Genomic DNA, 288,358 nt, shown 5'->3' on the forward strand with positions numbered 1-288,358 from the left:
TAACTCCGACACCACCCGGGCCACACAGTGGGCGGCCCTGAAGGCAGTCCTCAGGGGGGAATTTTTGGCGATCTCTGCAGCCGAAAACAAAGAACGACGGGCCAAGAGGGAAGAACTTACTGATAGGGTTCACAAGCTTGAATTGATACATCACAGGACGGGGGCACCCAGAATTTGGCGGCAGCTCAAGGAAGCGAGAAAGCTTCTGGCAGCCCTTGATTTGGATCGGGCGGAGTACGCGGCACTCCAGCTGCGCCACGCTTTTTATACAGGGGGAGACCGTTGTGGCAAATTGCTGGCCAACAGGCTCCGAGTTGCTCGCCAGAGTCAGCTAGTGTGGGAGATTTCTGACCCTGCAGGTGCAGCGGAAACGGAAGATGCTCGTATCTCGGCCGTGTTCCGCAGGTTTTACGCGGATCTCTACACTAGTGAACCACCAGACGAGGCGGCCATGGTCTCCTATCTGGATTCGGTCACCTTGCCCTCCCTGGATCCTTTGCAGGCGGAACACCTAAATCGGGATATTAGAATAGAAGAGGTAGTGTCTGCTATTGCCAGGCTTAAACATGGCAAGGCGCCGGGCCCGGATGGTTACACCGCGCTTTTTTATAAAACGTTTTGCACGTCGCTAGCCCCTATCCTTACTCGTCTTTTTAACTCGTTTGCGGAACCGGGGGCCATTCCACCTGATCTCCTACGGGCTTCCATTACAGTCATCCCTAAACCGGGGAAGGACCTGAAGCACTGTGGGTCTTACAGACCGATATCCCTTCTGAACGTAGACTTAAAACTCTACACGGGGATCTTGGCCAGTCTACTAGCCCCTCACCTACCCGGTCTTATTGATCCTGATCAAGCTGGTTTTGTCCCGGGGAGGCAAACGGTCGACAATACGAAACGGGTAGTCCACCTGCTAGAGAAAGCCTCCCGGATTCCGGGGGAAAGAATGATGCTAGCCGTGGACGCGGAGAAGGCGTTCGACCGGGGGCATTGGCCTTACCTGGAACGAGTCCTGGTGAAGGTGGGCATAGGGGAAAAGTTCCGCTCCATGATCCTCAACTGCTACAGGCAGCCGACGGCTGTGGTCCGCGTGAACGGGTACAACTCTAGGGCCTTTAACATCGAAAGGGGAACTAGGCAGGGATGCCCGCTTTCGCCCTTGCTCTTTGCTCTATACATGGAGCCGTTCGCTCAACGGGTCCGTGACAACCTGGTAGTGACGGGGATACGGATGGGATGCTTCACGCACGCTATCAGCCTCTATGCTGACGATGTCATCCTCTAGTTGGCTGAGCCCCGGACAGTCTTACCGGCCTGCATCGAGGAGCTGTCCTCCTTTGGCACGGTCGCGGGGTTTAAGATGAACATGGGGAAGTCAGTGGCTCTAGATATCTCCCTGGAGCCGGCTACTAGGACGTACCTGCAGAACAGATTCCCCATGCTCTGGTCGTCAGAGGCGGTACCCTACCTAGGGATCAAGATAGCCCCCACGTTACCGGCTATGGTTTCGGCCAACTACAAGGCCCTGGGTGCGAAGGTCAGGGAGGAATTAGGTCGATGAAACCGCGGCACCCTCTCTTGGTTGAGCAGGATCGCTGCCATTAAAATGACGGTCTTACCTCAGGTTCTTTACTTGTTCCGGGCTCTGCCGCTCCAGCCGCCGGTCGGGTGGATCCGGCAACTGCAGTCGGATGTTGCACATTTCATATGGCAAGGGAAAAAGCCCAGAACGCGCAGGGCCCTCTCACTTCTGGCCCCTGAGGCGGGAGGCTTGGGAATACCTGACTTCCGTAAGTATTTCCAGGCAGCGCAGCTGCGGTATTTCGTGGAATGGTGTAGGTGGGAGCCTGATAAGTATTGGCTCTTCCAGGATCAGGCGGTGGCGGGTAGACCCTTGCAGGAGGTCCCGTTTCTGCGCCGGTCTCACCGGCCTACGAATTTGTATGCCTCTTTTGTTACTAGGGTGCCTCTGAGGGTCTGGGATGCTACTTGCATCAAGTATGACCTCACCTCGTTCCCGTCGCCGCTCACGCCGTTAGTGGACAACCCAGACTTTACCCCGGGAATGGAAAAGGGGGCATTCACACACTGGAGGCAGGCGGGGTGTAGAGCTCTGTGTCACATGTATGGCCCAGAGGGGGTTGTCCCCTTCCCGCAGTTTCGTCAGGAGTTTTCCCTCCCCGAGACCGAGAGGCACCGTTATATGCAAGCTCGCCACTGGGCTCTTCAACCACAGGTGAAGGAGACGGCCGATAGACATTTCTCACCATACGAAAAATGGCTACTGTCGCGTACGTCAGACTCGAAATTGATCACGGATCTCTATAGGTTTTTACAACAGCCTTCAACGCACCTCTACAACCCGGGGAGAGAACGCTGGGAGCGAGAGTTGGGAAGGACGTTAAGCCCTAAGGAGTGGGAGCACATCTCCTATAGAGCGCGGCACTCGGCATATCACATGGGCCTCACTGACACATTGACTAAGGTTTCCACCTACTGGTACTACACACCTGAGCGGATTCACGAATTTGACCGTAGTAAGGAGGACACATGTTGGCGAGGGTGCGGGCACCGGGGTACACTTACACACATTCTATGGGATTGCCCTCTCTTGGACGCCTATTGGAAGGAAGTGCTGGACGAAATAGACTCTCATTCCGGTATTGAGCTCCCGCGCTTCCCTGCATACACCCTGCTAGGGCTTCCGAATGGACTGATGTACCCCCTCAGATCCCGTAGGGGTAGGCAAATAGCCATCGTCCTAGGTTCAGCAGTCCAGAACATTTTGATACACTGGCGCACCACCACGACACCCACCATCACGGGCTGGCTCCATAGACTGTGGCACGTGCTGGGTATGGAGAAATTGTCCCTCATGGTGGCTGGGGACATAGCGCAATTTAACGAACCCTGGCAACCTTTTCATTCCTTACTGCTCACAGAGCTTAGGGAGCTTACCTGTCCCAAATACCTCCGCCTCATGCGGCTCACGAGCCCAGCAGCGCCAGATCAGTGATTTGATACGAGACTCACTTTCCCCTTGAGAGGAGGCTTTGATGTACGCTTTGGATAGGGCTTGTGCACTGGACGACGGGTGGGGAGGGTGGGGGGGTTGCGTTAGGGGAGTTGGAAGTTGGGGTTTGAAGGGGTGTTTGCAATGGAAATGTCATCTCATACTATGACAATGCATTCCTTCTACTGCCGTGTTCGATTAACACATACGGACTGCGCCTGATAGCTTTTCGCCAGGGATGGGGTTCCGCCCGTCCTCACAGGTTGCTCCATGATAATGTATATTTGTCTTGGTGTGTAATGATGAATAAAATACCTTAAACATAAAATAAAAGATGTAAGAGGAGAAAATAAAACAAAAGAAACACTGCCAGTAAAGATTGTCCACAATGAGGTCCGGTTGTTGCCTCGACCCCAACCAAAACGGTGGCGAAAGTATGAGGGGAGTTCGGATTTTGGGGACGATCTCCTGCTTGGTCAAAGCAGCCCTAAGGGAAACACACCCCGAGATCAACCTAAATCAGTAGCGTTTTCTTCAAACATAATTTCTCCTGTAGATGTCCAATTCTCAGGAGTCCGTAACAGGCCCAGTAGCCGCCAACTTTCTATTACAGGATACTTTAAGCAGCAAAAATCTGGAAATAAGGCAATTGAGAATGGAGTATTGCCAGAGTCCGTTTGTGCTAATGGGGCTTGTAGGAGAGTAGGGTCTGCTATCCTATGGTCACCCCAATTTTTGCTTTTTGCTTCACTGGTTTTCGACTTAATGTGGCTGTGGACCTGCTAATCAGACCCACAGCCTGCTGTTCTCTCTCTAAATTCACAGACATGTATTATAGGTACATCACCAATTTGGTACTGGACACCTTGTCAGCCCCTATACAGTGCACCATAGGTGCCAAGGGCATAGGTGCATCCAAGGCCTACCAGGGGCTGCAGCATAGCTTTTGCCATCCCTGGCTGGTTCTTAAATTGACACAACTGGCTGATCACTCAGCTGGGGCAAGGTGGTGTAATCAACCCTTGCTTAGATATAGTATACCTATATCTAAACCTATATCTGGACACATCTAAACCTATAAGTCACTCCTATGGCAGGCCTTATCAATCCTGGAGGCAGAGTGCATGGTTTTACGTGGGATGGTGCTCGAGCATGAGCTGAGCCTGTCTGCAGCTGTCGGGAACAACTCCCTAAGCTGTTCCGGGATAATGCCATACCATATACTCTTAAGTGCATTATAATCCATCGCGGTTATGTGCTAACTTTGGTTTGGCTTTATCAAAACATGTCGTGTAAGGTGTCATACGATTTGGAATACTATCCCCTCGACAGTCCTGTCGACGGGGATAGCATCCCACCCTTCTAGAGGGAGAAGACATGTTACTTTACTAAAACGCGGTTAATCCTAACCAGAGCCTCAGCATCACAAAATGGATGCTGCTGCCACCGACACAAGTCTGACCTCCTGCTGCTGACCGAAACTTGGCAGAGGAGGCCTGGACAAAGGGTTTCCTGTCGCGGGGAGGTGCTACACCACCCCAGACAGGAGATAGTGTATTGGGGCAGGGAGGGCTGAAAGAAACTAGACAGTGCCTGGGGCGCACAAGGCTTCCCCTTACATAATCCAGTCAAACCGGTTCTGGGGCACACTAGCCCCAGTCCCAGCATGACCCTGGACAAAGGGAAAGGGGTGTAACCACCCCCTTCCTGGGTCCCACCCATAGGAGGGACCTAGCAGGTAATCCAGCCCCCTAGATTGGTATAAGAATGGGAGCAGTGCCAACGCACTCAGATTATCCTGACTGAAACTTATGAAACAAAACTCTGGACCCTTCGACATCCTACTCGACGTAGAAGACTGAAGAATCTCCCTTGTGGTCAAGGAGTGACCACCCTGTGCAAACAGGTACCATCCAGCACCTCGACATTTGCTTTGTTGCAGTTCCCGCCACGACTCGAGCAACAGAGATCAACAAGACCCAGCGTGCCTGCCTTCTAACAGCCCGATCCACAGTCCCTGCAGAGCTGAGACCCGTGGAGGCGACCTGAAGCGTGGGGCCGGCCATCTTGGAAAGACCATGAGGCGCTGACTGTGCAGCTTCCGAGGCTCCCTCGAAGATGTGCATTGGGGTTTGAGAAGCCCCAGCCCTGAGCCACTCTTGCACCGAAGCTCACCCCTCTACACCCACCGAGTGCTGCGTGAGGCTCTTCTGCATCTTTTGGCTCAACGCGTTGGTCCGGTCGCTTGCCCGTTGGCTAGCGGCCCCAGTACCGACGAACCTTTGAATCTGACTTGTGAGTCTGGTTGCTCCAGACTTGCCCTCGCTCCCCTGAAAAGGAGCACCCGCTCTGACCTTGCTGGTCCGAGTATTAAGCGATCTTCGAATCCTGCGTGGGTTGCGCTTGCCAAGGTTTGTTTGCTCCAATCTGGAAGCCGACACCGCCGACAGCGAGAGCCTTCATGGTACAGCTCGTGATCCACTCCTTGACATCCTCGGTGCCCCAGAGTCCACGTGGCAGCGGAGACAAGCTTCACGACATCGACCTGATTGCGCCCGACATTGCCTGGTTCCTTCCTGGTTCCACCCTGGTCACTGCTGAGTGACCCAGACTCTGTCCCCTCTGCTTTCAGGTCATCTACATCTTCGATCCACCCTTGGATCACACTGGACACTTCTCTTCTCGACGCCTGCAGCATCTTCATCTTCAGGCACCATCGACCTGCGTGTCGAAACCCGACACTACTTTGCACCTGTGCACCCGCTTCCTGTGGGTGAGGTAACTCAGCAACGCCGGTGCTCCTGCACTGGTACATACCTCTAGTGTATATGTCTAAAGTTTTGTCCTTCTAGGTCAGTCGGAAGGTTCCTTTAACAGTAACTTTGTAACTTTTACGCACCATTGACTTTACATTGGTGCATGTGTGTGCTTTAAGCGCTGCACCCGAATCCCGCGGGCTTTTCCCGACTTCAGCATTGCTAGTCCCGACTGCTCCCAGCGAACCACTGTTCGATTAGTGATACTTATACCACTTTTTTAATATATGGTTTGCGAGGCCCTGTGGAAAATGACTAAATTAGGTATACATAAGCGGCGTTCATTTATGTTCACCACAGCCACTGTCGAAAGTAAAGTGAAATCGTGAAACATTGGCCACGCCATCCTGCCAGCATAGGCCCTTTGCGCACACGTAAACGGCATCCATTTTGGGTGCCGTGGCCATCTCACGCTTTGCAAGCCATCTATGATTCATCCTAAACCCTGCAACCATCCCCGGTGTCCTGATTCAATATGACCAAATGCACTGAGGTCATAAAACCCTGCCCGCCCGACAAAGCCCCAGAGCCACTTCCTACCCTAAAAATGCATTTGTACTTTCCGAGCCTTCCGATAACCCCCAACTGCACCTGGCCACTTGATCCGGTCCCAGACTGTAAACCAGGCCCCGTGGACGCACCTTTTTCCTCCACACAGCAAGACTTGTTACATAAACAGAAGCATTTGATCCTATCACTCACACAACCTCTTAGATCCGACCCTTCCCACACACTTTCATGCCCCATTGGAATGTCCAGCTTCAAGATGACAACCATCTGTTATATTTGGGAGGGGGAACGACATCTGTTAGATATGTGTGGGAACAGGCTTGAAGCGGGGATTCCGAGGATGTCTTTCCGTACATCAAAGTATTAACAAGAATGTGTTTCATGCAATAAAACCATAAAACTGTGTATGAGAGGCGAGGCAGCAGAGAAATAGATAGAGCACCTCCCGAAGACATTCTGTATGTGTGTCCGAAATGACAGGCTCTCCTCATGAGTAATAAAACCTGTTCTTGCGTTCCAGCTTCCAGCGCCTGTCTCTTTATTTTGGTAACTATTTGCTATGGGAAATTAGAGGCGTCTTGCGTCGACAGCCGGGGCATACGACAGTGAATGGCTGTTTTTCCCACAATTGGCGCCCAATGTGGGGCCCATCAGCGACATGTGGGTTCAGTAAGACAGGTCCTGACGACGGGGTGAACATCTAAACGATTGGAGTATACCTGCCTTGAGAGGACCCTCGTCTGGCTGCCGATTGAATGAACTTCACCGATTCTGAACGGACCTCTCTCGAGTAACCTGCTGTCCTGACTGGGATCCCACAGGAGTGCTGCGGTAAAATTGGAGTAAGAGGACGATCGGGCGCTGGAAGGGGAAGGCGGAGAACTGTCCACGCGGTCCGGGTAAGGTCGTGTAACACGACAAATTGCGGAATGATTGTTTGATTGTTTGGAAAATACTAGTATTACTCTTCGAATTGTTGGTTCTCTTTGGAGATTCTCTGCCTGCAAACGGAGAAGAACAGAATAGGTTCTCTCTTCCTTTGCAGGTAGTGAAGGGTAGGTAACGCAGACTTTTGTCCCCTTTGTAATCCGTCGTGCCTACTTTTCTCCCCCACTGATTGATTGTTTGCCCGAACATTGTTTGTTCGAGGATTGTTCTCTTGAGATTCTCTCTGTCTACAAACGAGGAAGAATAGAAAGGTTCTCTTCCTTTGCAGATAGTGAGGGGTAGGTAGCGCAGACTTTTGTCCCCGTTGTAATCCGTCGCGCCTATTTTTATCTCCCCACTGATTGTTTGATTGACCGAACATTGACTGTTCGATATTGGTTCTTTGGAGGTATTCCCTGCTTACAAATAACGTGGAATAGAGATATTCCGTCTAGTCTTTGCAAGCAGTGAAAAGATAGGTAGTGCAGACTTTTGTCCCCGTTGTAACCCGTCATGCCTATCTTCTCCCCACTGATTGGTAATTGGTTCTCTGGTTCTACCCGGACCGTTTATTAGAGGTAGATCATCCGGCTCCACCGGAGGGCACCCCTAATAAAAAGGACATGTATAAAAAAACGGATTAGCCGCTGTATCTTTCTAGCAAACTATGGCATAAAAATCGCTAAGAAAAAACAAAAGGAATCGAGCAAAATCAGTAGGCCACTGATGGGATCCTTCTGACCCCGCTAAAATAGAAACATTAGGAACAGCCCTTCACGGGAAATATGAAACAAATGGGAGGAACCAAAGCTCGACGCCATGATGGCAGCCAGGTAGCTCGGCTCCACCGCCCACCCCGCCCAATAACGATAAACATTGGACAAATAAAAATTTGCTGATACCTACTCAGTGTTGCCAGATTGGGCTAGATCACGCACAATTGGGCTATATTGTTTCCTGGTTACGCGGTGACATCTTGGTTTGTGCTACTTGCCAGATTATAAATATATATACAACACTCCAACAAAGTAGTATGTTAAAACGCTTTATTAAACAACTATTTACATGGCAGCCTGCTGCAACATCAATCCCAATGCATTTACCGTCTGCTTGACGCTGTCCCTGTCCCTCCTTCCTTAGAGTAGCAGCATTGGGCTACTTTGGGCTGCTTTTTAGTTGGCTTTGGGCTATAGAAAGCCTACAAAATCCATCAGCCGGCAAGGTGGCATCAGTGGCGGCCTGGGATGGAGGACCGTTGTGCGAATAGGCCGGAGGCAACACAACGCGCCGAGGCCCGTCCCCGGATAAGCCCAGAGGTGGTGTCCAGCAAGGAGTGTGCGGGGGATGCCTTGATGATGGCTCCCCCCTTTGTTGCCCGGTCCGGCCATTCCGTATACCTACGCCAGGAGATGGCGTGGGGCGCCGTGGAGAGGCGGCGTGGACACCATGATTGCCATTAGCGTTTCACTCAGCGAGCCCCCACGGTTGGCTGGCCGGGGGGACCCGCTCCGGTGGCCGTGGTGAAGGATGGCTGCTGGGGGACTCTCAAGATGGCGGCCGGCCCCCCGGATTTGGGCCTGGTCCACTAGGATGGCTCTGGGCTACCATGGAACCCAAATGCTTGCCCTGCTCGGGCATGAGTCCCACTCTTGAAGACGTTCTCTCCGATTTAAAGATTCTACGAGAGTCGTTGGCCCTCGACTCCCGCGGGCTTCCGGTGGGGGCGACCGCCACTATTGCTCGATCATTCCCCATTGACTTGCCTCTGCCCCGGGTGACCGCCGCCTTATCCTCATCTGGTGCCGTGAGAGAGGCTGATTCGGTGCATCGGCGGAGGGATACGCCTGCTGTCCCGCTCTCCGGAGCGGCCGCGACGTTGCCACGAGATGGTGGTGCTCTCATGCTGATGCCAGCCTTTTGTCCGAATTACCAAGAGACACTGTAGACTGCCAACTCGATCAAGTTCCGGTGGAACCTCAGCGTGACCCGGTAGGGAAGATTTTGCTTTCCTCACCTTTGAGTCACGCTTCATGCTGCCTGTTCTTTCTGTTGGCGTTAATGACATTTTTGAACTGCCGAAAGGGATTCTGGTCCGGCTGCTAGTTATTGGAGGCACTTGGACTATTCTCTGGACCCGCCCGGCCTCGCCCCAAAATGGCGCCAATATAGGCGGGACTTGCAGCTCCTTATGGCGTTCCAGTTACTTAGCCTTGATGTTAAGGGACATGTATGCGGTCTTTGTGCACATGGCGGGCGGGGAAGGGTACCGACTGGGCCTGCGGACAATCCTATTGATGTTGGTCTTTCATTATTGATTATTGTATTATCATAGCTTCGAAGTGGTGTTACCCATGATACTCGCCAGCGGTGTGTATCTGGGCAACCCTATTGCAGCTGGTCCTGTTATACTTTCGATTGTAAGATTAACCTTCACGGATCCTACAACTGTTAGTCACATTTAGTTTCTCACAATTAAATGACTCGCCCGTTACGTATTTTTATACTACAGTGTAATCTCTCCTTACTTTATGCGCTTCCAGTCTGCACCGTGGCCGGCCTATATGGTTGTAGGCCCGTATTTGTATGCCGACATTTTTTCACAATAAAGATTTAAAAAAAAAATATGGAATCAGCATCATAACAGTCGCCTAGATTGGTAAGGTTTTGAATAAAGGCTGTTATTTTCAAAAAGTAAAGGACAGATAGTGCAGACCCCTTGTCCGAATTTAGGATTGATTGTGATTTTTATCCATCATGCCTGTCTTTTCCAAAGTTATTAGAAAATGGTTGCCTTTAACTTGACTTATTTGCCGAATATAAGGTATGGTATTTTGTCCCATAATGTACGACTAATTGAGAAACCAACACACAAAGGAGAAACTCGAATTTAGGGACAAGTAAAATGAAGCATTGTTATAAAAAATAAAGAGATATAGTACACCAAAAATAATGCGAAAAGAATATTCAAGATTTGTCGTATTCTACATTCCTGCAGCATAAGCAATCGGTAAAGATTCTGATATTTAGATATATCTATGAATAGGATAGTAGATCTAACCCTTTTTTTCACAGCTCCCTCGTGGATCAAAAGCGCGCCCTTTTCAAACCAAGAATCTCTAATTACATTACAGTTGTAAATTTCCCGAAAGTTGTAATAAACGGCCTACCATTGGTTATCTTTGCCACACTACCAGTTCCTCTGGGCTTCAATGCCGAGATACAAGGGACTGTACCCCAAAGAGATAAGTCAGGTACGTGGTAAGTAAAAACATTTTCGTGTTTATACGCGCTGGTGTGCTTTGAACGCTGCCCCTCCCCCTCTTTTCTTTCTCTTTAGGTTACATCGGAATTTCAGCTGAAGTATGGAAGAAGACCTGAAACGCACCGTGTTCCACGCGAAAATAAGCTAACCCTATGAGATGGTACATTGTATGCAGAGGCTATCTCAGGGAGCGTGAAAGATTGTATGGTATGAATGTGCGCGTGTGCCCTGATTTGTACGGTATGAATGCGTTTGTGTGGCGCACGTCTGGACCGATAAAAGAATGCTTTTGTATGACTGAAGTGTTGATCAAACGGTCAATGGGATGAGAAGAATAGACCAGAACATGGTACCGGCATGTGAAGGATGAATAAGAGTATAGCACATTCCTTACTTAGAAACGACTGTCTCTCTCTCTCTGGAGCTAGTAAATGGGAGAATGGCCTACATCAGAAACTCGAAGGGTTATTGCAGTACAACGAACCCGACTCCCACCGATATCCCAAATGTACAACCAAAATAATGCACACCAGTGAGTCAATTTATGTACTAACTAAATAAGAGAAGTTAAGAGTACCCCGGGTTGGGGTTCATCCGAAACCCCCCCCTCAGCCCAGAAGCTAGGGACATTGGCATGTTTTAGATTTACCACTCCTTCTTCCATCCTCATAGAAAATAAGAATTGCACCATTGCACGTCCGGCTGACACCCCTCCTTTACCTCAGCTTGGATCATCGCTTACCCAGAGGTTGGAAGACCCCCCCCGTGAGTATAAGCACGACTGGACTAGTGTCCGACCGATTAAAAAGGAGTAAGTATTTTTGAAACGAGGCCTCCAACAAATTGTCTACTATTAGGTAGGAAGGAGAGTTAAAAGCTCGACCCCCCCCCCCAAATGAATTAAATGGAATACTGAGAATGCGCAACACGCATGAAAAAGTCCTTTTGCCAAAAATAGCTCTGTGTTTTGTCTTAGGTTTTCGTACTTGATGTATGTACTGTCGCACCCTATCCGGTATTCGTGTGTACGTGAACGTTGAATTTATGTTTTCCCTCAGCTTGTGTTTTTTATACGTGAACCTGACTCATTCTGTTCTATGTTGTGTGTGCACTGAATAGCCTATTATTGTACACGTCTCTCTCTCTCTCTCTCTCTCTCTCTCTTTATGTTGTACGTGTACTGAGTAGCCTATTTGATGCGCACGACGCTCTCTCTCCCTCTGAGGGCTCCCTTGCTCTCCTTTGAATAGATGACGACACTGTACCTCGCCGGTACATGTATAATTGGCTTTAAACACGACAGTGTTTGAACAAATTGACAGAAACAAACGATCGTATTTTGCCATGTTACTACCTCTCCTTTCTGTAAAAAGATGGAACTTAATTGGCTGAGAAAGAAAGGGCAGGTAAGACGACTGATGCCCCCTAATCTGGCCCTTAAAAGGGAGCTATATGTCAGTGGCTTTTTGTTTTAGTACTTTAGTAACATCACCTTCATCGTTCAGATTGCCCCGCCCATTGCACAAAAGTAGAGTGTCCGAAACGTCCCCGTTTTTCCAGAATGGTCCCAGTTCTGTACCAGCCGTTCCAGAAATTTTAAGAAATATAGCTGATGACCTTGTTTTTAAAGATAAATCGTCTAAGACTGATAAAGGTTAGCCGTTGCTTCCAGAAAAGAAAAATGCTTAACGTGTGTCCTTCCCTGGAAAAAGTACCTATAAGCCCATGATAGTAGCACTTCACACTTTTCATAAATTAGCAGACCCTGAAGAAAAATATAGCTCAACAGGATTTGTTTTAGAAAGACGAGTCTCTACCGGAGGAGCCGGTTTGAATTTGATAGACCATGTAATTGATAGATATCAGACTTCTTGCCGCGTTTACGAATGTAACAGGAATCAACACCTAACAGACGTGATGATGGAAATCTGTAGAAATACTTGCAAACCTGCACCACAGCAATGATTTACGAGTTAACAGCGTACCCCGATGTAAGGATTAATAAGCCTCCACCCTATCGTGACCGATAAACGTTTCCCCAGCTACTTGGGGTTGGGAGAGAAATTGAAGTGTGTAAACGTCTTCCCCTGCCAGTTCTCTAAGACTTGTTTTTGTACTTATTTAAAGATAACATGCAGTCGTCGGAGGAGAGGGGCAGGACGTGACGCACAGCCTGGCTGCAGATCGTGGAACATCTATGACCGCGACCAAGGTGGAGCCACAGAGCAAAGAGATGCGGGACGAGGCACCATTCTCAACATGGAAATTGAAAGAAAGAAGGGCTGTCCAGAAGCCCTTGCTTGTTGATCAGCTCGTGCCGAAAGTCCCAGCCCATCGAGCCCGATTGATGGGCCCACTTGCTTGAAATTTCTGCTCTCCTTGGTCCATTGCAGATCTGATCCCACTCCACCCTCTCTTCCCTCGGCCTCCCAAAGCATGCACCCATCCCCCCTTTTCCTATGGAGTTTTTTGAACTTGACTTGAAGAAGAAACACATCACACAGATAGAATAGGGTTTGTCACGAAAGAAGACCGGAATGCGGGTACCCTGCCTGAAGTACCTATGACAGATTAGTTAGGGAACAGGACAAACAGGGCTATGGCCCGAGAGCAAAGAACGGCCACACCCTGCAACATGAAATATGGACTAGAGCTGGACGCATAGCTCCACCGCCGGTGCTCAACAGTGCCAACGAAAGAAGAAGAACAATGAGAGCCTACCAGTGATGGCTCGCTGTAAATAGACACTGGAAAGAAGAACCCCCCTTTTTGAACATTACCACCCCCTGACTGTCACTTGTATCAAGTTGAATTCCTCTCCCAACCACTTTGTATTGATTATCACCCAATTGAGCTTTCGAAACCTTACATCGGTCACATGGATAGCTAAGGAAGCGTTAACTCTGCATCATGATGATTGTAGAACACCAGTCATGCACTTGAACATGCTGTCTAGTTTTGATCCCCATGGAGTCTAGACCTCAAGTAACATTTTTGTATGACATCATGTTTGTATTCGAACGAACTTCCTCCATCATCTAAGTAAGATCCCCATCTCCGGGCCTGACGTATGACGCAGCTAATGTAATTTTGTATGCACTATCCCCTTGCTTGTCACATTGACTACCTATGGTTATGTACGATTCTGTCAGCATTAATAGCCGGATTACTTTCCTCTGCCCGTAATGCATATGGGCTACCAAAGACCTCAATGGACGGCCCAGCCACATACTTCCCCCATTAGTACAACTAATGTCAGCTTGTACATCCTCACCCCAGACATGAACAGAAATGAACTAACTTATGATAAAAACTGGGGACTGTGGAAAATGACTAAATTAGGTATACATAAGCGGCTTTCATTTATGTTCACCACAGCCACTGTCGAAAGTAAAGTGAAATCGTGAAACATTGGCCACGCCATCCTGCCAGCATAGGCCCTTTGCGCACACGTAAACGGCATCCATTTTGGGTGCCGTGGCCATCTCACGCTTTGCAAGCCACCTATGATTCATCCTAAACCCTGCAACCATCCCCGGTGTCCTGATTCAACATGACCAAATGCACTGAGGTCATAAAACCCTGCCCGCCCGACAAAGCCCCAGAGCCACTTCCTACCCTAAAAACGCATTTGTACTTTCCGAGCCTTCTGATAACTCCCAACTGCACCTGGCCACTTGATCCGGTCCCAGGCTGTAAACCAGGCCCCGTGGACGCACCTTTTTCCTCCACACAGCAAGACTTGTTACATAAACATAAGCATTTGATCCTATCACTCACACAACCTCTTAGATCCGACCCTTCCCACACACTTTCATGCCCTATTGGAATGTCCAGCTTCAAGATATATTTGATATTTGATATTTGAGGGGGTATTTCTAAAGCGCAGCGTTCGCTCCGAAGGGAGCATCAAGGCGCTGAAATTCCTGAAGGCCCGGTCGTGGTAGCGGTAGGAGGCTTAGATGGCAGCTTTAGTGAAGTCGTCGGAAAGGTTAAAGATCCAAGTCTTTAGAAGTTTTCTGAAAGGCTTCTCAAGGGCTTGTTGTCTCAAGTATTTGGGCATGCTGTTCCAGGCTTTAATGGCCAGGAAGCTTAAAGTTTTTCCACCTTTCATCTTCAAGTTGTACCTGGCGGGGGCCATGAGGTTGTCCTGGGCAGAACGGAGGGATCGACTAGGGTTGTAGTGGGGGAAGCGTCTGGTTAGATATTTTGGACCAGTTGTGCTAAATGCCCGAAAGGCGATGGTAAGTATTTTGAAAAGTATTCTTTTGTGGAGAGGGAGCCAATGCAGGGATCTTAGGGCTGCGGAAATAGATGGTTTTCGGGGCAATTTTAGGACAAGTCGGGCAGCCGTGTGAAGAACACTTTGGAGTTTGGTCAGTGTGGACTTTTTTGTCCCCGCCAAGAGGCCGTTACAGTAATCTAGGCGTGAGATTATGAGAGCTACTGTAACTGTTTTCCTGGCGTCGAGTGGAAGAAAGTCGAAAAACTTTTTTAGCGATTTTATTATTTCAAAGCATCTGCCGGCAACATTCCTGGCGTGCTGGTCGAATGATAAATCTGAATCGAATAGTACACCGAGGTTCCTAGCTGTTGTTACGGTCTGGGGAGGTGCGACAGAGTCATCCGGCCACCAGAGGGCTGGGCAGAAGGAGGTGTTCTTTCCGATGGGGAGGATCTCTGTTTTGCTAGAGTTACATCTAAGATGGTTAGTGTTCATCCAGTGGAAGACCGCTGTTAAGCAGTTTTTGAGATTGAGCTCGGCTTTGGTTGAGTTATCCTCTAGGGGTACGATCAGCTGCGTATCATCGGCATACGATGTTACCGGTATGCCGAATGATTCAATCAGTGATAGGAGAGGGATGAGGTAAATATTAAAAAGAAGGGGACTCAAGATGGACCCCTGAGGTACTCCGGAGGAGACCTTTTTCTCTTTGGAATGGAAAGGGCCAAGAGCGACAGTTTGAGACCTGTCGGTAAGGAATGATTTTACCCACGATAGGGCTGTTTCTGAAATCCCTATGTCCATCAATCTGTTGATTAGGATGGAGTGGGATATGGTGTCGAACGCTGCTGTGAGGTCGAGAAGCATGAGGATGGCTTTCTTCCTCTGGTCTTGCAGCGTTTTTATTGTATCTGACAATTCGATCAGAGCTGTTTCGGTTGAGTGTTTGGGGCGGAAGCCAGATTGTTGCGGATGGAGTATATTATGAGCTTCCAGATAAAGTTTGAGTTCTCTGTAGACCAACTGCTCAGTTATTTTTCCCAGAGCCGGGAGAAGTGTGATTGGGCGGAGATTGGTCAGGTCCGACGGGGATTTGTTAGCCTTCTTCATGAGAGGTTTGACTATACCCTTTTTCCATAGGCTAGGGACAGATCCGGTGCTAAGCGACAAGTTGACTATGTCGTTAATGATTGGATTCACCACGTCTATGAGTTGGTGGAGAATCTTGGGAGGACAGGGGTCGGAAGGGGAACCAGACTTACATGTTAGAATAACTTCTCTGGTTTGAGCCAACGTGACAGGGGTGAAATTTTTAAGGCTACCAGCTAGGGATTCTAGTTGATCAGGAATAGAAGCCCCTTGAGATGTTTGTGGAGGGGGGAAATTAATTTGGATGGAGGCAATTTTTTCATCAAAGTAGTCTGATATTTTGTCGCAAAAATCTTGGGATGGGGGGATTTCGGATTGAAGTGATTTGGGCTGGGTGAACGATTTTACTATTGAGAACAAAGTTTTTTGTTTCTGACTGGCTTCTTTAATGGCGTTGACGTAAAAGATTCTTTTAGCGGATTTAATGTTAGAAAGGTAGCTTTTCCTTAGTTGGATATAGGAGAGACGGTCGTCATTGTCGTATGTTTTGCGCCATTTTCGCTCAGCTTTCCTACACAGTAGGTGGGCGGTAGCTAAGTCAGGGGTGAACCATGGGGCGTTGGTTTTGTTTTTTTTATGAGTTCTGCAGAGACGATTGATAGGGTTCCGGTTTTTAATTTCTTGTGAAATCCAATTATGGAAAAGGTTTGCGTCAAGTTCGATGTTACCAGATAACAACCATCTGTTATATTTGGGAGGGGGAACGACATCTGTTAGATATGTGTGGGAACAGGCTTGAAGCGAGGATTCAGAGGATGTCTTTCCGTACATCAAAGTATTAACAAGAATGTGTTTCATGCAATAAAAACATAAAACTGTGTATGAGAGGCGAGGCAGCAGAGAAATAGATAGAGCACCTCCCGAAGACATTCTGTGTGTGTGTCCGAAATGACAGGCTCTCCTCATGAGTAATAAAACCTGTTCTTGCGTTCCAGCTTCCAGCGCCTGTCTCTTTATTTTGGTAACTATTTGCTATGGGAAATTAGAGGCGTCTTGCGCCGACAGCCGGGGCATACGACAGTGAATGGCTGTTTTTTCCACAGCCCCTGGGTCTCATCCATAATTGTGCAACTTTTATATGTTTAACTGTGCTTTTGTTTAAACGCTTGTGCCTCTGCACTCATAAAGAGTACAGAGGATTATTCTAGTAATAAATACATATATTTTTATAATATATAACTTGTGTGGTGTCCTTTCATTTGATATTACAGGATTGTGATTGGTAAAACAGCTTGCTTAACACGACCTCTTGAGTTAAGCCTTTAAGGCTGCTTAGTCCATGCTACCCTTAGGATAGCTTGTCTATAAGGTTGACCTACAACCAGACACCATAAGGGATTGTTTGGACTGATACAAGGTGCCCCCAGAATTGGAGACATCATATATCAGGCCAACTTCTCACAGGGCTCAAACATCTGAAATATCCAAGACTAACATAGTTGTCTCGCACGGCTTAGGCCCAGACATAGGGGATATGTTGGATGATGCCCTACTTTTCCCAGAGTCGGAATCAGAGTCAAAGAAAGTCAGTAGTGATTCCCAATTAGTAACCAACAACACCGGGAACTGTTTGTTTTCAGCTACTGCACAAACTACTCGCCTGATTCAGGTTCAAGCTCAGGTCCATGCACCCATTGTTTTTATGGCTTCTACGTCTTCTACTGCAGTACCTGATGGGCGTAAAGACTCAACAATTCCAATACCACTCTTCCATCCCTATGCTGGTGTTTTGGTACTTGTGGTATTAACAAAGCATGGATCTGGAAACTTATAGAAGCATTTGAAATGTTCTCGGTATAATCATCAAAGGAATTTGCAGTTGAGGAAGTAAAGTAGCCTGATTGTTTTAATTCATTGCACTGCCAAGATCAGAAATGTTTAACTAAAATAGTGGGCTTAAAGTGCTCTGCATGGCTTTGAAATGCTATATAATTCTACAATGTTAGCTATTCTGGTTATCCGTGTGTTCTCTACCTGGTGTGCTAAACAGTCTGTGTCCTCTGCAAGGGCTCTATATTCTTCATTTTAGTTTGGCAGGGCCCTAATGACTGAGGGACATCCAAATTGTACCCATTCTTTTTGGTTGTTTTTTTAGGCGTTTTATATAGCGCAAACTTGACCAGAAAGTATCAGGTATCAGAGCATTTTACATGAGCACCATTTGCATTGCAGATGGACACATTCATTTTGTTAGGCACAGGAAGATTTAGTGATTTGCCCAGAATCACAGGATGTTGAGCGTCGTTGACGAGACTCAAGCCCAATTCCTCAGCTTTTAGTTCGACTACTCTAGCCATTAGGCCACGTCCTCTCCCATTCAGAGTGAGACTACCTTTTGGCCAATCAGCCCAGGCTGTACAATGATAGGTCCTAGTAGCAACAGATTAATATTGCATGGGCAGAATACTTTTAAGGCAGAATACTTTTAACTTGTGACACTGAAGAGATTAGCCACTGGTTTCCCAGATCCCTAACTGGTGGTCTCTTGCCTTTGTCATGAATGGAAGCTTAGTATGTATGGTTTACTGAGGATGCTTGGATGATTGGGTACATTTGGGGCAGGGTGCATGCTTCTCAAGTTGGTGACCCTCCTGCAGTAGCCTGTCTTAATGCATGGTGAACATGCTGGTTTGTACATACTGCTTCCTGAGTCCATTCCCAGAAACCATTTTTAGTTGGTGTATGGGGTAAAGGCTGCTTTGTGGTTAAATACTTTCTGAGTTTTCCTATTGTCCTCTCATTAATAACCTGTTATACATTAGATTTTTTTATTCACATTACTGCAATTTATTCTTCATTGCATGATTAGTAATATTACACCATTGTTTCTTTTTCCAATGCTTGTGACTTAATCACTCTATTCATTATTACATTTCATTATCACAATACATTATGTACGGCGATTGAGGATTCTTAGTTCAGCCCAATGCATTTCGGGACTGGTAGTCAGGGGCAAACCTGTAAACAAATACATAAATTAATTACCGTACCTAGCTTTTCGAGGTACATATATAGAACCATCTTCATATTAAAGAACCGTAATTTTAGATTTGGCGGTTATAATCCTGATAAGCATTCGTAAAGTACATAAGTAGATCCGTCTTTCAGTGAAAATATCGGTCATTGACATATTTAGAAATTACACTGCAGTAAACTATGCATGTCAGAAGTCACAAATTGTCCTGGTGAAAAAAGTATACCACCTGCCCGTGTGTTTTAGTCTAGTTTCAGTGTGACCTTATTTATAAATTAACCGTCTCATGACTAAGAAGTGATAGTGAGCGTTACTTACAAGACTATCTCCAGCTCAGTGCCGTGTTTCTATGGATATTGCGCGATCGCAATATATACTTAGTATTTTTATAGTTTTAGAATTGAAATCTGTGCTATGGGGTCACTCTTCACCTATATCAAAAAACATTGACATAGCCAATAGGTCTCGCCTTTGGGACCTTAGAAGTATTTAGTTATGCAGCACAATATCCTTGGTGCAACAACATCAAGTGTTGCATGGCTAAACACTTATACGTCCCAAAGGCGAGACCTATTGGCTATTCCAATGCTTGTTATAAAATTGTCGACAGATTGCAACCAAACTTTAGTTCAAGTGGTTGCTCAGAGGGATTCCAACTGCTCTCTAAATTTTGTTATTTATAACTTCATTACAAATGAGTGCATATAATAAAACGATCCAATAATAATAACTGAGAACAAGGTGTTCTGTGATGCTATATCTTTAAGTTTTTGTATTACTGGATAGTTTTCTGGTTATATCAATATCACACTGACAAAATGCTCTGGATCTTAGTCAATTGTCCAGAGTTCCAAAATTAATCACAATTACGTTTTAGACAAGGGAAAAGCACGGTGGGCCAATGCTTGAACTTACATCTGGACATTGGAAAATACACGGTCGCAAAGCGGGGGGACATCCATTTAGCTTTTATAGATCTCTGTGAGAAGTTGGCCTGATATATGATGTCTCCAATTCTGGGGGCACCTTGTATCAGTCCAAACAATCCCTTATGGTGTCTGGTTGTAAGTCAACCTTATAGAAAAGCTATCCTAAGGGTAGCATGGACTAAGCAGCCTTAAAGGCTTAACTCAAGAGGTCGTGTTAAGCAAGCTGTTTTACCAATCACAATCCTGTAATATGAAATGAAAGGACACCACACAAGTTATATATTATAAAAATATATGTATTTATTACTAGAATAATCCTCTGTACCCTTTATGAGTGCAGAGGCACAAGCGTTTAAACAAAAGCACAGTTAAACATATAAAAGTTGCACAATTATGGATGAGGCCGGGGGCCACGCAAACCATATATTAAAAAAGTGGTATAAGTATCACTAATCGAACAGTGGTCAGGCCTAGGGCCTGGGGAATCGCTGGGAGCAATCGGGACTAAGAATGCTGAAGTCGGGAAAATCCCGCGGTAATCGGGTGCAGCGCTCAAAGCACACACATGCACCAATGCAAAGTCAATGGTGCGTAAAAGTTACAAAGTTACTGTTAAAGGAGTCTTCCAAGTGGACTAGCATTACTAAACTTTAGACTTAGACAATAGAGGTGTATACCAGTGCAGGAGCACCGGCGTTCACGAGTTACCTCACCCACACGAAGCGGGTGCACGGGTGCAAAGTAGTGTCGGGTTTCATCACGCAGTCTGATGGTGCCTGGAGATGAAGATGCTGCAGGCGTCCAGAAGAGAAGTGTCCGGTCTGATCCAAGGTTGGATCGAAGATGTAGATGACCTGAAAGCAGAGGGGACAGAGTCTGGGTCACTCAGCAGTGACCAGGGTGGAACTAGGAAGGAACCAGGCAATGTTGGGCGCAATCAGGTCGATGTTGTGAAGCTTGTCTCCGCTGCCATGTGGACTCTGGGGCACCGAGGATGTCCAGGAGTGGATCACAAGCTGTCCCACGAAGGCTCTCGCTGTCGGCTTCCGGATTGGAGCAAACAAACCTTGGCAAGCGCAACCCACGCAGGATTCGAAGATCGCTTCTTACTCAGACCAGGAGGGTCAGAGCGGGTGCTCCTTTTCAGGGGAGCGAGGGCAAGTCTGGAGCAACCAGACTCATAAGTTAGATTCAAAGGTTTGTCGGTACTGGGGCCACTAGCCAACGGGCAAGCGACCGGACCAACGCGTTGAGCCAAAAGATTCAGAAGGGCCCCACGCAGCCCTCTGTGAGTGTAGAGGGGTGAGCTTCGGTGCAAGAGTGGCTTCGGGGTGGGGCTTCTCAAACCCCAATGCACAGCTTCGAGGGAGCCTCGGAGGCTGCACGGTCAGCGCTTCGTGGTCTTTCCAAGATGGCCGGCCCCACGCTTCAGGTCGCCTCCACGGGTCTCAGCTCTGCAGGGACTGTGGATCGGGCTGTTAGAAGGCAGGCACGCTGGGTCTTGTCGTTCTCTGTCGCTCGAAAGCAAACGTCGAGGTGCTGGATGGTGCCTGTTTGCACAGGGTGGTCACTCCTTGACCACAAGGGAGATTCTTCAGTCTTCTACATCGAGTAGGATGTCGAAGGGTCCAGAGTTTTGTTTCATAAGTTTCAGTCAGGATAATCTGATGTGGGTTGGCACTGCTCCCACTCTTATACCAAGCTAGTGGGCTGGATTACCTGCTAGGTCCCTCCTATGGGTGGGACAGAGGAAGGGGGTGGTTACACCCCTTTCCCTTTGTCCAGGGTCGCGCTGGGACTGGGGCTGGTGTGCCTCAGAACCGGTTTGACCGGATTATGCAAGGGGAAGCCTTGTGCGCCCCAGGCAGTGTCTAGTTTCTTTCAGCCCTCCCTGCCCCAATACACTATCTCCTGTCTGGGGAGGTGTAGCACCTCCTGCGACAGGAAACCCTTTGTCCAGGCCTCCTCTGCCAAGTTTCAGTCAGCAGCAGGAGGTCAGACTTGTGTCGGTGGCAGCAGAATCCATTTTGTGATGCTGAGGCTCTGGTTAGGATTAACCGCGTTTTAGTAAAGTAACATGTCTTCTCCCTCTAGAGGGGTGGAATGCTATCCCCGTCGCCAGGACTGGCGAGGGGCTAGTATTCCAAATCGTATGACACCTTACACGACATGTTTTGATAAAGCCAAACCTAAGTTAGCACATAACCGCGATGGATTATAATGCACTTAAGAGTATATGGTATGGCATTATCCCGGAACAGCTTACGGAATTGTCCCGACAGCTGCAGACAGGCTCAGCTCATGCTAGAGCACCATCTCGCATAAAACCATGCACTCTGCCTCCAGGATTGTTAAGGCCTGCCATAGGAGTGACTTATAGGTATATATGTGTCCAGATATAGGTTTAGATATAGGTATACTATATCTAAGCAAGGGGTGATTACACCACCTTGCCCCAGCTGAGTGATCAGCCAGTTGTGTCGATTTAAGTACCAGCCAGGGGTGGCAAAAGATATGCTGCAGCCCCTGGTAGGCCTTGTTGGCACCTATGCCCTGAACACCTATAGTGCATGGTACAGGGGCTGACAAGGTGTCAAGTTCCAATTGGGTTATGTACCTATAGTACATGTATGTGAATTTAGAGAGAGAACAGCAGGCTGTGGGTCTGATTAGCAGGCCCACAGCCACATTAAGTCGAAAACCAGTGAAGCAAAAAGCAAAAATTTGGGGTGACCATAGGATAGCAGACCCTACTCTCCTACACAACCCCCCCCCCCCAAACAAAGGGACATTAAACTTAACCTTGACCAGATGAGTATTCATGTTCTAAGTGGAAATACCTGGAGAGACCATCTGCATTACCATGGTCAGTCCCTGGGCGGTGTTCCACTGTAAAGTCCATCCCCTGTAGGGAAATGGACCACCTGAGTAGTTTGGGGTTTTCACCCTTCATCTGATTTAGCCACAAGAGGGGCTTATGGTCTGTCTGAATTAGGAAGTGAGTGCCAAACAAGTATGGTCTCAACTTCTTCAGGGCCCAAACCACAGCAAAGGCCTCCCTCTCAATAGCTGACCAACTTTTCTCCCTGGGGGTCAGCCTTCAGCTAATAAAAGCAATAGGCTGGTCTTGACCATCTACATTAAGTTGTGAAAGCACAGCTCCCACCCCCAACTCAGAAGCATCTGTTTGAACAATGAGCTGTTTGGAGTAGTCAGGACTCTTCAGGATAGGTGCAGAGCACATGGCCTTCTTCAGGTCATCAAATGCCTTTTGACAGATAACTGTCCACTGAACCTTTTTTGGCATCTTCTTGGATGTCAAGTCATTTAATGGTGTCACAATGGACCCATAGTTCTTTACAAACTTCCTGTAATACCCAGTCAGGCCCAAGAAGGCGCTGACTTGTGTCTGGGTAGATGGAGGAGCCACGTCCTTGATGGTCTGGATCTTACTCTCCAGTGGTTGAATCTGACCCCCACCTACTAGGTGGCCCAGGTACACAACCTTGCTATGCCCTATCTGGCACTTGGTAGCCTTGATAATCAGGCCTGCCTCTTGCAGGGCCTCCAGAACCTTCTTCAGGTGGATCAGGTGATCCTCCCAGGTGGAGCTAAAGACAGCAATATCATCTAGATATGCTGCACAAAAGTCATCCAACCCAGCAAGGACTTGATTCACCAACCTTTGGAAGGTGGCAGGTGCATTCTTCAAACCAAAGGGCATCACCACAAACTGATAATGTCCACTAGGGGTAGAGAATGCTGTTTTGGCTTTAGACTCTTCAGCTAACCTGATTTGCCAATAGCCAGCTGTCAAATCAAATGTGCTCAGAAATTTGGCAGAAGCCAACTTATCAATGAGCTCATCTGCCATTGGAATGGGATGAGCATCTGTCCTAGTGACAGCATTGAGACCTCTGTAGTCCACACAAAACCTCATTTTTCTCTTTCCATCTTTGGTATGGGGTTTTGGCACACGGACTACTGGGCTGGCCCATGGGCTCTCTGATGGCTCAATCACTCCAAGTTCTGTAATTCTTGGCTGGCCTCCAGGTTTTTGGATGCTCTCTCCATGTACTCAGCCATCCTGGAGCAGAGACCAAGTACATAGTCCACAACATCTAGCTTAGGCTTTTTGAGAGGTAACTCCCATCCTTCCTTCACCAGACACAATGGACCCCTCACAGGGTGGCCAAACAAAAGTTCAAAAGGGCTGTAGCCAACCCCCTTCTGTGGGACCTCTCTGTAAGCAAAGAGCAAGCGGGGTAAAAGGATGTCCCATATTCGCCTAAGCTTTTCTGGTAACCCTTTTATCATTCCCTTGAGGGTCTTGTTGAACCTTTCAACAAGCCCATTGCACTGAGGATGATAGGGTGTGGTAAACTTATAGTTCACTCCACACTCTTTCCACATTGCTTTTAAGTATCCAGACATGAAGTTGGTACCTCTGTCTAAAAGAACCTCCTTTGGAAAGCCCACTCTTGAGAAAACTGCAAGAAGGGCCCTTGCCACAACAGGAGCTGTTGTGGTCCTCAGGGGAATTGCCTCAGGATACCTGGTGGCATGATCCACAACCACCAGTATAAATCTGTGCCCAGATGCTGTTTGTGGATCCATGGGACTCACAATGTCAATTCCAACTCTTTCAAAGGGTACCCCCACCACAGGTAGTGGTATCAGGGGGGGCCTTTGTTGTGCCACCTGACTTACCACTGGCTTGGCAAGTGACACAGGAGCGACAAAACTCCTTGACATTTTCTGACATATGAGGCCAGTGAAAGTGAGGGACAAGCCTGTCCCAAGTCTTGTTCTGGCCTAAGTGTCCTGCAAGGGGAATATCATGGGCCAAGGTAAGAAGGAAGCCCCTAAATTGCAGAGGTATAACCAACCTCCTGGTAGCACCAGGCTTGGGGTCTCTAGCCTCTGAATAAAGGAGCCCATCATCCCAATACACTCTATGGGTACCTTGAGCATTCCCAGCAGCCTCAGCAGCAGCTTGCTGTCTGAGGGGTTCAAGGGAAGGGCAATCTAATTGGGCCTGCCCCAGGTCTGCCCTTGAGGGTCCCTCTGTCCCCAGAAACTCAACCTGATCAGGTTCAAGTTCTTCAGAGACAGTCTCCTCTTGGACTGCAGAATCAGCCTCCTGTGAAGTCTGATCCTCATCCTGGGGCAAGTGGGAAGGCACTGCCTTAACCCTCTTGCTCTTCCTCTTGGATTGTGGTTGGTCTATTGTTTCAAGATCCACCACAGGTTCAGGTAGGCACTTCTTGGCCTGAGTCCTGGTTACAGCAAGGACATGTGCTGAAATCCCTAGCATGTCTGCATGAGTCCTGTACTCCACTTCTGACCAAACTGAGTTCTCTAGATCATTGCCCAACAGACAGTCTACTGGCAGGTCTGCACTCACAACAACTTTCTTAAGGCCATTTACCCCTCCCCAGGAGAAGTTAACAACAGCCACACTATGTGTAGTAGTGGCATTGCTTGCATTGGTCACTAGGTAATTCTCACCTAGTACAATTTGTCCAGGGTCCACAAAGTTAGGTGTCACCATAGTGACACTGGCACATGTGTCCCTGTAGGCCTGAGCCAGTTTCTCATTAATTAAAGGCGTCTGTCTATACTTGCCCAAGTTACTGGGACTCACAGAAGTGGGCATGGCTATGTCCACATCACAGAGCAGAACTGCCTGAGTAGGGATTCCGACTAGGCCAGACTCCATCTCAGTACCCAGGGTCAACCCTACCAAACCCTTGGGTTGTGTACCACCACTGCTAACTGTACTAGTGGGTGCAGGTGCCTTAGGGGCTGCAGTGGTGGGAACTGGATTTTTCTTGGTGCATTCACTCCCCCAGTGGGAAATGGACTTACAAGTATTGCACCAAGGTTTCTTTGGGCCATCATTCTTCTTTTTCTTGTTTCCATTCAGGGAACCACCCTCCTTATTAGAATTATTTTGGGGGCCTGAAGACTTCTGGTCTTTTTCTTTTTCTTTCTTATCCCCACCCTTCTGGTCTGCTTTCTTCTGGTCACCTCCATGGTTCTGGGGTTTCTGCTTAATCCTTGTTCTGACCCATTTGTCTGCCTTCTTTCCCAATTCTTGGGGAGAGGTCAGATCTGAGTCAATAAGGTATTGATGCAACAGCTGGTTCTGACAGTTATTAAGGATCTGCTCTCTCATTATAAGATTGTACAATCCTGTATAGTCTGAGACTTTACTTCCCTGCAGCCAACCCTCCAGAGCCTTAGTGGCACAAACAACAAAATCAGTCCAGTCCTGAGTCTGAGCTTTTTGGGTATCTCTGAACAACAACCTGTATTGCTCAGTGGTTAGACCAAACCCCTCAATAAAAGCACTCTTCAGGGCAGAGTAGTTTTTGGCATCCTCAGGTCTAACTGTGAGGAGCCTATCCCTCCCTTTCTCAGAAAATGAGTACCATAAAATTGCAGCCCACTGGTCTTGAGGAACCTGCTGTACCATGCAGGCTCTCTCCAGAGCAGTCATCCATTTGTGGATGTCATCCCCTTCCTTGTAGGGGGGGGCACAATTTTTGTCAGGTTTCTATTATCATAGGACCTGTCTTTCTCTCTAGGAATTATGCTGCCACCAGTGGAATCTAATCCACTCAACTTTTGTTCTCTTGCTTAAGCAAGTTTAGCTTGAGCCAGGGCTACCTCTTCCCTCTCTATCTGGAGTTGGACAGCCCTCATTCTGGCCCTATGCTCCTTCCTCTGGGGGGAAGTCATTCCCCTTTGAGATTCCCTTGAGGCACTAGAAATATGAGAATCCCTTGAGGAAGATCTCATTCTTCTATTACCTGAGGGAATTATGTGATAGGCTTTGGGGAGGTGCTCGCCCTCTCCATTCCTGTGTAGGTCCAAGTTGGTTTGGTTAAGCCTCCCAACTAGTACCTGGTTGTTCCCTTGATCCTGATCTGAATCTTCATTTGTATCTGATTCAGGTTCCTCCTCTATATCTGGGGGGCTATTCTCAGTCTCTGGGGGGTTCACTCCATCTCCTGACCCTAAGAGAGCTGTACTAGCCTTCTCAAGATCATCCTTCTCCAGGATGGCTATCAGGATGGGAATGGTAGGGTTGTGACCCTTTTTCAGCCCCCTTGAAGTGCACAAGGCACTCAAGTCTCTGTGGCTGAGGTTGTCATAGCTGGAGGTTGCCTTGGTAAGGTCAACCAACGCAGGTAGAGAGCTGGAAGCTTCACCTGTGCCAGATATGACTGCTAGTGAGGTGTAAGTGGTGCACTTACCTACACTAAGTGTTTTCCTACTGTACCTTGCTAGTGAGTTGTAGGCAGGGTGTGCTAATCCCTTTGATCTACAACTACTAAGTTCAGTAGAACTTAAATATGCTAAGCTTTGTTTATATGTACCTAAGGTACTTGATGTGATCTTTCAATTTGATAAAAAGATTGCAATGGTAAAACAACAGCAAGCTCAAATCCCACCGCTGCGCACCAATGTGAGAAGTTGGCCTGATATATGATGTCTCCAATTCTGGGGGCACCTTGTATCAGTCCAAACAATCCCTTATGGTGTCTGGTTGTAAGTCAACCTTATAGACAAGCTATCCTAAGGGTAGCATGAACTAAGCAGCCTTAAAGGCTTAACTCAAGAGGTCGTGTTAAGCAAGCTGTTTTACCAATCACAATCCTGTAATATCAAATGAAAGGACACCACACAAGTTATATATTATAAAAATATATGTATATATTACTAGAATAATCCTCTGTACTCTTTATGAGTGCAGAGGCACAAGCGTTTAAACAAAAGCACAGTTAAACATATAAAAGTTGCACAATTATGGATGAGGCCGGGGGCCACGCAAACCATATATTAAAAAAGTGGTATAAGTATCCCTAATTGAACAGTGGTCAGGCCTAGGGCCTGGGGAATCGCTGGGAGCAATCGGGACTAGCAATGCTGAAGTCGGGAAAAGCCCGCGGGAATCGGGTGCAGCGCTTAAAGCACACACATGCACAAATGCAAAGTCAATGGTGCGTAAAAGTTACAAAGTTACTGTTAAAGGAGTCTTCCGACTGGACTAGGATTACTAAACTTTAGACTTAGACACTAGAGGTGTATACCAGTGCAGGAGCACTGGCGTTCACGAGTTACCTCACCCACAGGAAGCGGGTGCACGGGTGCAAAGTAGTGTCGGGTTTCGTCACGCAGTCTGATGGTGCCTGGAGATGAAGATGCTGCAGGCGTCCAGAAGAGAAGTGTCCGGTGTGATCCAAGGTTGGATCGAAGATGTAGATGACCTGAAAGCAGAGGGGACAGAGTTTGGGTCACTCAGCAGTGACCAGGGTGGAACCAGGCAATGTCGGGCGCAATCAGGTCGATGTTGTGAAGCTTGTCTCCGCTGTCACGTGGACTCTGGGGCACCGAGGATGTCCAGGAGTGGATCACGAGCTGTCCCTCAAAGGCTCTCGCTGTCAGCGGTGTCGGCTTCCGGATTGGAGCAAACAAACCTTGGCAAGTGCAACCCACGCAGGATTCGAAGATCGCTTCTTACTCGGACCAGGAGGGTCAGAGCGGGTGCCCCTTTTCAGGGAAGCGAGGGCAAGTCTGGAGCAACCAGACTCACAAGTTAGATTCAAAGGTTCGTCGGTACTGGGGCCGCTAGCCAACGGGCAAGAGACCGGACCAACGCATTGAGCCAAAAGATGCAGAAGGGCCCCACGCAGCACTCGGTGAGTGTAGAGGGGTGAGCTTTGGTGCAAGAGTGGCTCAGGGCTGGGGCTTCTCAAACCCCAATGCACAGCTTCGAGGGAGCCTTGGAAGCTGCACGGTCAGCGCCTCATGGTCTTTCCAAGATGGCCGGCACCTTGCTTCAGGTCACCTCCACGGGTCTCAGCTCTGCAGGGACTGTGGATCGGGCTGTTAGAAGGCAGGCACACTGGGTCTTGTTGATCTCTGTTGCTCGAGTTCTGGCGGGAACTGCAACAAAGCAAACATCGAGGTGCTAGATGGTGCCTGTTTGCACAGGGTGGTCACTCCTTGACCACAAGGGAGATTCTTCAGTCTTCTACGTCGAGTAGGATGTCGAAGGGTCCAGAGTTTTGTTTCATAAGTTTCAGTCCGGATAATCTGATGTGCGTTGGCACTGCTCCCACTCTTATACCAATCTAGTGGGCTGGATTACCTGCTAGGTCCCTCCTATGGGTGGGACCCAGGAAGGGGGTGGTTACACCCCTTTCCCTTTGTCCAGGGTCGCGCTGGGACTGGGGCTGGTGTGCCTCAGAACCGGTTTGACCGGATTATGCAAGGGGAAGCCTTGTGCGCCCCAGGCAGTGTCTAGTTTCTTTTAGCCCTCCCTGCCCCAATACACTATCTCCTGTCTGGGGAGGTGTAGCACCTCCCTGCGACAAGAAACCCTTTGTCCAGGCCTCCTCTGACAAGTTTCGGTCAGCAGCAGGAGGTCAGACTTGTGTCGGTGGCAGCAGCATCCATTTTGTGATGCTGAGGCTCTGGTTAGGATTAACCGCGTTTTAGTAAAGTAACATGTCTTCTCCCTCTAGAGGGGTGGAATGCTATCCTCGTCGCCAGGACTGGCGAGGGGACAGTATTCCAAATCGTATGACACCTTACACGACATGTTTTGATAAAGCCAAACCTAAGTTAGCACATAACCGCGATGGATTATAATGCACTTAAGAGTATATGGTATGTCATTATCCCGGAACAGCTTAGGGAATTGGCCCCGACAGCTGCAGACAGGCTCAGCTCATGCTAGAGCATCTCACATAAAACCACGCACTCTGCCTCCAGGATTGTTAAGGCCTGCCATAGGAGTGACTTATAGGTATATATGTGTCCAGATATAGGTTTAGATATAGGTATACTATATCTAAGCAAGGGGTGATTACACCACCTTGCCCCAGCTGAGTGATCAGCCAGTTGTGTCGATTTAAGTACCAGCCAGGGGTGGCAAAAGATATGCTGCAGCCCCTGGTAGGCCTTGTTGGCACCTATGCCCTGAGCACCTATAGTGCATGGTACAGGGGCTGACAAGGTGTCCAGTTCCAATTGGGTTATGTACCTATAGTACATGTATGTGAATTTAGAGAGAGAACAGCAGGCTGTGGGTCTGATTAGCAGGCCCACAGCCACATTAAGTCGAAAACCAGTGAAGCAAAAAGCAAAAATTTGGGGTGACCATAGGATAGCAGACCCTACTCTCCTACAATCTCTCAACCACTTTCGACCTTGTAAATAGGCAAAAGTTATGGGCCTCTCTTTATGACATCGGGCTGGATCCCGCCTTGATATCTTTCCTTGCCGAAACACATGAGAATAACACCGCTGCGGTCCGTTTTAATGAAAATAGGAGTTTGACTAAAGTGTGGCCGGTTAAATGTGGAGTAAGGCAAGGATGTATCCTTGCCCCCTGTTATTTTCGCTCTATATAAATAACTTGGGTGATGCCCTTATAGCATCTTGTGAAGACATCCCGAGGGTTGGCACAAAAAAAATTCCAGCGCTGTTATATGCAGACGATGCAATTTTGGTGGCTAGAACAGCGAGAGGACTGCAATTGCTTTTAGATCGATTTATTAATTTTATGGACTCTCTCGATCTTGTAATTAAACTCACAAAGTCACACTCAATGACAATAGGTGGAAAGGGATCAAAAAAGGCAAGATTCTTTTGTAAAGGCCTGGAGCTGACTAAAGTACCAACGTTCCCATATCTAGGGATTGTATTCGACGATAGAAGGTTATGGGTGACACAACGTACTTTAAAAAAGAATAGCCTAGTAAGATCTACAGGGGCTGTCTTAAAGTTTGCAAAACGGTTAGGTTCAAAACCACTTCCAGCCCTCATGAAGATATATAATGCAAAGTGTGTCCCCATGGTTCTATACGGGAGTGAGGTATGGGGCTACACAGACGCTAGAGAAATCCAAGTAGCAGAAAACATCTTTTTACGGAAATTGCTTTCACTCCCAAAATCCGCTGCTGCTTTTAATGTTCATGAGGACATTGGTTATATTCAAGATCAGATTGCTGGTGCCCCACTTTTAGGTTGGTTAAGAATTTGGGCACAGCAATCACCAAACCTAAGACAAGAAATTATCCTGGATTGTATGACATTAGAGAAAGCACTTGACATCCCATGGCTTAGATACGTAAAAACCCAAATGGATATTTTGGGCAGCCCCGACCTGTTCACGAACCCAAGGATGCTGAGTAAGGTGGCATTAAAGCCATAAAAACCCAGTTCCTAAACAGATTTATGCTAATGAGGGAAGAAGGGGAGTTGTGCAAACCTTCAGTTAGGACCTTTGTAATCTTGAGTACAGGGAGAGGAATTCAGCCGTACTTAACGTATATAAACAAACCATTTCATTTGTTTGTATTGATAAGATTTAAGTACAACATGCTTCCATGGCTACTTTCTTTCCCAAAAGGTTTTTTGAAGGAGGGGGCTCGCGGTCCTTGCCCCTGTGATAACTTCTCAGAGCAGAACACCCTGCATATGATTTTCTTTTGCGATTTTTACCTCTGAAAACGCAAGAAATTCATAATGCCATTGTTGAAGGGTTGTAATTTTATACAGGTGAGGCCAGCCCTAATATATTTGCAAAGTCTGAGATCCCCGTTCATATGTTTTGGCGTGGCTAGTTATATCACGGGTGCAATTAGACGAAGGAACAAGATGCAATTATTATGATATGTATTTTCAAGTTTTGTACATGTAGTGACTTTGTGAATACGATATTGTTATCGGAGGACAATTTCTACCAATGTAACATAACATAATTAGGGTATCAAGGGATATTTGTGCAAATGTATACTAAATATTTTCTTTTAATGTTCATATATGTATAAATGTTTTAAAAAGTCTGTATAAACAAGGAAACTTTTTTTTAATGTGAATGTATTTTAAATGTATGAGTATATTCCTCGAATAAAACCTTGAAATCCAAATAGATATTGTTAATGACATGACATTTTATTATTATGGAATTTTAAAACATACTCCATGGGCGACAATCTTTTGAATCTTTTAAATTATTTATTTGAATTCCAAGCATTATCATGGTGAGGGGCAAGCTAATTTAAACAGTGTTTCTGTATAGTTTATACATTATGTGCATTTTTATATCACTAATGGAATTTATCTTGTGTATGTAATGAATTTGACCCTTGAACTTTGTATGGTACGGAGCTTTGATGGTTTTAAAATTTTTTATCCAAATAAAGCTGATTTTGACTTTGACTTTGACTTAGTATTTTTATAGTTTTAGAATTGAAATCTGTGCTGTGGGGTCACTCTTCACCTATATCAAAAAGCATTGACATAGCCAATAAGTCTCGCCTTTGGGACCTTATAAATATTTAGTTATGCAGCACAATATCCTTGGTGCAACAACATCAAGTGTTGCATGGCTAAACACTTATACGTCCCAAAGGCGAGACCTATTGGCTATGCCAATGCTTGTTATAAAGTTGTCGACAGATTGCAACCAAGCTTTAGTTCAAGTGGTTGCTCAGAGGGATTCCAACTGCTCTCTAAATGTTGTTATTTATAACTTCATTACAAATGAGTGCATATAATAAAACGATCCAACAATAACTGAGAACAAGGTGTTCTGTGATGCTCTATCTTTAAGTTTTTGTATTACTGGATAGTTTTCTGGTTATATCAATATCGCACTGACAATATGCTCTGGATCTTATTCAATTGTCCAGAGTTCCAAAATTAATCACAAGTGCTGTAATTTCAACGCAGAGTATCTGTCACATATTCCTAGGAAAAATTATAAATAACGAAGTTTCAGATAACACATTAATAGAAAGGGAAAAAAAAGAATGTGCAGTTATGACAGTAAAATATTAGCAAACGTAAACTCAATTCGTAAAACATGATATTAATAATCTTTATTGGAGATCTCGTCATACCCATCGCTTACCTGCTGTTGCTCAAAACACCACCACTTTTTTTTGCTGTGTTGTTTATATCTCATTATCTAATGCTACCCATATCTAGACCAGCACCTTTGAATTATGTTTGATCGGTCTTTGTTTATATGACGGGTTTAGACCAGTAGGATGCCCGTATTTGTTTCTTCCATTGGCTGCTATCTTTCCACGGCTGGTATGGAGATTTGTCTGCCATTAGGAACTGTCATGCCCTCCGCCTCTCTGTCGTTTCAGTCTTTCATTGCTTTTTTTTCCCACTCGTTTACCTTTGCTCACTGGACACAGCAAAGAAAAATGTGAGAGGTTTCAGATATTTCCTGGTGCACAATTCATAAAGCTGTAGGCCTCTTGTTCGCTTTAAGTGAGATGCCCGGCTTATGGAGAGATGATGGAGAGGTTTACACTAAGGTTATTCCACTGCCCACCGGTTAATGAGCCTTTCTAATTTCCCTGGACTACAGCTTGGTACCTGGGTCCTGCTTATCGCTGCAAGCTGCTGCCTGGAATCGCGCTGAGAGCGCTTGCTGACTGGGTCACTCGTCCCCCCCGCCGCCGCAGTTAGATCATAGCGCGGCCGCCGAGCGGGGGGACAAGGACTACAAACCCCAGAATCCCCGGATTGTTTACCGCCCCCTCACACAGCCACTTCCGCGCCCGGAGGCGCTAAATACAAACAGGCTTCCTCCGCATCGCGGGACGCGCGCGGGACTAGCCGGGCTAAGCCCGGGCAAAGGGCGGGCCGTCTGTGGCCGTCCGGGGCTGGTCGTGGCTGGGCTGGGCCATCCCCCTTTCAATAATTATTCGCACCAGCCTCTGTTCGTGGTTATGCCAGAAGTAACTATCTTCTACATACTTTTCCCCGTAATGTTTTATTATTGTTTTCATTTTGTAAATACTTATTCGATGCAATCATTGTAGTAATCTGTTCTTTTTCTGTACAAGGTTTTAGACATAATCTTTTTAGTGTGTTGCTTTTGTATATAAAACTATACCAACCACCCGAAAATATGGGGAAAAATACTCCTACTACTGGAAAGACTGAAGCTACTGTCAACCCCCCTTTACCGACACTTACAGCAATTGATAGAATGTCGCAGCAGGCAATTGGGGTGGTCGCTTCTGCTATTGAAAACACAGAAAGACGTTTGTCTTTGCCATCTGGCCTTCACCCCCACCCCCTTTTACCTAACCCTAATATGTCTATGTTAACTACTAATTCCCAGTAATCCCTGCTAGCTCCTTCTTTTGTTGCTTTGCCCAGGAGAAATAGCATAACACCGACGATAGACAGGCCTATTAGTGACTCTATAGATGTCAATACTCTATTGCCCTCAACTACCCGACTATCTGTAACTCCTTCTTTACATTTCAGTACCCATAACAACGATGATTCTATCCCCTTGACTGAAGAGAACTTAGAAAATGAGGGTCACGACATTATAGAGAGTCCAACCTTTACTCTAAATATTAGTGATAGTCCATGTGTAAGAACGAGAGGACAGAAGGCCAGATCGAAGCAAAAACACCTTGTTAGACCAAGGCAACAAAGTAAATCTAATAAAACCCATAAAAAGAACACCAAAGCGAAAGAGAGCCAAGTACGGGGTAATCTAGACGGGATCAGTGTAAGTGAAGATATTAGTCAGTCAGTGATTGTCCCCCACTTAGACGCTAATAGGGACCTAATTGATGAATCTTTTTGGCAAAGAATGGAAACTCTTTTAATGACTTTCCTGGAACCAATTACCTCAAATGTTACAAAAATAGAACTGAGGTTAACCAATATTGAGGGTAAGTTTGTCAAACAGTTGTCACCGAGTAAGACCAAGCCCCAATCTCACCTTAGTGCTACTTGCTCCAAAACCGGCACTCCAGCTACAGCTAAAGTGCCAGTCCCACCCAAAGTGGTTGCTCCGGTTAAAACATCAGTTCCATCTAAAGTGCTAGCCAAAACTAAAAACATTCATTAAAAATCTACTGATAGACCTGATCACAGTATTTTAAGAGGAGATAATGTTACTCACGAAAAGGGGCTTGTCGATTCACCCTCTGTAGCCCCGAATGCATCTCCGCTGATACCACCTAATAAACATAGAACATCAGAAGATCATTTTGAGGAAGGAGTAACGCCGAACCTCTTTAATTTAAATCTTCCACCAGAAACAACACCGTATACTGTGGTCTTGGCAAACGTACCCCCACTTTCACCTAATACTGACGAAAACTGGGCAACTCTGAAAAATAAATCCCTTCACTTTTTGTCATCTAGGGTAGGACTTAGAAACCATCTCTTCACAGAGTTTAAAATAGTTAGGCGAGCAAGATGGATAGGCACCTCAACTAAAACATTGAGAGGTGACTGTGTAGTCTTATCATTTCGTTCCCCTCAATTGGTTAACACTGTGATGGAGAGAGCGGCCATGTCAATTTATGACCCACATCTTGTCAATATTCTTCCCCTTGGCTACTTTTATCCTCCTCCTCGACCAAACAGACGCAATGCCCCTGTCTGCTACCCGATTAGGAACTCGGAAGAGCCATGGGCTAGAAGCTATGGGATTCCTACGTTTAATTATTTCGACACACTTAGTGGTTTGGAAAACATTGACTGACTGAGGCCAAGTACTGATAATCCCACTGCTAATCTCACTGTCAAAGGTACAGATAAAGACTCCTATTATGAATCTTATACCAATGAAAGCATAGCTATATCTGGGGAGAATACACCGCTATCAATGTCAATCACGTGTAAAGACGGGGAGCTCGGGGGGGAGGCCTGGCGACAGAGGAGCATATGGGGTGGGAGGACAATCAGTTAGCCCCCCCTCTACACGCTACCCATACGATCCTGTCCCCAACAGCTTTGTCTACTACAGTAGTCTTGTCTAACCCCTTGAAAGATCTACCGGTTCTTAACATTTCATCTTGGAACATTGCTGGCATCAGATCTAAAATTGATCACCCCATTTTGAGGGACTTTATTGAATTACAAGATTTGTTATGCTTTCAAGAAACATGGACCTTGGACCCAATCCACTTGAACGGCTATAGAACATTTTGTGCCCCAGCTGTAGCCGTTCCCCATGGGAGACCTAAAGGCGGTCTGAGTATCTATTTATCCAACAAACTTAACTGTGGGAAAATTATTGAACCTGTTAGAGATATATATTTTCAAATGCTGGTTCTTGACATGGGTTGTGACTCTCCGATTGCTGTGGTTAATATATATAACAACATTCCTGTTGACGATGTTACGAGTATTTTGAGGAAACTGACCAAGGTTTTACTTAAGCAAGAAAAAATCTTTAAACAGAAATTGATGGTAATCATGTTAGGAGATTTTAACTGCAACTTGTGTGAATTAACTATGGATAACAGGTGTGGCCTAGTTCAGGATGAAGGTGAGGGACATCTTCATTTTAAGCACTTTTCTAGGGGATCAATTGAACAACCTGTTAGCCACTTTTGATTTAGGCTTTGTTAATGAAATGTGCACTTTTTCTCCAATAGTAGTTCCAACATTTTATGGTAGAGGTTGCTCCACAACTATAGATTTTATTCCTATTTCCAATAACAGCAGGAACAGAATTAACACCTTTAACGTTCTTGATATAACGTTGAGTGACCACTTTCCGTTATGTCTGTCTATCTTGCTACCCAGTGCCCCAACACTAACTAACAATAGAGAATGTAATAGCTTAGATGCTGATCTGACAATTGGTAAAACCAACGGTTATTCTCTAAAATGGGCTATGCTAAACGAGGCTGAGATAATCAAAACAGTGGTTGAAAAATGCTCCCGGGAAATTAAAAAGTGTCTAGAGATAGATTTATCACCTGATACTTGGCTCGCATCCTTCCTAGTAATATCGAATGAAATTAAAAACTCCCTAACTAGACAATTTAAGAACAGGAAGAAGGAGGGAGGATGGTTTGATTCTAGATGCACTAAGGCCTTTGCAACGTTAAAAAAGGCTTCAGCATAATAGCCCTAGATCAGCCGAGGAAATCCGCAGACTTAGGAAAGAGTATAAAGAGGCAATTAAAGCTAGGAAAAACACTCTGAAAGCCGAAGCTTGGGAAGCTCTCCATACAGCCTCAATAACTAACGACAGTGTGAATTTCTGGAAAATCGTGAGAACTCCTTTCCTCACCGAAGAGACTGGCCCGAAAATAGACATTGCTATTTGTAGCTCAGACTGGGTCAGACACTTCGAAAGAGTTTACGAAGGAGAAGAACATAAAGAAGGTCAAGTGGAGTCATTGATCTCCCTAGACAACTATCCTTCTAACAGTAACTTGTTTTTTACATTGGAGGAGGTGGAAAAGGCGCTGAGCAAAAGCAAGGGCGCAAAGGCGCCTGGGCCAGATGGGGTACCCATAGATCTTTTTAAGAGTATCCCAGCCCTGTGGGCGCCCCTTCTGGTTCAAGTGCTCAATGCTAGCTGTGTTGTTGAATTCTTGCCCACATGGGTGGAATCCGTAATTGTCCCGATTTTTAAAAAGGGAAATAGACACGATCCTGCCTGCTACAGGCCTATTTCCCTACTGGATTCCTTTACTAAAATAGCGGGCAGAATTATTCTAGATCGACTTCTAGAATGGGCTGAGGAAAACTCTGTCCTGTCCGATCTCCAGTATGGCTTTCGCTCAGGCCTGGGGACAGTAGAGCAAGGTTTGAATTTGCTCTTGTTGATCGGGAAATACACGAGGGCAAAACAGGGTAACTTGTTTTTGACCTTTGTGGATCTCTCGTCCGCTTTTGATTGTGTGGTACATTCCAAACTGTGGTCTATACTGGAACATCTTGGGGTTGAATCCAATATTATTTATTATCTTAAACGTTTTTATAGTAATGCGACGGCCCGCGTACGCTTTGGTCTAAACGGAGAACGCACTGACACAATACCCATCAGGAGCGGGGTCAGGCAGGGTTGTGTCCTGGCCCCCTTCCTTTTCAATCTATACATTAACGGGTTGGAAGGTGTCCTGTGCAAAGATAGCTAGGATCCTCCCTTCGTAAACGGCCGCCCAATACCAGCACTTTTGTACGCTGACGACGCTGTACTTATGTCACGTACTCAGGTGGGCCTACAGCGTGTTGTCGACAGTTTCTGACGCTTTATAAAAGAGTTGGGCCTGAAAGTCAATACATCAAAAACCTTTACTATGTATTGTGGTAAGCAAAACAAATCCAAGAGACCAATTTTTATAGCAGGGCAAAAATTGGAATTAGCTAAACATTTCTCCTATTTGGGGATACATTTTGCTCAAAATGAGACGTGGTCTCAAGCTATTTCTGTTAAAAAGCTTGAGCATTCAAGATCTACTGCCGCTCTCAAAATCTTTTCTAGTAAGTTAGGAACAAGACCCCCTGTGGAATTGATCAAAATCTACAAAGCTAAGTGTGTAACCGGCACCATCTATGGCAGTGGGGTCTGGGGTCTTGCTAACCCCGCACCCATCCAGGTGCCTGAAAATTCTTTTTTGAAATACATACTGGCACTTCCTAAAAGCTCTTACAATTTCAAATGCCATTCAGAACATGCCCTATCTTATATTATTGACCTTATCAAAATAGAGCCAGTTCTATTATGGCATCGAGTCTGGACCCAAGAAGCGACACACTTAAACAGAGATGTCCTGACAGATATTTTGAAATTGGACAATGCTACAAAAATCCCATGGGTGAAGTATGTTTTTAACTTTCTTAAAGATATCGGGAGAGAAGAATACTTACTGAATCCCTCTGATATCTCAGCAATTTCTCGAAAAGATTTGAAGAAAGAGTGTTTAGCCCTTCTGGATTCCAATAGGACTGCTGCGGAGGTCCTAAAATCCTCTATTCAGCAGCACCAACTGGTTTTAGTAACTTTTAAGATTCAGCCCTATTTAATTTATGTAACAAGCACTTATGAGCGATTTCTGCTCACACGTTTCAGATTCAACATCTTCCACAGATTGGTTAGCTTTCCCACGATCAACAACTGGACACACGAGCTACCTCTCTGTCCCTGTGATAACACCTCCCCCCAGAGTACGATTCATGTATTTCTTTTGTGTAAATTTTATGATGAAGTGAGGAAAATTGTTTTATTACCTTTATTAAGAGAGCTAGGATTTCGTCATTGCCGTGCGGCGATGATTAGCATTCAAGCCCTAGATAATCATGTATCTGTATCAAGAACAACTTTGTTCCTAAAAAATGTCATAACTATCAGGAAACGTAGGGACACTTAATCTGCACTTTATAAATGAAACTGTTTTTATCTTTTTTATTAATTGGTTTTTAAATGAATATAATGAAATTCTGTATTTTATGTAACTATGTATTTTTGATATTTTATCTGTACTTTTATGATTGCACCAAACAATCGAATAAAGATATTTTGAATTGAATGTGCATATAATTACTTTACTTTGTGTAAAATATTAAATACAAGAACGTTGTCATAATGTTAATATCCTTAGTTGTTATTAAACACCTAGCTGTGCCCAACCAATCTGCAGGTGTTCTTTTCAATTATAGAACACACTTATTATATTTGATCTAAATTATTTTTATGACACCCGACATTGCGGCTGCTTCACTGCACCATTGTTTTATGAGATGATAGCAATCATGCCGGAAAGCGTGGCTTGAAATAGTAGTCAAAGCTATAACCAAGAGAGCACAGTAAGTTCCCCACCTAGAAAGTCTGAAAGATAGTTACATGGTTTTTTTTTAATGTTATTTCTCTAAAGCAAAGACGACATGAAGTATTCTCTCGGGTTAGCTTGGCCTCTCTCCGCGAGAAGTAATCGCAGCTCACCCATCATTTGACACTCCCTAGTATTACCGAGTAAACAGCTCAAAGAAAATGCGGCCCATCAAATGAAATAAACCCATTGAATTTGGGAAGAAACTGAAACACGTTTAGTGATACCCGCGCCACCCCTCTCTACCTCGAAAGAAGCAAATTTAATTTAACCTTGTGTAGCGAGAAACATCATCAGATAAGCTAACTTGAATGCATCTGTACCTCTCAGGATAATATTTCGCAGGAGCTCGTGCGGTCACGCTCCCGAGGGGATGCGCATTCATGTGTGTGATTGGATCAGAACAGAGGACAAGGTATGAACAGACTTTTTGTTAACATGATTATGTTATGCCACATATGCATGTTATGCTATGCCATGTTATAACGCCGCTGTGCACTCTGCAGTGACAGGTTGTTCTCTAATGCAAGGCCGGGGGTTCAACAGAAACAGGTAAGGGCAAGGGGAGGCACGCGCAGCAGATCCGTTGGTAGATGTTGGGGGTTGGAGAGATCAAGAGAAAGTAGAAGTTATTTAAAGCTTGAAAATGGCCTGAGCAATGCTAGAAGGAGGAGCAGGAAGACAAGGACAGGGGTCGAGGGTGAGATTGCTGGGGCATACAGAGGCACTGCTTGGCACAACTTTCCATTGTGAGAAGCGCCCTCATGGCCCCTGGGTGAGGAAGGGAGGTGATGGCTGAAGGAAAAAGTAATCATATGAGGCAAAGATGGAGGAGAGGGTAAAATGTACGAGTAAAGAGGATGCATGTGTATTTACAATGAGGATGAGGAGAGAAGACGAAGGATGAGGAGAAATGAGGTAGAAGAGTTATGGGTATCCAAAAATAGATGCTGGGGGGCGTGGCCGGGCAAGATGGCTGAACAGACGTAGCCTGTTTAGGCTCCCGGTCCGCGTGATCTCCGGCGGGCGCTACTGGCGATTATGGTAGTGGAATCTGCCCGAAATTTCACTCCGATGAGCAGAGGGATGTGAGGCGTTAGCAGATGCTGCCCGGGCAACTTTCCACGAGTTCTTGAGGCCACAATGAGCTTGGTTAGATCCCGTGGAAGAGCGACGGACAAAATGGCGGCTCCTGAGGAACGGCGACCTGATGCGAACGGAGCCCAGCCCTTTGCATAGACGGCGCGGTGAAGGGCAGCGGGAGGTGCCGGCTCACTGGAGGCACTGGCGGTGAGCTCCTAGGTGCGGGCGGCCGCTGCAAAATCTATGCGGGCACTTTGAGCTCTCGTGCCTGACCCTAAAATGGCGGCCGCCGGAACGCCGCAAGACCCAGTGAAGCCTTAAAACCCACGGGCCCCCAACCATGCAACGGGTTCTGATCCTCCCTTGCGGCGACACCGAGCTACTCGTCGACCCTCTGCCCTCCATATATATCAGGGCCCTCTTCACGTCTGGCACTGCTCTCATGGTCTAGCGGCGCTGGAGTAAGTGACTAATGAGCTTATTGGCCCCTCACACTGCCACCAGGGCCTGCGGGGACGAGAGACGTGACGGTGAGTCTGGGGGTGCATCTCCTGCTACGAGAACGCTACCTCTCACGATTGCTGCTTGTGCTCCAGGCCGCTTCAAACGCGTGGCCCCTCCTGACGGGTTCTACTGGATGAGGAGGTGTTCCAGGCTACTAGTCAGGTCCTACATAAGGCTCCAGAGTGAGTCTTGGTTCTCCTGCCGCCAGTGTTGCCGACGAGCCCTGGAGTAGCGACACTGCAAGCATTGGGGGCCTCTCCATATGCCGCCGAAGAAGGGCACGAATAAAGGGACCAGCAAGGTGTCGGACTTCTTAAATTCTGCTAACACACGTCCGGCCCTCCGAGGAAGCATGGATGGGGCGACCATGGCCCTCTCGAAAGCAGACCTGATGTCCATACTCAAAGACTTCAAAACCGTACTGCATACTGAATTGGGCCAAGATGTCAAGTCCTCCATCGACCAACTCCGTGCGGACCTGTCTGAGTGGTTGACCTCTATCCAACAGGATGTTGATTCGGTGGGCACTAGGGTACTGGACTTAGAGGCGCAGCACCAGGAGCAGAAGCAAACAATTGGTGAATGTTGGGAAGATATCCAAGCGCTTAAGGAGCAACTGCAGCAGACACAGCTCAAGGCCGAAGATTTAGAGAATCGTACACGGAGGGAGAACATACGGATTAGGGACCTGGAAGAAGGTGCAGAAGGTCCCGACATAGTGGCCTTTGTGGAAGGACTGTGTGCGGAAATCCTGAGCCCTCAGACCCTTAAGATAAAACTTGACAGTGTGCATAGAGTGGGTCCCCCTCCGAATGGTGATAGATGATGACCCCGTGATGTTCTCGCAAAGTTCCACTCCTTTAAAGTCAAGGAGGTGGTGCTGCAGGCGGCCAGGGCGAAAGATTCAGTTTCCTTTCAGAACTTTTCGTGCGCTATCTACCAAGATGTCGCCCCTTCCACGTTGGCGCGCAGGCAGACGCTGCGGCCTATCACCTCCAAGCTGCAGACGGAGGGCATCAGATATCGCTGGACATATCCCTTTGGCCTAAACTTCGAGTATCGCAACAGGCGGAGACACATCACCGACCTGAAAGAGGGCCTGCATCTTTTGGGCCTACCATCGGAAGGAGCAGACCCCTCTCCAGAGACGGCTGGTGCCTCCTCGCAGGGAACGCCGGCTACTTCGCCCTGGAAGCCGACCTCAAGGAGAGGAAGACGCTGAGGGAGACTGCTTGTACGTTCTGTAGATGAGAGTATCCTCGGGTCTACGGAGTGGCCGTGCTCCATCTTGAGCCCTCGCACCCAGGGTATGACTGTTCTAGAGGGCTAGAGCGTCGACGGGGGTGAGACCGTGTAGGCCCCTGGCTCTGACTCTGGCTGACTCTATTGCTTAGAAACTGTGTCTGGCCATTCATGTTCCTCTCTCCGGGCCCGGCTGGGGTCTCTTGCTCCCGCTGGGTTGAACGGGAGTCCCTAAGTTATGAGGGGGTCCAAGCGCTTCAGAGTAGGGTATAAATGTGTGCTTTCCTGCACTTTGGCTGAACCTACCGGTTTTATGGGGGTCCCATTTCCAACCAGGGTGATTCCTACTTGAGAACCCGCTGCGGGGGGGCGCGGGCTGGGTCCCAGGGTCCTTTGTCCCCCCTGGTCCATGTGGGGGCGCCTTCGCCCAGACATGCGACCGCATTGTGCTGTTTGGTTTTTGGATTGGCTTGTTCTTGTTTGGGGTTGTGGGGGGGTTGGGGGTGGGTCTGGGCGGGTAGTGGTGGCGGCACTTTTCTGTTTTGTTTTGGTGGACTTTTATTTTGGTGGTTGAGGCTTTGGGTGAGAGGCCAGGCAGAGGTTGAGGGGAGTAGGATGGGCAGGTTTTCCAGGTGGAGGAAAGATACGACTTATGGGTGTGCTCAGGAGCACCTAGAAGGTTTCAGGAGGAATGGTGCCATTGTAGGTTACATTGCACGAATCGTACGTGAGGTGAGCGAGATTGGGCATCTCAGGGCGCGAAGTATTGACCTAACATTTTGATGTCGATTACAATTGGAACGTGGAACATTAAGGGGCTTAATTTCCCTCAGAAGCGTCAAAAGCTTTGGAAATATGTTATTGACCGCCAGCTGGACATTGCGGCTCTCCAAGAGACCCACTTAGTTAAAACTGAAGATACCCGCCTTAAACACAAACAGTTCCCACTTATATATCGTTCCTCTGCCTCTACAAAGCAGAAGGGGGTGGCCCTCATGTTTCGCTCCTCCTTACAATTTCAACCTTTAGGGGTTCAGAACGACAAAGATGGGCGGTGGGTCATGGTTAAGGGGCATCTGAGGGGGAAACTCTGTACCTTTGCAGTGGTATATGCTCCTAACACGGGTCAAACCGGGTTCCTTCACACGCTCCTGGGGAAGGTTACTGATTTTGCAGAGGGGCCCTTGTTCCTCATGGGTGACTTTAACCTGGTGTGGCAGAAAGACCTAGACAGTACACACCCACAGAGGTCAGACACCGGCACATTTTCACCAGACACACAACAAGGGATACGGGATCTGGGGCTTTTAGATACTTGGCGAACTCTCTACCCCCACAATCGGGACTACACCTTCTTCTCCCATGTTCACCGATCCTATTCCCGCTTGGATTATATTTTTCTTAGTCAGACACTCCAGGGTGACTTGCAAGAAGCCAAGATCTTTCCACTGTCAGTTTCGGATCATAGTCTATATGCGGTTTGCCTCCATTGGGGCTGAACAAACGGTCCTTCCCCAGGTGGTATTTTCCGGCCTCACTGGTTCGTGATAAAACTTCATGCAACAAAGTGAGAGGGACCATCGCTGATTTTTTCTCTCATAACGACCCAGAGGAAACATCGGTTTATAACACATGGGACGCCTTCAAGGCGTTCTTTAGGGGGCAATGTTTGTCTCTCAACGCCGCTCTCAACAAACAACGGAGCAAGGAGCGGGAGGACCTAGAGGACGAGTTAGCTGTCCTGGAGAAGGCTCATAAAGCAAACCCCACTAGACAGACGCAACGGCACCTGACGGCTGTTAGGGGTAAGCTCCGGGCACTCTACAATAATAGGGCGGAATTTACCTTGCTGAAACTGAGGCGCTTATCCTACTCACAGGGTAATAAAGTGGGCAAGCACCTAGCCAGACAGCTGAGGGACAAAAGAGAAAGGGAGTATATTGGTGGGATTCGGGCTTCTTCAGGTGAGATCACACACAAGGATGAAGAGAAGGCTGAGCTCTTCGTGGCGTTTTATAGAGCTCTGTACTCAGGGGAGTCTTTAGATCCGACTCAGCAAGGGGATTTTTTGAAATCCCTGCCCCTGCCCCGAGTCTCTGCAGAATGGAACGAGGCTCTCTCAGCCCCTATAACTAGGGAAGAAGTAGTCGCGGATATTAAGGCGCTAAAGCCCCACAAGGCGCCGGGGACAGACGGATATACGGCGATATTTTTTAAGACGTTCTCCTCGGAACTTAGTCCACTCCTAGTACGCCTATTTAATCGAATGGCCGAGGATGGGGAGACCTCTGGTTCTATGGCGGAGGCCTTGATCTCCGTTATACCCAAGCCGGGGAAGGACCCTAATAGATGTGCCTCCTACAGGCCTATCGCACTCCTCAATCTGGATGCGAAACTGTACTCCTCCATACTTGCGAATCTGGATTTATCAAGGGGCGCCAGACCCACGACAACACCCGCCGTATAGTTCATCTGATCGAGAAGGCTAATAAATTCAAAATTCCGGCGGTGTTGGTGGGGCTCGATGCCGAAAAGGCATTTGATATGGTGGAGTGGGCCTTTTTATTCCAGACGCTTACAGCATTCGGCTTCTCCCCCAAATTTTTAACCATGATTCGAGCTAACTATATGTCCCCCCGGTCCAGGGTTGCTGTGAATGGGTGTCATTCCTCTTCTTTTACTCATTCAAGGGGTATTAGGCAGGGTTGCCCCCTTTCTCCCCTGCTTTTTGCCTTAAGCATCGAGCCCCTGGCAGTAGCAATCAGGACTAATTCGGATATTCGGGGTCTCCCGTTTACGGGCGAATCACACAAAATCACCCTTTTCACAGACGACGTTCTCTTGTCCCTCTCCGAACCGACCCACTCACTCCCGGCGGTGCAATTGGAACTGGAGCATTTCGAATCGGTGGCGGGCTTTAAGGTTAACTTAGACAAGTCCTATATCCTCAACCTCACTCTTCCCCACTCTGAAGTTCTTCGGCTGCGCGCACTTACGCCTCTTCCATGGGCAGCTGCCTCTATTCAATATTTGGGGATCCAGCTGACGCCCACGCTGGAGAAACTGTATTCAGCTAACTTCCCTCCACTACTGGCGCAGATCCAGACAGATATGGCGAGATGGAAGCCTCTGTTCATATCTTGGTTGGGTCGGATTCATGCAATTAAGATGTCCCTTCTCCCTAAACTGCTATACATGTTCCAGGCTCTCCCAATTGAACTGGATGGGGACTTTCTTAGGAAAGTGAAGTCCATGATTCTTCGCTTTATTTGGCAGGGGGGTCGAGCGCGTTTCTCCTTCTCTATTCTACGCTGTCCGAGGAAGGAGGGAGGGGTGGGCCTTCCGGATATCCAGCTCTACTATAAGGCTGCACAGCTTCGTGCATTGGTGGAGTGGACGCAGCTTGAATCGGAAAAGCACTGGTTGCACATGGACCGTAGTGTTACAGGGAGGACCATCTGGGATTTAATTTGGAGGCCCAAAGGGGACAGACCTAAGAACGTATATATCAGCACACCTACCGGGACGACTTTGAGAGTGTGGGACTCGGTAGCCGGAGACGACAGATGGACAACTTTCCCCTCACCATTTACGCCTATTCACTTTAACCCGGCCTTTCCCCCAGCGCTGCATGAGGGCCCCTTTGCGGCTTGGAGGGAGGGAGGCTGTCTCGGACTAACACATCTTTTCCATAATTTTGATCCCCTTTCTTTTGACAACTGCAAGCGGGACTATGGGGTGGGGGACGCAGAGAGATACCACCTTGCACAAATGCTACACTGGGCACTCACTCCTCAGGTACGGGATGCAGCCACACGCCCCCTAACGAGATTCGAGGCTTACCTTACCAAAACCTCCTCGATGAAGGGGGTTATCTACTTTCTGTACGGGTTCCTGCTCTCCACAGCACTTTCACCCCGGCCACGTTACAAGTCTATGTGGGAGGGGCTCCTACAGCAGGACATTACCGATGAGGCCTGGTCGCACTTATGGGCAGACAATGCGAAATTCAACCATTCCTTAGATCTCAGGGAGGCACATATGAAGACCATGATGGACTGGTACCTGCACCCATCTAAGCTCCAACAGATTTTCCCGGGGGCTTCTGATAGATGCTGGCGGGGTTGTGGGTTCCTAGGGAACCTCCGGCATATTTGGTGGGATTGCCCCAATATTCGGCCCTTTTGGGAAGAGATCTTAGCCCATATCAAAGAAATGCTAGGCTACCCTATTCCCACCTCCATGGCGGCTGTACTATTGGGCCTCCGTGACCCGGCCTTGGAACACCAGACTAAAGCAGACAAAAACATTATGTGGCTGTGTATTGGGGCGGCTAAAATCACATTGGCAGCAGCATGGAAGAAGAAAGAAGCCCCGGCCATCTCTATCTGGCACTCCCGCCTATGGAAACTGCTAAGTCTAGAACGTATGAGAACGTATGGCCGACATTTTTAGGGACAACTTTAAGAATTTTGAATTTTGTTGGGGGCCCCTGGTATCATTTCTTTCAAAAGGCTTACCATCCGCTGTCTGCCCGGCGAGTGTTAGAGCTCTTCACCTTTTCCAGCTTTGAGATCGTGAGGTAGTAAGGTCTGTTAGTCAGACCTAGCCATTGCCGTCACCACGGGGGAGGGGAGGGGGGGTTTGTTTTTGTGTTCTTTCTTTTCCTTGTTCTTCTCTTTAACGACAATGTCTATAGGTAGGAATGTATAGGGAGCCGCGCGGCCCTGCATTTTAGGCCGTGTCAAATACTACTCCCTATAGGAGGGATGCAGGTCCTTAAACGTGACAATCAGAGACTGGACGCCATGATGTACTTCCGCTCGCTCCTACCAGCGGATGACTTCAATGCAGACCCCGCTTTATTAGAAAATGGATCCCTTAGAGTGCTGCTCGCTTAGTTAGGGGCCTTTTTTCTTATGACTATATGGGCTGTCCTTCTCTGTTAGGCGAAGATTGCTATGACTGCTCCCCCTGCGTGGGCTGATGTGCGGGATTGTCGCCTGTTTTCTTGTTAAACCAATAAACATATCTTTGACAAAAAAAAATAGATGCTATTTTTGTGATTCTTCCAAACCTTAACGTTGACCTTTAAAAATGGAAAGATAAAACTGGGGCAGTAGTTTCAAGACTTAGGGTCCTGTCACAACCACAGCATTCATTGTGTATCGTTTTTTTTTTAGATAATATTGAGGCTATAGGCACAAAGTAAAATGAAACAGTAGGCTACGAAATTCAGCGTTTAGTCCATTTTTTTTTACAACCGATGTGCGTTTTCTGGATTAGTATGACATAATGTGCCGGAGGAGTTTTGTTTTCCTGTTCAGCTCTGAGTGCAAGGATCTGGGGACATTGGAAGGCTACGATCTGCAGCAGCTGTGCTTCAGTGAAAGAATATACGGCCCATATCGTGGAAGGCATCAGAACGCAAATGACCCTGGCAAAGATTCGCTCTCCTTTATCATATGCCAGCCGATAGAAAAAAGATAAGAAATAAGGTGCCAGAAAAGCAGCTGCCAAGTTGGGCACAATTTAACGAGAATCTGACGGCCCAAAACATAAGCCTGCTTAAACCTCGAACTTGAAGGAAGAACAAGGGGTGCAGATGGAGATGCTAGGAGGGAGCACAAGAGAATACACGTGGGAATATAGGATGATATCAGCGAAGCAGTCGTGTGCCGCGAAATTAAATAAAAAAAACTCGAGTGTGACGCATGTGGTGCGCACGCGCGTCACCGCAAGTGCTACTTCGCCGGCGATCAGCTTGCTATAACGTGCATGCCTGCGCGAGCTCTTGTGCGTTTTCAAGCAAGCTGGTCGCCGGTAAAGTAGCATTTCTCAGAGCCCCACTAAATGTCTCCGCTGAGCCCAACGCACCGGAGGACTACGAAACAACTATGCCGTGACCTGCGCGTTTTTCACAGAATGGTGGCAAAATTAATCAATCCCTAAAATATAACCACACACGTTTGGATGCACCCTAGTGGTACCGTGCAATTTATTATCACAACTGTATACAAGATTGCAGAGCAGCACATACGATCTCAGACTCGCATGTCCCGGTGCAGAATAACTCTTTTGGAAAAAACGGCTCCAACAACCCTAATCTTTCTTTTGAGATACCAAATAATTTCTGGACCCCCGGACCCACTGGTAGTCCAGGATAAGATTTAACCCTTCAGTGATTTTGCACTGTTTAGAATCAGATGTTTTTAGAGACCCCCATCTCGTATGTTTTGGAACCCACACATTTCCGGCCCTGATGAAGGTGACAACATCCAGCTTTCACCGAAACGCGCGTAGGCCTCCTACACATGTCTGAGAATTCCTTAAAAATGATCTCCCATGTATAAAAAATACAAAGTAGAATGTTTTGTTGTTTTTCTCAGATGTGGATCTGCGTTTACATTTTTCACCTAGTATGAGTCCTAGAATGTATGAATAGAATGAATGAGAGAGAGACTGCAGGAATGTTTGGTTTTTGATTTTCACACAGCTCTTTAGTGGGGGTCGATTTAGTTCATGTTGTAAAAATCTTGAATTTAATTGTTTGTTCATAAAAAAAGTCATAATTGTTCTAATGGATATATTTTTTTTTAAGTGTTTTTATGTATTTAGACAAAAGTAAAAATTTAATCATGTCTTTTGTATAAATAAAGATAGCTAAAAAAAAAGCTAGATCTGAGTCTCTCTTCATGTTTCTGTGCTGTATATGCCTAAACACATAGAGCCATGACCGAAGCTTAAATCATATAGGTCCGTCAAGAGGCTGCCATTTCTGGTTCTCTTTCTTCCCCCTCCTCTTGGGCCTTAAAGTAAATAGGGGGCACCTTAGCTATACATCAGACCAAGACCTAATAAAGGATTTGATGTGTCTAAATAAATATTTAGTGTACATTAAAACTTTGTATGGGTGTGTTTTTTAGCTGTTGCAGTGTCTTCTGGATTTCCTATTTGTGGAGTGTACTCCATCATAAAAAGCATGACATGCCCAGCTTGTCATTAAGGCCTAGTGGCATCATTGTATTAAGTTTCCTGATCCAGTAGATTTCTCTCTGTAAAAGTAATTTTGAATTGTCTGTTCCGTCCCTTGAGGGGATGTGCTCAATAATTAGAAATTTTACTTGTGCAATGTTATGATGGACTTCTTCCCAATGTGATGCTAGGCTGGAGGTTGTATTTTTATTTCTTATGCGGCTTTTGTGTTCAGACAATCTGGTCTTCATTTTCCTGTCAGTTTTCCCGATATATAGTAACCCGCATGGACATTTGATTGAATATACCATGCTTGTAGAAATGCAGTCAAATGCTTCTTGCAATTTGATTTTTTCACCAGTTCTAGTATGCAACAGTACGTCTTCACATATTACATTGTTGCAGTGAATGCAATTTCCGCATTGAAAGGTTCCTCGTTTCGAAATAGTCTTTGTGAGTGTTTTTTTCGAAAGTATCTCCTTGAGGTTGCGTCCTCTTTTAAATGCAAATAACTGAGTCTCTTTGTACAGATTGCTAAAATCTGATTCTTCTTTCAGCAGTTCCCACCGTTTTAAAATTATTTGTTTGATCTGGGGTGAGACAGTGGAATACTTGGACACAAATACACTCCTGGATGTAGTTTTCTTGGATCGTTTTTGGAGTAATTCTCCTCTGTTGCGCGATCTTGCTCGATTTTTATGTTCTTCCAGTAACGCTTCTGGGTATCCGCGAACAATGAAATTTTGTTTCTGAATTTCCCTCGTTTGCAAGCTAACGTCTTCCTCAGATGTAATGCGTCTAATTTTCAGGAATTGTGAATACGGAAGATTCTTAATTAATGCTGGAGGGTGAAAGCTGGTGAAGTGAAGGGCATTGCTACGATTTGTTCCTTTTTTGTATAATCTTGTAGTGATAGTCTTGTTATGAATTTCAATCCAGGTATCTAAGAAAGCTATTCCGCTTTTTTTGATTGCACTGGTAAATTGAATCCTGGGGTCTATCCGCCATATTCATGAAAATCGGCATTTGCGATTCTGAAATAGCGAAAAATAGCGAATCGCTATTCAGAAATCGCAAATCCGAATTCATGAATAATTGCGATAAAAAAAAGCGATTCGCACGCGATCGCAAAATCCGATAGCGATCCGATTGAAATTGCGATTAATCGCAGATTAATCGCAATTTCGGCCTACCCGCGGCTGGACTGCGATCTCGCAAATAGCGATATCGCTATTAGCAATATCGCTATTTGCGAGATCGCAAACTCGCGAGATCGGGAAAACGGGAAGTCGCATTTCGAGCCCAGTGATGACATCACAACCAGGAAGCTGCCGGTTCCCAGCACCATTTTGCACATTGAGGCACAGAGACAGGGAGCACATAGGAGAGCTGCAGCACATCTTGGCAAGAACAGTGATCCACAGATCCACAACCCATACCATGGCTGAGGAAGCTGCACCTGGGACCAGCAGCTCGTCTGGGAGGAAGAGAAAGCTCAAATTCTCCGAGCAGGAGCTGGAGCACCTAATCGAGGGTGTTGTGGCCAACCACGACCAACTGTTCGGCGCCAATTCGCGGAGGGTCCCAGAAATGGAGAAGCGGCGCATATGGCAGGGGATAGCCTCAGCAGTGAACTCGGTGGGAGTGGCGGCCAGGTCCCTGGAAGAACTTAAAAAGCGGTGGTACGACCTCCGAGGCCGTGCCAAGGAGAAGGTGGCGGCGCGCCTTGGGGAGTCCTCGGGCACAGGAGGAGGAGGACCAACGGTACCACCAAACACCGCCCTGGAGGACCAGGTTGAAAACACCCTGGAGAGGGAGGCCTGTGTGGGTTTCACTACACTGGACTCATCCCGCCCCACACAAGACACCCAAGGTAAGTGGCATGCGACTGCGACCCTGCCCCCTATGGATGTCCATGACCAAATAGGCTCCCCCAATGTCCCATAGGCATGTCATAGTTGCACATCAAGGAATGTCCTGAAGCATTGTGGGAGATGTAGTCTGGCCACAATGTTGTAGTACCACAATGCAGCCAGTCAGGTCCCAATGCACACAAAGCCACTGCCATTCAGGGAATGTCACCCAGCATGCATGTAGCAACTGCACGTCTGCCAGATGCATACAACTAATGGTCCACCACTTACCCCCACAGGTGGCGATACCAGTGACAGTGACAGGCTGGAGATCGACGAGGGCGTCCCGGAGGTGGAGGTGCAAACACCTACCCAGGCACCAGCCCCTGCCGCTGCATCTGCACCACCAGCAACTACCACCAGCAACGTCCCACCTGCAACTGCTGCAGCGCCCACATCCGCTGCCATGGCAGCCCCCATTGTGCCTCCTGCCACCGCTGCTCCTCCCAGAGCCGCAGCCAGGTCAGTCACTCCTGTGGCCCCTGCAGCAACTGCTACTGCCACACCAACAGGCACACCCCCTGCGACTAGCTCACCTGCAACACCGGCGGCCTTACCCCCAGCAGCTGGCGCCTCAACATCCGGGGCTGCGCCACTGTCCACTCAGCCGCCAGCCTCACAATCAGGCCAGCAGGGCAGGCGTGGCAGGTCACGCCAGCGCTCCACAGCTGCTACCAGGCGGGCCAATGCTGATGGACTGGCGCGGCTCAGCATCGAGAGACGGATGCTGCGCATACACCAGCGCCAGGCTCAGCAGCAGGGAGCAATTCAGCTCCAACTACACAACATTGGCCGCAACGTGGCATCTGTTGCTACCCACATTGAAGGCATGAGGGCCGACCTGGCCGGTGTGGGAGATGGAATGGCCCGCATTGCTGCAGCCGTGGAGGCCAACACCCGTGCCATGTATAGAATGCGCGGTGGGCAACGCCGGCACCACCGCCAACTATTGACCCAGCTTGGCACTTACAGCAGGGCAAGCTATGTGTCGGCAAATGCGACATCTCTTTTGGCGCGGCGCTGTCTGACACAGCAGCACACTATCATCCAGTGCAGTGTGGACATGACGAGGGTGCTGGAGACCCTCACCACGGCCGTCGTGGCTCTTCACCCTCCACCTATTCCATCTGTTGTGGGGGGTGATGATGCGAGTGAGGGGGCGTCCAGCCTGAGCTCACAATCAGCCTCACAGGCCCCACTACCCACCCGCAGCACCAGGACCCCCCCATTGCCTGAAGCCCCGGAGGAGGAAGCCCCTCAGAGGCGTTATGGAGGAACACGCTCTAGGCACACCTAGAGAACTGTACCTCACCACTGGCACAGGCTGAGGTCAAGCCTGCCATGCACAGCAGTATGGCGTAATACTGTTTGTTGGACTAATTTGGCACAGACCCTTATATTTCATTTTGTGAATTTAACACGTACTTTTATTTTGCAATTTGGCACAGACCCTTATATTTCATTTTGTGAATTTAACAAATACATTTATTTTCCTACACACATTAGCGTTGTGTCATCATTACATTTTGCATGCATTGTTGATTTGTGGGGTGATGGCAGTGGTTGTACTAGAAACTGTTCACTGTGATGTGGTTGCGACGTCTGTGCCCTTCTGCTGGGTTCTCCCCTTGTGCATGGCGCGCATGTGCAGGTGGCCGGTTGTCCCCCTCAGATTCACTGCCAGAGATGTCAACAGGTATCCGGCGCTTGGTTGCAATGTTATGTAGTATTGCGCAGACAGCCACTATGCGGCAGCACTTTTCAGGACTGTAATACATGGCCCCACCTGTCTTGTGCAGTATGCGGAACCTGCTCTTGAGCAGGCCAAATGTCCTTTCTATGCAATTCCTTGTCCGTATGTGTGCAATATTGTAGCGTCGTTGCTGGGGTGTTGCAGGGTTGAGGTATGGGGTCAGGAGGTATTCACGGAGGGCGTAGCCACTGTCACCTGAATGAGAGGAGCAGATGGTGATTGCCTGTGCTGCGCTGTTACATCTTTGCAATGTGACTTTTCAATCAAAGTGTACTTACCAAGTAGGTGTCCTTCCCCAAACTCTCCCCTGACCAGTCGTGTGTGGAGTCCGCTGTGCCGGAAAATGAAGGAGTCATGGGTACTCCCTGGGTACCGTGCGACGATGTCAGTGATGTATGTCTTGGCATTGCAGACCATCTGGATGTTGAGGGAGTGGTAGCACTTTCTATTGCGGAACATATACTCCATGCCAGCTGGTGGGCAGATGGCGACGTGGGTACAGTCTATACATCCGAGCACATGTGGAAAATGTGCTACATTGTAGAATTGTAGCTTTGTCATGTCCAATTCCTGTTGGCTGGCGGGGAATTTGATGTGACGGTGTAGCTGGGTGAGCATGGCGTCAACAAAAGTGTGGAGGCAGCGTGACATGGTGGGCTGGGATATTCCCCCAGCAGCTGCTACTACCCCCTGGAAACTTCCGGAGGCCAGGAGGTGCAGGCTACACAATACCTGCACATGTGTAGGCACAGCATTGGTACGGCTTGTTGGGTGCTGCATCAGGGGGTCAAGGTCCTGTATTAGCTGCATTATCATTTCCCCATTCAGCCTGTATTTCGCATATATCTGCTCCCTGGTTTGGCCCAGCAAGGTGACCCGCTGGCGGAATATCCTGTCCTGGATCCTGCGTCTCCTCCGTGCTAATCGCTGTAGCCTGCGACGCCTCACCACCATGTACATTCCTGGCATTGTGGGACTCCTAATGCTGCTGCTGCTGCTGATGGTCCTTATGTGTGATTGGTCAGGCCAGTACCTGTTGGTGATAGGACAACGGTTTTTTTAAAGTTTTTTTTCAATGGCTTTCATGGTTACCACCTGCTTTGAGTTGTCCTTATTTTGCGCCGTGCAAATAGCGATTTTTGGGTTTTTCGCTAATTGCGAATTTTCTTGAATGCCGATAGCGATTTTTTTTTGCGAATTCGCTATTATTTTCGCAGATTCCGTGGTGTGTCGCTATTTCCGATTCGCTAATGCTCAGCGGCAGGGATTCTGCGAATATATTAGCGAATTCGCAAATATGTGTTTGCGAATTCGCTATTTTGTTGTTGAATGCCGATTACGGAAATTGCGCCCGCATTTGCGTTTTCGCAGCGATTGCGGGCGCAATTTCACTTCATGAATCAGGCTGTATATTATTTAGCCTCCTAATGTTATTCGGCAGTGTTTCCTCTGTGTCCTTCCATATTAAGAAGATGTCATCAATATATCTTCTAAAGCTAAATAGACCTTGTTTTTGTGTGTTATCATTCAACATGTGATCTTAATAAAATTTTGCCATAAAGATGTGGGCGTACGATGGCGCTCCTGGAAAGCCCATTGATATACCATTGAGCTGTAAAAAGAATTCCGAATCCCATTCAAAATAACTGTTGTGTAAGCAGAATTGAAGTAGTTCTATTACCATATAGCTGAGATCGTCTTTATTAGTTTGTTGGAGCAAGGCCCATTCGACTGCTTCAATTCCGAAAGCATGAGGTATTGAAGTATATAATGATACCACGTCGATGGTGCATAACCCGAGAAGGGCTACTTTTAATCGGTCACTTTGTTTACAATATCGGTAATACTGAAAATTTAAAGATTCACGAAGACTACACATCTCGCGACCTAGTCCATACGCAGCTTAACGAAAATCGAAGTGATAAAAGTTCACTGTTAGGTAAGGTCTGATAATATTCACAGTAATAATTTGAATATGATCTTAGAGGAAGACTGCTTTTAACTAGTTACTATGTCTGCGATATAGGTGACATTGAAATATCAAGAAACCACGAGAAATATATCCTCGTGAGAACTAATTTACAAGCAGCACTATGATAGTCGGAGAGGTAGAAGATCATCGTTCGGTAAGGCTTGATATCGTATATAGAAATGATTAGCACGTGCCATAAAAATTATGATGAGACTGGCACTTTGTATTTCACACAGGGATCTAGGATACAAACAAACTTGAAAGCACAGGAACGAGGTTGAAATATAGCAGTAAGATTTCTTCTATATTGGTGGAGTAAGATTTAGTTCTACATAGATTACTCCAGAATATACTGAATAAAAAATTTCTGCTTTCAGCTTTTTTTAGCTTTCTACCCGCAATATTGCCATCGCACAATATCCACAGAAACATGGCACTGAGCTGGATATAGTCTTGTAAGTAACGCTCACTATCACTTCTTAGTCATGAGATGGTTAAATATAAATAATTATAGACTAACAAAAGGGAGAGCAAGGGATGGTGTTAACTTAGAGTGAACGGAGAGTACTCCTGTTCCCCTGTGGAAGGACTAAATAAACAAAGAGAGGAGTACCACCGTTAAAGGATCAAATGAGTTCCTAATGGGGTGGTTGACTGACAAAAGGAAATAATGTATCCTTTTGTTAAAAACCCCTCACTCACCAGCCTAGTGGTGACATGCTTCATCATTGGGGTCCACCCTGGCGGCCTAGCATCACCAGGGTGTGCTACAACACCTGAAATACAGTGGAGCAGGTTGTGAGTGTAGGTGCAGAAAAAAAGGTGTGTTAAAAATTGTCCTGGTTTAACTTAGTGGGAAGATAAATTTTATTTACAAGCAACTGGACAATATTAAAAAGGTGAGGCGAGATACTGTGAGGGTAATTAAGGCCAAACGTATCTCTAATGTGTGCTGGTCTACATGTTTCAACCAAGGATGGAATGTACCAGGTTTTCATCAGGACCGTAAAAACAGGGAACTGGACGGTGTGTGCCCCCTAAAAGGCACACCCAATCCTAATTCCTTGTGACCCAGTTAGCAAAATTCGCTAATGGTGAAAAAAACTCTAACCACGGTGGGTGAGTATAAAAGTAAAAGGCAAAAAGACCTGTGGGAAGAAAGAAAGAGAAACAGACATCAATCAGACGTGAACAATGTTACATGCCTGTTACGTTGTGCAGTGCCGTGCCTCTATGTCTTCATGCTTCATGCCACTCTCATTAGGAACATAGTGTTGGTATCATGGTGATATATTAATGTTCGTATAAGGCCCCCTAGGGGCATGCTATTTAGCCAAATATTGCATACTTATCAAAAGGTGTGTGCTCAGTGGCAGCGTACTCAGTTGCATTCGCTACATTTATTCAATCTCACGCGCTCATAGTAACTTTATCGTGGCGTGATATCACACTATCGCATATCTGCTATTGTGGAAGCGAGGGTTTTTTAGATGTGCATAGATTTACCCTTAAAGATCACTGGACATACAAGGACTTACTAACACATAACGTAGAAAACACACAAACAAAAAGTGGTTGGAAGTAGACGGCTTACTCCTATTCTAGTGTCTTTTGCATCGGAGGGCAGGGAGTGGTATCACCACTTCTGAAACGTATTAGTTGTCTCGTGGTGGAAAAGGCCGATTACCTGCATAGCTCCTCCGCTGCCCTGCTATAATGCTGGGGTTTCTCATGTGAGTAAATGTAGGAATCCGGCTTCCGGGGAGGGCGGGGTTGCGTGCCTGTCACGTGGGTGTTACCGGGGCAACTTGTGTCTGTAGTCGACTACGGGTGCCGCGCTCAGCCCAGAATGATGCCTGTCACGTGGCTGTTGCCGGGGCAACTCGTGTCAACAGTGTTCTATGGGTGCCGCGCTGGAGATAGATAGCCCGGGACCTAAGTAATGACCATGAAAAGCCGCTCAAGATGTAGAAGCGTAGGCAAAAGTGGTCGTCTGGACGTACGTAGTAACGTGCCAGATTAACAGTGCATATTTGTATCAAGCTAAGACAACACAGTGGGTGTTGTAGTCTATCAGCAGTGTGTAGTGGTAAATTGCGATCGTGTGGTAAAACGATCTGCGCGCAGCTGTCAGCACGTATACGATGTGCACATAGTTTGTCATGGGTGACTCGATTGAAAGCCGGGTCTGCCCTAGTGGGAAGTGGTGGGGGATAGAACACCCGGCGCGGTTTGTAATGGTCAGAGAGTGGGGATGGTCATTTTTAGACAGTGACCCAAGGGATATCCCTAGTGGGAAGTGGTGCGGTTGTAATGACCAGAGAGTGGGGACGATCATTTTAAGACAGTGGCCCAAGGGATATTGTCATTCAGGCCTATCTTATGTGTCAAAAGCCTGTAGATCCAGCGTTGTTCTTTCTCAAACAAGCGGTTCTGTGAGTTAGGACCTGGTTGTACCTGTTCTATTTGTGCCGCCAAGAAGTGATCTGTGAGTCTTGTGATGTTTTTCTTGCAGCGTATCGTGCTCTTATGTTCGCTGATGCGTTGCTTTACTTTGCGCGTTGTCATACCTATATAAGGTTTGCCACAGATGCACTTGATCATGTACACCACATTAGTACTGTTGCAGTTAGTGTGTGACCGCTGTTCCCAGGTTTTGCCTTCCTCTAGGTTGAGGGTTTTGGTATTTTCAGTGAGGTGGCATACGCTGCAGTCACCACACTTGGAGTGTCCTGTCACGGGAGGGAGCCCCCAAATTTGTGTTATGCTGGGGTTTGGATTAGTAGTTGTTATCTTGGGCCTGGTGTTGACCAGACTATCTTTGAGGCTCTGCCCTTTTCTATATGAAAAAAGGGGTTTGTCCCATTTGAGGTTTCCAGAGTTGAGTATAGACCAGTGTCTGTTGATGCTTCTGCTCACTTGGTTGGATATTGTGTTATAGGTGGTAACGCATGTGAGTGGTGTTGCCACAGTTTTGTTTGTCTTTTCTTCAAGTAGGGCATCCCTGGGCTGATTTCTTGCTCTTTTCTGACATTTATACACAATTTTGGAGGGGTATCCCCGTTGTTTCAATTTTTTGGTGAGATCCTCCGCTTGGTTTTTGTAGTCTGCTAGTTCGCTACAATTCCTGCGGAGTCAGAGGTATTGTCCATAGGGGAGGTTTTCCCTAAGTGGACGAGGATGGAAACTCTCATATCTCAAAAGGTTGGTTTTGGCTGTAGGTTTGAAGTGGTTTTTTGTTATCAAGTGTTCTTCTTCCCTGTTGATCTCAATGTCCAGAAAAATAATTTTATCCCTATCATAACAGTGTGTGTTCCGCAGGTGTGGGTCACGGGTATTGATCCATGTTATGAATTCCATGAGTGCTTCTTGTGGGCCTTGCCAGATTGCCAAGATATCATCTATATACCTACGCCAGAATTTGATGAGGGTAGCATAGGGATTGTCCCCTGATAGGATGTGTTTCTGCTCAAAATCATACACGTATAGCCCTGCCACACTGGGGGCAAAAACACTGCCCATGGAAGTGCCCCCTGTTTGAAGGTATAGTGATCCCTCATATTCAAAGTAATTTCTTTAAGGGCAAGAGTGACACATTCCAGTATGAATGACTTTGGTGTTTGGTGTTCCCAGGTGGCTTCCTCCAAAGTTTGTTTGAGTACAGTTAAGGTGGCATCCTGTGGTATGCTTGTATAGAGACTCTCTATATCAAAACTCACAAGGATGGTATCTGTCTCCATTTTGATGTCCTTTAGGAGTACAAGTAGGCTTTTTTTGTCTTTGAGGTATGTTGAAGTACCTTGCACTATGGTTTTAAGGAAGGAGTCACAGAACCTAGATAATGGTTCTAGCAGTGAGCCTATCCCCAAAACGATAGGTCTACCTGGTGGGGGAATTTTACCTTTGTGCATTTTGGGGACTACGTAGAAATATGGGATTTTGCCTTCAGTTTTGCACAGGTAATCTGCCTCCTGTTTTGAAATCTTGCCAGCGGCTTCTGCTGTCTCCACAAGTTGTGTGATTTCAATCTTCAGGTCTTCTGAGGGATCCGATTGGAGAGGTTGGTAGTCCCTGGTATCTCCTAGTAGTCTCCTGCACTCGGTGTTGTAATCCGATTTGTCCATTAGTACTAGGCCTCCGCCTTTGTCTGCAGGCTTGATTATGATGGTGTCGTCTGATTTGAGGTTTGATACGGCCTTATTTTTAGCTCTACTGTTATTCTGGAATTGCTTGGTAACTGTCATTGATTCAATGTCATTAAACACTGCTTGCTCAAAGGTGTTAATTTCTACTGGAGTTGTATGAGGTGGTGGTACAAATGTGGACTTGATTCTTGGTCCTGTCTCGTTGGGTACTTCATCACTGGCGTTAGTTTCTTGTTTCTCAAAGAAAGCCTTTAGTTTGAGTTTCCTGAAAAATGTTGCCAATTCACAATGCAGTTTGAATTTGTCCAAAGTCGCTGTTGGTATAAAGCCGAGTCCTTTGTTAAGGACCCTTGTTTCTGTCTCCGTGAGTGCCCTTGATGACAAATTGGTTACTAGTTCTTCGCATTGCTTGGTCCCGCTTTGTTCATTCCCGCTTTGCTCCTGGTGTAGCTGCCCACAGGGTCTTCCTCCTCCCATTGGACATTGTTCCCTTGTTTTTTGCGTCCTCTTCCGCGCCTGCCTCTGTTGGGAAAAGGAGGATGGAATTGGTTTTGCTGGAAGGGGTATTGTTGGAATGGTGGTTGCCAAGACCAAGACACGGCACTGCACAACGTAACAGGCATGTAACATTGTTCACGTCTGATTGATGTTTGTTTCTCTTTCTTTCTTCCCACAGGTCTTTTTGCCTTTTACTTTATACTCACCCACCGTGGTTAGAGTTTTTTTCACCATTAGCGAATTTTGCTAACTGGGTCACAAGGAATTAGGATTGGGTGTGCCTTTTAGGGGGCACACACCGTCCAGTTCCCTGTTTTTACGCTCCTGATGAAAACCTGGTACATTCCATCCTTGGTTGAAACATGTAGACCAGCACACATATAGAGATACTTTTGGCCTTAATTACCCTCACAGTGTGGCAGGGCTATACGTGTATGATTTTGAGCAGTAACACATCCTATCAGAAGACCTGAAGATTGAAATCACACAACTTGTGGAGACAGCAGAAGCCGCTGGCAAGATTTCAAAACAGGAGGCAGATTACCTGTGCAAAACTGAAGGCAAAATCCCATATTTCTACGTAGTCCCCAAAATGCACAAAGGTAAAATTCCCCCACCAGGTAGACCTATCGTTTTGGGGATAGGCTCACTGCTAGAACCATTATCTAGGTTCTGTGACTCCTTCCTTAAAACCATATTGCAAGGTACTTCAACATACCTCAAAGACACAAAAAGCCTACTTGTACTCCTAAAGGACATCGAAATGGAGACAGATACCACCCTTGTGAGTTTTGATATAGAGAGTGTCTATACAAGCATACCACAGGATGCCACCTTAACTGTACTCAAACAAACTTTGGAGGAAGCCACCTGGGAACACCAAACACCAAAGTCATTCATACTGGAATGTGTCACTCTTGCCCTTAAGAGAAATTACTTTGAATATGAGGGATCACTATACCTTCAAACAGGGGGCACTTCCATGGGCAGTGTTTTTGCCCCCAGTGTGGCAGGGCTATATGTGTATGATTTTGAGCAGAAACACATCCTATCAGGTGACAATCCCTATGCTACCCACATCAAATTCTGGCATAGGTATATAGATGATATCTTGGCAATCTGGCAAGGCCCACAAGAAGCACTCATGGAATTCATAACATGGATGAATACCCGTGACCCACACCTGCGGTTCACACACTGTTATGATAGGGATAAAATGATTTTTCTGGACATTGAGATCAACAGGGAAGAAGAATACTTAATAACAAAAACCCACTTCAAACCTACAGCCAAAAACAACCTTTTGAGATATGAGAGTTTCCATCCTCGTCCACTTAGGGAAAACCTCCCCTATGGACAATACCTCTGACTCCGCAGGAATTGTAGCGAACTAGCAGACTACAAAAACCAAGCGGAGGATCTCACCAAAAAATTGAAAGAACGGGGATACCCCTCCAAAATTGTGAATAAATGTCAGAAAAGAGCAAGAAATCAGACCAGGGATGCCCTACTTGAAGAAAAGACAAACAAAACTGTGGCAACACCACTCACATGCGTTACCAACCTATAACACAATATCCAACCAAGTGAGCAGAAGCATCAACAGACACTTGTCTATACTCAACTCTGGAAACCTCAAATGGGACTAACCCCTTTTTTCATATAGAAAAGGGTAGAGCCTCAAAGATAGTCTGGTCATCACCAGGCCCAAGATAACAACTACTAATCCAAACCCCAGCAGCACACAAATTTGGGGGCTCCCTCCCGTGACAGAACACTCCAAGTGTGGTGACTGCAGTGTATGCCACCTCACTGAAAATACCAAAACCCTCAACCTAGAGGAAGGCAAAACCTGGGAACAGCGGTCACACACTAACTGCAACAGTACTAATGTGGTGTACATGATCAAGTGCATCTGTGGCAAACCTTATATAGGTATGACAACGCGCAAAGTAAAGCAACGCATCAGCGAACATAGGAGCACGATACGCTGCAAGAAAAACATCACAAGACTCACAGATCACTTCTTGGCGGCACATCACACACCAAATGACATGCAATGGACGGTCATAGAACAGGTACAACCAGGTCCTAACTCACAGAACCGCTTGTTTGAGAAAGAACAACGCTGGATCTACAGGCTTTCGACACATAAGATAGGCCTGAATGACAATATCCCTTGGGCCACTGTCTTAAAATGATCGTCCCCACTCTCTGGTCATTACAACCGCACCACTTCCCACTAGGGATATCTCTTGGGCCACTGTCTAAAAATGACCATCCCCACTCTCTGACCATTACAAACCGCGCCGGGTGTTCTATCCCCCACCACTTCCCACTAGGGCAGACCCGGCTATCTATCGAGTCACCCATGACAAACTATGTGCACACCGTATACGCGCTGACAGCTGCGCGCAGATCGTTTTACCACACGATCGCAATTTACCGCTACACACTGCTGATAGACTACAACACCCACTGTGTTGTCTTAGCTTGATACAAATATGCACTGTTAATCTGGCACGTTACTACGTACGACCAGACGACCACTTTTGCCTACGCTTCTACATCTTGAGCGGCTTTTCATGGTCATTACTTAGGTCCCGGGCTATCTATCTCCAGCGCGGCACCCGTAGAACACTGTTGACACAAGTTGCCCCGGCAACAGCCATGTGACAGGCATCATTCTGGGCTGAGCGCGGCACCCGTAGTCGACTACAGACACCAGTTGCCCCGGTAACACCCACGTGACAGGCACGCAACCCCGCCCTCCCCGGAAGCCGGATTCCTACATTTACTCACATGAGAAACCCCAGCATTATTACAGGGCAGCGGAGGAGCTATGTAGGTAATCGGCCTTTTCCACCACGAGACAACTAATGCGTTTCAGAAGTGGTGATACCACTCCCTACCCTCCGATGCAAAAGACACTAGAATAGGAGTAAGCAGTCTACTTCCAACCACTTTTTGTTTGTGTGTTTTCTACGTTATGTGTTAGTAAGTCCTTGTATGTCCAGTGATCTTTACGGGTAAATCTATGCACATCTAAAAAACCCTCGCTTCCACAATAGCAGATATGCGAGAGTGTGATATCACGCCACGATAAAGTTACTATGAGCGCGTGTGATTGAATAAATGTAGCGAATGCCACTGAGCACGCTGCCACTGAGCACGCTGCCACTGAGCACGCACCTTTTGATAAGTATGCGTTATTTGGCTAAATAGCATGCCCCTAAGGGGCCTTATAACAACATTAATATATCACCATGATACCAACACTATGTTCCTAATGAGAGTGGCATGAAGCATGAAGACATAGAGACACGGCACTGCACAACGTAACAGGCATGTAACATTGTTCACATCTGATTGATGTCTGTTTCTCTTTCTTCCTTCCCACAGGTCTTTTTGCCTTTTACTTTTATACTCAGCCACCGCGGTTAGAGTTTTTTTCACCATTAGCGAATTTTGCTAACTGGGTCACAAGGAATTAGGATTGGGTGTGCCTTTTAGGGGGCCCACACCGTCCAGTTCCCTGTTTTTACGGTCCTGATGAAAACCTGGTACATTCCATCCTTGGTTGAAACATGTAGACCAGCACACATATAGAGATACTTTTGGCCTTGATTACCCTCACAGTAGCTCGCCTCACCTTTTTAATATTGTCCAGTTGCTTGTAAATAAAATTTATCTTCCCACTAAGTTAAACCAGGACAATTTTTAACACACCTTTTTTCTGCACCTACACTCACAACCTGCTCCACTGTATTTCAGGTGTTGTAGCACACCCTGGTGACGCTAGGCCCCCAGGGTGGACCCCAATGATGAAGCATGTCACCACTAGGCTGGTGAGTGAGGGGTTTTTAACAAAAGGATAAATTCTTTCCTTTTTCAGTCAACCACCCCATTAGGAACTCATTTGATCCTTTAACGGTGGTGCTCCTCTCTTTGTTTATTTATGAAATATAAATAAGGTCACGCTGAAACGAGACTAAAACACACGGGCAGGTGGTATACTTTTTTCACCAGTACAATTTGTGACTTCTGACATGTATAGTTTACTGCAGTGTAATTTCTGAATATGTCAATGAACGATATTTTCACTGAAAGACGGATGTACTTATGTACTTTACGAATGCTAATTAGGATTATAACAGCCAAATCTAAAATTTCGGTTCTTTAATATGAAGATTGTTCTGTATATGTACCTCGAAAAACTAGGTATAGTAATTAATTTATGTATTTGTTTACAGGTATTCCCCTGACAAAGGGACTACCAGTCCCGAAATGCATTGGGATGAACTAAGAATCCTCAATCACCGTACATAATGTATTGTGATAATGAAATGTAATAATGAATAGAGTGATTAAGTCACAAGCATTGGAAAAAGAAACAATGTGGTAATATTACTAATCATGCAATGAAGAATAAATTGCAGTAATGTGAATGAAAAAAATCTAATGTATAACAGGTTATTAATGAGAGAACAATAGGAAAAGTCAGACAGTATTTCATCACAAAGCAGTGCACATTTGAGTTCAGGCCGCCTGAGTGGGACCTGACCACTTTTAAGTTATAGTATGTGCCAGGCAGGCACAGGCAAATGCAGCACGCCATATAGTTCAAAGCGGAAAAGTTAGGATTCGAATTATAAAGGAGGGGTGCACATATCCACTTTTTCATCGTTTATACTAACGTAGTCCCTTTGTCATATTTGGTTTCCTCCTGCTGTATTGAAACCAACCTAGGCCTGCTTCCTTTATTGCTTTTGGTGTCCGAGGTAACAAGCATAGATGGAGAGGGCTGTCAGTCCTTGAATGAACAAAAACCTTTTGACCAGTCCAAACTGATCTAACCTGTGATTCTTGCCTTGAGAATCTGGCATAATATAGACACCAAAAGAAAAAAGCAGTTCTCCAGGGCTGTAGAACTTTGTGTTGCAAGATTTGTATAGTGCTTCTCTCTCATCAGGCAAAAACAGCAATTGATAGACGGAATGTTGCACAATGGCAAAACATTCACCCCGAGTCACAGATCTGGGTTTAATCTATCTTTAGGGAAGACATAGGTTGGCAGTTCGGGCTGGACTGTTCCCATGAGGCACAGGGTCAATACTGATTTGCATATGGCCATGTCTGAACTGGGGTGGCTTGGTGAGCAAAATAACAATGGATTAAACCCAGATCTCTGACTGTGGGTGAATGTTTTGACATTGTGCAACATTCCGTCCATCATTTTGTGTGTTTTGCTGTCTCTCTCATAAGGCAGCAAAGCACTTCTGGGTTGTCAGCTAGAAGGCCACCCTGTTTGATGTGCAGGGTTGATGTTCTGTGGCCTATGTGGAAAACATTGGGTATGATGTGTAATGGTCAGAATTATGCTCCTAGTAGTGGTCTGCAGTCATCCGTCTGATGATGATCTTTGGTGTTCCTCTGCCCCTTGTGACCTCCAGTGGGCTCCAGCAGCTGTGGATTGGTGCAGGTGATGAGCAGATGCTAAAAGGTCCCTGCTGGTGCTTAGAAGGTAGCTCCTGTGAGAAGTTGGCCTGGTATATGATGTTCACTATTCTAGTGAGCACCTTGCACCAGTCCAAACAACCCTAATGGTGATGGTTCTAAAGTCAACCTTATAGACCAGCTATCCTAGTGGTAGCATGGACAAAGCAGTCTTAGGCTAAAACTTCAGAGAGCATGTGAAGCAAGCTGTTTTACCATATGTAACCCCTTAAATACCAAATGAAAGGACACCACACAGGTTATATATAAAATATATATGTATTTATTACTAACACAACCCCTCTGAACTCTTTATGAGGTCAGAGGACAAAGCGCATAACAAGATACTTAATTATCATACAATAAGTTGCACAATATACAGTAGAACCCTAGGGGCACGAAAAACCATATACTAAAATAGTGGTATAAGAACCACCTCACGAACAAAGGATAGGCCTAGGGCCTAGGTAATCGCTGGGGCTACGCTGTACTACCAAAGGATAGGAAGCAGGAGGCCCACTGGAGGCGTGTGTAGTGTCTTAATACACACGCGAGTTACCATAGAGTTATAATGGGAACGAAAGAAATGGAAACTAGTTCTTTTAGGACACTTCCGGATGGACTAGGAGAAAGCTACTGAAAACTAGGACACTAGGATAGTCAATACCCACAGGAGCACCGGAGTACTCGCGTTACCTCACCCACAGGAGCCGGGTGCATAGGTGTCAAAGTGTGTCGGGTTTCGTCGCTGAATCCTATGGAGCCTTGGAGAAAGATGCTGCAGGCGACCAGGAGAGAAGTGTCCGGTTGGATCCAAGGCCGGATCGAGGATGAAGAGTACCTGAAAGCAGAGGGGACAGAGTCTGGGTCACTAGCCAGTGACCAGGAAGGAACCAAGAAGGAACCAGGCGATGTCAGGAAGCAATCAGGTGATGTCGTGAAGCTTGACTCTGCAGCCACGTGGACCAGGACGCTTCTACGACAACCAGAAGCTGGATACGGACTGTCCCACAAAGGATCTCGCTGTTGGCGGCGTCGGCTTCCGGATTGGAGTCAACAGGCCTTGGCAAATGCAACCCACACAGGAATCGAATGTTCGCTTTGGGTTAGACCAGCAAGGTCTATGGGGCTTCTCCTTTGCAGGCAAGCAGGGGCCTACCTGGAGCAATCAGGCAGGTGGTTCAGATTCCAAAGTTCGTCATCACAGAGGCCACTAGCCAACGGGCAAGTAACCGGACAGACGCGTCTAGCACAAAAACACCAGCAGGCCCCACGCGGCACTCGTGGAGTGTGGAGGGCTATGCTTTGGTGCAGAAGGTGCTCGGGGCTGGGGCTTCTCAATCCCCAATGCACAGCTTCGAGGGTGCCTCGGGAGCTGCACAGGTAGCAAAGTGCAGGTTTTCCAAGATGGCCGGTCCCACGTCTTGCCTTGCCTCCACGGGTCTCAGCTTTGCTGTGGCTGTGGATCGGGCTCAGAGAAGTCTGGAATTCTGGTTCTTGTCAGGCTCTGTGGTCGGGCTCTAGCGGGAGCGTCGACAAAGCAAACCGCAGATCGTTGGATGGTGCCAGTTTGCACCGGGTGTTCACTCCTTGACCACAAGGGAGATTCTTCAGTCTTCTACATTCAGTAGAATGTCGTAGGTCCAGAGTTTTGTTTCAAGTTTCAGTTCAGGATAAATCTAAAGTCTCTTGACTCAGCTCCTACCTATATACCAATCTGAGGGGCTGGATTACCTGCTAGGTCCCTCCTATGGGTGGGACCAGGGAAGGGGGTGGTTACACCCCTTTCCCTTTGTCCAGTTTCACACCAGAGCTGGCGCTGGAGTGCCCCAGCAACTGGTTTGAAATGGGCTATGCATGGGACACCTTGTGTGCCCCAGGCAGTGTCTCATTTCATTCCGCCCTCCCTGCCCCAATACACTATGGCCTGTCTGGGGTGGTGCCAGCACCTCCCAAGACAGGAAACCTATTGTCCAAGCCTCCCTCGCTGGAAGGACTCCCAGCAGCAGGAGGTCAGACTTGTGTCTGTGGCGGCAGCATCCATTTTGTGATGCTGAGGCTCTGGTTAACTTTAACCGGGATTAACAGGAACAACATGTCTTCTCCCTCTAGAAGGTGGAATGCTACCCCCTTCGCCAGAACTGGCGAGGGGGTAGTATTCCAAAGCGTATGACACCTTACACGACATGTTTTGATAAAGGCAAACCAGAGTTAGCATTTAACCGCAGGGATTATAATGCACTTAAGAGTATATGGTATGGCTATATCATAGAACAGCTATAAGGACATGGTTCCGAAAGCTGCAGACAGGCTCAGCTCATGCTAGAGCCTCATCTCACATAAAACCAAGCACTCTGCCTCCAGGATTGTTAAGGCCTGCCATAGGAGTGACATATAGGTGTATATGTGTCTATATATAATGGTAGATATAGGAATACTATATCTAAGCAAGGGGTGATTACACGACCTTGCCCCAGCTGAGTGATCAGCCAGTTGTGTCAGTTTGGATGGCCAGCCAGGGGTGGCATACTATATGCTGCAGCCTGTGGTAGGCCTTGGATGCACCTATGCCCTGGGTACCTATGGTACACTATACAAGGGCTCACAATGGTGACCCAATTCCCAATTGGTAATGTACCTAAAGTCCATGGTATGAATTTAGAGAGAGAACAGCTGGGCTGTGGGTCTGATTAGCCAGCCCACAGCCACATTAAGTCAAAAACCAGTAAAGCAAAAAAGCAAAAAGTAGGGTGACCATAGGAAAGCAGACCCTACTCTCCTACAGCTCCTAAGATTCCAAGGAGTATTCTGGGCCTGGAGATGGCTTGCAGAATGCAGAGCAGCTGATGCAGTCATCATGGGACTATAGAGGATCTCTGCCCCTGAAAATGAGGCCAACTTTGATTTGCTTGCGGGATTGAGGGAGGAGTGGAAAATCTCATGCACCTTACCAGCAGCAGGCCCTTGTGTGGAGATCTTCAACCCCTTTGGACATTGATCCTAGCAGATTTTGTCAGGGGGGTTCTGTAGGTTATTGCCCCCCACCATACCTATATTTTGTCTCCAATCAGACTACGTCAATTTCTTGCCAATAGACCTGAACAAAAATTTAAATAAGTACCCTTTTCATCTGCCTTCTAAATTTCATCCTCCCTCTTTGAGCATGCCACCTGAGATTCTACCTTTTAGGAAATTGCTACTACAAGAAGTTTACAAATGGACAGGAATTTGAATTTGTCTCATAGAACTTATCCTTCTCAGAGAAGCAAGCCCTTGAATTCCTTCAGTCCAAAAAAGATGTGGTTATTAAATTAGCGGACAAAGGGGGTAGCATAGTAATCATGGAATCGATTAAATACTATTCAAAAATCAACACTGATCCTTATTGCCGATTATCAACTGATCCCCATCAAGACATACAAAATCTGATCTCTGAACTAACGAACCGAGACTTAGAACAGGATATCATCTAAAAAAAGGAATACCTGTTTGAAATGAACCCAAATCCCCATGCCCCGGTTATTTACATCCTTACAAAGATTATTAAGAATTCAAATAACGCCTCTGGCAGACTGGTTGTTTCTGGCTGTGGCTCGGTACTAGAGCCACTAGACAAGCACATTGACTCCATAATCAAGGAGTTTGCACCACTTGTGAGTACTTTTATATGTGACAGTATGGATTTAATCTGACAAATCGAGAACCAACATTGTGACTTTACCACAGATCTTCTAGTTGGTTTAGATAATGAATCACTATACAATAACATCCCCCAGTTGGAGGGCATGCAGATCATAAAGGACCTCCTTAATAATAGACCTCTACCCACATGCATTTCCATGGACTTACTACAAATTGCCTTGCAACACAACTATTTCTTATACTAAGAAACCTTCTACCTCCAGACGTAAGGGGTATCCATGGGGTCCTGCTTTTCCCCAAATTTTGGCATCTTGAATGTGGACCATTTGGAGAAGATCATTATTCTCTGTCCACATAACCCATTCCGTGATCAGGTTGCACTTTGGCGCTGCTATTTTGATGAGATCCTACTCATTTGGAAGGGAGATGAAACTTCTTTGAAAATATTTGTCAATTGGTTTAACACCAAGCAATCCCACCTTAGATTTACTTGCAAAGCTTATAAGAAAAATAATCTCCCTTTCTTGGATTTATCCTTAAAAACTGAAGATGATAAAATAACGTCCTTCCTCTACAGGAAACCTACGGAACAAAACACATTGTTATACACCAGCAATCACCACAGGGGACTGAAAGGCAGACTACCTATGGACAATTTTTATGCATTTGTAAAAATTGTATGCTGAAAGAAGACTACTTTCAGGATGCAACAATATCGAAAGAAAAGCTAATTACCCGGGGCTACCCAAGACGCTTAGTATCACGTTCCCTGAAACGGGCATGGTACTGCCCAAGGGAAACAATCCTCACTCCTAAGACAAAAACAGGAATACACAGATCTCCTTTGTATCTACAGTCTGCCCAGCAGCAATAAAATCAGCAAAATTATCAAAATGTTTTGCAAACAGAAACCAATTTTGCTAAACTACCGCTATTATCTTACAAGCGGTACAACAATTTGGGGTACCATCTAACTCACACCATTATCTGGACACCAAAAAATAACATCAACACACCCATCAGGGCTACTTGGGGCCTTCCACCAGTGATCAGTCACTACAAATGTCATAACTGCAGAGCATGTAGCCAAACCATTAACACCAGACATTTAACACCGGTACTCGAATATACAATCGTATACAACTGAGCAACTGTAGATGTTCAAAAGTAATCTACGCTATCTGCTGTCCGTGTGACCTTATTTATATAGGGCAAACAACCCAGCGAGTCAAAGATCACATCCTATAGCACAAAAGTAGGACCAGATGTCAGGTGGAAACTGCCCCCTTAGTAACAAACTCCAAACACACAGAAAATGATTTTATCTGGCAAGTACTAGATCAACCCACCTTGCCAATGCGCGGAGGCGATTTGTCTCAATTTCTCTTACACTGCAAATGCCACTGGATAACTCGCTGCATCTCTGTTTAAAATCATTTAAATACCATTGATGAATGGAATACTATGGTGTCTACTTTGCACGTCTATTATAATATCCATAGTGCAATCTTATTGGACTGTTGGTCCAATATCTTAAAACTGCCTTGACCAACTTTTTAGTTAATACATACCATTGTATACATTTGTAAATATAAATGTTTAATATTTGTATTTTGACATCTTTAGACCAGTAGTCCCCTTTAAAATCCAGTCGATCGTACGCCATTATCGAGGCAGGCTATTGACTCTTAGGGCCCCATTAGGATGGCGGGCGGATTGCCCACGCCAGCCTGGCGGGGGAAATCCGCCCGCCATCCTTCCCTGTATTCCCCCCCGCCATATTAGAATGGCGCGGGGGACCACGGCGGAGCAAAACACCGCCCGCCACTTTTCCGCCCCGGTCGCCTTGCGGCCGGGGCGGCAAACGAGTTACATGCAGGCGGTGTCTGTCAGACACCGCCCGCAACATTACAATGGGCATTTTTCAATGCCTTTCCGTGGCGGCAATGCCGCCACGGAAAGGCATGCGGTGTTCACTCTGGGGGCCCCCTGTGGGCCCCCAGAGTGAAGGCCAAAGGGGGGTGGCACACGGGGGGGTACCTGTGGTAGCCCCCTGCATTTACATAATCAAAGCGGTAGGCACCGCGCGGTGCCTGCCGCTTTGATATTGTAAATGCTGCAAAGCATTTTTAGTATTGTGGCGGGCGGAGCACAGAGCTCCGCCCGCCACAATACTTAAAACACAGGATGTGCCCGCCACAGTGGCGGGCACATCCTAATGGTGCGTGCGGGACCCCCGCCCTTAGGGCGGGCGGTCCCGATTTCCGATAGGATGGCGGGCGGGCAAAGCCCGCCCGCCATCCTAATGGGGCCCTTTGTCTCCTTTTCAGTCATCAGTCGTGCTGATTTTGTGATTTCTATCTCCTAATAAAGCGAAGCGCGCGGCCAGCTTGCAGCATGTGTCTGCTGTAAGGAGTGCAGTGCCAGACGGTGCACAGAGGCAACCTGTGCTATGCTCCGTGCACAGCCGGCTACTTCAATGAGGGCAGGCTGGAGGAGAGTGGCCGCAGACAAAGCCATCTGTCTGGCCAGCAGACCGGGACAACGCACTGATGGGCATGCCAAAAAAAAACAGTACAACCACCCTGTCATTTTGGGTAAGTCTTTTAATCTCCCAGTGCCTAAATGTAAATGAACGAGCGCCTGTACACTGTAAGTGTTGTTTTTTTAAAGCGCTTAGCGCTCCAATACATTTAGTTTGAGTCAAGGCTATATAGAAAACTTAGGGGCATATTCACAAGGAGCTATCGCCGAACTAACGGCACTTCATTGCAGCCAAAGTCGTGATAAATTTACCTTCCCATTCACAAGCTGGTGCCAACAGCCCACAGCACCAGTTTACCCGCAACAGCAACCGCAAAAAACATCGCCACAGAGGCCCCCCGCAACTATCGCTAATGAGATGCAGAGTGGGCGTTCCCATTTCAAAAAGCTGCAACAACATCACACCTCAACATTCTCAATGACCAGCCAGATCTGCTATAAAAACACAAAACAGGCGATAAGGCGCGTTCACCAGGAAATCCACACCTGCTATGACCTGGTGTAAAGCCGGACGGCAGCCTGCACCACAAAAGGGAGCACAGCCCAGGGTCACATCGGAAGGGCAACAGATGCCATGGAGCCACCCATCATGCGGCCCGGACACCCAAGAGGGCCACGACACCCACCGCCAACACCCCCAGGACCACCACTCCCTGGCACCCCCGACCAAAAACATGTACAAAATAATCTGCCTGACGTCGCACAATCACAACTGGTGAGATGCATGTGTCAGAGATAGAAGAAAACAAAGGTAGGAGTGGGGAGGTGCTGTCCTACACGAACACCTGGGGTGGATTTATCCTCCCCTTACAATTACTAGTAAACAAAAAGATCCACCCAAGGGAGATTACAATTAAATGAAGTCTGATCATGAATCAGGTGTGTTTCCTACATTGGTGGGAAGCACATTGTGTTTCTTAAATACCCCTCACACACCAAAAGGGCTCTTGGTGTCATGCTTCATCATAGGGGTCTTCACATTCCTCTATGGAACGCGGTGTGCTACTACCAACGAATACGTGGGAGCACTGATGTAATCTCTATGTGTGGTGTGAGAGAGGTGGTGAGAGGTAGGGTCAGGAGTGATTGATAAGTGAATGTTAAAAAATACCTAGCATCATAGGAGTAAAAAAAATGTAATAAGCCTTGGTGCAGGTATTATTAAAAAGGTGTGAGGTGTTGCGGCGTATCAAGGTGTGCGCCGGAGAACACTGTCGAGAACAACCAGCCGAGCATCGGTGACGGCCTCAGGAAAAACTACACTTCCCATGAGGCACTGAGCAGTTGACACGCATGACGTTACCACGCTTCTGGAAGCAAGCTTATGAGGGTTTCCAAGGCACCGGTCGGGTGCCGTTGATTCTCGTATCATCGCCAGAACTTTGTGAAGAGGCCAGGAGGGTTGGTAGGGGTGCTTTGGGCACCAAGCACATTTAATGCTTTAACATTTCTTGTTGGGAGTTCCGCCTCCCCCTCTGAGCTGTGGGGACCGGACTCAGTTCTTGTGTAGCCCCGTTGGTTGAGCTACCTCCGGCTCTTGCGGGGCTCACAGAGGGACTCCTAAGTCCTGTTTCTTCCGGACAGTTGTGATTGTTGCAGTGCAGTATTAGGTTTTGCACTGCACACTCTGGTCTCCACGGAACCGGTTGTCAGCATGGAAATCGGCGGCCGGCAAAGCTCTGCCCGTTTTTTCTTGAGGAGAAATTACTGCTTCCCGAGTTTGCAGAGATTGTGCATTGGCAAGTAACCAGGTTGGGAACATTAACCCGGCACTTCCAGTTGAAATTATTCTTTTGCCCCATATAGGGCTATTAGAGATCCTATTCGTTTCACACAACAAAACTTTGTTTTATAAGGAATTACTTGCTATAACAATGGGTTCAAGTATTATTGGAGCCTTTATGTTTCATGAAATGCGAGTTAACCCATCGATGTCATAAGTAACTGTGCCATAGCCTTGGCTTGTTTGCTTTTGTTTTCACAACAGGGGATTGTTGAGCATTGCAGGTGGCAGCTCTTCACCTACCCATTGTTTAAGCCACTAATGAGTTCTATTGGTATGTTGTGCTTGTTACATGAATCACAGTGCTTGAGTGAGCATTATTGAGCATTGTTATCTGACGCATGTGTTCCACCCATAGGTTTCTAGTGGCTTCACTTCACGCTGAACACCTGTTCATGAATCTATGAATCATTATTATCCTTTACAGGTAATGGCGCCAGGCGTAGCACTATATATGTAACATTCCAGTACAATCTTGGTATTAGTAGTTTGTGTACTAATAGAGTGTTACTCTTGTTACAGGTCTCACTCCCTGCTGTCCCCATTCTTTCCTTCCCTCACTTGATCTCCCCAACGAGTCTGCTGTTTCACTGAGACCTTGGGGCTATCTGGAGGGGGAACCCATTGAGCATCGTACGACTCCGAGGATTCAAGGCCCTGACAGAATCAACAGCCTACGAATTGCTATCCTCCTGGTCGTACGGTGATATGGCGGCTTTAGTTCTGGTACATTACAAATTAGGGTTGACCCAATAGTACTGGGACCTGGGTATTCAAAGTTGCAAAGGGGGGTGGGGGGGGGGGGGGGGGTCGGGGGATCCCAGTCAACGTGTTTCACAAAAACAAGAAATATTCTACAGTCATATACAAATGACTCAAAACATAACTGAAATGAGTGATGTTATTTATTCACATCCTCATTGCGTTTACATTTCATGTATATATGCTTTTAAACAGATCAAAGTAGTACCCAGAGTGAGGCGAAAACCGGGAGGGGGATGGTGAGAGGTACGTGTTCGTGAGCAATAGGGGTTGTGTAGAATAGTTTCAAAAAGAGGCAGATGTGGTCACATTAGACATTCATTGTTGACATCACATGGGCGTATAGATTTAGCCCCACACATTTCTAACAATAGTAAAAACCTATCCTAGTTGAAACACAGTAAATATAGTATGTTGATCGTGGGTAGGAATCGTTAAGAAAGTCAACGCTTCGACCCCTAGGTGATGTAGGCTGAATGACGCCTTACTGTGGGGTCTTAATCAGGACTAAGGAAGTAGTGTGGGGAGTCGGGCACCTAAAGTTAAAGATAATTAAAATGAACGAGTGAAGAAATAACTCGAGTAAAAGAAAATATTATTCATATATTTACCCAAGAGCCATCATGCATGAATGGCAGCCTTAACAGCTAGTAGTGGGCCAGCAGGCTCCAGATATCTCAGGGTGTCAGTAACCTAAAAAAATAGGTCAAGGTATAAGTGGGTGGATACAATAAATGCCTACCCAGGGCAAAGCGCAATTATTTATTGGCTACTGCGATTATTTGATTATCAAAACCCAGCCGGGTTAAAAACAAAGTGGATTCGGGAGGATTAAAAAGAGGATCGAGAATGAAGTGCCTCTTGCTGCAAAATTTAACCAAAACGGGGCTGTCTCATGTAATTGACAGAGTTGCCAATTTTGTGGATTCGTTACTAATGGAGAGTATGAAAGGACCCGTCTGGGTTCCCCGATAAAGCATAGGTGTATAATAATTAACTTTGAGCACGGGATGGACAAGGAGAAAAACTACGATCACGGGCTCGTGACTACAGAAAATCACCTCACCACTAGTAGAACAAAATTAACTGACGTCTAAGTTATATTACGTAAGCATACGCTCAGCCTGAATACCTGAAATGGACGTAAAATTCTGATCTTCGAATAAATGTGACGCTTCAAAACGGGCATTAAACGGGCTTGATTCTATTAAAAAGGTTGAGAGAAATATGTTTAAATCTTACACCCTAAAGTGGCAAAAGGTAAATCAAGAGCTCGTGACTACTAATGTGGTTAAAAAATCCTTACCCTCTCTTGAAATTTGTCTCGATTCCAATTCTACATCGGAACAAATATTAGCCAGTTATGGTATAATCACAAACAATATCGCGGAGGAATTTTGCCACAAAAATACTGGAAAAGTCACCGGAAAGAAGGGATGGTTTAGTACTGAATGTACAAAGGCGTACTCAAAGTTAAAAATTTCATTGAGTAAAAGTCCCCGGGATAGAGTGGAAATAACGAAACTACGGAAAGCCTATAACCTAGCTGTAAAGAAACGTAAGATGGAGATTAAAACCCAGCTATGGAAACAACTACAAGAAAGTTGCTCAATGAAAGATAGTATGGTATTCTGGAGTACAGTTAGATCTCCTTTCCTTTCCGAAACGAGTAATTCCCCAAGTTTGGAGGTAGCTGTTGATGCAACTACCTGGGTGGAACACTTTTCAAAATGTTTTAGTTTAGTCGAGGAAGAGTCCCCAGAGCAAATAGAGGGCGCATCAACCATATCCCATTTGACTGGTACATGTTTATTTATTTATTTATTTATTTTATTTTATAGCATTTATAAGGCGCGCAGCTACCCACCAAGGGTTTCCCGGCGCCAGAAACGCAAAACACTCAGAAATCACTGGGGAGAGAACAGACCAAGCAATTATTTATTAAAAAGCCACGTTTTTATGTTCTTTCTAAAGTTCCCATAACTTTCCTCCTTGCGAATGTACGAGGGCAGTGTGTTCCACAGCGTTGGCCCCAGGTAGGAGAAAGATCTCCCGCCTATTCTGGCTCTTTTAAACCTAGGTACTGCAAAGTTTGCCGCTGTACCTGAACGCAGGTTACGGTTTGGAAGGTAGGGCTTAGCAAGGGCCTGAAGATATTTGGGGGCAGTGCCAGCTTTGATTTTAAATAAGTAGCTCAAGGCTTTGAAACGAATACGGTTCTCGACCTTAAGCCAATGCAGATCCCTGAGATGTTGGGTGATCCTAGCAGATCTGGGGATTTTACAAAGTAATCTAGCCGCGGCGTTCTGCACTAGTTGCAGACGCTTTATCACTGCCTTATTAGAGCCCAGGTATAAGATGTTACCGTAATCAAGCCGAGATGTCACTAAGGCATTGACCACGGTCTTCTGGGTAGTAGGCGGCAGCATCCAGATGATTTTTCTTAACCATTTGATAATGGTGAAGCATATACCTGCCACTTTGTTTGCTTGCTGGGACATGGATAAACAGTCATCAATGGTGACCCCAAGGTTTCTAACCTGCGAGGCTGGAGATGGAAGTTTACCCAATGATGGTGGTCAATGAGAATCATTCCAGAGATCTTTGTTATTTCCTAACAGGAGTACCTCCGTTTTATCTCCATTAAGTTTAAGTTGGTTGTCTGACATCCAGCAAAAAATTTCTTGGAGGCCTACTTTTAATGCAGATGGAGAGGACATGTCAGATTTGGAGAGTGAGAATAGGACTTGTGAATCATCTGCATAGGTCATTAAACTTAAGCCGACATTTTCTACAAGATTGGCCAGTGGACGTAGGTATAAATTAAAAAGCAAAGGGCTCAAAATAGATCCCTGTGGTACTCCGTGAGGAGAATGGAATACCTCAGAGCAGGCTTCCGAAGAGGAGATCTGGAAAGTACGGAGGGAGAGGTATGATCTAATCCATTCCAGAGCTTTGCCTTCGACACCATACTCCCCCAGCCTGTCCAGCAGTATAGAGTGAGAGATGGTGTCGAAAGCCGCACTGAGATCTAACAAGACCAGTGCTACTGTTTGGCCGTCGTCCATAAGCTCCCTGATCCTTTCTGTGACCCCGAGCAGGGCCGTCTCAGTAGAAAAACCACTCCTAAACCCCGATTGAGACGAGTGTAGGAGATTATTGTTTTCTACATAAGTTGAGAGTGCTTTATGGATATGCCTCTCTAGGATCTTGGAAAAGGCGGGTAGCAATGAAATTGGGCGATAATTGGCCAATATCATATGTTTCCCCTTAGATCTAAATTTAACCCATGCAGAGATAATAGAAGCTTTAAAAAATTCAAAACCCGGCAAAGCACCGGGACCCGACGGGGTCCCTGTGGATTTTTTTAAATACAACCTAGACTTATGGTCCCCAGTTCTTATGAGGGTAGTAACTGCAGCATGCGAGGTCGGCCTTGTGGACTCCTGGTCTACCTCAATCTTGGTCCCAATATTCAAGAAGGGCGACCGTAGCAGTCCAACTTGCTATCGGCCTATATCTCTCCTGGATTCCTTAGGGAAGGTCGTCGGCCGCATACTACTAGAACGACTCCAGGACTGGGCAACAGATCACAATTTAATCTCTGATATACAATATGGGTTTCGTGAGGGACTGGGCACCGTGGACCAGGCCCTAAACCTCTCACTGATAATAGGGAAATATGTCCAAGCAAAGGGAAGCCACTTGCACATGGTTTACGTTGACCTGACTGCGGCGTTTGACTGCGTCAGCCATACTAAGTTATGGGCAACCATTTTAGCCATGGGGGTAGACCCGGTATTGGTCAACTTCCTTAGAGAACTCTACTCCGGGGCATCGGCAAGGGTGAGATATGGAACAGGGGGGGAACTTACTGAGACCTTCAAAATAGAGAGGGGGGTCAGACAAGGTTGTGTTCTGGCCCCCTTCCTATTTACACTATATACTAATGGATTGGAGGTAGCAATGTTGGGGGGGTGTCAGGATCTCCCTACAATTTGTCATCGGCCTATTCCAGCCCTTCTATATGCTGACGACGCGGTAATTTTAGCAAGGACTCCCCTTCAACTCCAGAGATCACTGAATAATTACTGTGCTTTTATGAACTCTCTAAATCTTAAAGTAAACATAAAAAAACGTATGCAATGCACATGGGCCCTAGACCAAAGAAAATCAAATCCATGTATGTCAATGATACAGTATTGGAATGTACAACTTCCTATCCCTACTTAGGCATCTTGATAGACAACAAATTGAAATGGACACCAGCCATTAATGCAAGGAAGCTCATGTTCCTGAGAGCTACTGCTGCACTAGTAAGGTTTGCCCAGAAACTAGGGAAGAGACCACATCAAGAGATGCTTATGATTTTTGAGGCCAAGTGCATCAGTACCGCTAGTTACGGTTCCGGGTTATGGGGCTTTGCGGATACTGATGCACTGCAGAGGGTTGAGAACTCTTTCCTACGATATCTCCTAGCACTCCCGCAGAGCTCCTCAACCTATGCTTGCTCTCTCTCTCTCTCTCTGCTTTCTTTGTGCACAGTTTGGGGCTGAAATTGAAAAGGACTCACCAGGATCCTCCCTACACCTCGTCCAGATCCCTTGGTGTGCTGTTTGGTTTCCCCCCGCTGCCGCCGCTGTTGTACATCTCGAGCGGCCGCCGAGCGAGGGAAGCTACATTACCCACAAGCCCTGATGACCACGCCCACTCCATCATGCGCCCAGTGGTGCTCAAAAGACTGCGAGCACTCCCGCGTCGCGGGACGCCCGCGGGCGTCCCCGGGAGAAGCCCGGGACAAGGGCGGGACGGTCTGTGGCCGTCCGGGGCCAGAGGAGGCCGGGCTGGGCCACCCCCTAAGGTCTTGAAGGTCTTGAACATCTGTGTGACTGTAAATACAGGTGATCAAGACATTTGCGAATACTAAAGGACTGAGCTGATATATGTTTAGAATACTCGCTATTTGCTTTTATTATAAACACGTGCTGCTTTACTAAACATGTCTACACGATCAGATAAAGGGGGAAAGCTAACATCTAAATTCACTGGTGGAAGCCTTATCGGAACTCTAGATAATTATATCACCCTGGCAGCAGCCGCCCTTGACAGGGAGATAGTAGATGCCGAAAAACGTCTCTCACTAGAAATATTTTCCAAACGATCCTCTTTGGGATCTATCAAGAGCTGCACAACACCTGAGAATCGATTAAGACAACGCCTTGTTGATCTAGGATTGCCAGAGATTAGCATAGGGTCGGATACACAAAGTGACATTACCCCGGGGAACAGTACACAGAACACACAGAACGGTAACACTACTCACGAGGAAAATGGGCCTTGTAAGACACCCCCACGAAGATACATGTATGCCCCTCTGTTGAAATGATATCCACAAGCACTACACTAATAGGGAAAAGAAAGCGGGGTGGGGGCGGGCAGAAAGGCAAACGGGCAAAGATCCCCAAACTAGCAAACAAAATGGCTAACCCAATGGGTACACAAAATCACAAACAGGCCGCCGCTTCCGCCCAGAATAAGAACGTACCCTTTCTGCCGAAAAATGGCCAACACCAGCCGACGTAAAGATTACCAATGACTGTACAGGGAGATGGAGGGCTGATTGGGCAGGTAGACAGATTGTAAAGTCCCTAATGCTCCCTCTCATTGAGAGACTGAAAATAATTCATGAAAATTTAGGTAAGCTACAACAGGCCACATCTGATAATACCCAACTGCTATACTCTCTAATAGACTACAAGAAGTCGGGGGGACAAACTATATACCCAAGCAAACGGCTTGATATTAACCAACCCCCCGCATCTATTCCCAGTCAACCTGTAATGTCAACAGAAAAAGGGACTTTGACTAACAGGGATAATAGATCAGTGGATATAAAGGATAGACCTCAGGGCACGGAGGGAAGTCGCAGTCTTGTGGGGGTCCCCCAGACACAGCAGGATGAGGATACACAATCAGCCTTACTGACTAATGGACCCACACAGACCAACAAGTCGGCCCAGGGTGTGGGTAATCGGACTATCCTAGACCTAGCCCCACAAAGTACCCCCTTAGTGATAGTCTTGGGAAATGTTCCCCCTCTCCGTCTAGGAGAAAGAGAGGACTTTTCCCAGATTAAAAACAAGGTCACACACTGGCTCTCCCGAAACACTGCAGGAGGCCGTATGGTAGCGCATAACATAATTATGGGCCGACGAGTAGCCTGGCTGGGATACTCTAGGAAAACCAGAGAAGGAAACTGTATAGTAATACATTTTAACAGTCCGGTATCAGTGGAAAGGATACTTAGGGATGCAGAGGGAGGTACTTCGTTGGGGGACAGGGTATAGAAATATTGCCCCTTGGGTTTTTCTATAGATCAGGGCAGCAGGGCGCTTTCAGCAACTTCAACATTAGGAACAGGATGTTTGCTAACAAACCAACTTACCCCAGAGGACCAGAAGGGTGGGACACAATACCCCTGAGGTCCAATGGAGTCCAGAGGAGGGGTGGACCTGGATATTTTCCGGATATAGAGGTCACAAACAGATTCAATGCCCTCTCGGGCCTCAATGATTGTGATTGACTGGGTGGTAACCCATCTAGCTACCCCTCTCATGACGGTTCTAGCACCTTGCCCATACACCCCTTACCCCTGGCTAGTTTGGTGAGTGGTTTTAATAACCTTGTAGTTGATATCCCTAATAACACTGCACCATCAGTAGATGAAGGTTCCTGTGAGGTTAACCACTCTGGAACAACTCAATTTGATTCACCTAGAAAGCCTGTTCGGGTGACCATAGAGGCTAACTCAGACTTTAATGTTCTCTCATGGAATGTTGCGGGGCTGTCGGGAAAGGTTTTAGACCCCTTATGGGTGCAGTTTGTAAGCAAACACTCTATCATGTGTCTCCAAGAGACATGGGCCACCAACTGTAATACTTCATTGGAGGGTTATAAATCATTTTATGTTCCAGCAACAGGCTCAAACAGTGGCCGTGCATCGGGAGGATTAGCTATCTTTACCTCCCTGGCATTAAGATGCAGCATAAGGGTCTTTTCCTCAGGTAACAGAAACATCCAGGCCATTATCTTGGGGAAAAAAGACAGCAGCCTGTGCGTGATAAACTTCTATAACGCAAGTAACCAGGGCGAGGGATGTAGGATTACAGAACTGCACAATTTTATCACCCAGTGCCGCGGACAAACAAGAAGGAACCTGCTACTTACAGGCAACTTCAATGTACACCCTTGCGGCGACCCTATGTTAAACACTCTAGCGACTATGGGTTGCCACACGACAACGGGGTTACACTTTGAACACACAAAACAGGGAAATGCGCTGAACCTTATGCTAGATGAGCAAGACCTTTTGTTTACCATGAGTATTGCACCACCATTATCCATACAAAAGGAACCTACTTTTAAGGGTAGAAGTTCTGGGACTTTTATAGATTTTATTCTAGTTTCTAGAACTATTATGAGCCTCCTTTTGGCCTTCTGTATAACACCGAGCGCATACAGCGATCACAACCCAGTCCGTGTGCTGTTAGGAGGGAACCTTATAAAGAAAAGGGATAAAGTTGTAGGAGGAAATATGCTGCAACCTATAAATGGAGGGTGACGCATTAAATGGAATCAGGTCACACCGCCCAACTTCCTGGATAGACTTAAAAAAGATTGCGCTACTGAACTTTCAACCTGCATTAGCACAGAACCCTAAGGTGAAGGAGTCCTTAAAGCCTTCGAAAGCATAGCCCTTCATGTAGGAAAGATGTTACAGGCCCCGGGTGGAAAAACTCCATCTGGAGACCCTAAATGGTTCTGTCACAATTGCTCTAAAGCAGCCAGAGACTTAAAGAAGGCCCTTAAAATAATTCCCCGGGATAGATCCATGATCCGCACACTCCGATCTATTTATAAAAGTGTGCTGGCTAATAGAAAAAAGGAATTGAAAAATGAGCTCTGGAAGGAGCTCTTAGATCAAGAGACCCTGGGAAGCTGCTCTAGATTTTGGTCCACAATTAATCGTTCATCCTTTTTAACGTCAGGGGCTAAAGAAGTGGGGTCAAATATCACGGAAGATGAATGGGTGTCCCATTTTCCCACAATTTTTAAGGATACCGTCATATGTCCAGCCCAACCAAAAGAGGAGCTGGGGTTGGCCTCTATGGTGTTTTCAGTTGTGGAATTGACGGAGGGAATTAACAACCTCTCAAACAAGAAGGCCCCTGGTCCAGATGGCATCCCCCCTGACCTATTTAAATTTAGCCCCCTATTCTGGGCCCCAATTTTGACAGCAGTGGGAAACGCTGCAGCGGAAAAGGGATGTCCACCCTCCTGGGGATTATCAACAATTGTACCCGTATTCAAGAAGGGAGACCGAAACAGTACTTTAAACTACAGGCCTATCTCCTTAATTGATTCTATTGTAAAAGTCCTAGGGGGCGTTATATTAAAGAGGTTGACTACCTGGGCGGAGGATAAAGAGATCATTTCTGACACCCAGTATGGGTTCCGCACAGGGCACTCAACCTTGGCGCAATGCCTAAATCTCTACTTGATTTTGGGCAAGTACACCCTTTCACGCCCTGGGACTATCTACATGGCCTTCATGGACCTTTCCTCTGCTTTTGACTGTGTCAACCGGGAAAAGCTGTGGCAGTCCATGGAGGCCATGGGGGTAGAGCAACAGCTGGTGAACTTCATAAAAGATCTACACAGAGACACAAAGGCAAACATAAGATATACCATGGATCTTAAGGTAACAAGAGATTTTAGAACTAGTCGGGGGGTCAGGCAGGGGTGCATCCTGGCCCCCTTTTTTTTAACCTTTATATAAATGACCTTGAAGAAACATTGGTTGATACAGGGGCGGACTACCCATATGTGGGTCGTCGGGGACTGCCCGTCCTGCTGTACGCGGACGATGCTGTCCTTTTAGCCCGCACCCCGAAAGGGCTACAAACATTACTTGACGCCTTTCATGGGTTTATGGCTAGTCGCGACCTATCCATAAATAACACAAAATCCTACGTGATGCAGGTGGGGAAAGCAGAAAAAAAACAGTACCCATTTAGACTAAATGGCACTAGGGTGCCTTTGTGTCATTCTTTTTCTTACCTGGGTGTCTACTTGGATCATCAGCTGAACTGGGCCTCACTCTTGAATAAAAAAAGGGGAGAAGTTACAAGGGCTAACGCAGCGCTCTTTGATTTTGCTGCGAGAATGGGCAATAGACCAGTGAGGGCCATGCTGAAGGTTTATCGTGCAAAGAGCATCTCGATAGCTAGCTATGGAAGCGAACTATGGGGATACTGTAACCTAGAGGGTCTCCAGGTGGTCGAAAATAAATTCCTAAAACAGCTCCTGTGTGTCCCACAGGGGACATCGAATATGTCTGTGCATGAAGAGACTGGTATGCCTTTTATTAGTGACACCCTGTCTTTGCGTCCCCTTATTTTTTGGCTACAATGCTGGCTCAATAAACAGCTTGGCTTAACTCATAGTCTCTTAAAAGAGACATTGAGCCTAGATTGTATGACCAAGATTCCCTGGATGAAATACCTTAAATCTAGTCTCGGGAAGGAAGGACGCTTGGATTTGTTTTTAAACCCGGAAGGTATCAATAGAAATGACGTAGCATATATCAAACAGTCCTTCACTACCCAAAAAATAATGGAAAGGCAGGAAAAGGACCTGTTGAAGCCCAACGTGCGTCTCCATATGATGCTCAAAACCTCGCCCGGCGAGGAACCATACCTACTTTGGCCACTAACAGTTTATGAGCGTTTTTTATTAATTAGGTTTAGGTTTAATTTGTTTCACTTTTTAATAGCAGTCCCAAGGGGGAGTCATAGAGGGACAGTGCTAGCACCCTGTGGCTGCGACAATTTGTCTCCACAGGATTTGCTGCACTTTATGTTTTTTTGTAAATATTATGAATTCCCCAGGGCTTTTTAATTTAAACCTATTTTAAAAAGATTGCATTTTGTACAAGCTCGCCCTGCCCTACTGTATTTACAATTGTTAAAATCCGAATGTATACCTCACGTGACTGGCTTTTTAAAAAGCTCAATGAAGTATAGAAAATGCCTGGATACATAGAATTGTATAAGCAAATCCCCCGAATGATGCTCTTTCCAACGTGCAAAAGATGGATTTTAACGCTATGAAAAATGTGTTTTAACCATTGTATATTTTAACATGTTTTTTAACTGAAAGCTTGAAATATATCTTGTCTTATGAACTTTTATGGTTTTGTACAAAAAAACGAATAAAGTACTTTTGAACTTTGAACTATGCTTGTCACCTGGAACTGGGCATGGATTATCTTTCGGATTTACTAAAAACCCAACCGATTATGCTATGGCGTAGGATTTGGACTACGGCCCAGTGCGAGCTAACACAATGTTTACTGAAAGATTTATGCAGCTTGATAATATGTATAAGATCAAATGGCTAACTTACGTTAAATCCTTCCTGTTTGACTTAGGTCTTCACAAATATTTTCATGATCCACCGACCATTTGTGAGATCTCTAAAAAAGAGCTAAAGAAAATATGTCTTTTCCACCTAGGACAACTGAGATTAGCTAGTGAATCAGGGAAAAGCGCAGTACAGAATTCAGTAGCCATTCAAACCGCTTTTTCCATTCAACCATACTTGATGTATAATTTAAACCAATATGAAAATTTTTTATTAACTAGGTTCAGATTTAACATGTTCTTCCGGTTAATTACCTTTCCATGCAAGAATGATTGGTCAAGGGAACTTTCACTATGCCCCTGTGATAATAACTCGCCACAATCCTCAATTCACACCATTCTGTTTTGCAAATTTTATGAAATTCCACGCAGACGATGGATTATTCCTTTATTAAAATCCATGGGCCTGCGTACCTGCCGCCCTGCGTTCTTAGCACTGCAATATTTGGATAACGAGGTACAAGCCAAATCTGTAGCATGTTATCTGAAATATTGTTTAAACCACCGACCGAATCTTTAAAACCTAGCGGGATGTATTTGTAAATAATTTTCCTGTAAAAAATTGTATTCGCTATTTAAACGATGAATTAATTTGTAAATTTGGAAATGAAATGTTGGAAAATATTTGTCATAATTCGGATTGTACTAATATTAACTCTTTGCTAAATATTTTTGTTATGAACTTTTATGGTGTTTCGAAAAAGTATGGAAACCGAATAAAGATACCTTTGACATATATTTACCCAAGAGCCATCATATGCATGAATGGCAGCCTCAACGGCTAGTAGTGGGCCACCAGGCTCCAGATATCTGAGGGTGTCAGTAACCTAAACAAATAGGTCAAGGTATAAGTGGGTGGATACAATAAATGCCTACCCAGGGCAAAGCGCAAATATTTATTGGCTACTGTGATTATTTGATTATCAAAACCCAGCCGGGTAAAAACAAAGTGGATTCGGGAGGATTAAAAAGAGGATCGAGAATGAAGTGCCTCTTGCTGCAAAATTTAACCAAAACGGGGCTGTCTCATGTAATTGACAGAGTTTCCAATTTTGTTGATTCGTTACTAATGGAGAGTATGAAAGGACCTGTCTGGGTTCCCCGATAAAGCATAGGTGTATAATAATTAACTTCGAGCACGGGATGGACAAGGAGAAAAACTACGATCACGGGCTCGTGACTACAGAAAATCACCTCACCACTAGTAGAACAAAATTAACTGATGTCTAAGTTATATTACGTAAGCATACGCTCAGCTTGAATACCTGAAATGGACGTAAAATTCTGATCTTTGTATAAAGGTGAAGCTTCAAAACGGGCCTTAAACGGGCTTGATTCTATTATAAAGGTTGAGAGAAATATGCTTAAATCTTACAGCCACCGCGAGGTGGCAACATCTCACAGAAATTAAAGGAGAGGGGAGAAAGGGGAGAGTGATTCTTACCACCGAGCGCTCAAACCTGTTCTCACGCGTTAGTCGTGAAGAGTGCGGGCAGGGCCTTGTCCTCTCCTTAATCTATGCTTCGAGCGCGTGCACGCGCAGCCGCTGGATGCTAGCGGTGCATCGCGTCGAAAAAAGACTGTGTTGCCGGTTTTAACTAATTGAGTACAAAGGACTCGGGCTCAAATAGATGAATGAAACGGGACCATAGAAAAAGACTGTGTTGCCAGTTTTGACTAATCGAGTATAAAGGACTCGGGCTCAAATAATTGACGATGCAGGGGAGATTGTGTAGCTTACATAAGGCAGTATTATTATTCATTTAGATAAACATATTTCAAGGCTGTAAGTACACATTAGATAACCACGAATCACTGTCAAATTATCGATTTCACTAAATTCGACCTACACAAATATCGTGTCTCAAATATCGAATACAAATAAATGGACACCCTATATTTATTTTAAAAAACGACTAAAACATCGATCAAACAATATCGTTATACAAAAATATCGACCACAAAAAAATCGAACACACTCATATCGGAATTAAAAATATCGACACTTATAAATATACCACATTACAAATTTATCGATAACAAAAATATAGACATCAATATTATCGACGTTACCTAAATATCGACATTCCTAAACTATACTAACACATACCAAACAGAATTAAAAAAAGATATCTCCCTAAAATAATGCTTAAAAAATACTACATAAATTATAACGATTTAAACAAACACATTTAAAATATACACATTTTTAAATGAACATAATACTTTTTTAAAAGCTATACAAAATCTATAAACTCTACATAAAATACATAAAAACACACAAAATATCTAAATAACAATTTCACATACAACTAACTTAATTAATTTACTTAAAAAAGTTCAAACGAACCAATAGAAACACATTTCAAAGTACCTAACCAATCACATACAAACACTAATTAAAAACACACTATATAAAGAACTAAATTCAATACTCTAAAACCAGCAGAAAATATTCAGCTTGAAGAAACACTGCAAAATTCTGACAACCTTAAAGAATCATCTGATAACCAACAAAGTACAAACAACAAAAAGTAAGTAATCATAGTTTTCTGAATAAAATGTTAAATTAAATGTAACCTACTATTTATACTCAGAACTTAAAAAATTAATTATCTTTCTAGCTCAACATATTTCCACTACAGATTCAACTTTAAGAAAAATAAGAACATTTTCTACAAACTAAAACAACCAACTGAAAAAGTAAGTATGCTAAATGTTTTTTTTAAACACTAAGGAAAAGCTAAATAAAATGCTCAAATTCTATGAGCATCTAAAAAACTCCTACTTAACTTTCAAATGTATTTAAAATTGTAAACACATGTTTAAAAGAAATAAAATGTAAAATGCTTGTTTAAAGTAAACCAACTTCACATTTAAATAAAAAACAAAATATTAAACATACATTTATTTATTTCCACAGACAACTTAACCAGGAAAAGCAGCAAAATATCAAGAACATATCTACATTAAACAACAAATAAATAACACTTGGTAAGTATAGAAGACATGCACATGTACTATTTTTTATGGTAAAAAACCCACAATGTTAATACTTCACTAACTAAAAATATATATAAATTTTTTTAAACAAGTATTTACTTTATATAAAATAAACTGAACTTTTTTATAATAAAATATAGCACACTACAAAATGTTTAACCAAAATACACATGTAAGCATTCACTAAAAAATACTTAACTTTCTTTCCACAGACTACTAAAATTCAGAAGAGCATCAAGGAAAAAAGACAACATCTACATTCAAACTCAACTACATTACAATTGGTAAGTACCGAACAATAGTACATATACAATTCTTTATTTTTATATTAAAAATACATTTTCTAATATTATTTAATACATCCTTTCTAGATTTAAGAAAAGAACATTGACTGAAGAAGCAAAATTTGTTACATCTCAGAAAGGAACATTTTTGTTATGCTATATGGGGTATTCTTATACTGAGGAAAAACAAAAAGACCTTAAAGTAAACTGGAAATGTACTAAGTATTACTCTAACAAATGCTATGGGTGTGCAACAACTAGAGAAACAAGTGTAATTAATACAACTGAACACAACCATCCACCTAATATCTCAGAAATAGAGGTTAGATCTACTCTAGAAAATATTAAAGAATTAAGCAGCACCTCAGACCTACCAACAAGCGTAATACTTAAAGAATTACTACCTAAAGTACCTAGAGAAGCAAGAGGTCAATTACCAACAATAGCTGCTATAAAAAGAACAATAGCTAAGACAAAAAAATAAACAAGACCAACAATACCAACACCTAAAACTTTTGAAGAGGTCATAATTCCACCTGACCTTACCATAACTCATAACGATGAACCTTTTATCTTCTACGATAACAACAATAAAGATAAAAGGATAATAATGTTTGCTACAAACAACAACATTAAAAAAGTAAAAGAAAGCCAAACATGGATGATGGATGGCACATTTACCATATGCCCTAAACCATTCTATCAATTATATACGATACATGGGCAATACCATAATACATGCATACCATTTATCTATTGTTTGTTACCAAACAAACAAACCTCATCCTACACAGAAATATTAAACAAAATAAAAGAAGAAACAACAGACTTCTTTCCCCTAAAAATTATAATAGACTTTGAACAAGCCATGATAAATTCCATCCTTAAAATATATCCTCACACATCCATACAAGGATGTTACTTCCACTTTAACCAATGTCTATGGAGACATTTGCAAAAATCAACACTTAGGGGCCCATTATGATCGCGGACGGACTTGAGTCCGTCCGCGATCACTGAGGAGGAGGGAACCTCTGCATGGGCATGCGGAGTTCCCTCCTGTCCAATTAGGATGTGACCGCCGCCCTGGCGGTCACATCCTCTATTTGTAACATTGCGGCGGGTGCGGCTTCAAGCTGCACCCGCCGCAATGCTACAAACGCATACATTGCATTTGTATGCAGAAAGCGGCAGGCACCGCGCGGTGTCTGCCAAATTCTGCATACAAATGCAGGGGGGTAGTGCACCCCCCACCCCCCCTTCACCCAGGGGGCCCGCTACGGGCCCCTGAGGTGAAGATCCGCATGCTTTTCCTCGGCAGAGAAGCCGCCGCGGAAAAGCATGTTTTCTCAGACATCCTAATATGTCTGGCGGTGTCTGAGAGACACCGCCACCATATTAGGCTTTTTCCGCCGCGGTTGTAAGCCAACCGCGGCGGAAAAGCGGTGGACTGAAACCAGGACCCACCAGCCATCCTAATGTGGCGGTGGGTCTTTGGTGGGTCCGCAGAGGATTTTCCGCATCCTCCGGGCCGGCGGTGGCTTCCGCCGGCCCGGAGGGTGCGGAAAATCCTCCATCGTAATCAGCCCCTTAGTGTTGAATATGCAACCAATATTACATTTGCATACCAAATAAAACACCTGATAGCCCTAGCATACGTGCCAATAACTGATGTGGCCGAGCACTATAACCTTTTAATAGAAAGTCCTTTCTATATAAAAAATGAACAAAAACTAGCTCCACTTCTCGATTATTTCGAGGACACCTGGGTGGGGAGACTACACAGGTCAGGCCACAGACGCCAACCCAAATTCCTAATACCTTGGTGGAATGTATATCTACCAACCCTAAACCAAGAAGCCAAAACAAACAACGCAGTGGAGGGTTGGCATAATGTCTTCCTATCTTTAACTGGCCGAACAACTCCTACACTACAAAAACTCCTAATAGCAATACAAAAAGAACAAAGTTTTCAGGAATTAAGAATGGACCAATCTGTCTTACAATTAAAACCTAAACTATCGGGGGAGGAGCTTCGCGGACAACCAAGATGGCCGCGTAAGCTCGGAGCTCCGCAGACCTTCCGATCCTCCGCATATATCCTGTGTGAAATCCTTATCCACGTGGGTGGATTCTTATTGCTGATGGTCTGCTGAGACGGGAGCTGCCTTCCGCCTTCAAATCGGTGGTTCCTACGCGGAGCTACGTCGACTGGAACTCCGTGCCAGGGCTGTGCCATTGTCTCTCCGGTCTCCGCCACTCCGCACGACTTTAAGGCGTAGTGGAGGTCTGCTGTCCCTACTGGCGAAGTGCTGATGCCCATGGGGGGCTCTACCATCGGACGGATCTAACCACCTAGCTCGGATTCTCTACTTGGCTCGCTGGGTTCGGACTTGGCTGGTGTAACCTTTGTTCTCATCGGAACCAACATGGCGGGCAGAGGGGACCCCGACAAGACGTCGAACAAAGGCGTCCGTGGAAGGAACCAGCCGCAACAGAGTAAAATCGAGCGGTATGTCCAGCCGAGGACGCCGCCTGCCACGGGGTCTTCTGCCAAGAATCATCCAGCTGCAGGCTCGCCTGGTGACTCCGAGCCTACCCTGAGCGACATCATGGGGGCCATTACTAGTTTCAGAGCTGACATGCAGCAGCAACATGAGACCTTAAATCACAAAGTGGACACTATGGCTGTTGATCTCACTCTCATTAGGGCCGACTTGGGCAAGACTAATGATCGAGTGAAGTCGTTGGACATTAAGACCTCCAGCCTAACGGCCGACGTCTCGCAACTCCAAACCGAGGTCTGGAACCTGCGGATGACTGCAGACCAATTCTCGAAGAGACTGGAGGACTTTGAGGGACGTGCCAGGCGACAAAACGTCCGCATAGTCGGTGTTCCGGAGGGATCGGAGGAAGCGACTACGGACCTCTTCGTGGAGGACTTGATCAAGAACCATCTGAGTCCGTCTGGTCTCGGCGACTTTTTCTCAGTGGAACGTGCCCATCGGGTGCCGGGCGGCCCGCCGAAAACGGGCATGGCGCCTAGACCCATCGTAGCACGGCTCCTCAACTTTCGGGACCGTGACGCGATCCTGCAGGCATCCAGACGGCATGGGCCGCTTAAATACCAGAATGCTGAACTGCACTTTTACCCGGACTTCACCAGGACTGTTCAAAGACAACGCCAGAGCTACGCGGGCGTGAAGCGGCGCCTGCGAGACATGGGATACAAATACTCTATGATGTTCCCTGCCAGACTCCGTGTCGAACATGAGGGCCGTGCCCTGTTCTTTGATTTCGCTGAGAATGTGAGCGAATGGCTGGACACTCTGTCACCGCATCGGGATGCTCGAGATGAACACGAAGAATGTGCAGCTGGTGGCGCGGATCTATGAGACTTGGCTATAATATGTTATACAGGCGGTTGGTGACCCCGCTTCATGAGACTGTCGGTACTGTTAATCAGAGAACCTGTTGACTTTCCTGTTATTTCACGGAGGGTGGCGGGAGGTGTTCGCGGAGATTCCTTTCTCCTCTGGGTCTTCTTGTAGAGTAGTTTATGGGGCGACAGGCACACTGCTGGTTGGGGGGGCTTTTTAGTCTGATGCAGGGGTGCAGGGTGGGGGGTTCGTTTGTACAGGTTCATTTGTTTGTTTGTTCTTTCTCTCTTCTTTCCTCTAGGCAATGGGTAGTGATTACAGTTGTTCTTCATTTGCTGGCTGGGTTGGCGGGAGTTGGGCGGATCGGAATGTGGGACAATGGGGGGTAGGAAACTAAAAGTGATCAGTTGGAATGTTAACGGGTTGGGTGATCGTGTAAAGAGAGGGGTGGTGATACAACTGCTTAAAAGACATATGCCCGATATTGTACTTCTGCAAGAGACGCATCTGATTGGAAACTCTTGCAAGGCTCTTAACCGCAAGGGCTACAAGATGGTGGCCCACTCTGGGTTCTCCTCGGGTTCCCGGGGGGCGGGAGTCCTGGTGCGTGCGTCTCTTCCCCTTGAGATAGACGTCACTGTGATTGATGATAGAGGGCGCTACGCCGCAGCTACTTTCGGTTTATGTTCCTCCCGGCCTACAATCCAGTACTTTTCAGGACCTTGGTGGCGCCATTTTGTCCTTGCCTGATGGTCTTTTGATAGTGGGGGGTGACTTCAACTCGGTCTGCTCTGGCTCCCTGGACCGCCAACCGCCGAGAGATCTCCGCAGTTCCCAACTGTGGTTGCCTTCCTTTATTGACTCCATGGGTTTGGTGGACAGTTGGCGGCTATTACACCCTACGCTCCGCCATTTCTCCTTTCTTTCGGGTGCCCATGGTAGTCTCTCCCGCATAGACTATGTCTTTACCTTAGCGGCGCATGCATCTGCTGTTTCCGAGGCCCGTTTTTTGGCGCGGGGTATTTCCGACCACTCCCCGTTGTGGGTCTCGTTTGATTTCAATATCGTCCTGTCTGACCGACCGGTGGCGGTCAACCCGTGGTACTTCCGCAGTTTCAAGACGCGTACACTCCTTGCTAAAGCTATCAAACTCTACTTCTCGGAGAATGTGGGTTCGGTTGACTCGTCTATTACACTGTGGGAGGCATTCAAGACTGTGCTACGGGGGGAGGCTCTTGCTCTCATTGCTGAGGCCAGGCGAGTCAGGGATGCCGACCTTGCCTGCATTGAAGATGAGATTTTGAGTCTCGAGTCCCGACTGGGACCTGAGCCCGACCCTTCTCTTTTGCATGCCCTCTCCCTTAAACAGACGGAATACCATGATCTCGCCACGAATGCAGCCCTTGCCCTGGCTAAGGAACAACAAGGTCGTATTTACGACGTTGGGGACAAGGCTGGGAAGCTGCTGGCTTGGCTGGACAGGCGCGAGATGGCTAGCCGCGTGGTGCCTGAACTTTTGGGCGACGATGGGGTTACCGTCACGGACCCAAGTGCTATTGCCGAGTCGTTTGCCGATTACTTCCAGGGGGTCTACACTTCCACCTCAGATCGCTCCGAGGCTGACTCGGCTGCGTTCCTCTCAACGATTGACCTTCCCTGTCTTTCTGAAGAGGACCGTGCTGACCTTGATCGAGACATATCCGCCGATGAGATCGCCTTGGCGATCCGTGCATTGAACTCGGGTAAAGCGACTGGCCCCAATGGTATTCCGGTCGAGTTATACAAGATTCGACCGGACGTGGTCTCCACGCACCTGCGGACTATGTTTCTGAAGGCGCTTGCGGAGGGCCTCCTCCCCTTGGATCAGAGACTGGCCACCATCGTGGTTATTCATAAAGAAGGGAAACCGAGAGATGTGTGGCGCTCATATCGCCCTATCTCTCTCCTGAATGTGGAACCTAAGGTCCTAGCCAAACTGCTGGCTAACCGTTTGGTGGGAATCATCGGTGACTTGGTGCACCCGGATCAATCGGGTTTTATTCCCCACCGTAATACTGCTCTTAATCTACGCCGACTTCATGGCGTTATGGCCAGGGCTCATACCCTTGAAGAACCGGCGGTGCTCGCCTCCCTTGATGCCACGATGGCTTTTGACTCTCTTGAGTGGAGTTACCTCTGGGCGGTACTGGCAAAGGTTGGGTTTGGACCAGTCTTCGTGAGCTGGGTGAAACTTCTTTACGCCTCTCCGCTGGCTAACGTCACGGTCAATGGCCGTGTTTCGGCGTCCTTTGCCCTACACCGGGGTACTAGACAGGGCTGCCCCCTGTCGCCTCTTCTGTTTGCCCTGGCTCTTGAACCGCTCGCGGCCATGCTACGTACGCACCCAGACCTGCATGGCATAACTTGGGCCCCAGGGTTTGAAGATAGGATTTCATTGTACGCGGATGACATTCTGCTGTACCTTACTTCTCCCTGTAAGTCGCTTATTGTGGCATGCGACGTGCTCAGGCTCTTTGGACGTCATTCTGGCCTCGTCATCAATTGGGCCAAGTCCTCTCTCTACATTCTCAAGGGGGACACACCGCGCCTCCCCAGAGGCTGCAATATCCAGATGGCCGGGCAGGGCTTCAAGTACCTGGGGATATACATTTCCGGTAGCCCCAAGGCGAGGTATGACCATAACCTGCTCCCCCCTCTCCAGCGGCTGCGGCGAGACGTAGACAGCTGGCGCAAGCTCCCGCTCTCTCTTCTGGGCCGGGCAGCATTGTTCAAAATGATGTCCTTGCCCAGATTCCTGTATGCATTGCAAAACACTCAGGACCCGGTACCGGCTCGCTATTTCCGTGAGATCGAGGGGTTACAACGGGCCTTGCTCTGGGATGGTCGGCCCCGTGTCGCCATCCAAAAGCTCACATTGCCATGGTATGACGGTGGCATTGCCCTACCGGATGTGCGCCGGTACTATTGGTCCTCTCAACTCACTGCTATTAACCACGGCTTATATGGCCCTATTGATCACCCAGGTTATGCAATGGACAGGTGGCTCTTACGCGGTGGCAACTACTACCGCGCTCTGTACTCCAGGTCCTTTGATCGGCGCCTATCCGGCCCGACCAAGACGGCGGTCCATACCTGGCGATTGATCACCAAAGCGCAGGGTTGGCAGGGCAGACTGACCAGATTCACCCCGCTGTACGATTCGGATATCCTGGGCAAACTGTGGCACACCAAGGGCTTCGACAAGTGGGATCTTATAGGCATCTCCAGAGTGAACGACATGGTTATTAGGGGCGAGGTCAAAACTTTTCCTCAACTGCAGGCTGAATACCGTTTGGGCGCTGCGGAGTTTTTCCGCTACGCCCAATTGAAACACGCGTTGCTCTCTGCCAAGCTGGTGGAGGGAGAGATCCCCGAAAGCTCCCCCTTGGAGGACAGGATACTTGATGGCCATATGCCTGATAGCGCTATTTCTCTGTCATATAAGAAACTGATTAATGTCCGTACTGATTTCCTCCTTCGCCTGCGAGACCAATGGACGGCGGATGGCCTGGAGCTTGACGATGAGGACTGGCAGAGTGCAGTGTCCTCCCCTAAGGAGGTCGCTATTTCCTCGCGTCTCCGCCTGGTGCAATTTAAAATCCTTCACCGGGTGTATGTTACCGGCCCGTGGCTACTGCATATGGGCTTCTCGCCAGATGGCCTTTGTCGTAGGGGTTGTGGAGCTCTTGCTACCTTCTTACATATTCTTTGGGAGTGCCCCGTTATTGCCCCCTACTGGGCGAGAGTGCATCGTATTATGGGTGAAGTGACTGGTGTAGTGTTGGCTGCGGAGGCACGGAGGTGTCTCCTCAACGTTTGGGAACCGACTGATCACAACACTGCACAGACTTGATGGGTGACATTGGGCAATATGGTAGCCAAGCGTGATATTGCTCAAAAATGGGGTTCTGCTACAGCCCCCCTGGTGGTCCAATGGAAGGCCAACATGGACTGGTGCATGTTCCGAGAGAAGACGGTCTATGTAGCCAGGGGAAGGCCCCGGACATGGACTAAAGTGTGGGGGGCATGGAACGAATACAGGGGGGATGTTTGCCTGCCACCGGAACCTGTTACCCTTGACGAGCACTTATCACCGTAGCCTGTGACACCAACTGCTTCCTACTGTTTGCAACTCTCCTGTTTTTCTTCCCCCCCCTCCCCATCCTTCCATTTATTCCTCTATTGACTCTTCGCCGGACCTTCTCCGCCCTTTGCCGACTCCTTGATGACTCTATTGCTCCATTGCCTCTTTCTCGCGCCTTTTAGGCGTTTTTCTTTCTTGGTTTGGTTCCCTTACTTATAAAATAAAAAACAACCTTCAAAGTACTGTTCAGTAATTTTGCACTTTTCTCTCCTGATACCATGCTGCCTTGCCTCCGGGATGTTAGGCTGAATAGCTGTGTGCTCTTTTATAATAAAGGTTTTAAAAATTTAAAAAAAAAAAAAAAACCTAAACTATCAAGACAAACGGCCCAAATGTACCAATATTTACAACAACAAGTACAACTTTATTCTACAACAAGAGGACTAGAATACTTAAAAATGATTGCCAAAACATTGAACTAAAAACACTAACCATCTAAAAGTAAATTAATCCTAAAAATGCCTCTATATAAACAAACACATTTCCTTCAGCAATATTACATATTTATTTTGTCGACAATATTTAAATATTCAAAAATATGACAAAACAAATATCTTAATAAACAAAAACAGTATAAAAAATGTACATTTCCCAACCCACAAAAATATTAATATAAAACCACTTACCTTTCACAGCAACGTAAATAGCAAATCCAAATGTCCATAATAATCCAGGTAGTAATAAATTCCAAGTTTAAAAATAAAATACCCCAATAAAATGAAAAAATACAACTGTACAAAATTCATCGAACATCCAAATAAACCGATAATCCAGAATTCATCAAAAACCCGAAAAAGGTTAAAAATATTACGAAACGCTCCTGGAAATCCGAAAAAATAAAGGAAGTGTAAAATACATATTAGTTGAAACAACTAAAACACACCTCCTTTGAAAAAAAACCCGGAAAAGTTCCGAAAATGTAAACGCTGTATCCAAAAACCTAGAACAGAAAAATGAACATTCCCACCCACAAAAAACGTAAAACCATACATTAATAATCACCAATACATACATATTTAAAACGAAAAGTAAATAAATACCCACAAACACAATAACTCCAACAAGGCCGTAAATCGAGAAAACGCAGAGAAAACATAAAAACGTAAATAACGAACTACATACAATCTAAAGTCTAATACAGAAGTCTACAAACTCTAAATAACAAACTACTACCTTCAAAACTTACTTAAAATAATTAAAATATAAAGAATAGAACTCTTACCTTCTCAGACGTGAAGTAGCTTCCAACCGCGAGCTTGAATCTTCCCAAATGACACAAAAAGACTAAGAGCGGTTACAAAATAAAAGACCCAAATAATAATATAACCACAAAAATAGTTAAATAAATGACAAAAAAATGTATTTAACATTTAAAAATTTCGTAAAACGTTATTACATTATTTTTCCAAATGTATGCAATTTATGTATGTTTATTAAAAATATATATTATTATATTCATATATTTAAAAATATAAAATTAAATATTATTACAGTTTAATACTTTTTTTTATATTTATTAAATATTTTTCTGTTACAATTTCTCAAGCAAAATTTATAATTTTTATGTATTTAGTTGAAAATAAGTCTAACATTTAAAAGTTATTAATAATAAAAAAAATATTAATAAAATTTAAAATTATAACACATTATATTTCTAAAATGTTATGAAAAAAACGTATATTGTTTAATATAAACAATATATAATATCAGTGTTGTTTTTGATAAATATATCAACATGTATAACATAATTTCAACAGTAAATTTATACGTTAAAAATGTTATGAAATGAACATTAATAAAATTTTTGAAATGTTAAATGTTTTTTTCCAACTGTATGTACCATATATATTCTAATATTCACTATATTTTCATTTACTATATTGTTTATATATACCTAAAATGTTCTTTACTCAACAACTATACAACAAATAAATACTTTATTTAAATTGTACTTATAGTTATTTGTTAAAATTGTATACATTCATTTATAAAAAAGTTATTCTTTGATTTATGTACTATATAAACAAATAAAGAAAATTATTTTTCAAAAACTGTGTCATTCTTGTCTACTACATATTATAAAATATTACTATCAATCTATAAAAAAAATGTTTTGTAAAAACTTTATATATAAAGATATTTAAAAATGTAAATAACTATACAAAATATTTTTTTATAATTTACTATTCACACTAGAATCTACATTTAATTGAGGTAGGTGCTGCACACTGAACAGAATTAATTTACTAATCCAACTCCAATATACATTTAATTGAAATAGTTGCTGGACACTGGACCTATTTAATTTACTATTCAAACGCCAATCTACATTTAATTGGGGTAGATGCTGGACACTGAACTTATTTAATTTACTATTCCAACTCCAATATACATTTAATTGAGGTAGATGCTGGACACTGAACCTATTTAATTTACTATTCCAACTCCAATTTAGATTTATTTAGGGTAGGTGCTGGACACTGAACCTATTCAATTTACTATTCCAACTCCAATTTACATTTAATTGGGGTAGGTGCTGGACACTAGACCTATTTAATTTACTATTCCAACTCCAATTTACATTTAATTGAGGTAGGTGCTGGACACTGAACCTATTTAATTTACTATTCCAACTCCAATGTACATTTAATTGGGGTGGGTGATGGACACTGAACCTATTTAATTTACTATTCGAACTCCAATCTACATTTAATTGGGGTAGGTGCTGGACACTGAACCTATTTAATTTACTATTCCAACTCTAATTTACATTTAATTGGGGTAGGTGCTAGACACTAGACCTATTTAATTTACTATTCCAACTCCAACATACATTTAATGGAGGTAGGTGCTGGACACTGAACTTATTTAATTTACTATTCCAACTCCAATCTACATTTAATTGAGGTAGGTGCTGGACACTGAACCTATTTAATTTACTATTCCAACTCCAATGTATATTTGATTGGGGTAGGTGATGGACACTGAACCTATTTAATTTACTATTCCAACTCCAATCTACATTTAATTGGGGTAGGTGCTGGACATTGAACCTATTTAATTTACTATTCCAACTCCAATTTACATTTAATTGGCGTAGGTGCTGGACACTAGACCTATTTAATTTACTATTCCAACTCCAACCTACATTTAATGGAGGTAGGTGCTGGACACTGAACCTATTTAATTTACTATTCCAACTACAATCTACATTTAATTGGGGTAGGTGCTGGACACTGAACCTATTTATTTAATATTCCAACTCCAATATACATTTAATTGGGGTAGGTGCTGAACACTGAACCTATTTAATTTACTATTCCAACTTCAATTTACATTTAATTGGGGTAGGTGCTAGACACTAGACCTATTTAATTTACTATTCCAACTCCAATCTACATTTAATTGAGGTAGGTGCTAGACACTAGACCTATTTAATTTACTATTCCAACTCCAATATACATTTAATTGAGGTAGGTGCTGAACACAACCTATTTAATTTACTATTCCAACTCCAATTTACATTTAATTTGGGTAGGTGCTGGACAGTAGACCTATTTAATTTACTATTTCAACTCCAATCTACATTTAATTGAGGTAGGTGCTAGACACTAGACCTATATAATTTATTATTCCAACTCCAATATACATTTAATTGAGGTAGGTGCTGTACAACTGAACCTATTTAATTTACTATACCAACTCCAATTTATATTTAATTGGGGTAGGTGCTGTACACTGAATCTATTTAATTTACTATTCCAACTCCAATTTACATTTAATTGGGGTAGATGCTGGACGGGGGGAGGAGTCAAGATGGCGGGCTGAGCACCGCCGAGTGAAGACGCTGCTTGGGTGGTCCGCTCCGACTGAAGAACCGAAGAACGAAGGAATGCGTTCTATTTAATAAAGTTTCAACGGAGGACGGAGAGCGGAGCAAGGGAGGAAGGAAAAGGAAGCTTTTTGTTCTTTGGCGATTTTTAACTCAACAAGCAGTATTACGTGTGTGTGGAGAGATACAAGATACAAGAAATCGGCTGGAGACTGGCGTTGGCGCTTGCCGGTTGGCGGACCCGATGTTGTGGAAATTGCTGCAATACGGCAGGAGCTTGCTTCGCTCCCGGAGCCGTTCAGCGGGCTTTTTTCGTACTACACCGCCTTCCTCTGTTTGGATCAGCTGGGCGTTTCAGAGTACACACCTGAGTGCTCTTACAGGAACACGGCTGCAGGGACGCGCTGGGGAAAGAGAATCAGCGGGACCGGCGGAACGGATAGCAGCAGCAGTGGGGCACGAGTCGATGTCCTCACGTCGGACAAGATCTAGGAAGACCGCTTTGGTGCCTAAGAAACTACTTACAGGTACTGCGGTGGCTGTAGGGGTAACGGAGGCAAGCACCATGGGGGATAAGAAGGAGACTAACCAAATGGCTGTGAATGGAACTGCTAATCCAGGTATGAACACCCTTGGAGCTAGTGATGTTGATAAGGGTCTGTGCCCAGGAGAGATGAATGATTCCACCATGGTTACTAAGGGGGGCACCAAGGGTGTGCTAAACTCCAACATGGTTGCTAAGGGGGGCGCCAAGGGTATGCTAAGTATGGACGTCAGTGTATCAGAGGAGCAGTCTCTCGGAAAGGACAAGAGCAATGAAAGTATTAAAGGAGATAAAAATAAAAATAAAAACAAAAATAAAAATGATGAAACACATGCCAATAACAAGGAACAAGGTAAAATATTTGGAGTGGAACAGGCAAAGGTGATCACGCAGGGAATCACCCAGGATATTGGGCTTACCACCGAGAGGCGCCATGGTAAGATAGGATCTGATAAAGTACCTGATAAAGTACCTTTAGATAAGGGGACTATAAACTCTGCAACCAAAGAAGCTAAGGGTGCTACTGAAACAAAGCTGGTCCAGATTAATATAGAGACTGACTTAACCCATAAACCACCGCAGAAGTTACAAGATCTACTGGGAGGCACTGAGCTTTCTAATATTAGCAGTACCTTATGTGCGAAGGTTGATAAAAATAAGTCAAAAGAAAAGGAGCAGGAGGGGGAGATTGATTTGAGTCATGAATCTGGAACTAAGACAGACGAAGATTCAAATGTTGAATATGAGGAACTAACAGAAGAAGAGGAAGGGCTCAATGAGATTTCTAAGGCGACAATTAATAAAACGAATAAAAAATTGGTACTGAAGAAAGCTAAAAGAAAGGTCAAGACGAAGCAAAAACTTCTCCTATTTAAGGCAACAGGTAAAGATATGGTGGAAAATAAAAAAAGCCGTTTAATTGATGACAGTCCATTGAGAAGGTGGATAGAAGCTAAAGGCGGAGTAAAGAATATGGCTTTAAGACTTTCGGGGGCCAGTCCGGAAGAGCTCAATGAGCAGCTGAGCAAAAATCTAGAGGATAAGTTAAACACCAATACACGCCTAAATGTGGTCAGGCCTACTGATCCTCTAACCAATGCTAATGGAAGTGCACTCCCTCTGAACCAAGAGGTCTCAAATATTACGATGTTAGGTTCTGAAGAGGAGAATAATGATTTAAATGTCGGAACGCACCTAGAGTCACAATTAGAATCACATACAGAGACCCCTGGAGTTTCTTTTATTTACAATGGTGCTTCAGATATCTCTACACTGCAAACTATATCAAATGAACTCAAGAAATCAAGTATGGAATCTAATCTTGAGCTGGTGGACCCAAATAGTGGGGCGACAAACGTACCCGAGGAAACTATTGTTTCTAGTTTGAGAAATACACAGATACAACTAGATCAAACTGTTAAGAATTCTGAAAATAATCCAAGAGAAGTAGTGGAATTGGACCCTTCGGTTGCAGGGTCTTTAGACACACAATTAAATCTACACGAATCAGTACCTGGAGGATCTATACTGCAAGCCGGGAACTCCTCTCAGCCAAGTTCCTTCCATACTCTTAATCCTACACCACCACAGGGCATATCAATGGGGGCAATTATGCAGACTTTGCTTGAGCAGAGGGCTGAGAGCCAACAACAATACCTCCAGTTGAGGGAGGATAACACTAAAATACAAGGAACTATGAGAGACATTTGTCAAAATCTAGGAGGAATAAGCAAAGAAATAGAAGTCATTAAAACACGAATAGTGGAGGTGGAAGAAGATGTTAATCATGCCTCCTCAACTATTAAACAAAATACTTCTAGATTGACTCTATTGGAAACCAAAGTGGAAGATTTGGAAAATAGGGCCCGAAGACAAAACCTTAGATTATTTGGAATACCGGAAGGCATTGAGGGATCAGACCCGAGAGCTTTTGTGGTTAAACTCTTTCAAAGGGCCTTTGTGGATCTTGCAGACTGGGATTGGGACTCCCAGCTCCAAAGGGTACACAGACTACCGTTAGTTCAAAGGAACACAAATAGCAAGTTTCCAAGACCTTTTTTGATTTACTTTGGTAACTTTCTTTTGCGACAAGCAGTTGCACTAAAAGCTAAACCAAATAACCCAGTAACCGTTGATAACTTCACATTTTTTGGGAAGTCTGATTTAACTAAGGTAACTATGGACAAACGGTGGGAACTTCGGAAATTAATAGATGCCTTTAAAAATATAGGATGCCTGGCCTATTTGCAAGAACCTGCCCGCCTTAAAGTTATACGGGATGGACAAGTGGTTTTTTTTACTGATCCTTTAACTGCGGAACAATGTTTGGAAAAATTCTCATGTGATAATGAAAGAAGAAAACAAGAAGAAAAAGAGAATTAGTGCTACACCTTTTTTGCTCATTTCTTTCTGTGTCCTTATCTTAGTTCTCTAATTTCTAATATAAAAGAAGGCAGGATAGATACAGGCATTTGTATACACTTTCTTTTCTCTTTTTTCACTTCTTTTTTTTTCCTTCCTCTAATACAGGCTGATATTTTTCAATACCCTGAAATATGAGTTGAATATAGTTACTAAAGGTGATAAAGGTGCTATAGGTATGATTCAATTTAGGTTTGAGCGACCACTCACGCATGCTTCTTCACAGAGCTGCCACTCCAGCGGCAGCAATGCTAGAGGGGAGCTCCCCCCCTAGAAACAGGGTGCTGAAAGGGAGGGGGTGGGGTTGCCACAAGGGCAAGGGTGGCAACGGGAGTCAGGGGTGGGGGGTGGTGAATAAAAGGAAAAATGTGTTTGCAAGTATTGACGTTTTATTTTGGTTTAAAGAAGGTGACAATATAATGCTAATGAAGATTAAAACAAAGAGGAAAAGGAATAGGAATATACTATATATGAATTCAATAATTAATAAATGATTAAGTTAAGAATTTTATGTTGGAATGTAGATGGCCTAAATAATAAAAGTAAAAGGAATCTAGTAAAAGAAGAAATAAAAATGTACAATCCGAACATAGTGCTGTTGTCAGAAACGCATATAAAGTATCAGGATAAAAAATTGCTTACACAATTAGGCTATGAATTGGTTATCTGTACCTCATTGAATGAGACTATAAGGGGGGTCGCTATTCTGAAACAAAGAACACTCCGATTAGATATAATAAAGACTGCGACTGATAATAGCGGCAGATGGGCAATAGCACAGTTTCAAGGTGCTAAAGCTAAATTAGTACTCTGTGTGGTTTATGGTCCAAATATTGATAGACCTAAAATCTATGAAGATCTAAGTATAGAATTACTAGAATGGGAAGGGGAAATTATAATTGCTGGAGATTTTAACTGTGTGATGAATTATAAAATGGATTCTACGGGGCCAAGAAATTTTAAAAGAATGCACAAAGTTAGAATGGCGATTCTAGAATTGGCAAGACTAAACAATATTAGGGACATATGGCGGTCTAAATACCCAAAGACGCCAGGCCATACCTATTACTCCGCCCCACACAGATCTTGCTCTAGGATCGATATGATATGGGCCTCAGAAAACATTTTAGGAAAATGCACGATTGAAATCTGTCCCAAAGTAACATCGGATCATAATCCTCTTCTTATGGAAATTAATTTTGACAATCAGAATGCAAAATCAAGAAAATTTACCTTTCCTAGACACTTATTGAGTGACTCAACATTCATCACAACAATTAAAAATCATATACAAGAGTTTATTACGCTAAATATCAATACAGCGAGTATTAATACTGTATGGGACACCTGTAAGTGTAGTATCAGAGGTTGTGTACAACAGTATGTATATAGGCTCAATACAGAGAATCGTAAGCAGAATAAGGACATGACTTCTAAATTATTAGATTTGGAATTACTACTGGCAGAAGCAACACTCCAATCAAAAAATAATATTGATCAGATTAGAACACAACTAGCAGGGACACAAGCTGGACTAAGGAAAACGCTAAGGGAAAGATATGCGGTTAGACTACATAAATACAAACTAGATCAATATGAAGGGGGCGACCGTATCGGAAAAATACTAGCCTATAAAACTGCGGACAAGAAAGCGAAAACTAGAATAAAGGAAATAATGGGGTCAGACCTTGTGCTATACGGGCAGGAGGATCAAATTTTAACTCAATTTGTTAAATTCTACCAGCACCTATATACCCCTGAGGAGCTACCGAGTCAAGTAAATATTGAAAAATATCTTGATCAACATTTGAACTCAACGCAAGAACTTAAACAAGAAACAATCCAACATTTAAACTCAAATATCTCTATGGAGGAGATTAAAATAGCTATTGATCATTTACCTGCAGGTAAGGCAGTTGGGGAAGATTGCATACCAGGGGAAATGTATAAACTCTGCTATCAAGAGCTGGCTCCTTTATTACAAACAGTTATTAACTCTATTATTGTTTCTAAACAAGCTCCTTCTTCTTGGAAACTTGCTAAAATCATATTTTTTTTGAAAAAGGGGAAGCCAGAAAAAGAGTGTGGATCGTATCGGCCCATATCTTTATTAAATTCGGATGTGAAAATTTTTGCCAAAATCTTAGCTAATAGATTAGCGCCCCATATGTCAGATATTGTAAATCCCCAACAGCATGGCTTTGTGATAGGTAGAGATACCACTATGCATGTTAATACTTCTATAACAGTCTTGGATGTAGCTGAAACTACTAACACCCCACTCGGTATGATAATGTTAGATGCGGAAAAGGCATTCGACCGAGTGGGGTGGGACTATTTATGGACAGTATTAGGAAAAATGGGTATAAAAGGTCCTTACTTAGACTGGGTTATGTCAATCTATGATGAACCACGGGCGGTGATTAGTTATGGAGGCATAGATTCCAATAATTTTAAGATTTCTAGAGGTACGAGGCAGGGATGCCCCCTTTCACCACTATTATTTGCTTTATCTTTAGAACCCTTTTTAAATGCTCTAAATACCCAAACAAATATAATACCTGCACAACATGGGGACATAACCCTTAAATTAACAGCTTTTGCGGATGACATCGCAATATATACATCGGATGTCTGTAAAGCTATGCCTGCAATTATAGAGGAAGCACACAAGTTCGGGGAAATCTCAGGATATAAACTAAATGTCAACAAAACCCAAATCATACTTAATTACACCCCGGCTGCAGGTATTTATAAGACCAGTAAAGAAGCGGTTTATCTAGGTATTAAGCTTATGGCTAAAGTGGAGAAAATAGTTGAAATAAATTATGGGGCATTTCTCAAAGAGACAACTGCAAGTCTTAAAAAATGGCATAAGATACCTCTGAGCCTATTAGGGAGAGTAAACCTGATTAAAATGAAAATTTTACCTAAGTTACTTTACCTGTGTAGAGCTATACCGCTACTGCCAAATAAACTGTTTTTTAAGAAATTAGATGGGATTTGTAGCGCTTTCATTTGGGGGTATAAAAAGGCACGGAGGGCAATTAAATTTCTGACATTACCTATCTCTAAAGGGGGACTTAATTTTCCGGATTTTAATTTTTATTTTTTGGCTTCTTTCTTTTCGCGCATTAGGAGTCTATTAAAGAGCACCCCTCCATTATTTTTTCATCATTATATGCTGGGAACTGATGCCAATCAATTTTTACTACGGGTTCATGACCCTAATTACTTTAAAAGAGTAAAGTTTAAGACGGCTAAGCATGCTATCAGAATTTGGGATAAAATCCTGCACATTAGCAACTCCACATTTTATAATGCTGAGCTTAGACTATGGAACAATCCGGGCCTGCCTGGTATCTTCTCGGATGGTGTGGGAAATCGGTGGATTAGTTTAGGTATAAGCACGCTAGGAGACTTGTATGATATTAATGGCTTGATGGATTTCTATAATTTAAAAATTACATATGGGCTCACTGACGATATGTTTTTTAAGTATAGACAGATTAGAGATTTTTTTTGGAATAAATTGAAGATAATGGAAGTTGGTCAGTCTGAGATTCTTGAGGGTATTTATTCAGGAAAAACTAAATCATTGATTAAATGGGGATATCAATGGCTCATTAAGGTGAAGGATGAAAACACAACCCTAATTGCAGCTAAATGGTCTCGTAGACTAAATCAAAACATTAATTCAGCTCACATTGGGAATGCCTTATCTCATTTAAATGATATAGTTCATTCTTCCAATTTGAAAATGCAACTTTATAGGACTGTTACGGAGCTATATTATACGCCACAAAGGATATCTAGTTGGTCACAAGGTAACTCCTGGACAGATAAATCCAAGTGTGCCAAATGTGATACTGCCGCGGCTGGGATCGAACATATGTTATTTTATTGCCCGGCACTCTCAAATTTTTGGGATCGTATATCATATTATCTGCAAGTTTACCAAATATGCTCAATGGATTTCACGGCACAATGGGTTCTGTTGGATATCCAAGATTTGAACTGCCCCAACAAAGATCTGTTAACGATTCTGTTAGCATGTGCTAGACTAATAATAGCCAGGGTTTGGATCTCTAAAGAACCCCCCATGGTTGCTGATTGGTTAGCATTGGTATATGAAATTAGAACAATGGAGCTCTCCCTAGCTAAACTTAGAGGCCCTAAAGCTCTTTTGAAAAAAGAAAAGATATGGAAGGGATTTTTCGAGGGTTAAGAGCCATGATTAGGCCTATACAGATTTCTTTTTACTTTCCTCTTCTTCTCTTTCTTTCTTTAGAAGTAATGTGTAGTTTTTTGATTTAAGAAATATTGTTCTATGTCTGTATTCCTTTTTGTTGTGAATTTATGTATTTATAATTGTATGTTTATTAAGGAACTGATCTAGTAAGAACTTTGTCACTTCTTGCAAACAATAAATACGTTTAAAAAAAAAAAAAAAAAAAGGGGTAGATGCTGGACACTGAACCTATTTAATTTACTATTCCAACTCCAATCTACATTTAATTGAAGTAGGTGCAGGTGCTGGACACTAGACCTATTTAATTTACTATTCCAACTCAAATCTGCATTTAAATGAGGTAGGTGCTGGACAATGAACCTATTTAATGTACTATTCCAACTCCAATGTACATTTAATTGAGGTAGATGCTGGACACTGAACCTATTTAATTTACTATTCCAACTCCAATATACATTTAATTGAGGTAGGTGCTGGACACTGAACCTATTTAATTTACTATTCCAACTCTAATGTATATTTAATTGGGGTAGGTGCTGGACACTGAACCTATTTAATTTAATATTCCAACTCCAATTTACATTTAATTGAGGTAGGTGCTGGACACTGAACCTATTTAATTTACTATTCCAACTCCAATTTACATTTAATTGGGGTAGGTGCTGGACACTGGACCTATTTAATTTACTAATGAAACTCCTATATCCATTTAATTTGAGGAGATGCTGGACACTGAACCTATTTAATTTTTAAATACAAATAATAAATCTATAAAATAATTATTTTGAACATATATTATAAACTTTTTATAATTTAACAATGTATTTATTGAAATGTGTTATATTGTAATAAATATTTACAAATAATCATTCCATTGAACTAATAAAAATCTATTAAAAATTATAAAATATATTTATACAGTTAATAATTAATATATTGCTTAAATTTTAAACATTTAATATTTATCTATACACTCACCACCCTTATACCCTATGACACTAACATTCCACTCATAAAATTTTAAATCAAATTTAACATATTAAAATTAAAAATATTTATGTTTCAATATTTTTTAAATGATTTCAATTTGAAATTTTTTAAAAGCATCCCCCCATTATCCCCTATAAGCATAACATCTCACTCCTAAAATATAAAATTTAAGTTTAAATTTGCAATTTCACAATCATATTTAAATTTTATTTATTTTCAAAAAATATATATTCAAAATATATATTTTTAAAACACTCCCCACACTTATCCCCTATAAACCCAACACCCCGCTCCTAAAATTGATAATTTAATTTGAAATTTTAATTTTCAAATTCCTAAATAAATGTAATAATTTTTTACAAATGTTCAATATTATTTAAATATTTTTAAAACAATCCCCACCCTTATCCCCTAAAAACCCAACATTCCACTCCTAAAATTGAAAATTGAATTAGAAATTTGAAATTTCAAATTCCTAATTCTATTTAATAATTTTTTACAAATTTTCAATTTAATTTAAATATTTTTAAAACAATCCCCACCCTTATCCCCTAAAAACCCAACATTCCGCTCCTAAAATTGAACATTTAATTTGAAATTTGAAATTTCTAATTCAATTTAACAATTTTTTACAAATTTTCAATTTAATGTAAATATTTTTAAAACACTCCCCACCCTTATCCCCTATTAACCAAACATCCCGCTCTTAAAATGTTATATTTATTTTGAAATTTGAAATTTGAAATTCCTAATTCTATTTAATAATTTTTTACAAATTTTCAAATTAATGTAAATATTTTTAAAACACTCCCCACCCTTATCCCCTATAAACCCAACATCCCGCTCCTAAAATTGAATATTTATTTTGAAATTTGAAATTTGAAATTTCTAATTCTATTAAATATTTTTTTACAAATTTTCAATTTAATATAAAATATTTTTAAAACACTCCCCACCCTTATCCCCTATAAACCCAACATCCTGCTACTAAAATGTTATATTTATTTTAAAATTTGAAATTTCAATTTCCTAATTCTATTTAATAAAATATTCATAATACATTACAAAACTTTTTCAATTCACTATAAAAAATTATTTCTAAACTATTAAAAATTTCTACTTTATAAAACATAAAACAACGATATTTTGACTTTTCGATATTTTATATGTCGATATTTCTTATCTCGACATTACTTGACTCGATATTAAAAACAATAGATCAAAACAATATTTTTTACTACGATATTTACAACATCGACATTTCTTACCTTCGATATTTGGAACTCGATATTACTGCAAGTCGACATAAAACACTCGATATTTTGACTGTGTACCGATAACCACAGAGTTTTGCATAAACACAAAATATGCTAACGCAGTGTTGGATTAACATAGGCATATGGACCTCAGGATCAAGGCTGTCGGTACAGCCTGAGTGTTGCACCATATAAGCTGTCATAGAAATATAGAAAACGTATGTTTGAATACATAATCATATGGACATAACAATCTATGTTGTTGGAACACACTACCTATATACAAACGTGCTCGAAGGTGTTCCGTGATACATGTAACATTATCAAGCAAACATTAGTAACACAGTAACTGGTGGTATTCTTCTGTGTGAGATCCATAGGGGAATGTAACAGAGCACGTAGGCAAACTAGTCACAAATTTGTTATTGTAAACATGCTAACTGCGCAAAACTGGTATCTTGTTCATTCAAACCGTTTTGTACAGTGTCAAAGCGAGTCATCCATTTACTCTCTCTGAGTGTGAGGATTGCACCAATATTGCCTCCCCTGAGGCCTAATGATACCTTCTCAAGTACCACCCATTTCAAGGACTCAGGTGTGTGATCCGCTGTTTAACAATGTTCAACCAGAGGTGCACCTTGGATGTCACACCTTATTCTGCTGTGGTGTTGGAGTATACATGTTTTTATCTTTTGTTGGGTTTGGCCTATGTAGGCAAGACCGCATGGGCATATGATGCAGTATATCACGCAGCTGGTATTGCAATTCGTAAATTACACCAGATCAATAGTTTGTTGTCTGTATGAAAATTGTTTTGTCTGCATAGAGGTTTCACAGGCCTTACACAGGCTGCATTTGAAATGGCCCACCGTCGCCGGTAAATTCCACATTGATTGTAGTGTTGGTCATTTTGGGGGATCCAAGAAAGAACAGACCACGTGGTCTCTTATGCTTTTTGCCTTTTTAAAGGAATGCATTGGGGGATCATGTTGGCCGATGTCATCTGCAATCAAGGCCCAATGTTTGTTGATAGTTTTCCGAATCGCATTGCTCTGTGTGCAATAGGTGGTGACTCATAATCTATCGTTTACATCATTGGATATTATCGCGTATATTCCTTTCACTTATTTCACGATCGCTGTAATCCTCTCCAGTACTATAAAAGTGCATACCCCAATATTGATAACGCAGCACTTTTTATGCGCATGATGGTTTCTTTATTGAATCCGGCTTTGAATCCAAATAAGCTTTATTGACCAAACACACTAAGCGGTAGCCAATGGCACGCTGTTATTCATATCCTTCAGTTTTAGAGCCTATAAACATGCCCGTTATTTACATTCGCGCGTGTTAACGTGATATTTAAACCACGCGAAACCTTTAGATCGGCTTAGATTGTTTGGAGTCGCACACAGCTTCTCGCTTGTGGCGTGGCAGAATGAGGGATGTTTAATCAGAGCCCCTTTTAAAAGGACCAATCGTGTTCGCCGTATGCGAACAGATTTTTCAGCAAGTCTCTATAGTGACCATACTTGCTCGTATACGTATATTGCATAGTTTGTCAGATTCACCCAAGACCTAAATGTGACCAAAGACTTTGGGGTGCATCGTGGTGTCCGACAAGGCTGCATCCTGGCCCCATTCCTTTTTAATTTATATATAAATGATCTGGAAGAGCATCTTTTAAGCACCAATACGGATTATCCGTATATTGGCCGTAGGGGGCTGCCAGTCCTCCTATATGCGGACGACGCAGTTCTCCTATCAAGAACAGCAAATGGACTTCAAATCTTACTAGATTCCTTCCATTCTTTTATGACCTCAAGAGAGTTAAGTATTAATAACTCCAAGTCTTACATAATGAAGGTCGGACAGGGAAATAAAAAAGTAAACTGCCTAAATGTAAATGGAGTACGTATTCCTACTACACATACATTTTCCTATCTCGGGGTCCTCTTTGACAGTCAATTAAATTGGGGACCCGTGATTGAAAAAAAGAAGGGAGAGGTCACTAGGGTAAACGCGGCAATAATGGACTTTTCTAGGAAAGTGGGTAATAGTCCAGTTGCCGCCTTACTCCAACTTTACCAAGCAAAAAGTGTTTCCACAGCGTGCTACGGCAGTGAAATTTGGGGTTATGTTCCTCCGGATCCCCTACAGACTGTTGAAAATAATTTTTTGAAACAATTATTAAGGGTTCCCAGGGGTACGGCCAACTTCTCTGTGCATGAGGAACTGGGGGTTTCCTTCGTAAGTGACAAGATTGCTGTCAATCCCATGTTATGCTGGATGAATTGTTGGTTAAATGATAACATTCCACTCACCCAGCTTATTTTAAGAGAATCACTCACATGGGACAACAGGATGAAGGTTCCCTGGTTAAAGTATCTTTATAAGTGCTTTGCTGATTTAGGTCGCCCTGAACTCTTTTTATCCCCTGAATCGATCACTAAACAGGATGTTATAACGGTCAAGAAAGTTTTTATTGATTTTAGAATCCAAGATAGGGAATCACGTGAGCTAAAAAAAGAAAGTGTTCGTAATCATGTACTAGTAAAAAGCACCTTGCTCATGGAACCCTATTTATCCTGGCAATTGTCCAGTTACGACCGTTTTCTACTGATCAGGTTCAGGTTTAACATGTTTCATTTTTTGCTGGCTGTACCAAGGGGATCTCATCGTGGACAAGTGTTGCCGGCTTGCGGCTGCGACGATAAGTCTCCGCAAGACCTGGCACACTTTCTTTTTTTTTGTCCCTTTTATGCTGTACCGAGGAATTTATATTTAAAACCCTGTCTGAAAAAACTAAATTTTATACAATTTCGCCCTGCACTGCACTTTCTCCAGCTACTAAGTTGTGAATACACCTTGTATATATGTAGTTTTTTAAAATTGGCAGTAAAATTTAGAAATAGTATGGAAGGATAAAAATAATATATGAATTGCTATTACCTCTTTTTTATAATGGACTTCGTAAAATATTTTGAATGCTTGTTGTATATTTGTCTTCTCTTTGCTTATATCACAACTGTATTTTATTCTCAATGTATAAATGTGTTCTTTTTGATTGTAGTGTAAATGCTTTTATGGTTGTCAATTCGCACAACCGAATAAAGTTTATTGACTTGACTTGACTTGGCATAGTTTGACCCGATTATATGAGAGCCTCATAAGTTGCTGATCTTATGTTTCCCGTTTTTTTCTAAACAGGGGAATGCACCCGTTCGTGTTATAGCCTAGCCGAACATTTACCCTATTTCGATAATATTATCCTGTTATAATCACAATTATACCAGTAAGTAGCCTTATGTAGCTCCTGTTCCTCCTTTGCCACTAATGATAGGAACCATATCGCACAGGAGATTTAATTAGCCTCTATTCTAATTTTTAATTGCATTAGGATTTCTAAACGGGGTCATCAGCAAAATCCATAGCTGTACTTTCAGCTGTCGCACTATTTGAATGTACCACGTTCGCAAGAATAACTATACGTAAGTCGCACTTACAATATATCCAGACTGCAATAGTGAAAGTGTATATTCTATAACGTGACAGTTTGTCAATAATATGTTTCAGCCTGTTCTATCACATTTGATGCGGTCACCTTTGGAGCCTTATACTGACAATATGATATCTTCGACCTCGCAGATCAGTTAACTTGCTATAGTGTGTATTTTAGGCTCTGCGCATTTTGTACGTATCTAGGGGACCTTTCTAATGTGTTGTTTAGCTCCTATGTAATTATATAGGTGATCATTTAGATATACCATAATGCATGCTGGGGCTATCTGCCCCCATATCTTGACAGAATGCAATTATGGCCACATTAAATTGGATAGGCAGAACTTTGACATGTTCTATTTCTCTGCCCTGGTCCATGATCGTTCTAAGAATTGTCTAACATCATTCTATTTCCCTGCAGCAAGGGTAAGAGTAACTGTGCGACATATACACTATTTCATCATCCAGCCACCTTATATATGAAGTACTAGATCTTCAGTACATTATCGAGTATCGAGCTTCAGATTTTCTTTGGTAAGATCATAACTATCTATTGATATTATAAGGACGCTGGTTAGATCAGTCGCTCTACCTTATTAAGTCTGCCATTTGTGTGGAGCAGGTAGTAACCACCTTTACCAAGTAGGTTAAAGACTTTGTGAATGGCAATATAAAATGTAGTGGATTGCCTCTCTCTTTTTTGTGATACTTATGTATCAAAGCTGTGTATATATTTATATATATCAATTTTTTTCGTAAAACTATTATATGTATGTTTAGTTTAATGGGGGCCTTTTTCCACCTATGCAACCATCCAATAGCATAAAGTTGCACAGGATATTAAATGTGTAAATATATAGGATTTGGTCTGGCGACTGTTCAATTGTAAATGTAATTCTAAATGTGGTAGTTCATTCATATATTTAAATGTTCTTATTTGTAAAATCTCTCTAGCACAAATCGTGTGAAATGTAACCACCTCATAATTATTTGATTGTCTGTTATGTTTTAGTGCAATAGACGGCTACCTGATGAAGGCACGTATGCCGAAACGCGCGTAATTGACACCTGCCGCACTGCCTCCATCATCTTTACGTCTATTGTATATGGATTTTGTATAATCATGTTGGTTCTGATGAAATGAATGAAATCAATTAGATACATATAAATGGATTTATATAAAAAAACAAAGCTGATTAAGAGCTATAAAAAAATGAAATAAATACGTTTTGATATACATTGGTGTGTATATATTTGCTAAAACAGGGTGGTTTTGTTTGCTCTAGAGAGATATAGAAGTGGTTTGTATTTATTACCTATTACTCCTTTCCTTATTGCAATAGGTGGTGACAAATATCATCCTTGTGAGGCTTTCATTATTCTTCTCTTTGGTAGTGAGGAGTACATCCCGGGGGCTATACCAGGCCCGCTTCTGTGCTTGTTTAACCAGTTGCTTTGGGTAGCCTCTATCTAGCAGTCTAGATGTCAGATCTTCTGATTCTTTGAAGTAATCATCTCTCCTTGTGCAATTTTGATGTATTCGCAAGAATTGGCCTACAGGTAGGTTATCCCTCAGGCCTCGCGGATGGTGACTATTGTATTGTAGTAACGAATTACGTTCTGCTGGTTTCCGGTAGAGAGTAGTGCTCAATTGATTCTCCTCGTGGAAGATGGTGATGTCCAGGAAATCGACCTTATTATTGACTGACTGTAAAGTGAATTGTATGTCCTCACTCTGTTGATTCAACCAAAGATGAAATGAATCCAAAGAAACCTTAGTGTCTGTCCACAACATGTGCACATCGTCGATGTAGCGTTTCCACCATATGATGTGATCTTGGTGGGGGTTGTTGCAATTGAGGGCATATTTCTGTTCAAAGTCGTCCATGTAGATTATCGCCAAATCTGGTGCAAATGCCGCCCCCATGGCGACGCCCTTCGCCTGGAGGTAAAAGCAGTTTTGAAAGATGAAAAAATCATTTTTCATGGCAACGGTCAAGAGTTCGATGATAAATTCTGTAGGTACATTCATAGGCGCAGGTCGATTGTCTAGTACCTTACGTATAACGCTAAGGGCTTCAGCTTGAGGGATGCTGGTGTACAAAGAGACTATATCGCATGTGACTAGTAGCTGTTCATTCAGATCAAATTCTAAACCATCAACCAATGTAATTGTCTGTGTAGTATCTCGTAAGTAAGTCTCTGTACCTTCAGCGATGGGCTTCAAGAATACGTCAATGTACTTGAAGAGCGGTTCCGAAATCGACCCGCAACCCGATACGATTGGTCGTCCTGGAGGTTCCTGCATGCTCTTATGGATCTTGGGTAACGTATATATTGTTGGCAAACGTGGATTCTTCTGGTTGAGGTATTTGAATTCATGTTCGCTGACAAAGCCCAGGTCGTATCCTCTCTTGGTTAGGTTGCAGATCTCGGTTGTCAGTTCCTTTGTGGGGTCACAGCGTAGTTTCTGATAGCTGACGCCATCATTCAGTTGCTTTGAGATCTCTAGTTTGTACTGGCCAATAACTTGTATCACGATGGCACCAACCTTGTCCGCCGGTTTTATAACAATGTCCTTGTTGTTTTTCAGGGTGACGAGTGCCTTCCTCTCTTCACTGGTTATGTTGGTCCTTGTGTGTTTGTGTACTCCTAGAGTCTTAACTATATCCTTGAGTACTATCTGGTCATAGGCCAGAATTTGATGGCTCATTGTACTGGCCGGTGAGACAAATGTAGAGGGTATACGAAGCCCAGTGTTGGATGTATTAGTGCTGGGGGGATGGTTCCTGAAAAAATAGCACAGTCGAATCTTTCAGAAGAACTTCATTAGTTCTGTTCTAATTGTAAATTGATTGGGATACGCTGTGGGGACAAAGGATAACCCTTTGCTTAGAATCTTTGTCTCATCGTCAGTTAGTGTATGCGATGATATATTGAAAAGTGGGTTGCAAGGTTTGGTCACCATCTGTAGACTTTCCGACGTGTCGCTATCTCTCTGTGGCTCTCCTGTGGGAAATGCACTTGCTTCTGTGTTTTCCCTCGTCCTCTCTCCCAACTGGGGTTGGGGGTATGTTGTCCACGTGACGTTCCTCTCTGCCAGTTGCCCCTTCCTCTCGGTGGGCTCCATTGGCCTGCTCCTAAAAAAGGCGGGAATGGTCCTTCTGGTTGATGCCAGTCACCTTGATAATTATAGCTTGTATTGTAACCTTGTTCAGTATCGCTATCTGTACTGATTGATGAGTCTGAGAAGGTCGTGTAGTTCCTGCGACCACGGTATCCACCCCTTCCTCTTCCTGTGAATCTCTCTTGATTATCTAGCTTATAATAATCTTCGCTGAGGTAAGGATAGGTATTTTTCTTCTCATAGTACCTTACATCTTTCGAAAGTTTCTCAAGTTTCTTCTGGTGTGTGTTTGTTTCGAAATCCTTCAACGTTTTTGCAAGATGGTCTAAGACTTCCTTGGCATTGGTTAAAGCGGTGTCTCCTGCAACCTCAGATTTTAAGGCTGAAATCTCTCGTTGGAGTGTTTGAACTTGTTCAGCCGCTGTTTCTGCTCCCAGCACCATCCAGTCCCGGGAGCAGTTATTGGCTACAAAGCTGAAGACTTCTATAAACTTGGGTACATCTATAAAGATGGCGGGTTCATTCTTTACTTGGAGGCCCACTGGAATAATATTAGACTGTAAGTACTTTGTCAGCAGGTGACCGTGTAGGTGAATCCTGATCAGTTTTTTCTCTAGTCTCTCCAGACGAGCTATTTTATCATTGAGTGTATAGTCAATATTGGGTGTATCTGAAGACGAAAATTGGTTTGATCTCTCCTGAATTAACTGATTAATATAATCCTCCGGGTATGACAATGTCTCACCCTCTAGCATGGTTAAGAAATAAATAAACGTATTCACATAGAAACAAAAACAACCTCGCCGATGTGCATCTGCTCAGGTAACATTACAAATTAGGGTTGACCCAATAGTACTGGGACCTGGGTATTCAAAGTTGCAAAAGGGGTGGGTCCCAGTCTACGTGTTTCACATAAACAAGAAATATTCTACAGTCATATACATACGACTCAAAACACAACTGAAATGAGTGATATTATTTATTCACATCCTCATTGTGTATACATTTCATGTATATATGCTTTTAAACAGATCAAAGTAGTGCCCAGAGTGAGGCGAAAACCGGGAGGGGGATTGTGAGAGGTACGTGTTCGTGAGGAATAGGGGTTGTGTAGAATAGTTTCAAAAAGAGGCAGATGTGGTCACATAAGACATTCATTGTTGACATCACATGGGGGTATAGATTTAGCCCCATACATTTCTAACAATAGTAAAATCCTATCCCAGTTGAAACACAGTAAATAAAGTCTGTTGATCGTGGGTAGGTATCGTTAAGAAAGTCAACGTTTCGACCCCTAGGTGATGTAGGCTGAATGACGCCTTACTGTGGGGTCTTCATCAGGACTAAGGAAGTGGTGTGGGGAGTCGGGCACCTAAAGTTAAAGATAATTAAAATGAACGAGTGAAGAAATAACTTGAGTAAAAGAAAAGATTATTCAAATATTTACCCAAGAGCCATCATGCATGAATGGCAGCCTCAACTGCTAGTAGTGGGCCAGCAGGCTCCAGATATCGGAGGGTGTCAGTAACCTAAAAAAATAGGTCAAAGTATAAGTGGGTGGATACAATAAATGCCTACCCAGGGAAAAGCGCAATTATTTATTGGCTACTTCGATTATTTGATTATCAAAACCCAGCCAGGTTAAAAACAAAGTGGATTCGGGAGGATTAAAAGAGGATCAAGAATGAAGTGCCTCTTGGTGCAAAATGTAACCAAAACGGGGCTGTCTCATGTAATTGACAGAGTTGCCAATATTGTTGTTTCGTTACTAATGGAGAGTATGAAAGGACCCGTCTGGGTTCCCCGATAAAGCATAGGTGTATAATAATTAACTTCGAGCACGTGATGGACAAGGAGAAAAACTACGATCACGGGCTCTTGACTACAGAAAATCACCTAACCACTTGTAGAACAAAATTAACTGACGTCTAAGTTATATTGCGTAAGCATACGCTCAGCCTGAATACCTGAAATGGACGTAAAATTCTGATCTTCGTATAAAGGTGAAGCTTCAAAACAAGCATTAAACGGGCTTGATTCTATTAAAAAGGTTGAGAGAAATATACTTAAATCTTACAGCCACCGCGAGGTGGCAACTTCTCACTGCAATTAAAGGAGAGGGGAGAAAGGGGAGAGTGATTCTTACCACCGAGTGCTCCCTCCTGTTCTCACGCGATTGTCGTGAAGAGTGCGGGCGGGGCCTTGTCCTCCCCTTAATCTATTCTTCGAGCGCGTGCATGCGCAGCCGCTGGATGCTAGCGGTGCATCGCGTCGGAAAAATAGAAAAAAGACTGTGTTGCCGGTTTTAACTAATCGAGTACGAAGGACTCGGGCTCAAATAAATGAATGAAGCGGGACCATAGAAAAAGACTGTGTTGCCAGTTTTGACTAATCGAGTATAAAGGACTCTGGCTCAAATAATTGACGATGCAGGGGAGATTGTGTAGCTTGTAGTGCCCTAGAATCAGTTAGCATTCTAGTGCTAACTCTGTATCTACGCTTAACACCCACCCACCACTTATGTCACTGGTCAGGTGACACAGCATGAATAAAAGAGGCCGAGCCCACGTGCTCTGGGCCAGTTGCACCATACCTCCAGTGTGTCCGGTGTCCAGTCATTTACAGCATGAGGGCCTGAGGCCCCAACCCTACAATGGCGACGAGGGCGGACGCTAGTCACGCGTGCCGCAGCAAAATGAAAGAAAACTTGATGGGAAAGGGGATTGAGAGCTGCCTGCATCAAAGGCGCACCCCAGCGACATGAGCCGACCGCCGAGAGGCCCACAAGGCATGAGCTGAGCCCCGAGCCTGGACGTGAAGGAGAAGGTGACCGGGAGCCCACCCTGCACCTCTCTGACCTGCTATCAACCGCCCTGCCGTGGCGGTGCCCTGAGAAGACAAGGAGACCAACGCGGAGCCCACCCGCGTGGTCGAACGGGCCAGTCGGCCGAAGGTGAGCCCACAAGTAGGCGGACGTTAAATGCGGAGCCCACCCGCGGCCTGCATGCAGCCACCCCTGCCCCGCCGCGCAGCGTCTGATTAAAGCTGTTGCGGCGGTGGGGAAAAGAGCCCGCAGCGTGAGGAGAGCTGCCGGGCTCTTAATTGAAATAAGCTGAGCCCACCCGCGATTGCCCCGCAGCGAAGCGCCATATGCCCCAACAGCGAAGGGACAATGATCGACTGCGGAGCGCCCGCAGTGTATGGGGATCTGCAGGGCACTCAGAAATCAAAGCGGAGCCCACCCGCATCAAGGAACGGCACCAGCCCCCCCCTGCGAGGCCGTGAAGAGTGAAGGCCAGCTGCGAGGGGAGAATCGCAAACTGCTCTCCCGCCTCACCGGAGTGGAGAAGATTACAAAAGGTGACCCATCCCCGCCGCGCAGCGTGCGATCCTCAGGCGAGCTGCAGCGGCAGGGTGAAAGACTGATAAAGCCGCACCCGGCCAGGGCCACTAAAATTAAAAGGACAGGCAGGAAACACAACTGCCAATAACACGCAGCCCCAGCACGGAAAGAAGAATCCACCCGCATTCGCCACAAGGCCCCTCACCCCACAAACCACATTCGGTGCCAGCACGTAAGCCCAGTGTAACCACTGCAATAAATGAGGAACCAAAGCGGAGCCCACCCGCTGAAATAGGAGCCCTGGCTCCGCTGCACAGAACAGTGCACCACTGAAATAAAAGAGACTTACCAGAGGAGACATGGCAAGAATCCCACCGATCTGACAAGAAGGACCGGGAGCTAAGCAGTGAGGTCCTTGCAACGGAACACGAAGCCTGCAGCAGATGAAACAAACTTCCGAGGCTGGAAGGAGTGAGAGCTCCCCTGCCATCTAGTGGCCACAATACACTAGTGCAGCCCATGCTTGAAAAACAACAAGCACTGGCAGAGGAGAGGAACAAGACAATAGAGCACAGAGGAGACTGCCAAACACACAGCCCAGCCAAGAGTGCACAGCCCCCCACAAGCAATGCCGCCACCCAGTGGCCAGCGAGCAACACTGCATCCAGCAGCACGAAGAAGCTACCCTATGGCAGCAACTTACATGCCATAGAGTGACACGAGCTAGCAGGCAACCGTGTGCCAGGAGGAAAATAAGGCAGCACAGAGCAAGCTGCTGCAGCCCAGACCTGCTGAGAAGGTAAACTGACCACTGCAGCCCTGCAGTATAGCCCCAAGCGCGCCAAACGAAAGCAGACGCCCAACAGAGGAGAACAAGCTGGAGAGCGCTCAAAGGACAAAGCAAAGTGCAAGCCAGTGCTACCAGACACGCCAGTGGCACCGCGCCACCACAGGACTTCAGAACACAGAGAGTGGCACTGCGCCGCGCCACGCCAGCACCGCAGGATACACACAGTAACGCCAGACTGGAACAGGAACGCCACACAGCGACAAGGAAGCCCGACCAAAGACGCTGCACAGCGAAACGCCAGCGCCACCAGGACAGCATAGCACTGCGCAAGACGGCGCAAGGAGTGAAGGAACTCCGCACCAGGTGACTGCGAAACAACACCAGGAGAAACTGACCAAGCGCAAGAACACTGTTACACCAGAACGCCACCAAATCATCACACAGCCCGAGAAGATAAAAGGGTGACGACTCCGAGAACGCGCCAGAGACCCCAGAAGCGCGTCAGGAGTGCAGCAACTCCACGCAGGACATTCTAGAGGAAAAGTAACCAACTCCCTCCAGGCAAGGAAAGGAGAAAGCGACCAAGCTCACCGTACTAACAGAATAAGACCACAGCAACACTGACTACAGTAGTACCGAGACAATACCCAGATGCAAAAGGCGACGGCGCAGGAGCGCGCCAGAAACGCAAAGAGCACCTCCGCCAACAGGAGTGCAAGAACTCCTCAGAATACACTCGAAAAGCACGCCGCAAGTGCGCCCAGAGAAAATCCAAAGAATCGCAACCGACAACGCTAAGAAGAAGCAAGACCAGAAGAAGGTCAATGGAGAGGTGACGCAACCCTCCAAAAAGAAACACCCAAGAAGCACCTACGCCACGCCGGAAGAGAGCACAGCGATGCCTGGTGGCCACAGGTCATCGCTGCAGTAGTACGGCGAAGACAGGCGTACCCCCACACGAACCAACGGTAGTTCTGAAATCCAGCACTAGGAAGTGCGAAGACGCATGACACCAATGCACAGCAGTGCAGACCGCGTCAACCCAAAGCAGCAAGCTACAAGGAACACCCGAAGAGCGCACCCAGATGCGCGCCAATGCAAATCAAACTGCGAAGAAAGAAAATGGTTGCGCACACAACCCGCAGCATGCAAGACTCAACACAAGAGCAACCTGACCACTCAGCCTGGTCACAAACCACAAATCCTACCTGCCGTACATTGGCAGAAGGGACCAGCACAAGGTCCAAGAAGCTCAGCACCACGAATCCTACCTGCCGGACATCAGCAGAAGGGACCAGCACAAGGTCCAAGAAGCTCAGCACCACGAAGCCTACCTGCCAGACCTCGGCAGAAGGGACCAGCACGAGGTCCAAGAAGTTCAGACAAGGCGCGGTCCGAGGACATGGACCCACGAACTTCAACCACACAAATTAACGAAAGCGACGGGAAGAAGATGTGAAGGACGCAACACTAACCCTGGGAGTTGAGCGACAAGAAGATAGTGTCCTAGGACTAGGACAGGACCAGGAAGACCTGTGTGGAGTGTGCGCGCTGCATGGGGAAGCCTGGCCAGAGAAGATGAAGAAAAGGGGACCAGGGTACGTCGCGAGAAGAGGAGAAGAGAAGAAGAAAGATCGGAGTGGCACGCCGCCACTGAGGAAAGGAAGAAAGGAGAAGTCAGAGTGGCACGCAGCCACCGAGGAAAGGAAGAAGGGAGAAGTCGGAATGGCAAGCTGCCACTGCAAGAAGAAGCCGCCCCTGCGGAAAGAAGGAAGGTGAAGTGCAATGGAAGACAAGCCTGGCAAGAGCACCGGCAGCGCAGACCGAAGACAACCACCTACGAGCCATAGATAGACTGTTGGCGACATCTACCTCTGAGGTTGAGCGGAAGATTGGATGGAGAGAGTGCTCACACATCCAGTTGATGAACTGACCACTCCACACCGACCCGTGGCAACCAAAGAAGCAGAGGCCTCAAGGGACTCTGGTGGCAGCAAGTCCCACACGGGAGACATATCTACAGATGAACGTCTGCAGGACCTAAGTGGATGAAAGCCCCGCAAGCAATGAAGAGAGTCGACAACTCAACCTTCAGGTGGAACTAGGACACGACGGTGAGGCTCGTGGAGCGCCCTGCTCACGGCCCGAAGGCTATGGTAGAGCAACGCGATCAAAAACACCAGTCCAGTGGAAACCTGGCAAAGAAGTCCTCCCGGACATCTTGTGGCAGAAGAAAACCGGTGAGAGGGGCATCCTAGTGAGAGGGATGTTCGCACCTACTCTCTTCACCTGCCAAGAAACACACTGAAGCCTGCCCGAAAACATCACGCAACCAGCATGGAGAAAAGAAGCCGGAAGACAGACAACAACCATGTAAATGTAAATGTATTTGAGCTTATATAGCGCACAGCTACCCACAAAGGGTTTCCCGGCGCTTGCTTAGGGAACCCGTCCTGGTATTCCCCTGTGAGATAACCCCGGCAGGGTATCCACAAGGTGAAAGCCAGGCATCCCGCCGCGAGGGGCCGTTGTGGAGATTAAGCAAGCTATTGCCCAGAGTCGCAGAGTGTGAACCCGTGAGTTGAGAAGGCACCGGAGCGAGAATTATCGAGTGCGTGGAATTTTTGAGCCCAAGACCCGCCGAGGCGGGGAATTGAACCCTGGTCCAGGGCCGATCTCAGCTTCCGGGTCTGCCGCCTCTAACCCCTGAGCCAACCATGTCATCCATCTTTCTTTAACTATTCGTCACCAAGAGAGCAAAGCAAAAGGCAGGGCTGAGAACAGTGGACAGACATCCAAGACAGAGAATTAACCCGCCGAACAACTGCGAACCGTGCCACTGAGAACTGTTAGTCCGAAAACGCAAGAACTATACTGCCTGCGGCTTGCAAGCAGCCAAAGAGACTCATTTTGAAAACGCAAGTCCAATGTTATTTTCTGTGTTTTCTTTCCCCCACAGGTTTTTGGACTTTTTCCGTTTGGTTTACTTTTTAACCAATTTGGGGAGGGATGTAGTGCCCTAGAATCAGTTAGCATTCTAGTGCTAACTCTGTACCTACGCTTAACACCCACCCACCACTGATGTCACTGGTCAGGTGACACAGCATGAATAAAAGAGGCCAAGCCCACGTGCTCTGGGCCAGTTGCACCATACCTCCAGTGTGTCCGGTGTCCAGTCATTTCCAGCATGAGGGCCTGAGGCCCCAACCCTACATAGCTTACATAAGGCAGTATTATTCATTTAGATAAACATATTTCAAGGCTGTAAGTACACATTAGATAACCACAGAGTGTTGCATAAACACAAAATATGCTAACGCAGTGTTGGATTCACATAGGCATATGGACCTCAGAATCAAGGCTGTCGGTACAGCCTGAGTGTTGCATCATATAAGCTGTGATAGAAATATAGAAAACGTATGTTTGAATACATAATCATATGGACATAACAATCTATGTTGTTGGAACACACTAGCTATATACAAACATGCTCGAAGGTGTGCCGTGATACATGTAACATTATCAAGCAAACATTAGTAACACAGTAACTGGTGGTAATCTTCTGTGTGAGATCTGTAGAGGGATATAACAGAGTACGTAGGCAAACTAGTCACAAATTCGTTATTGTAAACATGCTAACTGCGCAAAACTGGCATCTTGTTCATGCAAACCGTTTTGTACAGTGTTAAAGCGAGTCATCCATTTACTCTATCTGAGTGTGAGGATTGCACCAATATTGCCTCCCCTGGGGCCTAATGATACCTTCTCAAGTACCACCCATTTCAAGGACTCAGTTAGTTCTGGTACAGGCAGAACTAGCTGCCTCCAGGCAGTGGCGTCACTAGGGTTGGTGTCACCCAGTGCGGGTAACTCATGGTGTCACCCCCTCACGACTTACCCCATGAATCCATGATGGACCTCCTCGAGGAGATGTATTCATCTGTGCAGCACCCACGGAGGAGGTCCTTCTTCTTCTGGGGCCTTTCCAAGCCCAATCCTCTACACCGGAGTCTAAAGTACTGCAGAGGTGTTACCCTTACGCCTGCCCCATTCCAATGTGTGGCGCTTCGAATCATGCTCACCAGACCTGACTGGAGTTTACTTAAAAACAGTAGCTCTGCACCTGTCAACGGTTACAACGCCAATTGTCTTACCAGGCACTGTGTAATTGCTATTCATTCTGCTCAAGACATCACTCAACCACTTTCTTTAACAAGGAAGACGAGAGGGCAAAAATATTGCCAAATAAATAATACAGGGCACAAGTAAATTGTTCGAGAGCCTGTAAATCTATTAACTAATTGGTTTCCATCACCAAAGAAAGTTACACGATAAAAATGTATGCTACTTTTTTATTTATATTCAGAAGTGCAGAGCCAGTGTTCACCTTTCCACTCTTCCTTTTCAGTGCATTATTTCTCACGCACTGAGCAGCAGTGCCACTCGTCTTGACACAGGGGTGCAGGTGTATGTGGTTTGCGTGAGTGAAAGTTCATTGCACTCTGTCACGATATGGTAAACTAGTGTAAGAAAGGGGACGCATTTGAGGAAAGGTCGGTAACTCTAGCGCCTTACACCCGGACTGTCCTGGCGCTTGTCATTTAGAAGACAACTCTGTGCAGTTCTCATACATCAACGCGTCTGGCGGGTTTTCAGTTGAGTCTCTCCTAAATGTAGCAGCGCCTTCAAGCAACACTCTGAGCGCTATCCAAACCCCAGCAATACACATGCTACATTTGCACAAACCATCAAAGTGCAATAGAGCTCGAGCACCGAAGCGCTTTAATTAAGGTAGATTGCTGAAAGTTGCAGCAGTTTAATTGAGCCACACAGACCGCAGTGGCAGACAGGATACCGCTTTGAATCACAGTCACAGCGCTCAGCCCAGTCAGAGATACAATATAGAGAAGTAACTCATGCAATAATATATAGGATTGCCAATCAACAGGTCTGAGCGTGAACTGTTTTTAAACTTAAAGCGCGCTCACTACAGTGCACAGGTTATCCTAGGACTGTGTTCCTACATCTCACACCGAAGGAGCAGGACACACATAATATACTTTTTCAGAATGGGCAGCGCCCAGCCCCGGTACGTATGCATCACTTTGTGCTGTAGTGCAAATAAAATAATGTATTCGAATTCCACAATTACCCAGAAACAAATCTTCAATACCACTTTATTCCCACATGTACCTACCTCTAAACTCATTTGCAATATCAAAGTATCTGTGCGGCGTTGCATTTGCTGCAGTGACCTCAATTTAAACTCAGGTTTTTCTTTCTACAGTGAAATGCGAGATACTCTATAGCCCTCTATTACATATGGTGCTTAAACACAAGCTGGACGCCACATGCATGCCAGGCGGACATGCATTCAGCACTTGGGGGCAGCAGTATCGAACTGGCAGCCACGGTTGGTGGATCTAAAGAACTTAAAAGTACAACCAAAAACAAAGAGAGAACGTAAACAAAAACAGAGCCAGAATTCCCAGTGGGAAAATGGGGAACATATTTAACATACAGCTGCCCCTGACAGGGCAGAGTGGTTAGGACGGAGTCACTCTAAAAACAGGGTGAAATGAGTTGCATGAGGAGGGAAGGCTGGGGCAGAGTCAGTTAATCCCTTCCCCTTTACCATTAAGAAGCATATAAAGCGCAGCGACTGTGCTCTAGGCGCTTTCTGGCGCTAATGGCATCAGCAGCCACATGCGAGACCACTGTCTCTGCCCCAGCTGGACAGGCCTTTCCAATGCATGGCCTTAGCAAAAGTGCCCTCCCCCTCCCATGAACCAATCTGCATCTTTCGGGCAGCACAAAGAGTAGCGAGGCCTGCTAACCTGCCAGGCTGTTTTAATAGTCCACCTCGATGCACTCCACAATCTGCCTCTGCTCGGCGGTCAGGGCCCCAGAGGGGGCCCCTCCGGGCTGGGGCAGCAGCAGCCTGTGAAATTTGCTCTGTGAAATTTGGGGAAGGCAGAGGCACATGCTGTAACTTTAGGAAAGCTGTGTGTTAAAAGATGCTGTTTGCGACACGTTGTACCCGTTTTTCCGGCTCCCAGTTCAAAGGGCATACTTCTAACACGCACAGCGAAGGGAAGAATGGGGGTGCCACTTACCAGCTGAAGACAAGCGTGCACCTGGCGCTGCAATTGCAAAACCCCACGGGCATTGATGAACACGGCGGGTCGGGAGCTACATCACACGAGAGTGACGTTTACGAACGTCGTTGACGTCCTTACGTCTACGCCTTAGCCTAATTGGACAATAATCTTGGCCGGCGGCCGGGTAACGTTCGGCAGACAGTAATATTATTTTTCATTTTGATGTGCAAAATAATATTACTGTCTGTCGAACCTTACCTGACCGCCGGCCAAGATTATTGTCGACACGGACCACGGTGTCACCCCAGGGGAAGGTGTCACCCGGTGCGGTCCGCACCCCCGCACCCTCCTAGTGACGCCACTGCCTCCAGGGCTGAAGCTGCTACCTTGCAGGCTCTGGTAGATAGGATGGCTAGAAACCCGTTTGATGTGGGGCCATCTCACGCTTCCCATGTTGCTCCAGTGGTAGTAGAGGTCTCAACACCCATACCTTTAGCTACACCAGAAAGATTTTATGGGGACAGTAGTGAGGTGCAGGTTTTTCTCACACAGGTATTACTATATTTTACATGCAAGCTTAAGGCATTCAACACCAATCATGCCAGAGTAGCATTTCTGATATTGTATCTGGCAGGGGATGCAGCCCAATGGGCGGTGCCACTAATGAAAAGGGACGATCCCTTATTGTATGATTGGGATTCTTTTCTTAAAGAATTCAAAAGGACATTCAATCGCAGAGCCGCCACCCTCTCAGCCAATCGAGACTTAGTAGAGTTGAAGCAAGGGAATCGGTACCTAATTCCTGATCTCAACAACTTTTGGAGGCTGGTGACGGAAACAGAATGGCCAGAGGCTAAACAAGCGGCAATATTCCACCAGGGATTACGTGAGGAGATGAAGGATGTCTTGGCCCAGATTGATCCCCAACCTGCTTCATCTGAAGACCTCATAAGCCTAGTACTACTGTTGGATCATCGGATTAGTGAACAAAAGGGAGAACATAAGAAGAAGGACAGATATACCCCTTGCTTTGAACAAACTTGTCCATCCGATAACAGTCAGGCCCAGAATCATGAACCTATGGAGATTGGGACAGTGCGCTCGCCTCTCACTATGGAAGAAATAGATTATCGGAGAAAGAAAGGATTGTGCATTTACTGCGGGGAAAAAAGGTAATTTCATGAAAGAATGCTCTCTAAGACCAAAGTATCCAAGGGGGACTTCAAAAAGGTGTCTACGGTTACATCTGAACCCCAGACAGGAAACGAACGAGCTTGAAAACACAGGAGGGGGCCACTTCAATCCAAGTCTACATCCTTTCACTGGAAGGCAAAGCCAAGAAGGAAAAACATAATTTTTACGTGGATCTACATCTACTGATCCAAGATGAGTGGCACCTTGTCCGAGACATGCTGGATTCCTGAGCCACTGGTTGCTTTATGTTGATGCTAAAAGAACACGATTTTAGTATGTAGGAAGAATGGCGCTCAGCTTGTTAACGTTAGTGTCTCTAATTGCAAACGTAAGCTATGGTGCTAACCTGGAAGAGGAAACCTTTTAACCCCTTAATCTGTGTAGAAAGAAACTACCACATATACATTTGCCTGTCTCCCTTGCACACATATAGTATCATATAGTATTGTGACAAAGAGTGTTGGTTAAAGCAAAACAGCACAGGATTCTTGGATGATGTCTTTTGTTCTTCAATACAGTTTGAACAGCGCAGCCAGCCGACACATGTTTCATCAGGGAAACCAGTAGTTTCCTGACTCTTCAGGGCTGGGAATGATACAAAGGTTATCTTTAGAGTTCGATACAGAGTGACATGAGGTTGGAGAACAGGTCCTCCTTCATCTTATGTAGTTACACATCACCCTAACGCGTGTGGAAACCCAATTAAAAAAGAAACCCATCATATTGTGAATGGGGATGGTCCCCATGTGTTGTATAATTCAAAAACAATGAAGTACTATTACGTAACATTCAGAAAAGTGATGGAACGCCTACACTAGGTAAAACTCACTATGGCTAAAAAAAAGGGGATTGCGAGATTAGTGAGACCAGACGGAATCTGGTGTCATCCCTGATTGGCACACACTTTGGTTGTGTTATCAGAAAAACACTTTCATTCAATGTTCGCTTTGATCATCATTTATTCAAGATTATTCATGATTTGCGTTGCATTTTGTATTATTTTGTTTCAAAGTTCATCAAATTGTTTTAAATTTCAAACATCAGGCAAATATCAAGGCGTGTCCAATGCATTTCGGGCACTAACATAATGTGCCCTTCATCAGGGAAATGACACTAAAAATAAAAGTAAAACAAAATATCAATGTTTCTGGTCCTATGTCATTATCATTGCATTACATTACAGTTCACAAAGTAAAACATGCAAAATAAGAAACATGTATTTCCTTAACGTGTACATCATGCACTTTACAAACAACTAATAGTGCTGTGGAGAAAAGGTTGGGGTTTGTGATGGGGTGTGTGGAAAAAATGATTCGACTCTTACTCACATGCCTGTTGTGATGGTCTGGCAGTTAATCTGTGGAGATACAGGGTTTGTTTTAGACATTTGTCGAGTTTACGGGGGTACAAGTACGTGCGTATTGTGTAGTGACGCTACGGGTTTGTGGACTAACCTGCAAGATGTTAAAGCGTGGCTTTACTCCCAGTCTGTCTCAGACTGGGAGTAAAGCCACGCTTTAACATCTTGCAGGTTAGTCCACAAGCCCGTAGCGTCACTACACAATACGCACGTACTTGTACCCCCGTAAACTCGACAAATGTCTAAAACAAACCCTGTATCTCCACAGATTAACTGCCAGACCGTCACAACAGGCATGTGAGTAAGAGTCGAATCGTTTTTTCCACACACCCCATCACAAACCCCAACCTTTTCTCCACAGCACTATTAGTTGTTTGTAAAGTGCATGATGTACACGTTAAGGAAATACATGTTTCTTATTTTGCATGTTTTACTTTGTGAACTGTAATGTAATGCAATGATAATGACATAGGACCAGAAACATTGATATTTTGTTTTACTTTTATTTTTAGTGTCATTTCCCTGATGAAGGGCACATTATGTTAGTGCCCGAAATGCATTGGACACGCCTTGATATTTGCCTGATGTTTGAAATTTAAAACAATTTGATGAACTTTGAAACAAAATAATACAAAATGCAACGCAAATCATGAATAATCTTGAATAAATGATGATCAAAGCGAACATTGAATGAAAGTGTTTTTCTGATAACACAACCAAAGTGTGTGCCAATCAGGGATGACACCAGATTCCGTCTGGTCTCACTAATCTCGCAATTTTCCTGACGTCGTGGGGCACTCGACGCCTCCTAATTGAGCACCACCAAAACTTGACCAAATAACATTTAACTTGAACAACTTCATTATAACCAGCAGTGCATCTACCCAACTTCACTAAAAAAAAGGGGATATCACGCTGTTTTTAAAGGGAAAAAGAAATGTGTCTGAGGGGCGCCAATGGTGAAATGCTGAACATCAAAAGAAACTAAAGGCCAGAGAATGAAGTAGTACCCTATTGACTTGTGAATTCCTTTTGTTCAAAGCCAGTCCAAGTTTTGAACCCTTTTTAAATGTGGTAAATCCCCCACTGGCAAAACACTTTATTTGAAATATAGATACGGTGTATTAATGCTAAAATCTAGCATGGCAGGATGGTCAAAGGATAGAAATGAACTATGTACCTTGTGTTTAGGGGGAGCAAGGGAAGATATTGCACATATTCTATTTTTTTGCCCGGCCTATGTGAATGCAAGAAAAAAAATGGATTAGACCCTTGTTTGGAAATATAGGCGTAAGATCATATATAGAGGCAGAAAGGATGTTAAAAACTGATACTAGACCAGTTTATGTTTTTGCTATAACTAGATTCTTGTTAGCAGTGCACTTTATTAGGACAAAGGCAGGAGAGAAGTTACAGAGCACATTTCTGTTCCCTCATTTTTATGTATGGAATGAACTGGAAGATAATCCTGCCCAGGTTCATTGGATGGTATGGGGCAGTTGATTGTATAAACATGAACTGATAAACTGCTTGGAAAATGATACATTTTAGTTTTTTTTTTTCTTTTTTCTTCCTTTTTTACGTGCCTTTTTAAATATTTATTGTATTTTAATTTTCCGATAGCATCGCCCCCCGCACTTATATTGTAAAATCACACCTAATCAAGAGTTTCATCATGGAAGGAGTCCTTTTTTAAAGGAATGTATTATATTTGTGTACTTTTTATGATGCAATTGAATCGAAATAAAGATGAAATTGAAATTGAATGGTTCTACCAACGTTAATGCTGGTCTGAATGGTGACAGAGGGAAAGGGGAATAGGCAATGATATTAGTAGAGGCCACATGGAGGAAAGAAATGACAAAAAACAAGGGGGTGAGGGAAGGATGGAGTACTACTGCTGTAAGCTCTTACCACTCAAACAGTGAAAATTCCAAACCTGTAGGGTGCGCGCGATGCTGTAGATCAATGATGGTGGTACAGAATGGGAAACATACTACGGACTGACAGGCTATTAAGCGACAGATATTAAGCGAAAAGATATGAGTGAAGAACTACCTGTCCGGAGAAAAATCGGATGAGGTAATCTGTGGACAAAGGAAGCAGATGTAAGAACGGAGCCGACAAAGGGAAGGGGTAAAAAGAGAATATCTCTCAAGAATGCTGCCTGAGCAAAGTAAAATGAACTCTCACCGTAATGCTGGTGATAATTCCAAACCGGCACCACTGTGCTTGGTCCCACTGTGTACGTAGAGGTTAAGAACCTCTTGTGTGAAGAGGTCCCTCAGCATTCACGCCAGTAAAGTACTACAATCAGGAGTGTGGATCCAATCTAAGGAAATATTAAGTATAGAAGGAAACCGTAATCAGCACCCTACTATTGCCATGTTGTGATAACCATCCCGTATCTAAAAGTGAAACAGTCAAATACCATTACTCACAAGTATAGAGCGGCTGTAGATATCAAGGTCAGAAAGACACGAGTGTGTGTCTGGTAAGTATATCTGCAAGAGGGATGACAAAAATAACGGCAAATCCCTCTGTCAGTCGGTGCGGCATGTAACATAATTACAGACATCCCAGAACTATCGTTAAAAACAGGTTATAGGGGACGGGATCCGTTACGTCAGTAGAGCAAAAATGCCAGATGTACCGGATTGCTTTAGGGCGGTGTTGATCAGGCCCGGACTGGCCGTTGAGTGCACCGGGCAATTCCCCGGTGGGCCGCATGGTTGGGGGCCGGTTTTGGGCCCCTGGGGCCGTTTTTGTTACAGGGCCGTTATGCTGCAAAAACGGCCCTGTAACAAAAACGGCCGAAAACCGGCCCTGTCACAGAGCGCGGTCGCACCTCTCCCCCCTCCCCTCTCCTCCCGGAGGGGTGCAGGGGGGCCGGCCGAGCACTTTGCCAGGGCCGGTTCTGGTTCCCAGTCCGGCCCTGGTGTTGATGTCCATTGTTGGGGTCAGACTAGTCCACATTCAACGAAGGGGGGACTAGTGAGGGCTAAACCTGTCTAACTGCGGAAGGCTGACTAAATAGCTGCGGCCAGAGGAAAATGGTTCTGTCGTGACCGCGCTGCGTCGTGAATGTCAATGGTTCGCTCCAGAAAGGCGGTTTCGCTGCCTTTGCTGTGCAGTGTGTGTGGGATTTCACACCCGCGGCTGCTCCTGGGAGCGCGAGGGCTTTCTTTACGTCGTTTCATCCACCTACCGTGCCTGTGGGGCAAGACTGCTGCACTGTCCAGGAGGGAAAGGAGGCGGCTTTTAGAGACACCGGCGAGAGACCGAGAGACATCTGTGCCGCACGCTCTCCTGCATTTTCGGTGACACTGGCGGGTGCCCCTCCGGCCACCAAACCCGCTGCAGAGTTAACCTCCCAAGGGAACCTGAGAAGGCACATTTTCCTGCGTTGTTGGAGGCCCTACGTCAACCTTTCTACAGGAGACATTTGTAATACCTGTCTATCCACTCCCCACCCACTTTCCAAGCCAAGCGCTTGCAGTATCTCGGCGAAGGTTCGAATTAGGGTGACCAACCACCCGTAAATTTCACGGACAGTCCGTAATTTCGGCCATGAAGGATTCTTTAACGGACGCGGCGCAATTTTGCAATTTAAGTCGCGCCCGGTCGACCGGCTGGGTGAGCAGGTCACAATCGACACTAAGATGGCCGCCAGCGAGTGACTGCAGCCTTCCTCCCATTGCCTGCAGCCCCCGATGATCTCCAAATCACTCATTTGCGAGAGTGAATTGCTCCGCTTGTTAATTTGAGCAGAAGAGGCTCAATTCTGGAAAAAAGGGCACGACCTTCGAATTGGGTGGAAGAGCAGCTCACAATCGATACTGCCTGACCCAAAGATGGCCGCCCTCGAGGGACTTCAACCTCTCCTCGCATTGCCTGCAGCCCCCGATGCTCACTGGCTCACCTCCTCTTCCTCAGGGCTAATGAGCTAAGGAGGCGCTTTTCTACAAAAAAGTCACTGAATCCTGAAAAAAAGGCATGACATCTGAAACAAATGGCAGTGCCAAGGCCAGCTGGGACCTCGGAGGACTGACACGTGACTGGCGCAGACCGCACCGCCTCTCAGCGACATCACCCCTGTCCAGCTGGGAGCGAAAGGCGACCAGCGGCTGACCTGACTGCGCTCGCCCTATGCCACACAAAAAGCTTTTGTATCAGCCCCTGTGCTAGTACATGCCGATTCTGAACGACCTTACATCATTGAAGCAGGTGCTTCTGACTCCGCGGTGGGAGCGGTTCTCTCTAAACGTCATGTGACAACTGGCCAGTTGTACCCCGTGGCATATATCTCGAAGGAGCTCAATCCTGAGGAAAGGAATTATACGATAGCTGAAAAGGAGCTGCTCGCTATAAAAGAGGCATTTCAGGATTGGAGACACTTTCTTATGGAGGCCAAGCATGTAGTAACTGTGTTTGCCGACCATCGCAACCTCCAGTTCATGACCGCTGCAAGGCATCTAACTCCACGTCAATTGTGATGGATGCTGTTTTTCTTGGAATTCCACTTTGTGATAACTTATCGACCAGGAAGCGAGAACAAGAAGGCAGACACTCTAACTCGCCAATCCACTCCTGTGTGTCCTGAAGAAGGCCCAAAAAATGCCATTATTAACCCACAAAATCTGATTGCCGCCACATACCTTCCTACGGAGTGTCGCACATAACATCCCCATTGAAAGGTGGAAGGAATAGTTGTGAAAGAACACGAATTGGAAGGTGATCAAGGGGCTACCGGTACGGGGAAATCAGCTTTTGCTACCTATTTGTTCCCTGCGTAAACAAGCCTTTCTGTGGTGCCACGTCTTACCCTGTGCAGGGCACAACGGCAAGGAAAACAAGCATTTACAATGCAATGGTCTCGGCATTATTAAAGGTAGAGCTATTGGCATTGCTCCTAACATTTTTTTTGGGGTGTTTTTTTTTTAAATCATAAATAAATGGCATTGTCATTTACATTGCCAATAGCGTAATCGTTAAATAAATGGCATTGTCATTTACAATGCCAATAGCTTAATCGCTCGCAAATGCATGACCTATTGCATTTACACCCACACAGAGCCACACACACAAAGCCACCCACACACACATACAGAGCCACCCACACAGAGTCATTCACATAGAGCCACCCACACACACACCAGGGCTCTAAGTGCAAGCGTTTTCAATAATATACAAGCCACAGTTGCTGCTTATTTATCTTATGCAACTAACAACCTTTGACAAAGCCAATAGTCCTGATTTGGTGTAGGTATTAAGTTACTTGGTGTATCATATATATGGATGCAATGGCAGAAACAGCAAAATACAAGTTGGGTGGCACACTATGCTAAGCACAGATTTTTAGCTTTCGTGTTTTTAAGCCAGACCCTTAATTACATTGGCCACGCCCCTTTGAGAGCCCCTCCAGTTTCTTCATCCCACATAAAGCCCTGCTCAAGGGACATAAGTCACAGAGACACTGCCACGTTTAAGTTCAATTTATGTGCCGAAATGGCTCTGTATGAGAAGGACGTTCACTTTCCGTGCACGTGGACCCGTCTGTAACATTATTCTACTTGGGAGTGATGCTTGGGTAAAATCTCTGTTATTTCTCCCATTTACTGGGCACAAGGGATTTTGCGGTGGAGCCAACAGTTACAACCGCAACTGGTTACAGGACAAGCTAACCGTTTTACAGAATATTTTACTCTTGAACTGACCACCAATAAAGAAAATATACACATTATGCATAGTATTCAGACAGTGTTACAAAAGAGTACAGCTGCAATTAACATCCAAGTTTAGGTGACAGAGGATTGAACCTAGCTCCCAAAAATAAGTAATAATATTTGCAAACTGCACTGCCCAAAAAAAAAATAAAGACTCGGGCTCCAATGTTCCTACAGCACTCCTCCCAAGGTCTTAAAAAGATTTTGCACCCTGTGTTGGCAAATTCACATCCACGTGCAAAAGTAGTGGAAAGTACCTACCAAAGCAACGTGGACAGTGAACTCCACTCCAATACCGATGGATGCAATAAGGATAACGACAGGCACAGCACTCAGCTTTATCCCGATCAGCCCCATCATTTCAAAGAGCTCCACTGTCATCAGAGCACGCACCATCACCTGAAAGGATGCAAAAAAAACACTGTAAACTCTTTGGTCAGACCACCAAGAACCAAAGAATGGTCCAACAAGTTAAATAACGAAATAAGTAATCTCAGACGAGCGCACAACAGTTTGCTTGTGGCAGACATTGATAGGTCATGCTTACTGTGCCAGCTCCGTCTAGGAATTACTTCAGGATTTGCCATCAGTACTTTAAGTACAATATAATGAGGAGCAAGAGAGCACCAATGTTTTATTTTAAGTAGATAACAGTGATCCAATGTTCTGCTCAAGTTAGCCTGTGCATGCTACCAGAATAGCCAGCTAACAAGTGCAAGCATGAATTTAAACACTTTCTAATGTGACCAGTGCTTTGAATAAAAACGCTAAGTTCGCACACATGGAATGGGGACCGCACCCTTTATTGCGTGGAACAGATTATACAGCGGTGCTTTTCATTGCCTCCCCAAACAATGAAGTACATTTTAACATGGACTTGGTATATCACAGTTAAAAAGAACAAAGTTACTCTGAAAAAGCGACATCCTAACACAAGTTACTATCAGGAACAGGTGAGAGCGTGACAGAATGCAGGGCAGGCAGATTCTGCTCATTTAAACACTCTGCATGCCGAACAAACATTTTATGCTCAATTTATGCCTACTGCAAAAGACGTAAAATCCACAACACACACTGGTCACCCCTTGACCAAACCAGTCCAAAAAGGGTGCTGTGGTTTCTGGTAATCTGACTGCTCAATCTCACAAGCTGATTTCCCCTGGAGCAGCTTAGCTATCCAGTCAAGGCCCAAAGTGAACATTAACGCTAGACTTATGGTGAATGAGTTGGTATGAAAACACATCTGTAATGCAATGAAAAAAAATCTTATTGCTAGAGAGATGCTGAGAAATAAGCAGCTGGACAACCCTGGCACCAAGCACAGATCCATTCATTTGATAGTTTGACATTTACCATTCTCTTTTATAAGCATATAGAACTATTAGTGTAGAAGACAATGTGAAAAGTCAATTTCCTTCCGCCATTCTGACATTTTATGACTACACATATATGAAGTACATGTGGGATATAAGTCCAATTTCTATTGGCACTGGTGATCAATCTCCACATCAGGATAGGCATTTAATGATTGACAGGGTACAACTAACCAACAAATAAGCTTTTGTTCTTTCACTATCCTACGTGCATTACCCAGAACACAACAGTTAAACTCCTCCCCATTTAGACAAGTACACCTAGTGTTAAAAAAACTGAGCTTCAAATCAATGTGGAGTTAACTATGCAAGGCAACTTAAAATAAAGTTGCTAAAAGGCTCCTTTTATAAAAGTGCTGCTTATATGGCGCCCACGGGGACAACATTTCTTGGCAGGAGTACCCCGCTCAGGGCCCAGTTACTTCAGCGCTGAAGTTCACCCCATCTCTTATCCTGGCCCCTTCCTGCCTCATCCAAGGTCGAATAAACATTTCATTAATGATGTAAGAGCCACACTGCAGCAGAGGCCTAGACATAAACAAACTCTCGCCGACTATAGAAAGAGCTATGCTGAAAGGAATTAGACAGCCACAGAGGCCCTTATAAACTTACAATGATTCCAGCTGTCCAGGGGTTCAGCAGGAACGTGCAGGCCAACACCACGCTGACGGACAGCAGGAGCCAGTGCCGGAGGCCGATGTACTGCTCCCAGAAGAGGAAGGGGTAGCCGTTGGGGGTAACTGGCCACCCCCAGGCTGGAGAAGTTGTTGCAGATTACCCGCACTTTCTCAGTCGCTTCCACGAAGTCTGACGTTTCACACAGTCCGTTGAGGTAGAAGGGAAACTGGGCGTATTCAATGGGGGGGGGGGGGGGGCCGATGCTGGAACTGAAGGAGAAAAAAAAAAGAAAAAACGTTTTGAAGACTGTCTTTTTCAGCTAATGTACAACATATTTAAGATACAAATCCACCAAACAGACGAGAGGGAGGGCAGACTGGAATGGATTATGGTGTGAGAAAAAAGAATAATTGCTCGGATGGTACGTTCCGCTAGCGAACTACCGTACTTTTTATTTTCCTATTTTAACAACCTGGCTAAGTAAGCCCCTAAAATAATTGCGCCAAATGCCCCTTAAGAACGTGGCTCCGCGTTCTGCGCGCCAAGAATAGTTCATAATTACGTTGCTGCATCTGCTGGAGGGGGCCTTGGTAAATCGTCCGGTAATGTTTGGACAAAGAATGCAGGTGCAAGGCAATTAAGGTGAGCACCTTAATTGCTGATAAATGCCATCACCAGCGAACACGCTCATAAATAATGCAGGCAGGATGTTGGGCTTTGAGATACCGATGTCAAAGACACAAAGGCATTGAATGAGAGAATGCGTGTTAAAATTAAGCATTGTATGCAGGCTGCCTGCGAGCTATGGGGGATTTTTTAAACAAACAAGAACGAACCTCGATCTGCTCTGATTTGCACCTAACAATTAACACGTGAGCTTGAGCAGATGTCTGAAAAGCAGCCTCTGGTGTGTCAAAGGCTGTCATCGAAGCATGCCCTTCCTGCAGGCTGGCGTTGTATACAATTACAACCATTGTGAATGCTGGGGTCGCGTGTGGACAGATAGTACACCGGTATGATTGCTGATGAAACACGAGACAGGCACTTTGCAAGTATGCGTTCTTAGAGAGCTACCTTTTGTGCTCACATACAACTACACTGAATATTGGCTTGGGACCTTCGCCGGGACTGTCCTGGGTGCAGGACTCACAGAACCCTCCTGCCTGCGCTCTCCCCTCCCGGCTTGGGGCGTGTTTGGCTTCCCTGCATCTGGGGCAGGGAAGGAGACCCCCGGAAGGGAATGGGGGAAGTGTGTCCCGCGGTCGGCCCACGAGCACGCCTGGCCTAGCCCCAGCCGTCCACCCGGCGAGCGGGGGGGCGGGGTGGCAAGCGGAATAAAGGGGACATCCGCGGGCCCTGCCGCAACCATCAGCAGGAGACCAGACCCCGATCTCGACACCCTCACGCCACAAGGCAACCCGGCCTGCTCCTCCCGGCGAGCCACGCCAGGCACGGCTATGGCACGAGGGGGACAGGCTCCCGATCGTAACTCGCGACCGGACCGCAATCAGCCCACTCGCCCGCCCCAGCTCCAACGGCCCACACCCAATCGGGCCGAGGTTATCTCTTTTTTTCGGGCTTCAAAGGAAACGGGACAGACTGGGCTGCCATCCAGTATCGGGTTAAGGGCCATTCGGGCTCCGGTGTTATCTCTTCCAGTTGTCTGAGAGGCTGTCTTGTAGCGCGCCAAGTGAGGTGCCATCCAACTGAGCTGTGAATGGAGGCAGCCGGCGGTCTCTGCGGGGTGTTGTTTTTTGCGGAATTGAAGTTCGCAGTTCAGCCGAAGGGTTTACAACACAGGGGCTTCTTTGTCGATGTCTATCTTGGCCTGGTTTAAGCTCCAAACTAAATAAGAGGGCCTTGCATTACTGATAGCATCTTTACACCCTGCTACGAGAGCGAAAAAAATGGCGGCCACAAACATCTGAAAATTTCGGATTCGGGGGCGTGTTTTTGGCGTTCTGAGTGACGGATGACGTTGCAGGTGCAAAGAACGCCAAAAACACGCCCCAGAATCCGAAAGAGACGGGGCTTTATTGGAATGACTCCTGTCTCCTCCAATGGCTGGCCTCCGTTTAGGAAGCCAGCCAATGGAGGAGAGAGGAGGAGAGAGGCGGGTTCAAGCCCCCATACTCCAAATCATTAAATCTCCGACCGGAGACTGCGCAAGCGCAGCCTTTAGGTCCTCAACCTAAAACTCTGGACAGAGTGCTGCTTCAGTTCTGGTGCCTACCTTAAAGAAAGATATAGCCAACTGGGTTACCGAATGTACAATTTGTAACCAAATGAAACCATTGCATGGTCGACCGGCAGGTCTTCTACAACCGCTTCCCACTCCGGAACAACTCTTGGAAAGCATCTCTATCAACTTTGTGGTGGGAATGCACGCTGACAAAGGGCATACAATTATCTTAGTTGTTGTGGACTACTAAACTAAGATGGCCCAATTAATTGCATGTAAACAAATGCCCTCCGCAAGTATGTTAGCCCAGCTACTATTGACCCACATAGTCAGTGTAGGAGAGTAGGGTCTGTTTTCCTATGGTCACCCCACTTTTTGCTTTTTGCTTTATTGGTTTTCGACTTTAATGTGGCTGTAGGCCTGCTAATCAGACCCACAGCCCAGCTGTTCTCTCTCTAAATTCATACCATGTACTTTAGGTACATAACCAATTGGGAATTGGGTCACCTTTGTGAGCCCCTGTATAGTGTACCATAGGTACCCAGGGCATAGGTGCACCCAGGGCCTACCAGGAGCTGCAGCATGCATTATGCCACCCCTGGATGGCCATCCAAATTGACACAACTGGCTGATCACTCAGCTGGGGCAAGGTCGTGTAATCACCCCTTGCTTAGATATAGTATTCCTATATCTAACCTTATATATAGACACATATGCACCTATAAGTCACTCCTATGGCAGGCTTTAACAATCCTGAAGGCAGAGTGCTTGGTTTTATGTGAGATGGTGCTCTAGCATGAGCTGAGCCTGTCTGCAGCTTTCAGAACCATGTCCTTATAGCTGTTCTATGATATAGCCATACTATATACTCTTACATGCATTATAAACCTCGCGGTTAATGCTAACTTTGGTTTGGCTTTATCAAAACATGTTGTGTAAGGTGTCATACGCTTTGTAATACTACCCCCTCGCCAGTTCTGGCAACGGGGGTAGCAGTCCACAATTCTAGAGGGAGAAGACATGTTGTTCCTGTTAATCCCTGTTAAAGTTAACCAGAGCCTCAGCATCACAAAATGGATGCTGCTGCCACAGACACAAGTCTGACCTCCTGCTGCTGGGAGTCCTTCCAGCGATGGAGGCTTGGTCAATAGATTTCCTGCCTTGGGAGGTGCTAGCACTACACCAGACAGGCCTTAGTGTATTGGGGCAGGGAGGGCTGAATGAAAGGAGACACTGCCTGGGGCACACAAGGTGCTCCATGCATAGCCCAGTTCAAATCGGTTGCTGGGGCACTCCAGCCCCAGCTCTGGCACGAAACTGGACAAAGGGAAAGGGGTGTAACCACCCCCTTCCCTGGTCCCACCCATAGGAGGGACCTAGCAGGTAATCCAGCCCCTTTGATTAGTATAAAGGAGGGAGCTGAGTCTAGAGACTTTAGATTTATCCTGAACTGAAACTTGAAACGAAACTCTGGACCTTCGACATTCTACTGCAACTAGAAGACTGAGAATCTCCCTTGTGGTCAAGGAGTGACCAACCTGTGCAAACAGGCACCAACAGCGACTTGCCATTTTGCTTTGTCGATGCTCCTGCCGGAGCCCGAGCACAAAGCCAGACAGGAACTGGACTTCCAGACTTCTCTGACCCCGATCCACAGCCACAGCAAAGCTGAGACCCGTGGAGGCGACGAGAGACGTGGGACCGGACATCTTGGAAAACCTGCTTATTCTAATTGTGCAGCTTTTGAGGCACCCTCGAAGGGGATTGAGAAGCCCCAGCCCCGAGCACCTTTTGCACCGACACACAGCCCTCCACACTCACCGAGTGCCGCGTGGGTCCTGCTTGTGTTTTTGTGCTCAACTCGCCTTGCCAGTCACTTGCCCGTTGGCTAGTGGCCTCTGTGAAGGCGAACCTTTGAACTTGCACCACTTGCCTGGTTGCTCCAGCCTTGCTCCTGCTTCCCTGAAAAGAAGAAGCTCCCCAGACCTTGCTGGTCTGACTCGAAGTGAATATTCGATTCCTGTGTGGGTTGCATTTGCCAAGGCCTGTTGACTCCAATCTGGAAGCCGACACCGCCGACAGCGAGATCCTTCGTGGGATAGTCCATATCCAGCTCCTGGTTGTTGTCGACACCTCCTGGTTCATGTGGCTGCAGAGACAAGCTTCACGACATCACCTGATTGTTTCGCGACATAGCCTGGTTCCTTCCTGGTTCCTTCCTGGTCACTGGCTAGTGACCCAGACTCTGTCCCCTCTGCTTTCAGGTACTCTTCATCCTCGATCCACCCTTCGACCCAACTGGACACTTCTCTCCTGGTCGCTTGCAGCATCTTTTTACAGGTCTCCATAGAATTCAGCAACGAAACCCGACACAACTTGACACCTATGCACCCGGCTCATGTGGGTGAGGTAACGCGAGTACTCCGGTGCTCTTGTGGGTAGTGACTATCCTAGTGTCCTAGTTTTCAGTAGCTTTCTCCTGGTTCATCCGGAAGTGTCCTAAATAAACTAGTTTCTAACTCTTACGTTCCCATTGTATCCATATGGTAACTCAGGTGTGTGTTTAGACACTGCACACGCATCCCGTGGGCCTCCTGCTCCCTAACCTTTGGTAGTACAGCGTAGCCCCAGTGATTCCCTAGGCCTTAGGCCTACTCCCTGTTCGTGACGTGGTTCTTATACCACTATTTTAGTATATGGTTTGCAACACCCCAAGTGCTCAACCGTATTTTGTGCAACTTATTGTATGATAATTAAGTAACTTGTTATGTGCTTTGTCCTCTGACCTCATAAAGAGTTCAGAGGGGTTGTGTTAGTAATAAATACATATATATTTTATATATAACCTGTGTGGTGTCCTTTCATTTATTATTCAAGGGGTTACATATTGTATTGTATGGTAAAACAGCTGGCTTCACATGCTCTCTGAAGTTTTAGTCTAAGACTGCGTTGTCCATGCTACCTCTAGGATAGCTGGTCTATAAGGTTGACTTTACAACCATCACCATAAGGGTTGTTTGGACTGGTGCAAGGTGCTTACTAGAATAGTGAACATCATATACCAGGCCAACTTCTCACATTTGTGTGCAGCGGTTGGGATAAGAGCTTGCTGCTGTTTTACCAATTGTAATCTTAAGATATCATTTGAAAGATCACATTAGGTACCTATAGGTACATATAACAAGTCTTATAATACTTAAGTTCTACTGAACTTAGTTGTTGTAGAGCAAAGGGCTTAGCACACCCTCACTACAACTCCTAGAGAGGTTTAGAAGGAAACACTTAGTGTAGGTAGGTGCACACACCACACCACACTAGATCATGTCTACCACAGGAGAGCCTAGTGTGACTCTCCCTGTGGGAAGTGACCCTGCCAGTGCACCCTCAAGATATGATATCCTAACCTTCCATGAGTTGAGGCACTTGTGCACATCTAGGAGGTTAAAACAGGGTTCCAACCCTACCCTCAAGCACCTTATAGAGCTCATGGAAGGATATGATGCTCATAAAGCCTCTAACCCAGGCCCCTCAGGTAATGCAGGGACTACCCTCAGCAGAAGATGCCACTGACCCTACTGTCATAGATGATGAGGAAGAGGTGGAGGCAGAAGATTCTGGGGAGGAAGTAGACAGCCAGGTCCAGTTAGAAGACTTAGCCAAGCTAACCTAAGCCTACATGGGGCTGAAGAAGGGCTAGCCCCATACAGGCCTTTAAGTAGACTTAACCAGAGGCATAGGAGGGAAAGATCCCACTCCAAGGGAATCTCTCCACTCTAATGCTTCAAGGGGCTCTAATACCTCTGCTCAGAGGGGAATGAATTTTCATTAGAGGAGAGAGCATTTGGCAAGGATGAAGGTAGTCAATCTGAGGATCCAGAGGGAAGAGACTGCCTTCGCCAAGGAGAAACGTGCCCTTGCCAGAGAGCAAAAGTTAAGTGGATAAGATTCCACTGGTGGCAGCAATATCCCTAAGGATAAAAATAGGTCCTATGATGCTAGAAACTTAAGCAAGATTGTCCCACCCTACAAAGTTGGGGATGACATCCACAAGTGGATAACTGCTTTGGAGAGGGCCTTCAAAGTACAGCAGGTCCCCCAAAGTCAGTGGGCAGCAATCTTATGGCTCTCCTTTTCAGAAAAAGGAAGAGACAAGCTCCTCACAGTTAGTGATGATGATGCTAACAATTACACTGTCCTGAAGAGTGCTCTGATTGATGGGTTTGGCTTAACCACTGAGCAATATAGGTTGTTGTTCAGAGATACCCAGAAGACACAGACCCAGTACTGGACTGATTTTGTTGATTGTGCCACTAAGGCTCTGGAAGGCTGGTTGCTGGGAAGTAAAGTTAAGGACTATACAGGATTGTATAATTTGATCATGAGAGAACAAATACTTAACAATTGTCAGAACCAGTTATTGCACCAACACCTGATTGACTCAGATCTGACCTCTCCACAAGAATTGGGAAAGAAGGCAGACAAATGGGCCAGAACCAGGGTTAAGCAGAAAAACCAGAACCAAGGTGGTGATCAGAAAAAGGCAGACCAAAAAGGTGGGGATCAGAAACCAAAAGACCAGAAGTCTTCTTCAGGCCCCCAAAAAGCTTCTAATGAGGGAGGGTTCCAAACTTCTAAGAAGAAGAAGAAAGATGGCCAAAAGAAACCTTGGTGTAACTTTTGTAAATCTGCCTCTCACTGGTTCAGTGAGTGCACCAAGAAGGACACAGCTCCTACCACTGTTGCCCCTAAGGCATCTGCACCCCCTAGTTCAGTTAACAGTGGTAGCTCTCAACCCAAGGCTATAGTGGGGTTAACCATGGGTACTGAGATGGATTCTGGCCTAGTCAGGATTCCAACTCAGGCTGTTCTTGACTGTGATGTGGGCATGGCAATGTCCTCTACTGTGAGTCCCAGTACTCTGAGCAAGTACAGGCAAACACCTTTGATCAATGATAAAGTGTCTCAGGCCTACAGGGACACATGTGCCAGTGTCACCATGGTGGCGCCTAGCTTTGTGGACCCTGGACAGATTATACTGGGTGATAATTACCTGGTGACCAATGCAAGCAATGTCACTACTACACATAGTGTGGCAGTTGTTAACTTCTCCTGGGGAGGGGTAACTGGCCTCAAAAGAGTTGTGGTAAGTGCAGATCTCCCTGTGGAGTGTTTGTTGGGCAATGATCTTGAATACTCAGTCTGGTCTGAAGTGGAATATAGGACTCATGCAGAGATGTTAGGCATATCAGCTCATGTCCTTGCTGTGACCAGGTCACAGGCCAAAAAGTGCCAAACTGAACAGGCCTTGGATCGTGAAACTATGGACCAAGTGCTACCCAAGAGAAAGAGAAGTAGGGTTGAGGCAGTGCCTTCTCCCTTGCCTCAAAGTGAAAATCAGCCTTCTCAGGAATCTGATAGTGAGACCCCTGAAGGAACTGTCCTAGAAGAACTTGAGCCTGAACAGGTTGAGTTTCTTGGGACAAGGGGACCTTCAAGGGAAGACTTGAGGCAGGCGCAGTTAGACTGCCCCTCTCTTGAACCCCTCAGACAGCAAGCTGCTGCTGAGGCTGCTGGGAATGCTACAGGTACCCATAAAGTATACTGGGATGAAGGACTCCTTTATTCAGAGGCTAGAGACCCCAAGCCTGGTGCTTCCAGAAGGTTGGTCATACCTCTGGCATTTAGGGGTTTTTCTTCTTACCGTAGCCCATGATATTCCCTTAGCAGGACATCTAGGCCAGAACAAGACTTGGGACAGGCTTGTCCCTCACTTTCACTGGCCCCATATGTCAGAAGATACCAAGGAGTTTTGTCGCTCCTGTGTGACCTGCCAAGCCAGTGGCAAATCAGGTGGCACAACAAAGGCCCCCCTTATACCACTACCTGTGGCGGGGGTTCCCTTTGAAAGAGTAGGGATTGACATTGTTGGACCAATGGATCCCCAAACAGCCTCTGGGTACAGATTTATTCTGGTGGTAGTGGATCATGCCACCAGATACCCAGAAGCTATTCCCCTGAGGACCACAACAGCACCTGTTGTGGCAAGAGCCCTCCTGGGAGTTTTCTCAAGAGTGGGCTTTCCGAAGGAGGTTGTCTCAGATAGAGGTGCAAACTTTATGTCTGGGTACCTAACTGCAATGTGGAAAGAGTGTGGTGTAAATTACAAATTCACTACACCCTATCAACCACAGTGCAATGGCCTTGTTGAAAGATTTAACAAGACCTTGAAGGGCATGATTAAGGGTTTACCTGAAAAGCTTAGGCGAAGATGGGACATCCAACTGCCCTGCCTTCCGTTTGCTTACAGAGAGGTCCCACAAAAGGGGGTTGGCTACAGCCCTTTTGAACTTTTGTTTGGGCATCCTGTAAGGGGAACCCTATGTCTGGTGAAGGAAGGATGGGAGTTACCTCTCACAAAGCCTAAACAAGACATAGTGGACTATGTACTTGGTCTCTGCTCCAGGATGGCCGAATACATGAAGAAGGCTTCTGAAAACCTTGAGGCGAGCCAAGAACTTCAAAAAGCTTGGCATGACCAAAAGGCTGTGCTGACTGTGTACCAGCCAGGACAGAAGGTGTGGGTGCTGGAGCCAGTGGCCCCAGCAGCACTCCAAGACAAATGGTCTGGACCCCACACAATTGTTGAGCAAAAGGGAGAGGTCACCTACCTGGTGGACCTTGGAACTCCCAGGAGCTCCCACAGGGTGCTCCATGTCAACAGACTCAAAGCATATGTTGACAGGTCAGACATGGGCTTGCTCATGGCTACAGATGAGGGGCAGGAGGAAGAGAGTGACCTTCTCCCAGACCTGCTGACTCAGAACCCTGATGATGGTTCCGTTGATGGTGTGGCCTTAGCTGGCAGCCTCACTGGCCAGCAGCAACAGGACTGTAGACAAGTTCTCCAGTCCTTCAGACATATGTTTTCCTTGACACCTAGTCAGACAGACTGGTGCACCCATGCGATAGACACTGGTGACAGTCTGCCTGTGAAGAGTAAAATCTACAGGCAACCTGACCACGTCAGGGACTACATTAAGACAGAGGTACAGAAGATGTTGGAGCTGGGAGTTATTGAGGGCCAGTCCAGTAGTCCTTGTGCCAAAGCCTCACACCCAAGATGGTAAGAGAGAGATACGGTTTTGTGTGGACTACAGAGGTCTCAATGCTGTCACTAGGACAGATGCCCACCCAATTCCCAGGGCAGATGAGCTCATAGACAGATTGGCTTCTGCCAAGTTTTTGAGCACATTTGACCTGACAGCAGGCTACTGGCAGATCAGACTAGCTGAGGATACAAAAGCCAAAACTGTTTTCTCAACCCCAGGAGGTCATTACCAATTTGTGGTGATGCCCTTTGGCTTGAAGAATGCACCTGACACTTTCCAAAGGTTGGTGAACCAAGTTCTCACTGGGTTAGATGACTTTTGTGCAGCTTATCTAGATGATATTGCTGTCTTCAGCTCCACCTGGGAGGATCACCTAATCCACCTGAAGAAGGTTTTGGAGACCCTGCAGAAGGCACTCCTAACTATCAAGGCCACTAAGTGCCAGATAGGCCAGAGTAAGGTTGTGTACCTGGGCCACCTTGTAGGTGGGGTCAGGTTTAACCACTGGAGAGCAAGATCCAGACCATAAAGGACTGGGCTCCTCCAACCACCCAGACACAGGTCAGAGCTTTCTTGGGCCTGTCTGGTTATTACAGAAAGTTTGTTAAGAATTATGGGTACATTGTGACACTAATTAATGACTTGACCTCAAAGAAGATGCCAAAGAAAGTTCAGTGGACCGTAAGCTGTCAGAAGGCATTTGATGACCTGAAGCAGGCCATGTGGTCTGCACCTATTCTGAAAAGTCCAGATTGCTCCAAAGACTTCATTGTCCAAACAGATGCTTCTGAGTTGGGTGTGTGAGCTGTACTTTCACAACTGAATATAGATGGTCAAGATCAGCCCGTTGCTTTTATTAGCAGAAGGCTGACCCCTAGAGATAAACATTGGTCAGCTATTGAGAGGGAGGCCTTTGCTGTGGGTTGGGCCCTGAAGAAGCTGAAGCCATACTTGTTTGGCCCTCACTTCAAGATTCAGACAGACCATAAGCCCCTCTTGTGGCTAAATCAGATGAAGGGTGAAAATCCCAAACTACTCAGGTGGTCCATTTCCCTACAGCAGATGGACTTTACAGTGGAACAGAGACCTGGGACTGACCATGGCAATGCAGATGGCCTCTCCAGATATTTCCACTTAGAACATGAAGACTCAAGTGGTGAAGGTTAGTTTAATGTCCCTGCGTTTAGGGGGAAGGGGGGGTTGTGTAGGAGAGTAGGGTCTGCTTTCCTATGGTCACCCCACTTTTTGCTTTTTGCTTTACTGATTTTCGACTTTAATGTGGCTGTGTGCCTGCTAATCATACCCACAGTCCAGCTGTTCTCTCTCTAAATTCATACCATGTACTTTAGGTACATAACCAATTGGGAATTGGGTCACCTTTGTGAGCCCCTGCATACTGTAATATACACAAAAAGAGGGGTGGAGAGGAAGGAAAAGCACATACGAGAGTGTATAAGCAGTGACACATTTGTGTATAGTGAAAAACTGCCCTCACTCACACACAATGTGTGTGACATGCTTCATCATCGGGTCTGCTGCGACGCCCAGGCGTAGCCACGCACGGGCGGAGCATAGGGAGGGGGAACAAATAATACAAAAACAATGTGCAACACAAGACTGAGAGTGACAACGATGTTCACGAACAAACATAAACAATCCAAGACTGGGTACAGTGATAGAACAAAAAATTGCAGTAGGGAATAATGAGGTTAAAACTGGCTCCTGGATGCCAAATATAACTTTATTAGTAGGTTCCAAAGTCAGGATTAAAACGAAATAACGGATGGTAGTGCTAAGGTAGGATATTAGGACCCCCTAGCACCCCTCCTACAGTCAACATGTTTGGACCTATGCGTGCCCTCAAATGATTGGTCACCTCGGTCTTCTTCAGGACATCTGACTGTCCCAGTCTCATATAATACCCCCCTTACCTTAGTTCGGTGCTATAAGGGTATTAGTCACTTATCAATATGGGGCAATGTGGAGGGAGTTCCGCCAACATGGGTGACATAAACTGCAAAAAATAATAATAACAAATGGCGTTTACAATTGAGGAGAACCCCCAATGTTACCTTTTATTCTAGTGTTGCAAGATGGCTAAATCCCTTGTTTTTCATCATGCCCCTCTATCTCATGTGTAATTGCTGGCCACTGCTGGACAGTCAGTTAACCATGTCTAGAACCAATCGTTCCAATGCTTTAAAAAAATTAGATGTAGAGACGTCCGTCCCATCATTCACTTGTCTACTGAATACGTTTGTAAGAAAATTATTATCCATGGAACCCTCATTATCACAAAAATGGAATTATGATCTTTTCATCATCCCAAGAATATAACCCTTTGTAGGTCAACTCCCCATCCATTAGAACACAGTCACCACTCACCGAGTTTATTGAAACATACCACTCGACCTGGCCTCTGGAGGGTGGGGGTTCCAGGGAACACAACCTATATTTAAAACAGACGTGCGTCACACACGGAAGAAGCCAGAACCATGGAAAGTATCCATTACAATTTTCATACGTGTCACATGAAAGACCCCAAGAGGTGATATGAATCCACCCTGAATATAAAACTCAAGGGGAGCAGAGAAATGGCCAATATTCAAAAATGGACGTACTGCCTCTCGAGTAATTATAAGGAGGTTGTACTCCATAGTTGCTCGTTTTTCTAATTTCCATATTATTGCAACACAACATCATCCAAAATAAAGGAAAAGAAACCCCCCTCAAGCACTTCATGCAGTTTACTCAAGTACGATACAAAACCCCTCGTTTCAGGTCTTTAGCATGTATGCCCCTTTGGTATAAGCGAACCGGAGAGAAATCATAGCCCACGCACTCTTCCCACAGCTGTCCGCTCTAAATGAGCCCCAAGCATGCCTCTTACTGTTCCGGTGGATGACTCCAGCACTACTTGTGCCCCTCTCAGTAACGCTGCGGCGATACCGGCGAGATGTTTGGAACACGCCTATATTGTTGATCGGGCGTGTTCAGGGCATCGCAAGCGCGATGACACAGTTGCGCGCATGCGTGATGTCATTAGATCTAGTCTGCAACCTGGGAGTTGTAGTTTTCCACCCGCCTTTGCTTGATGTAGACAAGTATAGTGTACTATAGGTACCCAGAGCATAGGTGCATCCAGTGCCTACCAGGAGCTGCAGCATGCATTATGCCACCCCTGGCTGGCCATCCAAATTGACACAACTGGCTGATCACTCAGCTGGGGCAAAGTCGTGTATTCACCCCTTGCTTAGATATAGTATTCCTATATTTAACCTTATATATTGACACATATGCACCTATAAGTCACTCCTATGGCAGACCTTAACAATCCTGAAGGCAGAGTGCTTGGTTTTATGTGAGATGGTGCTCTAGCATGAACTGAGCCTGTCTGCAGCTTTCGGAACCATGTCCTTATAGCTGTTCTATGATATAGCCATACCATATACTCTTAAGTGCATTATAATCCTTGCGGTTAATGCTAACTTTGGTTTGGCGTTATCAAAACATGTCATGTAAGGTGTCATACGCTTTGGAATACTATCCTGTGAGAAGTTGGCCTGGTATATGATGCTCACTAGTTCTAGTGATCACCTTGCACCATGCCAAGCAACCCTTATGATGATTGGTTGTAAGTCAAACTTATAGACCAGCTATCCTAGTAGCGTGGACAAAGCAGTCATAGGCTAAACTCTGTAAAGGCATGTGAAGCAAGCTGTTTTACCATACACAATCCCCTTGAATACCAAATGAAAGGACACCACACAGATATATATTGAAAATATATATCTATTTATTTACTACAAATCCCCTATACTCTTTATGAGCACAGAAGCAAATGCGTTAAAACAAAACACAGTTTAAATATACAAAAGCTGCACAATATGGATGAGCCCTAGGGGCCACCTAAACCATATACTAAAATAGTGGTATAAGTACCACGAATCGAAAAGGAAGTATGCCTAGGGCCTGGGGAATCGCTGGAGCTGTTCGGGACTAACAGTGAAGAAGTCGGGAAAGGCCAGCGGGACTCGGGTGCAGCGCTTAAAGCACACGCATACACCAATGCAATGTCAATGGTGCGTAAAAGTTACAAAGTTAGTGAAAAGGGAACCTTCCGGATGACCTAGAACCTAGCAACTTGGAACATAGACACTAGAGGTGTATTGCTACACAGGGGCACCGGAGTGCCAGGTTTACCTCACCCACAGGAAGCGGGTGCATATGTCTCAAAGTGTGTCGGGTTTCGTTGCGCTGGTCTATGGAGCCTGTAGATGAAGATGCTGCAGGCGGGTCGTCGAGGAGAGTTCCGGTGGATCCAAGGGTGGATCTGAAGAGGTGAAGACCTGAAAGCAGAGGGGACAATGTTCAAAGTCACTAGCCAGTGACTACCGTGGAACCAGGAGGGAACCAGGCAATGTCGGGCGCAAACAGGTGAAAAGGTGAAGATTGTCTCTGCAGCCACGTGGACACGAAGAGGTCGAGGACGTCCAGGCGTTGGTCACGAGCTGTCCCACAAAGGCTCTAGCTGATGACGGTGTTGGCTTCTTGATCGGAGCAAACAGGCCTTGGCTAATGCAAGCCACGCAGGAATCAATGCAAGCTTCTCACTCGGACCAGCAAGGTCAGAGCGGGTGCTCCTTTTCAGGGGAGCGAGGGCCAGTCTCGAACAACCAGACCAGCGGTGTTGTTTGTAGGTTTCGTCGCCAAGATGGCCGCTAGCCACGTGGCAAGTGGCCGGGATGGCGCGTCGAGTGGCAAAGTGCAAAAGGGCCCGCGCAGATCGTGGAGATGCTGGGGGGCTGATCTTCGGTGCAAATGCTGCTCGGTGGTGGGGCTTCTCAAACCCCAAAGCACAGCGTTGAGGGTGCCTCGGGTGCTGCGCAGTCAGCTTCTCGGGGTCTTTCAAGAGGTCCGGTCCCACGTCTCTCGGTGCCTCCACGGATCTCTTCTTTTCAGGGGCTGTGGATCGGGCTCTGAGATGTCTGGGAATCAGGGTCTTGTCGGGCTCTGGGCTCGAGCTCCGGCGGGAGGCGGCGGCAAAGCAGATGTCGAGTTGCTGGATGGTGCCTGTATTCACAGGGTGGTCACTCCTTGGCCACAAGGGAGATGCTCTTCAGTCTTCTGTGCAGCAGAATGTCGAAGTCCAGTTTTCTTCTTAGTTTCAAGTCGAGTTCAGGATGTCTTGAAGTCTTGGGACACAGCTCCTACTCTTATTCTCAATCTGGGGGCCAGATCACCTGCTAGGTCCCTCCTCTGGGTGGGACCAGGAAGGAGGGCGGTTATACCCCCTTTCCTTTGTCCAGCTCAGCACCAGGACTGGGGCTGGAAAGCCCCAGCACCGGTTTGGACTGGCTTATGCACAGGGACACCTTGTGTGCCCCAGGCATGTCTCATTCTATTCAGCCCTGTCCTACCCACTACACAAAATCCTGTCTGGGGTGGTGCTCGCACCTCCCAAGGCAGGAAACCCTTTGTCCAAGCCTCCCTCGCTGGAAGGACTCCACTAAGGCTCTGGAGGGCTGGTTGCTGGGAAGTAAGTTTACAGACTATACAGGATTGTATAATTTAATTATGAGAGAGCAAATATTAGGTAATTGTCAAAATCAGCTTCTACATCAGCACCTGGTGGACTCTGATCTGACCTCTCCACAAGAATTGGGTAAGAGGGCAGACACATGGGTCAGAACCAGGATCAGGCCTAAGAACCAGGGTGGTGACCAAAAGAAAGAGACTACCAAGCCTCAAGAGAAAGGTGGGGATAAATCCAAAGAGAAGACTTCCCCAGGGCCCCAAAACTCCAATGAGGGGGGTGGGTCCCAGAACACTTCCTCTAACCAGAAGAAACCTCATTGCCATACCTGCAAACAGGTAGGCCATTGGAAAACTGACAGCAGTTGCCCAAAGGCCAACAATAAGGAGAATATACCTCCAAGTAAAGCTCCAACACCTCCTGTCACTGTTAGCAGTGGTCCCCCCAGGTGGTGGGAGCACCCCCAAGAATTTGGGTGGGTTTACTTTTGGAACACAGGTGGACTCTGGCCTAACCAGGTCCCCAACTGATCTTGTCTATGAAACTGGCATGGGGTTTGCCAATTTCACTGATTGCCCAAACACTTTGAGCAAGTATAGACAGGAACCCCTCATCAATGGTTTGAAAGTTGAGGCCTACAGAGACACAGGGGCTAGTATCACCATGGTGACTGAGAATCTAGTCCCCTCTAGGCAACTTTTACCTGGTGCCACATACCAGGTGACAAACATTGATGGAGTTCAGAAAAATCATCCCATAGCAGTGGTAAATCTCAGCTGGGGAGGAGTCACTGGCCCAAAGAGAGTGGCAGTGTCCCCAAACTTGCCTGTAGATTGTCTACTGGGGAATGATTTGGAAATCTCAGCCCGGGCTGAGGTTGAACAGAAAACCCATTCTAGAATGGTAAATGCCCATGGAAAGGTTAATGGGGCTGTGATGGCCACAGCCCCAATCCAAGATGTCCTTCCTGAAAAGGTTGGTAGGGCTGCGCAAGTCTCAGCCCCATCTTCAACAGATTCTTTTCCTGAACAAGTTAGCAGAACTGTTATGATAACAGCCCATACCCAAACTGAGTCTCCTCCTGAAAAGGTTGGTGGGGCTGTGATGGCCACAGCCCAAACTCAAACTGATTCATGTGTTGTGAAGCCTGAAATGATGGATCACTCCACACAAACAGAGAGCACTGAGGAGGAAGAGAAATCTCCCTCCCACCAGACTTTAGGAAAGGATCAGCCTCCTCAGGGAACTGATCTTACCCCTGATGAACGAACTGTCCCAGAGGTTGTTAGGCCTAGCCTGACAGAGCCCCTGATGGCAGTGGACCCTTCTCAGGTGGGACCCAGTCGGGAGCAGGTAACCTGCCCCTCTCTACCTTGCCTTCTCAGCCCAGGGCTGTAGAGGACAAGAAGGACAGTGAGCCCCAAAGGGCCCCCTGTCAAATAAAGCACCCCCATCAGCAGATTAGGGGCACCGAAGCTAGCAGCCCTAGCCAGGTGAAAACTTTAAAAACTCCTGAGGGATCCCCCTTAAAATTAGTTAGGGACCTCCCACAGATAGATACTGTTGGGCACAGCCAAACCTGGGACCCAAAGGGCCCAAACCTGACCTGTCCCTCCAGTGAGCCAAACAAAGGGACCCAGCCTCCGGCTTTAGGTAGCCAGAGGTTGACCCTGAGAGCACAGTGCAACTCAGTCAAAGAAAGAAAGGCACACATGGTGGAGAGTGATTGGAGGAAGCTGAGTCCTACAGAGGAATCTCACTTCAGTACTCCATCTCAACATCAGCCTTTAACTTTGCCAAGACACACCACAGGTAGAGATTCCCTATGGTGGAGACCCTCAGATACCCTTAGGGTGAGGGATTGCTTAGTGGACCATGAGACAGGGGGTAACCAAGCCAGTGCTGGTACTTCCTTATATGGCCACTTAGGCAATATAGGCTTACCTGGCCAAGGATAGCCTTATCTCCTTTCGTTGGGGGGGGGGGGGGGGGGGTTGTGTAGGAAGGTGGATATCTGACTATGGTTACCCCCAAACTTTTTGCCTGGTGTTTAGCTGGTTTTTGACTTAGTTGGCCTGGGATCCTGCTATTCAGGGCCCCAGGCTAATTGCTCTCTCCTTAAAATGGACTCCAGGTACCTTAGGTACATACACAATTGGAACTGGTTCACCTTATAGGCCCCTGTAACAGTGTACCCCAGGTACCGAGGGCATAGGTGCATCCAAGGCCTACCAGGGGCTGCAGCATGTATTGTGCCACCCCTGGCCTGGCCTCCATATTTGACACAACTGGCTGATCAATCAGCTGGGGTAAGTTGGTGTAATCACCACTTACTTGGATATAGTATACCTATATCTAAACCTATCTGGACACATGTTAACCTATAAGCCACTCCTATGGAAGGCCTCGACAATCCTGGAGGCACCGCACCGCCAACCAGATAGGAGGAGGCATCGCCATCATCCACAGGGACACCATCCGCATCACGACCTACACCGACGACATCCTGACTACCGCCGAACACCTACACTTCCAGATCCACACCGACCCGAAGACCACCCTCAGAGGCACCCTGATCTACCGACCCCCGGGACCATGCACCCAATTCAGCGAGGACATAGCCGACTTCGTCAGCCCGCATGCCCTCCCATCCGCCGACTACATCCTCCTGGGGGACCTCAACTTCCACCTGGAGAACAACAACAACAGCAATACCACCACCCTGCTCGACAACCTCGCCAACCTCGGACTCAAGCAACTGGTGACCACCCCCACCCACCTCGCCGGACACACACTCGACGCCGTCTTCTCATCCAGCAAAGACATCGCCTTCAGCCACGCCACAGGACTCCACTGGACGGACCACAGCTGCGTCCACTTCACCTTCAGAAGAACAACGACCCACCACCACCAGCAACAGGTCGCCCGCAGAAGCTGGAGCAAGATCACAGCCGACCAGCTCGCCGCTTCCCTGAGCCAGCACCCTCCCGCCAGCTCAGCGAACCCCAGCCAGGCCGCCGACAACCTCACGAAGTGGATCAGCAACTGCGCAGACGAACTCGCCCCACTGAGGACCCCGCCCAGCAGACCCGGCAGCAAGAAGGCCCCGTGGTTCACCGACGAAGTCAAGAGCTCCAAGAAGAACTGCCGAGCCCTCGAGAAAGCCTGGAGAAGGGAGCCAACACCGGACAACATGACCACCCTCAAGCTTGCCACCCGGAAGCATCACCAACTGATCCGCGACACCAAGAAAACTGCATTCAAGGACCGGTTGGATAACAACGCACACAACAGCAAGGAACTCTTCAACATCGTGAAAGAGCTCTCCAACCCCAACGCCGGAAACAACGACATCACCCCATCGCAAGAACTCTGCAACTCCCTCGCCTCCTACTTCCACAACAAGATCGCGGACATACACAACAGCTTCAACACCCAACCGACGAACGCCACGTCCAACTCGACCGAACCACCGCCCCCCACCACCACCCTCCGCGCCTGGACTCCGATCTGCACCAAAGAAACCGTCCGCATGATGAACTCCATCCACTCCGGATCTCCGACCGACCCCTGCCCTCACCACGTCTTCAACAAGGCCGACGCCGTCATCGCACCCCACCTGCGGGACATCATCAACACCTCCTTCACCACCGCCACCTTCCCTGAGAGCTGGAAGCATGCCGAACTCAGCGCTCTACTCACGAAACCAACAGCGGACCCCACCGAACTCAAGAATTACCGCCCCATCTCGCTGCTCCCGTTCCCAGCCAAAGTCATTGAGAAGACGGTCAACAAGCAGCTGGCCGCCTTCCTCGAGACGAACGGATCCCTCGACCCCTCACAGTCTGGCTTCCGAGCCAACCACAGCACCGAGACCGCCCTCATCGCTGCCACCGATGACATCCGAACCCTGATGGACAACGGAGAAACAGCGGCCCTCATCCTACTAGACCTCTCCGCGGCCTTCGACACCGTCTGCCACCGCACCCTAGTGCAGCGCCTCAGCAACGTTGGAATCCAGGAGAAGGCGCTGGAATGGATCATCTCCTTCCTCGACGGAAGAACACAGAGAGTCCGTCTACCACCGTACAAGTCAGAGGCCACCAAAGTCATCTGCGGCGTCCCTCAAGGATCCTCGCTGAGCCCAACCCTCTTCAACGTCTACATGAGCCCCCTCGCGGCCATCGCACACCAACACAACCTCAACATAATCTCCTACGCCGACGACACCCAGCTGATCCTCTCCCTGACCAACGACCCCGCCGCCGCCAGAGCCAACCTGCACGAAGGGATGAAAGAGGTTGCCGAGTGGATGTCGACCAGCCGCCTGAAGCTGAACTCGGACAAGACGGAAATCCTCATCCTGGGATCCTCGCCCTCCGCCTGGGACGACTCCTGGTGGCCCCCCGCCCTGGGCACCGCACCCAAACCGACAGACCACGCACGCAACCTAGGCTTCATCCTGGACTCCTCCCTCTCCATGACCAAGCAAGTCAACGCCGTCTCCTCGTCATGCTTCAACATCCTGCGCATGCTACGGAAGATCTTCCGGTGGATCCCCACCGAGACCAGGAAGACTGTCACCCAGGCACTCGTCACCAGCCGTCTGGACTACGGCAACGCCCTCTACGCCGGAACCACCGCCAAGCTCCAGAAGAGACTCCAACGGATCCAGAACGCCTCAGCCAGACTCATCCTCGACATCCCACGACACAGCCACATCTCCGGACACCTAAAAGACCTGCACTGGCTCCCGGTCAACAAGAGAATCACCTTCCGTCTCCTTACCCACGCACACAAAGCTCTTCACGACCAAGGCCCGAGCTACCTCAACAACCGCATCAACTTCTACGCTCCCAAACGACACCTCCGATCAGCCAGTCACGCCCTCGCCGCCGTCCCCCGCATCCGAAGAACGACAACAGGAGGAAGGTCCTTCTCCTACCTGGCCGCCAAGACCTGGAACTCCCTCCCAACCGACCTGCGCCTGACCCAAGACCACCTCGCCTTCAGGAAGAAGCTCAAGACCTGGCTGTTCGGGTAGCAGCAGCACCCCCCCCCCCTAGCGCCTTGAGACCCTCCGGGTAAGTAGAGCGCTCTATAAATGCCTATGATTGATTGATTGATTGGAGGCAGAGTGCTTGGTTTCATGTGAGATGATGCTCTGGCACGAGCTGAGCCCGTCTGCAGCTGTCAGGAACAACTCCCTTAGCTGTTCCCGGATATTGCCATACCATATACTCTTAAGTGCATTATAATCCTCGTGGTTACCTGCTAACTTTGGTTTGGCTTAATCAAAACATGTCGAGTAAGGTGTCACTGCCTGGGGCACGCAAGGTGCTCCATGCATAGCCCAGTTCAAACCAGTTGCTGGGGCACTCCATCCCCAACTCTGGCGCAAAACTGGACAAAGGGAAAGGGGTGTAACCACCCCCTTCCCTGGTCCCACCCATAGGAGGGACCTAGCAGGTAATCCAGCCCCTTTGATTAGTATAAAGGTAGAAGCTGAGTCTAGAGACTTTAGATTTATACTGAACTGAAACTTGAATTGAAACTCTGGACCTTCGACATTCTAATGCAACTAGAAGACTGAAGAATCTCCCTTGTTGTCAAGGAGTGACCACCCTATGCAAACAGGCACCAACAGCGACTTGCTAGTTTGCTTTGTCGACACTCCTGCCGGAGCCCGAGCACAGAGCCAGACAGGAACTGGACTTCCAAACTTCTCTGACCTCAATCCACAGCCACAGCAAAGCTGAGACCCGTGGAGGCGACGAGAGACGTGGGACTGGACATCTTGGAGAACCTGATTATTGCTAATTGCGCAGCTTTTGAGGCACCCTCGAAGTTGTGCATTGGCGATCAAGAAGCTCCAGCCCGAGCACCTTTTGCACTGATGCACAGCCCTCCACACTCACCGAGTGCCGCGTGGGGCCTGCTTGTGTTTTTGTGCTTGACACGCCTTGCCAGTCACTTGCCCATTGGCTAGTGGCCTCTGTGAAGGCGAACCTTTGAACTTGCACCACTTGCCTGTTTGTTTCAGGCTTGCTCCTGCTTCCCTGAAAAGAAGAAGCTCCCCAGACTTTGCTGGTCTGACTTGAAGCGAATATTCGATTCCTGTGTGGGTTTCATTTGCCAAGGCCTGTTGACTCCAATCCTGAAGCCGACACCGCCGACAGCGAGATCCTTCATGGGACAGTCCGTATCCAGCTCCTGGTCATCGACGACACCTCCTGGTCCATGTGGCTGCAGAGACAAGCTTCACAACATCACCTGATTGCTTCGCGACATCGCCTGGTTCCTTCCTGGTTCCTTCCTTGTCACTGGTTAGTAACTCAGACTCTGTCCCCTCTGCTTTCAGGTACTCTTCATCCTCGATCCGCCCTTGGATCCAACCGGACACTTCTCTCCTGGTCGCCTGCAGCATCTTTTTACAGGTCTCCATAGGATTCAGCGACGAAACCGACACAACTTGACACCTATGCACCCGGCTCCTGTGGGTGAGGTAACGCGAGTACTCCGGTGCTACTGTGGGTATTGATTATCCTAGTGTCCTAGTTTTCAGTAGCTTTCTCCTAGTCCATCCGGAAGTGTCCTAAATCAACTAGTTTCTAACTCTTACGTTCCCATTGTATCCCCATGGTAACTAGCGTGTGTGTTTAGGCATTGCACACGGATCCCGTTGGCCTCCTGCTTCCTAACCTTTGGTAGTCCAGTGTAGCCCCAGCAATTCCCTAGACCCTAGGCCTACTCCCTGTTTGTGACGTGGTTCTTATACCACTATTTTAGTATATGGTTTGCAACGCCCCTAGGGCTTGACTGTATTTTGTGCAACTTATTGTATGATAATTAAGTATCTTGTTATGTGCTTTGGCCTCTGACCTCATAAAGAGTTCAGAGGGGTTGTGTTAGGAAAAAATACATATATATTTTATATATAACCTGTGTGGTGTCCTTTCATTTGGTATTCAGGGGGTTACATATGGTAAAACAGCTGTCTTCACATATTCTCTGAAGTTTTAGCCTAAGACTGCTTTGTTCATGCTACCACTAGGATAGCTGGTCTATAAGGTTGACTTTACAACCATCACCATAAGGGTTGTTTGGACTGATACAGGGTGCCCACTAGAATAGTGGACATCACATATCAGGCCAACTTCTCACAGTCATGTTACATGGGTTATTCAGAGTCATAGTCTCCGACAAGTGGGGACAGGCTACAGCCAATTTCTGGAGGGTGTGGTGTTTGGCATTGGGCAAAGCGTCACATACGTCTACCAGTTTTCACCCACAGACAAACGGCCAGACAGAAAGGGTGAACCAAACTCTACAGCAGTATCTGAGATGTTACGTGGATATTTCTAGTGAAGCCTGGGTGGACAGACTATGGCTAGCTGAGATAGCATATAACAGCGCTTCCCACAATACATACAGGTACATGATAGAATAACTCATATTCAGAAAACCACGAGGGAGGCGCAGAAAAGCTTGAGAGCCGCTAAGACGCAGTATAAGGCATATGCTGACGAAAACAGGCGCCCAGGGCCGGTGTACAGGGATGGAGATTACGTATGGTTATCAACCTGAAACATCAGGTTTAAGAAATATAGCATCTTTAATCCCATTTACACTGGACCCTACAGAGTTGTCAAGCTGATCAACCCCGTAGTGGGTAAACTAGCCTTGCCCTCCACCTTGAGGATACACCCTGACTTCCATGTGTCCCTAGTTAAACCTGCTTGTACGCGGAAAAGAAGGGGCCCTCTGCCGGTCTTGGTAAACAATGAGGTGGAGCATGAGATGAGGGGTTTTATAGACTCCAAGATATACCGAACTAGACTTTGGTATTTGGTGGCCCGGACGGGGTACGGATACGAGGAAAACCCTTGGGAACCGGCCACAGGGGTTCATGCCCCTCGATACACGAAACTCTTCCATAAACGTTTCCCTCTAAACCATGCCTCTGCCAGTGTTCTTCGGGAGAGGGATGTATTGTTGCGGCGCATCACGGTGGCTACCGGAGAACACTGTCGAGAACAACCAGCCCAGCATCGGTGAAGGCCTACGCTTCTCATGAGGCACTGAGCAGGTGATGCTCGTGACCTCACCATGCTTTCGGAAGCAAGCTTATGAGGGCTTCCAGGGCTCCGGTCGGGTGCCGTTGATTCTCGTATCATCGCCAGATCTTTGTGAAGATGCCAGGAGGGCTGGTAGGAGTGCCTTGGGCACCAAGCATGTTTTATTGCTTTAGCATTTCTTCTTGGGAGTTCCTCCTCCCCCTCTGAGTTGTGAGGACCGTCTCCGTTCTTGTGTAGCCCCGTTGGTTGAGCTACCTCCGGCTCTTGCGGGGCTCATAGAGGGACTCCTACGTCCTGTTTGTTCCGGACAGTTGTGATTGTTGCAGCGCAGTATTAGGTTTTGCACTACACACTGGTCTCCACGGAACCGGTTGTCCGCATGGAAAGCGGCAGCCGGCAAAGCTCTGCCCATTTTTTCTTGAGGAGAAATCCCTGCTTCCCGAGTTTGCCGAGATTGTGCATCGGCAAGTAACCAGGTTGGGAACATTAACCCTGCACTTTCAGTTGAAACTATTCTTTTGAACCATATAGGGCTATTAGAGATCCTATTCGTTTCACACAACAAAACTTTGTTTTATAAGGAATTACTTGCTATAACAATGGGTCCAAGAAGTATTGGAGCCTTTATGTTTCATGAAATGCGAGTTAACCAATCGATGTCATAAGTAACTGTGCCATTGCCTTGGCTTGTGCCCTTTTGTTTTCACAACAGGGGATTTTTGAGCATTCCAGGTGGCAGCTCTTCACCTACCCCCCTGTTTAAGGCCATTAATGAGTTCTATTGGTATGTTGTGCTTGTTACATGAATCACAGTGCTTGAGTGAACATTATTGAGCATTGTTATCTGATGTATGTGTTCCACCCATAGGTTACTAGTGGCCGCAGTTCACGCTGAACACCTGTTCATGAATCTATCATTCAGAAACCAAAAGTGAAATTAACCAATAAAAAGTGTTATTTTCAAGTCACATGACCTGTTACGCCCCGGATCGCTTCCAGGGAGCTGCGCTTCGCGCCTTAGTTCGCGCTCCGGAGCTCTTCCGGGTGCGCTAACGCGGCGCGTCATATGACGCATTACACGGCAACGCGATACGTCGCGCTTAAGCGACGCGTCACGATGTTGCTTTCGAACGCGGTAGTTGCGCTAACGGAACGTTTACCGGTGCGCGGACCGGTAGCGAAACAAAAAAAAAAATAATAAAAAAAAAATATATACATAAAAAAATTATATTAAAAACATATAAAATATATTTTTCCATTAAAATAAGAATACATTTTACAGCTTTTGATATTTGCTATTAAATAACCATTGAAATTCACTGAAAAAAACATAGGTTATAGACAATATATAGTTAGGAATTAGCATTTACAAAACCTTGAAAATTCACTGAAAAAACCATAGGTTATAGACCATATATAGTTAGGTATTAGCATTTACAAAACCTTATTTTACTCACACAAAACCATTGAAATTCGCATATATAGTTAGTTGCACTAACTATATATCGCGCACCCGCAATCCACTGCTGATGATGTCACATATTACATCATTCATGACATGGTCAGTGACATCACTGATGACATCATCCAGTGACTGAATGTTTCTGTAAAGTTAAAATATGTCTTACATATTGAAGAATGAGTGGATGTATAAGTGTCTGGATGAAGGATTTAGTAGGTGCATGACTGACTGTATGAGAGAGTGATTAAATGTGTCTCACTGAGAGCATGGGTTAGTGACTAAACTGTCTTAATTTGTGCATCATTATATATGTTGTTCTGTAAACGGCTGCATGTGTTGATCAGTAGCTATATGATTAACTTTATGGGTTATTGATTGGTTGCCCAAGTATTTGTATGGGAGCGTGAGTGTGTGTGTGGGTGGCTGGGAGGTGTGTGACTCTGTGCATACATGTGTGAACAGTTGATTCACTAGATGTATGGGTTCAAAACTGCATGTGGAAACAGCTGTATGGGTTGTTGACTGTGTGCATGAGTGTATTGGTGAGTGAATGGATATCTCAGTGCTACATGTCAAAGTAAGTACATATGTAAAACACAGTACATGTGAGAGTTGACATATATAAATTACTGTGTATAAGAGCTAGTGAATGTGTGAGTGGCTGCATGGATCATTGAAAACTTGTATCAGTGATTGTATAAGAGAGTAAATATATGTTAGAATATGTTTGAATTAGTAAGGTGTGTATAACTGTATAGTTGAGGAAATGGAGGTGTGATTGATTCTTTGCATGACTGACTAAGTGTATGAGTAACTTCATGGATGAGTGACAATCTGTGAGTGTCTGTTTACACTGAGTGTATCTAAGGTTATATTAGAGTCTGAAGAGGTTCATCGTATTATCACATGAATGATGTCATCAGTGATGTTGTCAGTGATGTCATTTGAGTTGTCATCAGTGATGTCATCAGTGATGTCACTGACCATGTCATGAATGATGTAATATGTGACATCATCAGCAGTGGATTGCGGGTGCACGATATATAGTTAGTGCAACTAACTATATATGCGAATTTCAATGGTTTTGTGTGAGTAAAATAAGGTTTTGTAAATGCTAATACCTAACTATATATGGTCTATAACCTATGTTTTTTTCAGTGAATATATATATATATATAAACACTTAGGGGTCGATTCCGATCTTGGTCGGAAAGCACTCCGACCTATCCGGATCCGGGGTGATATCCAACCGATCCGGACTCCTGCAGTCCGACCGTGCGAGTATGATGAGGCCGTATGCAGTCGGACTCGGTTCGATTGGACTCCCATTGAAATCAATGGGAGCCGGTCGTACGACACTTACATGGGCTCCCATTGACTGAACGGGTACATCGTGGACAAGTGCGTCCCCTACAGTGGGGACGTGTTGGAGCCATCACAGTACATGCCTATGTTGGGGAGACCCAAGGGTCTCCCCCTGTGTCCGAGTTGTAAGGCTAAGGGTAACAGGGGGTCCGACGCGGGCCCCCAAAGCCCAACTCTGGGAGCTATTGCGAGCCGGACGCTCCGACTCGATCCGCCTGTCCAAATCGAGCATCGTACTAGCTCGGTCGTGAATTGTCTCCATTGCATGCCACGGTTTGCTTATGAGTGAGTCCTACGGAGCGGTTCGGACCCGGAAACGATTTGGACGGAGATTTCGCGCTTGTTCGCATCGTACTTCGTCGTCCAGACCCATGTACCGCTCGGGCGGAAATTCAGCCTCCGAATCGGATCCGCTAATGCCGAACCGGATTTGGTGCCCTTCCGACCAAGATCGCAAATGGCCCCTCAACATCGTGAGAAAGCATATTGCAAGGTAATTTCCTTAAATATAAACAACCAAAAACAAGTAAATAAATGATAAAGCATACAAATACAAAAGAAACAAATTAAAAAGAATCATCATAACAAATTATAAACAATGTTCACATTTGTTTTCTTTCAGCTTTCAAACCTTTCAACGATCAGACAAAAGAAAAACATAACATGGTAATTTTCACATTAATGACTTATTAAATTTAAAATGTTACTTCAATTATTATTAAAAAATGGGACTTTTTTTCTCACACAGAAAAAGACACATAACAGGTAAATAAATTTTTTAAATTTGACTAAAAAATTCAGGCAAATAAACACAAATGTATCTCTTCAAATTAAAATGAAAAAGCTTTGTACAATTATAAAACATTCATGTGTTGTTCCTTAACCAAAAAATTACCATTACATTTCAGAGAAATAATGTAAAATATTTCCTATATACTAACAATAATTTTCTTTCAACTTTTTCAGACCACAATACAACTGAAACTCATAAAGCAAAGCAAGAAACAACCTAAACAATATTATAAAGGTACATTTCTGAAAGAAAAGCCAATCCAAAAAAGTAACTATGTTTCTCTCCCTAGGAAACTTCATCATAAACTATATATATATACCGGACCGTCACTACAAATCACAGGGTGTAATTTGACCATGTCATGTGATCAAGGGCTCCAGGGCCCGAAACGCGTAATGGCGATCGTGTGGGTGCACAGTGTGAAATAAAGACGCTTGAAATAACCTCATTGGGTCCGTCTTCGTTATTTGGCCTCTACTGAATACCGAAGTTCCAGTCATATATATATATATATATATATATATATATATATGTATATACATATATATATATATATATATATATATATATATATATTCACTGAAAAAACCATAGGTTATAGACCATATATAGTTAGGTATTCGAATTTACAAAACCTTATTTTACTCACACAAAACCATTGAAATTCCATATATAGTTAGTTGCACTAACTATATATCGCGCACCCGCAATCCACTGCTGATGATGTCACATATTACATCATTCATGACATGGTCAGTGACATCACTGATGACATCACTGATGGTCTATAACCTATGGTTTTTTCAGTGAATTTTCAAGGTTTTGTAAATGCTAATTCCTAACTATATATGGTCTATAACCTATGGTTTTTTCAGTGAATTTTCAAGGTTTTGTAAATGCTAATTCCTAACTATATATGGTCTATAGCCTATGGTTTTTTCAGTGAATATATATATATATATACATACATATATAAACATATATCATCATACGACACCCAGCTGATCCTCTCCCTGACCAACGACCCCGCCGCCGCCAGAGCCAACCTGCACGAAGGGATGAAAGAGGTAGCCGAGTGGATGACGACCAGCCGCCTGAAACTGAACTCGGACAAGACGGAGGTCCTCATCCTGGGCTCTTCACCCTCCGCCTGGGACGACTCCTGGTGGCCTCCCGCCCTGGGCACCGCACCCAAACCGACAGACCATGCACGAAACCTGGGCTTCATCCTGGACTCCTCCCTCTCCATGACCAGGCAAGTCAACAGCGTCTCCTCGGCGTGCTTCAACATCCTACGCATGCTACGGAAGATCTTCTGGTGGATCCCCACAGAGACCAGGAAGACCGTCACCCAGGCCCTCGTCACCAGCCGACTGGACTACGGCAACGCCCTCTACGCCGGGACCACCGCCAAGCTCCAGAAGAGACTCCAGCGGATCCAAAACGCCTCAGCCAGACTCGTCCTCGACATCCCACGATCCAGCCACATCTCCGGACATCTGAGAGACCTTCACTGGCTCCCCGTCAACAAGAGAATCACCTTCCGCCTCCTCACCCACGCACACAAAGCCCTACACGACCAAGGCCCGAGCTACCTCAACAGCCGAGTCAACTTCTACGCCCCCAAACGCCACCTCCGATCAGCCAACCACGCCCTCGCCGCCGTCCCCCGCATCCGAAGAGCGACTACAGGAGGAAGGTCCTTCTCCTACCTGGCCGCCAAGACCTGGAACTCCCTCCCGTCCGACCTGCGCCTGACCCAAGACCACCTCTCCTTCAGGAAGAAGCTGAAGACCTGGCTGTTCGAGCAGTAGCGGCACCCCCCCTCCCCAGCGCCTTGAGACCCTACGGGTATGTAGCGCGCTTTATAAATGTCACTGATTGATTGATTGATTGATCTGTATATCTATATAAATACAAACATAAATGCATGCATACATATACTTATATGCATACAGATGCATGTTATTTACATGAAAGTTGATAAAACACTAATAAAAGCAAAGCTAAAAAGCCACCTCATTACAAACAGAATGGCTTTAACTTAAACGAGGGCGAGATCTATTGCATTTTCAATGCTTGTTTACTTTGGTTCCATCAAGAAGGCATTCAAATGTGTCACACATTTGCCATAAATTCTGAATGTTAGCACTCTAGTTGCACATTAGATCACTGTAGTAAAGCTACTGCTCACCAGGGACGTCTGCTGCTGGTATTCAAAGTGCATGTTTCAGTCTGCATGTCACAATTTCTTTAATGAAATAGAAGTGGATTTGAGAAGTCACTCAAAATGATCCCTAATTTTTCTTTCTGAAGCACTAATCATACTTTCTATGGCAAAATTAACCCCCTCATGTTGTTCCTTTTTAAATTGAGTGTTTTCAGACTTACCACTTCATTCCAATCAAGATGGCTTCTGGTGTGCCATACTTTTGTCATAAGTAAGACTGTTAGCGCTCTAGTTGTTCTTTAGAACACTCTGGGACATTCTGTCATTGGGCTATACTTGGGGTACATCTGGGTGATATTTGGGCTACATTTAGGCTCTTTTGTCTCTGGTGGCCATCTTGGGAGACTGTATGTCAGAATTTTTTAATGAAATTGAAGAGGGTTTGAGAAGTCACTCAAAATGTGCCCTAATTTTTCTTTCTGCAGCACTAATCATAATTCATATGGCAAAATATACCCCCTCATTTTGTTCCTTTTTAAATTAAATGTTTTAAGAGTTACCACTTTATTCCAATCAAGATGGCTTCAGGTGTGCCATACCTTTGTAATAAGTAGGACTGTTAGCGCTCTAGTTGTTCTTTAGAACACTCTGGGACATTCTGTCATTGGGCTATACTTGGGCTACATCTGGGTGATATTTGGGCTACATTTGGGCTCTTTTGTCTCTGGTGGCCATTTTGGGAGACTGCATGTCAGAATTTTTTAATGAAATAGAAGAGGATTTGAAAAGTCACTCAAAATGTGCCCTAATTTTTCTTTCTGCAGCACTAATAATACCTTCTATTGCATAATATACCCCCTCATTTTGTTCCTTTTTAAATTAAATGTTTTAAGAGTTACCACTTTATTCCCATCACGATGGCTCCAGGTGTGCTATACCTTTGTAATAAGTAGGACTGTTAGCGCTCTAGTTGTTCTTTAGAACACTCTGGGACATTCTGTCATTGGGCTATACTTGAGCTACATCTGGGTGATATTTGGGCTACATTTGGGCTCTTTTGTCTCTGGTGGCCATTTTGGGAGACTGCATGTCAGAATGTTTTAATGAAATAGAAAAGGATTTGAGAAGTCACTCAAAATGTGCCCTAATTTTTCATTCTGCAGCACTAATCATACTTTCTATGGCAAAATATACCCCCTCATGTTGTTTCTTTTTAAATTAAATGTTTTAAGAGTTACCACTTTATTCCAATCAAGATGGCTTCAGGTGTGCCATACCTTTGTAATAAGTAGGACTGTTAGCGCTCTAGTTGTTCTTTAGAACACTCTGGGACATTCTGTCATTGGGCTATACTTGGGCTACATCTGGGTGATATTTGGGCTACATTTGGGCTCTTTTGTCTCTGGTGGCCATTTTGGGAGACTGCATGTCAGAATGTTTTAATGAAATAGAAAAGGATTTGAGAAGTCACTCAAAATGTGCCCTAATTTTTCATTCTGCAGCACTAATCATACTTTCTATGGCAAAATATACCCCCTCATGTTGTTTCTTTTTAAATTAAATGTTTTAAGAGTTACCACTTTATTCCAATCAAGATGGCTTCAGGTGTGCCATACCTTTGTAATAAGTAGGACTGTTAGCGCTCTAGTTGTTCTTTAGAACACTCTAGAGGCTGCAGTAGAACACAAAGGAATCAACTGACAGTCTCTGTCCTTGTTGGATGTACATGTTTTACTGAGAATGTCAGACTTCATTTTCACATGACTGAGAAAGATAATGTGAATTTACAGAAAATATGCTTTCAGTTTAGCTTATAGATCCCCTTCCAAACCACTGTGGGAAAATCATGAGATATTAGTTTTCTTTCAAACAATATTCATGATATCACAGCAGAAGGTTTTTTCACATGGTAAAATCACCTTAGAACCCACCACAATTCCTAAAACGAGTATGGTACCATCAACAAATGATTTATAATGTAACTAAAGTCCTAAAACCCTCTATTAACTACAATGCTTTTTAATGAGGTGCTATCATGTATTTTGGTCCCAAGATGGCTGCCAACACTTCTTGGATGAAGTGCTGACAGCCAATCAGATCAGATGTGTGGTTAGGCTCCGCCCAGATATATATCTTTTTTTGAACCTAAATTACTCAAAATCCACTGGAGCACATATATTGAGACCTAGCAAAGGCACATCGGGCTAACAGTCCCTACAATTTTGCCAAGTTTCGTGCAAATCCATTCAGCCGTTCGAGCTAAAAGTGAGGCCAGGATTTTTTCTCTATGGGACTTTTGAAAATTCTATGTCTAATAACTTTGGCGTTTGTGGACGGAATCGGCTGAAATTTTCAGGAAAATGGCACATTTTGTTTCTGAGCAGCCCCTGAAAATTTTGGGGGGGGTTCGTCAAGGGGGGGCGAGAAAAAAGGGGGGTCCCAAAACGCGTTTTTCCCATGTTAATTTCCATAGGGCGTTTGGCCTCACTTTTAGCTCGAACGGCTGAATGGATTTGCACGAAACTTGGCAAAATTGTAGGGACTGTTAGCCCGATGTGCCTTTACTGGGTCTCAATATATGTGCTCCAGTGGATTTTGAGAAATTAACGTTTTAAAAAATTTATATATCTGTGACAGCGTCCCAGATAGCGCTCCAGATCGCGTACTTTTCGCGTCACGGAGCTTTGCGAAGCGATGCTGATTGGCTCTCCGGTGTCTGTCAACATTCTAAACAGTCCGGAGCGGCCGCCATCTTGTCACTCGGTAGGATCGAGAGACAAGAAGAGGTGAAAAACGAAGGGGGAATTTAATGAAAGGGGGCAAGGTAGACCCCTCTTGACCCCCTAGGAATGATGTTGGGGTTATTAAAGGGTCCCGTGGGGAAAATTAAAAAAATTTGATTTTTCACGGTAGAAGCGCTTCTCGGTTCCCAAACTAACGGCTGAATGGATTTGCACGAAACTTGGCAAAATTATAGGGACTGTTAGTCCGATGTGCCTTTGCTGGGTCTCAATATATGTGCTCCAGTGGATTTTGAGAAATTAACGTTTTAAAAAACAGATATATCTGTGACAGCGTCCCAGATAGCGCTCCAGATCGCGTACTTTTCGCGTAACGGAGCTTTGCGTAGCGAAGCTGATTGGCTGTCCGGTGTCTGTCAACATTCTAAACAGTCCGGTGCGGCCGCCATCTTGTCTGTCGGTAGGATCGAGAGACAAGAGGATGAGAAAAACGAAGGGGGAATTTAATGAAAGGGGGCTAGGTAGACCCCTCTTGACCCCCTAGGAATGATGTTGGGGTTATTAAAGGGTCCCGTGGGGCAAATAAAAAAAAATTGATTTTTCGCGGTAGAAGCGCTTCTCGGTTCGCAAACTGGTAGCAAAACGTGAATTCGCCATTTTGTGTTTCGATTTCATTAAATTACTAGGTATAAGGGGGTACGGGAGACGTATCCTGACCCCTTTTGTTTTATGAGGGTGGCTGAGGAGGCTCATATATGTTGATACATGTCTTCCAGCGGCTGTGCGTGAGCGGTTTTTTTTTTTGCTGCGTGACGTCTGTTAACGTTCGATTCGATGGAAATCAGGAAGTGTTGACCGCCATTTTGTCACTGCGAGTAAATATTTTATTTGATATAAATAAATCATTATTGATAAACATTGTCTGCGCCATCTTGCCTTTTTTGCAATGCCACACTTTTGTCGAGCACAGCAGCCATTTTAGATGCCTTGACCAGACCCACTGTCTGCACCCTCGCAAGCATCTCCCCCACGCACTGGTCACTCCCGCTCTCTTTCTCATGTATGGGCTAGAAACCTCCTCCCATCTGCGCTGTTCTTCTCTGAGAATCACAGTCTGTGCCCGCCCGACACCTGCCTTTCACCCTATTCACTACCGCACCCTCTGACACTCCTCTTCCTCTGTGTCCGATTGTCCAGGCCGGTCCCAGGCTATCACCTAGCCCTGCAGATGTAGTTTATGGCCCCAGCTGTAGAGAATCACCCCTCTTCAAAGAAGTTACAGTAGATCAAGGCCCCCACCCGATGAGATCCGTCACACCACACGCGTTCCTACTATCTGATAACCATCCTGTATTGTGATTGGGGAGGGGATTCTCACTGTGAGGGTGTGTGGGTCCGAGCCTGAAGCCGAAGATTCCAGGGATGCCTTTTTGTACATCAAAGTCTTCACAATTATGTGTCACATTAAAAATATATAGCACTCCAACAAAGTAGTAGGTTTATAACACTTTAATAACTTATAAATATATACATCGCAACAAAAACAGTAAACACCTTAACTTTTTTTATTAAAACAGAAGCAACAATGGTCAGTAGCGGTCTGTTGTGCGAATAGTTCCAAGGCAGCACAACGTGCTGAGTTGTGGACGGCACCCAGGTGAAGAACCATCCCTTCTTTAAACGCCATGAAAAAACTAAAGTGACAACTTCCTCATTCTTAAATTTGTCTTTCTTTGTTCCTTAAGATGTCATCTGTGTCAACCTCTTCCGAGAATGCTGATGCGTTAGGGATTTCCTTGTGTTTCTTAATAGCATTGGTGTCTGCACACTTCTTTGTCAATTCTGTGAACATGACAGCTGCTTCATAGACAGACGATATCTTTGTTAAGTCATTAGTGTTAAGTGTGTCTGAAACTACAGTGCCCTTCTGTTTTACTTTCCTCAGACACTACAGAGTTTTGTGTGTTGTTCTTCTGAGCGACAATTATTCCAGAGGTTTCAGGTTCACTTGTTTTGTCCTGCAGTGAGTTAACAGCTTCAGAGACTTCATGTTTATTTGCTATGTCCTGCTGTGCGTCAACTGCTTCAGAGACGTCAGCCTCATTTGTTATGTTTGACTATAGCCTGGACCTGCCCGGCCGCGCCCAAAATGGAGCCGGTATAAATGGGACTCGTAACTCCTTGTTGTGTACTGGTTGCCCAACCTTGATATCACGAGATACGTATGCAGTTTTGAAGCACATGGCGAGCAGGGACGAGAATTGATTGAACATTTTGACATCCCTATTGATATTAAGTTCTGATGTGTTATTGATTACTGTACTATTGAAAGATCGAATTAACGTCACTCATGGTACTTGCCCGCTTTAGCTGCACTGTGCCTCGTCAGTAGCGGTCTGTTGTGCGAATAGTCCCAAGGCAGCAGAACGCGCTGTGATCTGGACGGCACCCAGGTGATGTCCAGTAAGTTGCCGCACTGGTTTTGGTATCCTACAATGCTGCTCCGAAAAACGGTGTGGGGCGCCCCGGGGGGGGGGGGGGAGGCGGCGTGAACGGGCCTCCCCAGGTGGAGGCTCGTCTGCTGTAGTGGGGCGCCCCTTTACCGTTTCAGTTGCCATTCCGTCCGCTTTTGCTACACTGTGCCTCATCCGCCATTCAGCTGTTTACCGCCCGCTCTTGCGGCTACAGCGTCTCGCTCACCATGTAGTTGAGTTGCTCCCACTCTTGCGGGGCAGCGATAGGCGGCTGCCACAGGAGTCTTAAAATGGCGGACGGCTCTTCGGATTTGGGCCTGGTCCACTAACATGGCCCTGGGACACCTTGGAACTCGGACGTCCCCTGAGCCTTGAAGATTTTACAAAAGTCTTGGGGGCTCCCGACTCCTGCAGGCTTCCGGTGGGGAGCGGCTGCCATGATTGCTCGCGGAATGACCACGACGGAGCCACGAGATGGTGGTGCTCTCAGGCTGACGCCAGCTTTAGTCTGAAACATCTAGAAACAAGGTGGGGCTTTCATCGTTTGGGAAAAAAAAATGTTTTAATCCAATGAAAAGTGATATTTTTAGGTCATATGATCAAGCCTTCCATCATTAGGAAACCAAAAGTAAAATGAACCAATGAAAAGTTTTATTAACAAGTCACATGACCTTTTATGCTTACGTTACGCGCTGCGCGCCGCGCTCTGGATCGTTTCCAGGAAGCTGCGCCTTGCGCACCGGAGCACTTCCGGGTGCGCTAACGCGGCGCGTCATATGACGCATTACGCGACAACGCAGGTCCAGAATATAGTCAAAATGTCTCCACCAACCAGCGGTCGGAATACAACCCCTTTCAGCAGTCCAAAAAGTTCTGTTAAATGACAACAGAAGGGACAGGCAACAAGAACAATCAGTCAAAGAGGGGAGGGCAAGTTCTTCTCTACCGGGTCACGTTGGGGCTCCACTGGAACTGATTGAATTGGTAGTCTACAGTGTTTCTGGATGTTTCAGATTGAAGCTGGCGTCAGCATGAGAGCACCCAATTCTAAAACAGTAAATGCTTCGATAACAATCAATCAAATGTAGAGGGAAGCAGGCACGACGGGTTACAATGGGGGCAAAGGCTTACGTTCCCTACCCTTCACTATCTGCAAAGAGAGAATACTCCTAAAAGAAAAGAGAAGGGGGGGGGCAGCGTTCAAAGCACATCAGCGTGCATAAATACGAAAATGTTTTTACCTACCACGTACTTGACATTTTACAGCTTTTGATATTTGCTATTAAAAAAACATTGAAATTCACTGAAAAAACCATAGGTTATAGACCATATACAGTTAGGAATTAGCATTTACAAAACCTTAATTTACTCGCACAAAACCATTGAAATTCGCATATATAGTTAGTTGCACTAACTATATATCGCGCACCCGCAATCCACTGCTGATGATGTCGCATATTACATCATTCATGACATGGTCAGTGACATCACTGATGACATCACTGATGACATCTCAAATGACATCACTGATGACATCACTGATGACATCTCAAATGATATCACTGATCACATCACTGATGATATCATTTATGTGATAATACAATGAACATCTTCAGACTCTAATATAACCTTAGATACAATCAGTATAAACAGACACTCACAGACTGTCACTTATCCATTGAGTTACTCACACACCTAGTCAGTCATGCAAAGAATCAATCACACCTCCATTTTCTCAACTATACAGTTATACACACCTTACTTATTCAAACATATACTAACACATATTTACTCTCTTATACAATCCCTGATACATGTTCACAATGATCCATACAGCCACTCACACATTCACTGGCTCTTATGCACAGTTATTTATATATGTCAACTCTCACATGTACTGTGTTTTACATATGTACTTACTTTGACATGTAGCACTGAGAAATCCATTTACTCACCAATACACTCATGCAGACAGTCAACCGCCCATACAGCTGTTTCCACATGCCCTTTTGAACCCAAACATATAGTGAATCAACTACTCACACATCTATGCACAGAGTCACACACCTCCCAGCCACCCACACACACACTCAGTCTCCCATACAAATGCGTGGGCAATTAATCAATAACCCATATAGTTACTCATATAGCTACTGATCAACACATGCAGCAGTTTACAGAACAACAGACATAATGATGCACAAATTAAGACAGTTTAGTCACTAACCCATGCACTCAGTGAGACACATTAAATCACTCACTCATACAGTCAGTCATGCACCTACTAAATCCTTCATCCAGACACTTATACATCCACTCATTCTTCAATATGTAAGACATATTTTAACTTTACAGAAACATACAGTCACTGGGTGTTGTCATCAGTGATGTCATCAGTGATGTCATTTGAGATGTCATCAGTGATGTCATCAGTGATGTCACTGACCATGTCATGAATGATGTAATATGTGACATCATCAGCAGTGGATTGCGGGTGCGCGATATATAGTTAGTGCAACTAACTATATATGCGAATTTCAATGGTTTTGTGCGAGTAAATTAAGGTTTTGTAAATGCTAATTCCTAACTATATATGGTCTATAACCTATGGTTTTTTCAGTGAATATATATATATATATATATGTAATAAAACTCAAAAAATATATATTTTTTCAGAAACAAAGAACAAATCAGCCAATTTTCCAAAGCAAAAGAATCTAGCAACATCTAATTCAAATGTAAGAAAAACTGTAATATTTTTCAATACAACAAATTAACTTTTTTTCTCCCAATAAAGCATCATTGTTTAAGTAAATAACCAACAAAGATAGAAATACGCAAAACATATTTTCATTTCAAATAACGTTCAACACAACAAAACGTATAAAATGAGCCGTCCACCATTTTAAAAACTGTAGTTACCTGATTACCAGAGACTGCACGCGCGTTTACATCCTCCAAACTATAATCCTCGGAGAGAGTCATCGAAAACACGAATTAAGTACAATCTATAGAAATGTATAACTACTTAGAAATGTATTGATATGCAAATATACTAAAATAAAACAACTTTTTTTTCAGTTTGTTAGAAAACTTTACAAACTCCTACAAAACTTTGCAAAATACTCTGTTTTGGACAATATATATAAAGTAAGTGACTAAAACTATATACATTTTTTCATCATTTCTAAATAAATGTATAATGGTGGGTTTATAAAAAATATTCAAAAATTAAAGGATACTTCATCAAGGAAAATAATAAATATTATTAAGTTTACTAATTATAATTCAAATAGAAATAGTGCTACCTTACAACAAATGTTAAAAAGAACGACTTTAAATTACTATTTAAACTCAAAAACATGCTAGCCACAAGTAAGAAAAAGGATAGTGGAATATTAAAATTACTATTCGTACACCTAAGAGTGTTTTCCTCCTATAAAATACTGAATAGTGGTGGTTTTTAACTCCCTGATAAACAATCCTCACATACACTGAATTTTTATCAGTGATAAAATCTAAAGCATCCAACAAAAGTCTGAGAAAAGTAATAATTGACTTTGAATTAACAACTTACACTTTTCTCAGGCATATTGGCGAAAACTACAAAAAACATCCTTAATTGAGGATTATATATCAGATTGCAAAGTACAGTTTGAACTAAAAAAACTAATTGCCCTTTGCTTTGTTCCTCCTGACAGTGTAGACAAGTACTACACTTCAATTACTGAATCTGAATATTTTACAACAAATGAATAAATATTGGCACCTACACTAAATAATTTTGAAGACACATGGATTGGCCATCTAAGCAGGTCGGGTCACAGGAGCAGACCACGTTTCTATGTGGAGTGGTGGAACTGTTACTCAACCTGCTTAGAGAGAGGAGCAAAAACAAACAATGCCATTGAGGGATGGCACATATCCTTCAACAAATCAATTGGCAAACCTCATCCTAATTTCTATCATTTTTTGGAAATTTTGAAAAAGGAGCAAAGTTTCCAAGAAACGAGAATGTCGCAATCATTAACTGCTAGTCTGAACCCACATATTTCTAGCAGATCTAAGGAAATGTCTGAAAGACCATTGGGTGTAATTCGACAGTGTACTTTGACAGTGGCTTCAGACTACCTTGATAATCGTGCACACATCCTGCATTTCTAACACACACAATCTTTTTACTTGTCTGTTTTGCCCTAAAACAACTCCTACTAATTAAACTGATTTTTTTTAAATGTTTTAAAATTAATATTAAAAGTCGGGACTCATTTCTTTCTTCAACTCTTGGAACTACATTCCATTGATTACTTCACCAAGGGTCCTTTCCTTTTTGCAAAATCCATAGTAAATAACAGAGAATCCATTTAAAAAATCCATTAACCAATGAAAAATATATTAATATGCACACTAAAAACATATATCAAAAAACTTACCCAATAAAAAAATCCCGAAAAATAAAGTTATTTATCAAAAAACGTAACAAATTCCAATGTTACAATCCAATTCTGATTGAAAGACAATGCCTTGTCGACAGCTGTAGAGATCCAAAATGAAGAGACACAATAAAAAATCCCGAAAATAATATTTTTTTTATCTCGACAAAACACAACAAATTCCAATGATTCAATCCATCTGGCCCAAAAATACTGTTGAAAAATAATGAGGAGCACATCCAAAATCTATAACTTGAAATCACATTGTAAATACATCTAACAGCGAAGATGATAAACATATCTATTTTTTTTAAAGCTTATTGCTAAACTAAAAAATCACACCTTTCAAAACACTTTTGTTTCATGAAGTGTTTAATATATATATGATCAACCACTTTATGAAACAAAAATAGTTTGTTAAAAAAAAGAGACCTGATGGGGGCCTACTACAGCAACATGTAATGGCAGAAATTAGTTGGTAAACACACATCAAAATACTTAAAACACATTTACTACATCTATCTATCTACCTCCCTCGTCTCTCCTTACAATAAACATTACCACTACACTATGGGGTCTATTACGATGCCCGCCACCGTAACTGTACACTGGACCGACCACCAGATTTTACATTGCGGCGGGCAGTGCTGTAAGCAGCACCCGCCGCAATGCAAAATATGCATGTTGTGCATTGGCATGCACAACGTGACAGGCACCGCACAGTGCCTGCCGCCTTGTGTATGCCAATAAAGGGGGGTACCATTTGTACCCTCCAAGTGCAGCACCCCACCTCCCCACTTCCCCGGGGGTCCGTAACTGGCCCCCAAAGCAATTTCCGCCGGCCTATCCATGGCGGCATTGCCGCCATGGAAAGTCCTTTAAAATTGCACATCCTAATATGAATGGTAGTGCCTGCAAGGCACCGCAGCGATATTGAGGGCCTTTTTCACCCAGACGGGAATCCGACCTGCGGAAAAGCGGCAGACGGTCTTTCCGTCCGCCGCGGTGCCCCTCGCCATACTAATATGGCGAGGGGTGAAACAGGAGCATCTGGTCGGCGTATCGCCACCGCTGGACCGGGGGTGGTCACCGCAGCCCCGGCAGTGGCGATCCGCCCAATATGCTAATAGGCCCCTAAGTTTTTATATAATGTAAATTTGTCTTACCTTAACGCAGTTCTCCCTTGCTTCTGTTCTCTCCAGCGATGATCTCGTAATAATGAAAGTTACGTTGACGCGTCAATGTCATTTCTTTTGGTAAAGATAAAAAAATACATTTTCTCTCATTAAAACCAATGGGAAAGCGTGAGAAATGTTTTCAAAAATGTATTATAAAATGCTACTGTACATAATAAAATACAAAACTATATTTATAAAATATATATCTGTCTACTCTTAATTTATTTCAATAATTATAAATATGTAAATTGATTAATAATTTTTTTTTATAAATACATACCATGTCTTGTATTTGTTTATACATGTTTACTTATGTCCCAATTTTTTTAAATGCTAATACATTTTTTTGTAATTTACACATTTAAATATATATATTTTATATCTTTTAAACACTAATACATATTAATTTACATCTACTTTACATTAGATTATATTTATAATTTTCCCCATTAAAATTTTAACAATCAAAATATTTAAACATCACAATACTTATTTTTTCATTACTAATTATTTATATTTAAACAAATTTTAATATATGAACATTATTACCTGATTTGAAAATAACCTAATGACCTCATACATTATGAAAAAATAAATAATTACTTATAAATAATTTACACAACAAACAATTGCCATTACATATTAAATATAAAATAATAAGATTAGTTCTCAAATATTAAATATAAACTTTTCAGTTAATAATGTAACATTAAAATACAAATATGAATACCTGAGTATAGTTTTTTTTAATGAAAATAATCGTTTTTATTAATGTTTAACTAATAAATAACAGCTTACAATTAATATTATTACATGTCTATTAATTAACGAAAAAATATACCTATTCCATTTAATAATTTATATCAGCACTATCTTAAATATGAACTAATTAATAACAAAATATATACCTGAGTATTAAATTTTTTTAAAAAAATTCTAAATAATATTTTCTATTAATTTTTGCCTATTTAATAACAAGTTTGTATTCATATTCATACTTGGGTATTCATTTTCCCAAAACTATATATATTCCATAAAATAATTAATAGGATTATTATTATAAATATTAGCTATTTAATAACAATATTGAGACCTAAAAATTAATAACTTTAATAAAAATATGTATTAATTAATATTTGTTATATGATTAAACATTAATTATCAAAAAATAAAACAAACACTTACCATACAATACTTACAAATGCGTGGTAAAAGCATGCGGTGTACTTGTATATGCGTTGTAATTGTATGCGTTGCATCATGCGATGTAAGTGTACCTGAGTTGTAATGGTTGGGTTGTAAAGGCATTGCGTTGTAATGCCTGCGTTGTAGATTATGTCTACCAGCCCAGAAGATATTACGACACTACCGACATCCTGTTCTGAAGGCAAAAGTGCTAGAAGTCCTTAGCAATCTCAGCCAACATGGGTGACTTCGTGCCTCTTAAATTGTTCACATACCGCACCGCCGATATGTTGTCCATCCGAAGGAGGATACAACAATCTGTTTTCTGTGGCAACAAGCAATGGATCGCAAAAGAACCAGCTAAGAGTTCCAGGCAATTGATATGTAAGGTAAGTTCTTCCGGCGACCAACGACCACCTGTGGACAATTGGCCGCAACGGGCTCCCCAGTCCCCAACCCCACCGGCTGGCGTCAGAGTCAATCACTACATCCGGAGTCAATCCTTTGAGAACTCGGCCATTCCAAGCCTCCACGTGTTTCAACCACCATAACATCTCGAGCCTCGCCTCCTCTGAGAGGGGAATTATTTCTGAGTATCCGAGGCCTTTTTGGATATGCCTGATCTTAAGTCGTTGAAGAGCCCAGTAATGGCGGGGACCCGGGAAGATCGCCTGAATTGAAGAAGCTAGCAAGCCCACGATCCGAGCCACGGATCTCAAGGACACCGTCTGCTTGTGCAGTGTCGACCTCAACTCCCTTTTGATAGACCTGATCTTTTGCATTGGTAAAATGAGCTGACAAGTCAGGGAGTTGACTAAGAATCCCAGAAACTCGATCGATTGAGTCGGGATCAACATTGACTTCTGCTGGTTCACAATGAACCCCAGACTCTGTCCATTTGAGGTGCGAGATTACTAGCCGGGGACAGTTCGCCATGATAATGATGTCACCCAGGTAGATGATCAGTCGAACTCCCCGGGCTCTCAGAGATTCTACTACAGGGCGAAGAAGCTTTGTGAGGCACCACGGTGCTGATGAAAGATCGAATGGGAGAACCCTGTACTCATAACAGGTCCCCTGCCAGAGAAATTGCAGGAACCGGCGATGAGGGGCGAAAATGGGAATGGACAAATATGCATACTTCAGGTTCAGACAGACCATCCAGTCCCCTTCTCTGTGGAGATCACAAAGAAGATGGATGCCCTTCATCTTGAAATGTTGGTAGATTATCCAGACATTGAAATCTTTTCACTAGGAAGATTTTGCTGAGAAAACCTCGAGGGTGGAGATTCGAAACCACTATGGCACCTTTCTGAAGTAGAGAATCTATTCCTGCGGAGATAAAGGTCTGATCATTTTGTGAAAAAGGCATCTGTAGAGGGGGTCTATCTTGGAAAGAGGGGGTTGTACAGTTCCAACTTGTACCCTTGCACGGTTTCTAAGACCCAAGCATCATGAGAGATCGTGCGCCGGCTGTCTAGAAAAAACATTACTCTGCCCCCCAAGATCCCCTCTGAACAGGGAATCAGTCTCACCTGTAGTTCCGGAATCTTATTGTCCCGCTGAATTGCCTCCAAATCTGCCTTTGCGGAATCTATTTCTGTAGTGCCGGGTTGGGTAGAAGGAGTAGTTGCTATTTGAGTTGGAGTATTGATAACCTCCTCTCTGCTGGCCACGCGGGGCGTCTTGATTATATCCCCGGCTGAACGAGCGCCCCCAAAATCGTCCGGCCCTGCCGAAAACCGGGCAGAAAGCCCGCCTGAGAGGCCCGTGGGCCTTGTCTAGACCACTGAATGTGGCAACGAATTTTGTTAACTCTTTAAGGAACGGTAGTCCGAAAAGCAGACCTTGGGCCAGAGGACCCGATTCAGACGTGGATAGTTATGCTAGTTTGAGATCCAACTTCAACAAAATAGAGCAACAGCGCTCCGAAGATATCGCATAATTGGGATTGCCAAGCTGGCATGCTGCTCTCTGGGCCCAACCGATGAGCTCTTCAATGTCAATCACTAACACTGACTCTTTGGCTCTAAAGCCCAATTCAAGGATTTTTGTCAGGGGGCCGGTAATGTCCAGCAATTTATCCTGACATGACCGCCAAGATCTATCGAGACCCTTCTTGGGATCCTTTGAGCGCTTCTTGAGGTAGGTAAGCATGGCGGGATCTACATCGGGGTTTCAGCCACCTTACCTGCTAAGTTAGGTCTAGGGCATTCCGACCTAAGTCACGCCTGCACGTCTTTGTCGAAGGTCTGGCAAAGATGAGACTGGACATACTCAGACACATCCTGGGGTGGAAGCCAGGTGGAAGAATTGGGGTGCACAATTTCGGTGGAGTCAAAACTGAGGACCTTGGGAGCTGAAGGCTCGTTCGCGTGTCTTTCTTTCTTCGCTTTCTTGGCGGGTCTAAGAGCTTCCTCCTGGTCGGTGGAAGGATCCGGGGAGGTATCCTGGTCATCATCTTGGGTGATTTCCGTAATAGTCGCTTTACCGGTGAAAGTGGAGTACTCCTGATCATCCATGGACTTTGCAAGTTTGGTGAAATCCACAGTGTGTGGGCTCTTAACCCCCATTTCCCCGGTTCTAGGGCGATTGCCTGTGGTGGGGATGATACGAACAAAGTGGTCCCAGAACAAGGAAGGACAATGTAGAGCAATAGCAGTCGATTATAAATTGAATTCAATGGAAATTAGCAGCATTGTTTTTAATCACAACAAGCAGATGCAGTCAATTGCAAGTAATTCATAAAATACATAAATATATAAACACAATTAGTGCCCCTAGAGGAAGGGAAGGGTCAGGGTGGTGATGGAAAAGTGTGGGAGAACTGGACAAGTGACAAATTAATAGTCAGTTTTAGCCTCAATACATAAAAATGGCATATGACCAACGGTTCACAAATAAATCAAGACAATCTCATGCTTCAATAGAAAAAGCAAAAATGACAAATAATGGCAGAAGCTGAGGAAAGGGAAGGTATGTCGACGTTTCAACCCAAAATCGTTGCAGGTACTGGCTACGACCTTGCTAGGAGGTCTTCATCAGGACGGTGGAGAACCAGGTGGGGCAAACAATCTGGACGGAAAATAATAATAAATTAATCAGTTATGGTCATAACGATCCATATGTGTCTTATAAATAATTGTAATAGGTCGAAAGGGTGGTTACCAATAGGTCGTGTGAAGTCCGACTATGGTAAAGACAGAGGGGCTCAAAAGGCGTGGAACATCAAAGGAAGGGGAAACTGCAGTAAAATAAAATAAAATCGGGAAAGCCAAATCTGGCGGTTATCCAGAAAAGCCTGAGTATCAATTAATTGTGTGTATTCAGTAACGGAAAATGACTCACATTTATAAAACCAATAGATGACTGGGGCGTCTGAGTGACTGAGGCCGATCAGTCCTGTGTAGGAGAGATATAACAAACGCAACCCCGTCAAGTTTGGTGAGAAAAAAATTAAGATGTAAGGGAAAAGCCACGTACAAAAGGGAAACTCACAGATGTAACGCATGGTTTCCAAAGTCAAACGACAACGCCAGCCAATTGTAGATCTGGGGAGTCAAAAAACAACAATCAATTATCCAGGGTGTTAGCGAGGTAATGATAAAGCATGCAGAGTGGGTACATATCGTCATAAAAAGTACCTGTTAAGGACAGTATTACTGCTGAATGTTTAAGGAGTCCGCCGCGTAGGTACTGATCCTGAAAGACAGCAAGGGGGAGAGCCGTTATGGGCCAAGCTGTTCCTCAGATGTAGACAGAGAAGCCGAATGGTAATTTAGTCCTATCTAGATCGAGGCTTAGCATACCTGAATTAAAAGCCTCGGAAGATCTTGAAGGGGTTCAGGAGAATGGCGCCGTGGAAGCCTCAGAGGATCTCAATGGGGTTCAGGAGAATGGCGCCATGAAAGTGATCCGCCGAATTAGTCCGGATCCTACAAGACAGGGATAGCCAATATTAGCTGATGTGTGTCTCAAAAGTGGTCGATATAAATGAACGGTGATGTTCAATTTTCGGTGACTGGGCTGTACATTCCTCAATTTGTAGCCTTGTGGAGTCTCAAAAAAGGGGTTCAGAACGGGTCGCCCACGCGGTCCAAAAGGGTAACCAGCCGGGGAGGTTCAGTTCCGCTGTTATGGCTCGGTAGGTCACATGACCGCCAGATTACAGACAAAGAAAAAAGACTAATTATTCGTAGTGTTGGAGTTCATTTTGGAGAAAAGATTTCTATGTGCCGTGTCCTTAAAGATTTATAAGGGCACCAAAAATTAATAAATTAACTAACGTGGCATACCTAGAGACCGTGGTTATAAAAATTCATATTACAACGCGGTAAAATGGAAATTATATAAATATGCCGGCGTGTCAGTGGTACACTCGAGCATATTACATAACCCTAAATTCTAAAGTCATGGCGCAATAACTGCGATAAATTGTCAAAAGCAGACCCCGTCTGCCGCATAACGGGTTGGTCATAAATGTCCATATGGTTACTAGAAGAAACCCCAAATCAAATATGTACTTAGCCTCAAAAGGTAATGGGGCCTGGACATGACTCAAGAGGTGTAGGTAATGCTTCAGCACAAAGAAGGATACAGGGCAACAGTTGGTGATGGGGAGAATCGATATACATACACCAGCAGTCCTGTAGTATATATCGGCGTACCAATCACACAGGATGGTAAAGGCCGAATGACGAGGATGGTTGATTTCGATATCCATGCATAACGAGCACTCATGATTGTTAACACATAGCAACAATGTTCATTAAAGTATGGAATGTATTAAAGGTCCATTCGTGATAGAGTGTACAAACCAAAGCAATTAGTTCAGATTAGCAATTTGTACAAATGTACTGTCATTTTCATTGAGCCCAAATCTCACGGAGTCAAAAAAGAACATCCATTTTGATTCTCGGATATTCAAAATGTTTGCAATACTACCACCTCTGGGGCCCAATGTGATTTTTTCCAGAATTACCCACTTAAACCCGTCTGGTGGATGTTGTGCAGTTTTGAAATGGTCGACCAATGGGGCTCCAGCTACTTCTCACCTGATCCTACTAGAATGTTGCAAGATTCTCATTTTTGCTTTTTGTTGTGTTTGCCCTATATAGATTAAGTCACAGTCACAGATGATAGCATAAATTACATTAGAGGAATTACAGTTGGTGTGTGACTTCAAGGGTATCCTGTGTTGTTTATATTCAAAAACCTTGGTCTGGATGGAGTTACAGCATGCTTTACACTGCGTACATCTATGATGGCCAGTCACAGGTGGGAGATTCCAAAGAGAAAGGACAGTGTTGGGTTCTACAGGTGGTAGAAAAGATCGAACAACATGGTCCCTAATACTTTTGGCCTTTTTGAAGGCATGCAGAGGTGGTGTAACCTGTCCAATGTCATCTGAGACAATGGTCCAATGTTTGTTAATGATCTTCTTAACTCTATTACTCTCAGTTGAAAATGTGGTAACACAAACCATTCTGTCCTCCTGCTGTGTTGCTTTAGGTTTAGGTTGTAAGAGGCACTCTCTAGGGTTATACCAGGCTCGTTTTTTAGCTCTTTTGACGAGTCGCCTTGGGTAGCCCCTTTGTATCACCCTGTTCATGAGATCCTCCGATTGTTCCATGTAGTGATGTTTTTCAGTACAATTCCTGCGAAGACGCAGGAATTGGCCAAAGGGCAGATTGTCTCTTAAAGCTTTAGGATGGTGGCTGCTGTATTGCAGGAGAGAGTTACGTTCAGTTGGCTTCCGAAATAATGTTGTTTGCAAAAGGCCGTTATTATCGTAGATGGTAAGATCCAGAAAGTCAACCTGTTTAACATCAGACTTGAAAGTGAATTTGATATCTGCAGACTGCATGTTTAGCCATGTATGGAAGGCCGATAGTTGGGTTTGGTCACCATTCCAAATTAACAGGATATCATCTATGTACCGGACCCATAGGCCCAGATGGTTGTGGAAAGGGTTCAGATTATTCAAGATGATATCTTCTTCGAATGCTGCCATAAAGAGTATCGCCAAGTCCGGGGCAAATGTAGCCCCCATCGCCACACCTTTGGTCTGCAGGTAAAACTGATTCTGGAACATAAAAAAATTATGCATCATTGCCAACCTCAGTAATGATAAAATAAAATTTGTCGGTACCGCCACAGGGGCAATTCTCTGATCCAGAAAGCGAGCCATTGTAGTCAAGGCTTCCTCTTGTGGGATGCTTCTGTAAAGTGAAATAATGTCACAGGTGACCAGAATCTGTTTATTAGCATCGAAGGGGAGGCCATCCACGATGGTGGGGAGCCAGCCTTGTTGCTTGGCTTAGGTACACAGGTGACGTTTGAGACGGTTATATGGCCTTTACTAAAGCCTTAAACAGAATGCTGGACTCCTGCGTCCAGAGCCTCCACGAGGTCCTGTTTCATGGACCCAGAGGGTTCCTCTTCATAGTAGTAGTCCTCCCCATAATTATACTCAGCCATAAGGACACTCTGTGAGTGGAATTTAGGACCCCTGGAGGATTGCCTATAAAAACATGAGGGTAAATCTCCACAGAGAAGGCAAATATATATTGTGAATCAGGGGGAGTGGAGAAACCCCAGGCAAGCCAAGTACGATCCCAGAAGGGAAGCAAGCAAAGAATTAGGATGTGGAGGGAGGAAGGCTTGCCAAATAACCCACTCCAGGCAAGGCCTATGCTCAATTGTACAGCCCCACATAATGTAAATGTGAAAGACATCAGGGGGAACACAACGAGCTGTTGACAATCAAATCGCTGTGAAAAATGAGGTCAGGAGCACCACAAACCCTGCTCCGACATTTACTCAAGCCCCTAATACAATATTATGGGCAAATAAGGCCGACGCGCATGCGCGGTAGTGGCCGCTGGTTGTAAGTAAAAGAGGACTGCTCATTACGGAAGAAGCGTGTCTCTGCTCCCCAGCACCTCCCGCTCAACTTACTGTTTTGGCGCCATAGTATACTTGTGGAGAGGACCTGGTAACTCAGAATTTGTCCATTAGATTCAACTGTAATATTGACGGCCATGGGCGATGAGGATCAAATTACTTAGTTGAAAGACCGCATAGAGATATAAAGAACGAGGAGTTCGGCTATCCGATAGCATATCGTTGGTCTACACACAGTTGATGTGCAGTCCAGAGTTATCTGTGCCCGTATTGAAATAGTGGTACCTGCGAGGTTTCCTTAAGTCCCTAGTCCTGATGAGACCCAGATTAAATGGGCTGACACGCGTCGACTACACATTGAAAAGAAGCCCATATCATTGTGATTTGGATTTATAAAGAAAATGTATTACACTAGTCTCTAATAGAAATAGGGTTGAGCTATATGTGTCCCCTAGTGAGTGTATTTGAGGGGGCTATCTTTCTAGATAGGCTGCGATTCATAGTTGTTTGTGAAATAATCGGTCACCCGCAGCCACACAAATATTAGAGCAGTAAGGATTTAATTTTATGAGTCAGAAATGTATCTATTTGGTTTGTTCTATTATTTATGTTTGTATTTATGCATTTGATGTAAATGTTTGCAATTGATATGTTTCTAAAGACATATATTTGTGTATGTATAAAACGGATGTGGAGCGATATGCATCTGATCTAAAAAAACAATATGAGCGCCATTACAAATAAAATAATTGGTTTCTCTAAAAAGTTATTGTTTCCAATGGAATAATTTAGGTTTCCGTCTGGTTGAGAATTTAGTTTGTTGGATCTATTCCGCCGCATCATACTTTTGTGCCTTTGCAACTCTGAGTAACCGGCGCGCACGGCGAGCCCCAGTGACACTGGAAATACGGGCAACTAGGAGCGCTATGCACAACAAGAAAACGAAGGATCTGAATGCCAAATCGTGCACCGCAGATAACGGACCCCAGCCTTGTGTACCAATCGCAATCAAACAACAAAGCAAGCAGTTGGTAAGACAAAAGCAGAGCCTATCAATATATTGAAATGAGTATAAACGAAACGCTAGCATAAAGCGCAATACTAGGCACAATTAGAATAGCAAGCACAAGATACAAGGAGCACTTAACTGGCTGCGGGAGCAGCAATGATAGAGGACACTGTGTATATGGCTGGACCTTTTATATGGTGCTACTCTGTGGTTTATCATGTGACCCATACACCATTCATGAGTATTGTAGTGTTTTTTCTTACAGGTTTTCTATTGGATGCTGTGTATTTCAATAAAGAAATGAGAAGCATAATCGGAGCCTCCGGTCCTGACATAGAATTACACTTGCGTCGTCGAATTTCTTCGATGTACACATCTTTGCAAACTTATAGAATAAGTGCAACAAAAAAAATAGACAATAACAAGTGAAACTCTGTATTTAATCCCGCTTTAGTTGAACATTTCTAGATCAGCTACTTGGGTTTTCAAAAACTTTGTGCTATATAAAATTGTCCAAATAACTTTTACTTACAAAGAAGTTCTGCCTCGATTCCTCTGCACTTGAGTGCTGATTAGTGAAGGCAGGCCTGTGCCTGTAAAATCACAGTTACAAACAACAGGGTTGTACCCATACAGTCAAAGGGACCTGGGTGAATAGACGTTGTGGACAGAGGGGTCCCAGACTAGAAAAAGCAGTCAATATGAAGTATAACAAATCAATTTGTAGTTAAATAAAGAGGAAGAACGAATCACAAATGCAATGTTATTTATTCACACTGCACTTATATCAACCTTTTCATGGTTAAACATATTAAAAGACATTATTTTAGTTTTTCAATGATTTTTTGTGCCCAAATAGGAAAGAGGGAGGGAGGGGAGTGCTGGGTGGGGATTAGGAGAAAAATTGTGACTTAGTATTCACTAATATGTAAAATAGACATCATACATAATCGTTCATGTATATATTCTTCAGAGCGGTCCCCAAGATTCAGGGCCACATCACATATGAAAAAATCAATCAATTTTTTACATGATCAAACACCTAAAGGGCTGTATATATCCCGCTGGTAATAGGAGTTGATAATAGTAGGCAGCAGTCTACGTTTCGACCCTAAAAGTATGTAGGGTAGGTCGCCCTTACAACGCGGGTCTTCATCAGGACAAATAAGTGAAGGGAGGTGGTGGGATTGGGCAAACCTCCTGCCATATTAGAACATCCGAGCGCGTCAAATGTGACCAGTGGCTCCGTATAATATCTTATTAACAGGAGGGAAAGGTAGGGCTGAGAATTACCGTTCAGCTAACCGTGTCTATTAGGCGATCAGGACAAATAAGTGAAGGGAGGTGGTGGGATTGGGCAAACCTCCTAGGGTAAGAAAGAGAATGGGAAACTCATTAGTTACAAGGGTCTGTTGGGAAGTCCCTATGCTAGCCGTAGCGGATAAACCACTCGGCATATATGTTAAAAACACTCATACACTGAGGGCTGACCAGCTAATTATGAGTCAAGTGTGATTACCTGCCATATTAGAACATCAGAGCGCGTCAAATGTGGCCAGTGGCTCCGTATAATATCTATGTGGGAGCAAGGACTGAATAAGGATCAGTTTGTAAATATTAAGGTAGACTAGAGCATGCAAAATAGCAGTGATTTACCTTATTAACAGGAGGGAAAGGTAGGGCTGAGAATTTCCGTTCAGCTAACCGTGTCTGAAAAAATAAGGTAAAAACGAGGGCTGTTGAATATTCCAAAGCCTTTAAAAACCATAGTGATTTGGACGTGACATAAGATTCCCGTGTCATACGCTTACCTATTAGGCGTGAGTTTGTGGTTTATATGAAGCCGCCGAATGTATCAATCATCGCGTTTATCGTAAACAGGGAGATGCCTTTATGGAATGGGGTTGTCTGTAGTGTTTTCAAATCAAATACCATCGAGAAAGGACAAACTTGTCCCGTGGTTATTCTGTGAAAACGAGGTGACTCATTAGGAACGGAGTTCTATTGTATTGTGGAAAAGTCTATATCATTCGGCAGGGCAGTATATTACCTTAAGTCCCCGAGGAGAGAAAAGGCGGGCCGGATCGTTCGACTGCCCGTATCTGCAAAGAAATAGGAGGACTAGTGATTATTAATTTAGGGGCCTTAGTGATCAGAAGGATAATTAAAAGACACGGCGGTCTTCCCTAGTGCGCTTACCTTATCAATCAATTGCCACAGCTTTGTACGAGGTCTCGAGGTGATGGAATAGTGCGTCTCCCGTAACCAGGAAGTCAGAGACGGGGGGCGTGGTCTCGCTCTTATTAGGTTGTTTGGAAATTAAAAAAGGACTCCCTAAAGGCATTGCCAGGTAACCAAAAGCTTCCCATATTGTTGAAGCATTTGATTATTAACACACACTGAAAACCCAGGTGTGTGTTAATAATGGAGCTGATCGGGTTACTAAATGACACGACGTTCTTCCTAATCGACCATTTTCACGGCTTGTATAAGGTTTCGAGGTAGTGGATCTCTCGTGACCGGGGGGCCTGGGTGGGGGGCGTGGTCTCGCTCTTATTAGGTTATTGGAGTTTGAAAAAAATGGGCGATTGCCAGGTAATCAGAAGCGTTCCATTATCCGATTTTCACACACACTGGACACACAGGCGTGGAAAGGATGTGGGGTGGTCAATCCACGTACAGAGCAACAACTGGATTTATATATTCATCTATAAGCGGACTCCCAACCAAGAAGGTTGATCATACGCTCCTTTAGGGAGTCCTTTTTCAATTTCCAAACAACCTAATAAGAGCGAGACCACGCCCCCCCGTCTCTGACTTCCTGGTTACGGGAGACGCACTCGCATCATCCCGGAGCCCTGCTCGTTGTTGGGGGAATTTGGATTTTGGACCTTGTGAACTACTGCCTGGTTGTCACTGTTGGCTGGGGTCTCCCGCTGCCGCCGAAGCCCTAGAACACCTGAGCTCGGCCGCAGTGTCAGGGGAGATCGGCCTGAGGGAACCACAATCCCCAGCGTCCTTTGCGGCAGGAAGCCGCTCTGACCCGCGCCAGGAGGCACATTAATTCAAGGCTACCCCCGGTGGAGCGGGGGACACACTCGCATCATGCTGGAGCCCTGCTCGTTGTTGGGGGAATTTGGGGTTTGGACTTTGTGAACTACTGCCTGGTTGTCACTGTTGGCTGGGGTCTCCCGCTGCCGCCGAAGCCCTAGAACACCTGAGCTCGGCCGCAGTGTCAGGGGAGATCGGCCCGAGGGAACCACAATCCCCAGCGTCCTTTGCGTCAGGAAGCCGCTCTGACCCGCGCCAGGAGGCGCATTAATTCAAGGCTACCCCCGGTGGAGCGGGGGACACACTCGCATCATCCCGGAGCCCTGCTCGTTGTTGGGGGAATTTGGGGTTTGGACCTTGTGAACTACTGCCTGGTTGTCACTGTTGGCTGGGGTCTCCCGCTGCCGCCGAAGCCCTAGAACACCTGAGCTCGGCCGCAGTGTCAGGGGAGATCGGCCCGAGGGAACCACAATCCCCAGCGTCCTTTGCGGCAGGAAGCCACTCTGACCCGCGCCAGGAGGCGCATTAATTCAAGGCTACCCCCGGTGGAGCGGGGGACACACTCGCATCATCCCGGAGCCGCATTAATTCAAGGCTACCCCCCGCGTCGCGGGATCGCGCGCGGGTCGGCGCCGGGAGAAGCCCGGGACCATCTAAGGCCATCATAGGCCAGAGGAGGCCGGGCCGGGGCACCCCCCTTGGAACTGAACTAAGAAAAGAAGGGAAAGGATCTATGGTATAGATACCCTTTGACTATCTCAATTTCCATATTGGTCTCTCCCAAGTGTGATCATAGCGGAACCGGTGAACTATTTATCGGGGAGGTGATATTGTTTCAGTGTCTACTACCAAAAGCTAGTTTGCTATGAATTGTAAGGGGGGTATCAGAAAATCTTTCAACCAGAGTAATTCGCTTAGGGGAATGGTGGATTATTACATTAAGAGTTCTGTTCTCCCTATTGCCAGCGAATTAGAGAGAATAGAGCGTTCGCCAGCTTTGGATTGTTCCCCCACTATGTGTTTCTCTCCACAGACTGCCGATGCAACCCAAGCAATGTCATTACTGGAAGAACTAAATAATATGTGTAGAGCCAGGTATGCTCCTGTGGAATCAGGAGATTTTCCATCTAGTGCTCCTATTTCACCTATAGCAACGACTAGCCCTAGGTCTAGTTGCTTACCTCAACTTACCCAAATTCCACAGGGTACTCCCCTTGTAACACGCCCAATAGTAAACTCACAATCCGCTGTTGTTACCCAGGTCTCCTCTACTAAAAGGAAGAGAGATGGGGTCAAACAAACGGGGAGGCAGGCCAAGCAACAAACACTAACTACAAATTCCCCACTCCCTAACACTCCCAGCACTGTAACATCAAAAGTACCTACCAATGCCTTTTTACTGGCCTCGCTTGAAAATATGATAAAGTCAATAATTTCTCCGCTAATTGATAAAATGACTAGCTTAGGGGATAGGCTCTCGGGGGTCGAGGAAGCAATTAAGGCAAATTCTCTACTTTTAAGAACCAAGGCAGGACCCTCTCAACCACTGTGTCCAGCCCCCACAGAAATGCTCATTACCACCATACAAAGTAAGACCACCCATAATCAATCAGTATCCCTGCATAGTAAAAACATAAACCCCTCGAAGGCAGTCACAACCCTACGGAGTTCCCACCCTAGAGATGGGCCGAATAAAGAAAAGGGAATAGCGTCCAATTGTGACAATATGTCACAAAAAAACAATCATCTACATTTGCCACCAGAGGCCGCTCCCATCGTGTGCGTCCTCTCAGGTGTACCAGAACTCCCAAAGGGGAAACACGAAACCCAACAGGATCTAAGAAATAAGGTAGTGTTCTGGCTATCTAAAAATAGACCTCTCCCACCCAACATTGATGGTACTATACTAAGCGTCAGAAGGGTGGGCTGGTTAGGACCTCTCCCAAAATATATTGCGGGCGATTTGGTACTTGTTAAATTTAGGAATAAACATGTCGTCCCACACCTTCAATCTCAACAGCCACAATTAGGAGATGGGCCTATATCCATCTGGAGTCTAACTGATTTTTACCCCAGAAAATTTTACACTTTGTCGCATTGCCAAAAAGGACATAACAATCACTGGTTGGGGAGAGCTGGTCGTTTATCGAGTGGTCGTTTTATCTCCACGCTTAATTAAGTTATCTTACTCCCTCGCTTTTAATGATCAGTTGATTTATCCTATTGATTTAATCCTATTTTAACACATGTTACTACTTACAAAATGAAACGTATTGAAGTATTTGTTTTTATTTATGTACTGTTGTTGCCTTTATGATTTCTCATAATTTTTAAACAGAAATTTACCTCTCATGTTTTTTGTGATTGTATTGTACATGCTTTTATGAATTGTTTTTACATTTCGAATAAAGCTATTGACTGACTACAACCCTTACCCGTAATCAGTGAACCCTTCTCTCGGGTTGGTATGGATATTATAGGGCCCCTCCTTCCCTCCAAAAGTGGTTGTAAATATGTGTTAGTATTGGTAGATTATGCCACATGTTTTCCTGAGGCTGTCGCTCTACGCCATCCCAATACCATACACATCTCCAAGGCTATGGTTAACATCTTCTCCAGAGTGGGATTTCCAAAAGAAATTATAACAGACCAGGGAACCCCCTTTACCTCCAACTTAATGAAACAGGTCTGTAAGCATCTAAACATCAAACAAATACGTACAGCAGCCTACCACCCCCAAACAGATGGGTTGGTAGAAAGGTATAATGCCACCCTAAAAACAACATTAAAGAACCTATTGGATTTCGAGACCCGAGAATGGGAAGAGATGTTACCCCTGGCCCTCTTTGCAATCAGGTGCAAGCCACAGAGAAGCACAGGGTACTCCCCGTTTGAATTGCTGTATGGGTGCCCCCCCTCGAACCTTACTAGATATGGCCCGAGAAGAATGGGAAGAGATCCCAGAGGGGACTAAACCCCTTCATGAATATGTACTCAACCTAAAATCCCACTTACAGGAAATCCGTTCCATATGTAAAACCCATATGGAACAGGCCCAAGAAACCCAGAAACATCACTATGATAAGGGTACCAGAGAAAGATCCCTAAAGGTCGGTGAATATGCCTTAGTGATGATGCCATCATCAGATCACAAACTCCTAGGGCAGTGGCAGGATCCTTATCGAGTAATAGAGGTAGTCACTCCTGTGACCTATCGTCTGGAAATGGACACCAATCAACATGCCAATACCCAGGTTTTCCACATAAACTTATTAAAGAAATGGGAGGGAGACGTACCCCACACAGTGAGCTTAGCTAAGAACACTCCACCTTCCTATTCTGAAAGCCTGGATCCACACCTCACTGAATGCCAAACAAATGATCTCCATGCAAAATTAGAGGCATTACAGGATGTGTTCACTACAAAACCAGGACACACCACCTTAATCGAACACTCCATTAACACCCTACCCGGAAAAAAGGTAAAGCTATGCCCCTATCGATTACCCGAATCCCGTAGACAGGCAGTCGAAAAAGAAATACAACAGATGCTCCAAATTGGAGTAATAGAAATGTCAAACAGGGAGTGGAACTCTTCCATCGTATTAGTGCCAAAGCCTGATGGCTCCATCCGCTTTTGCATTGATTTCAGGGAAGTTAATAAAATATCGCAGTTTGACTCCTACCCGTTACCACGGTTATCCCCGATTTCTCCAAAAAAGCAGCTCCCCTGACAGACCTCTTACAAAAGAATATAAACACCGAGAAGGTGTTACGCCAACCCCTGAACCATAATTTATCCGCTTTTCACTCATTAAAAACTGATATCACTTCCAAACCAGTTCTGCTAAGTCCAGACTATAATAAACCTTTTATTCTGCAGACCGACGCCTCGGACTATGGCTTAGGTGCGGTGCTATCCCAGACTGACCAACAGGGTCAAGAAACGCCCATACTCTATATTAGTAGAAAAATGTTGCCCAGGGAAATGAGATATGCAGTAATAGAGAAAGAAGCCTTGGCCATAAAGTGGGCCATGGACACCCTTCGTTACTATCTAGAGGGGAGGGAATTCACGCTCTATACAGATCACGCTTTCCCTAGAGTGGCTATCCCGTTACAAAGGCCAGAATGACCGGATCATGAGATGGTTCTTAGCCTTACAACCTTTCAGATTTACTACTCTTCACCGGAAAGGGAAGGAGCAATCCAATGCTGACTTTTTATCTCGTTACGCTCTTGAACCATTTCTTGCTAGCAAGAAAGTTAGGGAAGGGGAATGTGAGGAGGCAGGTTGCGTGGATACTTTCCCCCTCCTCCTGTCATGCCCATTGTGTCCAAAACTGGACTGTAGCGACTGTCAAAGGCAGGGAGAGCAGGGGTTAATCTTTGCCATTGCCTCGTCCTCACAGGAAGACGTCACGTCCGGCCGGAGCGGGAGCCAATGGGGAAACAGCAAGGCGGAAGGCGGGGACCAATGGGAGAGCAGGAAGGCGGGACCCGGGGATTATGAAGGGATCACTGAAGACCGGTCGGGCGTTCTCAAGTCGGAAAGAAGGTTACGGAGCAGCCTTGAGGACTAGGCGGAGGACAAGAGCAGCAAGGAGAGCAGAGGAAAGGAGAACCCAGAGACCAGCCCCGACGACGTCTTCGAGTCGGCGGAGGAAGCAGAGCTCTGGACCGAAGAGTGGTGGACGCCCCGGTGGATGCTGATGAGCCGCCGCAATCCAGGAGGATTGCGGCTGACGCGGTACGTGACCCGGGTGGAAGGGACGAGTGAGGGAGGAGGGGGGGGATTGAGGGTAGTTACATAAAATGGGGCACTGTATATAATTGCCTGCACTTGCACTGTATATATTGCCAGCACAACAGTTTTCTTTTCACAGGCACCTTTTTGACTGACAGTATAACTGGTCTTTCTGTCACGTGTCACCTTATGAGCCTTCCCTACACCCGTGAGCAACAATCCCTCATCATAGATTGAGTATTTCTCCCTTGTCTAGCGTCTCCTCCTTTTTGATTCCCTGTTACCATTACCTTTCCCCTTTTTACCACCCCTCAGAGCCAGACTCAGCTAACTCACCAACCAACCCCTGAAATTCCACAAAGGGTGCATTCAGACTTGGTGAAGGGTTCTCTTAAAACTGAGACCAGTTGACTTACCGCCACTTCTCCTTGTATTCTTCTTCCCTGAGGCCGCTGTGGTGCGTGATCGCATCGAAGCCACCGGTTAAGAAGGAACCATCTGGGAGAACACTTCAAGGACCCTCCCAAGAAGATTCTAGGAGTTTCCATTGCACCAATCAGGACATTCAGAAGCAATCAAGAGACCATAATTGTTCTTTATAAATAAAAGCCTGACACCATGATCCACGAATTCGGCCTCCTCGCTTCTTCTTTCGCCCTTCCCTCTCACAGCATGCTATGGACAAATTGACTTTAAGAATTGATGCGTGATGATGGTGACAGCCAATGGGAAGCCTATCGGCAGGCTGAAGCCCATGTAGTACATACAGCAGGTCTTGTTTCTAGACAGCACAAGCGCGCCGTCTAGGACCGAGACTTCATGCGTGCCATCTAGAGTCCAGACCTAAACAAACATTTGCAATGCAATAGATCTCGCATTTATGAGAGTTTCGTAAATGCAACACCTATTCCATTACAAATGCTAGTTTGTGAAAGCACCCATGCAGCACTTTAACTTTAATGTCAGCCACGCCCCTTTCTTTAAACCAGCTGTATCTAAAGGAAGCGGCGTGGCAGCCATTAAAGTGAAAGCGCGGTGTGGGTGATTTTACAAAAAAAGCATTTGTTGCCAAGTTAACAAACAAATGCTTTTTTTTGTAAAAGAGCCCATATACTGCGCTTTCTCTTTAAAGGCGCCCATGCCCCTTTCTTTAGACATGGCTCATCAAAGGAAAGGGGCGCAGTCGACATTAAAGTGTAAGTGCGGCATGGGTCAATTAAAAACAATTAAATAGTAACAAACAAAAAACATAAGGCCGCGTTTGGCACAGCAAGTAAAGCAAAGGCACGGCTGCCACTATTAGCATGGCCTGTCGTGCTATGAAAAATAATAATAAAGCGTTGCGGGAGACCTTCATGTCTGCTGCAGGCAGGAGAAAACCATTAAAACGAAATAGTGCTTGGAGGCTGTAATTTACACCTTGACAGAGGCGCAAATTCTGCCGCGGTGCTGAAATTCTAATCAGTGGGCGGGGTTCGAACGACCCCCGGCTGTCCTCCGCACACGTCCACCATCACGTGGGACGGCCGGGTGCCATCCGCAGCATCGATGGGGTTAAAGCCTACCAAGCTACAACACAAGTAAAAGGGGGTGTCCTCATGGGAGGTTACACATGAAAACAAGGCGGGACTAACATGCCTATTAACGAATGAGAAGCCAGCTTTTTATGGCTGAAGGCTAGACTGCTCAACTTGGAGTTGGGAAACCAAGGTTCGAGCCTCGGGTCCACTCCTTTTCTTGTGATTCAGGGCAAATCACTTAGGGCTAGATGTAGGTAATCTCAATTTACTGATTCTTAAATACCGAATTTTACTGATTCGGTATTTAGGAATCGGTAAATAAGATGTAGGTAATAAATCGGTAAAATTTACCGATTCGGTAATATTACTTATTACCAACACGGTAATACAGATTCGGTAATAAGGAATACCTTCCCATTCATTCCTATGGGGCTGGAGGCCCATAGGAATGAATGGGAAGCCATTCACTATTACCAATTCGGTAAATACCGAATCGGTAATAGCGGGAGCATATTCAAGGGTGGCAGGGTGTCACATTGACACCCTGTTGCACCCCTGAATCGTGCATGTGTGCATATGTGGCGCACATACAAGCCCTAAGGGCATGTATGTCTGCCACATGGCACTTTGAAAAAAGCAAATAATTGCTTTTTTAAAGGTATTCAGTATTTACCACCAACTTGTAGTTGGTGGTAAAAAACAAATCTACATAGATATGGGACCCCTTCTTAGAATACTTTTTAGGCCAGGGAAAAGAGAGGAACACAATTACAACACAGAAAATGATTCCCTCATGACCTGAATTACTTTACAATTGGCAACATTTATACTTTCAAAAAGAAGCCTTCAACACAAGGTGACTACATATATTTTTTTCTTCACATTTATAGCTTTTATTTCTTTTTATATTCTTTTTTACAAAATTATACTTTTTTTGCAATATTACTTTAAGTTCATCAGAATCATTTTACAAAAAGGACAAAGAATTCATCAGTGAACAATAAAAATACAAATACCATACAGAGAACCAGATCTAATACACTCTCACAACTACCTCATACATACAATCTCATACATTCTACATTCATTCTTTATTCTGTGTCTGAGGGGTCACAAGTTGTTATGTGATCTATCACGCAAGGTCGACGCGTTTCGGTGGAATGGGACCACCTTCCTCAGGACCTTTAGCAGAACAGATGCTCTTTCCAATAATTTATAGGCTCTGTATGGATATCCTGACAAAGGAGGTGAGAAGGATCGTAATTTCAATTGTCAACATGTAAACGGTTGAATGATCCTAATAAAAATTATCCGTATTCAGTCTCTTCGCTTCATTACAAAATACAGAAGGTTGCATTCCTTAATTTCTCTACCTCATGTAGTACGTGTAAATTTCTTTGTTGTAAGGGTAGCAGCTCACAAGTGGTCTATTAGTCAGCTTCGGGTAACATCAGTTTATTCTCAGTATTCGTAAGATATCTTCAGCCTTGTGTATATTATTTTATGGCATGGCTGTCGAAATTCGTGGACGCCAACAAATCCTCAGCCCGCAGTCCCGTGGGCTTAGGGCAAAAAATGCACTCACTTCAGTGCCACCTACATAGGTTTTAAGGATTCGGTAATTTACTGATTCCTTAAAATAAGGAATCAGTATTTTACTGATGCCTTAAAATAAGGAATCAGTAAATTACTGAATCCTTATTTACAGCCTCCTACATTGGAAAGGGCTAAATACCGGTCGGTAACAGGAAATTCACCAATTTTCGTCCGTTACCGACCGTTTTTTGGCTACCTACATGTGGCCCTTAATCTCACTGTACCTACAAAAAAATAAAATAAAAAAATAAGATGAATGTGTCCTTGTGCAACGGAACTGGTGCGCATGTAAAGCGCTCCAATACCTTCGAGTCGAGTTCCGCTACATAAATCTGCAACAAAAAAAACAAGCATTAAAAATGCAATAGTTCTCGCCTTTTATTAAGTTAAAGCCATTTGCGTTGCTATACATTACCATTAGTAAAGCAAATGGCTTTAACGTAATCAAAGGTGAGTCCTATTGCATTTTCAGTGCTTGTTTTATTTTGAAGACAGTAAAAAATAAAAAAATGTACTTACAGTAGTTCCCCAAAAATAAAAGTAAAACAAAAACCAAGAAAAAACAAGCACAAACAAAGGCAAAAGGCTAATAGCCTAGGCCGGACCTCCTAATTTTCCCAATGCCTGCTGTATAGTGATACAGGTCTAAGAGTATTTTTATCCTGCCTTGTACAACTGCCTTGGTCTCCGCACACCAATCAGCCTCCACAATGAAGCCGATCTGTAACAGGCCAAATTGTGAAAAATAAACTTACCAATCCAGATATGACAGTTTCCACAACACTTCAAAGGATAAGAGATTCCAATAAATAATGGAAGAGTTGGAATCAGCCAAAGAGAGACCTCACTTCTTGGCCTGTATGATGCGCAACATGGGATTGATCGCTGTGCGGGTCTCCATCACTGGGGACTTCCATTATGGGGGATGTGTGAGTCAGGGTTCACCAGAGGAGCAATCAATGAGGTTGATTGAATACTGCCGAACAATAGGAGGAAAAGGAAACAGGGAATAACAAAGCATCAATCAAACACAGTAACGTTACAAAAGAACTACGTGCAGATATTCAGTGATAGGCATTTGTTATTGGCAAACATTTTGGTAGCACTTGAGGCTGCAGGAATTTTTAGGTTTAAAGCATTTTTTATTAAGGCAAAAAAAACATGGGGGAGGGGAATAGGAGGTTAAGGTTACATACAGCACAATAAAGGAAGAAGTGCATCTCAGAAGCGTTGGCAAGAAGAAGTCCGGTGGTCCAGAAGAAAAATACAGCAAATGTAAGGCAAATAGGCAATCCGTGTGACCCCCGCATGCACCTCAACACCCCATCTAAAGCCGAACGCAGATAGCCATCAGTGACTCATCAAAGCACAACCCAGTCCCTCCGATCCCCCCACCCCCAATGAAAAAAAAGGGAAAAAGAAAAAATACCCCAACTCCCCCGTCCAATGACCCTGTACTAGGATAACCCGCCCCAATCAGCCCACACCCCATCCCCTAAGATCCCGTCCCCCGTTCAGTCTAATCTACCGGGGTCGTCGGTGGCGTCAGCCTAAGAAGTCGCAGGTACCTCGGGCAGGTGAGCTCCCGGAATTCCGTGGACAGTAGTGCTAGGAAGGGTTGCCATAGCTCCTCAAATTGATCTACATCCCCAGCCACCGTGAGCGACATCTTCTCCATTCCCAACACCTGCCAAAGCCTATGCAACCAACCCGTTATGGAGGGGACAGTGACGGTGCGCCAGTGGACAAGAATGTTCTGGACCGCTGAGCCCAGCGCAATTGCAATCTGTCTACCCCTGCGGGACTTCAACGGATACATTAGGTCATTGGGAAGGCCTAGTAAAACATACGCTGGGAAGCGCGGCAGCTCAATCTCAAAGTGCTTATCCACCTCATCTAAAACCTCCTTCCAATAAGCGGTCAGCACCGGGCAAGCCCAAAGAATGTGTGAGAGGGTACCCTCCTGTCCGCAACCCCGCCAGCACCCCTTGTCAGTGTGTCTACGCATTTCATACAGCCTCTCCGGGGTGTAGTACCAATAAGTAGACACCTTAGTAAAGGTCTCCGTGAGTCCCGTGTGATACGCAGAGTGCCGTGCCCGGTATGCAATTTTGTCCCACTCCTTATGGCTGAGTGTCCTACCCAATTCTCTGTGCCAGCGCTCCCTCCCCGGGTTATAATAGTGGAACGTCGGGGGCTGAAGGAATTTATACAAATCGGTAATCAGCTTGGCATCCGAGGTCCGAGTCACCAACCACCGCTCATACGGTGTGATTTGGCGAGCCGCGGTGTCGCGCACCTGGGGCTGGAGAGCCCAGTGTCGGACCTGCATATAGCGCAGTCTGTCCATCTCCGTCAGGCCGAAGTCCTGCCGAATTTGCTGAAAAGGAATCACACCTTCCGGCCTGTAGATCTGGAAAAGCGCCCTACAGCCCGCGCTCACCCAATGGGAGAAGGCCCCCGGCTCCATCCCTGGGGAGAAGTCCGGGTTACCCGCTATGGGTGTGAACGGTGAGGGGAAAGTGGTCAGGTCATGAGCCTCTCAAACTGCATCCCACACCCTCAGGGGGACACACGTAACAAAAGAGGCGTAGAGATTAGCAGGGCGATGTGCGCGGCGTAAGAACGGAACCTCCTGGAGGGTGCGGCCCGCCACCGCCTGGTCTTGAAAAAGCCAGTGTTTGTCGGACTCCCACCTGCTCCACTCCACCAAGTATCGCAGCTGCGCCGCCTGGAAATATTTACGGAGGTCCGGGATGCCAAGACCCCCCGCCTCCGGAGCAAGCGTGGAGAGGACCCTCTTCATCCGCGGCTTGCGGCCTTGCCAAACGAAGCGGGAGATGTCAGCCTGCGTTTGTCTTATCCAACCCACAGGGGGTTGGAGAGGCAGAGCGCGAAAGAGGTACAGAATCTGGGGCAGCACCGTCATCTTAACCGCCGCAATGCGACCCAGCCAAGACAGAAGGCCCTTGCTCCAGCGGCCAAGTTCCTCCTTGATCTTCCTGCCGAGGGAAGTGTAATTGGCCGTCACCATCTCAGGCAGTGTGGGCGCCAGCAGGATCCCCAGGTATGGCACCGTAGACGAGGACCACTGCATGGGGAAAAGGCGCTGAAGGTCCCTCCTGGTATCCGCCGTCAGGGACACATCCAACGCCACCGACTTGCTCATATTCATTTTGAAGCCGGCCACACGCGCGAAGGCGTCCAGTTCCTGGACGCAAGCAGGGAGCGACCTCCTGGGGTCGTCTAGGGTCAGCAGGACATCGTCCGCGTAGAGGCTGACCGTGTGGACATATTGGCCCATCCTGACCCCAATAGCGTCCGGGTTGTTGGGAATTCTCTGAGCAAACGGCTCCATGTAGAGGGCAAACAGAAGCGGCGAGAGGGGGCAACCCTGCCTCGTACCGCGTTCGATGGCAAAACTACCGGAGCTACACCCATTGACCCGCACCGATGCCGAAGGACGTTTGTAACAGTTGAAGACCATGGTGCGGAACTTCTCACCGATACCCAGTTTCCTGAGAACCAGCTCGAGGTACGGCCAGTGAACCCTGTCGAAGGCCTTCTCCGCATCAACTGATAGCAGCATCTGCTCCCCCGGGATCCGTGAGGCCTTCTCTAGTACATGCGTCACCCTCTTGGTGTTGTCAACCGTCTGTCTACCGGGTACGAAGCCAGCCTGGTCCGGCTCCACCAGTCCTGGTAGGTGTAGACCAAGCCTGGACGCTAGAATCCCCGTATATAACTTGAGGTCGACATTTAAGAGCGAGATGGGCCTGTACGAACCACACAAGGCCCGGTCTTTCCCGGGTTTCGGGATGACCGATACCGTTGCGTTCAGGAGGTCCGGTGGGATGGCGCCAGGCTCGGAGAATGAGTTAAACAGTCGAGCCAGGATAGGGGCCACAGCGGTGCAAAAGGTCTTATAAAACAAGGCGGTGTAGCCATCCGGGCCCGGGGCCTTACCATGCTTCAGTCGCGCTATAGCGGAGATTACTTCCTCAACATGGATGTCCCTCTCCAGATGGTCCGCCTGGGCGGGATCCAGCACCGGGAGGGCCACTGACTCCAAATAGTCCTCAACGTCTCGCGGCGAGGAGGGCTCCCCAGCATACAGCGCTTCGTAGAAGCTGCGAAAAGATTCCGCCACCTCTGCGTCACCAGAAACAACAACCCCGTCCGTGCCCACCAGTTCCTTCACGACGCTACGCTGCTGTGCGACCCGGAGCCGGTGGGCTAGGAGCTTACCACACCTGTCCCCCCCCGAGTAGAAGGCATGCTTCAGGCGTAAAGCGGCATACTCCGCCCTATCAAGATCCAGTGCCGACAGGAGCTTCCTCGCCGCTTTCAACTGCCCCCAAACTCTCGGAGCCCCTGTGCGGCGATGGGCCTGCTCAAGCTCCCGGACCTGCGCGGTCAGTTCGTCCCTCTTACGTTGCCGTTCCCTATTTTCGGCTGAGGAGATGGAAATAAATTCCCCCCGGAGGACCGCCTTCAAAGCCGCCCACTGCGTTGCTTGGGACGTGTCGGAGTTGCCATTATAAATCAGATAATCCTGTATGACCTCCCCTATGCGCTTCACCACAGACTTTTTATGTAAAAGGGTGTCGCGAAGACGCCATGTCCCCCGAGAGGGAGAGGCCACCGGCCACTTGAAAACACCGGAAACTGGCGCATGGTCGGACAGAGACAGGACCCCAATGTCCGCCGCTGTGGCGGCAGTGCGCATTGGCCCACTCACCAGGAGGTAATCCAGCCGCGAGTAGGTGCGGTGCGCATGGGAAAAGTAGGAGTAGTCCCTATCAGTGGGGTGCATAGAGCGCCAGAGGTCGTGCAAATCCATCTCCACAATCCGATCCTTCACCGCGCGGGAAAGTTCCCCCGTCTGCGGGGAGCGTTGCGCCGACCTGTCCATAGCAGAGTCGAAAACAATGTTAAGGTCTCCCCCCAGGATAACATGGCGGTCGGGAGAGGCAGTGACGTCCACCAACACTGAGTCCAAGAAACGATCCTGGTGATCATTCGGGCTATAAACTGAGCCAACCGTAAAAGCAATCCCCCCTAGGCGCATGCGATATGCAAGGAGCCTCCCCTTCTGTTTAGCATACTTGTACAGAACCTCACCTCTAAAGGAGCTCGCTAAAAGAATGGCTACTCCCGCGGTCTTGGTCGCCGCCGAGGAGAAGAACTGAGTGGGGAACTTGGCAGAGCGCAACCTGTGGCAATCCCGGGACAGAAAATGAGTCTCCTGCAGGAGGCATATATCCGCCTGTGTCCCCTCCAGTAGTGATAGGATCGCCCTTCGCTTCACGGGGTTATTTAGACCCTTAACATTAAGGGTCACTACCTTTAAGGACGGCATTCCACCCGGGGATCAGAAACGCTATGTAGCAAGCAAGGGATCAGCAGGCGGGGCACATGGGGCAGGCGCGCGGGAAAGGCCAGGACAGGCCAAGCGTGGGCATGGACAGCATCGGACGGGACCTCCCCAACAACAAAACAACCCCCACACTCTCTCCAAACACACCCATGGCAACTAGCCAAATACAAACTTGAACACCCCATTGTCCCAGTCAAGCCCCAAAACGGGCAAGTCCGTAGAAAACAGCAAAGTGGACGTTCAGCCACTCACCTCCATCCGCTCCCCCCGACCCCCGGCCCCAACCCAGCATCGTGAAGGCTAAGAACATCTCCCCCCGGAGTGAAATTAGGCCGTCAGGGCCACGCCATTGGAGTCGGCCAAGTCCCTGGCTGCCGCCCTCAAAGCATCAGCCATGTCCGCCCTGAAAGTAGGGGAATCCGGACGCCCTGCACTCGCTGGCGACTGTCTCCTCGTTGACCTCCGTCGGCTCCGTCTCTCTGGGCGCCTCCACGACCGTGTAGCTCCGTCCTCCTCTGTAGCCGTGAGCCCCAGGACCCCGCAGATGTCTTGCAGGGAGCGTAACTGGTGCAGCGCCCCGTTCCACCTAAAGATCAGACGGAAAGGGTGTCCCCAGGAGTAAGGCGTCTCGTGTTCGCGCAGAAAGTCAGTGGCAATCCTGAAGGACCTGCGCTTCTGCAGCGTGATGGCGGACAGGTCTTGGTAGAGCGCTACAGGCCGCTCCCTGAAAGTTAGAGGCTGCTTCTTTCGGGCCTCCGCCATGATGCGTTCTTTCAGCGGGAAGTCGGACAAGAATGCCAAAATGTCTGGTGGGGGTGCCGATGACTGGCGCTGCCGACCAACCCTATGCGCTCTGTCAATGCGGACAGGGAAGTTTGCATCTTCCCCCAGGATCTCACGGAACAGGTCCTGCAGATAGGCCACCAAATCGGCCCCCTCGTCCGCGGATGGGACACCACGCACCCGGATGTTGTTCCGCCGGGACCTGTTCTCAACGTCTTCAGAGTGGGCCTGGAGCTCAACACATTGCTCCCGGAGGTGGAGAACGTCCTGTTGAAGATGGACTATCTCTTCATCCCGGCGCTGGGCCGCCGTCTCTACTGTTTCAACTCGCTCGCCGAGGCCCTTTACCTCCCTGCGTACTTCACGGACCTCACTGGCCACTTCCTTCTTCAGCGTTTGAAAGTCTTCCTTGAGGGAGCTAAACAGTTCCTCCTTAAAGGACCTCGTGACCGGCGGCTTGCCCCCAGGCGCATCCGCCGAGGCTCGGGAGGACCCCGGCGACGGCTGTGTTCTGTCCCGCAGCTGCTGGGCCCTGCCAAGCATATCCGGCAGGGTACGGTGCCCCTTCCGCGAGCCGCCCCTCCCAGTCATCGTAGTCGCTGCAGTGGACGAGCGGGCTCAGGTCCGGCCGCCCCAGGGTCCCCCAGTCGCCGGCGAGCGCCAGATGTGGGGACCGCTCTGCAAGCAGGGGTGCTGCGTCACAAGCGACAAAATGGCGGACCAGTCCGGGCACTGCCAGTCGCGGCGCCCAGCCAGGGCGGTGATCGAGAGCCAAAGCAGGGGTCCCCCTTCAGCACGTCCCACAGGAAGTTAGTATAGTAGCGGAGGCGACTGCAAGCACCTGCCAGCCAAGGGCACCGATGGAGGCTATCAACACCCGTCCTTCGGGGACAAGATGGCGGCAGGGCGGGGCCGGGAAGAGCGGCCCAGGCTGGCGACACCGCCGGTGCCCCCCGGAGCACAGCAAGCAGAGAAGTTCCACAGCCAATGTCACACAGTTTCACAGAAGGGCCCGAGTGGGCCGATCCCGGCGTTGAGGCCCCCAGTTGTCGTTCACGGGGCCGGGGCCTGCACAGCGCAGTGTGTCGCCGTTGCTAGTCGGGGGGCCAAAGCGCAGATCTCAAATCTAAAGTCTTCCGCGCCGCCAAGACCCCGCCCGTCGGGCTCCGTTATCCTCCGGCACGCGGCGGGTCCGATCCCCTCCGGATCGTCAGCTTTCAGCACCAGGCCCAGCCGAGGCGTCTGGACAGCACTGCAGTTCGCTCTGCCTCCCAGGCTCTCCTCCGTACCTCGATCTTCGACCAAACTTTTGAAGTGCTTCCTCCGAGGCGATTAGGGCCAAAGTAACATCAATGTGCGCGCCAAGTACTCCGCCACACTCCTCTCACTCGCTGAGCATCAGCGGGGGGAGAAAAGCGCAAGAAAGGGGCTCGAGCTGAGCCGGGCCGGAGGAGCTACGGGAGGAAGCGTCCGCTCACCCCGCCATCTTGGCCACGCCCCTTGCAGGAATTTTTATAGCAATTAATATTACAAAGTATCTCAAAAACAAGAGCCCCTCCCATACACTACATGTGCAGCTGTGTGATATCGTTCGATGAGGCTTATCTGCAATGTTACAGCTTTCCCAATGTGATGGGAAACTGGACACAGGTATTTTTACTAAAATAAAAAAATTTTGGCTTGTGTTCGAGGTCAGATGTTAATGAACCTCTGTATAAAGGGTCAGAAACTCCTGGAGACAGTTAAGCAGATGCTAACTTGTGCGCCTGTGCCAGATGGAATTAATTCCAGATATAGTTCACGTGACATCACACCGGCCCCCCAGCTGCCCACATTTAAAGAAAGTGCGGACGCACTCCTCAACATTTGGCGTTTGTGTAAATAAGGCTGGGCGCTCTTATTTTTAACTTTACAAATTCATCTCACTTGTGCCAGCCTTACTGTTGCAGGACAGCCATGCTTGCGCTTCATATTACACTGAAAACATATTGTGTAACAAGGGAATATGTGCTGGTATATTTTCATAGTGATAAACCCCAAGCCCACAGAGCCAACAGGTGGCACGGGGACCCGCGCTCCTATCAATTATTTCTGTCACTTCTGACACTCTAGCTTGAGGACTGTATTATGAAGACATACACAATGTGTCCCACCGGTGTCCAGTGAGCGTCCAAACTGACATGTTGACAGCAGTGAAGCAAACTGGGGGCTGGTTTCCTCCATAGATGGGGGAGGGGACTGTGTCTACATGGGGAACCCCTGGGCCTGGCGGATGTGAGGCAGGCACACACACACAGGTGGCTGCCTGGCATCCGAGGGGCGGGCATGTTGTACATTAAGCATGACCGCCAGCATGTTTTGGCCGGCTCGTGTACATTATGCAGCGAAAACCCACGCGCATCTCGTCTCGCCCTGGATGTAAAGACAGAGATGAGCCTTCGTCACAAGAAGTACGACGTGTGCAGGCAGCTGGGGATTAGTCACAGATAAGGAGCTCTGTCATCCGTGATGTCAAATACTGTGCAGTGGAGAAGGGTCTGTGTGTGGTTCGCATGCGGTAGCTAAGGTACTGGTCTGGAATATCTTTCAATGGCATGTGATGTGCACGTCTGACAAAACCCCTTGCTGAATATGGTGGTGACCAGGGCACAAGTTCTAAAAAAAGAAGTGGGGGGACGCTGAAGTCACGACAGGAAGGGACGTCACGAAAGGTGGCTTGCACCATCAGACTCATTACCTCCCCTCGCTCACCCCTTAGATGCGATTGCATCAGAGAAGCCAGCGCGTGAACAGTGTTCTGAATGAGCTCCGATCTCGCCCCAGAGAGGCCAAAGAGTGAATGTGTGGCTCCATTTGCCCCAGTTATCAAGCTCCCGGTAAAATAAGTGGGGGCACACCGTCCACAAGCGTGGTACCCTGACTCGGGCCCTGGTGGTGACACATGATGGAGCAAGGTGAAGAACAAAATTTTGTTCAAACTTGCAAAGTTAATCTCCCATAATATTAATAGAATTAATAAGCATGTGGTGAAATTACTAATCAACTTAGTTTAAGAATATTTGCATCATTACACACGGGATTAACAAATGTGCTTTTTGTTGCAAACGCAAAGAGAAAATAATAAACTAACCTTGTCTATTGTCTTTGTCAGTATTAAATGCGGCTGTTTAACCAATGGCATGTGCTTATTTTGTGGGCTTATGTTATGTCCTTTTCATGACAAAAGCTTATGGAGATTGTACAGTTCGAAGAAGACAAGTAAATATAATGCTGCATAATTGTGCTTTGCTAGGTAGCATAGTTAACGGGTTTTATTTTAGCAAAGAGGGTGGGTAACAGAATGGGTCTCAATTCTGTAATTAATTGATGTCTTGTGTTTGTTTAATAATAGTTTCCAAGTGAGGCCTAAAGATGGCAAAGAAAAATGGCTCTCAGAAAGCTGCAGATACGAAGACTTGTCCAGAGTGGGTCCTTGCACATGCGCAGCTGTGAGGATTTCTACTGTGAAGTCATCACTTTTGAAAAACAATTCTATTAGATAAACTGAATGTGCTCGTGGACAAAAAGCCCAAGGACAGAAATTCAGAGTGTCTGCCAAGGCAAGGAAGTGAAAAGTTTGAAACGCAAGGAAAGTATCTTTTTTGAGGAGGCCGAATGCTGAGGAAGTGAAAGACAATAGGGCTTATGTAAAGCCTGAACTTGGTCTAGAAACGGAGATGGGCTTACGTTTTTTATCATGGACTGACACAGGACAGCCAATGAAAAGCCTGGATTTACTAGAAAGAATGTAAAATGTAGAAAGTTTAGCTAGAGAAAAAGGTATAAAACCTGACGTTATGAGCAGGAGGGCGCTTCCCTTCTACCGATTCCTGAAAGGCGTGACATGCTGTCGGACTTTTGGCGCACGTAAGGACAGCAGACTTTAAATGATTTTTTCCTTTCTAGGTGATGCAAGAAATTGTCAGGGAAATAGATTTAGGGAATGGAAACCGTTATTTTGCTAATACTTCATGTTCTGAGCTTGCTTTGAAAATGTCAGTTTATTAATACATTTCCTCATAAAAATGCTGCTTTCTCGATTGCTTAAAAAATAAAGATTCTAAAACGTAAATGCTTTTTCCTTATGATTAATAAAGTTAAATAAAAATTAGATTTGAAATGACAAGCTGGTCTTGTTTATTCATGGTCTAGTTTCCATCAGTTGACCCATTCGCCTAAGTGACTTGATTAATGTTTGTTTAATGATTATAAACCATGGTAAAGATAGAAAAACTGCAGTTGTATATAAATATGTAAATAGGGTTTAAGTAGTTTCTATTAATCAAGTCACCTGATTCAGTTGCTCAAAAATTGTCTCATTGGTGTTATGGGCCTTTGTATGTGTTTCATGGTTAATGGTGAGTATTGAGGTGATAGGTAGCGTTTGTGAGACAGTTTTTCATTCGGAGCACTGGATCAATTACTTGGTAGCAGAGTTCGGTTACTATGGTAACTAGCATGTTACATGGTAATACATAGGATATATGTCTAAAACATGGTAAGATTGTTCAGTTGCTATATGTAGTCGAAAGGTTTTTTCCAGCAGTGTGAAAATTCCTGGTTTGCGCCGAGGTACATGAGAAGTGTGACAGGTGAAGTTACTCAGTGCATTTGTTCTGTTTCAAATAGTGGTATCGCCGTATATCACTAGTGTTGTGGACGTACAGCACAAGTTTAGGGATTTTAGGTGTGTAAGGTAGAATGTATAGTGAGGATTGTCTATGAAATTGTAGCTTTCGAGTATAGGGACTGGTGTCCTGTTTTCAAAACTTACTGTGAAAAGAGTAATAGAATGTATCCAAGCTTGAGTGAAGGGTAAGGAAGCGTCGTCTATCTTACTGACAAGTGTAGATCTCTATTGGTGGGTTAAAGTCCTACTAAAGATTTACGTATGCATGGTTAGGGTTTTTCTGTATGTAAGTGCGTAAATGAGTTAGTAATATGAGTTCATTATTACTTGCTAGAAGGGTAAAGTAGCCTTATTTTATCGACGAATTTAAATATTCTGTGAAAATAGCGTCGTCTATTTCACGCGAAAAGAATACTTGAATGTTTGAAAAAGCTGTCACTTTATTTTAGCGAAACAGACAAATGGTTTGTTTTTTGTGGAGTTACTAATTGAATTCTATTGAAAGATTTGTAAATATGGCGTTGTGAAAAATATTTTGTAAAGGAGGTGTCAGTTAAGGAGCGGAGTGAGAGACAGAGAAGCTGCAGCGGCAGCATACATCACAAGAGTCGCGCTGTGATTGGCTAACATACGTCACAGTATTTGCGCACCGATTGGTTCACGTGACAAGGCAAGCTTACAGCTGATTGGCTCATCCTGAAATACAGTAATTCTATTGGCTGAGCAAAATAATGACGAGGCTTAACCTGATTGGCTTGTTGTTGAGTTTCGCGCTCGGTGGTTAGAATCGCGGAATAACAAGGAAGTTGTTACGATCTTTTTCGAAGTAAGGGAAATTATTTTAAAACATGGATTATTATTACAAAAAGGAGAAAAAGAAGCTTTCATGGTTTCAGAAATTGAAAAATAAAATTAAACCTGACAAGAAAATCGCAACGCGAGGTGGAAGATTAATTCAGAAGTACAAAACACCTGCAGCTTATATGTTGGGTGAATATGGTTACCATACTTGTCTTTGGATTGAGAATTGGATGGAATATACTAAAAATGATGGTGTACTAGCATGGCCGGAAGATGGTTCATTTAACATAGCGGTTTTGAAAAATTTGAGAGAAAAAATGATGAAACTTGTACCAAGGCCTAGACCTACCCAATTTGAGGCTTTAGTTGAATGGGAGGATGAAATGTTTGAATTAGAACAAGAGAATAGAGGAGTTTCAAGGGGAACTGGATTAAATCTTAATAGAGAAACACATCAGAATAGAATGCGTCGATGGAGAAATGGAGACATGTGTGATGGTTTGTACCCAGTGAGACTAATTGATGAGGTAACTGGACAAAAGAGTACCCAAAAGAGAAATAGAAATAATGAAGAAAGTGATTCAGAGGATGCGATATTAGAAGAGATTTATACTAGAAAACCGCCTCCCTATCAACCAGTTTGTTCATGGACTTCCCCAAGTGCCCCTCCAACTACTCCAACTGCCCCTCCAAGAGAAATTGTTAATGAGACATCTCCTAGAACAAATTCGAATTTTAGAAATTCACCTGAAAGAGTAGAAACAAGACATAGTTCAAATATATCTGGAGAAAATAGAAATTATATTGAAACCCCAGTTCAGAGAAATGAAACCCTGAGAAATGGTCAAAGAACAGAAAGGTGTGAGGAATTACCAAATACCTCAGAATATTTTTGTTCTAAAGATGAATTAATTCAGAAGTTAACTAAAAGTATGGAAGCAGTAACAGTACCTGTAACGATTGGATCTGTTCTTCCAGTATTTGATCAAAGGGAAGTTAGACATTCAGCTTTAACTGTTCCATTAAATTCAGAAATACAGGAAGTGACTGAGAAATTTTATTCAGATTTGTCTGAAATACATCGAGAGAAAATGATGATGCCTGACTTAACTTTTAACCAAGATTCGTTATGTAAAACTCTATCTGGTGCAGAATCTGATTCTGGAACTCCTGAAAAGAGTCCGAGTAAAATAGATTTAACGCAAACCCCAGAATGTAAATTACTTGATGTTGCAAAATTGAAAGCAGATATTGAGGAATTAATAATTGGGACAATTGGAACTGACAGTTTGAAGGCATATCAGGATGATGAATTATTATTTATTTGTAAAAGCATAACCTGGAAAACGAAAAACAAATATGATCAATTAGAGGAAATTGCTGTTGAATTAGAAGTAGATTTGAGTAAACAGAAGAATTTGCAGAAAACGTACAGGGTGGATTTCTCTGAAAAAGACATTGAAAACATGAATACCTCAGGAAGAATAATTCATATAAAAGAATTAATTGTTATTTTGAGAAAATGGGGTGAATTAAGCAAATGGAGAATAAAATGGGCAAAGAAAAGAGAGGAAGACAGAAAAAGCTTAGCTTTTCCTGCCAGAGAAAAAGAAGTAGTAGCAAATGAGTTTCCAATTAGAGAAATACCGGAAGGAGGCTATGTGCATGTCCCATGGACGAGACAGGACATTTTAATGTTCACAAATGATTTTCCTCGATTAAGAGAAAAACCTGTAGAATGGTATCGACAGGTAGATAGATTTGTGAAGGTTTCAAAAGTTTTGTGGGTTGATCTTGATGGATTCTTTGACATAGTTGTCCCATCAGATCTGTGGACAGAATGTAAAATTTCTATAAATTGGCCTAGAGAAGAATTTCCTCGAGATAAAGTGACAGGTGCTCCTTCACCAGACGTGATGAGAAAGTACGAACAGGTAATTGTGTTTTTAAAAAACAAGATTCCCCCAAAAGATATAGATTGGGTTAAAATAAACAGAACAACCCAAGAGCCAAAAGAATCAGTGCATTCATTCTATGAAAGATTACTGCTGGTATTTAAACAGTACAGTGGTTATGAACATTTGAGTGAAAAGGATATGAGCCATTTCATATACAGATTTGTATATGGCTTGAGACCCGAAATTAGTAAAATGGTATGAACTGGAATAGTTGGTTGGCAATCACACACAGTAGATGATATTTTGAGAAAAGCAAAATACTGTAGTGATGAAATTGATGCTAAACAAAAGAAGCTGAAATAAAAGGCTATGTGGGCAAAGGTAAAGGTGGCTGAACAACAAATAGCAACCTTAGTGAATAAAAATGTTGATCAGAATCAAGGGAAATTTAAAGGTAATTATAATAAACCGAAATTGATGGGAAATATAGAAGAGCTAAAACAGAAACTCCCATGTTTTAATTGTGGCGAAATTGGACACTGGAAGCGCGAATGCAAGAATCCGCCCAGAAATTTGTTAAAAAATGCATCATTAAATCCACAGATGCAGAATTAGATAAATCAGCAGCAACAGCTACAGCGACAGGTAGTGTTTCAGCAAAGTCAGATACCACAACCGCCACTTCCAAACTGTGTAAATGCGCAGAGATACAGTGCAGAAACAGGATTCAGCGGAGGTGAACAGGTAAACAGATCGCCAAGAGTGAACGTGTCGAATGTGTCTCAACAATATTGGGTGAAAGAAGATGGTGGGAGTGAATTTGAGGATTACTTCTGACGGTGCCTGAGAGAGGAGGAAGAGTGTGTGCTTGGAGCCACTCTTGAGGTAGATCAATCTGGTCCATTTGTAAATGGTAAAGTGAATGATGTAGAAATTACTTTCCTAGTGGATACAGGTGCTACCCGTTCTACTGTTAGATCAGTGGAAATAGAAAACCTTCCTCTCTCTGGTGACAAAATCCAAGTAGTAGATGTAGCTAATCAACAAATAAAAACAGATCTAACTGAACCAGTTGAAGTTGAAATTGGTAAATTTAAGGATATTGTGAGAAGTTGGCCTGATGTATGATGTCCACAATTCTGTGGGCACCTTGTATCAGTCCAAACAATCCCTTATAGTGGTGGTTGTAAGTCAACCTTATAGACAAGCTATCCTAGGGGTAGCATGGACTAAGCAGCCTTCAGGCTAAACTCAAGAGGGCATGTGAAGCCAGCTGTTTTACCATATGCAATCCTGTAATATCAAATGAAAGGACACCACACAAATTATATATTATAAAAATATATGTATTTATTACTAGAATAATCCTCTATACTCTTTATGAGTATAGAAGCACAAGCGTTTAAACAAAAGCACAGTTTTACATATGAAAGTTGCACGTTTATGGATGAGGACGGTGGCGGTGGCCACTCAAACCATATATTAAACAAGCATTGGAAATGCAATAGGTCTCGCATTAGGAAAGTTTGAGCTATTGGTATTGTAAATGACACTATTTTTATTTATGTGTTGGTTTTGAAAGTAGCAAAATTAATAGCTTTGTCAGTTACAATGTCAATAGTTTTAACTTTTGCAAATGTGACACCTATAGCATTTGTAATGCAATGTGTGTTGTATTTACGTGACTTAGATGTATTGATATTACAAATAACAATGGCTTTTAATTTTGTAAATAATTAATACTTAAATAAAAGTTATTGTAATTTATAATGGCAATAGCTTAAACGTTTGTAAATAACTTTGTGAAGCTTATGTTCAGTGTATTTTATTGTTACGAAAATCCAAGAACATTGTATTTGCACCTAAACACACACAGAGCCACACACATATAGATGTGGTGGTGGTGGATCTGGGGGATATGGTGGTGGGGGATATGGTGGTGGTGGATGTGGTGGTGGATGTGGTGGTGATGGTGGTGGTGGATGTGGGGGTGGATGTGGTGGTGGATGTGGTGGTGGTGGAGGTGGTGGATGTGGTGGTGATGTGGTGGATGTGGTGGTGGTGGATGTGGATGTGGTGAAAGTGGTGGTGGATGTGGTGGTGGTGGTTGTGGATGTGGTGGTGGTGGATGCAGTGGAAGTGGTGGATGTGGTGGTGGTGGTATTGATATTACAAATAACAATGGCTTTTAATTTTGTAAAAAATTAATACTTAAATAAAAGTTATTGTAATTTATAATGGCAATAGCTTAAACGTTTGTAAATAACTTTGTGAAGATTATGTTCAGTGTATTTTATTGTGATGAAAATCCAAGAACATTGTATTTGCACCTAAACACACACAGAGCCACACACATATAGATGTGGTGGTGGTGGATCTGGGGGATATGGTGGTGGGGGATATGGTGGTGGTGGATGTGGTGGTGGATGTGGTGGTGATGGTGATGGTGGATGTGGGGGTGGATGTGGTGGTGGATGTGGTGGTGGTGGAGGTGGTGGGTGTGGTGGTGATGTGGTGGATGTGGTGGTGGTGGATGTGGTGATGTGGATGTGGTGAAAGTGGTTGTGGATGTGGTGGTGGTGGTGGTTGTGGATGTGGTGGTGGTGGATGCGGTGTAAGTGGTGGATGTGGTGGTGGTGGATGCGGTGGAAGTGGTGGATGCGGTGGAAGTGGTGGATGTGGATGCGGTGGTGGATGTGGTGGTGGATGCGGTGGATGTGTTGGATGTGGTGGTGGTGCCCCCTAGTCTTTGACTGACTTTACTGATGGACTGTTGTCTAAATACCTTCCTTGCTGCTAAAAACACAGAAAACTGGCTTCCAGTTTTCAGGCAGAGGAGCTATAACCTAAGAAAAGTGGTTAAATGGATGGTTATGCACCAATGGATATAATACGGGCAGGGAGGTAAGCTGGGAAAATGCCAACGTTATTGTTTTGTAGGCAAAGAATGAAAAATGTCTTACTGTTCAGAAACAAGCAAAATGTCATACATTTTAATACATTACAAAAATCTATATTTGTTAGGGCTTGGATGGAAGATTTGCTCCAGTCATGTTGAAGACTAAAGAAAATACTAAGCAAATGCCCAATTCAATTGATTAATATGCGCGCAAGAACCCATGGGTTTCTTGTGGGAGCAATGCTGTGTGTTCACCTTGGACTGGGAATATTCGACTAAGTCTAAAGTTAAATTACTATGAAATCTGCACACTAGCATCATACCACTGGGCTACGTTTCACATGTAGTCCATCAGTCTTCCACCCTTAGTGCAACCGTGGTTTTACTGTAAACGTCAGTAAAATATTATTTGCAATCTGAGGGCCCATATGTCTGCAACACTGTGGCTGTACGATTACAGGCAAACCAAAGTTATTTGACTAGTATTCGTACTAATTGTATAAAACACTACATGAAAAGGGTTGTCCCCTGTAGTGGTGTTAATACGTGGACTATCATGTGATCCGACTGTACTTCGGCAGTGTATAAAGTTCAAAGTAAACCAACCAATCAGAGAGAACAGGTAAAAATCTTGTTCGCGCTATATAAAACTTTATAAATAAATAAGGATGGCATGGCCGACACACAATTGCTCTCTTTTAACGGATATGCTAAATTGGTAAGTAAAAACTACACCCAAATACCCCGCTGGAAACCAATCAACTTTCTTTGTATCAGCAGCATGTCAATGCGCTGAGCACTGACGTCGAACAAACTAGTCTTCACGTCATTCTTACTACAGCAGAAATCATAACATGTTCGGGAATCAATTTCAGCGTCTGATGCAAGCCCGTCTGAATGATATCCATGAGCAGCGCCATTTATCCAACAAAAAACCTTGCTTTGGGAGCTGCTACACGCCAAAGTAATAGAATAAAGTACTATTGTCGCGCATACGTAAAGTAGCATTAACAGCCAATGATTTGGGACAAAAATGCAAACAGTTTACTGCAATACATCGAGAACTCTGTTGAACTTGGATGTATGACGCTGCCGCTATTCACAGAACACGCGTCGCTTTCCGAAAGTTAACACCAAAGAGAGGGGGCTTACCAGAAACGAATGCAGCGGGAGACATCTGACAGGAGGAAAAAAACGCATAGATATCGGTACCACGACTACAAGTTCCCGAAGAAGGTTCGACACACGGGTAGAAGAGAATGTGTGTGCTCCGTGTGTACTGCCGATCTCGGTTGCCACTCCATTCAAGGAGCCAGAGTGACGTAAGCGCTAGGGGAGGTCCTCATAGGCAATTTAAATGTTACGCCACACAAAGATCTCAGACATTTTACCCGAGTGTAATCCATGCCCTGTGGGTTAAATATGACTTGCTGCACCAAAAGCATTAACTCACTGAGCAATCCAACATAACAAATGTGTGTTTTACACATTTTGTGCAATTCTTTGCCACAGTCACTTACCCCAATTTAATCATTTAACCCAATGATCGGTTATTACACACAGTGGCAGTGCTCTCTAGCAAGTGAAACACTCACCAGAATGATCGCAGTGAAAGAAGTCCCCAGTGGAAACAAGCTTCTGTGTTCTGCGACACGGCGGGCAGGGGAGGGGGCGGAGCGGGGAGAGGTGCGACACGGCAGGCAGGGGAGGAGAGTAGGAGGAGGAGAGGGGAGGAGAGTAGGAGGAGGAGGGGGGAGGAGAGTAGGGGAGGCACGGCCTAGCGGCCGTGCAATCAAGAAGTGAGGGGGCGGAGCTGAACACGCGTCGCTTTCCGAAAGGTAACACCAAAGAGAGGGGGCTTACCAGAAACGAATGCAGCGGGAGACATCTGACAGGAGGAAAAAAACGCATAGATATCGGTACCACGACTACAAGTTCCCGAAGAAGGTTCGACACACGGGTAGAAGAGAATGTGTGTGCTCCGTGTGTACTGCCGATCTCGGTTGCCACTCCATCCAAGGAGCCAGAGTGACGTAAGCGCTAGGGGAGGTCCTCATAGGCAATTTAAATGTTACGCCACACAAAGATCTCAGACATTTTACCCGAGTGTAGGAGTAGGAGGAGGAGGAGGAGGGGGGAGGAGAGTAGGAGGAGGAGGGGGGAGGAGAGTAGGGGAGGCACGGCCTAGCGGCCGTGCAATCAAGAAGTGAGGGGGCGGAGCTGGGGGAGGCTGTGAGATGTGCACGCGCTTTTAAGCTCAATGCGCATGCGCATTGAGCTTGAATCTCACGGGCACTGCAAGGAATCGCCACGATTCCTTGCAAGTTAGTTAAAGACTGGTTAAGCCCCCATAGTCTCGCAAGCTCGATGCGCATGCGCATCGACAGGCGAGACCTAAAAAGTGGTATAAGTATCACTTTACGAACAGTGGTAAGGCCTAGGGCCTTGGGAATCGCTGGGACTACTCGGGACTAGAAGTGATGAAGTCGGGAGAGGCCCGCGGGGCTCGGGTGCAGCGCTAAAAGCACACGCATGCACCAATGCAAAGTCAATGGTGCGTAAAAGTTATCGAGTTACAGTTTTAGGAGTCTTCCGACTGGACTTGAATTACCAAACTTTAGACTTAGACACTAGAGGTGTAAATCACTACAGGAGCACCGGCGTTCATGAGTTACCTCACCCACAGGAAGCGGGTGCATAGGTGCCAAAGTGTGTCGGGTTTCGTCGTGCAGTTCGATGGTGCCTGGAGATGAAGATGCTGCAGGCGGCCAGGAGAGAAGAGTCCGGTTGGATCCAAGGGTGGATCGAAGATGTAGAGTACCTGAAAGCAGAGGGGACAGAGCCTGGGTCACTCAGCAGTGACCAGGGTGGAACCAGGAAGGAACCAGGCACTGTCGGGCGCAATCAGGTGGTTGTTGAGAAGCTTGTCTCTGCTGCCACGTGGACTCTGGGGCACCGATGATGTCCTGGAGTAGATCAGGAGCTGTCCCACAAAGGTTCTCGCTATCGGCGGTATCGGCTTCCGGATTGGAGTTAACAAGCCTTGGCAAGTGCAACCCATGTAGGATTCGAAGATTGCTTCTTACTCAGACCAGCAAGGTCAGAGAGGTTGCTCCTTTTCAGGGAAGCGAGGGCCAGTTGTAGGCAACCAGACTACCAGTGTAAATTCAAAGGTTCATCGGTACTGGGGCCGCTAGCCAATGGGAAAGCAACCGGACCAACGAGTTGAGCAGGAAAATGCAAAAGGGCCCCACGCAGCACTCCGTGAGTGTGGAGGAGATAACTTTGGTGCAAAAGCTGCTCAGGGCTGGGGCTTCTCAAACCCCAATGCACAGCTTTGAGGGGGCCTCGGGAGCTGCACGGTGAGCACTTTGTAGTTTTTCCAAGTTAGCCGGCCCCATGCTTCAGATCGCCTCCACGGGTCTCAGATTCACTGGGACTGTGGATCGGGCTGTTGGAAGGCAGGAAAAGTGGGTGGTCACTCCTTGACCACAAGGGAGATTCTTCAGTCTTCTACGTCGAGTAGGATGTTGAAGGGTCCAGAGTTTTGTTTCACAAGTTTCAGTCAGGATAATCTGATGTGCATTGGCACAGCTCCTACCTTTATTCCAAATCAAGGGGCTGGATTACCTGCTAGGTCCCTCCTATGGGTGGGACCCAGGAAGGGAGTGGTTACACCCCTTTCCCTTTGTCCAGTTTCGTGCCAGGACTGGGGCTGGAGTGTCGCAGAACCGGTTTGACTGGATTTTGCATGGGACACCGTGTGGGCCCCAGGCAGTGTCTAGTTTCTTTCAACCCTCCCTGCTCCAATCCACTATCTCCTGTCTGGGGTGGTGTAGGACCTCCCTGCGACAGGAAACCTTTTGTCCAGGCCTCCCCTGCCAAGTTTCGGTCAGCAGCAGGAGGTCAGACTTGTGTCGGGGCAGCAGCATCCATTTTGTGATGCTGAGGCTCTGGTTAGGATTAACCGCGTTTTAAGTAAAGTAACATGTCTTCTCCCTCTAGAAGGGTGGAATGCTACCCCCGTCGCAAGAACTGGCGAGGGGGTAGTATTCCAAAGTGTATGACACCTTACACGACATGTTTTGATAAAGCCAAACCAAAGTTAGCAATAACCGTGAGGATTATAATGTACTTAAGAGTATATGGTATGGCAATACCCTGGAACAGCAGTAAGGAAACGGTTCCGACCTCTGCAGACAGGCTCAGCTCATGCTAGAGCACCATCTCACATAAAACCAAGCACTCTGCCTCCAGGATTGTTAAGGTCTGCCATAGGAGTGACTGATAGGTATATATGTGTCCAGATATAGGTTTAGATACAGGTATACTATATCTAAGCAAGGGGTGAGTACACCACCTTGCCCCAGCTGAGTGATCAGCCAGTTGTGTCAATTTAATGGCCAGCCAGGGGTGGCAAAAGATGTGCTGCAGTCCCTGGTAGGCCTTGGGTGCATCTATGCCCTGGGCACCTATAGTGCACTGTACAGGGGCTGATAAGGTGTCCAGTACCAAATTGGTGATGTACCTATAGTACATGGTTAGTAATTTAGAGAGAGAACAGCAGGCTGTGGGTCTGATTAGCAGGCCCACAGCCACATTAAGTCGAAAACCAGTGAAGCAAAAAGCAAACATTGGGGTGACCATAGGATAGCAGACCCTACTCTCCTACATAACCCCCCCCCCCCAAACGCAGGGACATTAAACTTAACCTTAACCAGATAAGTCTTCATGTTCTAAGTGGAAATACCTGGAGAGACCATCTGCATTGCCATGGTCAGTCCCTGGTCTGTGCTCCACTGTAAAGTCCATCCCCTGAAGGGAAATGGACCACCTGAGCAGTTTGGGATTTTCACCCTTCATCTGATTAAGCCACAAGAGGGGCTTATGGTTTGTCTGAATTAGGAAGTGAGTGCCAAACAAGTATGGTCTCAACTTCTTCAGGGCCCAAACCACAGCAAAGGCCTCCCTCTCAATGGCTGACCAACGTTTCTCTCTAGGGGTCAGCCTTCTGCTAATAAAAGCAATGGGCTGGTCTTGACCATCTACATTAAGTTGTGAAAGCACAGCTCCCACCCCCAACTCAGAAGCATCTGTTTGGACAATGAACTCTTTGGAGTAGTCAGGACTCTTCAGGATAGGTGCAGAGCACATGGCCTTCTTCAGGTCATCAAATGCCTTTTGACAGCTAACTGTCCACTGAACCTTTTTTGGCATCTTCTTTGATGTCAAGTCATTTAATGGTGTCACAATGGACCCATAGTTCTTCACAAATTTCCTGTAATACCCAGTCAGGCCCAAGAAGGCTCTGACTTGTGTCTGGGTAGTTGGAGGAGCCCAGTGCTGCATGGCCTGTATCTTGCTCTCCACTTGTTGAACCTGACCCCCACCTACTAGGTGGTCCAGGTACACAACCTTGCTCTGCCCTATCTGGCACTTAGTAGCCTTGATAGTCAGGCCTGCCTTTTGCAGGGCCTCCAGAACTTTCTTCAGGTGGATCAGATGATCCTCCCAGGTGGAGCTGAAGACAGCAATATCATCTAGATATGCTGCACAAAAGTCATCCAACCCAGCAAGGACTTGATTCACCAACCTTTGGAAAGTGGCAGGTGCATTCTTCAAACCAAAGGGCATTACCACAAATTGATAATGTCCAATGGGGGTTGAGAATGCTGTTTTGGCCTTGGACTCCTCAGCTAACCTGATTTGCCAATAGCCAGCTGTAAGATCAAATGTGCTCAGAAATTTGTCAGAAGCCAATTTATCTATGAGCTCATCTGCCCTTGGAATAGGATGAGCATCTGTCCTAGTGACAGCATTGAGACCTCTATAGTCCACACAAAACCTAATTTCTCTCTTTCCATCTTGGGTATGGGGTTTTGGCACAAGGACTACTGGGCTGGCCCATGGGCTCTCTGATGGCTCAATAACTCCAGGTTCAAGCATTTTCTGCACCTCAGCCTTTATACAATCCTTGACATGGTCAGGTTGCCTGTAGATTTTATTCTTCACAGGCAGACTGTCACCAGTGTCCACCTCATTTGGGGGAAGATATTATGCAAAAAGGACGGAGTTCTATATATCAACCATTTGTTAAAGAATTGCATACGTTTAAAATTTGCTCCTCGAAAAATGGTTTTATTAAACTTATTTATTTTGTCCCATACCTGTTGATTAATTGTAATATCTTCCTTCTTTTTCCATCTTTCAGTAATCTTGTTGTAGAGGTCCTGATCTTTACCTTCTCTTAGTGTTTTAATCCAAATACTCATTTTCTTTTGTGTTTTGTTGTTAAGGATAGTGGAAATATTTTCTTTCACAAATAGATTTCCTATAGTGAGTTCTCTAAATTTTGGATTTATCCTGAAGAAGGACCAGTTCAGCATGCAGTGCGAATGGATTAACTGACTATTGATTTCATCCCAGGATTTCCATCTGTTACCCAAGAGGAAGTCTTCAATTTTCTCGAAGCCATTCTCCTTCCAAATAGTTAATATATATTTGTCCATACATCCAGCGTCTCCTAAGCTAAAATTCATTAAATTTGTCTTGCTGCTAAAATTAGGTAATCCATAGAACTTAAAAAACTGAGTTTTCACCTTAAAGATCCACTGCAGGGATTTATAGCGTACTTTTTTGGGATCTTTAGTGATTCTTACTGGGTCATAAATTTTCAATTCCAGCAGCATCCTTTTGATAAAAAAATCATCCGTCTCGTGAAAATCTAAAACAGAAAACCTGTGACTATAATGTGCAAAAGACGCAAAATAATATTCTCTAATATTTGGGAGGGACAACCCTCCTTGTGTAGATGATAAATACAAAGTGCTCAGTGCAAGCCTGGGAGATTTTTTTGCCCATAGGAAAGAGGAAATCAGCGCTTCTACTTTTTTAAAATAAGAGGCCTGGATTGCGCAGGGAATTGCACAAAAAAGGAAATTAAAGAGGGGTAATACCGACATACGAATTAGCGATGCCCGTCCTATAATAGACAGGGGTAACAAATTCCACCGGTCTAAAAGTGAGCCCACCTTTTTTAATAAAAGTAAAACATTTAGTGCAAAAAGGTCGTCTAGGCTATCTGATACAAATATTCCAAGATATCTTTTGGGATTTGTGTTATATCCGGAGCTAAAGTGTCTATAGTGCAGTTCACCAGAATAATTTCCGTTTTGTTTACATTAATTTTATAACCCCCCAGCTTTTGAAAATCAGAGAAGATTTTTTAAATCCTCCGTTGACTAGAGGGTTTAGAATCTATAAAAAGGGCAATATCATCTGCATACAGTTTTATATTTGTCATTCCTAATATTGGGGCTGTGTCAGCTTTAATATTCCTGATGGCGATTGCAAGAGGTTCGATAAATAATGCAAATAAAATTGGCGACAGGGGACATCCCTGTCGCGTACCTCTAGTGACGTTACAGGACCCAATATTTGTATTATTAATGATAATGTGTGCCCTAGAATTCACATACATTGTCGTAAGAGAAAAATAAAAACATTCGGGAAATTAAAACTACGTAAAATTGCAAACAGGCAATCCCAAGAGACTAGATCGAAGGCTTTCTCCGCATCTAAAAACCAAATTTGAGCCTTCACCTTATTAGTTTTAAAATAATCTAGTGCCTCCAATAAAAATGTAGTGTTGGAATGAAGATGTCTGCCTGCGATGAAACCGCACTGGTCATGAGCTACCAGGGATCCTATTATTTTGTTTAATCGGTTTGCTAAAAGTTTTGTAAAAATTTTATAATCTGTATTCAGAAGGCTAATCGGGCGGTATGAATTTATATTTTCCTTGTTCTTGCCCTTTTTTAAAATACTGACCACCACCGCTATATGGAAGGAATCCGGTGGGGGACCACCTTGGAGTAAGTTATTAACTAATTTCAGAAGTTCTTTGCGTAGTGTTCCCTCAAATCTTTTAAAAAATTCGATGGGAAGGCCATCCTCACCGTTGGCCTTGCCGTTGGGGAAAGACTCTATCACTTCCTCTAATTCCAATAATGTGAAGTCTTGAGTAAGATAATTAATGCCCTCAGGATCTAATTTAGGTATTTCAAGTTGTTCTAAAAAAAATTCCAAGGTAGAGTCAGATGTAGCCCCTTCAGATACTTGATAAATTCCTTCATAGTGTTTTAAAAACAGATCGCCAATAGAGGTGGTGGTCTTAACTTGTATTTTAGTAATAGGATCTAATAGCTGATCTATTCTATTGTGAACCTGCTTTTCTTTAGATTGCCAGGCCAGAAGCTTTCCTGTATATTCACTCTCTTCATATATTTTTTGTGCATATAGGTTGCTATTTGTCTCGCCTAATTCATAATAAAAGTTCTTCATTTTGCATTTTGCCATATTAAGTTTGTGACCAGAGATCTTAGATCTGACCCTAAAATGCTCTTGGGCTGCCTGTGAGAGTTCAGTTTGGAGTTTGATTTTCTCCTCCCTTTTTGCCCTCAACTTAGGGATTTCTTTAGATGTAATTATTCCACGAAGAGTTGCTTTAAAAGCATCCCAGATTATATTTAATGGGGCTGAACCTCTATTCTGTATAAAAAATTGCTCAATCCTTTCATCAATATCTGTGCACCATTGTTGATCAAGAAGATTGAGTTTATTAAAAAACCATCTACTTTTAGATCTAGTTGCATAATATCTTCCCCCAAATAGCTGACAAATGTTTCCGATGTGAAGGAAAAGGCACGTGGAAACACATTATTTGGGAATGCCCCAAAATCCAGGTATTATGGAAGGAAATAGAAAAATATCTCTCAATTGTCCTTAAAACTAATATTGTCCTGGACGAATTGACTTCCGTCCTAGGTTGCTCTTCTATTCACACCCAACACGATGAGTCCCTTTTTATAGCTTCTTTAATAGCAAAATCCCTTATATTACAGTCCTGGAAAACAGACCTTGTCCCATCTTTTCAAGCATGGAAGATAAAATTACTCCGAATCCAGGATAGGGAAAGAAAATATGCTTTAAGATCAGGGGCTCTGAAAAATTATGATAAAGTTTGGAGTGGGTTTGATCCTTAAATTTGCCTTGCTCCTATTCAATCGGATTTAAAATTGGTTTATTGAGTTCGTTATGCATATGCACGATGCACTTTACAAATCTAGCTATGAAAAATTAATGGAGAAATCCCACAGGGAGTTTAAAGTTCCTATATTATCTTAATTCTAACAAAATCGTCTAATTATTAGTGAAAGTCTGTTGCCTGTTTGCTTTTACACAATTTTGCACTCTATAATTTAAATGTTATAACTAAAAACTGTATGGTTGCTTTCAAGATTTATTTTTTTTTTTCTTCTAGACTGTATTAATTGGATTTCAAATATGTTATGTCTCCTGTACTGTACTGTATTGTTATATATGAACTCTCAATAAAAAAATAATAATAATAACCAGTGTCCACCTCATGGGTGCACCAGTTAATTTGACTGGGTGTGAGAGAAAACATATGTCTATGAGCCTGCAACACTTGTCTGCAGTCCCATTGCTGCTGGTCAGAGAGGCTGCCTGCCAAGGCTACTCCATCCACTGAACCATCATCAGGGTTTTGGGATAACAGGTCTGGGAGAGGGTCGCTCTCTTCCTCCTGGTCCCCATCTGTAGCCATGAGTAAACCCATGTCTTCCCTGTCCACAAATGCTTTCAATCTGTTTACATGGAGCACCCTGTGGGGGCTCCTAGGGCTGCCAAGGTCCACCAAGTAGGTGACCTCTCCCTTATTCTCAAGTATGGCGTAGGGTCCAGACCATTTGTCTTGGAGAGCTGCTGGGGCCACTGGCTCCAACACTAACACCTTCTGCCCTGGCTGGTACTCAGTCAGAACAGCCTTTTGGTCATGCCAAGCTTTCTGTAATTCTTGGCTGGCCTCCAGGTTTTTGGATGCTCTCTCCATGTACTCAGCCATCCTGGAGCAGAGACCAAGTACATAGTCCACAATATCAAGCTTAGGCTTTTTGAGAGGTAACTCCCATCCTTCCTTCACAAGACACAATGGACCCCTCACAGGGTGGCCAAACAAAAGTTCAAAAGGGCTGTAGCCAACCCCCTTCTGTGGGACCTCTCTGTAAGCAAAGAGCAAGCAGGGTAAAAGGATGTCCCATCTTTGCCTAAGCTTTTCAGGTAACACTTTTATCATTCCCTTTAGGGTCTTGTTGAACCTTTCAACAAGCCCATTGCACTGTGGATGGTAGGGTGTGGTAAACTTATAGTTTACTCCACACTCTTTCCACATTGCTTTTAAATATCCAGACATGAAGTTGGTACCTCTGTCTGAAAGCACCTCCTTTGGAAAGCCCACTCTGGAGAATACTCCAAGTAGGGCCCTTGCCACAACAGGAGCTGTTGTGGTCCTCAGGGGAATTGCCTCTGGGTACCTGGTGGCATGATCCACTATCACCAGGATAAATCTGTGCCCAGATGCTGTTTGGGGATCCATTGGTCCAACAATGTCAATCCCAACTCTCTCAAAGGGCACCCCCACCACAGGTAGTGGTATCAGGTGGGCCTTTGTGGTGCCACCTGATTTGCCACTGGCTTGGCAGGTGACACAGGAGCGACAAAACTCCTTGGTATCGTCTGACATGTGAGGCCAGTGAAAGTGAGGGACAAGCCTGTCCCAAGTCTTGTTCTGGCCTAAGTGTCCTGCAAGGGGAATATCATGGGCCAAGGTGAGAAGGAAGCCCCTGAATTGCAGAGGTATAACCAACCTCCTGGTAGCACCAGGCTTGGGGTCTCTAGCCTCTGAATAAAGCCCATCATCCCAATACACTCTATGGGTACCTTGAGCATTCCCAGCAGACTCAGCAGCAGCTTGCTGTCTGAGGGGTTCAATAGAAGGGCAAGTTAACTGAGCCCGCCCCAGATCCGCCCTTGAGGGTCCCCCTGTCCCCAGAAACTCAACCTGATCAGGTTCAAGTTCTTCCAGGACAGTCTCCTCTTGGATCACAGAACCAGCCTCCTGAGAGGGCTGATCCTCAACCTGGGGCAAGTGGGAAGACACTGCCTTAACCCTCTTGCTCTTTCTCTTGGATTGTGGTTGGTCTATTGTTTCAAGATCCACCACAGGTTCAGGTAGGCACTTCTTGGCCTGGGACCTGGTTACAGCAAGGACATGTGCTGAAATCCCTAGCATTTCTGCATGAGTCCTGTACTCCACTTCTGACCATAAGGATTCCTCTAGACCATTGACCAAAAGACAGTCAACTGGGAGGTCTGCACTCACAACAACTTTCTTGAGGCCAGTTACCCCTCCCCTGGAGAATTTAACAACAGCCACACTATGTGTAGTAGTGGCATTGCTAGCATTGGTCACTAGGCAGTTCTCACCTAGTATGATTTGTCCAGGGTCCACAACGTTTGGTGTCACCATAGTGACACTGGCACATGTGTCCCTGTAGGACTGAGCCAGTTTCTCATTGATTAAAGGCGTCTGTCTATATTTGCCCAAAGTATTGGGACTCATAGGAGTGGACACAGATATGTCCACATCATATAGCAGAACTGCCTGAGTAGGGATTCTGACTAGGCCAGACTCCATCTCAGTACCCAGGGTTAACCCCACTATAGCCTTGGGTTGTGTACTACCACTGCTGACTGTACTAGGGGGTGCATGTGCCTTAGGGGCTGCAGTGGTAGGGACTGGATTTTTCTCGGTGCATTCACTCCCCCAGTGGGAAGTGGACTTACAGAAATTGCACCAAGGTTTCTTTGGGCCATCATTCTTCTTCTTCTTGTTTCCATTCTGGGAACCACCCTCCTTATTAGAATTATTTTGGGGGCCTGAAGAAGACTTCTGGTCTTTTTCTTTTTCTTTCTTATCCCCACCCTTCTGGTCTACCTTCTTTTGATCACCTCCTTGGTTCTGGGGTTTCTGCTTAACCCTTGTTCTGACCCACTTGTCTGCCTTCTTTCCCAATTCTTGGGGAGAGGTCAGATCTGAGTCAATAAGGTGTTGGTGCAATAGCTGGTTTTGACAGTTATTAAGGATCTGTTCTCTCATTATTAGATTGTACAATCCTGTATAGTCTTAGACTTTACTTCCCTGCAACCTACCCTCCAGAGCCTTAGTGGCACAATCAACAAAATCAGTCCAGTCCTGAGTCTGAGCTTTTTGGGTATCTCTGAACAACAACCTGTATTGCTCAGTGGTTAAGCCAAACCCATCAATAAGAGCACTCTTCAGGACAGAGTAGTTTTTAGCATCCTCGGGTCTAACAGTGAGGAGCTTGTCTCTCCCTTTCTCAGAAAAGGAGTACCATAAGATTGCTGCCCACTGTTCTTGAGGAACCTGCTGTACCATGCAGGCTCTCTCTAGAGCAGTCATCCATTTGTGGAAGTCATCCCCTTCCTTGTAGGGGGGCACAATCTTTGTCAGGTTTCTATTATCATTGGACCTGTCTTTCTCTCTAGGAATAATGCTGCCACCAGTGGGTATCTCCCCACACAGTTTTTGTTCACTTGCTATAGCAAGTTTAGCTTGGGCCAGAGCTACCTCCTCCCTCTCTATTTGGAGTTTGACAGTCCTCGTTCTGGCCCTATGCTCTTTTCTCTGGGGGGAAGTCATTCCCCTTTGAGATTCCCTTGAGGCACTAGAAAGGTGAGAATCCATGGAAGGAGATCTCACTCTTCTATTGCCTGGGAGAATTATGTTATGGGACCTGGGGAGGTGCTGACCCTCTCCATTCCCATGTAGGTCCAAGTTGGCTTGGTTAAGCATTCCAACTGATACCTGGTTAACCCCTTGGTCCTGATCTGAATCATTACCTTCTGATTCTGGGTCTACCTCCTCATCTTCTACTTCTGGGGGGTTCTCAGTATCTGGGGGGTTCACTCCTTCTCCTGAACTACCTGAGGGAACTGCATTAGCTTTCTCAAGATAATCCTTTTCTAGGATGGCTATCAGGACAGAAATGGTGGGGTTGTGACCCATTTTCAGCTTCCTTGCAATGCACAAGGCATTCAAGTCCTTGAAGCTGAGTTTGTCATAGCTGGAAGGTGCCTTGGCCAGGTCACCTACCACAGGTAGAGCAATGGGTTGCCCTTCTGCGCCAAACATGACTCTAGTGAGGTGTAAGTGATGCACTTACCTACACTAAGTGTTTTCCTACTGTACCTTGCTAGTGAGTTGTAGGCAGGGTGTGCTAGGCCCTTTGATCTACAACTACTAGGTTCAGTAGAACTTAAATATGTAAGCTTTGTTTATATGTACCTATGGTACTTAATGTGATCTTTCAATTTGATAAAAAGATTGCAATGGTAAAACAACAGCAAGCTCAAATCCCAACCGCTGCACACCAATGTGAGAAGTTGGCCTGATGTATGATGTCCACAATTCTGTGGGCACCTTTCATCAGTCCAAACAATCCCTTATGGTGGTGGTTGTAAGTCAACCTTATAGACAAGCTATCATAGGGGTAGCATGGACTAAGCAGCCTTCAGGCTAAACTCAAGAGGGCATGTGAAGCCAGCTGTTTTACCATATGCAATCCTGTAATATCAAATGAAAGGACACCACACAAGTTATATATTATAAAAATATATGTATTTATTACTAGAATAATCCTCTATACTCTTTATGAGTATAGAAGCACAAGCGTTTAAACAAAAGCACAGTTTTACGTATGAAAGTTGCACGTTTATGTATGAGGCCGGTGGCCACTCAAACCATATATTAAAAAAATGGTATAAGTATCACTTTACGAACAGTGGTAAGGTCGAGTGCCTTGGGAATCGCTGGGACTACTCAGGACTAGAAGTGATGAAGTCGGGAGAGTTACAGTTTTAGGAGTCTTCCGACTGGACTAGAAATACCAAACTTTAGACTTAGACACTAGAGGTGTAAAACACTACAGGAGCACTGGCGTTCATGAGTTAGCTCACCCACAGGAAGCGGGTGCATAAGTGCCAAAGTGTGTCGGGTTTCGTCGTGCAGTTCGATGGTGCCTGGAGATGAAGATACTGTAGGCGGCCAGGAGAGAAGAGTCCGGTTGGATCCAAGGGTGGATCGAAGGTGTTGAGTACCTGAAAGCAGAGGGGACAGAGTCTGGGTCACTCAGCAGTGACCAGGGTGGAACCAGGAAGGAACCAGGCACTGTCGGGCGCAATCAGGTGGTTGTCAAGAAGCTTGTCTCCACTGCCACGTGGACTCTGGGGCACCGAGGATGTTCTGGAGTGGATCACGAGCTGTCCCACAAAGGTTCTCGCTATCGGCGGTGTCGGCGTCCAGATCAGAGTTAACAAGCCTTGGCAAGTGCAACCCACGCAGGATTCAAAGATCGCTTCTTACTCGGACCAGCAAAGTCAGAGAGGTTGCTCCTTTTCAGGGGAGTGAGGGCCAGTCTGGAGCAACCAGACTAGCAGTGTAAATTCAAAGGTTCATTGGTACTGGGTCCGCTAGCCAACGGGCAAGTGACCGGACCAACGCGTTGAGCAGGAAAATGCAAAAGGGCCCCACGCAGAACTCGGTGAGTGTGGAGGAAAGAACTTCGGTGCAAAAGCTGATCAGGGTTAGGGCTTCTCAAACCCCAATGCACAGCTTCGTGGGGGCCTCGGGAGCTGCACGGTCAGCACTTCATAGTTTTTCCAAGATGGCCGGCCCCACGCTTCAGGTCGCCTCCACGGGTCTCAGATTCGCTGGGACTGTGGATCGGGCTGTTGGAAAGCAGGAAAGCTGGGTCTTGTTGATCTCTGTTGCTCGAGTTCCGGCAGGAACTGCAACAAAACAAACAGTGATGGGCTGGATGGTGCCTGTATGCACAGGGTGGTCAATCCTTGACCACAAGGGAGATTATTCAGTCTTCTATGTCGAGTAGGATGTTGAAGGGTCCAGAGTTTTGTTTCATAAGTTTCAGTCAGGATAATCTGATGTGCATTGGCACAGCTCCTACCTTTATTCCAAATCAAGGGGCTGGATTACCTGCTAGGTCCCTCCTATGGGTGGGACCCAGGAAGGGGGTGGTTACACCCCTTTCCCTTTGTCCAGTTTCGCGCCAGGACTGGGGCTGGAGTGCCCCAGAACCGGTTTGACTGGATTTTGCATTGGACACCTTGTGTGCCCCAGGCAGTGTCTAGTTTCTTTCAACCCTCCCTGCTCCAAACCACTATCTCTGGTCTGGGGTGGTGTAGGACCTCCCTGTAACAGGAAACCTTTTGTCCAGGCCTCCCCTGCCAAGTTTCGGTCAGCAGCAGGAGGTCAGACTTGTATCGGGGCAGCAGAATCCATTTTGTGATGCTGAGGCTCTGGTTTGGACTAACCGCGTTTTAAGTAAAGTAACATGTCTTCTCCCTCTAGAAGGGTGGAATGCTACCCCTGTCGCAAGAACTGGCGAGGGGGTAGTATTCCAAAGTGTATGACACCTTACACGACATGTTTTGATAAAGCCAAACCAAAGTTAGCAATAACCGCGAGGATTATAATGTACTTAAGAGTATATGGTATGGCAATACCCTGGAACAGCAGTAAGGAAATGGTTCCGACCTCTGCAGACAGGCTCAGCTCATGCTAAAGCACCATCTCACATAAAACCAAGCACTCTGCCTCCAGGATTGTTAAGGCCTGCCATAGGAGTGACTGATAGGTATATATGTGTCCAGATATAGGTTTAGATACATCCCTGTCGCGTACCTCTAGTGACGTTACAGGACCCAATATTTGTATTATTAATGATAATGTGTGCCCTAGAATTCACATACATTGTCGTAAGAGAAAAATAAAAACATTCGGGAAATTAAAACTACGTAAAATTGCAAACAGGCAATCCCAAGAGACTAGATCGAAGGCTTTCTCCGCATCTAAAAACCAAATTTGAGCCTTCACCTTATTAGTTTTAAAATAATCTAGTGCCTCCAATAAAAATGTAGTGTTGGAATGAAGATGTCTGCCTGCGATGAAACCGCACTGGTCATGAGCTACCAGGGATCCTATTATTTTGTTTAATCGGTTTGCTAAAAGTTTTGTAAAAATTTTATAATCTGTATTCAGAAGGCTAATCGGGCGGTATGAATTTATATTTTCCTTGTTCTTGCCCTTTTTTAAAATACTGACCACCACCGCTATATGGAAGGAATCCGGTGGGGGACCACCTTGGAGTAAGTTATTAACTAATTTCAGAAGTTCTTTGCGTAGTGTTCCCTCAAATCTTTTAAAAAATTCGATGGGAAGGCCATCCTCACCGTTGGCCTTGCCGTTGGGGAAAGACTCTATCACTTCCTCTAATTCCAATAATGTGAAGTCTTGAGTAAGATAATTAATGCCCTCAGGATCTAATTTAGGTATTTCAAGTTGTTCTAAAAAAAATTCCAAGGTAGAGTCAGATGTAGCCCCTTCAGATACTTGATAAATTCCTTCATAGTGTTTTAAAAACAGATCGCCAATAGAGGTGGTGGTCTTAACTTGTATTTTAGTAATAGGATCTAATAGCTGATCTATTCTATTGTGAACCTGCTTTTCTTTAGATTGCCAGGCCAGAAGCTTTCCTGTATATTCACTCTCTTCATATATTTTTTGTGCATATAGGTTGCTATTTGTCTCGCCTAATTCATAATAAAAGTTCTTCATTTTGCATTTTGCCATATTAAGTTTGTGACCAGAGATCTTAGATCTGACCCTAAAATGCTCTTGGGCTGCCTGTGAGAGTTCAGTTTGGAGTTTGATTTTCTCCTCCCTTTTTGCCCTCAACTTAGGGATTTCTTTAGATGTAATTATTCCACGAAGAGTTGCTTTAAAAGCATCCCAGATTATATTTAATGGGGCTGAACCTCTATTCTGTATAAAAAATTGCTCAATCCTTTCATCAATATCTGTGCACCATTGTTGATCAAGAAGATTGAGTTTATTAAAAAACCATCTACTTTTAGATCTAGTTGCATAATATCTTCCCCCAAATAGCTGACAAATGTTTCCGATGTGAAGGAAAAGGCACGTGGAAACACATTATTTGGGAATGCCCCAAAATCCAGGTATTATGGAAGGAAATAGAAAAATATCTCTCAATTGTCCTTAAAACTAATATTGTCCTGGACGAATTGACTTCCGTCCTAGGTTGCTCTTCTATTCACACCCAACACGATGAGTCCCTTTTTATAGCTTCTTTAATAGCAAAATCCCTTATATTACAGTCCTGGAAAACAGACCTTGTCCCATCTTTTCAAGCATGGAAGATAAAATTACTCCGAATCCAGGATAGGGAAAGAAAATATGCTTTAAGATCAGGGGCTCTGAAAAATTATGATAAAGTTTGGAGTGGGTTTGATCCTAAATTTGCCTTGCTCCTATTCAATCGGATTTAAAATTGGTTTATTGAGTTCGTTATGCATATGCACGATGCACTTTACAAATCTAGCTATGAAAAATTAATGGAGAAATCCCACAGGGAGTTTAAAGTTCCTATATTATCTTAATTCTAACAAAATCGTCTAATTATTAGTGAAAGTCTGTTGCCTGTTTGCTTTTACACAATTTTGCACTCTATAATTTAAATGTTATAACTAAAAACTGTATGGTTGCTTTCAAGATTTTTTTTTTTTTTTCTTCTAGACTGTATTAATTGGATTTCAAATATGTTATGTCTCCTGTACTGTACTGTATTGTTATATATGAACTCTCAATAAAAAAATAATAATAATAACCAGTGTCCACCTCATGGGTGCACCAGTTAATTTGACTGGGTGTGAGAGAAAACATATGTCTATGAGCCTGCAACACTTGTCTGCAGTCCCATTGCTGCTGGTCAGAGAGGCTGCCTGCCAAGGCTACTCCATCCACTGAACCATCATCAGGGTTTTGGGATAACAGGTCTGGGAGAGGGTCGCTCTCTTCCTCCTGGTCCCCATCTGTAGCCATGAGTAAACCCATGTCTTCCCTGTCCACAAATGCTTTCAATCTGTTTACATGGAGCACCCTGTGGGGGCTCCTAGGGCTGCCAAGGTCCACCAAGTAGGTGACCTCTCCCTTATTCTCAAGTATGGCGTAGGGTCCAGACCATTTGTCTTGGAGAGCTGCTGGGGCCACTGGCTCCAACACTAACACCTTCTGCCCTGGCTGGTACTCAGTCAGAACAGCCTTTTGGTCATGCCAAGCTTTCTGTAATTCTTGGCTGGCCTCCAGGTTTTTGGATGCTCTCTCCATGTACTCAGCCATCCTGGAGCAGAGACCAAGTACATAGTCCACAATATCAAGCTTAGGCTTTTTGAGAGGTAACTCCCATCCTTCCTTCACAAGACACAATGGACCCCTCACAGGGTGGCCAAACAAAAGTTCAAAAGGGCTGTAGCCAACCCCCTTCTGTGGGACCTCTCTGTAAGCAAAGAGCAAGCAGGGTAAAAGGATGTCCCATCTTTGCCTAAGCTTTTCAGGTAACACTTTTATCATTCCCTTTAGGGTCTTGTTGAACCTTTCAACAAGCCCATTGCACTGTGGATGGTAGGGTGTGGTAAACTTATAGTTTACTCCACACTCTTTCCACATTGCTTTTAAATATCCAGACATGAAGTTGGTACCTCTGTCTGAAAGCACCTCCTTTGGAAAGCCCACTCTGGAGAATACTCCAAGTAGGGCCCTTGCCACAACAGGAGCTGTTGTGGTCCTCAGGGGAATTGCCTCTGGGTACCTGGTGGCATGATCCACTATCACCAGGATAAATCTGTGCCCAGATGCTGTTTGGGGATCCATTGGTCCAACAATGTCAATCCCAACTCTCTCAAAGGGCACCCCCACCACAGGTAGTGGTATCAGGTGGGCCTTTGTGGTGCCACCTGATTTGCCACTGGCTTGGCAGGTGACACAGGAGCGACAAAACTCCTTGGTATCGTCTGACATGTGAGGCCAGTGAAAGTGAGGGACAAGCCTGTCCCAAGTCTTGTTCTGGCCTAAGTGTCCTGCAAGGGGAATATCATGGGCCAAGGTGAGAAGGAAGCCCCTGAATTGCAGAGGTATAACCAACCTCCTGGTAGCACCAGGCTTGGGGTCTCTAGCCTCTGAATAAAGCCCATCATCCCAATACACTCTATGGGTACCTTGAGCATTCCCAGCAGACTCAGCAGCAGCTTGCTGTCTGAGGGGTTCAATAGAAGGGCAAGTTAACTGAGCCCGCCCCAGATCCGCCCTTGAGGGTCCCCCTGTCCCCAGAAACTCAACCTGATCAGGTTCAAGTTCTTCCAGGACAGTCTCCTCTTGGATCACAGAACCAGCCTCCTGAGAGGGCTGATCCTCAACCTGGGGCAAGTGGGAAGACACTGCCTTAACCCTCTTGCTCTTTCTCTTGGATTGTGGTTGGTCTATTGTTTCAAGATCCACCACAGGTTCAGGTAGGCACTTCTTGGCCTGGGACCTGGTTACAGCAAGGACATGTGCTGAAATCCCTAGCATTTCTGCATGAGTCCTGTACTCCACTTCTGACCATAAGGATTCCTCTAGACCATTGACCAAAAGACAGTCAACTGGGAGGTCTGCACTCACAACAACTTTCTTGAGGCCAGTTACCCCTCCCCTGGAGAATTTAACAACAGCCACACTATGTGTAGTAGTGGCATTGCTAGCATTGGTCACTAGGCAGTTCTCACCTAGTATGATTTGTCCAGGGTCCACAACGTTTGGTGTCACCATAGTGACACTGGCACATGTGTCCCTGTAGGACTGAGCCAGTTTCTCATTGATTAAAGGCGTCTGTCTATATTTGCCCAAAGTATTGGGACTCATAGGAGTGGACACAGATATGTCCACATCATATAGCAGAACTGCCTGAGTAGGGATTCTGACTAGGCCAGACTCCATCTCAGTACCCAGGGTTAACCCCACTATAGCCTTGGGTTGTGTACTACCACTGCTGACTGTACTAGGGGGTGCATGTGCCTTAGGGGCTGCAGTGGTAGGGACTGGATTTTTCTCGGTGCATTCACTCCCCCAGTGGGAAGTGGACTTACAGAAATTGCACCAAGGTTTCTTTGGGCCATCATTCTTCTTCTTCTTGTTTCCATTCTGGGAACCACCCTCCTTATTAGAATTATTTTGGGGGCCTGAAGAAGACTTCTGGTCTTTTTCTTTTTCTTTCTTATCCCCACCCTTCTGGTCTACCTTCTTTTGATCACCTCCTTGGTTCTGGGGTTTCTGCTTAACCCTTGTTCTGACCCACTTGTCTGCCTTCTTTCCCAATTCTTGGGGAGAGGTCAGATCTGAGTCAATAAGGTGTTGGTGCAATAGCTGGTTTTGACAGTTATTAAGGATCTGTTCTCTCATTATTAGATTGTACAATCCTGTATAGTCTTAGACTTTACTTCCCTGCAACCTACCCTCCAGAGCCTTAGTGGCACAATCAACAAAATCAGTCCAGTCCTGAGTCTGAGCTTTTTGGGTATCTCTGAACAACAACCTGTATTGCTCAGTGGTTAAGCCAAACCCATCAATAAGAGCACTCTTCAGGACAGAGTAGTTTTTAGCATCCTCGGGTCTAACAGTGAGGAGCTTGTCTCTCCCTTTCTCAGAAAAGGAGTACCATAAGATTGCTGCCCACTGTTCTTGAGGAACCTGCTGTACCATGCAGGCTCTCTCTAGAGCAGTCATCCATTTGTGGAAGTCATCCCCTTCCTTGTAGGGGGGCACAATCTTTGTCAGGTTTCTATTATCATTGGACCTGTCTTTCTCTCTAGGAATAATGCTGCCACCAGTGGGTATCTCCCCACACAGTTTTTGTTCACTTGCTATAGCAAGTTTAGCTTGGGCCAGAGCTACCTCCTCCCTCTCTATTTGGAGTTTGACAGTCCTCGTTCTGGCCCTATGCTCTTTTCTCTGGGGGGAAGTCATTCCCCTTTGAGATTCCCTTGAGGCACTAGAAAGGTGAGAATCCATGGAAGGAGATCTCACTCTTCTATTGCCTGGGAGAATTATGTTATGGGACCTGGGGAGGTGCTGACCCTCTCCATTCCCATGTAGGTCCAAGTTGGCTTGGTTAAGCATTCCAACTGATACCTGGTTAACCCCTTGGTCCTGATCTGAATCATTACCTTCTGATTCTGGGTCTACCTCCTCATCTTCTACTTCTGGGGGGTTCTCAGTATCTGGGGGGTTCACTCCTTCTCCTGAACTACCTGAGGGAACTGCATTAGCTTTCTCAAGATAATCCTTTTCTAGGATGGCTATCAGGACAGAAATGGTGGGGTTGTGACCCATTTTCAGCTTCCTTGCAATGCACAAGGCATTCAAGTCCTTGAAGCTGAGTTTGTCATAGCTGGAAGGTGCCTTGGCCAGGTCACCTACCACAGGTAGAGCAATGGGTTGCCCTTCTGCGCCAAACATGACTCTAGTGAGGTGTAAGTGATGCACTTACCTACACTAAGTGTTTTCCTACTGTACCTTGCTAGTGAGTTGTAGGCAGGGTGTGCTAGGCCCTTTGATCTACAACTACTAGGTTCAGTAGAACTTAAATATGTAAGCTTTGTTTATATGTACCTATGGTACTTAATGTGATCTTTCAATTTGATAAAAAGATTGCAATGGTAAAACAACAGCAAGCTCAAATCCCAACCGCTGCACACCAATGTGAGAAGTTGGCCTGATGTATGATGTCCACAATTCTGTGGGCACCTTTCATCAGTCCAAACAATCCCTTATGGTGGTGGTTGTAAGTCAACCTTATAGACAAGCTATCATAGGGGTAGCATGGACTAAGCAGCCTTCAGGCTAAACTCAAGAGGGCATGTGAAGCCAGCTGTTTTACCATATGCAATCCTGTAATATCAAATGAAAGGACACCACACAAGTTATATATTATAAAAATATATGTATTTATTACTAGAATAATCCTCTATACTCTTTATGAGTATAGAAGCACAAGCGTTTAAACAAAAGCACAGTTTTACGTATGAAAGTTGCACGTTTATGTATGAGGCCGGTGGCCACTCAAACCATATATTAAAAAAATGGTATAAGTATCACTTTACGAACAGTGGTAAGGTCGAGTGCCTTGGGAATCGCTGGGACTACTCAGGACTAGAAGTGATGAAGTCGGGAGAGTTACAGTTTTAGGAGTCTTCCGACTGGACTAGAAATACCAAACTTTAGACTTAGACACTAGAGGTGTAAAACACTACAGGAGCACTGGCGTTCATGAGTTAGCTCACCCACAGGAAGCGGGTGCATAAGTGCCAAAGTGTGTCGGGTTTCGTCGTGCAGTTCGATGGTGCCTGGAGATGAAGATACTGTAGGCGGCCAGGAGAGAAGAGTCCGGTTGGATCCAAGGGTGGATCGAAGGTGTTGAGTACCTGAAAGCAGAGGGGACAGAGTCTGGGTCACTCAGCAGTGACCAGGGTGGAACCAGGAAGGAACCAGGCACTGTCGGGCGCAATCAGGTGGTTGTCAAGAAGCTTGTCTCCACTGCCACGTGGACTCTGGGGCACCGAGGATGTTCTGGAGTGGATCACGAGCTGTCCCACAAAGGTTCTCGCTATCGGCGGTGTCGGCGTCCAGATCAGAGTTAACAAGCCTTGGCAAGTGCAACCCACGCAGGATTCAAAGATCGCTTCTTACTCGGACCAGCAAAGTCAGAGAGGTTGCTCCTTTTCAGGGGAGTGAGGGCCAGTCTGGAGCAACCAGACTAGCAGTGTAAATTCAAAGGTTCATTGGTACTGGGTCCGCTAGCCAACGGGCAAGTGACCGGACCAACGCGTTGAGCAGGAAAATGCAAAAGGGCCCCACGCAGAACTCGGTGAGTGTGGAGGGAAGAACTTCGGTGCAAAAGCTGATCAGGGTTAGGGCTTCTCAAACCCCAATGCACAGCTTCGTGGGGGCCTCGGGAGCTGCACGGTCAGCACTTCATAGTTTTTCCAAGATGGCCGGCCCCACGCTTCAGGTCGCCTCCACGGGTCTCAGATTCGCTGGGACTGTGGATCGGGCTGTTGGAAAGCAGGAAAGCTGGGTCTTGTTGATCTCTGTTGCTCGAGTTCCGGCAGGAACTGCAACAAAACAAACAGTGATGGGCTGGATGGTGCCTGTATGCACAGGGTGGTCAATCCTTGACCACAAGGGAGATTATTCAGTCTTCTATGTCGAGTAGGATGTTGAAGGGTCCAGAGTTTTGTTTCATAAGTTTCAGTCAGGATAATCTGATGTGCATTGGCACAGCTCCTACCTTTATTCCAAATCAAGGGGCTGGATTACCTGCTAGGTCCCTCCTATGGGTGGGACCCAGGAAGGGGGTGGTTACACCCCTTTCCCTTTGTCCAGTTTCGCGCCAGGACTGGGGCTGGAGTGCCCCAGAACCGGTTTGACTGGATTTTGCATTGGACACCTTGTGTGCCCCAGGCAGTGTCTAGTTTCTTTCAACCCTCCCTGCTCCAAACCACTATCTCTGGTCTGGGGTGGTGTAGGACCTCCCTGTAACAGGAAACCTTTTGTCCAGGCCTCCCCTGCCAAGTTTCGGTCAGCAGCAGGAGGTCAGACTTGTATCGGGGCAGCAGAATCCATTTTGTGATGCTGAGGCTCTGGTTTGGACTAACCGCGTTTTAAGTAAAGTAACATGTCTTCTCCCTCTAGAAGGGTGGAATGCTACCCCTGTCGCAAGAACTGGCGAGGGGGTAGTATTCCAAAGTGTATGACACCTTACACGACATGTTTTGATAAAGCCAAACCAAAGTTAGCAATAACCGCGAGGATTATAATGTACTTAAGAGTATATGGTATGGCAATACCCTGGAACAGCAGTAAGGAAATGGTTCCGACCTCTGCAGACAGGCTCAGCTCATGCTAAAGCACCATCTCACATAAAACCAAGCACTCTGCCTCCAGGATTGTTAAGGCCTGCCATAGGAGTGACTGATAGGTATATATGTGTCCAGATATAGGTTTAGATACAAGTATACTATATCTAAGCAAGGGGTGAGTACACCACCTTGCCCCAGCTGAGTGATCAGCCAGTTGTGTCGATTTAATGACCAGCCAGGGGTGGCAAAAGATATGCTGCAGCCCCTGGTAGGCCTTGGATGCATCTATGCCCTGGGCACCTATAGTGCACTGTACAGGGGCTGATAAGGTGTCCAGTACCAAATTGGTGATGTACCTATACTACATGGTTAGTAATTTAGAGAGAGAACAGCAGGCTGTGGGTCTGATTAGCAGGCCCACAGCCACATTAAGTCGAAAACCAGTGAAGCAAAAAGCAAAAATTGGGGTGACCATAGGATAGTAGACCCTACTCTCCTACAGATATGCACAGATTCATAGTTTGTGACAGCAGTCCTGTAAATCTATTAGGAAGAGATATCCTTTGTAAAATGACCTGTAAAATATATTGCTCACCGGATGGTATAGAGCTTCAAACTCCAGAAGAAGATGGCCTTTACAAATTAACAATGTCAATGGTTGAAGCAGAGGAAAGTAAACTATTTCCTGTGTTTGATAAGAATAATCTACCTGAAGAATTAAAAGACACAGTGAATGTTAAAATTTGGGATTTCACTGGTGATGAAATGGGTTTGATGAAACATGTAGACCCAGTAAAAATAACAGTAAAACAGGGAGCAGACTATCCAAACATTCCTCAGTATAAAATGAAAGCAGAAGTGATTGAAGGAGTAATTCCTGTAATTGACAAATTCATAAAACAAGGTGCGCTGAAAGAAATTGAGAGTAGCCCATGTAATTCACTGATTATGGGAATTAAAAAGCCAAATGGAACTTTCAGAATTGTTCAAGACCTGAGAAAAATTAATAAAATTGTTGTTCCATGTTGCCCGGTTTTACCAAACCCAGCGGTAATTTTATATCAGATTCCGAATGATGCAGAATGGTATACGGTTATTGATTTGTGTAATGCATTCTTTACTGTTCCATTGCATCCAGAGAGCCAACAAATTTTTGCATTTCGGTTCCAAGAGCATATTCTAGCATGGTGTCGAATCCCTCAAGGGTACACTGAAAGTCCATCCATTTTTAATCAGTTGCTAAAGAAATCATTGAAAGATCTAGATTTACCTGGAAAATCTATGTTAGTGCAGTATATTGATGATCTCCTTGTGGCTGCAAAAACAAGAGATAATTGTGTAACAGATACCATTACTCTTTTAAATCATCTGGCAGATGAGGGACATAAAGTATCTCCAGCAAAATTACAGTTTTGCAAACAAGAAGTAAAATATCTTGGTCACAGAATTGCAAAGGGAGTCAGACAAGTGACTTCAGAGAGAATAAAAATGATTCAAGCAATGGAACCTCCAAAAACACAGAGACAGGTTAGAATGTTTCTAGGAATGGTAGGTTATTGTCGCCAATGGATTAGTGGATTTTCAGTAATTGCAAAGCCACTGCAGAGACTGACAAAAGCAGACATAAAAGACCCGATTAGCCTAACAGACACTGAATTAGAAGCTTTTGAACAGTTAAAGAAAAGTTTGTGTGAAGCTCCAGCATTAGGAATGCCTGATTATGAAAAAGAATTTGAGCTGTATTGCAGTGAAAGAGAAGGATGTGCATTATCGGTTCTGATTCAGAGACATGGAAAACTGAGAAAGCCAATAGCATATTTCTCAGCTGTTCTTGACCCTGTTGCAAAAGCATTACCAGGTTGCTTAAAAGCAGCTGCAACAAGTGTAAGTCTGGAATCAAGTGAAGGAATAATAATGGGATTTCCAGTAAAAGTATATGTACCCCATTCAGTTGATATTCTCCTTACAAGAAGCAAAACACAGCATTTGACAAATAATAGGCTGACAAAATTTGAAAAGGTTATTCTTGGCTCAGATAATGTTTCAATTGCGAGATGTGTGAATTTAAATCCTTCCACATTATTGCCTGATGGTATAGAAACAGAAATCAAAGATGAGGTTGATCATGAATGCCTGGATGTATTAGAATATTGCACAAAACCAAGGCAGGACATAAAAGATGTCCCTTTGGCTGAATCAGATTATGTTTTATTTGTTGATGGTTCATGCTTAAGAACAGATGAAGGTGTTCTAAGTGCAGCATATTCAGTCTGCACAGTTGCAGATGTAATTGAAGCTTCTTGTCTCAAAGGAATTCGTTCAGCTCAAGTAGCAGAATTGATTGCTTTGATTCGTGCATGCGAATTGGGAAAAGAGTTAAAAATTACCATAGTGACTGATAGTCAATATGATTATGGTGTAGTCCATGACTATGGCCAGCTCTGGTCACAAAGAGGTTATTTAACTTCTGCGAGATCACCAATAAGAAATGCACAGTTGATCAAAAGACTAATTGATGGAATTCAGTTACCAGAAAAAAATGCAGTTGTAAAGTGCACAGCACATAAAAAAGCGAAGATTACATAACAAAAGGAAATTCATATGCTGATACAATAGCAAAATTTTGTGTTAAAGAAAATTTGGCCGTAAATCGGGAAAAAGAAAATGAACATGTTTTGAATTCACTTATGCTAACATCTGTAGTTGAGACATGGCAAGGAGTAAAACAGTTGCAGGATGAGGCAAATGATGAAGAGAAAAACACATGGTTAAAAGCAGGTTGCAGACAAAGAGAAGAAGATGAGATTTGGGTGTACATAGATGAAAGACCAGTAATGCCAGATAGCATGATTTCTGACATGGCACGCATGTATCATGGTCCAGGACATATTGGCAGAGATTCAATGATTAGATCATTTAGACAAACATGGTATAATCCAAAATTCAGAATAATTGCAGAATCCCTTTGTCAGCGGTGTCTTATCTGCCAACAGATCAACCCAAGCAGAAAAACTGTTGTGAGTCTGGGAACCATAGGACGGGAGGGTGGTCCTTTTACCAGAATACAGCTTGATTTCATTGACATGCCACCTCATAACAAACTCAGATATGTCTTGGTGATAATCTGTTTCTTTTCAAGATGGGTAGAAGCATTTCCAACGCGCCGCAATGATTCAATTACTGTGGCAAAATTGCTTTTGAGAGAAATCATACCGAGGTATGGATTTCCAGTCACGGTCGAGACAGATCGTGGTACACATTTTGAAAACAGATTGCTAAAAATGATTTGTGAAGCATTGGATATAAAGCAAAAATTACATTGTGCCTACAGACCAGAAGCATCAGGTGTTGTTGAGCAAGTAAATGGTACTATAAAGAACAGAATAGCTAAAATGTGCCTAGCAACAGGAATGAAGTGGACAGACGCACTTCCACTTGTTTTGATGTCTTTGAGAAGCATTCCAGATAGAAAAACAGGTTTGAGCCCTCATGAGATTTTAATGGGCAGGGTCATGAGGCAAGCATTTGTTCCAGTTGATAAACTGTTGAGCATTAATGATAGCATCATTATGGATTACTGCAAAAATCTATCTGATGTGGTGACTTCTGTGTTCCATCAGGTGGGAACTGAAGTGATTACAAAAGAGAAAGAACAAGCTCATGATCTGTTACCAGGAGACTGGGTAAGGACAAAAGTACACTGAAGAAGAAATTGCTTGGTACCAAGGTGGCAAAAGGCAAGACAGGTGATACTAGTCACAACAAATGCAGTAAAGTGTAGAGGTCTGAAGAGATGGATTCATGCTAGCCATGCCATACGAGTGCCAGCACCTGAGAATCCCGACGAAGGTGAAACAACAGCTGATTCAGACTCTGAAGAAGAACCTGAAAGAAATCCAGATCCCGAAGATCGACAAGAAAGTCGACATCTGGAAAATTCAAATGCGAATGAAGCATTGAATGAAGAAATTGAAGAATTTATAATACAAGGTTCTGATGAAAATGAAACTGATGAAGATCTGCTAGATCAAGAAGCAGAAAAGGAGTCTGAACAAGAAGTGGTTCAAAATCAAGATCAGGAGAGTATTGAAAAGCAGATTGGAAGCTCTGGAAGAAGGAACGAAAATTCTGAAACTGGAAAATTGGAAGTAATCGAAGAAGAAGAAGAAATTTCAAGTACCAGCTATAAGGATGCTGTTCCTAACAGAGTGAAACTGCCGAGTAAAGAAGTACCTGAATCTAAAGAAGAATCTGATATATCAGATGACAACACAGAAGATGAAACAGATGATAGTGGAGATGAATTAAAAGTGAAAAATTCAAGGAAAAGAGCTTGGAGAGTGAAGTATAATTTGGCGGAACCAAAGAAGAAATTATCAAGAAAAGGAGATAATTGGCCAACAGAAAATGAAGGCCTAAAATTTAAATTAATGAATAAAGCAAAAGAGCAGGTTAATGAGATTACAAGTCAAAAGGGAGAAGACTCAAATAAGAAAAAAAAAAGCTGAAAAGAAAATTGAAGTGATCAACAGCAGAACAAAAAGAGTAATAAAGCCAAATCAGAAGTACAAGTCACCTGAGTGGACCTAAATAATTATTCCACCAGTAGTAGAAGTGAATAGTAGTCAAATAAATTCAGATGATGCCAGTGATAATGATTGATTTTATTCATTAGGTGACACAAGGTTGAAAAAATTGTGTTAGGTGACACAAGGTCGAAGAAATTGTGTTAGCTGGAAAACACATTGATGTATGACATAAGGTCGAAGAAAACCTGTTAGAAGATAGAGTTATCTGTTTCTAAAAATAAATTTAAAAAAATTAAAAAGAGGGGTGTATATTTAGTAATTTTTAATTTTAAAATTTTTGTTTTTATTTTGAAGGTAAAAAGATGCATTCTACTAATGATAATTCGAGATGCTCCATTCTCAGAAGATGTTGCAAATTGTCTTCAATATGTGTAATCCTGATTATTTTAGTTTGGTTAATTTTAGCTGTCATTTTTCCTTTTGGAATAGACAAAGAGATGTATAAAACTAACATGACAAGTAAAGTTGTGGTTAATCATGATATAAATGATAAGACTGATAAAATTATTGTACATAAACCAGAGATTCATCAGGATAGATCTGTAGGAGATTTTTCTAGTAATACCTTTTCAAGACTTTTTATCTGAATATGTTAAGGTAATGGATGTAAAAGACTGCTACATTTGTGTGATATTACCTACTTCTGTGTCTGAAGGTGTAACGTATACTATGCTTCCACTTACTTATGGCATAACATGCAGTGTAATAGCTAGTTTGTTTTATCAAACAGGACGTCTGGAATACTATTATTCAGACTTTGATGAGATTTTTGCAAATTTAAAGGTTGAAGATAGCTTGAATAAAGTGAAACATGCTAAACAGATGAGGGGATTTTTCCTAGTGACTAGTGAACTAACTTATGAGTATGCTTTTAGAAATAATTGAACATGCAAATTGAGGACAGAAGAGAAGTCGTTCGTGAATATGGTGGAAGAGAGAAGGGCAATTTACAAGCGAAATGAGATGCAGAAACATACTAAGTCTAAATTTTGGCAAATGGAAGATGAAATGCTTAATGGCAGAAATGAAAATGTTGCAATTCACATAGATAAACCTGTTAGTGGAAAATGTTGTATAAGGAGAGATAATACTTTGTTTGATAACTATTTTGTTGGTGCACGTCAATGTGAAGACACTTATCGTATCATAGGGGGATGGGGATTTAAAGGAGGCAAAGATCCAATTTTTCCTGGAATTTATTTTGTTTGTGCGAATAAAGCTTATTACAATCTCCCGGACCACTGGTATGGGACTTGTTACGTAGGTTTAGTATTTCCCAAAATTTTCATGTAGAAAGAAATGCAAAGGGTTCATTTGAAATTGGCAAACATCTGAATAGATTCAGAAGAGAAAGCTTTTCAGAAATTTTGGGAGATATATTTGGTGCATTAATACCTTTGGTAGGAATAACCCTGAATGCAAATAAAATCAGAAAAATGTCTACAATTGTTGATAGATTGTCAACAGACACTGCAAGTGGATTTCAATTAGTGAACACAGAGCTTATTGCTATGAGAAATATGGTGATGCAGAATCGCCTTGCTCTAGATATTTTACTGGCAAAAGAGGGTGGAGTCTGTGGAATTTTGCATGTCCAACATTGCTGTACTTACATACCTGACAAGAGTCAGAATATAGAAATGTATATTAAAAATATAACTGAATTACATGATGAGGTAGAACCTTTAGAAGAAGAGAGTTTCTCAGAACGTTTTGGTAAAAGATTTTTAGCAATTAAACACTGGTTTCAAGAGATTGGTAGCTCAATCATAGGCAAAATAGTTTTTCCCTTAATAGTCATAGCCATAGTGATACTCTTGCTAAAAATTAGTTGCATGATACACAACAGAAGAAAACATGTAATGGAAAAGAAAAGAATTTACAAATTGAGAAAAGAAAAAGAAAAATAAATAGAATTAGAAGAGTTTCGGAGAGTTCAATATGAGAGTTGCAGAAAAACAGATGAATCTAAAGTTTAGAAATACTAATATCAAGAAAGTCCAAAACATGTTCAAGGGTTGAAAATTTATAAAATTTTGGGGTATTAGTTTGGTGATTTAGAAATCACCAGATGAGGGAGTTGATGGAGCAAGGTGAAGAACACAATTTTGTTCAAACTTGCAAAGTTAATCTCCCATAATATTAACAGAATTAATAAGCATGTGGTGAAATTACTAATCAACTTAGTTTAAGAATATTTGCATCATTACACGCAGGATTAACAAATGTGCTTTTTGTTGCAAACGCAAAGAGAAAATAATAAACTAACCTTGTCTATTGTCTTTGTCAGTATTAAATGCGGCTGTTTAACCAATGGCATGTGCTTATTTTGTGTGCTTATGTTATGTCCTTTTCGTGACAAAAGCTTATGGAGATCGTACCGTTCGAAGAAGACAAGTAAATATAATGCTGCATAATTGTGCTTTGCTAGGTAACATAGTTAACAGGTTTTATTTTAGCAAAGGGGGTGGGTAACAGAATGGGTCTCAATTCTGTAATTAATTGATGTCTTGTGTTTGTTTAATAATAGTTTCCAAGTGAGGCCTAAAGATGTCAAAGAAAAATGGCTGTCAGAAAGCTGCAGATACGAAGACTTGTCCAGAGTGGGTCCTTGCACATGCGCAGCTGTGAGGATTTCTACTGTGAAGTCATCACTTTCGAAAAACAGTTCTATTAGATAAACTGAATGTGCTCGTGGACAAAAGGCCCAAGGACAGAAATTCAGAGTGTCTGCCAAGGCAAGGAAGTGAAAAGTTTGAAACGCAAGGAAAGTATCTTTTTTGAGGAGGCCGAATGCTGAGGAAGTGAAAGACAATAGGGATTATGTAAAGCCTGAACTTGGTCTAGAAACAGAGAGGGGCTTACGTTTTTTATCATGGACTGACACAGAACAGCTAATGAAAAGCCTGGATTTACTAGAAAGAATGTAAAATGTAGAAAGTTTAGCTAGAGAAAAAGGTATAAAACCTGACGTTATGAGCAGGAGGGCGCTTCCCTTCTACCGATTCCTGAAAGGCGTGAAATGCTATCGGACTTTTGGCGCACGTAAGGACAGCAGACTTTAAATGATTTTTTCCTTTCTAGGTGATGCAAGAAATAGTCAGGGAAATAGATTTAGGGAATTGAAACCGGTATTTTGCTAATACTTCATGTTCTGAGCGTGCTTTGAAAATGTCAGTTTATTAATACATTTCCTCATAAAAATGCTGCTTTCTCGATTGCTTAAAAAATAAAGATTCTAAAACGTAAATGCTATTTCCTTATGATTAATAAAGTTAAATAAAAATTAGATTTGAAATGACAAGCTGGTCTTGTTTATTCATGGTCTAGTTTCCATCAGTTGACCCATTCGCCTAAGTGACTTGATTAATGTTTGTTTAATGATTATAAACCATGGTAAAGATAGAAAAACTGCAGTTGTATATAAATATGTAAATAGGGTTTAAGTAATTTCTATTAATCAAGTCACCTGATTCAGTTACTCAAAAATTGTCTCATTGGTGTTATGGGCCTTTGTATGTGTTTCATGGTTAATGGTGAGTATTGAGGTGATAGGTAGCGTTTGTGAGACAGTTTTTCATTCGGAGCGCTGGATCACACACATCCAGTGCAAGTGGAAAGCTGAACGCTGAACCACTGAACCACGGCTCTCCCCAAACCGAACTGCGGCTCCGCTGCTGAGCCCATCAATACCGCTGCTTTTTCTTCTGCAGTGGTGGGCAGATAAGCTGTGTGGCGGAGAAGAGTAAGCGGGAACCTACCGAACCGTGGCTCCGCTGCTCTGCTGAACTGCAGATACAGCCTCCCTTCTTTCTACCTTCTTTCTGCGGTGGCGGCCAGACAGTGGTGCCGAGTAAGAGGAGCAAGTGGCTCGGTTCACTGCCGGTTCACGGCGGCTGCGGTTGACTGCGGTGCTGCAAGAGTGCAGCTAGAGTGCTTTCTGTGGGGGGGCTGCAGGTGTCGTAGTGGCACCCAAGAGCCTTCCAACACGGTAGCAGCATCGTTGAATGCTGCGAGGTCCCAAAACGCGTCAGGAGCAAAAGGAACCAGCCGCAACCACCATTGTTGAGCGCGGTGTAGTTCCTCAACACAGCAGGAGCGGCAAAAGACACATACAGCAGCAGCGGTGACTCGGCAGGCACGACCTTTGAACCTTTGAACGGCCTCTGAACGGTTCTTGCACTGCTGCTAGTGCTTTGCTGTACCTACTCTCCTTGGTGCAAACGGCTGCAGGCATTTTCGGCATTTCCCGCGCAGAGTGGCTAGCGTCTCTGTCTCTGGCGGCTGGCCCCTGCGACTCGATTGACCCCCAGCCAGCGCCCCTCCCCCCGTGGAAGCAGGACTGGGAGCAGCTTGCGGTGTGCGGAGCGGTGAGAGTATCAGGCATTAGCCGTGTTGGGGCTCAGGGCTCAGAGAGTGGAGAGTGGAGTGGAGCAATTGCAGTGGTTGGGGCCGAGTTCTTGGTTGAGCCATCCCACAGGACACTGTTCATACCCCCCGGGGCAAGGTGCGGCTCGCAGTAGAGCTGTGCAGTGGCTGAATTGAACGTGATTCCGCCCCCCCCCCCCCACACACACACAGACAGCCACTGAGCCAGGCAGGCACGGGCTCTGACAGTGAGTGTGGTGGCCATCAAATCATTGGTCCAGGCGCCGGACGGGGTAAAACAAGAACACAGCCTCCTGCCCCTGGGCAACTTGGTTGGAGGCTGTGATGACTCCATCATTTGGTGCAATGGTGTGATAGAGTCATGGAGTAATGGAATACTAGTTGCACCACCAATCCAACCCAACCCTGCAAACGAAGCAAGGAGTAAAAGAACAGTGAATCCGGCTTAAACTCCGGGCTAAGTCTTTGTAGTGCCACGGTACAGTAGCAGCAGAGAAACAGGAGTGTGTAGCCATTTGGTGGGGTCCTTCGAGCTATTACCCCACCAGCCTTGCTGGCTATAACTAACCCAAAATTCAAATGTAACATTTTCTCTATAATCTGAAACTAACCCAAGTGATTAAGGCCGCGGAAACTGACTGTTGACGGAGTGCTCCCGGAGAGAGTGTGAGCGCAAGACACAGGTGGGCGAGGTAACGGCTGAGGGGAGGAGTTGAGACGTACAGAGTGCCGAGCGAGGTGCGGGCGGTGAGCAGCACGGAGGCACTGGTTGTGTCTATGTCTGTGTAACGGGCCAAAGGTGCCGAGCTCCGGCTGCGCGAATCCCGCGAGTTCCGTGGGGGGTCGAGCCCGAGGTGCAGGGGCGCTGAGAGCCGCTGCACTACTCGTTGTGGGCGCTGTGACCTGCAACCTGATGAGGAAGCTGGACGGAGTGGTGGCAGTGATAACTCCTTCGCAGCCGTGGTTCTCGGAAGCACTTAAGGCTCAAAAACAGACCGGTAGAAGAGCCGAGAAAAAGTGGAGAACAAACTATGACGCTAGGCTTAAAGAAGAGTATAAAGTAACCTTAGCTAGCTATAAAAAATTGATTATAACGGAGAAAAGTAACTATTTTGTGCATAAAATTAATGAGTCAAAAAAATCTAGTAAAGCTCTTTTTACCATAGTAAAAAAGCTATCAAAAATTGATAATAATAGCACTGAAGCAATGACGTCAGGTTTCTGCAACTTACTGGGCAAATTCTTTGTTAAAAAGGTATCTACAGTATTTGACTCCTTTAAGAGCCACCACTCAGCTATTTCTGCTCAGGCTCCCTCATACCCAATAAAAGAAGCTAAGCAGTCAACACAGATCCCATTGTTTCAATTTACTCCACCTACTCTAGAGCAGATTCTGCAAGAGGTGAACACCACCAGTTCAGGTAGTCCAATGGACCCCTAAGGTCATGCAGTTATTCCCAGATTTGTTAAGCTCACTTTTGGAAAAATTATTTACACAAATCTTGAAATCTGAGATCTTTCCAGATGCCTGGAAAACTATATCGGTGATGCCATTTCTGAAAAAATCTAATTTAGACTGTGAGGAGCCGGGCAACTACCGACCCAAGCCAGGATTCCATTCGTAGCAAAAATCCTAGAGAAACTTTTAAATAAACAGCTGTCGCGGTTCCTGGCCGAGGGTAACTAAAATGTAAATTGATACTTGTATAGCGCACTACTCACCCGCAAGGGTCTCAAGGCGCTTGTACGAATACCGCTGTGGAACCCATCCTGGCTTTCCCTATGAGGCGTCCACTCCTGGGCACCCCCAAGGTGGAGGCCAGGCATCCTTAGCGTTGTGGGGGCCGTTGTGGAGATTAAGCAAGCTATTGCCCAGAGTTGCAGAGTGGGACTCCATGATTGGAATAGGCACCGAGGCGAGAATTGTCAGGTCCGTGGAATTTTTGAGCCCATGACCCGCCGAGGCGGGGAATTGAACCCTGGTCCCGGGCTAGACTTCTGCATCAGGGTCTGCCGCTCTAACCATTGAGCCACACTTCTCACTTCTCTAAATGCTCTGATTGATTGATTCTCCACTGGCTTGATAACTCTCAATTTGGTTTCCGTGAGGGACACGGGACAGAAACGGCACTGCTAACAGCTGTGGAGGAACTCAGGAGTGTTCTGGATGACGGAGGGAAGGCCGCCTTGGTATTATTAGACCTTTCGGCGGCCTTCGACACGGTCTGCCATGAGGCACTCCTGACTCGTCTCACAGAAGCCAGAGTCCACGGCTCGGCATGTGCCCTCCTTGCATCCTACCTAGGTAAAAGAACATTCTCAGTAGAGCTGGGAGAGGCAAGTTCCAAATCATTCAACTCACCATGTGGGGTACCTCAGGGGTCTTCCTTAAGCCCGACCCTTTTTAATCTGTATGTGGCACCATTGGCAGAAATTATAAGGAAAAGTGGTTTCACCCCAGTCTCCTATGCAGATGACACCCAGATAGTGGTGTCTTTTGGCAAGGATGTGAACGAGACGGCGGAAAAGTTCAGATTCTGCATGTCACAGGTCAGCGAATGGATGCTGAATAATTGCCTGAAGCTGAATGGGGACAAGAGTGAGGTTCTGATGTTGGGGGGTGAATCAAACATCTGGTCCCCGGCATGGTGGCCCGAGAGCTTGGGCAACTGTCCAGATCCCTCAGAAAAAGTTAAAAACCTGGGCATGACCCTTGATACTAAACTTTCTTTTGACTCCCAAGCCAGTAAACTGGCCTCTTCAGTTTGGTACATCCAGAAGATGATTAAAAAATTACTGCCGTATTTACCAGATGACACACGAAAGACAGTGGTGACGGCCTTGCCTTGTCGAGGTTGGATTACGGGAATGCCCTGAACGCCGGAGCCAAGGTACAGATTCTTTCCAAATTACAACGTTTGCAGAATGCAGCTGCAAGGCTGGTACTCGACATTCCTAAATATGAGCCAATTTCCCACAAATTAGAAACCCTCCACTGGCTCCCAATTGCAAAAAGAGTGCAGTTTAAATCTTTATTTATTTATTTTATTTCTTTATTTCGGCCAGTATGGCCATAAAAGACACAGACAGTTATAATAGCATACATACAACAACACTTTAAAACAGTAAGTTTAAAAATGTAGTACAAGAGTTACTTTTCACCTCCTCAATTTAAAACACATTTCATTTTGGCAACAGATTTTTATCGGCATATACAGAAGTTCTACTCAGAGTATCTGACCAAGTTTCCTGCGAATAATATACACAGAGTAAAGGAACCTGCTTATGCTAAATACAATAAACTGAGTTGTATTGCTTTTTATAATCCTATATGCTGTAGAGCAGGATCTGGTTCCTAGGAGGGTGCACATGGGTTTTAGCCATTTCTTTCGAGCCTTCAAGTAGGCACTACATATAAACAACATGTGGACCTCATTCTCCTTACAGGGCTTTAAACACATAGAACAACACCCGCTTTTGTCATTCGAGCCTCCCAGTCTTTTCTGTAACCAACGTTCTGTATTATAGCTCAACATAAGGATCCCATATCTAAACTTCAGAAAAAGGGACTTTGCAATAGGTGGCTCTATTTCATCCAAAAAGGATTCAAAGCGGGGTTCGTCTTAAAAGGATAAAAAATCTTGGATTAGTGATCCAACTCTGCTTTCATGTACGAGCCTGTCACTCATGTAAGACCAAAAGGCTCGTTTTGCTATAGATTTAGAAAAAGCCGGTAAATTGTCAGGATTCTCCCACATTGAGTACAGGCCCAGGAGCGTGAACCATTTTTTAATATGCACAAGCCACTGAATAGAGTTAAAAGAATCAAGGATCAGCAATTCTTGAAGGCCATTTCTGTATTCGAGCAGTTCTGGGGTAGACCACAACCTAACCCAAAACATTAATGGTCTTATAATGGCAAAGTAATCTGTTCTTTTAAAATTCAAGTCAAGCTGGAGGGGTATTAAAGGTGTACTATTCGGGACCCTTACAATAGCTCTCATGAATTTATTGTCCAAACCCTGAAAGCTATCTCTGGCCCAAGGTCCCCATATCTCTGCTCCGTACAACACAGCAGATTGAATTTTAAATTTAAAAAGCTCTAAAACTGGGGTTACACTCTTGCTTGTGCTAGCGTTTAGTCTACATATAATTGGTTTGACGTTGTGGGCATATGATACCTTACTTTTCTCAATTTGGGCCTTCCAACTTAGTTTGGAATCAAGTGTAACGCCCAGATAGGAAAAGTTTTCCACTGTTCCTAATTTCTGGCCATTCAAAGTCAAAAACCCTCTGTCCGGTTTGCTGGGGTTTAGTGCCATACATTTCGTTTTATCAGCATTTATTTCCAGGCCCTTGGTCATGCAATAACAGCTAAAGGAGTTTAAGAGTGCCTGGAGTCCTTTCTTGGTCTGGGATATGAGAATGGTATCATCCGCAAAGAGCAACGCAGGCACCCTCTCTCCGTTAAGCTGCGGGGAGTCATTAGTACAACCATTCAAATGATTGGGAGCATCATTAACAAACAAGGAAAACAAGGTAGGGGCCAAGACACACCCTTGGCGAACCCCACGTTCAATGGGGATGTTACGCGTCAGTTCGCCATTTGGACCCCACCTGATGTTTGCATAATTTCCAGCATGTAACTCAACTATTTGGGCCAAAAGACACCCTGGCAAGCCTACCTCACTTAAGGTCCTCCAGAGCAAGTTGCGAGGGACAAGGTCAAATGCGGCTCTCAGATCTACGAAAGCTACATACAAATGACCTTTCCTGATATGCACGTACTTCCAGATCAAACAACAGAATCTGAATATTTGATCTATGGTACTAGTCTTGCTCCTAAAGCCAGCTTGAAATTTGGAGATTATTTTTGAGTCCTCCAGCCAATCATTAATCCGAAATAGTAAGTGTTTGGAATAGAGTTTTTGCAGGATATCCATTAGACTAATTGGTCTATAGTTTGAAGGTACCAGTCTGTTCCCCTTTTTAAAAATTAACACAACTTCCGCTGCACGCCAACTATCTGGAAAGCGACAACTTGTAGACAGAACATTAAACAAACGATTTACATAAGGAGCCCATACTTCAATGTCATGTTTATATAGATCCCCCGGTATTTTATCAGGGCCTGGTGCTTTACAGTTTTTTAGTTCATTAATCGCCCTTATTGTTTCCTCCAGTGTGAAGTCAAGGGGTTCGATAGGAGGAGGGGACCATGGTATCTTGTTGTCATCACCATCATATTGTTTATAAAGGGATGTGAAGTGGGTCACCCATGTCATTTCATCCAAAAACGTGTCTTTTACAGCTCTGCCTGCATGCCCCTCGTTAGCCACCAGCCTCCAAAAGCCAACATTATCATTAGTTTTTGCAGCAACTAGCATTTCTGACCAGATCGACTCTTCCCATAGTTTTTTTGATGTTTTTTGGGCACACTTATATACCTCCCTTGCAAGTTTGACTCCTTCCTTTGATTTGCTTTTGATAGCAAGCAGGAGATTTCTCTTGGCCAGCCTGCATGAATGGTCATACCATAGTTTTCCGTGACTTCCCACTCTTATATTTTGTTGCTTTTTCCTTGGCATTTTTGACAAGCAAGTTTTTAGTTCACTGAAGAAAACATTGTGCAGTTCAATAAAGTGATCAAAGTGGACAGGTAGAAAAGATTGGCCAGCTATAGGTCCGAACATTTCCCCAAAGAGAGAGTACACCGATGCTAGGGCCTTGCCATCAGACAAAATATAGGGCCATTTAACTGCACGCCTATTATTATTTATGTGTACATCCTCACATATTTTGCCATTGGTGGTCTCAGATGATGGAGTAGCTAGGTTGGTAGTAATATCACTAAACATTTGCACATCAATGTAAAGTTCTAAAGGGTAGTGGTCACTTTCCTCCCTACTTGTCACTTTTAAACCAATCAAATAATGCCAAAGGCTAAGGGAAACAAGTATGAAATCTAGATTACTATTGGATTTCGCAAAAGTAGGATGTTTTGACAAATCCGAAGGGAGGCGGCCGTTACATGCTCTAAGACCATGATCTGCAGTTAGCCTTAGCAATTGAACGGCCAAAGTTGAGCACTTAACAGAGTTTGAGGTTTCAAGCTGGGGAATTTTGTACACCTGGTCCTCGTCCTCAAAAACGTCATTAATACCAGAAACCGGTTCAAAATTACAGTTTAGGTCGCCTCCCAGAATTACCGGAGTATCTCCAACCACCTTATTCAAAAAGAGATCCAGTGTTTCCAGAGTAGGTGAGACCTTGGAATGGGCAAGTGGTCTATTATAGACGTTGACAATGTAACATTCATTTCCATTTGAGGGTACAATTTTTAGGGCCAGAATATCGGGTGTTCCTGTATCTATAATTTCAACCCTCATAACCAAGGTGATTTTAAGCCATATAATCAACCCCCCTGACGGTCTCCCCCTATCAGACTGAACTGCCTCAGTGCCATAGGTTTTGTATCCGACTCTATGCGGAACATCTATAGCCCATGTTTCTTGTAATAAACAAAGGTCACTAGTATCAATATAATCAGCCCATTCAGGATCCTTGAGATTTTTACCAACACCAGCAATGTTCCAGGACAAAATGAGCAAACGTGGGGTTGATCTATTACTGAGACAGGTTTGGTCATCAAATGCCGGCATAAATACCGGCTGGTGAAGTACACTACCTAACTGTATATCGGCAGTTTGATTCTCTGTCTCAATGACCACATCTCTTACTATAGTATTGGTTCCCCCATCTAAACAACCCATATCCAGATCGTGACATACTTTATCAGCTGCTAGAGACCTTTCCTTGTTCTGGTGGTAATAAGACTTATTACACAGTGTACAGTAAGTGTCATATAACTTGGGAATACAATCTGGCATAGTCCCAAGTCAATCGACGGCATCTAGACAACTGTACCTGTTGAAGGTGGGGATACCAGACCACATGTTTCGATCTGCCTGTCTAGCCAAGTTGGGTACATAACAGTGATACTGTTTGACAGTGTTCCAATTAGACCCATATTGTATAGGCCTAGGTGGGGGGTAAAAAAACGATAAAGGCCTAGCTTCAATGGGTGGTGTATCACCATATGATTTCCATTTACAAATCTGTTCAGCACTATGGGGTTCCTCAAAAGAAATGACTATACAGTCACCCATAATTGATTTGGCCATGGGTCCTACCCACGGTACCCTACGAACCATAAGGATTTTACTTTTCATGTGGTTCGGAATGGGTTTGTTCGAATTTAACCAATAGATCACTTTATTTTTTAAGGATTGAAAGTTATCCTCATATTGGTTTTCTAATTCAGGTACCCCTGTGAGAACAATTACAAATGGGCTTGCGTCAGGTGGCAAATCTATATACCCTCCTTTAAAGTTGTTAAAAGAATGGCCAGATTGGTGGTTTGGCTTGTTAGAAACATTGACAAAAGATCTATCAGTCAAGGATTTATTACTGGCAAGGCTAGTATGAGGATTGGAAGGTGGATTAGATGTGGATTTCTGTGGAACTGGGGTGTTGGGGGTAGGAGAATGGGTAGTAGCAACATTTGGCAGTTGAGGCATTTTGCTTTGGACATGACCCTTCAGCAAAGGTTTATTAGAGGTATTTGCAGATGACGAGGTCGAGGGTATTGGATTTGATATGGCTGGTGTTTTTGTTATCAATTTTATATTTGTGCTTTTTACTATTCCCTCTTTTTGCTGCTGTATGCTAGTTGGATTTTTATTCAGAGGTATCACAGGAGCAGTAGCTGGTACTTGCATAGACACTATAGGTACATCAGTGCAGTTAAGACTTAAGCTAGATAGTGTAATAACACTTTTTTCTACCTCAAGCAACTGATTCTCAATGCCAGTTAACCTGACTTCTAATGGCCTGAGTAGTTTCTTAAGCGTCTCCCATACCAGTTTTAAAAACTCTTCCCTTCCCCCTTCCTGTTCTACCATATTCAAAGAATTTCTCTGGCCCTCATTGTCAGAGTGGTCAGCCATCATGACCGAGTTTTGCTCATCTGTGCTATCATTGACACTTTGGACATTTGGAGGCGCTTGGCCAGACATATTATTGGCAATCGTTACATTGGGTGTTTGCGGGGCCCCCAATATGATATTTTGACTAAAAGCTACCTTCGCCTTTTTCCTAGCATACGCAGATATATGTTTCCTTTTTCTCTTATGTTTTGGTGATGTCTTAACAGGCACCTGACTTTTGTTCGGATCTGTTTCCACCAATACCTTTGGCTTCTCACCATTTTTAATACCCTCGATATTCCCTATCAGTGGATCCGAAGATGGAAGACTTTCAGATACAACAGTGACAGAGGGGCCCGGGGGAACAAAGTCTTGATTAATAGAGGGAGTTGTTTCCTCAGCAGTAGAGTGAACCTCGACCAAGGTGATAATTGGTGTGGGGCCAGTAGTGCGCTCAGGAGTTTTTGAGGAGGCAATACTACCTAGGGAGGATTTTTTCCTTAGTGCTAATTCGGTAGAGAGCCTCCTTGCAGACTCCAGCTCCAAGGATACTCTGTGCTGGAGTTTAGTAATCTCGTTATCAATTGAAAGGCTAGTCCTTGTGATAAAATCGTCCAGGGTACCTGTAGCCTTTTTCGCAGATTTGGTAGACTTGCTCCTAGTTTCACGGACAGACATTATTTAAACTATAGGTTGTTTAGAATTAAAACACAAGCGCAACTAGACAACTCACATAAAAAAACCAAGAGGGATGGCCCGGTCCGGTCTTAATCGGTCTATAACGGCCTAAAACGGCCCTGTCTTTGCCCAGTCTTAGCCCCGGCCTTTGCCCCACGCGCGTCCCGCGTGCGCGTTACTGTCACTGATTATCAGGGAGAAGAACAGGTGGAGGGGGCGGGAAGAGGACCAGCTGCGGCCGATCAGCGCCGCTGAGCACGCTGGTCCTCGCAGTCCCGCCTCTGGCCTTGGTGTCAGCTGTGATGTCCCAGAAGGCGCGTTGGTGCTCCAATGCACGAGTGGAAACCCGAGGGCTGAATCCCCAACAAGGTCTCTAGCCTGCGAGCGGCACCCGCGAAGCGGGGGTCGCGAGGCGTGGCGAAGTGCCAAGAAAACAGACAGGCAAACAGGAGCAGCACTCCCAGCAAGGTCAGTGGAGTAACACAAAGCAGCTCTCACTCCGCTGTGATTTTAACGGGTGGAGGGGGCGGGAAGAGGACCAGCTGCGGCCGATCAGCGCCGCTGAGCACGCTGGTCCTCGCAGTCCCGCCTCTGGCCTTGGTGTCAGCTGTGATGTCCCAGAAGGCGCGTTGGTGCTCCAATGCACGAGTGGAAACCCGAGGGCTGAATCCCCAACAAGGTCTCTAGCCTGCGAGCGGCCCCCGCGAAGCGGGGGCGCGAGGCGTGGCGAAGTGGCCAGAAAACAGACAGGCAAACAGGAGCAGCACTCCCAGCAAGGTCAGTGGAGTAACACAAAGCAGCTCTCACTCCGCGGTGATTTTAACGGGTGGAGGGGGCGGGAAGAGGACCAGCTGCGGCCGATCAGCGCCGCTGAGCACGCTGGTCCTCGCAGTCCCGCCTCTGGCCTTGGTGTCGGCTGTGATGTCCCAGAAGGCGCGTTGGTGCTCCAATGCACGAGTGGAAACCCGAGGGCTGAATCCCCAACAAGGTCTCTAGCCTGCGAGCGGCTCCCGCGAAGCGGGGGCCGCGAGGCGTGGCGAAGTGGCCAGAAAACAGACAGGCAAACAGGAGCAGCACTCCCAGCAAGGTCAGTGGAGTAACACATAGCAGCTCTCACTCAGCGGTGATTTTAACGGGTGGAGGGGGCGGGAAGAGGACCAGCTGCGGCCGATCAGCGCCGCTGAGCACGCTGGTCCTTGCAGTCCCGCCTCTGGCCTTGGTGTCAGCTGTGATGTCCCAGAAGGCGTGTTGGTGCTCCAATGCACGAGTGGAAACCCGAGGGCTGAATCCCCAACAAGGTCTCTAGCCTGCGAGCGGCCCCCGCGAAGCGGGGGCCACGAGGCGTGGCGAAGTGGCCAGAAAACAGACAGGCAAACAGGAGCAGCACTCCCAGCAAGGTCAGTGGAGTAACACAAAGCAGCTCTCACTCCGCGGTGATTTTAACGGGTGGTGGGGGCGGGAAGAGGACCAGCTGCGGCCGATCAGCGCCGCTGAGCACGCTGGTCCTCGCAGTCCCGCCTCTGGCCTTGGTGTCAGCTGTGATGTCCCAGAAGGCGCGTAGGTGCTCCAATGCACGAGTGGAAACCCGAGGGCTGAATCCCCAACAAGGTCTCTAGCCTGCGAGCAGCTCCCGCGAAGCGGGGGCCGCGAGGCGTGGCGAAGTGGCCAGAAAACAGACAGGCAAACAGGAGCAGCACTCCCAGCAAGGTCAGTGGAGTAACACAAAGCAGCTCTCACTCCGCGGTGATTTTAACGGGTGGAGGGGGCGGGAAGAGGACCAGCTGCGGCCGATCAGCGCCGCTGAGCACGCTGGTCCTCGCAGTCCCGCCTCTGGCCTTGGTGTCAGCTGTGATGTCCCAGAAGGCGCGTTGGTGCTCCAATGCACGAGTGGAAACCCGAGGGCTGAATCCCCAACAAGGTCTCTAGCCCGCGAGCGGCTCCCGCGAAGCGGGGGCCGCGAGGCGTGGCGAAGTGGTCAGAAAACAGACAGGAAAACAGGAGCAGCACTCCCAGCAAGGTCAGTGGAGTAAATCTTTATGTCTGGCCTATAAGGCGTTACATGGATCTGGTTCACCTTTCCCGAAAACCCACTTGAAACTGTATGAACCCTCTAGAGTCCTTAGAGCGAGTCAATCAAAATTAATCAGGGTTCCGAAATTTAGACGGGCCAGATGGAGTGGAAGAAGTTTTCTTTTGTACACAGCTAGGGCTTGGAACTTGTTGTCACTCACCATAAAAAATAGTCCGTTTTTTGGCTCCTTTAGAAAAGCAGTGAAAACATGGCTCTTTACCGCGATACGCTAGGCTGCCCGTCCCAGATTCTTGCTGTGTGTCACAGCGCCAAGACGCCCTCAGGCATTCTATAAATGGATAAATCAAATCAAATCAAATCACATTATGGCGTGGAAGGTAAGGTTGGGGCCAGCAAGTCCTTTAAGTGAGGGGAGAGTGGAGGTGGCTGCTTGTCTGTACGCATTTCAAAGTGTGCGCCCTGATTAAAGCGAGCCCCGGTGTACGCTCTTGTGCTCCGCCTGTAAAACCGCCCTAGCCGGTTCCGAACCACCTTGAGTCTTTTTTACCTCAACTGGTGCTGGTGTAGGTGCAGGCACCCTGCTTGGTTGCCCGCAACGCACCATTCAGCGATCACGCCTCGGTGTCTGACTCAAGCCTGGCTGTCCTGCGCCCCCATTCCTTGTTTCTGCTCTGTTTTGCCCTCGCCCCCCCCCTGCCGACCTCCCTCCCCTTGTTGTCTAGTCGCTTAGGGCCTCCGCTGGCAAAATACCTCTTCAGTTTCGGTCCTGCTCCCCCCGCCCCTCCCAACACCCTTAGCCTGCTTCCATCACTGTTGGCACCACAGCTCCGGTCGCAACTGGGCTACGACGGCTCTTCTCCCCCATCGTGTGACCCCTCTGGCAGTGGGGCTGCATCAGGGGGGGGAGCGCTTATCGCGGGCCAGAGGCGAGGGAGTAACAAGGACCAACGGATAGGTGCCCGCAGGCGGGGGGACTGGGTAGGGACTAAGTCTGCGGGGGGTGCCCTTGCTTAAACTTGCTTAAACTCTGGCCACGCAACCTGGTTGGTTATGTTCTTGTTTATGAAAACATACCTCCAAGACAAGTCAAGACCAGTAGCCCTTCTTGGAGTTACCCTGTCCTTTTACGATCATCAGGTCCTTCGACTAAGCATACACTAAGCAATTACATCTAAACGCTGCCTGTAGCACAGAGAGTGCCCTGAAGAAGCCTCCTCCCGTTCAAGTCTATATTCTTACTGGCTTTGAACAGCCCCTTGAACTGCCCGTCCAACAACAAGAAGATGAGATCAGGGAAAACAAGAAAACCCCCGTCCATAACAAAACGGAAGAAACTCAAACATTCCGAAACTGCTGCGGACCACCCCCCTGCTGACCTTATGAGTCCATCGATCGCCAAAGCTGCACTGAAGGCCTCCAAATCTCCACAAAATGGATGGCAATATTCTAATAACACGAGTACAGTCTCCTTATGTGGTCCATTCTCGAATGGCTTAAAATCCTCCACCCTCCTGGATTATTTAAAAAAAGCTCCGGGTGGGGCCAAGTCGACTTCTCCCCTTCAACCCTTAGAGGTAAACAAGCCTTGCGATATTGAGCGATTTACAGATCCAAACACGCACCAGTTTCAACTACAGTCAACATCAACCAATAAGCCTGCTCCTGTTATGGATGTGTATATTTTTGGCTCTCCACTCGTCGACCAGCACATCGTCTCGGAGGACTTGGGGAAAGCCTTTCAAAATTCATCACCAAGTTATCAACCTGTTCCAAGTCAGCTTCCTCCCCAACATGACACCCATAAGCAAGAGGTTTGCCTTAGTCAATTACCCCCTCTGACTCTAACCCTCAACCAAAGTCCCCAAGCACGGCAACCTCCGCAATCAGAGATGTCTTCAACTTCTTCACCCCAAATCCACAGCGTGCTTAGGGAGGTCCCCCCAGCGCCACATTCTCACTTAATCTTTCCACAAATACACGCACAAAAGGTTCCTGTATCCAATTTCGATACATTCAGTTCTCCCGCTTTTCATGCCCCAAGCCCCCTAGACTTGACAAATCTTCAACAACATTCTTGCGCACCATCAGCGGCAATAATAACCTCCCCAAAACTGTCTCAAAAAACGGATTCTAATGACCAACTGTTAGCGGACCTGTCTTTCTTTTTTAAAAATCCTCAGAACTCGCCTAATTTAACACCAAAAATAGAGCCACAGCCAGATGTCTCCACAAAATCGAGTATTTGGCCCATATTACTACATACATTTCAATCGACTAAATTACCACTCGGACAAATTGGACATGCAGGTTGACCTGCTGAACACTCTAGCAGTGTTCACAGCAGGGATTGACAATAAATTGGACAAATTAAATAATCTAATTATAGGAGCACAATCATCCTCCAAATTAGTTCAATCGGTTTGCTGCTGCTCGCCCATTATCGACTCGCTGTCCTCGCTTCCAGCTTTTTTATCCACTGTCATAAGCGAGGTTAAGCAACTGAAGGGAGGCAATCAATCTGAATGTTTATACCAGTTACCCCAAAAGTCCTCAACTGTGAATTCTGAACCATTCAACCCCCTGCATGGCTCAGTGGCCGCGCCACAGCCGAGCGGGGTGTTGGAATCTTTGGCAACTGAGACTGACCACCAAGAAGTCCCCCACTGTTCCAAGGGCTCCTCCCCCCCAACAGGGCTGACCGCGCCACCGGTCATAAATATTGAGTCAGCAAACGGACATTCGCACTCTACCAGCGCCAATGTGGCAACGGTGCCTGCGTACCAAGCCACTGCGGCCACTCCTACTCTAGAAACACTTCCAGTTCCCCACCCCCTCATTAGTAAGAGAGAGCGCAAACGCCAGCGCAAACAGAGAAATAAATTAAGATTATACCCAACAATTGACCCCCTTAAATTATTCCCGTTATTTGTAAATGCCATCAATAAAAAATCCTAAGTGCCCCCCAATCAACACCTAGGGCAGCAACTCCTAGTAAAAACTCACTCAAGGAAGATTCAACCCCGAGTGTCTGTCAACAGACTTCCGGCAGCAGACATGACTGTATTATCACATCTGCAGAAGCAGCGGTATCCGAGCCTCAATCGCTCACTGATCCATTAAGGGTCAAATCTAGTGATCTAATTCAATCAATGACTACAGTCATGATAACATAACCCCAACCTGCCCCTACCTCAAGCTCATCTTGGCAGGGTAAACCAAACATTGGACCCAGCTTTTCAAAAGTAATCCATAATAACAAATCAATCCCACTTCCAAACACCCAGACATCGAGCAGAGGCCCACTAAATCCTTTTCAGCCTCGACTGGGCCCAGATGTAGGGTCTTTAACCGATACAACTCCCCACCTCAATACAAGTCCTAGCAGTAAGGGAGTTAAATCCGACACACGGGGTGCTAAAATACTCTCTGCCCCCAAATACACCTCAAAGGGTCGGCACAACACCCTTAATAGGTCAAATATAATAAAACTAGCGAATGGAGTACCGGGTTTTGAGGCCCTCACATCGGATGACATCGAGTCTATTGAATTCCTCCCATCAAGAGGCACACAACCCTCTGAGGTAACTCTGGTGTCACTTAAATCAGTAACCTGGGCACGAGCATTCCTTGAACACAGGGCAATCTTTCGGGAATGGGGCATTAAAATGTATTCCCATAACCCCCCAGGCTATCCTACATTGCTATTAAACCACCTGGATACTTTGCAAAAAGGCGAATCTACTGAATCAGGAGCCAAAATTAGGCCTTATTCAATTTTAAAAAACGCCCTAGGTATAACAGAAGCAAACTCAATTCCCTTGATTATAAACCCTAATCCGGATAAAACTCAAGATTGGGGGTGGCTTCCGGCAGTCTTGTCCCGCAAAAAAACGGCCTGACCACCTGAAGTTCCTCCTCTAAACTCAAACTGTAAGGCCTTGGTCCAATTAACACCTCAAGCATTTTCATCTGTAAAGTCCTCAATCCCTGAGCGAGATTCTTCATTTACTCTGTGCTCATGGAACATTAGTGGTCTCCAAAACAAAAGCACTAACTTGGAGACACACTCCTTTATATTTGGGCACACTGTAATAGCACTCCAAGAGACATGGGCTATTCAAAACAGCCCTGTGACCAGCTTCATTGAATTTTGGAAACCAGCAATTAGAGACTGTCACTACGGCCACCCTAAAGGGGGCCTGTCGATTTATGTTTCCAACAATTTAAAAGGTCCGATTGTGCCTCTAAACTTCGATGAAGACTGGTTACTGGGTGTCAAAATCAACTCTTGGAGCAAACAATGCCCACTTCTACTGCTCAACATCTACATCAACCCCAGCACCTGCACAAAAAAGATCCATCTAACCCGCCTAATGAAAATTGTGCGTGGCCTGGCTGTTGAGCAATCTCACGCCGACTGCATAGTCACAGAGGACTTTAACACCAACCTCTTTCAGGGCAACACTGAAGATTATGAAGGGCTAATCCCATTTGCACTCGCAGATGTAGAGGCGCAGTCCAAACCACCAAACCAAGCCTACTGTGGTCTGGGAGAACTTTGTGTGTTGCAACTTCACAGTGCAGGATTTCTGGTAATGAACGGAAGATCGACAAATGACACTCCACCAAATTGGTCCTGGACGAATGGCTGCAAGCAATCCTATTTAGACTATACCATCTGCAACTCGGCCCTGCTGAAACACCTGGGAAATTTTAGTATTCACCCGCGAACCGAAAGTGACCATCGTCCTCAGTCCGTAATTCTCAAAGTAAAGCCAGAGTTCCATAAATCTGCCCCAATTACAGGCATAGGAACGCACTGTGACAACTTGAAACGCCTAAGATGGAGTGAAGACATAAGACCCTCTGTTACAGAGGCAAGCCTGGCTCTCATTTCAGATTGCTCCGACTCGGGGTTCTCTCCAGTTGCTGCATGGTCGACGCTCTGCGTTCAACTGATAACTCTTTTCCCAACTAAACAGTATTCACAGATGGACTTTGCCAGTCGCCAGTGCACAATCTCAAGAGAGACGAGGGCACTGAAGAAATCCAGAAACAGCGCCTTGCGGTCTCTAATGAAATTTCCAGGAAAAAACAAGCTCTTTAAGGCGTACAAATCCGCTCAAAAATCGTTTAGGCAGGCAATAGGAGAAGAAAAGCAACTCCAACAAAACAAATTCTGGTGCAAATTAATATGGGAGAGTAAAAATCGCAATGCAAGAAAATTCTGGGCCTTAATTAACCGGCAAAATTCCAGCCAGTCCAGCTCTGGGTCAGCCAACATTCAAGAAGCCAGTTGGTTCGCTTTTCTGTCAGATCATTTTAGGTCCCCAGAAGGAACACTGCCTACAGACGCATGTGCCTCCAGGCTGACGCAAACAAGCCCGAGCGAGAGCCGGAGTAGGTCCACTGGTTGCTTGGACCCCTGTACTGACGATCTGTAGACCACTCAAGAAATGGTTACTAAAGTATTGTTAAAAGCAAGATCGAATGGAGCCCCTGGTCCAAATGGCCTACTACAGAATTTATTTAAATCAAATATAGCACTTTGGTCGGGTCATCTAACCAACATTTTTAACTACTCCTTCAGAACCTGGATCATACCGGACTCTTGGCGTGGAGCAATACTCCATCCAATTTACAAATCAGGTCCCCACTCATCACCAAACAACTACAGACTAATTGCTCTCTTGGATATTGAGGCTAAACATTATGCAGGCATCCTCCTGAGGGAGCTGAGAGCATGGGCGGACGAGAACAACTTGATTCCAATGAACCAAACAGGCTTCACCGCCAAATCCGGGACCATTACCAATTTATTGACACTGTCCATAATTGTCGACAAAGTCTGTCTTACATCTAGGGCTGTTTTTTGTTTCCTTGTTGACTTTAAAGCCGCCTTCGACCGGGTCCCCAGGGCTGCCTTATGGGAAAAGTTAAAGAAATGGGAGATCCCACGAAAACTTCTGGAGGCAATTATTGAGTTACACTCAGGCACATGGGTCCAGGTGAAGTTGGGGTCCGGCACACATCTCTCTCGGAAAATCATGACAACCAGGGGTGTCAAACAGGCATGTGTGCTGGCCCCACTTCTCTTTAATCGGTTTATAGCACACTTGCCAACAGTCCTAGAAGAAATTAATAGCCACCCACCCAAGATGGGAGGTGTTCCTATAAGCAACCTGCTCTACGCTGACGATTTAGTGCTTTTTAGTCTTACACAAGTAGGTCTGCAAAGGCTTCTGGCTAAACTATACAATTAGACCACTGTGAATCAATTAGAGGTTAACCTAAAGAAAACCCAAGTGGTTACCTTTGGAAGAAAAAGTAAAGTCGGGGGAGGATGGTCGTACAACAACATGAGTATTGCAGTAGGAAGTACATATAAATACTTAGGGGTCAACTTTGACTCAAGGGGTCATTTCGTTAAACAGCGCAAGGAGATATCAGCTAAAGCTGTGACCTTACAGGTGACCCTTTCCAAGCTCTCAAAAAAACTGTCTGGCCCAAGCTTATCACCTTTATTAGAGGTCATGAGAGCAAAAATTGCTCCGACACTGTCATACGGTATAGAGATTTTTAGGGGTAAATTAAACATGAATCTAAATCAACATGTGATTAACATCTATAAAAAAGTTCTCCACTTGCCCAAAAAGGCCTCTGCTGCCCAGATCAGGCTAGAACTGGGCCTACTAAACCATGAAGTCTCAAGCATCGGCACGTATTTAAATCTCTGCCACAAGCTTAGACAAGCAGACACAGGCTCATTAGAGTCGCTAGTTTGGTTAGATATCACCGAGAAAAATCTAGGGGGCTCGTATGGTCGCCTTTTTAAGGATTCTATTCAAGAATTGTCCGCGGGTGATCTATGGGCCCTCAACCCCAGTACGACAGCATTTAAAACTACCATTAAGAAATGCGTTAGAATGAGTTCCCTCATCATTGATAAAAACCATTTTGACAAACGCAGACACGCATGGGCAATCATGAATTCGTACGGGCGGTTAGCTCCCGCAACCTATCTGTCCTGCACCAACTCCCTGCATCTAAAACTTAGCTTTATGGCCATTAGACTTGGTGACTGGCAATTTTTAAAAGATCTGCCAGGCTGGCGTCGCACGTCAGATGTTCTATGGTGCAGGACGTTTGAAACTATGGAGCACGTGGTCTGTATTTGCCCAGCACTCATGTCACAGCGTAGACACAAATTGAAAGCGGAGTGGAACTGGCTGATCACTCAGCTGGGGCAAGGTCGTGTAATCACCCCTTGATTAGGTAGAGTATTCCTATACTTACCATTATATATACACACATATATACCTATAAGTCACTCCTATGGCAGGCCTTAACAATCCTGAAGGCAGAGTGCTTGGTTTTATGTGAGATGAGACTCTAGCATGAGCTGAGCCTGTCTGCAGCTTTCGGACCCGTGTCCTTATAGCTGTTCTATGATATAGCCATACCATATACTCTTAAGTGCATCATAATCCTCGCGGTTGAATGCTAACTTTGGTTTGGTTGGCTTTATCAAAACATGTCGTGTAAGGTGTCATTCGCTTTCAAATACTACCCCCTCGCCAGTTCTGGCGACGGGGGTAGCATTCCACCCTTCTAGAGGGAGAAGACATATTGTTCCTACTAATCCCAGTTAAAGTTAACCAGAGCCTCAGCATCACAAAATGGATGCTGCTGCCACAGACACAAGTCTGACCTCCTGCTGCTGGGAGTCCTTCCAGCGAGGGAGGCTTGGACAATAGGTTTCCTGTCTTGGGAGGTGCTAGCACCACCCCAGACAGGCCATAGTGTATTGGGGCAGGGAGGGCTGAATGAAATGAGACACTGCCTGGGGCACACAAGGTGTCCCATGCATAGTCCGGTTCAAACCTGTGCTGGGGCACTCCCGCCCCAGCTCTGGCGCGAAACTGGGCAAGGGGAAAGGGGTGTAACCACCCCCTTCCCTGGTCCCACCCATAGGAGGGACCTAGCAGGTAATCCAGCCCCTTTGATTAGTATATAGGTAGGAGCTGAGTCTAGAGACTTTAGATTTATCCTGACTGAAACTTGAAACGAAACTCTGGACCTTCGACGTTCTACCTGAAGATAGAAGACTGAAGAATCTCCCTTGTGGTCAAGGAGTGACCACCCTGTGTAAGCAGGCACCCTCAAGCGATCAACGGTTTGCTTTGTCGAAGCTCCCGCCGGAGCCCGAGCACAGAGCCGGACAAGACCCAGACTTCCAGACTTCCTTCAGCCCGATCCACAACCACAACAAAGCTGAGACCTGTGGAGGCGATGAGAGACGTAGGACCGGCCATCTTGGAAAGCCAGCGAATTTCTTTCCGTGCAACTTCTGAGGCACCCTCGAAGTTGTGCATTGGGGATTGAGAAGCCCCAGCCCCGAGCACCATCTGCACCGAAGATCAGCCCTCCACACTCCACGAGTGCCGCGTGGGGCTCTTCTGCATTTTCCTGCTCGACACGTCTGACCAGTCAATTGCCCATTGGCTAGTGGCCTCTGTGACGACGAACCTTTGAATCTACACTGCTGGTCTGGTTGCTCAAAACTGGCCCCTGCTTCCCTGAAAAGGAGAAGCCCATCAGACCTTGCTGGTCTGATCCAGAAGCCATCTTCGATTCCTGCGTGGGTTGCCTTTGCCAAGCCTTGTTGACTCCAATCCGGAAGCCGACACCGCCGACAGCGAGAGCCTTTGTGGGACAGTCCGTATCCAGCTCCTGGTCATCGTCGACACCTCCTGGTCCACGTGGCTGCAGAGACAAGCTTCACGACATCACCTGATTGTTTCGCGACATCGCCTGGTTCCTCCTGGTCACTGGCTAGTGACCCAGACTCTGTCCCCTCTGCTTTCAGGTACTCTACATCCTAGATCCGCCGTTAGATCCAACCGGACACTTCCCTCCTGGTCACCTGCAGCATCTTTCTTCAAGGCTCCATAGGATTCAGCGACGAAACCGGACACACTTTGACACCTATGCACCCGCTTCCTGTGGGTGAGGTAACGCGAGTACTTAGGTGCTCCTCTGGGTATTAACTATCCTAGTGTCGCTGGAGCCGTTGATGGTGGACGTGTAGTTTGCCAGCTCCGTCCTGTGCCCTGAACACCAGCTGATTATCCTGTGATCCCCTGCCTGCAACACACCTGATTCCTACTCAGGTTGTCTCCGGGGAAAAGCGGCGTGTAACGGTGCCTCGTGGACCCGCCGGACCCGCTCCTGTGTGAAGTTCTACTGACGGACCCTGTTGCGGCCTGCTGATTGAGGTGAAGCCCCGGCCTCGAGTAACTGGCCTGACCGGCCTACCCCCATCCTTCTTCGTGGTCCGATCGGGACCCGGGATCGGACTGCTGCCGCTTCACTGTCCAGTGTCGCAGGGTGCGATACCCCAGCTGAGGCTCCGTTGCCCCCCCCCTCCCCCCCCAGCTGCTACAACACAGACTGACCACGCTGCTGCGCAGCCCCTCCGAGGCGCAGGAGCGCTTCCGTGCTGTCCCCCAGCCGCCCAAGCAATCGGCGGGGCTCCGGCGTTGCCACCACTGGGCTAAAATACTTAGAACAGGCGGAGAACGCGACACAGCCGGCGCCGCAAGCTAGCACTGCCCCGCATGGGATATCTGCGTCACGGAGCGGTGCTGGCTGGCATTGAGGAAAATACTGGCGCCATCTTGTCACTGCTTTGGGGCTGAGTGGAGACCCTCGGACCCTGGCAGTCTTGCCCCATTTACCGCGGCTTCGCCAGTCGGAGGATCAGAGCCGGCCACGTTATTCAGGGCGACAGACATTGGAGACCAGCAGCCCACGGGTGTGAGGGCCTGTGCAGGAGTGATGCGCCCCGCGCTTTGGCGCATTCTTGCAGCGCTGTAGGCCAGACCTGACTACGCTCTCGACAGCCACGATACCCCTGCTTGGCAACGGTCTGGTTCCCGCCACCCCTGCCTCCCTCACCGCCACGGCGGACCTCACCGAGGCACCAGTGGCGCACCGACCCACCCTGCATTGCCGCCTCATCTGGGTCTACTACACTAACCTTGCCAGCCCTGGGATCTACGCTGCATCTGCCTCTCCACAGCACATAGTGGTCAGGCCTTAACCACTGCCATACACTCAGAGGGACCTCGGCGGGCTGCTGCCTCTACTACAGCGACACCCTGCTAACAAGATCTATGGGCAGGCCGAAGGGCAAACCTCAGGACCAGGGCGCCCGAATGGATGTGCAGTCCACGGGTTCGGAGGACCCACTAGCCTCCTCCAATATGGACATCATCCCGCCGACCGGTAAGGGCTCTCAAGACGCCAAGCTAGACCTGATACTGAATGAAATACGCGCGACGCGCGAAGCGCTAGAATCGCGCATAGACAATATGGCGACTGGCCTATCCTTACTTAAGGCGGACCACAACAAATTGGCGGATCGAGTGGCGGAGCAGAAAATAGCGCTGGACGACATTATCCCGCAGCAAACGGAACACTCCACGAAACTGGAAAACGTGGAGAAGCAACTGAAGCAGCTGTGGGGAAGAGTGGACGAGGCGGAAGGACGGGCCCGCCGCAACAACGTCCGTATCCTGGGCATTCCGGAGAGAAGCGAGGGAAGAGACCCCACGCAGTTTGTGGAGGATTGGCTAAGGAAGCTGGTGGGCCAGAGGGGTCTCACTGCTCTCTACAGTGTAGAGAGGGCGCATAGGATGCCATCACGTCCCCCACTAGCTGGGGCACCTCCGCGCCCACTGATCGCTCGTCTCCTCCATTTCAAAGATCGTGACACTATCCTTCGGGCGGCAAGGGAGGAAGCGCCGATACGCTTCGAAGACAAGACCATATCGGTCTACCCTGATTTCACACCCACTGTACAGCGAGCCAGGTCCACCTTCATGGGGGTGAAGCGCAGGCTGCGTGACAGGAACATGAAATATGCCCTTTTGTTCCCTGCTCGGCTAAAAATCCTGCATAACAACAAGTCCCACTTCTTTGACTCGCCTGAGGAAGCGGCTGAATGGATGGAGGTCGCCCTGACTCCGCCGACGTCACAGGACCAGTTCACAGACCACCGCGGCAACGCCCGTAGGGGCTCACCAGAACAACGAAACGACGCCTACAGCCCTGGACGACACTCATCTCATGGAGCATCGGGAGCGGCGCATACTCTTGGACAACAGGCGACGGACCACACGTCATCATCCACGCATCAGCGTCTCACTGAGGCGGCCCTGGCTGCCCACGACGCGGGAGCATCCGGAGACAGACTCACCGTTACCACTGACACTCATACTGAAGTGTCTGGTTCAGTTGACAGCCTGCAACTTTTCCCGAAGATCACGGCACAGATGGCGGCGGAGTTCTGAGCCACGACACGATTACTTCTCTTCAAGTGGTAACGTATGCCAAATCCCCTCCCTCATATATGGTGGGTTGAGTGTGCAGGGATCCACCATATTGTGGGCTCTTACGCCCACGCAGACAGTTCAGTGCCAACCGTCGGAGGTCCACCACCCCCCGGTATGCACACGTACTTGACTGTGTTGTGCCCACGTTGGACACCATGGTTTGGCTCCTGGGTACGTTGGCTCAGGGACCTTTTTGTTTGGGGGTTTACTGTTTGCGAGACACTCTTCTATTTCAGCACAGCAGAATTTGTGGGGTCGCCCAGTTGTTGCACATTGACACACTGCACAGATGGGAATGGGACCTCTTAACAATTACCACTTGTGCACCTGGAATGTTCGTGGCTTGGGATCAGTACATAAACGTCATAGAATCCTTGCACAACTCAACCGGAGAGGGACACAAATTGCCTGTTTACAGGAAACACACTTGAACGCTGCTGAAGCGGTGAAATTGCGGAGGAAGTGGAGAGGACAGCTCTATGCCACCTCATATTCCGCATTCTCAAGGGGGGCCGCAATTTGGATGCGTGGGTCTCTTCCTTTCCAGTTGTTGGAACAACGGGTGGATAAGGAGGGTCGCTATGTGTTTGTGAGGGGTCTGTTGGATGGGGAGGACATTGTTGTGGGGTGCATGTACTCGCCTAATACGAACCAGTTGGAATTTCTGTCCAGTGTCAACGGGGTGCTTGCAGACTGGGCTGACCTTCGCTGGGTGATAGGGGGGGATTTTAATGCTGTACTTGATGTTCTACTGGATAGGTCACACCCCCCATTACTGGCTACTGAGAGCAGGAAGCAGGCTGCTGCGCTTGCGAGTTGGGCTGAGGGCTGGGACTTGGCAGATGTGTGGCGTAGCATTCACCCCACGGACAGGGAATACACCTTTTTCTCCCCTCCCCACCAGCTTCACACCAGAATCGATCATGTTTTCTGCTCAAGGTCCCTTACTGCATTGATTGTCCAAACACAACACATGGGGAAAACGTTTTCGGACCATAGCCCCGTGGAAGTCACATGGCAGTGGGGTAGGAGGCTAGCCCCCATACCGACCTGGAGACTAAACCCTGAACTCCTTGAGGACTCGGTTTTCCGGTCCTCCCTCTCCGACACTATTGATACCTACTTCTCCACGAATGCAGGCACGGCTAGCTCCCGGCAGGTAGAATGGGACACTTTCAAAGTATGCCTGAGGGGGGCTGCTATGACTACTAGGGTGGGAAGGAAACGGGAGGTACTTAGCCAGCTTAAGGAGGTGGAGGGCTCACTTGCATCCTTAGAGAACGAGGCAGCGGGTACCAACGCTCCCTTTCCACCACTGCAGGAGGCACGTATAAGACATGCAGAGCTGCTGGAAGAGCTGCGAGTTATTGACTATAGGGAGTACACAAATAGGCAGCACACGCAGGCCGACCGGGCCGGCCCCCTACTTGCCCGCATCCTGCGGGACTCCCCGGTCAGCCAACCCATTCTGCGAATCTTGGACCACTCTGGCCAGCTGGCTACCACCCAAGTAGGGATTAATACAGCATTTAAAGACTACTATACCGCGCTATATGGCCCCCCACTACCCCTGTCCGAACCCGCATTAGTGTCCTTCATGGCGGAATTGGTTCTCCCGCAGCTTACTGCAGATCAGAATAAAGACCTAAAGCGTGCCATCACATTGGCAGAAATCAGACAGGCAATCAAAACCCTCCCTAAGGGTAAGGCCCCTGGAACGGATGGCCTGCCAACCGACTTCTACGCCACTTACATGGACCTCCTGGCCCCGCGACTACACATTGTTTATCTGGAAGCTCTACGCACAGCCTCTCTACCACAAACAACCATGCAAGCCCTGATTACGTCCCTCTTGAAACCAGCCAAAGAAGGTCTACAGTTGGCCGATTACAGACCCCTGTCCCTTCTTAATACCGACTCAAAAATTTTGAGCAAGATACTGGCGTCAAGGCTCGTACAATACGTGCCACATTTGGTCCACCAGGATCAATGCGGCTTTGTCACAGGCCGTAATACGGCCATGAACCTTCGGCGATTGGCCCAGCTCATGCTTGGGAACGACACGGGCGTGGGCTCCGAAGGATGCATCTCCCTGGACTTAAAACAGGCTTTTGATTCCCTGAGATGGGACTATATGTTTGCCACATTATTAAAATATGGGATCCCGCCAGAATTCCTCGCTTGGGTCAGATTATTATACACAATCCCCACGGCGAGGGTACGCACTTCCAACCAAATCTCGGGCCCCATGGCCATTGCCAGAGGCACCAGGCAGGGCTGCCCGCTTTCCCCCCTCCTCTTCGTTCTTGCCCTCGAGCCATTGCTCTGCAGACTTAGGCTGCTAGCCCCCCATTACGGTATACGGCGGCATGGTACGGATCACATTGTTTCTGCATACGCGGATGATATCATCTTATATCTCCGAGATTTGAGGGGTGAGCTGGACCCAATCTCCCAGGTTTTTGAGGATTTTCGAGAAATATCTGGCCTCACCATCAGCGAGTCTAAGTCCTACGGATTTGCCTTTGTAGATGCGGGTGATTCGACCCCCCTGTCTTTTGCCCCACATGAATTCCAGATGGCGGAAACCACCTTCCGTTACCTGGGAATACAGATATATAGAGAGGCGAACATGATGATAGATGGCAACCTGGGGAGGGCCATTAGAGCATTGAAGTCTCAAGTTCAATTTTGGCTTACGTTGCCGCTCTCCATACCCGGCAGAGTGGCAATTTCCAAGATGGTGATGCTGCCCCGTCTTATCTACTACTTCACCAACCTGCCGTTCCAGATCCCAGCGGCAACATTCAAGACCCTCGACTCCCTGCTCACAGAACTTGTGTGGGGCCATGGCCGCAGGCGTATAGGATTGGCTAAGTTTCAGCTTCCCTCCAACTCCGGAGGCATGGGCTTGCCGGATTTTAGAGCTTATCATTATGCATGTCAGCTACAATGGTTGGCTTACTGGGTGGCGGGCCGCAATCTTCATGAGATTAATATGACCCCAGAGGACCATGCTAAGGGGAAAATACACCTCCTGCTCCTGCCTGGATCGGATCTACCTAGAAACACTACGCCACTACTCAAACTGGCGATCACACTTTGGAGAAGGGCATTGAAATACACGTCCACAGGGACACCTTATGCCCCCACAATACCACTCCTGGGCATACCACTGGGCCCGGGCACACTTACAACGACTCTGCTGGAGCCCTGGCATGACGCGGGTGTGTCACATGTGGGTGACCTGTTTGCTGGGGGGCACTTGTTGTCCTTCGCAGACTTCAAAACCACGCAGGGCATACCCGGCGGCTCCTTTCTCCTGCATGCCGGTCTCCGACACTATATATTGCGCAACTGGTCACCCGACGGCCAGGAACCCATTACAAATCCGCTAGTCACAATGCTTTACCTCATGGGGACGGGCGGCCATCTAACTAAGTGGCTCACTGTTAGCATTAAATCGGGGAGGGCGCTTACACTGGCACCACTAAGAGCGACTTGGGAGGCGGATATTGGGAGGCCATTAAGGGATAAGGAGTGGGAGCGCATATTGCAATTCCCCAGAAAGGTGGCTAGGAATCCCAAGTACAAGTTCATCCAACTGATGGTGCTACATAGAGCTTACCTAACACCACACCGCTTACATATGATGTTCCCTACATCCAAGAGCAACTGTCCCCGGTGTGATGCGGACGACGCATCTCTGGTACATATGTTGTGGCAATGCCCCAAGCTGGGGTATTTCTGGACCACTGTCCATGACTCACTTGAGAAGGCTGGTACATTGACCCGATCACCTACACTTGAATACATGCTCCTAGGGCTAGGTCCATCAACCCGCACCAGGACCGTGGCGGCGCGCTTCTCGGATCTGGCCCTGCTGTTGGCTAAGCGTGCCATCACGATGCGGTGGAAGTCACCGAAACCTCCCAACCCTGACATGTGGAGGGCGGAAGTTGTACGTTGGGGTAAGGCTGAAGGCGAGGCACTACAAAGGGAAGAGAGTAGGGGCCTCCGCAAGACTCCTATCTCATTGGAATGGTTTGACACTCTGGGGGTGTTTGAGGCTGGCAATGACAGTGATGAAGAGGATATTAGTGAATAGCCACTTGGGGTGCGGTTACGCCCATCATATGCATTACCACGAACAGTACCTGCGGTGCACTATGAGACTATACGGGTAGATCGTACCCGTCTGTTGCATTCCACTACTTAACCAGACTGTGTATTGACCTTAACTATGTGTAAATGACTAAAGTGTGACCCACATAACGATATTTAGATCATATGCCTAATTGGAGAGTGCAGGGTGGGAACTCTTGGGGTGGGGGGTGGGATCGGGAAGAATGGGGTTTGTTAGTTGTAATGAGTTAACGACAAAATGAAAAATCGAATTTATCAAGCCTGTATACTTGCTATGAGCAACCGCATACGTGTGCAACGGAGTTGAACATTGATATTGTATAAGCATGTCTATATTCTGTTGTTGCTCTGCAACTTTGCTAATAAAAAGATTTTCAAAAAAAAAAAACTATCCTAGTGTCCTAGTTTTCAGTAGCTTTCTCCTAGTCCATCCGGAAGTGACCTAAAAGAACTAGTTTCCAATTCTTTTGTTCCCATTCTAACTTGTGTGTGTGTAAAGACACTGCACACGCATTCCGTGGGCCTCCTGCTCCCTATCCTTTGGTAGTACGGCGTAGCCCCAGCGATTCTCCAGGCCCTAGGCCTATCCTTTGTTTGTGTCGTGGTTCTTATACCACTATTTTAGTATATGGTTTGACTGTATTTTGTGCAACTTATTGTATGATAATTAAGTATCTTGTTATGTGCTTGTGCCTCTGACCTCATAAAGAGTTCAGAGGATTAATTTAGTTATAAATACATATATATTTTATATATATAACCTGTGTGGTGTCCTTTCATTTGGTATTAAAGGGGTTACATATGGTAAAACAGCTGGCTTCACATGCCCTCTTAAGTTTAGCCTAAGACTGCTTTGTCCATGCTACCACTAGGATAGCTGGTCTATAAGGTTGTCTTTACAACCATCACCATAAGGGTTGTTTGGACTGATACAGGGTGCCCACTAGAATAGTGGACATCACATATCAGCCCAACTTCTCACACTGAGAACAACAAAGATAGAACTGAAGAGGGAACCCCCCCTCTGAACGCAATTCAAGGAGCGCAGAGAACCCAAAGAATTAGGAAGTGGCCACAAGGGCTCATGCAGTTCGCCCTCAAAGGCGATCTGCTGACCACTTATTTATTTATTTTTATTTATTTTCAGAGTTTTGTATAGCGCGAACAAGATCCTTACAGATATCAGAGCCCTTTACATACATATGAAAGGAGGACAAATGGAAAGAAAACTTAATAAGGCAGTTTGTGCAAAGAAGCGAACCATGCATGGTAGTAGAGTGTGATTTTGTGGTCGATTCAGGCGCTGAAATACAAGGTGGAGAAACACAGGCAAGCAGTATTTGCATAGTTTATGTTCAAGTGAATTTAGCCATGAGGATCGATTTGACTTCTTTTTTGAAGGATGCAGTGGATGAGATGAGTCTAGTTTCTGAAGGGAGGGCATTCCAGATCCTGGGGGCCATCCCTGAGAAGGAGCGCTTGTAAGTTTTTTTCTTGTTGAATCTTTGTGGTTTCAGAAGGAGAGTTTCTGCGCTTCTTATGGCTCTTGAGCCTCCTGAGATTGTCAATTTCTGAGCAATGTAACTGGGCGAGCTGTGATGTAAGGCCTTGTGAGTAATGCATGCGATTTTCAGGTGTATTCTGGCTTCGAGCGGTAGCCAGTTCAGAGATTTTAAGTCAGGAGAGATGTGTGAGCGTTTTTTTGATCCAGTTATGAGCCTTGCTGCAGCATTGATAGAGGCTCTTAGTGGTGCGGTTGTTGATAGTGGGAGGCCGCAGAGGGAGGCACTTCCATAGTCAATCCGAGGGATAACTAGCGCTTGGACTGCAGTTCTAAAGTCGTCGACTGGGAGGAAGGGTTTCAGCTTTCTCAAGGTATTGATTTGGAAATTAGCTCCCTTGGTTGCATTGCTGATATGTCGTTGCATATTGAGATTGGGGTCAAGGGTGATACCTAAGGATTTTGCTGAGTCTACAATGATAGGTTGGACGTTGAATGCAGTGAGGTGTTTCAGCCAATCCTGGGCGATGGGGATTTTGGAGGGGGTGCTATTAGGAGGAATTCTGTTTTTAGAGCATTAAGTTTGAGATGGTTCTCTGCCAACCATGTCTGTGTGTCCTTAAGTGTTGAGTTGAGAAGTTTGAGGTCTTCAGGGGATTGTAGTTTGAGGTAGAGTTGGGTATCATCCGCATACATGTGAAATTGAACATTAGAGGCATGGAGCAGTGCGGTGAGTGGCTCCATGACTAGGTTGAACAGGGTTGGTAATACGGAGGATCCTTGCGGGACACCAAGTGTTACTGGAACGGATGTGGACATAGTGTTATTAGTTTTGAATTTCTGAGTCCGGTTATGAAGGAAGGAGGTGAACCATTTGAGTACTGTCCCAGAAATACCCATTCTGATATTCAACAGATCGAGTAAGTTCTCGTGTTTGACCGTGTCGAATGCAGATTAGAGGTCGTCATCAATTATGTGAGTCATGGCTGATTCTGTGCTGTGGCCTGCACCAAAGCTGGATTGGTGTCGGTTAAGGAGGTCAAAGTGATCGATGTGTTTTGTCAGTTGGAGGTGAACACATTTTTCTAACAGTTTAGCTAAGGTAGGGATATTGGAGATGGGGCGATAGTTATTGAGGTCAGTAGGGTCAGCTGTGGGTTTCTTTAGTATGGGCGATACTTGTCCTACTTTGAGGGAGTCCGGGATAGATCCTTGTTGAAGAGAACTATTAATGATTCTGGTCCAGAGCGGGATAAGCCATGGGATAAAGTCTTTTACAGCATTTGCAGGTAGAGGATCCGAGAGGTGATTGGAGGGCTTCAGGGTACTTAGGATCATGCCTGTAGATTCTTCCGTGTATTTATCAAAAGATGCCCAAGTAGCATTGTTTTTTAGTTTGATGGGTGTTTTGCTGAGGGAGTTGGAGTATAGATTTAGATCCGTGAGGAGATCCTTCTTGATGTTAACTGTTTTTAGATTGAAGAAGGTAGAGAATTCTTCGCAGGATGGTAGCGTGCTGGTTATGTTATGTACTCGCTGGGGTTCATCTTTGGATTGAGTTTTGATTAGTTCAAATAGTTTTTTTGGTCGGTTTTTTGCTTGGTCTAGTTGATGGCTAAAGAAGTCCGCTTTCGTTCGTTTGATTTTCCTGAAGTAAGCATTTCTTTTTTTCTTCAGTATTGAGGTGCATAGCTGATGGGATGGATCTCCAGTTGCGTTCTGCTAGTCTCATGTCTTGTCTATCCTTGTTAAGCAGACAGTCGTACCATGGTTTTGAGCTTTTGAAGGAGATTCTCTTTAGCTGAAGGGGGGCAACTTCGTTGACTATCGTAGTCATTGAGTTGAGGTAGTGATTGGTAAGAGCCTGGACGTCGTCGTTGCCAATGGGGGGTATGAGTAGGTTGTAGCTGGGAGAGGGTGAGGAGATGGGATTGAGGTTCCCCAAGTCTCTTTTCCATACCTTGGGTTTGGTGGATTGGGCTGGGTAAAGTTTCACATGTTCATTGATGAATCAATCAATCAATCATAGGCATTTGTAGAGCGCACTACTTACCCGGAGGGTCTCAAGGCGCTGGGGGGGGTGCTGCTACTGCTCGAACAGCCAGGTCTTGAGCTTCTTCCTGAAGGCGAGGTGGTCTTGGGTCAGGCGCAGGTCGGTCGGGAGGGAGTTCCAGGTCTTGGCGGCCAGGTAGGAGAAGGACCTTCCTCCTGTCGTCGCTCTTCGGATGCGGGGGACGGCGGCGAGGGCGTGACTGGCTGATCCGAGGTGTCGTTTGGGAGCGTAGAAGTTGATGCGGTTGTTGAGGTAGCTTGGGCCTTGGTCGTGAAGGGCTTTGTGTGCGTGGGTGAGGAGACGGAAGGTGATTCTCTTGTTGACCGGGAGCCAGTGCAGGTCTCTCAGGTGTCCGGAGATGTGGCTGTTTCGTGGGACGTCGAGGATGAGTCTGGCTGAGGCGTTCTGGATCCGTTGGAGTCTCTTCTGGAGCTTGGCGGTGGTTCCGGCGTAGAGGGCGTTGCCGTAGTCCAGTCGGCTGGTGACGAGGGCCTGGGTGACCGCCTTCCTGGTCTCGGTGGGGATCCACCGGAATATCTTCCGTAGCATGCGCAGGATGTTGAAGCACGACGAGGAGACGGCGTTGACTTGCCTGGTCATGGAGAGGGAGGAGTCCAGGATGAAGCCCAGGTTGCGTGCGTGGTCTGTCGGTTTGGGTGCGGTGCCCAGGGCGGGGGGCCACCAGGAGTCATCACAGGCGGAGGGCGAGGATCCCAGGATGAGGACTTCCATCTTGTCCGAGTTCAGCTTCAGGCGGCTGGTCGACATCCACTCGGCTACCTCTTTCATCCCTTCGTGAAGGTTGGCTCTGGCGGCGGCGGGGTCGTTGGTCAGGGAGAGGATCAGCTGGGTGTCGTCGGCGTAGGAGATGATGTTTAGGTTGTGTTGGCGTGCGATGGCAGCGAGGGGGCTCATGTAGACGTTGAAGAGGGTTGGGCTCAGCGAGGATCCTTGGGGTACGCCGCAGATGACTTCGGTGGCCTCTGACTTGTACGGTGGTTTGCGGACTCTCTGTGTCCTTCCGTCGAGGAAGGAGATGATCCATTTCAGTGCCTTCTCCTGGATTCCGACGTTGTTGAGGCGCTGCACTAGGGTGCGGTGGCAGACGGTGTCGAAGGCCGCGGAGAGGTCTAGGAGGATGAGGGCCGCTGTTTCTCCGTTGTCCATCAGGGCTCGAATGTCATCGGTGGCAGCGATGAGGGCGGTCTCGGTGCTGTGGTTGGCCCGGAAGCCAGACTGCGAGGGGTCGAGGGATCCATTCGTCTCGAGGAAGGTGGCCAGCTGCTTGTTGACGGTCTTCTCGATGACTTTGGCCGGAAACGGGAGCAGCGAGATGGGGCGGTAATTCTTGAGTTCGGTGGGGTCCGCTGTTGGTTTCTTGAGTAGAGCGCTGAGTTCGGCATGCTTCCAGCTCTCAGGGAAGGTGGCGGTGGTGAAGGAGGTGTTGATGATGTCCCGTAGGTGGGGTGCGATGACAGCGTCGGCCTTGTTGAAGATGTGGTGAGGGCAAGGGTCGGTCGGAGATCCGGAGTGGATGGAGTTCATCATGCGGACGGTGTCTTCGGTGCTGATCTGGGTCCAGGCGCGGAGGGTGGTGGTGGGGGGCGTTGGTTCGGTCGTGTCGGTCGTGGCGTTCGTCGGTTGGGTGCTGAAGCTGTTGTGTATGTCCGCGATCTTGTTGTGGAAGTAGGAGGCGAGGGAGTTGCAGAGTTCTTGATATGGGGTGATGTCGTTGTTTCCGGCGTTGGGGTTGGAGAGCTCTTTCACGATGTTGAAGAGTTCCTTGCTGTTGTGTGCGTTGTTGTCCAGCCGGTCCTTGAATGCAGTTTTCTTGGTGGCGCGGATCAGTTGGTGGTGCTTCCGGGTGGCGAGCTTGAGGGTGGTCATGTTGTCCGGTGTTGGCTCCCTTCTCCAGGCTTTCTCGAGGGCTCGGCAGTTCTTCTTGGAGCTCTTGAGTTCGTCGGTGAACCATGGGGCCTTCTTGCTGCCGGGTCTGCTGGGCGGGGTCCTCAGTGGGGCGAGTTCGTCCGCGCAGTTGCTGATCCACTTCGTGAGGTTGTCGGCGGCCTGGCTGGGGTTCGCTGAGCTGGCGGGAGGGTGCTGGCTCAGGGAAGCGGCGAGCTGGTCGGCTGTGATCTTGTTCCAGCTTCTACGGGCAACCTGTTGCTGGTGGTGGTGGATCGTCGTTCTTTTGAAGGTGAAGTGGACGCAGCTGTGGTCCGTCCAGTGGAGTCCAGTGGCGTGGGTGAAGGCGATGTCTTTGCTAGATGGGAAGACGGCGTTGAGTGTGTGACCGGCGAGGTGGGTGGGGGTGGTCACCAGCTGCTTGAGTCCGAGGTTGGCGAGGTTGTCGAGCAGGGTGGTGGTGTTGCGGTCGTTGTTGTTCTCCAGGTGGAAGTTGATGTCTCCCAGGAGGATGTAGTCAGCGGAGGGGAGGGCATGCGGGCTGACGAAGTCGGCGATGTCCTCGCTGAATTGTGTGCGTGGTCCCGGGGGTCGGTAGATCAGGGTGCCTCTGAGGGTGGTCTTCGTGTCGGTGTGGATCTGGAAGTGTAGGTGTTCGGCGGTAGTCAGGATGTCGTCGGTGTTGGTCGTGATGCGGATGGTGTCCCTGTGGATGATGGCGATGCCTCCTCCCGTTTGGTTGGCGGTGCGGTCCCTCCGGATGATGTTGTAGCCCTCTGGGATGGCGATGGCGATGTCAGGTGCGGAGGAGGCGTTCATCCAGGTCTCCGTGAGGAAGGCAACGTCAGGAGTTGTGGTGTCGATGAGGTTCCAGAGTTCGATGGCGTGTCTGTGGACGGAGCGGGTGTTGAGCAGGATGCACTTGAGGTGGTTGCTGCTGGTGTTCGTCTTTGCGGGTGCTGGTGCGGGGCAGGTCCGGATGCAGGTGAACTTGCAGGCGGTGCAGCAGAAGGGTCCGTGGGTGCGTCTCGGGGTGGCTTGGTAGCATCCCGGGAATCGGCCGTCGTTGAGTGCGTTGAGGGTGGCGGCGTCGTACGTCCGGCGGGTGGGCTGGGATCTGCGGGGGCCAGGGGTCCTGGCGCTGGGCGCGGTCCGGTCGCGGACGGGCGCAGACGGGCTTACCTTTGGCGCGCCTTCGGCGCACAATCGGCGCACCCGCTGCGCGTGACCGCTGCGCGTTCGCACGGTCGCCATATATGGCGAAGTGCGAGGGAGGGCGGAGCAGCTGGGAGGCGGGAGCGGGGAGGTTACAGAAGAAAAGGGGGCGTGGCTAGCGGCGGTGGCGGGAAGTGGGGAGCGGGGAGGGAGGATACCGATAAACAGGGGGACAGGGGAAAATTACAAGCCCTATACAATTAAACAGAAAATTAACAGAAAATAGAACACAATATGACACAGCAGTCAGGGGGGCACACAGCAGGAAAAAGGGGTCCAAGAGCACAGCGCTATCAGGCCGGAGACCACGCCGCTCGGTGGCAGGGGGCGTGGTTACACGGCGGCAGCGAGGAGGCACACACGCGAGGAGGCACACGCTGCAGCTGGTGGCCGTGCGGCGCGGGGGTGTCCTAGACTAGGTCACACTCACCTGCGTCGCACGGTCACCATATGTGGCGAAGTGCAAGGGAGGGCGGAGCAGCTGGGAGGCGGGAGCGGGGAGGTTACAGAAGAAAAGGGGGCGTGGCTAGCGGCGGTGGCGGGAAGCGGGGAGCGGGGAGGGAGGATACCGATAAACAGGGGGACAGGGGAAAATTACAAGCCCTATACAATTAAACAGAAAATTAACAGAAAATAGAACACAATATGACACAGCAGTCAGGGGGGCACACAGCAGGAAAAAGGGGTCCAAGAGCACAGAGCTATCAGGCCGGAGACCACGCCGCTCGGTGGCAGGGGGCGTGGTTACACGGCGGCAGCGAGGAGGCACACACGCGAGGAGGCACACGCAGCAGCTGGTGGCCGTGCGGCGCGGGGGTGTCCTAGACTAGACATGTGATAATGTGGTGGTCGGACCAGTCACAAGGTTGGATTGAGTCTAGTTGGGTGGTGTCACCTTTGGAAATAATGAGGTCCAGGATAGAGCCTTTGTCATGAGTGGGGTTGTTGCAGATTTGGGTGAGGTCTAAGGTGTTGAGGAAGTTTTTGAGACTGTTAACCACTGAGTCGTTGTGATCATTCCAGTGAAGGTTGAAATCACCAAGGAATATTTGTGTATTTTGTCGACCCAAGTTAGTTGTGATCATGTCCATGAGGTGTTCAGTGAAGATGAGGTTGTCTCCTGGTGGGTGGTAAATAATTTGTAGAGAGCATACTGGATTGCCCTCACTGTTGACGTCGAGGCAGATGTGTTCACAAGAGGAGAATGTAGGGGAGATGGCTCTAGATACTGAAAGGTTACTCCGGTGAATACATGCTATTCCACCTCCTGTCCTGCCGGTCCTGTCTAATCTGATGATGTGATAGTTAGGGGGAACTAGAATGTCGATGAGGGGGGATGAGGATTCTGTTAACCAGGTTTCGGTGAGTATGGTAAGGTCTAGGTCATGTGCGATAATGAGGTCGGCTATGTTAGATGCGTGTCTGGGGGCAGATCTGCAGTTAAGTAGTGTGCATTTGAGCTGTGGGTTGATGAGGGAGGAGGAGGGGTCCAGAGTGAGGGTGACTTTTTTCATATTGTTAGAGATGGTGCCTCTATTATATTGGGTGGGGGGCCTGTGAGTGTTGGAATGGATGGTGGCAATGGGACTGTGTGTGTTGGCTATGTGGGTCGTGGGAGCGGTTGCGTAGGAGTGTATGAGGGCAGGTATGTCATACTGTGTCAGTGGATTGATGCATCGGAGAGGGCGGCTGGAAGAATTATGGGCAGGGGTAGAAGTCCAGTAAGGGGGGTTGTGTTTGTGTAAGCGTGTGGGAGGGGTGGAGTGCTTGCGGGGTAGCAGGGTACTAGGTGGAGAGGGGAGTCTCAGTTGACTTGAGAGGTGAAACAAGGCAGCGCCCGCCCTGCACAGGCCTCGGAAGAGCAGCGTGCGCCAAGAAGAGGGGGCCGCTACCGAGGCGCCAGCCCGGCAGCAGCGCTTCAGAGGATCGTCCAGGAAGGAAGACAGTGCTCTTGCAGCGAGGGTGTTGCAGCGCGGCGCGTCCTCTGCCACACAATGGCCGGTGATACATGAAGAACACCGAGGTGCCAGCCCGGCAGCAGCGCTTCAGAGGATTGTCCAGGAGGCAGGGGTGGTGGGTGACATTTGAAAGCGGTGGGGCGCGCAAAGTGATTTGCATACAGCACCGTAGCAAGCAAGAGCAGCGAGCGTGCCCGAACACCAAAAAGGGGGTTTGGGGGGATTACCCCCCCCCCCTAGAAAATTTTGAAAAAAAAGAAGAACAATCATGCATTTTCAAGCAAATTTGAGAAAGCAGGAAGGTTAATAAAGCAATTGTGAAAGTGCAGTTATTACATTAATAGATGGCATAACATAGGTAGCTGCTTATTCAGTATAACCACAGAGCTTCATACATTCCGTCCTATTATGCTCAGGTGCTGAATTCAGACTATAACACTTTCATGGAAATCTCAGCTCTAAAGCACAGCAGTTGTGAAACAGCCTTCACAAAGCATTGGGAACCACACCTTACCTTTACCATTAGAACGCATGCGACTATCACGCATGTCTTTCCACACAGACAGATGATAGTGTTAAGGTGAAACAAAATGTACTTAATATGCCATTTGATCAGTAAAATCTGTGTAGTCTCCAAATAGAACAAACACTACAAAACTTTTAAAAACAGAGATAACAATGCATTTCTGAGTACCTCAATCAGTATTTTTTTAATCATCAAACAAGTAGCAGCATTCACTTTTTGTAAATGAAATCAGCACGTCTGTCTTTCAGTGTAGCAAACTTATCAATTACTTTCATGTTGAAGTCCGGTATTTTTTGAACTACCTTGCTCTCTACAGAGAGCATCGCCAAAGCATTAAGTCATTCCTCTAGCATGGTGTTCATGAGGAATGTCTTTATGCGCTTTAAGGCTGAAAAACATCGTTCAGCTTCTACTGTTGTCATTGGAGTCGTTATCACAATTTTTAGTAAAGTCACTATCTCTGTAAGTGAGTTTTCCATATGGAGTTTATGAATTAAACTCAGCAAAGTCAAGGTGCTTGTGGCCTTCCGGTACACAGGCATTCCGTAGAGTACAGTTAACTCAGTTCTCAGCTGCTCTTTTTTGAGCATAGGATATGCTTCCACAGCCTGATTCAGATCACGCTCAGGGAAGGATTCATCATATTGTGCAAACTCTTTACTTTGCAATAAAGTGGCACTCACCAAATGTTTTGTGAATGAAAAACGTTCTTGTGCCTGCACAATTACAATGTCACATATCTCCTTTCCAATTCGAACCAGAGAGGTGATGTTTTGCCTGCGGTTTGCAAAAATAGAATGCTCCGGCAGTTTGCTCTCTAAATCGTCAACCCCATCTCTCACTTACTTTATCTTTTGTACAAATGTAGATGTAGCGCCTTTCACAGAGACAGTATCTATGTCTTTTCGTTGTAACTGATCGTATAACGCATCAACATCACGCATTATTTCATGAAATAAAAACAGTAAGAACTGAAACTCTTTGTCTTGTAGTGTTCTAATAAAGCCATGGGCTTCATTCTGACTTGTGTGATCAAAGTCTTCTCTGGATCCTATGGTGACAAAACATTTCTCAAGGCCCTCCCTATGTTCAAAGATTAAGTTGACTGTACGAATGTGAAAGTTCCAACGAGTTGAGGATCCCCTTGGTACGCTTTTGTCCACAATCTCATGAAGGGCTTCTGTTCTTTTGAGGGAACGTGTGAAGAATGCTGCTATGCCTCCGATATCCTGAAAGAAAACTCATGTCTCTCTGATCTTTGATACCGCCTGTTGCATAATAAGATTGAGTTGGTGGGCGTAACAGTGCACAAAATGAGCATTAGGGTACACATCTCGAATTCGTTTCTGTACTCCACCAAGGCTTCCACTCATTACGGACGCACCATCATAGCTTTGTGCGATAAGTTTTTGTTTTTGAGGCAGGTCCGGGAAAATTAAGTTCAGTTGACACAGTATAGCTTCAGTGATGGTTGCTGCACTAGAGTCTCTTAAATGTGTGAAACCATAGAACCTCTCCACAACGTTTCTGTCACTGTCAAGGTACCGAAACACTAACACGGACTGTGTTTTAGTGGCCACATCAGTGGTGTCATCAGCCTGAATAGCCACAAAGTCTGTGTTTCGCAACTCTTGCACAATATGGCTTCTTATAATTTTGTGCATACAGTCAAGGAGTTAATTTTGTATTGTATTAGAGGTGCCCTTAAAGACTGTAGCACGTGCTAAATGTGTTTCCAAATCCTTGTCTATGGTTCACATTAAATCCACTAGGCCTCGGAAGATACCAGGTTTTGAGGAAGTTTCTGATTCGTCATGGCCTCGCAATGCCAGTTCGAAAGCACCACAGAAACGAATGCAATCAATGATCTTGGATAGATTTTGTCTGTTCTTATCAACAGCTTCATTGTGTTTTTGAATGGATTTGCGATATGCATCATTTATCTGCTGCTCAATTGGTGCGTCTTCCCCCAACATTCCCAGTCTTGTCAGGTTTTCCAGATGATTTCTTGTGAGCGCATGCTTCTTTATTTTTTCAGATATATGCTTCAAGTCAACCATTCCTTGATGTGTCCAAGAAAAGTCACCACCAAACAGCAAGCAGGGGAAGCATAACAGAGCATTTTTTATAGGGCACCCTGTAAGCCAATCAGCTTTTGTTTACCAGGCATTTGAGAATGTACGTTTTTACATATTTCCTCTGTCCTGTGTAGTTTGCTGTAGGTTTATTTTAGGCTGATGAGGTCCTAATTGCTTTATCTGTAGTTTTTGTTCAAGTGGCCGTGCCTGGAATGACCTTGCAATCAGCTCTTGTACTGTATTCATGATGGTGTGTTGCTGGCCTTACCAATATATATATTAAAGAAACCTGTCAATAATCAAAGTACAACGTATAAGGTGCAGTGCAATAATATCAAATTTCAGTATAAATACATATATCTTGTGCATTATCGTAATACATCTCATATGACTGCTAAAAATAGAGCCGTACTCGCTCCTGCCTCTCTGTGCCATAGTGGTTGCTGGAGGCACAGAAAGACACTGCATGAGGTCCTAGAGAGTGACCACATACATAGCCCTAACTCCCATGTAAAAAAATATAGCATCAGTTTCCTTACCTTTAACACTGGTGTTTGCTGGGTGGTAGCCGGGGTGAAAGAGCAGCAAAGGAAGTTGAGGTCCTCTTGTTGTTTGCTGAGAAATGGCCCCAAAATGCGGTAATGTTTCAGGTTGTCAGGTGCTGAAAATGAAAAGATAACAATTTATTTTTGAAACAGTAGGGTAATCAAACAAAGACTGTGGGGAAAAAACATAACGCTCCAATTTTTTCCTTGCAGTTTGCATCCAGCTCTTAGATGACAGTTAATAGCTCGCTGTTGTATGTTAAGATTTTTACTTAGAAACTGCAAGTAACAAAAGGATCTCTGTGACAAAAGCAGTCACTCACTGACCTATTTACATCATTTGCTCCAACCGGGGGTCAATAAATTCTCCCTGAGGATGTTTGGCAGCCAGAAAGCTGTGCTTGTTTCATTTTTGAAACCCACTAGATACATAGACAGTCTTTTATGTTTGTAGATAAAGTAGTACAAGACACGAGCACAATGTCATCAGCAAGTGTTTCATTTTAGGGTTAAGGGCTATGCACAGAAGTCTGAGTTATTTCTACAGACTGTAGGATTCGATCACGTAAATTAAGAAATTATGTGGACATTTTTCCAGCTAGACATTTTCAGGGCATACTTTTTAAAAATATTCAAAAAACAGACTAGCGTACAGAACTTTCCTGTTGTGCAAGTCATGTGCAAAATGTTCATAGCTTGATACTGGCTCATGTCCCTTTGATTCTGGTGCTTGGAGTTGTGCATTTTTAAGTAAAGTCAGAATTAACAGGCACCAGCATTCTAAGTGCTGTGTACTACAAAACCAGGCACAATGTCCCACATCAGATATGAGACAACTTAGGGGCACTAGCAGTTTGACACAATGCAAAATAAAAGTGTCCGCAACAGTGTTCATTGTGTCAACCACTAAATGGCACGAAACAGTCGCAAACCTGCCTAGAATCTGAGCCACTGGAAGTTTGTGACCGTAGAGGGCCAGAGTATGTGGCGGGCTGACTAAATTATGCTGGAAGAAAAGGCAAATTATGCTGTGTGATGCAGCATAGTTTGTGATAGTATCTGTTTAATTTTGTTTGCTCATTGGTTTCACCTCATTAGCACTAACATCCACATGTCACAATAAACAACAACAAGCATTGGCATAGCAAGAATAGGCAAATTATGCATGGTATAACAGCAAATTTTGTAATAGTATTTCTTATTATTTTGACATTTTATGCATATTAACACTGCCTGGGCAAAGATTTCACCCTATTTGTACCAGTTGACCAGTCAACCATTGAGAAGGAACTTCTACTGCGCATGAACACATGTCACCACATTTTTAGAACCTTTTGATCCATTTGAGCTAGAAATATTATTTTGGTAAAGTCAGCAGATTATGCATGTGCTGGCGATCGATTATGTGGCAATTGCAGCAATTCCATAGGTCATCATAATATGCAGGTGAGTAGAGAGGGAATGAGGACTAACAAAAGGAACCAGTACTTAGTGCACTGGGCCGCTGTAGCAGTATGGAAGGTAGGTGGGGGAGGCAGAGCAGCGGATGTCCTCAAGGCCTCACTTAGTAAGCTCGGATCAGTCAAGCGCAATTACCCCAAGCGCCACCGTTTAACATGTTCATCCCTCTTCAGGCTGATTCCTCACAGCCCCTTCCGGGTCAGGCATTAATTTAGGGCCACTTGATCAGTGCAGCGGGGACACTGACCTGCTCCCTTTTCTCCCTTTTTAGCCCCTGGGGTGCTTCAGCAATGTAACTGTCCCTTCTTTAGGGACAGTCAATTACGGCCTGGTCCCTTGTCCTGTCTCTCTGCGGGAGTGAGGACCCCAAAGAAGTCACCGGCCACCCCGCCACTCAAACGCGTGGCTCTGGAAGAGAGCTCAGGCCTCATCCCAAACAGGCTGAGTTCCATGCTCTTCATGGGTCTGCAGAGTGCCACACCATCTCGCAGCAGTCATCAAGGGCACAGCGGAAAGTTTTATAGTTTATTTATAGGAAATTGTGTAATGATTTTTCTAAAACACATGGATTACAGGGGTGTTCTTGCTATTATCCCTGTTCATTTCACTGATATTACCACCAACTAACAAGAGTTGCAATTATTTCACTTGTGCACTGCTCATTTAATTAAATTTCTCTTAGTGTAATTGTCATTTGGTGTCACTAAATTGGACCACATTGAATCTATGTAATGCAGAACTATCGGTTCGAAATTCCATCGGGGCAATCTATGTAATTATTCTACGTAATCAAGAATCCCGTCTGCATCTGAACGCCTGACTTCGTGCTAAGTGACATAATTTAATACGAGTGTTTTTGTAGTTTGGAAAGGACGAAAACTTTCAATAACAATGTAAATATTCTTATGTTAGTATCAATTGTTCTCTAATACACGTTCCATTAATAGAAATAATAAATTTCGACTAGTAGTCCAATGTGTTTCAGATATGAAAGTAGTACATGTCCATAGAAAGGTTAAATCTATGAGGCACCTTTGGGATTCTAGTAGAGCTAGCTGGTGAATCGCAAGGGATAAACATTAAACCATTTTTAACTTCATTCAAGAATTGCTTTCCCCTCTCCTATTCAGATTGCTTTTGATGGCTGAAGTGGGAGCATTAATGTAACTTTACGTGGAAAGTACTGCCATCGCAGAATCACATAATTCTGGTAGCCCTGACTATGCTGCTCACCGTAAAATACAACTTCTCATAAAAACATGCTGCACACCGTGTTGGCCAATATGAAGCTACTATGCACTATGCAGGGTACACGATTGGGCCACTGAGTAGCCACTGTCATCTCATAGCAAATTACAGAGACTGAGAGACACTCCCTCAACCGCAATGAATGCTTCCGACCGTGCTCTCTCTGTCTGTCACTGTGATCATGCCAGCCCCGGCCCCGCACCAATCACAACGAACGGCTGTGCAGTGCACCATAGTGTGGTACAGCTTGACGATGTTTATCTTTTTAGGGAACTATGTCCCAATGATGTCCTTGGCAAGAGGTTAAAACAGGCTACTGTTGAGGACGAGAGGTGCAGTTTTGTTGAGGAGTGTGTTGATTGCTTGTGATAAATATTGTTTGATTCTAAAGTGACTTGATTAGGTCCTTTCATTGATTGGTTTAGCTTCATCAGGGGTGATGGTAAGGGCCTTTATGTGCCCAATTGTGCTACTCAAGATGTCCGGTGGGGTGGCATTTCCCCCCACCCAAGTGGATAAATAGGATTGCTTTCTGCTGAGTGCATATTGTATATCTTTAACAGAATTTATTTTAACATACGAGGCCTCATTGAGTGCATTTCCCTAAAGCGCTATAATGCCATGTCAGGGCTAGTAGGCCGCGGCGTTGTATAAACACATACAATTACAATACAACAAGTGTACATTCATTGACTTAAATGTCACCTTTATATTGCCCCTTCACAATTATTTTATAACCAGCTCACATTGACACACACACCAAAGGAGGCAGTCGCCTGCACCTGCTCCTCAAGTACAACAGCACGCGGTCACGGTGTACTGCTCAGAAACCGTCCCTTTTTGTTTGCAGAGCGGAAGTGTGCTCAGGGGAGTTTGACGGTTGTCCCAGTTGGGGGGGGGGGGGTGGCCGGTGGGGGGCAGCCGCGTGCACGTTGTTTGTACTGAACAGGGAGAAGGGATTGCTCTCTTGAGAGCCACGCGCTATGACAGGCCTGAGGCCTTCATCATCAGCGAGGGACTGACTGTCGAAGAAGAAGGGAGAGGCCGAGAGCGAGTCTTTTAATGAAAGACTCGCTCCCTCTGCCTCTCCCCAGCCTCCGACCCTTCTTCTTCGACAGTCAGTCACTCGCTGATGATGAATGCAGAAGCCGGCCTCACTCAGGCAGGCCCTGGCTTACACACGCTACTACAGACAGTCAGAGACAGAAGAATGTTCAAAGAAGGGCCCCTCTGCTCCGCGGCCTTCCCCCTCACTCGGACTCAGTCTGCTGTCCGGCCCTGGCCTCATCATCACATCATGTCATCATATATATATATATATAAATATGCCTGCCCTGCCCCCAAGCGCGACCCGACCGGCTGCTGCACCTACTTTTTTTATAGTATTCACAAAATTTCAGTCGATGAGTCGATTGACGATACTCTCTATTATGAATCTCTGAGCAGTGTGTGACTAATTGACTACTCGAGTCGAGTCAACAACAACTCAGTCAGAGTCTCTGTGTCGGACGCCGGACGGACGTGCTGCTGGTGCTGCCTGGGCTGGCCTGCGCGCACGAGACAGAGAGAGAGCCCGCCCCCTACTAGAAACTTAAGTACACAGCAACGTCACGGCGCGCACGTCCCCGAATGGCCAATCACTGAATGGCTTCACATGCTGAAGTCACAGTGATTGGCCATGATTGATAAAGTGCTGAGCCTGAGCCAGTGTGCCACCACCCACGCGCGGCATCCAATAATGGATTGCCTGTCCATCGGCGCGGTGGACCAGCCAATCCTGGCGCTGTATAAGCGCCAGGATCGGCTAGGGGGGCACACAGACTACTCGCCCTGGCACCTTTTAAATGACGGGACCCGGCTAAAGCAGCAGCATCCCTCTCAGCCTCTGTATGGGAACTTCACGCTAACGCTCATGCTCGGGCAAGTTTCTGCCCGAAATTTCTCATGCGCAGAGTCGATTTGGCTGGCCGGATGCAGACTCTGACTGTCACTCAAGCTTAGCTGCAGCAGACCACCAGCCAGCCAGCCCCACCCCCTGCGTTTTCCCTATTTCATCGGGTGTGTCCCGGAAACTGATCGAAGCGGCGCTTTATTTTATTTATCGGTGCTCTCACAGTGTGTCACGCAGCGCAGGTGCATCCACCAGGCTTAGTGGGGCTACGCCCCTACGCCCCAATGGACGCACCGCGGCTGCCAGGAAGGAAGATGGTGCTCGTGCGGCGAGGGTCGTGCGGCGAGAATCATGCAGGGTGGCGCTTCTTCTGCCGCACAATGGCCGGTGATACATGAAGAACACAAGCACAGAGAACACAACGCTATTCGCTTCAATGACAACAGGAGCAGTTCCGCAAAGTCAGCCGCGTGTTACCTTCGCATCGCGCTTTCACTTTAAGTGAAAGCACGATGCAAAAGTAAACACACGGCTGACTTTGCCAAAGCAGAGAGTAAAAAAAGTGCGTGGGGACAAATGAAGGGGAGACTGTCACACCACAGGTAAAAGATCAAATCTCGGTGGGCGTGGTCAAAAGCAGACAAGGTGGCACCAAAGAAGCCTCCTTTACAATCACAAGCCAGCATTTTGCATTAAAGATGACCCTGGCCAATGAAAAAAATTGGCGGGGCTTCAACTCCGCCTTCCAGAGCTTCGGAATATGTATTGATTACAAGAAGCTCTTGAATGCCGAGAGCAGCGACAGCCGAGACCTAAAAAGGTAGGGTGACCAGACGTCCCGGTTTTCCCCGGACGATCCGGGGTTTTGGAGAAGTGTCCCGGTGTCCCGACACTTTTCTCCAACTTGGAGAAATGTCCGGGTTTTTGGGTAGTGCCTGGGTTATTAAAAGAAATGTACCGGTTTTTAAGCAAGGGTCGTGTGAACCTGCAAGTTAATTAGTGTTATGCAGGCTCACATTGCGACCCGCACTCCAGGAAACGGCGGCAGAAGTTCAGTTCTTTACCTCTCCTGCTGTGCTGCTTCCCCTCACTTGAGCAGCACAGCAGGATTTAATGAGGTGTGATTCAAGGCTGCAGAGGCCACAGGGCAAGGCCAGGCCCAGCAGTAGCTGGACCCTGGTGCTCTTTACAGAACGGGAGGTAATGTAAAAATAAATTTCTTTAAAAGAGCACAAATATATATGTGTGTGTTCTTAAAAAATGTATTTATATATACATGTATGTATATATATATATATATCACAATCCAGCCGGTAGCAGCGCCATCAATACAAGCACAGAATCCAGCGCGTAGACGCCAGAGCCAGTCTTTGGTTATTCACTGCTTTATTAAATTATAAAGTGCAGGGTGAAAATGCCGAACAGACGCGTTTCGGACAAAGCGTCCTTGCTCACTGTTGGCGGGAGTGTGGACCACTGTTAGTATATATAGCATACATTGTGCATAGCGCGCCCATTTCGTAAACATGTTGATGGAAATAGAAGTAGGACTCACAC

The 288,358-nt window shown here is 45.7% G+C and overlaps 1 protein-coding gene across 1 annotated transcript; it reads left to right on the top strand.

The window, feature by feature from the left end:
• The first annotated feature begins 206,740 nt into the window (after positions 1-206,740).
• On the top strand, positions 206,741-217,741 carry LOC147722902 (uncharacterized). The gene is made up of 2 exons (XM_086967409.1): positions 206,741-208,122; positions 217,702-217,741. Exons 1-2 carry the CDS (start codon positions 206,741-206,743, stop codon positions 217,739-217,741), a joined length of 1,422 nt encoding a protein of 473 aa, XP_086823535.1.
• The last annotated feature ends 70,617 nt before the right edge of the window (positions 217,742-288,358 follow it).

Source organism: Lissotriton vulgaris, chromosome 4_1 (assembly GCF_964263255.1).
Source record: "Lissotriton vulgaris chromosome 4_1, aLisVul1.2, whole genome shotgun sequence".
Classification (NCBI taxonomy): domain Eukaryota; kingdom Metazoa; phylum Chordata; class Amphibia; order Caudata; family Salamandridae; genus Lissotriton; species Lissotriton vulgaris.

Coding starts and splice junctions, on each gene's coding strand:
- LOC147722902 (XM_086967409.1), top strand. CDS start 206,741: ATGGATTATTATTACAAAAAGGAGAAAAAGAAGCTTTCATGGTTTCAG. Junction 208,123..217,701: donor CAGAAGAATTTGCAGAAAAC/GTACAGGGTGGA, acceptor TCCATCTTTCAG/TAATCTTGTTGTAGAGGTCC.